At 43.4% G+C, this 220,446-nt stretch overlaps 2 protein-coding genes across 5 annotated transcripts; one reads left to right on the forward strand and one right to left on the reverse strand.

Annotated features, from left to right (window-relative positions):
* Positions 1-44,726: 44,726 nt before the first annotated feature.
* LOC124037893 (transforming growth factor beta receptor type 3-like) lies at positions 44,727-179,163 on the reverse strand. The gene is made up of 17 exons (XM_046353105.1): positions 178,918-179,163; positions 172,735-172,959; positions 132,171-132,358; positions 107,539-107,676; positions 91,436-91,619; positions 85,923-86,085; positions 83,035-83,182; positions 78,439-78,628; positions 76,582-76,877; positions 75,714-75,869; positions 74,349-74,519; positions 73,501-73,704; positions 71,914-72,207; positions 70,777-70,912; positions 64,847-64,888; positions 64,549-64,656; positions 44,727-47,550 (listed from the first exon to the last, which is right to left on the reverse strand). Exons 2-17 carry the CDS (start codon positions 172,793-172,795, stop codon positions 47,429-47,431), a joined length of 2,601 nt encoding a protein of 866 aa, XP_046209061.1. The 5' UTR covers positions 172,796-172,959; positions 178,918-179,163; the 3' UTR covers positions 44,727-47,428.
* A 22,546-nt stretch (positions 179,164-201,709) lies between these two features.
* LOC124037894 (bromodomain testis-specific protein-like) lies at positions 201,710-217,802 on the forward strand. Of its 4 annotated transcripts, none has more exons than XM_046353108.1 (22): positions 201,710-202,030; positions 202,258-202,393; positions 208,091-208,387; positions 208,622-208,759; positions 208,883-209,024; positions 209,255-209,385; positions 209,809-210,165; positions 210,325-210,453; positions 211,038-211,259; positions 211,369-211,538; positions 211,715-212,013; positions 212,141-212,260; positions 212,451-212,594; positions 214,623-214,681; positions 214,818-214,965; positions 215,377-215,748; positions 216,033-216,106; positions 216,414-216,537; positions 216,655-216,755; positions 216,889-217,073; positions 217,237-217,519; positions 217,637-217,802. In XM_046353108.1, the coding sequence occupies exons 3-22, from the start codon at positions 208,187-208,189 to the stop codon at positions 217,703-217,705; spliced, it is 3,468 nt and encodes a 1,155-aa protein (XP_046209064.1). In that variant the 5' UTR covers positions 201,710-202,030; positions 202,258-202,393; positions 208,091-208,186; the 3' UTR covers positions 217,706-217,802. The 4 variants fall into 4 exon arrangements, with proteins under 4 accessions (XP_046209064.1, XP_046209063.1, XP_046209062.1 ...); XM_046353107.1 differs by having other exon boundaries at positions 201,710-202,002; XM_046353106.1 differs by lacking the exon at positions 201,710-202,030 and having other exon boundaries at positions 202,049-202,393.
* Positions 217,803-220,446: the final 2,644 nt, after the last annotated feature.

Raw genomic sequence — 220,446 nt, forward strand, 5'->3', positions numbered from 1 at the left:
GTGGAGGACAGAGGAGCCTCTTAAAGAAGAAGTTACAGGTCTGTGAGAGCCAGAAATCTTGCTTGTTTGTAGGTGACCAAATACTTATTTTCCACCATAATTTGCAAATAAATTCATTAAAAAAATTTGTTTCTAATTTTGTCTGTCATAGTTGAAGTGTACCTACGATGAAAATTACAGGCCTCTCTCATCTTTTTACGTGGGAGAACTTGCACAATTGGTGGCTGACTAAATCCTTTTTTGCCCCACTGTATGTCATTGTCATCTATCATGTTGTCGGCCTTGATAGACAATACCTTGATTTAAAATAAGTCATGCCAAAATGTATCTCATAATATATCTTATCTAAGCTATTCTTAACTTAATATTGTGAAACATATGGAAACATATGCAGCCTCTTACACTGTGTACAGAATACATTTAGGTGGGTATAGCAAGTTCTCCTAATCTCTCGCATTTGTTATGTTATGAAATATTAATTAAATGAAGCAAATGTTTAGAGCAAAGTCGTTGTACTGTATGCACTGTATGGAGATAACGATATTGGGAGCAACAGCCATTATCTACAAGAAACAGTGTGCGGACACAGATTCTGAAACGTCTGAAGTATTTGGCCTTTTGAATATTAATAGGAAATCAATTATTAAATGTGTGGATCATTAATCATTAATGTGGAAAATGTGGAATATTTGCAATGCAATACCAATGATTTTTTTAGGCACAGTTCTTTATTTAAAGGTGGTGGAGTTCAGAGATTCGTTATATGTATTTAAAGAAAAATACACATAAGATGAGAGGTTATTTATGACTTCGTCTTTCTTTTCCCTACATATACAGTATTATTGTAGGTACTCCGATGGAAGAGAGAGCACAATGTAGTTAGTAAGCACTCCCAAGGAGTGTGCTGTTTCTTTGTGTGAGGTATCAGAATTGACACCAAGCCTCTGTTTTCAGAGCACTAAAATCATTATTTTAATGGTCTGCCAAGTGTACGCACATTCCTAAAGTGTGATTTTGGTCTGTAAAACGAGGAGCTCAAAACCTCGGTCAATATATTATGCTGTTTGTGGCTGGTGCTACTAGTTATCATCTGCAATTTATTCCCTACCTTGGGGTACTTTGCGCCATTTTTTTCTCCATCATTCAGTGGCTCACTTCTTTCTGTGATCCTGTGTGCTGCAGACTAAACTCCTGCCTCCAGCCATGGTGTCTGGACATCACAGAAAACTACATCATTATACTGAAATCACTTAACAAAGAGAGAGGCAGAGATTCGGTCTAAATCATGAGGCACAAGAAAGAATACATACGATTACAGAGTTCAAGGGGGATGGAGGGAGTTTTGCTTGTAACATGGAACAGATAGTGAAGAGAGGACAGACAAGACTCCGGCCTTTTGTTTCATCCCTTGTACTGAAGGGCTGCCTATAAATGTCACAGGTCGTATTGTTGCCATGGCACTGTTAGCCATTTGTTGATATACATTTAAATTACTAGTATTATCAGATTACATTACAACGAAAATGTTGAATCTATTTGACAAATCCCACCAGTCTCACCGTTTTTTCATGTGTTTTTGTCCGTGTTTTATTCAGAAAGGCTGGCTACACTCTAGCAGCTTCAGTCGAGATGGGGTACTCTAACCATTGTAGCATGTTCATTGGACAGTGGCTTTTGGTGTGTTAAAGATGTGTTAGCCGGAATACCTCTGGCCTAAAGAGATCATCTTTACTGTCCCCTTTCAACATGTAATGTGTCTATACTTCCCTCTGATACTGCCAAAGGGAGACACACGCAGCAGACTTTTCTTGTTGATGAATGGGGAGAGTTCAAGTGACTGTCCCACTGGATGTCATAAGGTGAATGCACCAATTTGTAAGTCGCTCTGGATAAGAGCGTCTGCTAAATGACTTAAATGTAATGTAAATGTAAATCAGCTGGGCTGACCCACCGTTGTTCATCACATTCTTGAATATCGATCTTGATTCTCTCCTTCTGTCCTTAATTCATATCGCCAATTGTTTGTATCATGAGGGCATCACGTGTGAAATTACAATACATAAAATAGTCCGAGAAATTATATTTCTACATATTTTGTGGGAATTTTTCTTCACTATGCAGTGGGGCATATGGCCACAAGGTGGCAGATGATCTTGTTCTGTAGCTCTTTGAGGTGTGCCATTTCAAATTAGATAAACCAATATTATATCAGCAATCTGAAAATCATATTGGATATGTAAAATGATTTTTAAAATGCATATTATATGCTGTTTTAATTCTTAATATCAGTAAATATGGCATATTAGAGTCTTTAATACTCTTCAGAGGTTAACCACCAGCCACTCGTTGCCTGTGTGCTTATGCAGGGATTCAGCTTTATCAAATATTAATTCTTCTTAACTTTCTCTTTTAAGAAGATTTCTTTGAAGTTGCTGTAATTTCTAACAGCCTAAGCAAAACTCTGCGGCTAGTGCTGGTGCTGGTGCTGGTGCTGGTGCTGGTATCCGTTGGAAAGCAGTCCAAGGGGCATGTTTCATTGATGAGTGGCGTAGATCCATAGACTCCCATCTGTTTTTTTTATCCTATAAAACTGTCATCAACACTCCTCAGTTTTAGTCAGGAAATCAGAAAACAGCTTGTTATTTACTTACTATCTCTGCTCCTCTTTCTTCCTGTGAGGATGTCTACGGTCATTCCAGGGACAACTGTCTTCACAACAGGAGTGTAAACGTTTGTGTGCAGATAAACTACTACAACATACATGTTATATCACAACTGTTGTGTCAAATGTGTTGTATATCAGTTGTACAACCTGAACGTGTACTAGGCCATTGTTGAGGTGAGCACAAACTGAGCAGTACTGAAGGTTGATATACAGGCATTTGGCAAGTCATCCTCACATATAATGGCAACCAATAACAGACAGGCTACAGTAGCCTACCACTGCATAATGTAGATCAACATTTAGTTTCCCTGTGAAACGGTCATATCTGTGATTTCTCTCGTTTTACAGTTTTTCTCAATTGGTAAAGCAATTCGCAGGAGGGCAGTTGTATTTTTTTTGTCTCTATGGTATGTGTCTTGTATTCTACAGTACATTTGTCATTTAGAAAGTTCTGCAAACATTGAGAGACATAGAACTCTACTTTGACAATGCTTCTACTTTTGGCCAAGCCCAAGCAAAAGCACACAGATTCAGTGTTGATCTTCCCTGCATTGTTTGGGGAGACATATTAGAGAGGCAGGTATGGAAAGACAGTAAGTTTAAGGTTATCGCACCAATTAAATTATTAAACACAAACAAGATAGTGATGCTGGCCCATGGAGTTTGGGAATTGATCTTTCTGTTAAAGCAAGCAGGATTTAAGTCCATTGAAAAAAAGACAGAGCACTCTTTAAAGCTGATGTGCTCGTTCCCTTTCATGTTGCCTGGCGGGGGGGATGAACAATGTTAATCACATTGGGAAGACCTTGGGTGAGTAACGCAGGCAGCCTGTTTCGCTCACTTGAGACTAGGGCCGCTTTGGAAGTCTGCAATAATATTTGTTTTCTTCTTGGCTGGATATCTGAAGAAAATAATTAAACAGAATACTTTATATATCACCAATGTGTTTGTTCTCTTCCAAACAGAGAAACATCTTGTGATTCTGTTTTGTGGTGTTTTTTTAGAGTGGGTGTCAGAGCTTGGATGCACGTTCTAATTATTTCAAAAAGCCTATTTGTGCCTCTCAGTCTCGTGCATTGCTCTCTATAAAGAGAATTGTGGATGACCCACCATATTCTCCAGTTAATTCATCATTACAAAATAATACTAGACAGCTGTGGATAGATAGGACTGAGGCTAGGGTGGGACGATGGAAACAGGGAGCGCACAGTCCCCAGTCATTCTGAATTGCTAACAAGACTATTGCCCCAAATGCCTGATGGAATTGCATGGTTACATCCAAAAAATTGAGTCCTCTGGTAGATGGTGGAGTTAAGGGGGTTGAAGTAATTATATTGTTTATATTTTATAGTTTATATGATATTTTTATGATGTTTTTGGGTCATCTTGAAAAAATCTACTAAAAGGAGGATTGATTGATAATCATAGCACAGGTTCAGTCGGCTTTAGTGCAGTTGGTTTGCACTATTTTGCCTGATGAAAGCCTTTGTTTGAATTGAAAAGCATCGGGGAATAAGTATCACCATTGGGGGAACCAACCATGTGCCTGTTCTAATGACTCCCCAGTCATAAGACGTTAGACTACTGTTTCCTCAACAACACTACTGATATGACCTCAATTAAATAACAAAATACACCAAGTGAATAGTCAATGTCATGTGTTTGGCTGTTAGGTGTAGTTTTTTCATCTTAAAAGTCACAAGGTCATGTGCAGGCCTATGGTCTGCCATAATGGACGCCTCTATATTGACATAATTCAGGGAACTAGCCACAACAGTTTTGGTAATTGTCATACCTTATTTGGAAAATCAATCTATACTGTTGTCAACCCATTCCTTTACTAATGTTTGGTCTATTCTCTTCTTAATAACAACAAACACCTCTTGAGAAGTCTGCATAGTATGGCATAAATGTCTCTTGCAGAAGCATTTCATAGGAGTGTGTCAGCATACTCCCCCTGGCTCTGAGGAGAGGCCCCCAGTCACATCCACCAATCTGGTTGAGTCCCAAATAACACCATATTCCCTACATAGTGCGCTACTTTTGACCGGAGCCATATGGACCCTGGTGAAAAGTAGTGCACTATGTAGAGAATAGGGTGTCATTTTGGAAGTAGACTCTGGCATGGTCCACACAGACAGTGAGCCAAGCAACTTCCTGAACAACCAGCTGCAGGAGTAACTGTGCTGTCCTACTCAGGACTGTAGTATGCTGCTATGCTGTGCTGGAATGCTGACTTTTGGCCCGTGGATGCAGTCTGCAGTCGTCTGGACTCCCCAACATGCATGCCCCTCACTCAATTGTTGTATAGTCTGCGTCAATGAGGTTCAATTCTGTTCAAATGGCTCATATGGTTTTGTGTGTCATTTATTTGCAATGTGAGAGGAGACCGGGAGGACGGACAAATGTGTGTCAGAAAAGGCACCCTCTTCCTATATAGTGCACTACTTTTGACTATTGTCACGCCTTGGTCATTGTATCTTGTGTTTTTGTTATATGTTTGGGTAGGCCAGGGTGTGACATGGGTTTATATGTTGTATTTCGTATTGGGGTTTGTATTAATTAGGAGTGTGTATTAGTAGGGGTGTGTCTAGTTAGGCTTGGCTGCCTGAGGCGATTCCTAATTGGAGTCAGCTGATTCTCTTTGTCTCGGATTGGGAACCGTATTTAGGCAGCCTGAGTGCGCGTTGTATTTCGTGGGTGATTGTACCTGTCTTTGTGTTAGTCACCAGATAGGCTGTATTAGTTTCACTCGTTTGTTGTTTTGTATTCTCAGTTATTTCATGTACAGCATTTTCTTCATTAAATGTCATGAGTAACCTACACGCTGCATTTCGGTCTGACTTTCTACAAACAACAGATGAATTTCATTACAACTATGGTACATTTGGGATGCATAAATCCTGTAGCATTTAATGGACTGTAACCTCTAGGAAACAAATTGACCTGGGTAGTAATTTGCTCCAAAGTACAGGTCTGCGTGTGGGCCACTTTATTAAAAACGGTTCTTTAGTCGTAGTGTTCTTAGTTTAAATGTGCTGTTCCTGTCCATTAGGGCTCTGTATTATGTCATGTTCTATGTTTTGTGTGGACCCCAGGAAGAATAGCTGCAGCTTCTTCAACAGCTAGTGGGGGGGATCCGAATACAAATCATCCCGCAAAGTGATTTACAGCGCCTTGACTTTTTTTGATTCACACCCCTTGGACTTTTTTCACATTTTTATGTGTTACAGCCTGATTTTAAAATGGATACAATTGAAATGTTGTGTCACTAGCCTTAACACAACACCTCATAATGTCAAAGTGGAATGACATTTTTTGAAATTTGTACAACTTAATAAAAAATGAAAAGAGGAAATGTTTTGAATCAATAAGTATTCAACCCCTTTGTTATGGCATGCCTAAATAAGTCAAGCCCATGGACTCACTCTGTGTGCAATAACAGTGTTTAACATGATTGTTGAATGACTACCTCATCTCTGTAACACACAAATACAATTATCTTTAAGGTCCCTCAGTCGGGCAGTGAATCTTCAACTCAGATTCAACCACAAAGGCCAGGGAGGTTTTCTAATGCCTCACAAATAAGGGAACCTATTGGTAAATCAGACATTGAATATCCCTTTGAGCATGGTGAAGTTATTAATTACACTTTGGATGGTGTATTAATACACCCAGTCACTACAAAGATACCTCTATTCTAACTCAGTTGCCGGAGAGGAGGGGAACCACTCAGGGATTTCACCATGAGGTCAATGGTGACTTTAAAACTGTTACAGATTATAATGGCTGTGTTAGGAGAAAACTGAGGATGGAAAAACAACATTGTAGTTACTCCACAATACAGTACTAACCTATATGACAGAAAAAAAGAAGGAAGCCTGTACAGAATATAAATATTCCACAACATGCATCTTGTTTGCAATAAAGCACTAAAGTAAAAAAAGAAATTTATTTTATATCCTGACTAAAAAAGCGTTGTGTTTGGGGCAAATCCAACACAACACACATCACTGAGTACCGCTCTGCATATTTTCAAGCATGGTGGCGGCTGCATCATGTTATGGGTATGCGTGTCTTTGGCAAGGACTAGGGAGTGTTTTAGGATAAATAGAAACCGAATAGACATAAGCACAGGCAAAATCCTAGAGGAAAACCTTGGTTCAGTCTGCTTTCCAACAGACAATGGGAGACAAATTCACCTTTCAACAGGACAATATATACGCTGGAGTTGCTTACCAAAACGACATTGAATGTTTCTGAGTGGCCTAGTTACAGTTTTGACTTAAATCGACTTGGAAATCTATGGCAAGACTTGAAAAGGGTTGTCTAGCAATGATCAACAACCAACTTGACAGAGCTTGAAGAATTTTGAAAGTAATATTGTGCAATCCAGGTGTGCAAAGCTCTTAGAGTTACTCAGAGAGACTCACAGCTGTAATCGCTGCCAAAGTTGATTCTAACATGTATTGACTCAGGGGTTGGACTACTTATGTAAATGAGATATATTTCATTTTCAATACATTTGCTAAAAGTTGTATAAACGTTTTCACTTTGTCAATATGGGGTATAGTGTGTAGATCGGTGAGAGAAAAACAACTATTTAATCCATTTTGAATTCAGGCTGCAACACAACAAAATGTGGAAAAGGTCAAGGAGCCTTTCTAAAGGCTGAGTATAATGCAGTTTTACCTGCTGTTGTCACCTAATCTATCAATGTTGTAAGGTGAGAGATAGAAGCAGAGAGAAAGGGGGATGAAGAGAGGTATCGAGAGGGGAAAGAAGAAAAGAAAGTGGGAGAGAGAGAGAGGAAGAGAATGAGAGACAGAGAGGATAGAGATGTGATAGAGTAAACTTGGTGCCTCTGGGCAGACTAAACACAGCAAGGTTCTGCATCATGCTGATCACGGAATTCTGAAGGATAACAGAAAACATATTTATTCCATATGATGCAGCATGGGAGGTCATTCATCTATGGCAGGAGAGAATTGGAGAATTCACATTGAAAAAGAGTAGCAAATACCTTTTTATGTTATACTATCTAGCACCTAATGACAGAACGATAATGAATCTTAGACGCTTCCTTATTTCCTTTCTTACTTACTTGTAGTGAAGTGTACATAAAGTTAAAGTTCCAATCATATATTTTAGTGTAATAGGGGCGTTGTATCACCTACATCAACACTAGAGGGCGCTGTAGATGGACAAATCTTTCCGAATGGATTCTCTCTGTCCAGTGATTCCTAACGTAGTGCTGTTTTTTTGGGGGGGACGTCTCAAGTGATTTATATAACAAAAATAAGTTACCAAAATATTTCCTGTGTGTGTGTATCTGTTGTATGTGTACATTTTTGGGCGAACAGTCTGTGCTAATTTGATCGTGATCAGTCTCAACACCTCAACCAGAGGCTGTGTTTATTATCGCCCCTAGCAATGGGTCCTGACAGGGCTGAAAATTAGCTCTGGGCCTTAACACACACAAACAGACTCTCTCTCTCTCTCTCTCTCTCTCTCTCTCTCTCTCTCTCTCTCTCTCTCTCTCTCTCTCTCTCTCTCTCTCTCTCTCTCTCTCTCTCTCTCTCTCTCTCTCTCTCTCCATGCTTGCCATGTCAGCTGTGTGTTGGAGTAAACAGGAATCAGACAAAACTCTGAAAAAGAGGAATCAGACAATAATAAACCATCCATTAAGCACATTACTTGCACTGCCATTTAGTTAGAACCGTCCCTGGAGGAGAGAATAACAAAGTTGGACAAACAAGTCCTTGGAAAAGAAGACCTGGTTAGCTGGGCAGTTGAAGAAGTCTCAGAATTCTATGTTTGCATCCCAAATGGCACCCTATTCCCTATGTAGTGCACTACTTTTCAACAGAGCCGAAAGGGCTTTGGTCAAAAGTATTGCAATAGATAGGGAATAGCGTGCCCTTTGGGATGCAAATTATCTGGTCAAAAGTAGAGCATTTAGACAAGTTTTCCCCGAGACCTCTCTTTCCTTCTGGACTGTCTTCTTCTTAGACTAAGCCTACACAGACACACACACACACACACACCCGTGCGCATGCACACACAAACACACACACACATGAACACGCACACACAGGCACACACACACCCGCGCGCATGCACACACAAACACACACACACATGAACACGCACACACAGGCACACACACACCCGCGCACATGCACACACAAACACACACACACATGAACACGCACACACAGGCACACACACACCCGCGCGCATGCACACACAAACACGCACACACATGAACACGCACACACAGGCACACACACACCCGCGCGCATGCACACACAAACACACACACACATGAACACGCACACACAGGCACACACACACCCGCGCACATGCACACACAAACACGCACACATGAACATGCACACACATGCACACACTAACCCCAGACACGTACACACACACACCTCCGATATTAAACACAGGGGTGAGCTCAGATAAAGGATTGCGCAACCCTGAGTTGGCACAGGCCCATGACAAACCTTTCCCTTCACAGAGTTTGACTGTGGCCCTGCACCGTGCCAATCAACACATCTCAGGCTGGGGGCAGTGGAGAGACCATACAGGACAGTGCTGTACATTTTTCTAGCGAAACAAGGTCTGACATGAAGCTGTGCCTCCCACAGTTCACTGATCTCTGTTACAGCAAAGGGGATGGGATGGAATCCCTACATGTGTTGTACTTGCAGGGAAGACGATTGGTCCATCCAAATATTTTTATGTTGTCAATTTGAAGTTGAACAGGTTGGAATCGTGTCCTATTTGAGGAAGATTTGATTATCCACATCAGATATCAGTCCTGTAAAACTGAAATATAAAATACTGCACATCACTAAAAACATATGTGTACAGTACATACCAGTGGAGGCTGCTGAGGGGAGCTCGGAGCAAATGAAAGGCAAATGAAAGGCATCAAACACATGGAAACCATGTGTTTGTTGTATTGGATATCATTTCATTGATTCTGCTCCAGCCACTACCAAGCTCTTCCTCCCAATTAAGGTGCCACCAACCTCCTGTGGTACATGCATGTTGAAACTATTCAGACCCCTTGACATATTTCACATTTTGTTACGTTACAGCCTTATTCTAAAATGTGTTAGATAAATAGAACATTTGATTGAAAAAATTGAAATATCACATTTACATGTATTCAGACCCTTTACTCAGTACTTCGAAGCACCTTATGCACCAATTTCAGCTGTGAGCCTTCTTGGGTATGACGCTACAAGCTTGGCGTACCTGTATTTGAGGAATTTCTCCCATTCTCCCAGATTGTCTCAAGCTCAGTCAGCTTGGATGAGGAGCGTCGCTGCACAGCCATTTTCAGGTCTTTCCAGAGATGTTCGAAAGGGTTCAAGTTCGGGCTCTGGCTGGGCCATTCAAAGACTTTCAAAGACTTCTCCCGAATTCACTCCTGCGTTGTCCTGTTTTCGCTTTGTGATTATGGGGTATTGTGTGTAGATTGATTCAAAAAACAATATTCAATCAATTTTTGAACAAGGCTGTAACGTAACAAAATGTGGGAAAATGTTTTTTTAAGAATGCACTGCGGCTTTACATACCTACCTCAATAACTCCAGTACCCCCTGCACATTGTAATCATGGTACTGGCACTGACTTGTATATATAGTTTTTTCTTATCTTGTATTTTTAAAATGTTCTTATTTATATATATATATACTTTCATTACTGTATTGTTGGGAAAGAGCTTGCAAGTAAACGAATAAACAATGAAACTTGAAACTATACGGTTTGTTGGTCAGAGACGGTGACCTCAGCTGACTGTCCATTGTGTCTCTTCTAATACCGTGCCTCCACTACAGAGATGTACCTTCACATAGCCCAGACAGACAGCTGGTCTTAACTCAGGCTGTTAAACGCTCGTCCATGAAGACCCTGCGGGCCAGACCTCTATATGAAGTCCAGACGTTACACAGGAGAAGCAGGACAACACTACAGTGTCAACACAAACACACACACACACACACTCACGCTCGTGTCCATGTGAGGATGAGTTATACCCCTCCGTCCTAAGGAGACACAGCTGAGGTGTGTGTGTGTCAGCACCCTGCCAGGAGTTTCCCCCTGGGAGCCTCTTCCTCTCCTCTCTCTATGCACGGAACGTTCCGTCATGTCCTCTGCAGAGCGAGCCAAACGTCTGGAGAGATTCAATTGACATTCATAGACATGTCTGTCTATTTTCCAATTGAATCTCCCTTGCATTACTTCTCTGTACAGCATCTCTGTGTCTCTCCCCCTCCCTCCTTTCCTCAAACCCCCTCTCCTTCCATTGCTCTCCCTCTTTCGCTCTCTCTTTCGCTCTCTCTCTTTCGCTCTCTCTCTGTTTCACTCTCTCTCTCGCTCTCACTCACTCACTCACTCACTCACTCACTCACTCACTCACTCACTCACTCACTCACTTACTCACTCTTTCTCTCTCTCTCTCTCTTCTTTCTCTGTTTATAACTACTCTCTGGTCCTGAGCCAGGCAGCCAGGCAGCCAGGCAGTCATCCCTCTCCTCTCAAGGCCACAGCTGTTTTTGCTGCTCCATCCAGAGCAACAGGTGGCCGCAATACAGCAGCAGGTACATCGGAGCTCTGTCTCCCACCAGACAGACTAGGAGGAGAAGGGCGCCACATACTCAAGGTGAGCCAAGCCACGTCTCAAAATTTAAACAGGTTAGAGAGACTGTAGAATGAAGATCAACAGCATCTAACACCTGCACGCTATGTAATGGTTTAAACAGCTAAGTGAATCAAGGCCTGGAAATTCCGTTTCCACAGTTTGAAACAATAAGTAACCATTTCAAAAGGAAGAGGCATCTCTCAGTTTGTCTGTGTTTACAAAGTACATTTGTGAAGTTGATTTGTGACACTAGTAAGCTATTTCCTGTTTAGAGGAGTTGCTGGGATACAGCATGTGAGTTAAAGACATGCTCCGGTACCTTGGCGACTAAGTAAGTATTTTTAAACCTCACTCTTTTGGCTGGATGTGTCAATACATGCATATGTATGTTCATACATGCATAATCTATGAGCAGAATTACTGTCACCTCAATTAGCCACGAAATCCCTAGTTTGAAAGTGACTGTTTTCTGGAAGCTGTGAGCTCCATTTTGAGAACTGCAAGCTTGGACCATGTGGGCCACCTAAATGTCGAATTCCAGCCAATGAGGTTCAGCCCCTTGCCATTTGAATGGCAGCTAGCAAGCTGCCCCTGTCACACCCTGATCTGTTTCACCTGTCTTTGTCTCCACCCCCCTCCAGATGTCACCCATCTTCCCCATTATCCCCAGTGTATTTATACCCGTGTTCTCTGTTTGTCTGTTGTCAGTTTGTCTTGTCTCATCAAGCCTTCCAGTGGTTTTCCCATACTCCTGCCTCCCCCACCCCCCTCTAGTCCCTGTTTTCCCGGTTTTGACCATTCTGCCTATCCTGACCCTGAGCCTAGCTGCCGTTCTGTACCTTGTGACACCGTACTGGATTACTGACCTCTGCCTGCCCTGACCCTGAGTCTGCCTGCCGTTCTGTACCTTGTTACACTGCTCTGGATTACTGACCTCTGCCTTACTGACCTCTGCCTGTCATTTGCCTGCCCTCTGTTTTTGTAATAAACTTTTGTTGCTTCGAACTGTCTGCATCTGGGTCTTCTCCTGAGCCGTAATAGCCCAATGAGATTGCAGGGTGGGCCCAACATCTCATTAGATACAGCATAGAGAGAGAGCAATGATATGGTGCTCATATCTGCACATCTGTGGCAATCGGATTAATTTAGATGAAGTTTTGTTTTTTCATGAGCATGGCCTTTCTTCTATTACAGCATATTGGATGACTGTCATTCATATTCCATTCTCCCAGCTCAATGTAACATTGATAGGTTTAGGCTACTACCTGATACTCAAAATGTCCTTATACCCATCTCGAGGTTGCTACAACCTAACCTATGCATGAAAGTTTACAACGTAGGTGCACACGTGGAAAGGAATTTGAGTAATCAAGGTGATAGACATTGATACATTCAGCACCGTCTTGCACACTTTTGCCTGCATCTAGCTGATCTAGGGTGTAATCATTAGTCCAACAGTTGCAAACGAGAGTGCCTATTAGACAAATTCAGGTATGTTCATCCCTGTTTCGTTCCGTTTGCTTCCATTTAAGAAACGTTTTTCAACAGTTAGCAGCCACATACAAACAGCATGATCCCTTTGATCGTTGTATTCCTTCTTGCATCTGCACACTCTCCTACATTTAAGTCATTTAGCAGACGCTCTTATCCAGAGCGACTTACAAATTGGTGCATTCACCTTATGACATCCAGTAGAACAGTCACTTTACAATAGTGCATCTAAATCTTAAAGGGGGGGGGGGGGTGAGAAGGATTACTTATCCTATCCTAGGTATTCCTTAAAGAGGTGGGGTTACATTACATTTAAGTCCTCCTCTGACCTTTTCCCTTCGCTTGTGTACTTCAGTGCACAACACATCAGCTTTCTGTGACCGGGAGAATAAACCTTTCCAAGCCAAACCTTAAATGTAAATGTATATCATTACCGCTAACCGCTACACACAGCGGTTAGTTGTCACCATATTAACATCATAGTTAACATAGCTACTAGAACTAACGCGTTAGTAGACCCACTACAATCATGCAGTACAGTGTACAGTCAGCAGCAAGCAGTTTAGCAGTTATACCGGCAGGGCCCAGTGGCAATAAAATAATACATCCAAAAGCTTACCTTGTTGGATATCCATAGCCAGCTAGCTAACATAGCATCCCTCTCTGTTTTAGCTTGGTGTTGAGTAGGCTAACCTAGCTAGCTGCATTCGCTAGCTAAGTAAGTTAAAGTGAAAAAAATACAACAAAATATATTTCTCTGTCTCTGTCTCTCTCTCTCTTGCTTCTCCTTAATTTTTGGATACATGTATTTATTCAAAACCATTCAACTATTGTCTTTCTCCCTCTTTAAGTCAACTACTCACCACATTTTATGCACTGCAGTCCTAGCTGGCTGTAGCTTATGATTTCAGTAATAGATTCCCTCTCTGATCCTTTGATTGGGTGGACAACATGCTGCAAGAGCTCAGATAGGTTGGAGTACGCCCTCCGGAAGTTGTCATAACTACTGTGTAAGTCTATTGAAAGGGGTGAGAACCACGAGCCTCCTAGGTTTTGTATTGAGTCAATGTACCCAGAGGAGGACGGAAACTAACTGTTGAGGCTACTGTAGACCTTCATTGCAAAACAATGTGTATTTGATGCTATGTGAATATATTTTGTCATTTTATCTAAAAATGAAAACTTGTTTCATGTTTCACTATTTTTGATGAAAAAATTGTCCTCCACTTTCTCATCTGAGCAGCCTCCACTGCTGCACATACTGTATGCGATGTAGCTCTGGATAAGAGCGTCTGCTAAATGACTTAAATGTAAATGTAAATGTATGGCATTTTCAGCGACCACTTTTGGCTCGTGAGTGCTACTTTCAGAACTACTGGCTAAAAAGTATACGAAAGTACCAGAGAATATTGTTAGTCCATTAATTACGTATCATTGAAATGCAGACAGATGTGCCTTATTGCCTTCATTACTGTAAATAAACCTAGATTCACTGCTGCTCAAAATGCTGCACAAATGTCCTGACTTCCTGTTTTCCTGATATTACAGCAGATTATTTTCTGTACGGTATATGTATATTGTGTATTTGCTTGAACATTCCCTCAAAACAAAGTGAAAGGCTAACATGTTGACTTCTAAGTTCCAAGACTTCTAATGGATCATACTATAATTTGCTGTAACTGAGCTGTCAGCATTCAAATCCTGTTAAAAATGCAAAACATTTTGAGAGAATGTCTCTCTCTCTGGGAACCAAGAGTATTTGGCCTTTAAAGTGCCATTTTGTGGCTACTTTAAAGGCCACAATATACTTTATAAGACAGAGAGGGAGCTTTGTGTGACATGCCCACACACACACACACACACACACACACACACACACACACACACACACACACACACACACACACACACACACACACACACACACACACACACACACACACACACACACACACACACACACACACACACACACACACACACACACACACACACAGCTCCAGTCTTATTGGTTGACTCTGATTACATCAGCCCTTAATATTGGGGATTTGGTGAGGCAGCCACAGCTGTCATACTGCTAGCCATACTGGTATCATGAACCATGCGGTGTACAGCCAAACTGTAGAGCTTCCTCTAGGGTTAGTGTAAGTCCCAAATGGCCAGGGAGATCTCTCTAGTTTTAACTCAAAGTTAGACGTCCATCACGGTCCCAAGAACATTTAGAATTGCCTTCAAATCCGGATCAGTAGGGGCAACGGTGAGTGCTATTTCCTCAGGCAAATGGTGCCCTATTCAGAGTATAGCGCACTACTGTTGAGCAGGGCCCATATGGCTCTGGTCAAAAATAATGCACTATATGGAGAATAGGGTGCCATTTTTGTTCTTACACAACAAGCTAGCTACATTTCTCTGGTAGTGTGGTGCATCACACAGGCTAATGAGCAATGTCAGACCAGAAGCCAGTCTGATATGTCATAATACCAGGGTTTCTTTCCAATTTCCAACGAGTCAAAGGCATTCAGAATGGCTGTTTTATAAATTCCGTCTACATGGTCCAGTTCACGGCCGGTTCTGATTGAAAGTTGTAAATGTGTATTTTTCGGATGTTGAAAAGTGTATTTCAGACGTCGAAATCAGGTTAAATTTAGGTTCTGAAGGAAAGTTGAAATCATTTATAGACATCTATGTTTGGGCCAAATAAAGGCTGGTCCAGACCGGACCAAAATGGGATGTGGAAATCAAGGCCGGTCTGGACTGCACCAAAAAAAGACAGCCAGTCCTGACAGGACCAAAAAAAGATGGCTAAAAGGTGGCTAAAAGGCATCAGCCATGGTCCATGCTGACTGGGGTACAGCCTACAGTGTCAGCGTGCAATGGAATTTTATGAATGCCCATCCATGAGTTAGACCCACCATTTGTATAACAGGCCAATGCATTGGCTTTATTAGTCCTGATTCCTGTGACTAACCAATTTGGCTATTTAAGCTCTGAATATCAGCTACCCAACTTTATCAGGGGTTATCCTTAGCCTATTCGCAACGTGTTCACACAGAGGGAAATGCAGAAGTATTTTCTTTTTTGCTACGTTCAGCTCGTCAAAAATGAACGGATACAAACCTGAAACTACTGATCATGACAATTTAGCCCACGGGGTGAAACTCCTGGACTGCAATTATAAGGAGCCTGATTATCCATACCATTTGTCCATTCAACTTTAACCTGTCCTGTTTTTAGGATAAGTTGTTAGTTAACATGTCAGCAAGTGTTTTATTTCATTGAGAGCCATTTAGGTTAGGCTATTTGATCGGATAAACCTGCACAATGTCAAAAGTGCCTCTCATAACATTGTCATACATTTTATCTCCAGCCTGTAGGCTACAGAAAAGCCCACAAACTCTTCCTACCATATACCAAAGCTGCTACATGATTGATGCAGTGGTGGAGAAAGTACTCAATTGTCATACTTGAGTAAAAAGTAAACATACTTTAATAGAAAATAACTCAAGTAAAAGTGAGTTGCCCAGTAAAATACTACTTGAGTAAAAGTCTAAAAGTATTTGTTTTAAAATATACATAAGTATCAAAAGTAAAAGTATAAATGATTTCTTATTCCTTATATTAAGCCAACCAGACGGCACCATTTTCTTGATTTTATTTATTTATGGATAGCCAGGGGCACACTCCAGCCCTCAGACATCATTTACAAACAAGGCAATGGTGTTTAGTGAGTCCACCAGATAGGAGGCAGTGTAGATGATCAGGGATGTTCTCTTGATAAGTGCATGAATTGGACCATTTTCCTGGGCACTTTTGAGGGTCAGGGAAAATGTATGGAGTAAAAAGTACATAATTTTCTTTAGGAATACAGCGAAGTAAAGTTTAAAAAAAATATTAATAGTAAAGTAAAGTACAACTTAAGTAGTACTTTAAAGTATTTTTACTGAAGTACTTTACACCACTTTTTGAAGGAGCGTTGGTGGAGGGAGGCAGTGATGCGTCTCTCCAACAGCACCCTGAAAATCAAATCAAATGTTATTTGTCACATACACATGGTGTAGCAGATGTTAATGCGAGCGTAGCGAAATGCTTGTGCTTCTAGTTCCGACAATGCAGTAATAACCAACGAGTAATCTAACTAACAATTCCAAAACTACTACCTTATACACACAAGTGTAAAGGGATAAAGAATATGTACATAAAGATATATGAATGAGTGATAGTACAGAGCGGCATAGGCAAGATGCAGCAGATGGTATCGAGTACAGTATATACTCGATACCATCTACTGCATCTTGCCTATGCCGCTCTGTACCATCACTCATTCATCACCCTGGAGAGGTGTTCTGCGAATGGAGAATCAAAATATATGCCACTGGGCAGAATTATGTGAGGTTTTATGTGTTGTGGGCAGTGCATCTTGGTCAGTTTAGCTCAGAAAATGCCACCCTCTTGAATCTGCCAGCAATAGGTGGCCACCCAATCCTGCCAAATGAGAAGGCCGGCCTTGGTTCAGTTCCCGTTCCAGAGGTCTGTTATAGAAAACAACAAACAAAATACTTATTTCTTTAGATTTCTGGAATTGGCTATTGCCTGATATAATCTCGCACTTCAAAGCTACTATTTTTTTCTTTCTGAGCCTCACCATCCTAAAAGGCATGCAAATAGCGTCAAGATTGTAATCATTACTTTTTACAAATCCCTGTGAGCTCAGTACCAAAGTCCTTGGCTTTTGCAAAAAGGGAGTTATTTTCGGTTTGCCATTGCGGTGGCCAAGCTGGACTCAGGGATAGACGTAACATAGTAAATGAAATGCCAGGACACTCAAATTAGGATGACATGTTACGTTTGGTATGCTATGTATTCATTTGTGGATGTCCATCATCCATTTCGTATGATATGTTACAAATAAAAATGTATATATTTCAATTCATAAAATATGTTACGATTTTGCAATACCTATGATATGTTGCAAATTCTCATTTTTGTGGTTGACGTTATATAGGTGGTTACGTGTCTAATGCTAACGTTAGCTACATGTCTAACGTTAACTAGGCTAGGGGTTTGGAGTTAAGCTTAGGGTTAAGGTTAGGGTTAGGAGTTAGTTTAAAGGGTTAAGGCTAGGATTAGGGGAAGGGTTAGCTAACACGTTGCAAAGTAGCTAAAAAGTAGTAAGTAGTTGCAAATATGCTAAAATGCTAAAGTTGTCCGTGATGACATTCGAACACGCAACCTTTGGGTTGCTTTTTGTCTTAAGTAACCTACTGTTTAATGTAACAATACCAAAAGTAACATATCATACTAATTTGAGTGTCCCAGATTTTTGTTTATTACATGAGGCCAGCCTATGGTGGGGCATTCTACTAATAGATTATATTAATCTTAAATGGTTATGTAAATGTATATGCCTCCAATATGTTTGGGTGGGTAAGCTACATTTAAATGACCTTCTCAAGCCATGCATTATGTAAGACTCATAATAGTTTATTCTTACTATACAGCGATGCCTGAAAATAAAATCTATGTTTTTAATAACTTTAGAACTGCTGCAAAAGGGAGGCAGGTAGCCTAGTGGTTAGAGCATTGAGCCAATAAACTAAATGTTGCTGTTTCGAATACCCGGCTTGACAAGGTGAAAAATCTGTCCATGTGTCCTTGAGCAAGGCACTTAACCTTAATTTGCTCCAGGGGTGCCGTAGTACTATGGCTGACCCTGTAAAACAACACATTTCAATTCACCTATCCGGTGTATGTGACCATAAAACCTATTTATTTATTTGTTTTTAGCTTTTAAATGGCACCTTATCTGTAAAAGTTTTTTTTAAAGCTATTATTTACAGCTAATTAACTGTACATTTACAAAGTATTTGCAGGGTTACCATTTACTAATGGGCTTTTGCATTGCGCCATTCTATCCATTATATAATTATATCCAGGCATTTATTTGCTGCAGCAGTAAAACCAATAGACGAGCGTTCTCAGGACTTTGAACTACAGAGGAAAGTATGATCTCACATACTGTACATATGTCATCCGCCGTAGCAAGGAGCGTTGTCCCAGATAATATCATTTTTTCACATATGCTATCAATTTGTCAGGAGGCATATATTCCAAAGTGAATATGTTGAGAGAAAAGTATTTCGCTAACAATACTTTTATCGTATATTATCTATTTGGTTTTGCAAAAACAATGTGGACTGTGAGACAAACAGACAGACAGATAGACATTACAATCCTCTCAGGCCATGTATAATCAAAAGCAGAGAAGAGAGAAGAGAGAAAATAAGAGAGATTCTAAATATTGATTTTATACCATGTAGTTTTGTAATTTATTCTTCTGCCAAGTTTATTGGACCGAAAGAGAAATGGACAGTTGTCGGAGGAGATGTAACACAGAGGATGGTTCTAGGATGGGGGGAGGGAATGAGGGAGAGGAATGGAGGCCTACTGAATGTTTGATACTCTGCATGAAAGACAGTTCGTATTGCAACTGTGAGAAACTGACCATCAAAGCCTTGGGAACAAGTGTGTGGCTAGCAGGGTAGAGGGGCAGGGAGGTAGTGGACAACCAGGTCCTATAGGGTATTTTTTAAATGAATATTACTAACAGCAACAGATGAAGAACAAAAATTGGCCAAGAGATCTGTGTAATATGGTTAAAGGGTGTAATACAATACAATATAATACAATGTAGTATTATTCATTTACAATTTATGTTCTTAACCATGGTCAACATGGGCCTGGAAGTTTTCTTTCTGTGTGACGTGTACGCTGGGAGTCGGGAAGCAAGTACAGGGAGTGCAAATTTAATAATAAATAGAACATAGTACAAAACAAGAAACACGAAAAGTGTACAGACATGAAACAGAAACAGAGTCAATAATGCCTGAGGAAGAACCAAAGGGAGTGACCGATACAGGGGAGGTAATCAGGAAGGAGATGGAGTCCAGGTGAGTCTCATGAGGCGCAGGTGAGCTTAACGATGGTGGCAGGTGTGCGTAATAATGAGTAAACTGGTGACTAGCACCAGAGAGGAGGAGTGGGAGTAGACATGACAGTACTCCCTCCCTGAAGAGCAGCTCCAGCCGCAGGACGCCGACCAGAGGGACGGTCCCAAGGACCAGTAACGGGCCGATCGCTTCTGCTGCGGCACGGGAACCTGCAGAACCAGCTGAGGCGCAGGAACCTGTAGAGCCAGCTGAGGCGCAGGAACCTGTAGAGCCAGCTGAGGTGTGGGAACCTGTACTGCCAGCTGAGGCGCGGGAACCTGTCGAGCCGGCTGAGGCATGGAAGCCTGATGAGCCAGCTGAGGCATGGAAGCGTGACGAGCCAAATAAGGCTTGAGAACCTGTCGAGCCAGCTGAGGCATCCCCAGTTGTTTCGGCAGCCGCCCTTGGACCCGACATTACCAGTAAAAAATATGAATAAATCCCTGTTGCTTCCCTTTGGTGAGGCGTTACTCTGTAAGGAGTACGCTAATAATCGGGAAGCAAGTACAAGGAGAGAATTTAATAAATAAACAAACATGGAACAAAACAAGAAACAAGAATAGAGTACAGACATGAAACATATAAACAGAAACAATAACACCTCGATATGTTCACAAGCCTCGGTTGGCTTGTCAGGCCTCCATTACCAAAGCTATTGGGGATGCCTCAGCTAGCTTGTCAGGCTTCCATGCCTCAGCTGGCTCGACAGGCTTCCAAACCTCAGCTGGCTTGTCGGAACCCCATGTCTCAGCTGACTCGTCAGGCTCATTATTACACCTGTCACCATCGTTACACACATCTGTGCCTCACAGAGCTCACCTGGACTCCATCACCTTCCTGATTACCTCCACTATACAGTGGGGCAAAAAAGTATTTAGTCAGCCACCAATTGTGCAAGTTCTCCCACTTAAAAAGATGAGAGAGGCCTGTAATTTTCATCATAGGTACACTTCAACTATGACAGACAAAATGAGAAGAAAAAAATCCAGAAAATCACATTGTAGGATTTTTTATTTATTTGTTTGCAAATTATGGTGGAAAATAAGTATTTGGTCAATAACAAAAGTTTGTCTCAATACTTTGTTATATACCTTTTTTTGGCAATGACAGAGGTCAAATGTTTTCTGTAAGTCTTCACAAGGTTTTCACACACTGTTGCTGGTATGTTGGCCCATTCCTCCATGCAGATCTCCTCTAGAACAGTGATGTTTTGGGGCTGTTGCTGGACACGGACTTTCAACTCCCTCCAAAGATTTTCTATGGGGTTGAGATCTGGAGACTGGCTAGGCCACTCCAGGACCTTGAAATGCTTCTTACGAAGCCACTCCTTCGTTGCCCGGACGGTGTGTTTGGGATAATTGTCATGCTGAAAGACCCAGCCACGTTTCATCTTCAATGCGCTTGCTGATGGAAGGAGGTTTTCATTCAAAATCTCACGATACATGGCCCCATTCATTCTTTCCTTTACACGGATCAGTCGTCCTGGTCCCTTTGCAGAAAAACAGCCCCAAAGCATGATGTTTCCACCCTCATGCTTCACAGTAGATATGGTGTTCTTTGGATGCCACTTTGTCCTCCAAATACGACGAGTTGAGTTTTTACCAAAAAGTTATAATTTGGTTTCATCTGACCATATGACATTCTCCCAATCTTCTTCTGGATCATCCAAATGCTCTCTAGCAAACTTCAGACGGGCCTGGACATGTACTGACTTAAGCAGGGGGACACGTCTGGCACTGCAGGATTTGAGTCCCTGGCGGCGTAGTGTGTTACTGATGGTAGGCTTTGTTACTCTGCAGGTCATTCACTAGGTCCCCCCGTTTGGTTCTGGGATTTTTGCTCACCGTTCTTGTGATCATTTTGTGATCAGGGTCAGATCTTGCGTGGAGCCCCAGATCGAGGGAGATTATCAGTGGTCTTGTATGTCTTCCATTTCCTAATAATTGCTCCCACAGTTGATTTCTTCAAACCAAGCTATTGGTTATATACATAATAGCTCGTGCAGGTCTACAATTTTGTTTCTGGTGTCCTTTGACAGCTCTTTGGTCTTGGCCATAGTGGAGTTTGGAGTGTGACTGTTTGAGGTTGTGGACAGGTGTCTTTTATACTGATAACAAGTTCAAACATGTGCCATTAATACAGGTAACGAGTGGGGGACAGAGGAGCCTCTTAAAGAAGAAGTTACAGGTCTGTGAGAGTCCGAAATCTTGCTTGTTTGTAGGTGACCAAATACTTATTTTCCACCATACTTTGCAAATAAATTAATTAAAAATCCTACAATGTGATTTTCTGGATTTTTAAAAACTTATTTTGTCTGTCATAGTTGAAGTGTACCTATGATGAAAATTACAGGCCTCTCTCATCTTTTTAAGTGGGAGAACACAATTGGTGTCTGACTAAATACTTTTTTGCCCCACTGTATGTGTCACTCCCTTTGGTTCTTTCCTCAGGTGTTGTTGTTTCCGTTCATATGTTTCATGTCTGTATGCTACTCGTGTTTCTTGTTTTGTTCCATGTTCGTTTATTTCTGAAATTCACTCCCTGTACGTGCTTCCTGACTCCTAACGTACACGTTACACTCGGCCTCGCGGAAAAATGTGTAGAATTGCAGGAAATTAGCTTGAAAGCTGCAAAAATGTCTCCACCATGCCAAGAGGCGGGCCTTTAAAATGTTCCTTTGAGAACCCCTGCTATCGGGTACTGACTGACTTCTGAGAGAACTTGACTGTGCAGCACAGTAACAGTACCGTAAAGTATCGTCACTTTGGGAATGGACATTTGAGTTGAAGGTCTTCTAAAGGAAGCGCAATGTCCATGTCCCTTGTGACAAAACGGAGAGAGATCACAGACCAACTGATGCCCAGTGGTCTCTATTTGCTATTCTACATGTGGCCGTGTGATGTTCAAAGGTTGGCTTTGATTTGAAAACTAGACTTTATTCATCTGACTGAACATCAAGACAGCCGACAATACTGGTCAAATGGGTATGATTAAAACATTAAAACATAAAACTGTAACTAATAAAGATGCATGTGATTTTGTGTTGGTACAAGTTTGGATGTTGTGGAATAGAAAATGCCATAAAATACAACAAAGCATACAGAGAGATTTTGAGAGATTGTTTTGCAGTTGTTTTCAGTTATACCCCATCTTGGCTCTTTAAACTGTAACTACAAAATAAAGGGATTATAGGGCCTAAGTAGTTAATCTGAAGAGAGCATAATGAACCCATCATGGTTGTCCCCAGTCCCCCCAAACTTTCTGCACATCTGTGTGCAGTCTCAAAAAAGATAACCATGGTTAGAATAGAATAGAATAGAATAGAATAGAATAGAATAGAACAGAATACAATACAGTACAATAGTTCTAGACTGGCATCACGTCAATTATTGTTGCTATATCCAATGGTAAAAATACTAATTCAGAAGAATCAGCTCTACAAGCAGTGAAGTAAAATATAACTGTAAACCTGGAGCCAAAGCTACAAAACAACATTTGGAAAATTGTCCCATGAAAATTGACCACCACAGTCATTGTTTTGTATAATGGTTTGTTTCTAGCCCCTTAGTATATAGCTAATAAACATAGCTGGTGTACTGGAGTATAGCATCAACAACTATTTTTTATTTATTTTACCTTTATTTTACTAGGCAAGTCAGTTAAGAACAGATTCTTATTTTCAATGACGGCCTAGGAACACTGGGTTAACTGCCTGATCAGGGGCAGAACGACAGATTTTGTACCTTGTCAGCTCAGGGATTTGAACTTGCAACCTTTCGGTTACCAGTCCAAACACTCTAACCACTAGGCTACTCTGCCGCCCCTATGTAACTACGTAAGAAATGCACAGATGGATGGTGGTGGTGCAGCTGTGGTAAACATTAGTGGATCAAACCAGGGACTGCTTGCATCCCAAATGACACCCTATTCCCTATATAGTAGACTACTTTTGACCAGAGTCCGTAGTGCACTATATAGGGGAAAGAGTGCCACCGACTCCTTGATTTGCATCACTCACCACTGCCTGCCTGTTGTCAATCCACGGCCCTCTGCACCATTTATCCTTGTCTGATTTATCCCCTGACTGAGGAGTTCAGTAAACACATTCCACTCATTATTGGAAATGCAGCACACATTAAATGCATCTGTTTGCTTATTAAATGGAACAACTAGTAATGAGCGGCAACATCTGCATGAGCAGTTCTCAGGGGTGAAGAAATATGCTCTGTATTTTCATGGACATCAACTTTTTAATCCTATTTATGTGACACTTCCATCACTGGGGAAGTTTTAAATTTCATTTCAGAGAAGAAAAAAAAGAATTCACAGCATGACGTTTTGCAGGACAAGTTGTTAACCCTTGTTAAATGCAGTCGTCGACTATCACAGTTTAAGGTCATGGTATTACTACAGAGGTTACTGCAGACACGTTCCTGAGGTGTAGTGTACCATAGTAACCTTACAGCTGTGCTATTCCAAAGGATACCCCCAGAAACGTTACAGAAAAACTTACAAAAACACAACTCAGAGACATTGCCATAAACAAGAAAGTCACTTTGAATAAATAGTTTGGGTCGTGAACCCCGGGTGTTTTTACTACGATGACCATATAGGGTGAGAAATCTCTCTTGGGCAGCAGACCATGGCTGGGCCAATAGGCTGCGGGGAGGACTGCTTACACTAAAGCAATCAGGACGATAGGTCTTCGATTAAAATTTTTTTTTTTTTAAACATTTATCTTCACAGAAACTCTCAAAAGACATTAGTATTAGTGTGTCTGTCCACGCTGCTCTCCTGGGAGTGGCAGGTTCCTGATCTAGGATCAGGTCCCCCAGGTCCATTAATTATAATCTAAAAGGCATCACTGGTCCTAGATCAGCACTCCTACTGTGGGACGCTTTATCAATGAATACAGGTCCAGGGCCCAGGGTCCAGGAGAATAGGAGCAGATGTCCCTCCCAGCATGAGAGGGGCCCTATCTGGCAGCACACAGAGACGCCCTATGCTTTGTAACCTGGTCCCCATCGAGAGGACTGTTTATGTCCACTCTAGCATGGCACGTCTGTCTGGGGTACATTATGGATCTAGTAGAAGTAGAACTTGAGAGGTAGAAAAGCTGGTCTGTCAGACGGCATAAACTGATACATGGTGGATTCCTTCTAAACGTCTCTTGGCCAAAATATTTAACCATCAGAGATGAGCTTAACAGAGCAGAGAGCACGACAGCTAGCTCCCTTCAAAACAGTCCTGCTATAGATTGGTATTACATAGAACGGCCCTTCAGTCCCTCCTTAAAGAATGGAGTCTGAGTGGATACTGAGTGGAATAAGCTCAACTGCCATTGTGTTACAACCTTAGACATATACATACGCCATTGTTTTCTACAGTGTTTAAACTTCTAAAGTGAAACACTTGTGCTCGTGTGTCACGTTCTGACCTTTATTTCTTTGTTTTTGTCTTTATTTAGTATGGCCAGGGCGTGAGTTGGGGTGGGCAGTCTATGTTATTTTTTCTATATTTTCTATTTCTGTGTTTGGCCTGATATGGTTCTCAATCAGTGGCAGCTGTCTATCGTTGTCCCTGATTGAGAACCATATTTAGGTAGCCTGTTTTGCTTTGTGTTTTGTGGGTGGTTATTTTCAGTCTTTGTGTGTCTGCACCAGACAGAAATGTTTTGGTTGTTGCTTTTGTTGTTCAGTTTTGATTATTATTAAATAAGATGAACACTAACAACGCTGCGCTTTGGTCCTCTCCTTCTTCCACCCAAGACAACTGTTACATCGTGGGAGGACTGGCTCAAGGCTTGAAATGGCATGGCACACCAAGTCACTAACTGGGGCTAGTATTTATGTGATTAAGTCATTTAAATAACAAAGAACACCATTACATTGTTGCCAGTGGCGACCTGTCATTCAGGCCAGCTGGGGCACTTGTTTTTAGCCCCACCTGTTTAGCTACAAAATATATATATATATATATATACAGTGCCTTGCGAAAGTATTCGGCCCCCTTGAACTTTGCGACCTTTTGCAACATTTCAGGCTTCAAACATAAAGATATAAAACTGTATTTTTTTGTGAAGAATCAACAACAAGTGGGACACAATCATGAAGTGGAACGACATTTATTGGATATTTCAAACTTTTTTAACAAATCAAAAACTGAAAAATTGGGCATGCAAAATTATTCAGCCATCCTTAAGTTAATACTTTGTAGCGCCACCTTTTGCTGCGATTACAGCTGTAAATCGCTTGGGGTCTCTATCAGTTTTGCACATCGAGAGACTGACATTTTTTCCCATTCCTCCTTGCAAAACAGCTCGAGCTCAGTGAGGTTGGATGGAGAGCATTTGTGAACAGCAGTTTTCAGTTCTTTCCACAGATTCTCGATTGGATTCAGGTCTGGACTTTGACTTGGCCATTCTAACACCTGGATATGTTTATTTTTGAACCATACCATTGTAGAATTTGCTTTATGTTTTGGATCATTATCTTGTTGAAAGACAAATCTCCGTCCCAGTCTCAGGTCTTTTGCAGACTCCATCAGGTTTTCTTCCAGAATGGTCCTGTATTTGGCTCCATCCATCTTCCCATCAATTTGAACCATCTTCCCTGTCCCTGCTGAAGAAAAGCAGGCCCAAACCATGATGCTGCCACCACCATGTTTGACAGTGGGGATGGTGCGTTCAGGGTGATGAGCTGTGTTGCTTTTACGCCAAACATAACATTTTGCATTGTAGCCAAAAAGTTCAATTTAGGTTTCATCTGACCTGAGCACCTTCTTCCACATGTTTGGTGTGTCTCCCAGGTGGCTTGTGGCAAACTTTAAACAACACTTTTTATGGATATCTTTAAGAAATGGCTTTCTTCTTGCCACTCTTCCATAAAGGCCAGATTTGTGCAATATACGACTGATTGTTGTCCTATGGACAGATTCTCCCACCTCAGCTGTAGATCTCTGCAGTTCATCCAGAGTGATCATGGGCCTCTTGGCTGCATCTCTGATCAGTCTTCTCCTTGTATGAGCTGAAAGTTTAGAGGGACGGTCAGGTCTTGGTAGATTTGCAGTGATCTGATACTCCTTCCATTTCAATATTATCGCTTGCACAGTGCTCCTTGGGATGTTTAGAGCTTGGGAAATCTTTTTGTATCCAAATCCGGCTTTAAACTTCTTCACAACAGTATCTCGGACCTGCCTGGTGTGTTCCTTGTTCTTCATGATGCTCTCTGCGATTTTAACGGACCTCTGAGACTATCACAGTGCAGGTGCATTTATACGGAGACTTGATTACACACAGGTGGATTGTATTTATCATCATTAGTCATTTAGGTCAACATTCAGAGATCCTTACTGAACTTCAGGAGAGAGTTTGCTGCACTGAAAGTAAAGGGGCTGAATAATTTTGCACGCCCAATTTTTCAGTTTTTGATTTGTTAAAAAAGTTTGAAATATCCAATAAATGTCGTTCCACTTCATGATTGTGTCCCACTTGTTGTTGATTCTTCACAAAAAAATACAGTTTTATATATTTATGTTTGAAGCCTGAAATGTGGCAAAAGGTCGCAAAGTTCACGGGGGTGTAATGATCTTCGTCTGTTGTTTGTAGAAAGTCAGACCGAAATGCAGCGTGTAGGTTACTCATGACTTTTAATGAAGCTAATACGGTACATGAAATAACGGAAGAAGAAAACAACAAACGAATGAAACTAATACAGCCTATCTGGTGACTAACACAAAGACAGGTACAATCACCCACGAAATACAACGCGCACTCAGGCTGCCTAAATACGGTTCCCAATCCGAGACAACTAGAATCAGCTGACTCCAATTAGGAATCGCCTCAGGCAGCCAAGCCTAACTAGACACACCCCTACTAATACACACTCCCAATTAATACAAACCCCAATACGAAATACAACATATAAACCCATGTCACACCCTGGCCTACCCAAACATATAACAAACACAAGATACAATGACCAAGGCGTGACAGAACCCCCCCCTAAGGTGCGGACTCCGGGACGCACCTCAAGAGCATAGGGAGGGTCCGGGTGGGCGTCTGTCCATGGTGGCGGTTCTGGCTCGGGACGTGGACCCCACTCCATAAATGTCCTAGTTCCTCCCCTTCGCGTCCTAGGATAATCCACCTTCTCCGCCGACCATGGCCTAATAGTCCTCACCCTGATCCCCTCATAACTGAGGGGCAGCTCGGGACAGAGGGGCAGCTCGGGACAGAGGGGCAGCTCGGGACAGAGGGGCAGCTCGGGACAGAGGGGCAGCTCGGGACAGAGGGGCAGCTCGGGACAGAGGGGCAACTCAGGATAGAGGGGCAACTCAGGATAGAGGGGCAACTCAGGATAGAGGGGCAGCTCAGGACAGCAGGGCAGCTCAGGACAGAGGGGCAGCCCGGGACAGAGGGGCAGCCCGGGACCGAAGCAGCCCAGTACTGAGGGGAAGCCCGGTACTGAGAGGGAGCCCAGTACAGAGAGGAAGCCTAGTACTGAAAGGAAGCTCACACAGGTAGTAGGCTCCGGTAAATCCAGGCTGGCTGGTGGACCTGGATGATTCAGGTTGTCTGGCCGATCTAGAAGATCTTGGCAGACTGGCACTTCTGGCGGATCCTGGCAGACTGGCACTTCTGGCGGATCCTGGCAGACTGGTGACGCTGGGCCGACTGGCGGCGCTGGGCAGACAGGAGACTCCGGCAGCGCAGGAGAGGAGAAAGGCTTTGGCTGCGCTGAACAGGCGGGAGACTCCAACAGCGCAGGAGAGGAGAAAAGCTCTGGCTGCGCTAAACAGGCGAGGCGCGCTGGACGCGCTGGGCTGACTGGGAGCACTGGTGGCGCTGGACAGACAGGAGACTCCGGCAGCGCAGGAGAGGAGAAAGGCTCTGGCTGCGCTAAACAGGCGAGGCGCACTGGAGGTCTGGTGCGTGGTGCTGGAACTGGTGGTACTGGCGCGAGGACACGCACAGGAAGCCTGGTGCGGGGAGCTGCTACCGGAGGACTGGTGTGTAGAGGTGGCTCTGGATAGACCGGACCGTGCAGGCGCACTGGAGCTCTTGAGCACCGAGCCTGCCCAAGCTTACCTGGCTCGATGCCCACTCTAGCCCGGCCAATAGGAAGGGCTGGTATGAGTCGCAGCTGGCTCTGCACCCGCACTGGAAACACTGTGCGCTCCATAGAATAACACGGTGCCTGCCCGGTCTCTCTAGCCCAACGGTGAGCACAGGGAGTATGCACAGGTTTCCTACCTGGCATAACTATTCTCCCTTTTAGCCCCCCCCAATATTTTTTGGGGGGTGACTTTCCGGTTTCCAACCGCGTCGCCGTGCTGCCTCCTCATACATGCGCCTCTCCGCTTTAGCTGCCTCTATTTCCTCCTTGGGACGTCTAATTCCTCCTCCCATGTCCAAATCTCCAAATGATGCATTCTCTCCCATTGCAACTGCTCTTCACAATTAACAGGGAGAGTAGGCTCAGGTCTGTTTCCTGACTCAGCCACTCTCTCTCTGCGCTTTCCCCGTTACCTACGGTTTTCGCTCTGTATAGCCGTGCTCTCCTTTTTGATTCCATCTGTGTATAGCCCTCCTCGCATTGCTGTAGGGAATCCCAGGCGGGCTCCTGCACTCGCACTGGGTCGGCTGCCCACCTGTCGATTTCTTCCCACGTCGTATAATCCCTGCTTCTGCCGTCCATATCGTCCTCCTTTAGCTCCTGCCAGTTCACACGCTGCTCGGTCTGTGAATCGAGGTGGGCGATTCTGTAATGATCTTCGTCTGTTGTTTGTAGAAAGTCAGACCGAAATGCAGCGTGTAGGTTACTCATGACTTTTATTGAAGCTAATACGGCTAATACAGCCTATCTGGTGACTAACACAAAGACAGGTACAATCACCCAGGAAATACAACGCGCACTCAGGCTGCCTAAATACGGTTCCCAATCCGAGACAACTAGAATCAGCTGACTCCAATTAGGAATCGCCTCAGGCAGCCAAGCCTAACTAGACACACCCCTACTAATACACACTCCCAATTAATACAAACCCCAATACGAAATACAACATATAAACCCATGTCACACCCTGGCCTACCCAATCATATAACAAACACAAGATACAATGACCAAGGCGTGACAGGGGGCCGAATACTTTCGCAAGCCACTGTATATACTGTATATCACATCAGTTTACAAACAATGTAAAAATAATAATAATTGCGTTAATAAAGCTGTATATAAATATGTTCTCTTTTTTTATTTCTTGAGTAAGGCAGCTCCAAATTGTAGGTGTTTCAACCTAGCTCAGTGCTTTCTGTGGTGGTGGGGCAGCCAGCAGAAAATGCAGAGGTAGGGTTTGGTAATATTTTCTAGTTGAGCCGTGATTGGCTCAGTGTTCTGTCACTCATGGGGACACTGCTGTACGTCATCGCAAAATCTACAGGGAGAGCAAGAAAGTTCAAGCCCCTTTGGGTGCTGCCGTAAATTTACAGTATAAGTTCCCGTCCAAGAAGGCTCAAGGTCACAGATAAAATAAAGTCAAATCACGTTATATCTACTGTCGCTTTGATTGAACTGATCATGTAAACATCATACTTTCAAAATCTTAGCTAGCACTGTAGACAAGCGTAATCATGAATTACGTTGACAATCTACTGGCAAATCCTTTTCAATCCTTGTCATATGAAGATAAATTATAGATAAAACGTATCAGTGCTCGTCGGCCATTAGACAAACATTACACAACAAGTTGAAAATTGCAAATTCAACAATGAGGGGTTTGGATGGAATCAGTGGCTAACTGCACGTTTTTCAAAGCAATCACCTGCCTACTATTCAGTGGAGTGGGTGTGTGGGCCAAGTCTGGGTTCAAGGGTCTCTTTTCCAAGCTTAAAAGGACACCATGGGCCAGAAAAGGTTGAATACATTGGCCATGCTTTCAATCAAGAATGACTTCTGCCACGTTCAAAACAACTGGAAACTCTGTACTGGGAAATCTCAGGCTTCAGTGAGCTCAAGACAACTGGGAACTCCGACTGGGAAAATACGTTTTTAACGGTAATCGGAATTCCAAGTTGGAAACAGGCCTCTTTCTAGAGCTCCGACCTGAAGATCACTGACGTCATGATTCGACCTTGTTCCCAGTTGTCTTGAATGCACCATAAATCCAGAGAATGCCAGACTTTGATGCCAATGTTTGATGACAAGATTTGCCCACAAGGACCACCGCGTAACCTTCCTGTTCAAGTGAGTCCAAAAATGTTTTATATGCTAGTGCATAAATGATGTAATATGCCAGGGAGATATGTAAACTGTAGCTAAGAAAGTAATACTAAGTGTATGTGAGTAGTAAGCTGTTGGTAGCCCATGTGCTTCACCCTAATCATTTGGTCCTTTCCTACTCATAACTTAGCCTACTGTTCTGACTTGGGGGTGTACTTGTAGCCTATTGCCTGTTTTAGATAAATCTAATCATCGAATATTGTAAGAGCTTTCATTGTCTGCTTTATATGCCCCCTTTATGTATCCTACAGTTCTGACTTGGTGTACAGGGAGAATACTGTAAAAACGGCCCATGCTCTGAATTCTGTCGCTGTATATTTCAAAAGTGCTGAACAAATAGTTATATTGACTACGTCCGGCCGAGCTCGATCATTAATGTCTTAATCAAAATTTGGGATTGCCACTCATCCACTAGTAATCCTCTTATGTCATAGTTTGTGCATCTCAATTCTCTGTAGAAACCACATTTTTTTAAGGTAGTCAGCCATATCAGCTATGTTTTTTTAAAGCCATTAAATGAGGCTGAATTAACTGTTTTCTGCCAGACAAGGCTCTGCTGATAGCCAGGTGTAGCGGTGGCAAGGTTTTGGGACAGTTTTATGTAGGCCCTAACAGTTTTTGGGCACCGTTTGTCACCGTCATAGTGCAATTAATGTATTGTTTAGTGTTGTGTTGCATAGTGGCTTTGCTGGCATGCGTCTAAACATTTTTGGGGAGTTTGTCCCATCAAGATTTACATGCTAAAGTGACCACTGATTGTTACTGATATTGCCATTGTGTCATTACTATACACAGCAAATCCCCAGTTTAGTTGAATATTATTGATGTTTATTGATTCTGTATTGTGCTGTATTGTACTGTGCTGTATTATACACCTTCTATACTGACCTGGTCGAATGTTGTCAATTAAGAGATTGGATAGTAATACTGTATAGCATCTGGAACTATGTAATTAGAAAAGTAGATAAAAAGTCAAGAGGTCTAGAACATGAAATTAAATACTAAAGTTGACACGGTACTTTGGTAAGATACCTTACTACATTTACGTGCCTTCAATACAAATCCACCCGTTTTACCTAGATTATTGTCACATTGGTATGAGACTGAAAGACTAACAGACACAAACCATGGTCATGGTCCGTGACAGAGAAGAGACGAAGAGTCTGGTTTTGAGATTGAGAGGAGAAGTAGACTCCTGAGGGAGGCCTTACGGTAACGTGTCTGTGGAATTCAACCATTCAGCCAACAAGACAGTTAATCACCCATCCCATTCATAGCGTAAATAAGACTGCTGCCTTACTTCTGCTGCGTCCCAGTACACCTAACTGCCATCTGCAAAAACACCTCCACTCTAAATTAGCCAAATGCCAAATATTTTTATCCTTCATTTTGTAGACATAAACATACAGTATAATGTTAGAATATCTGTGCTATGCAAATGGAGTTCTTTTAGGGCTATACTGTATTATTGACTGTGTTTTGTTTACTCCATGTGTAACTCTGTGTTGTTGTATGTGTCGTACTGCTTTGCTTTATCTTAGCCAGGTCGCAGTTGCAAAAGAGAACTTGTTCTCAACTGGTCTACCTGGTTAAATAAAGGTGAAATAAAAAATAAATACGAATGAGAACCACCTGGATCACCTGACCTGTAGTATGACTTCCTCCTGGTACCTTAGTGTTGTTTAAAAAAAAGGAAACTCCTGTAAACTACATAAACAATATGGTTGACCTGTGACTTTAGAGCTCTGCTGATGGTCCAACTGAAAGCAGTCTCAATCATGACAAAATGAAGAAGAAGAAGAAGAAGAAACTACTTATTGGCTTAGTGAGGTTTCATTTTCAAAAGCAGACCTATTGCAGAGGACAACGTGAAGAACAAACAACATTTTTTCATTAAAGGCCCACAGGCTCCCACTCTCCTACTGCTGCCGAGCCCTGATCAACAAAGCCACCTCTTCTTCTCCTAGAAAAATGTATCACAGAATTGCTAACACAGGTAAAGGTTGGTCATAATAACACACACACACACACACACACACACACACACACACACACACACACACACACACACACACACACACACACACACACACACACACACACACACACACACACACACACACACACACACACACACACACACACACACACACACACACACACACACAGAGTTAGTGAATCAGAATAACAGGCCCAGGCCACCCTGTTTCTGGCCTCATGGCACATGCATGATGGCCTTCACGAGGCAAACATTTCTCACTTTTATCTTTGAACTGTTCATGGCCCCAGGTCCCTCGGGAGGCAAGGCACATAAAATATATGACCCCACACCCCCACTTCCAACCTCTAACCTTTCACAGCTCCAGGCGTGGGATTTGGATTGTGGACCCCAGGAAGAGTAGCTGATGCTTCTGCAAAAGCTCATGGGGTTCCAAATAAGCAAATAAATAAACAAACAAATACATCAGGTATGGATTAACTTGTAACCAAACTCAAATCCCCTAATAAATCTTTGACGCTCTTGTACTAAAGATAATAGAGGAATCCCATTCAGATTGATGACCATCACAGAGAAAAGAAAAGGAAGTAGCACATCTTAGATCAGTGTTTCTCAAATCTCTCCTCCCAGACGTTTCACAATTTTGTATTAGGCCTGAACTAGCTCACCTGATTGACAAAAGCTTGATGATTAGTTAACAAGTTTAATCAGGTGTGCTAGCTCTGGAAAAGATCCAATACACGGAACGGCTGCGAGTTCCCAAGGAGAGGTTTGAGAACCACTGTCTTAGATGAAGCACATCTGAAGGGTGTCAATTGGAAACACAATATCACAATCTCTTTCAAACATGTCTTCAAGTACATAAACACAGAGTACAAGCAGTCAGCAGCAGAATTTGTACATACATGTGGACATTCAATTTTTCCAGGCACACACAAACACTTTATCAACCTCAGCACAGGTTTGCCCTCTTTTCCTCATGTGATTTCCTGTCAAGGCCCAGCAGACCCGTGGTGTATATTTCCATCATGGCATATTTATACCTTTACCTCTAACTGCAGGTCAGTTCTACGCCACTCACCTTCCAATGGTTCCCTGAACTACAGGGGCGTTTAGCACTCTCGGCACACCCTACAATTCTGTTTTGTAGTTGACAGCTTTCAGTGATCGACTGGGACATGCCATTGACCAATCAGAGCGGAGGTATGTATTTGATGTGATTATTGGTTGAGAGGGTAGACATCTGGTTGTGCTTAAAGCCTGGTAAGTAGTGCTGCTGGAGTGTTTTTATTCTGTTTGGTTATGGTGGTGCAGAGTGAAGCAACAGAGCTCAGAGCCTTGGCAGGGCAGTACTCTCTCTCCATCTTTCTCTCCCTCTCTCTCCCTCTGAATCATGTCTGGGATGGAATAACAAATCTTAACACAGTCTGGCCCTCCTTTCCTACTTCCCTCCTAGTCCCAAAAGGACCACAACATCTGTACCCAGTCTCAGGCAGAGAGATCAGACAGGCAGGTAGGCAGACCAAGCAGGCTGAAAGACAGGCAACCAGGCACACAGACAAGCAGACCAAGCAGGCAAGCAAGCAGTCGCTGGCAGCTGGTATCGGTGTGTTTACAGCCCTCTGCCATCCTCCAGGAAGAGGGGTTTATTTTCCAAGAGGGCTTTACTTTCCAGTTTTGATGAAATTAGACTTTGCCCGTGGTTTAATTAAGAAAGGTACTTAAAATCCACTCCAACACCAGAGCCCGAAAAATTAGCCAAGAGCCTTAATAACAATGGCTCCAATTCTCAGTAAAAGCACAATTAATCAAATAAATGTTCATATTATTGGAATAACATTTTGGGGTTACCTGTATCGTAAAAGTAATTTTACATGACGTACTCTGCCAATGTATGCAAATCTATACATAATTGCTTCAATGCACACTATTTCCTTATGGACTTTGATGGTCTTTAAATCATCATCAATAGCTGTGAGTTTACTGTAGTGTAATTAAACTATAATTACTGTTAAAAGGATTGAGAAGACTACAAATGACCACAGTCTTTTAAATGATCCATCACAAGTGGTCTCCATTCTGGATGATTTTCTGTTTGAAAGATAAGCTTGCTTTGGTGCAAGTCATCATGACAGAGTTGACTGTCAGTAGGAAATAAACAGCAGTAACCACACTCTCTGCCCATCTATAATCTATCCCTGCTTCACAGTTTACACATAATCAAAACAAAGACCCTTAGAAACAGCTATACAGTTTACAGATGTCTTGTATGTATGCATTCACATTTTCCATAATACTAACCAACTATGTTGGTGCATACTACTACATTGTGAAGTCTCACGATATATGTGAACAATAGGCATTACCCGTGAGCGTTGTTGTATTTGTGTTTGGTTTCAGTGTGCTGGGGAGAGTGGGGGTACTGGCCGTAATAGACCTCTCGGTTTAAGGAAAACATGGTTATGTCATAGTCAATACCGTGGGTTCACTTGAACTCAGTCATTGCCAGCATTCATCTCAGAGCTTGAAATTCTGAATTTGACACGCAGATGTATAAACCATTACTGCAATAAGGCTAGTTGCCCAACTAGAAAGGCAACAATGAGGAATGCATTTTTGTATAAAAATGATTCTGTGTTGTTTTGAGACCCATTTCTGTGGTGTGTGTGTGTGTGTGTGTGTGTGTGTGTGTGTGTGTGTGTGTGTGTGTGTGTGTGTGTGTGTGTGTGTGTGTGTGTGTGTGTGTGTGTGTGTGTGTGTGTGTGTGTGTGTGTGTGTGTGTGTGTGTGTGTGTGTGTGTGTGTGTGTGTGTGTGTGTGTGTGTGTGTGGTTGTGATTTTTCATTATATGTGGTGGTGTGATTCTGTATTCCTTAAAGGTGGGGTTTCAGGTGTCTCCGGAAGGTGGTGATTGACTCCGCTGTGGTTCTGAAGCTAGAGCGACTTACAAATTGGTGCATTCACCTTATGACATCCAGTGGGACAGTCACTTAATATATTATTGGAATTGCTCCAGTGTTCCAGTTTGTTCCACCATTATAAAAGTTTTGAGGCGGGAGCCTTCCTCAGTGGTAGGGAGGCGAGCAGGCCAGAGGTGGATGAACGCAGTGCCCTTGTTTGGGTGTAGGGCCTGATCAGAGCCTGGAGGTACAGGTGCCGTTCCCCTCACAGTAGGCAAGCACCATGGTCTTGTGCCACAATGGAAGCCAGTGGAAAACGGAGGAGCGGGGTGACGTGAGAGAACTGGAAGTCTGAACACCAGAATGAGACTGGATGAGTTGAGGGGTTTAACTGAGCCCAGCCAACAAGTGATAATCAAATGATTAGGACCTGCGCCGCTTCCTGTGTGAGGCAGGGTCATGTTTTTCTTGATGTTGTGAGAACGACAGGGTGTTGTCCAGGATCACGCCAAGGTTCTTGGCGCTCTGGGAGGGGCACAGCTGATCATGGAACGGGCAGTCCTTCCCCGGGAGGAAGAGCAGCTAAATTGAGGTGGTGATTAGATTGTCTGCCAGACTACTACCTGGTCAGGTGTGGCAATGATAAGAGAGACCATTTATGTCTGGTGTCGAGAATAGGAGAGGGCCAAGAACATCCAGTGGTGAGAGCGCGTGGTGAGGAGTAAACCTGTGACCTGTCAGGGTGAAGTTATCTTGGTGTTTGATATTTCAAATTTGTCATTTTTCTTCGTTCACGGGGGCCAGCTGTGCTAGGAAGCTAAACTTAGATTGTCTACTACTATGTCAGGTGTGGTTGGAATTTATGTGTTCAGTTATCTTGGTGTTTAATGAACACTAGCATGCAGAAATCACTGACCATGTGTTTGGAGTCTGTAACAGGTGGTATGGTACACTGTATCTAAAGTCTACTTCGAGCAGCGTTTGTATCTAAAGCCTACTCCGAGCAGCGCTTTTGGAAAAATTACTTTTTTACTAATGGAGCATTGAAATTACAACTCCTGATTAGTATCTACACCTCATAAAATAACCTCTCACCTCACCCACACCTCTCTCACTCACACAGAAACACAGACACGCACACACACACATACAAACACTCCACACCAAGACATGACCCTGTTGTCCACCTCCTCTAACCACTCCAACGACCCCCCTGGGGATTGACCAATGGCTGCGAAACAGGATGTGGTTCTCTTCTCTGTGAGATGTCTCAGACCATCCTCTTTATGGGATTATTTTTTTTGGTCGCACATTAAGTTGTGGTTATAAGTATGATTCGCAAATGTGTGATTTAATTTCGCAAAACTTGTATCATGATGTGCAAAAGATTTAACAACGGTCCCAAACATGCAACTTGACATCATTTATTTTCAGAATTATTACAAGTCCATTTACAAGCATGACTATTCTGCTGTGAATCAATAATACACTTGCAGATGTCTGGTTCGAGGGAAGGATGAACAGAGCAAAGTACAGAGTGATCCTTGTTTAAAATCTGCTCCAGAGCGTTCAGGACCTCAGACAGGCGAACGTTCCCCTTCCAACAGGACAACGACAGAATCTGCGTGCGCTCTGAGTTCTGTCAGGTTACCAAGAGATTCGTAAATTTGCAAAACGTTTTGTAAATTTGTAGAAAGACATTCGCAAGTTTAAAAAAATACTCCTGGCCAATCAGTTCCCTCTGCCAAAACCACAGCCGCCTAACCATTGGCTGGATTGTTCCATCCATCAAATCTCAGAAAGTAGCTTCCCACAAGAGAGGATGAGGTAAATTAAACCAAAATGATATACTTGTAAGTAATCCTCTTTTTTAATTTTTTTTTATCTGTGTTCATCGATTGTTTTGTGAAAAGGCATGACAGTAGTTTACATATGTGAAATATAGTGTTTACAATTCAAACGAACTCCAGACCAGCCATTGCATTGACAGCCGCTATCGTGTTAGCTAGATGGCCTCAGACATTCATCCTAGCTTTACTATCAATTCAATTCAAGGGCTTTATTGGCATGGGAAACATATGTTAGCATTACCAAAGCAAGTGAAGTAGATGATAAACAAAGTAAAATAATCAATAAAAATGAACAGTAAACATTACACTCACAGAAGTTCCAAAATAATAAAGACATTTCAAATGGCATATTATGTCTATTTACAGTACAGTGTTGTAACGCTGTGGAAATAGTTAAAGTACAAAAGGTAAAATAAATAAACATGGGTTGTATTTACAATGGTGTTTGTTCTTCACTGGTTGCCCTTTTCTTGTGGCAACAGGTCACATATATTGCTGCTGTGATTGCACACTGTGGTATTTCACCCAGTAGACAGGAGTTTATCTATTTTTTTTTCTTCTAATTCTAATTCTTTGTGGATTTGTGCATCCTAAAGACTATTCTCGCATGGAATAGCCTTCATTTCTCAGAACAAGAATAGACTGACGAATTTCAGAAGAAAGTTCTTTGTTTCTGGCCTGTAGTCGAACCCACAAATGCTGATGCTCTAGAGATACTCAACTAGTCTAAAGGCCAGTTTTATTGCTTCTTTAATCAGAATGACAGTTTTCAGCTGTGCTAACATAATAGCAAAAGGGTTTTATAATTATCAATTAGCCTTTTAAAATGATAAACTTGGATTAGCTTTCCCCCAGCAGTTTCAATGTAGCTATCTAGATAGCTAATTGCATTTATAATCAACTTTATCAATCAGATGGTAACTAACAAATATATAATTTTCCCTCTCGCATCTAAAGCTGCCTGGTAAAGCTAGCCAGTTGATAGTCAAGCTAGGATGAATGTCAAGAGGCCAGCCAGCTAAAACAATAGTGGTTGTCAATGCAATGTCTGGAGTTCGTTTGAAATGTAACATTATATTTCACATGATAAACAAACTACTGTCATGCCTTTAAACAAAAACATTGATGAACACAGATTTGAAAAAAGATCATTACTTTCAAGTAAATCGTTTTGGTTTAATTTGATCTCATCCTCTCTTGCGCATGTGGGTAGATACTGCCTGAGATTTGATTGATGGAACAATTCAGCCAATAGTTAGGCGGCTGTGAATTTGTCAGGAGTAATAGCTCCTGCCCCCAGGGTGCAAAATATTTAATTTGCGAATGTTTTTCTACAAATTTACAAAACTTTTTACAAGTTTACAAATCTATTGGTAACGTGACAACAGAATATTCATACTCGTAAATGGATTTGTAATAATTCTGAAAATAAATTACACTTGCAAATCTTATTGAACGTATTCAAATGTTGCGTTACACGTCTGCGAACATTGTTAAATCTTTTACACATCATGATACAAGCTTGCGATATTAAATTACACATTTGCAACCACGAATCGCAACATGCGACCACAAAATAAAAATGACAATCTCACGTAGTTCTTTCGTCATAATAATCCCATACCTACTTGGCCACGTTCACTAACTAGGACAAAGCCCCCCAAAACTGTCTTGACCTACTAAGTAATAATTGGTTACGTCCCTATTCTATGGTAATCCTCTCTCTGGGTTGTTGGTATGATTCAATACTTTCTGATGTACAGAAAGTCTGTCCCACGTCCCAAATGGCACTATATTCCCTATATAGTGAATGATCCAAAAGTAGTGCACTACTGTATATAGGGAATATGGTGCCATCTGGGATGCAAGCCCCGTGTCTGAGTGCTTTAGCTTTGGACTGTACAAACTGGTCTGGTCTGGTTGAATGGTTGTCAAGGAAGAACACATTTTCTTTGTTATAGAAAATAATCATATCAAAAATCAGTGATCTCAACATCTGGTTGTGGATCTGAGGAGGCATATGAATGAAGGGTTCGAGAAGTGTGCAAAACAAATTAGTCATAACTTGGAGAGGGGCCTGTCCCGCTGAGTGAGAAATCACTCCTGGACTGGTTCTGGGCGCCTTCACACACAGGTAACATAAAACAATGCTTGAAGCCAACTGTCGATCACACAAAAAGGACAAACGGCTGAGCAACTTCATTCAGTTGCAATTTAATCTTTGATTGATATCCTTTTCCTTTGCAAGCAACGTGTCTTACTAAAAGCCTTTAAAGCCATGGGGAAATGGAAGGTGTAGGGGCTGACACTCAGGCCAGCAGAGTGACATCATACAGGCAGGGCCACATGCAGGACTTTTTGCCCTCCAGTGGTCAGTAAGTTTTGAGAAGTGTGGCCTGGACTGGTCAACTCAAACATGGTTGGGATGACATCATTATCAGATCTCCTATCCAACTCACCCTGGGCCTCTCTCTCTCTGACAGTATGACATCCCACTATGTGTATACATGACTCCAAGGACCCTTAATCAAAGGAGAAGATGGGCCTGATTAGCTTGTGGGGAGAGAGGTCGAGAGAGTGTGTGTGTTTGCGTGTGTGCATTTGCCTAAGTGTGGTCGTACACGTGTGTACGCGTTTAGGCAGTCTCCCCCTCGTCCCCTGTGCTAGAAGGCCACATGGTCTGCATCATGTAATGACCTCACCCAAGAGGGGCCTGATGACATCATCAACACGCTGCCAAACCTAACACATCATTACTACAACTCATTAATATAAGACAAGGCACACAGGAATAGGGATATCTACACTGTTCTGGGTGAGATAATGTCTAAGTAAAGTACAGAATGAAGCATATATGTCTCCGTCCTCACCAACATTCAATAGTCCGAAATATACTTTCAGCCTGTTGTTATTTTACAAATTTAACGCTTGATAGAAACATAAGAATAATTGTTTAATCAGAGGAAGACAAGAAACAGACCGAACAAGTTATGAAGGATTATATGAATTTATTATGTATACAAATGTGGATACAAAATATCATGCATATTTACAGCATGTTTTATTTACAAAAAGCTTTGCAAAACAAAAACAAAAATCGTATTAAGAAATAGCTTTGAGAAGAAGGGTATTTCGACTAGCATTTGAGAAGGGACTTCTTTGGTTGTGTTATGAAACTACAAAAAAAAATGTTTTATTGTCACAAACACCAGAAAGGTGCAGTTTTAAAGGGTCAACCATAGTAGTATGATGGCACCACTGGAGTGGAGCAAATGTTAGCGATAAGTGCCTTGCTCAAGGGCACATCGACATACTCATGTTTTCAAACCAGCAACCTTTCGGTTATTATCCCAATGCTCTAACTGCTAGGCTACCTGCCGCCCTACAGCCAACTGACCAATGGTAGGGAGAGGGCATCTACAGTACATTGACTATCAAATTGTGGAAAAGTTTTAAAGATTTTAGACTTGAACATATATATACAGGTCCTTCAGAAAGTATGCACACCATTTACTTTTCCCACATTTCGTCATGTTACAGCCTGAATTTGAAATTGCTCAAATAGATATTTTTTTGTCATTGGCCTCCACACAATACCCCATAATGTCAAAGTGAATTATGTTTTTAGAATCTTTTACAAATTCATTAAAAATGAAAAGCTGAAATGTCTCGAGTCAATTAGTAGTCAACCCTTTTGTTATCGCAAGCCTAAATAAGTTAAGGAGTTTAAATGTGATTACACATAATAAGTTGCATGGACTCACGCTGTGTGCAATAATGTTTTCAGGATAGCTAAGAGGCAAAATCCTTGAAGAAAACCTGGTTCAGTCTGTTTTTCACCAGACACTGGGAGGTGAATTCACCCTTCAGCAGGACAATAACCTAAAACACAAGGCCAAATCTACACTGGAGTTGCTTACCAAGAAGACAGTGAATTTTTTATTTATTTTATTATTATTATTTTTTCACCTTTATTTAACCAGGTAGGCAAGTTGAGAACAAGTTCTCATTTAGTATTGCGACCACCAGTTGGTGAGTGGTCGACTTACAGTTTTGACTTACATCTACTTGAAAAAGTATGGCAAGGCCTGAAAATTGTCTAGCAATGATCAACAACCAATTTGACAGAGCTTGAAGAATGTTGAAAAGAATAATGGGCACATTTTGCACCATCCAGGCGTGGAAAGCTCTTATAGACTTACCCATAAAGGCTCACAGCTGTAATTGCTGCCAAAGGTAATATTTCTGTATTTAATCTTCAATAAATTTGATAACATTTCTAAAAACACGTTTTCACTTTGTCATTATGGGGGTATTGTGTGTAGAATAAAAATCTATTTAATCCATTTTGAATTCAGGCTGTAACGACAAAATGTGGAATAAGTCAAGGGGTATGAAAACTTTCTGAAGGCACTGTACAGAAAAACATAGAGCCCTTTCAACCATTACAACATATTAAATAGTAGAACACAACTCTCTCTCTTTTTCTCTCACACAAGTACATACATATTCATACACATTCAGCACACACACACAAACTCACAAAATGAGGTAGATAAACGTTGATAAAAAGGTTCAAACAACTAAAGCAATACAATTTGTTATTATGTACTGTATGAAAGTGGGGCCCCTCTTACAGGTTGGCTGTAACCAGCAAACCTCCCCTGTGCTACTTTCCACAATACTCCATCACTGTAAGATTTACTAACAGTGATTTGCAATATTAACTTACAAATAGAATGTCTAATCGAATCCAAATTCATAAAGTGTAATTTCAGATGGAACTTCCTACAGAGAGGTTATTCCTCTTCATAGGTATTTGGACAATCATGGGAATATGAAGGTCCTCAACCTCCTGTACCCCGTTAGACAGGGAGGAGATAAAAGGAAGAGGCAGGTTCATGGGTAAACGTCGAGCAGTCGGTAAGAAAAGCCAGTGAACTACAGGAATGTTATCAATGCAAAATGATGAATGTTGAAGACTGCCATTCCACTAGAAAAAACAACATTTCAGAGAGAACTCACATACACTATAGCTAAAAAAAGTTTTAAAAAAAAGGAAAAACTCTTCTGGCACAATCACAGAACAAGACCAGAGTTCAGAGAGTATGAACACAGCTAAACCTGTACTACGACAGATGACTATGTGATAGGAACAGACTATACAGAAAATCTGATCTTTTGATTTATGGAATAAAATGTTATGCTACTTTTCCATTGTGTTTATATAGCACTTTAGTCTTGCTTACTTATATATTATCAATAATGTCACATTCATGTTCATATGTAAGATGTGGGTTTCAAATATATTACTTTTGTAATGCTATACAATATCTAATCGTCTCTATGTTTACAAAGAACAAATTCATTAAAAACGGTATCCTTTTAAAGGTAGTCAATGGAACCAAATTCAACACGGAGTGAGAACTAATGGGTTTGGAAATGTTCTAAAAAATCAAAACATCACATGAAGAAAATTGCTAATATGTATATATATCTTTTAGAAAAAGAAATATATAAAGTAATATACAGTGCCTTCGGAGAGTGTTCAGACGCCTTGACTTTTTCTACATTTTGTTACGCTACAGCCTTATTCTAAAATGGATTAAAAAAAAAGATTCCAGATCAATCTACACAAAATACCCCATAATGACAATGCAAAAACAGGTTTTTAGAAATATCACATTTACATAAGTATTCAGACTGTTTACTCAGTATTTAGTTGAAGCCCCTTTGGCAGCAATTACAGCATTGAGTCTTGGATATGACGTTACAAGATTTGTCACACCTGTATTTGGGAGTTTCTCCCATTCTTCTCTGCAGATCCTCTCAAGCTGTCAGGTTGGATGGGGAGCATCGCTGCACAGCTATTTTCAGGTCTATGCAAAGATGTTTAATTGGGTTCAAGTCCGGGCCACTCAAGGACATTCAGAGACTTGTCCCGGAGCCAGTCCTGCGTTGTCTTGGCTGTGTGCTTAGGGTCGTTGTCCTGTTGAAAGGGGAATGTTCGCCTGTCTGAGGTCCTGAGCTCTCTGGAGCAGACTTTAAACAAGGATCACTCTGTACTTTGCTCCGTTCATCTTTCCCTCGATCCTGACTAGTTTCATAGTCCCTGCCTCTGAAAAACATCCCCACAGCATGATGCTGCCACCACCATGCATCACCGTAGGGATGGTGCCAGGTTTCCTCCAGACATGATGCTTGACATTCAGGCCAAAGAGTTCAATCTTGGTTTCATCAGTCCAAAGAATCTAGTTTCTTTTGGCCTTTTGGCAAATTCCAAGCAGGCTGTCATGTGCCTTTCACTGAGGACTGGCTTCCGTCTGGCCACTATACCATAAAGGCCTGATTGGTGGAGTGTTGCAGAGATGGTTGTCCTTCTGGAAGGATCCCCCATCTTCACAGAGGAACTCTAGAGCTCTGTCAGAGTGAGCATCGGGTTCTTGGTCACCTCCCTGACCAAGGCCCTTCTCCCCCGGTTGCTCAGTTTGGCCTGTCGGCCAGATCTAAGAAGAGTCCTGGTGGTTCTAAACTTATTCCATTTAATAATGATGGACCTTCAATGCTGCAGAAATGTTTTGGTACCCTTCCCCAGATCTGTGCCTCAACACAATCCTGTCTCGGAGCTCTACGCACAATTTCTTCGACCTCATGACTTGTTTTTTGCTCTGTCATGCACAGTCAACTGTGGGACCTTATATAGACAGGTGTGTGCCTTTCCAGATCATGTCAAATCAATTGAATTTACCACAGGTGGACTCCAATCAAGTTGTAGAAACATCTCAAGGATGATCAATGGAAACAGGGTGCCCCTGAGCTTCATTTTCGAGTCTCATAGCAAAGGGCCCGAATACATATTTTTTAAATACATTTTCAAAAAACATATTTCCGCTTTGTCATAATGGGGTATTGTGTGTAGATTGTGTGTAGATTTAATACATTTTAGAATAAGGTTGTAAAGTAACATATTGTGAAAAAAGGGAAGGGGTCTGAATACTTTTCAAATGCACTGTATATACATTTATGAAAAATAGAAAGAGCACGACACAAAAAAATTCACAGTACTGAAAGAGTCAACAATAGATTGTCTCTAGGTAAATACTTTAAAATATATATAATTTTATCCACAAATATATTTATACTCTGTTTTCTTCTGTGGAGACAACTACACATGTTTACATACAACACAGGCTCAAAGCTTTGCGATAAAACACTTAACACATAAAAGTAAGATCTAACGCAAATTATGTTTACTTAACGTATTGGGTTCTCTTTTACACGCCCAACCACAAAGTAAAATTAGTACAAACCATCCCTTTTCTCCTAAAAAAAGATATTTCTATTCAACCCCCCCCCCCCCCCCCCAATTACTAAAAGTAAAGGAACACCAGAGAACATTCATGGATTCTATGACGGTGGGACTCTTTTGGCTTTGCATTAGCATGGCACATGACATAAATAAAAAAAAACATGTTGTATTGTCACATACACCGAATATGTGCAGTGAAATGTGTTGTTTTACAGGGTCAGCCATAGTAGTACAATTATGTACACAATCATGTACATCTAAGTGCCCATACTGGGGCGGCAGGTAACCTAGTGGTTAGAGCGTTGGACTAGTGACCGAAAAGTTGCAAAATCGAACCCCCGAGCTGACAAGGTAAAAATCTGTCGTTCTGCACCTGAACAAGGCAGTTAACCCACTGTTCGTAGGCCGTCATTGAAAATAAGAATTTGTTCTTAACTGACTTGCCTAGTTAAATAAAGGTAAAATAAAATATGTCTATAAACACAGAGAGAAACAATACATGTTGAACATGACACCAGGGCGTAAATAATCAGGATGTGGAATGTTTGTCGGAACAAATACACCATTAAGATTACAAGATGGCGCCAGTATATTGCAACGTTGAACTATTTCATGCCCTGGTGAGTAAGATTGACAATGTATTTACCACATACAGAAAATATACTTGAAAGCTGAGAATCTGAGTATGATTTACTGAATAAAACCAGACAATTACTATTTTGGCTTATATTTTCATTCCACAAACTCAACTATATCAGGTTCTCAATTATTTGCTGTGAAAAATGTAAATGTTGGTATGAAATTGTGTACAACATTATTATGTACAATCAGAATGAAAACAGCTGAAGGCCTAGTGGTGTCGGACCCAGATCGAATGGCACGTTGTTTTTGTGGTTTAAATGTAATGCCCAATTACTGTGCTCCAAATGTAATGCCCAATTACAATACTGTATATATATTTATGATCCAATTCTGCAGCATGTAGCATTTTAGTTACCTCACAGTGGATAAAAACATAAAACATTATAGTATATATGGGAATACTGGCCAAACATAGCCACTTTACCATGTCTTATTTAACAACATAAGGCTTCGAATGCACACAATCTTGCACATTATATTTTGACTTTCTCCTTATAACATTTTAGATTATTTACAATAGTTGCAAAAATATATATATAGCTTTACAATGGCTGTTTTTATATAGTATATGAGAAACCCATACTGCCGAAAGCCAAGCTGTGTAACACCAATCAAACTTGAGACGAAGGACTGCAAAGCAATCATCACTCAATATGACCAAATGCACACCGCTGATACTTTGTCATCGATGTTGTCACAACAGTATGTTTAGACGGATGCGTTGCCAAAGTCCTGACCGATTGTCATGACTAGCTGGCTTGCAAACATGGTTCATCAAGATATCTTTCACATTACTTTTGTCTTTCACATTTCTTGGTATCTATCTATCTATGTATATATCTTGCTTGGTTATTAAGTCCTTTCAGATTCCAAGTGATTAATAGGACATGGCAGGATGCTTTGAGGGGAAAAGAGACTGCCGACAGGCTCCTTCTCACACTATTGCTCTCTGATTCAACTCGTTGATTTGACTATCTCCTATAACATGTGGATAGGAGGTAGCATCTATTATTTATATAGCATATTGATAGGGGTTAACACTCTGGTTGACAGCCATGTTGTTCCTCTCACTAGTCTTGCTAACACCCACAGATGGTGTGTGCAGACAGGCAGCTTTACGGTCTCCAGTGCTATTGGTGTACACTAGCTTGTTTACAGCTTCAACTAGACGTTTAAGGTCAAAACAAAATTCTCTGTTGTGGTTGCAGAAAAAGCAGCATTTGGATAAGAAAAAAAGTCTGGTATTTCACTAACAGTTGTTTCTTGTCCGTAGCTAGAGTTCTATCGCTCTAGAGATGTGAGGCCTTGTTGCCTTTCTGTGGTATTAGTACTATTTCCCCTTCAGACCAGGCCTTCCAGTACAGTAGCTCTGTCACAAAACCTTAACGACTTGTGTTGAAATAAAATGGTACACATCGAATTTAACCAGCAACATCAGGCTTTCTTACAAAATCCTTTTGTTTGTCTTCTTTTTTAATAAATTCTTCTTCTTTGTTTTCACAAAGCATCCCAAAATAATTCCTTTCATCGAGCGGGGAAACAAATGTTAGCAAACCCAGTTCACTGTGACCCGTGTGGCCCTTCCTGTGGCCCTGCAGAGGGGTTGGGGGCTCTCCTTCTCCGCTGGCCCCGGACTGGCCCCAAGGTTACGCTGTGCTGCTGCTGGAACAGGGCGTGCTTTGTGTGCTGCCAATACTGTGGGCCGCACTGCTGTTCTCTGAGGCTGGGGGCTGGGGCTTCTGGGCCTGCTGTCGGCCAGCTGTATCACCTGGATATGGAGGGGGAAGGGTTGGGAAGAGAGAGAGGGAGAGGGGTGGGGGAGAAAGAGCAAAAAAATAGAGAGAGAAGATTGCGTGAGGGAGGGAAGGGGGAGAGAGGGAAAGAGAGAGATAAGGGTTGATGCAATACATCACAATTATACACATTTCAGCTATGTTCTTCTGTGCCACTGCCATTTATTCAAGATGTCTTGTTATCTAGAGGCCACAGGCTCAATCTGGTAAGACTGATGTTTAAACGAATCTCCTTAGTTCTCCCAGTGATACTGGTTGTCCCATGTGGTGACCATCACTTCACTGGGAGTTGTTGTTAAGTGAAAGCAACAGTCGCCGAACACACAACGACTCAACTCCTTTAAGTCAGCCAATCAAAGCGGAGTGTCTCAAATGGAAAGAACTGAATTGAGGTATCTCAATCCAGCTCTCCCCTCTGTTATCTGCAAGCAATTAGCAGAGCTTTAGCAGATGTAGCAGAATAAACATGAGACAGAGGCCTTCTGCCTGGATCTCAAACCACTGACTTGTTTATTGTTCTGTGTTTAAATGAGCATTCCCGCTTGTAGATTCCTGGGCTACAGAGCTGGAGACAGAAAGTTAGGAGGCAAATAAAAATGCTTCCATTTGTTTGGAAAGCTTGTCTGACTGGAAACTGAAGGCATCTGAAAAAAACCCTGTGTTTGTTTTACATATCTGGCACACTGTGCTTCTGGTATTAAAATGCACTCCGTCCGTTGTTTGTTTGCAATCTGAGCTGTCTTCCTTCCTGCATAGCTTAGTGAGGACCATAGAGGATTTGTCCTGGTGAGAAATGGTACACTATAAAGCAGTAGCCACCAACCTTTTCTGAGTCAAGATCACTTTCTGAGTCAAAAAGCAAGCAGAGATCTACCACTCAGATCTGTCTTAAACATGACTTATAAAATATAAGCCTATGAAACATTAACCAATTAACCAATTAACAATTCTGTAGCAATGAGGTTTGTGCACTAAGCTATAGGCCCAATACATTATCACTGCATATTAGCTACGCTTGAATTGCCCAGCTTGTGTTGTTCTTCTCAGACCAATTTGAAATAAAATATATGATTACACTGGTAATAGATCATGTGTTGTGTTACTTGTGAGGCACTGCTGAGTGAGCATATTCATTTGCTTAAAATGTGTTTACTGGACTGATGGCCTGCATCTGATGGTCAGTCTGAGAGAAGGGGGAGAGCAGCTGTGAGGCTGCCTCTCACCCAACTCGCCGTCCCTCCGCTCTCCCTCCGCTGAGAAAGGGGGACAGTCTTCCAGCTGATGGCAAAACTCAAGCCGTACTGCATTACTCCTATGACCAGAGAAAGTTAAATATTCTTCGATATTTAAAAAGTCACAAGCTGCTAATAATAACAAGCTCATTGGAACACTTTGCTACACTCATTCATTGCAGCTGCAGTGCTGGTTGTAGCGTGAGTGGAAGTAGGCAGAATGGACATTTTATGGCTTATAAAAAAAGTGTTGAACAAAGTGTTGACATTGCTGAATAACAACTTAAACATAATCACAAAAACAGCAGCTCTTTGCTGTACTCCTTGAGTCTCTCTCTAGTCATGGTTTTAAAAGGTATCAACTTTGCTGTGCGTTCGAAGCTTCTTTTTTCAGTCTATAGCTTGAGGAAACTGTGCAGACACGGTGATCTGAGCAATCTGATTGGCCAGTGGTAGTCCTATAAGAGCAGGCGGAGTTCTACTTTCAGACACATGATGGGAACACTGCCTTTCCGGCGCTAGGGCTGCTGAATCAAGAGCACCTACTGCCAACAGTGTGAAACAAATAAATGGAACTCAAGCCTTTATCTTTTTTTTTTTACATGAATCATTTTTTTTTACAGAAGTGTTTGGTGAACGACTAGGAATGCCTTGACCGATAGCAATTAACCGGTTGGTGACCACTGCTATAAAGTGAATAGTGTGTCATTTGGGACGCAGTCTACAGCTACCATATTGATCTTTGTTGGTTTCTGAAGTGGTTCTGTGTTTGGGTATTACTGTAATTTATGTTTTACGTGTGTGTGTCAGTGGCAATCGGTGACAGATTATTATTTTTTTGATGAACATGGATTTATTTCTATTACAGCAAATTGGTTGACTGTCAATCATTTCCATTCCCCCAGCTCAATGTAACATTGATAGGTTTAGGCTACTACATGATACTGGAATTTTCCTTGTACCCAATAGGAGGTTGCTACAATCTAGCCAAATGAATGAAAACGTACAACGTAGGTGCACAGGTCGAGATTATTTTTAGTAATCAAGGTGACAGAGAGTGACACTTTCAATACCATCTTGCTCACTCTTGCCAACATCTAGCAGACCTAGTGTGTAATCATTAGTCTAACAGTTGCAAAGAAGAGCTTATTGGACAAATTGAAGTACGTTTATCTCTGTTTCATTCCGTTTGCTTCCATTTAAGAAGTGACTTTCAACAGAATCGGAGCAATGAATAAACTCCTAATCACACGTAAACACAGTTCACTTTCATAGCAGCCACATACAAACAGCTCATTGTATATATAATTCCTTCTCACATCTATCTACGTGCTCTCCTCCTCTCACCTTTTCCTTTCGTTTGTGGACCAGTGCACAACACATCAGCTGTCTGTGACCAGGGGAAAAAAACTTTCCATTCCGAAACCTTCATATCATGACTGCTAACCGCTACACAGTCTACATTGTTGTTACATACTGTTATTCACTATAACTAACACATTAGTAAACACGCTACAATCATGCAGTTCAGTGTTCAGTCAGCAGCAAGCAGTCTAGCAGTTACATCGGCGGGCCCCGGTGGCAATAAATTGATAAAACCACCTTGACTTGGAAAAGTTCCAGTGTTGAATAGCCATATCCAGCTAGCTAACATAGCATCCCTCTCTGTTTGATCCGGGTGTTTGAGTGGGCTGAACTAGCTAGCTGCATTTGATGGTAGCTAAGTGAAAAATATATATACAATGAAATATAAACTCAGCAAAAAAAGAAACATCCCTTTTCCAGGACCCTGTCTTTCAAAGATAATTCTTAAAAATCTAAATAACTTCACAGATCATCATTGTATAGGGTTTAAACACAGTTTCCCATGCTTGTTCAATGAACCATAAACAATTAATGACCTGTGGAACGGTCGTTAAGACACTAACAGTTTACAGACGGTAGGCAAATAAGGTCACAGTTATGAAAACTTAGGACACTAAAAAGGACTTTCTACAGACTCTCAAAAACACCAAAAGGAAAATGCCCAGGGTCCCTGCTCATCTGAGTGAGCACGCCTTAGGCATGCTGCAAGGAGGCATGAGGACTGCAGATGTGGCCAGGGCAATAAATTGCAATGAAACACCTAAGACAGAGCTACAGGGAAACAGGATGGACAGCTGATCATCCTCGCAGTGGCAGACCATGTGTAACAACACCTGCACAGGATCGATACATACGAACATCACACCTGAGGGACAGGTACAGGATGGCAGAAACAACTGCCCGAGTTACACCAGGAAGGCACAATCCCTCCATCAGTGCTCAGATTGTCAGCAATAGGCTGAGAGAGGCTGGACTGAGGGCTTGTAGGCCTGTTGTAAGGCAGGTCCTCACCAGACATCACAGGCAACAACGTCGCATATGGGCACAAACCCACCGTCGCTGGACCAGACAGGACCAGCAAAAAGTGCTCTTCACTGACGAGTCACGGTTTTGTCTCACCAAGGGTGACGGTCGGATTCTCGTTAATCATTTGAAGGAATGAGCTTATGATCAATTTGGAGGTGGAGGGTCCGTCATGGTCTGGGGCGGTGTGTCACAGCATCATCGGACTGAGCTTGTTGTCAATACGGGCAATCTCAACGCAGTGCGTTACAGGGAAGACATCCTCCTCCCTCATGTGGTACCCTTCCTGCAGGCTTATCCTGACATGACCCTCCAGCATGACAATAACACCTGCCATGTTGCTCGTTCTGTGCGTGATTTCCTGTGCAAGACAGGAATCAGTGGTCTGCCATGGCCAGCGATGAGCTGGGATCTCAATCCCATTGAGCACGTCTGGGACCTCTTGGATTGGAGGGTGAGGGCTATGGCCATTCCCCCCAGAAATGTCTGGGAACTTGCAGTTGCTTTGGTGGAAGAGTGGGGTAACATCTCACAGCAAGAACTGGCTAATCTGGTGCAGTCCATGAGGAGGAGATGCACTGCAGTACTTAATGCAGCTGGTGGCCACACCAGATACTGACTGTTACTTTTAATTTTGACCCCCATTTGTTCATGGACACATTATTCAATTTCTGTTAGTCACATGTCTGTGGAACTTATTCAGTTTATGTCTCAGTTGTTGAATCTAATGTTCATACAAATATTTACACGTTACGTCTGCTGAAAATAAACGCAGTTGACAATGAGAGGAGTTTCTTTTTTTTCTGAATTTAGCTCTCTCGCTCTCAATTTGTTCAAAACTGTAAAAGTTGCAAGCTTACACCGCGGGACTTAGAGGTACCACGGCATCACGGCTTCATTGCTCCAGACCACCGCAGGGGGGAGTTAGAGCACTCATCATGAGTTAAAAAAAAATATATATATTATATATATAAAACATCAATTACTGAGCCTTTCCATAATTCCACGCAAGCGTCTTCAACTGTCTTCTGACTGTGTTGATTTCTTTATCAACATCTTTTATTTAAAATTTGTTTTAACCTTTATCTAGGCAAGTCAGTTAAGAACAAATTCTTATTTTCAATGACTGCCTAGGAACAGTGGGTTAACTGCCTTGTTCAGGGGCAGAGCGATAGATTTTTACCACTAGGCTACCTGCCACCCCATAATGCATTATGCTTTCGATAATAAAAGAATGAAACAAATACTCTTTCAAAATACAGATGATGATTTAGCTATGGATCCATATTACTATGGGAATAAATATCACTGATTTACAGAACAATTGGAACAAAGTTGTCTAATGAAGGCAAACAATTTAGAATCCCCCAATCCTCTTATGCTGTAGCCTACTCCCAACCATCACGTTGTACAGCGCCATATTTTCCATTCCATCCTAACGGAAACCCTGAGGGTTTAATCTTTTGTTTTTCAAGGAATAGAAACACCATAATATTAATATTAATATTAATTAAGCCACATTTCTTCAAATCTATCCTATATTCTATATTATCACAAAAAAGGTTTTAGTCTTCTGGCATTACCAGATAATTTATCAAATTCTTCTCAAATATGCCCCCTGGTGGTCAAACTAGCACTACCTTGCATTAACAGAAAAATGATTGACTATTAAATAATGTGCCACAGAATGCTGCAGATGACAACTTTTAAAGGTGGAACCACTGTATTGTCTTTCTCCCTCTGAGTCAACTACTCACCACATTTCATGCACTGCTGTGCTAGCTAGCTGTAGCTTATGCTTTTAGTACTAGATTCATTCTCTTATCCTTTGAATTGGGTGGAAACCATGTCAGTTCATGCTGCAAAATGTTTAATGTTTGACTATTTTAATTTTCTGAAATTCACTGAGGAAGAGGTTCCTCCCCTTCCATCTCTGAGGAGCCTCCCCTGGTGTATGTATGTGTGTGTGTTGCGTGGCTCTGGGCCCACAGCTTGCCTGGTTCCCTCTTTCAGACCCCTCGTCTCTCTCTCTCTGCTCTAATGTTTGACAGAGCAGCATTGCCAAAGAGCTCCAGCTAAACACAGTCCATATACACACAGAACCCTGCATGGGCTTTCAAACACAAAAGGCCTCAGCTCTCTTTAACTTATCTTCTCTGTGGCAATTCTCTAAGAAAATGTCAATAACAAAGTCAGGGGTAAATCATAATTTGAATTTTCACTTAGTCATGCATTGATATCAATAAGAGACTAATGGTGTTTTCACGTATAGTCCTCTTTAAAATAATTTATCTCAGTCCTCTTTAAAGTGAATTCTGTGGCAACCCCCTCCCCCAAAATAAATAATAAATTTTTGTATTCACACTGCACTTGCCTTTGAATGGGGTCTCAACTCTTTTGCCAGTTCACTTCACCTATTTTGTGGTCCGAGTCCTCTACATTGCTATGCTTAGAAAGGAACCAATATATTTTCCCAATATTCACTCAATGCACTCTGGGTTTTTACAAAGTGCAGGGAAAAGCCATTCCATCAGAATGTGTTATAGGACAGCTACTGTAGATATAGTAGAGTTGTAATCGGAAGTTTACTTACACTTAGGTTGGAGTCATTAAAACTAGTTTTTCAACCACTCCCCAAATGTCTTGTTAACAAACTATAGTTTTGGCAAGTCGGTTAGGACATCTACTTTGTACATGACACAAGTTATTTTTCCAACAAACCATTACAGACAGATTATTTCACTATATCACAATTCCAGTGGGTCAGAAGTTTACATACACTAAGTTGACTGTGCCTTTAAACAGCTTGAAAAATTCCAGAAAATTATGTCAAGCTTCTGATAGGCTAATTGACGTAATTTCAATCAATTGGAGGTGTACCTGCGGATGTATTTCAAGGTCTACCTTCAAACCCAGTGCTGTTTCGCTTGACATTATGGGAAAATAAAGAGAAATCAACCAAGACCTCAGAAAAAAAATTGTAGACCTCCACAAGTCTGATTCATTCTTGGGAGCAATTCCCAAATGCCTGAAGGTACCACGTTCATCTGTACAAACAATAGTATGCAAGTTTAAACACCATGGGACCACGCAGCCGCCATACCGCCCAGGAAGGAGACACGTTCGGTCTCCTAGAGATGAACGTACTTTGGTGCGAAAAGTGCAAATCAATCCTAGAACAACAGCAAAGGACCTTGTGAAGATGATGGCAGAAACAAGTACAAAAGTATCTATATCCACAGTAAAACGAGTCCTATATCGACATAACCTGAAAGGCCGCTCAGCAAGGAAGAAGCAACTGCTCCAAAACCACCATAAAAAAGCCAGACTACAGTTTGCAACTGCACATGGGGACAAAGATCGTGCTTTTTCGAGAAATGTCATCTTGTCTGATGAAACAAAAATAGAACTGTTTGGCCATAATGACCATCGTTATGTTTGGAGGGAAAAGGGGTTGGCTTGCAAGCCGAAGAACACCATCTCAACCGTGAAGCACGGGGGTGGCAGCATCATGTTGTAGGGGTGCTTTGCTGCAGGAAAGACTGGTGCACTTCACAAAATAGATGGCAATATGAAGTAGGAAAATTATGTAGATATATTGAAGCAATATCTCAAGACATCAGTCAGGACGTTAAAGCTTGGTCACAAATGGGTCTTCCAAATGGACAATGAACCCCAAACATACTTCCAAAGTTGTGGCAAAATGGCTTAAGGACAACAAAGTCAAGGTATTGGAGTGGCCTTGACCTCAATCCTATAGAAAATGTGTGGGTGAGAAAGGAGGCCTACAAACCTGACTCCGTTACACCAGCTCTGTCAGGAGGAATGGGCCAAAATTCACCCAACTTTTTGTGGGAAGCTTGTGGAAGGCTACCCGAAACGTTTGACCCAAGTTAAACAATTTAAAGGCAATGCTACCAAATACTAATTGAGTGTATGTAAACTTCTGACCTTCTGGGAATGTGATGAAATAAATAAAAGCTGAAATAAATAATTCTCTCAAGTGGTGATCCTAACTGACCTAAGACAGGGAATTTTTACTAGGATGAAATAAAACTGTGAAAAACTGAGTTTAAATGTATTCGGCTAAGGTGTATGTAAACTTCCGACTTCAACTGTACCTACTTACATTTTGAAACTAATAGATTGCACTTAGTTAAAATATGAGACATAATTGTTTTAATGAGAAGATACTATTAACATGTAAATATTATTGGTAAAAGAATAAATAGCAGAATAATAACAGCAGATTAAATAATTCTGTAATTGAAAATTGAACACCCATGTAGGCTACTGCCCCTTTAAGAGATAGAATTGATTTTGTACCCTACAAAATTCTGATTCTGAACAAATATGTTGTCTTCTCCCACTATTCAAATCCCACAATCGAATGAACAGTTTATGAAGCTCTCTTAACCTGTACATCAAAAAATGGCATACAAATAACCCGAACTAAACATCACACATTCTTGATAATCACTAATCAATATCCAAAAACAGCCCTTTTTTTCCCGCAAACCTGCAAATCATCATCTTCTGTCTTTTGGTGGTACCAATGTACGTTATGGCACAGGAAACGGTGTTGCAGTAGTCTAGTGTGTAGTGCGGGGATAATGGCAAGTGAACATGGGGAGCTTTGTGTTCGCATTGCCCTAAAAAGGGGAACCGAAATGCAGAATTCAAGCGAACCAAACTTAGACCACCTCTCGAGATTGCCTCAATGTAATGTTTTGGAGTGTTCACACTGCACAAAAAAATAAGCAAACTGCGCTAAGTTCTCAAAAATTGTCTGAAAGGGACCAAGTATGAAAACACCCTAAGTGAAAATTCAACTGAAATTAAAGTTATTATTCACCCCTAAAAACATACTTGGCGTTCCACCATACTCTCACAGAGTTTGAACAAACAAAAAGCATCTAGAAATCTCATGATGAGCCAACCAAATAGGCTATATAAATCAAATGTGATGTTGTTGGAAATGTTATTGTGAACCATCTGGCCAGATTGAGAAGTGTCTCATATGGTGACAGTCTATTGACCCTGTTCCATCACACATTCCATTCAAAGCCCGGGTAACTCCCACTCCCTGTCTCCGGGGGCAACCTCCTTAACGTTTGGTGAGATCTATTCCAACACAGGCCGCAAGATCACAGCTCCTCTTTTATAACATTATAACAGCAGCCTTGCTCCACATCTGCATCCCAAATGGCAACAGATCTCTGTTCAAAAGTAGTGCACTATTTAGGGAATAGGGTACCATTTGGGACGCAGGCCAAATTCCTACCGTACCATGTCCTAAAATAGAGGGAAACTGGGGTTAGTACTTATCACATCCTGTATAAACAGGATGCACTACTGTACTGAAGACAATCTCATTGCTTTAATAATCCAGCGAGATCACACCAGCCTAATGGACGATAGACTTCAGTATTCAACGTTTTGTCCAGGTCCCTAGGACATCGGGAGATGCCTTCAATACCATCCAAAAGGGGCAATGTGAGCACGTATTACCATCCTGTAAGCTCAGGGCATAAACCGCGCGCTTCGGCTCTGAGGATCGAGGGTTCAATCCCTGTGCAAGGCACTAATTAGGCACTAATTAGATTTTTTTCTGTTTGAACCTTAACCCAAACTTTAACCAGTTGGAATGAATGCTGTTTTAACTACCTTAATCCTTACCTACTTTTACTTCACCCATAGACGATTATCCTCCCCTGGGACAAACATTGAACACCCATAGACGATTATCCTCCCCCGGGACAAACATTGAACACCCATAGACGATTATCCTCCCCCTGGACAAACATTGAACACCCATAGACGATTATCCTCCCCCGGGACAAACATTGAACACCCATAGACGATTATCCTCCCCCGGGACAAACATTGAACACCCATAGACGATTATCCTCCCCCGGGACAAACATTGAACACCCGATTATCCTCCCCCGGGACAAACATTGAACACCCATAGACGATTATCCTCCCCCGGGACAAACATTGAATCCCGAAGTGAGATCTTGTTGAATAAACAACTTTCTCATAGCTTTTTCAGTTTATGTTCAAATCTCTTATTTAACATTTTTATTAAATAAATGTCCCTTTCCCTGTGGCTGCTAACACAACGTAATGATAAAGAAAACTTGAGAGTAGACCCTCCACACCCTACCTGGGTCTACTTGAACGTCTATACCAGTTATTGGGAATATCAAAGTAGGAGCTAGCAGTCCTATCTGCAGAGTCTGATAAGGGAAACCACAGTTCACACTGCTACCTGATTAGAATGTGTTCTCATGCCTAGTCTGTTGAAAAGGTCAGTTTTGATCCATCAGGAGAATGCCTCAGTCATCATAGAGTTTCTTTTAAAGGATTTAGCCAAATGGGGTCTCCACAGACCAAGGTTAATGTTCTGTGAGTGGGTGAGACTGTGTCGATACTTCTTTTGTGGTTTTGGCATTTAATGTGAACAAATCTTAATTTAACATTGTCCCTCGCCTCCTGAGGGGATATGTGTGGGTATATTTGATGTTTCATCATTCACTGGTTTAAAAAAAAATATTCTGCCGCAGATATTTTAAGGAGTTTTTGAGAAAATATATATTCTTGGAGTAAACTTGACTATGCCAATGTTTCCATGTAGGGATATGTTGGTCTTACAAGTCAACAGTTTCCAAGACTACAGCAGAATAGAATAGGGATACATCCCAAATAGTACCCTATTCCCTATATAGTGCACTACTTTTGACCATAGCTATATGGACCTCATCAAAAGTAGAGCACTGTATAGGATATAGAGTGCCATTTGGGACGCATTCTAATCCTCTCTGCCTGTTATGATCCAACAGAGGAACCACTAGCTATAACACCAATATTAAAACCACATGCCTGCAGTGTTTAAAAAAAATCACTTCTAAAAGGGCTTTACTCTCCTAATAGAACTACATTCCATACACCTGTTTCCCTAAAGAAGTTCAACTTCTGACCCCAGCTATCTTTGGGCCACAGACCAATCTAAGGCTTGGGTTTCTTTTGGTGGGTCTCTATAAGAAACTCATAGAAGTGTTATGAAGTGGACATTTTAAAGAGGTGTTAGTATAAACAAGCGTGATGAAGATAAGGTAAATCACGCCTGACACCTGATCGCTCCAACGAGCTGTAGAAATGAACACCCCGGCTATAAAGTCCAAAATTTGTGGGCGGAGCTAGAAAGTTGGCTGTCAGAAGTATTACAATGTAAACTTACTTTTAATCCATCTGTCTGCATATTGCAAGACATGGAGGTGTAGTGAGATGCCCAATGCACTGGAGGATTCTCTTTTCATCACTCATCTTGAAAAATGTCTACTAAAAACATGGAAATCAATCAATCCGCAATCATTAACACAATGGAAAAATCTAATGATATATTATTTAAATAATGAAATAGCATGGGCGACAAAAAAAACGGATTGGTACAATTTAAGGCCAAGTGGCAAACAGTAATGCAGGCATTAGGGATGGGGGTGTGAGCATGCAGGTCTGGGCAGATGAGATGAAGTCATTGTTTGTGTGCGTCTGTAAGTTGTTGTTCGTAGGTATATTTTATGAACTGAAATATAGCTCAGTGGAGTTTCACACTAATCCAATGTGCACATTTCAGGAGACAAGCCTAGGGCTGGGAATTGCCACAGACCTCACGATAAGAGTATTATCACAATACTTAGATGCCGATAGGAAATGTATTGCGATTCTCACGATTCTATATGTATTGCAAATCAATAATGCGATTTTATTGCCATTTGATGTTCCAAACATATTGCTCACTATACCAGTTGAAGTTGGAAGTTTACATACACCTTAGTTTCCACAATTCCTGATCCAATTCCGGATCACCACTTTATTTTAAGAATGTGAAATGCCAGAATAATAATAGTAGAAGAGAGAATAATTTATTTCAGCTTTTATTTCTGACCCATTCCCAGTGGGTCAGAAGTTTACATACACTCAATTAGTATTTGGTAGCATTGCCTTTAAATTGTTTAACTTGGGTCAAATGTTTTGGGTAACCTTTCACAAGCTTCCCACAATAAGTTGGGGGAATTTTGGCCTATTCCTCCTGACAAAGCTGGTGTAACGGAGTCAGGTTTGTAGGCCTCTTTGCTCGCACACACATTTTCAGTTCTGCCCACACATTTTCTATAGGATTGAGGTCAGGGCTTTGTGATGGCCACTCCAATACCTTGACTTTGTTGTCCTTAAGCCATTTTGCCACAACTTTGGAAGTATGCTTGTGGTCATTGTCCATTTGGAAGATCCATTTGCGACCAAGCTTTAACTTCCTGACTGATGTCATGAGATGTTGCTTCAATATATCCACATAATTTTCCTTCATGATGCCATCTATTTTGTGAAGTGCACCAGTCCCTCCTGCAGCAAAGCACCCCCACAACATGATGCTGCCACCCCGTGCTTCACGGTTGGGATGGTGTTCTTCGGCTTCCTTTAACCTCCAAACATAATGATGGTCTTTATGGCAAAACAGTTCTTTTTTTGTTTCATCAGACCAGAGGACATTTCTCCAAAAAGTATGATCTTTGTCCCCATATGCAGTTGCAAACCGTAGTCTGGCTTCTTATGGCGGTAGCAGTGGTTTCTTCCTTGCTGAGCGGCCTTTCAGGTTATGTCAACATAGGACTTGTTTTACTGTGGATGTAGATACTTTTGTACCTGTTTCCTCCAGCATCTTCACAAGGTCCTTTGCTGTTGTTCTGGGATTGATTTGCACTTTTTGCACCAAAGTACGCTCATCTCTAGGAGACAGAACACGTCTCCTTCCTGAGCAATATGAAGGCTGCGTGGTCCCATGGTGTTTATGCTTGCGTACTATTGTTTGTACAGATGAACGTGGTACCTTCAAGCGTTTGTAAATTGCTCCCAAGGATGAACCAGACTTGTGGAGGTCCACAATTTTTAATCTGAGGTGCCATGATGTCAAGCGAAGAAGCACTGGGTTTGAATGTAGACCTTGAAGTACATCCACAGGTACATCTCCAATTGACTCAAATTATGTCAATTATCCTATCAGAAGCTTCTAAAGCCATGACATAATTTTCTGGAATTTTCCAAGCTGTTTACAGGCACAGACCTCGGCATTACTCTGGACCCTGATCTCTTTTGACGAACATATCAAGACTGTTTCAAGGACAGCTTTTTGCCATCTGCGTAACATTGCAAAAATCTGAACTTTCTGTCCAAAAATGATGCGGAAATAATCCAATATTTTGTTACTTCTAGGTTAGACTACTGCAATGCTCTACTTTCCGGCTACCCGGATAAAGCACTAAATAAACTTCAGTTAGTGCTAAATACGGCTGCTAGAATCCTGACTAGAACCCAAAAAATGGATCATATTACTCCAGTGCTAGCCTCCCTACACTGGCTTCCTGTCAAGGCAAGGGCTGATTTCAAGGTTTTACTACTAACCTACAAAGCATTACATGGGCTTTCTCCTACCTATCTCTCTGATTTGGTCCTGCCGTACATACCTACACGTACGCTACGGTCACAAGACGCAGGCCTCCTAATTGTCCCTAGAATTTATAAGCAAACAGCTGGAGGCAGGGCTTTCTCCTATAGAGCTCCATTTTTATGGAATGGTCTGCCTACCCATGTGAGAGACGCAAACTCGGTCTCAACCTTTAAGTCTTTACTGAAGACTTATCTCTTCAGTGGGTCATATGATTGAGGGCAGTCTGGCCCAGGAGTGTGAAGGTGAACGGAAAGGCTCTGGAGCAACGAACCGCCCTTGCTGTCTCTGCCTGGCCTGATCCCCTCTCTCCACTGGGATTCTCTGCCTCTAACCCTATTGCAGGGGCTGAGTCACTGGCTTACTGGTGCTCTTTCATGTCATCCCTAGGAGGGGTGCGTCACTTGAGTGGGTTGAGTCACTGATGTGATCGTCCTGTCTGGGTTGGTGCCTCTCCTTGGGTTGTGCCGTGGCGGAGATCTTTGTGGGCTATACTCAGCCTTGTCTCAGGATGGTAAGTTGGTGGTTGAAGATATCCCTCTAGTGGTGTGGGGGCTGTGCTTTGACAAAGTGGGTGGGGTTATATCCTTCCTGTTTGGCCCTGTCCGGGGGTATCATCGGATGGGGCCACAGTGTCTCCTGACCCCTCCTGTCTCAGCCTCCAGTATTTATGCTGCAGTAGTTTATGTGTCGGGCGGCTAGGGTCAGTTTGTTATACCTGGAGTACTTCTCCTGTCTTATCTGGTGTCTTGTGTGAATTTAACTATGCTCTCTCTAATTCTCTCTTTCTTTCTCTCTCTCGGAGGACCTGAGCCCTAGGACCATGCCTCAGGACTAATTGGCATGATGACTCCTTGCTGTCCCCAGTCCACCTGGCCCTGCTGCTGCTCCAGTTCAACTGTTCTGCCTGTGGCTATGGAATCCTGACCTGTTCACCGGACGTGCTACCTGTCCCAGACCTATTATTTGACCATGCTGGTCATTTATGAACATTTGAACATATTGGCCATGTTCTGTTATAATCTCCACCCGGCACAGCCAGAAGTGTACTGGCCACCCCTCATAGCCTGGTTCCTCTCTAGGTTTCTTCCTAGGTTTTGGCCTTTCTAGGGAGTTTTTCCTAGCCACTGTGCTTCTACACCTCCATTGCTTACTGTTTGGGGTTTTAGGCTGGGTTTCTGTACAGCACTTTGAAATATCAGCTGATGTACGAAGGGTTATATAAATGCATTTTATTTTATTTTATTTGACAGTCATTTTTGCGTATGTAAACGTCTGACCCACTGGAATTGTGATACATTGAATTATAAGTGAAATCATTTGTCCGTAAACAATTGTTGGAAAAATGTCTTGTGTCATGCACAAAGTAGATGTCCTAACCGACTTGCCAAAACTATAGTTTGTCAACAAGAAATTAGTGGAGTGTTTTAATGACTCCAACCTAAGTGTATGTAAACTTCCGACTTCAACTGTATGTCTGCTACAGAGAGACAAGAGACATGAGAATTGTTTTGATCAGTCATGGTGCCAAAAACATGTTGGCTCACTATTTAAAAAGAAGATGGAACAAGCAGTAGTATGAAAAATATAGGAGTTTTGGCGAAGGTACAGCAAACTGGCACTAGCTAACGTTACCGAGCAAAAATGTGATACTTGTAGTCAAAGTATCAATATAATGTCGTCCTCAAAAAACATTTCAATATGTAACTGTATGGATCCCCCCCCCTCATCACTACCGTTACCCTACTGCTACTACATTTTCCTGTATCTGACACGCATCTCTGTAATGACCTCACCTAGATTAGATCAACTTTATTATCCCACCTAAGGAAATTCATTAGAACTCCTTGATTCTATTCATGAAGAGATTTCAGTTTCCCACTGAGAACACATCATGGATTGGTGAAGAGGGGCCAACAACAGCATAGTAGGCATACAGTACACATGGCTGGCTCAACCGGCGGGGAGAATACAGTACTGCTCTGTGCTATACAGTACTGGTCTGTTCAGAGGGTTCTATCTAGAAGGGTTCTACCAAGAACAATTTTATAATCTAAAAAGGTTCTTCTTAGAACCGTCTATGAAGGGTTCTACCGGGAAGCTTATCATCTTTGGAGGGTTCATCCTAGAAACCTCTACGAACAGTTCCACTAGCCTTATTACCCTTTAAAATGTAATTATTTATGACAATACATTTCATTTTAAAAGGCCTTACTTTGAGGGCCTAGTTGTACCCTAACACAGGGGTGTTAGGAATCTCCTGGTTTACAGGCCACATCAGGCCTGCAAGTCACATTATGCTGGCTTGCAAAGTGATGTGTAATTACTATTGGAATCCAGACAGAGTTAGGATATCCAACAAGTGGAATTGTTAATCACCCGCAACCTGCATTCTAAAAGGCTGCCGGGGTAGGGAAGATTAGATGATTGATGATTTATGTCGTCTCAGTATTCAAACTGGAACAACCATCTCAGTAACGGGTGCAATATATTGGATTAGTTTAGGAAACTTTGTTATTTATCTTTGTGTAGCCTAAAATGTATCAAACAATCAATGCAAAAACACATATATTACAGTAAAACAAACAATTCTGTAAATCTCCCTGCCATAAAGCATGCTGAGAAATAGGATATATGGTTCTATGTAGAACCTTTCTTGCCTTCCAAAGAATCCTTCTTGCATCATCAAAGAATTCTTTCTTCCCCCAAAAATGTTCTTAGGATGTTAAAGGTTCTAGGTAGCCTTACAAAGAACTCTTATATTCCAAAAAGCTAAAACCCTTTCCCCCCACAAAGAACCCTTTTGGAACCCTTTTTTCGAAGAGTGTATGCTGCTGGGGTCCTCAGCACAGAACCCACTGATCCTGTTTATGAATGATTTTACTGTGTTCTGTGTAGAACACATCAGGAATGAATGAAGAGGGGTCACCAACATAATGGCAGGCCGTACAGATCCACGGTCAGCCAACCAGCAGACAGGCCTGTTCTGTTCTACAGTATGCGCTCGTGTCCTCTGCAGACTTCAGGGACCACTACACTTCCCACTAAAGGTCAGCAGGGATCAGAGTTCACCAGAATGGGGGTGCTGGAGGGGAAGGTATTGGCGTCTAAAGGACAGATTGTGTCTCTCTTCCTGCGAGCCGAATTGCGAGTGCACCACAAAATGGACAGGGGAAATTCCAGCTTCCAGCCAGTCCCCTCTCTGTCCGAGCAGAGGCCATTGTGTCCGAGAATACTCACTGACCACTCCTGACCACCCCACAGGACCTAAGACCCATTCAAAGGCAGGAAAGAGAAGAGACGCTTACGCTGACAAACAGGATATATTTACAGTAGAGGAGTCAATGTGTTATTGTTAACTCGCCTCTGTCAGCTCTTGGATGTTTTCCGATTATAGAATAGCAGCATTCTGGCACTGTGATGTTTAGGACATTCTTTAGGACATTCTTTCCATCAGAGTTGGGCTCAATTTGAATTGAAGCCAGTCGATTCAGGAAGTGATTTGAATGAAAAATTCAGAAATGTTAAAAACTATTAAAATAACTAGCTTCTACTTTTCAGTTCATTTTTTAAATTTATTTTTGAATGTTCCAACGAGAGTCTACGTTCCAAACTAGCATAGCACTAGTGAATGTTCCATTCCACTTGAAATGAAGCAATGTATTGGGTATACATTCTAAGTAGTATGCCAGTGTAGATGTAACTGTATGATGTATTTATTTATTTAACCATTATTTAGGCAGGGAGTCCCATTGATACCAAGGTGTCTTTTTAAGGAAGCCCTGCATGGCAAGACCTACCTTTGTCTCCAGATACAGTAGGTAAAAGGACAGGTCAGAATGACGTACCTGTATGAGAGTAGATGAACCACAGGGCTCCGGTCAACAGGGCCCCGATCACAAATGCGGCGAAGGCAATCCCAACCACGGTCGGGGTGTCCAACACATACAAAACAGCTGAGGGAGAGAAAAGGCCGATTTGTTTTAATCAACAGCATTTCTTTTTCTCTGGACATGACCGTATGGAAACAAGTTATATGCACATGACATAACTCAATCTTGTTCAACAGTTATTTTGTCAAAGTGATTTAAAATCCTGACATACAAAAACCATTGGTTTAGAATCTCCTAGCAACGATTGACTTACTTTCCCCTGGTGGGTCAGGAGGGCCCGTGCGGGTGGGAGGCACTGAAACATAAAACACAGAACAACAATGTAACACATTTGTAGATGCATGAAAACAACACATCTCAACTACGTGTTGAAGCGTCAAGAACACTTGCTGTGACGTAAAGTGCCAGTGCCTATGAATGGAAGCTGAGCAACCCAATGGACATAACTACCTTGGGATAACCAGATGATGGAAATGACATTGTGCTGATAACTGTAGTTCTAACGAATGTGATACAGAGATCTGATGCAACTCAATGCAGTTCCAGTAGCTAACTAACAGAAACTTAAGTCTATGGCTCAAATGGCACCCTATCCCCCAATAAAGTGCATTTCTTTTGGCCAGAGCCCTATGTGCCCTGGTCATAAGTAGTACACAATCAAAGGAATAGAGTGCAGAGATGAACCTGTTGACTTCTAACAGTTCTCAGCTTACTCCTTCATTTCCGGTCATCTGGATGGCTTTCAAAAGTCAAATTAGCTTCTAATTACTCCTGAACAAACAATACAATGGTGCTTATTGTGTAGAGGCGAACTCAAGAGCAGGCTTGGTCCGGGTCCAAGACTCCGGCACAATGAACAGCTATTCTGGGAAAGAACACCTTTGGGTTTTCATTCCCTCGTGACAGACGATGACAGAACCATCACAGGAGAGTTTGGTAATACGACAGCCCCCCTTATCTTCAACCCTCCATCCCTTTCCCCCTCTCCTACAAACCGCTCCGTGACAGTCCCACTCCATTTCCCAATCTACCCCCCCCCCCCCTTCATCCCTCCCTCCAACTCCTCCTCCTCTCCAGTCTTATCTGTTCCTTTCGGCCTGTTATGTAGAGAATGCAAAGCTGACCCGTTAACACCCAGAGACGCCCAACGAGTTACAGGTCAGAGGAGAGGATAGAGGATCCTATGTGATTAAAGGAGTTACATTAACCACTACTCGTGGACATTTGTTTTACAGTACTGTTGTAGTTTATGAATTATGAAACAACGTATGAAAAGACCATAGCAGAAGAACTTTCTAAGCCAGGTCAGACTATGAATGGATAGACCCCACCTCTGTTGGGGTTTTGGGCCGGCTGAGATTCCGAGAATGGGTGAGAGCTCTGAGGTTCCGTGTAAGGGTCACTGCCCTGTTCCCGCCTAGCCTCGCCCGCCCATGTGCTCTAATAAAGATGGTTGAGTGGTCAGCTGTGTCTTCCTCCCAGACCAACTCTGCAACTAGCACATCTGACAACAGTATGAAAGACACCCTGAGGTCCAACCATTCTCAATGTAAGAAGCAAAGCTTTGTTCTTCATACTTATGTAGCTTTCACAATGATCTCAGCTCCGCTACATGTGAGAGAGGAACGGCGAGAGAGAGGGGGAGAGAGTCAGAGTGAAAGACAGAAAGGAAACTTAAGGCATGGCAATGTTCTCATCTCCTTATGCTCTAGGCACAGTTGACCCTGAAACGATAGCCGCTCAATAGAATCAACGTCATTTGCTTGCCCAGACTTTGCTGTTTACAGAGTGGAACAGAAAAACACTCCTTCGGTGGTGTGGTGCCTTGTTTCTCTTAACCTCTGAACCCTGAACTCCAACCCGTCTCCCCAAAGTGTGAAGAATTGACAAATGGAGTCCCTGTGAGATCCTTGACTTCCGAGGTCTGTATTCAGATAAACAATATGCCAGTTGACTTGGTTGCAGAACTTACTGTCAGTCAGTCAGCTAACAGGCACTCAGTCAGACAGTTGTATGTGTTGTATAATTTCTGTACTGAAAACAAGTCAAAGGAAGGCATAGGGAGATATGGAACAGGGGATTCAAAATGGCGGTGCTCTAACAAAGTTGGCTGTTGACTGAAAGCTTAGCAAATTATATATTTTATCTGAAGCTTAGCACTGAAACCTGCATCTGATTCAAGTGTGGGGAGACTTATTTTCGTAGCTCAAGGTTCTTACCACTATTCAACAGTACTCACTATCTGTATTCGAATACCCATACTAACATACTGTATACTACATACTTAATGACTATATACTACTAGTTCATTTTAGTATACTGTAAACGAACGGTATCCTTTCAGTTGAGCATACTAGCACTTCAGCTGTCTACTGGAAGGTGATGCTGTTGCTATGCAACCTCTCACTAGCTTGTTAGCATAAAAAATTACTAGCTTGACATCTTCCGATCTTCCAATCTGGAGTGCCAGAGTGCGCTCAAAAATTCAGAGCATTGTCAGATTATCTGTTCATAAATTCAGAGCCTTTAGCTCTCGGAATGTTCAGAGCGCAAACTGGACGCTCTGGCCGTGGAGTAGGGTTGATCAAAGCGTTCTCGTCTCACAACGGTAGTCAACCACCCAAGCTAATTTCCAGACACGAATGAGAGAACACCTCACTCTGGCCATTTTACTCGCCCTAGCAGAGCTGGTTAGGCTGTTTTTAATAATCATTGGATAGTTAGTTAGATAGCATATAGTTAATATACTGGTAAGTTCAACAATGTATTAGTAGCCAACTAACGTTAGGTAGCTAGCTAACATACAGGTACATAGTGCTGTAATGAGATGCTATGGGGTTCGCAAGGATAGCGTAGCTAACAAATTATCAGCTAACATACCGTGTAACGTAACTTATTTGAAGTCATTACTTTATTACATTGCTCAACATTTTCATAACATTATTCTTAATTAGTTAAAGCAATGAATTTTTATCCGTTCTCGTCGAACTTTGGCTGCATAGTTTCACTGTACTAAAACTTGACATTTGTATTTACTGTAGTATTTACAGTTAACTATAATATAAATACTGTAATAAAAGAAAACTGATATATACTATAGTAATTAATGTAGTGTTTTTGCGGATTGTATTATACTGTAGAATTTACTGTAGTGTTTTTGAGGACATTAGTGTAAGATTTACCATATTTTTTAGTTTTATTATCTTTGACATAGAAGTGGAGGCTTTCTCCTTCAGGAAACCTACTGAAGAAATACTAAAAGTGCACATTTTCCAGGACCTGTAGGTAGGTATAACTGGGTTCTGAAAGGAGAGTTCAGAGCTTCTGGTATATGCAAAGGGTATATGCAAATTAAATACTGTAGTACTTACTGAAGTGTTTTTGCAGATTATGGCATTTTTGCGGACATTACTGTAGTATTTACTACTGCTTATTTTTGGGGGATAAAACTGTTGTATTTACTATAGTATTCTACAGTATAATATAACATTCTATAGTAAGTATTACACATGATCAAGGGATACTGCAGTGTGTAGTATAGTATTATACAGCATACTACAGTTTACTATTTGTAAGTCGCTCTGGATAAGAGCGTCTGCTAAATGACTTAAATGTAAATGTAAATGTACTATAGAATTCTATAGTAACTATTGTAATATTCTATAGTAAACTGTAGTATTTTTTCATGTGGGTAACTAGGGGGAAATGGATGATTTTGTTAACCATTCCTTACGCTCGCAGTTCCATAAAAACTTTGAAAATGTATTGATGCTGTGAGGCAGTAAATGTACCTTTGATGGCTGAGCTTTGAGGCATTTATGTTCTTCCGTGCACCAAACTGCCCTCTTTGATTTGGAGATCAAGCTGAACTCATTGGGATCCTGTCCAGTGCAGGACTCCAGCTGCTTAGAGATGCCTTTGTATTCAAATCATGGTTTCTAAGCCCAGCTGTCTTTTTTTCATTTTGATTTTTTGGCATTACTGTGCTTACTTAAACACATGCACTGGAACATTTGCATAATGTATTATATAGGGAACAGGGTGCCGTTTCTGACGCAGCCTGGGTCTGTGCCCAATATTCAGGCCCTGCAGTGGCATGGTGCTCATTCCTTAACACAGGCCAAATCAAGTCCATTATTAAACACTCCCCAAGTCCCCATTACTGTTTGCCATGCTTCATTTGCTCTGGGCACAATGGCAGCTCTTAGTGATTAACACAGTATGATGAAATCTGTGAGTCAAGTATTGCATCCTAAATGGCAGCCTATTCCTTTTATAGTGCACTACTTTTGACCAGGACCCATAGGGAATAGGGTGCCATTTGGGACGCAACTTGTGAGTCAAAAGGGGTTAACTCATCCCACCCACCGACAACAGTCCACTTGTTGATGTAATCACCCCATAAGGGGAAGCTGATTGGAAAAGCCATGGCAGTGAAAACAGCAAATGGGCTCTCATGATATCACCCCATCTATGGTTTAGATCATAATGGGTGCAATGTGATGTTTGGTATCAGAACTCCCTGGACCAGCCAGCTTAACGACGCATGGACCACAACACACACGCCCGCACACAACTGCAGTTTTATCAGACATTTTTTCTGTTTTGTCCTATGTGAGTGATTCTGGGACTGCGTGATTCCAGGACCTCCCCAGTCTACCCCACTCTCTGATCACACACACACACACACACACACACACACACACACACACACACACACACACACACACACACACACACACACACACACACACACACACACACACACACACACACACACACACACACACACACACACACACACACACACACACACACACACACACAGCCCTCTGTGCCTGACGGAGTGAGTGAAAAAGCATTTGACTAATGCAGCGATGAGGAGGCCTCTAGCTCTGGATACACTCCCAAAGCTAGCGAGAAGACCACTCCTCTCCCTCCATCCCCCCTCCTCCTCTCTACCGGGAAGGGGAGGCCACAGAGAAGGGCTAAATGAAAACAACTGGAGCTGCGTGCTGAATGGATGTGGATGACTCGTCTTTTTCCACTCCTTCTGCACAGTATTGCTTGGTAGAACTGTGGTAGAACTGGAATGGGGCCTCAGCCCTTGCAGCAGGCCCCCCAAACCCAAGCTATGCTCCAATGAGCACACTTACACCCCCCCCCCCCACACACACACACACACACCACACACAAATAAACTCCAGATGCAGGGAGGCACGGGGGTGGAGGGAGGATGCGATGCGCTTTGCATTGTGACTTGGAACAGTTTTCTCTGCCTCTCTTCCTGCAGAACTGAAGTTGGTTTTCTCTGGGATGTCCTTCCTGCCACCCAGTTCTCTTATTTACTCTGTCTTCCTGTTCTTCTTCAATGACCCTCAACACAGCTCTGTCTCCTCTGGCCAACTGGCTCAGCTCTCTGCATGTGTCTTCGTCGGGCAGGCTGCACATACAGTGTGTCTCAGTTAACACTTTCTCCACAGACATTCATATATATATATATATATTTTTTAATGTAACCTATATTTAACTATGCAAGTCAGTTAAGAACAAATTATTATTTACAAAGACGGCCATATAATGTTAGAATGAGACGTTCAGTATGTCTTGCGAGACTACACTAAGATTATATGATGATACAGTGTTGTAGTACTCGAGTCCAGGATTCGGACTTGACTCGGACTCAAGTCACGATTATCATGACTCATGACTCGACCAGTGGTGACTCAGACTTTGACTAAAATTTGATTTGATTTGTTGTCAGAAAATCTCTCTATCTTCATAATTCAACATATTAGCTACAACAGAAAATGTTAGATGGCTGTATTACCTATTTAGCGTTACAAATGTGCAACACTAATATCATTAAAAAAAAAAAAAAATTAAATGGTTGGACCGCAGCTTTTAGCACTACCAAGAGACTCGTGGCTTGAGTATAAAGTAATCGAACACTAGGGACATGGGACTCGACTCGGACTCCAGGTTTAGTGACTTGACTACATCACTGCTCTGATGTATTGGGAGTAAGGGAAGAAGGGAAAGAGGGAATGAGTACTTTCAAGTACTTCTTACTCCAGCATATTTATGCCATCCTCCCCATATATTCTGGATAAGCTGGTTCATCATAGAGGTTACATTGCATATGAGGTCTGTACAGTACGTTAGCTTTCTTAGTCCATTCACCTGGTCCCTCCTTCTCCACTGTGTCATGTCCTTCCACCACCACCACCAGGGTCTTGGTAGAAGTCTTGGCGTTCATCATCATGGCTAGGATGATCTCTCCGTTGACAGACGTACACGCCTCGTCCGGTTGGATACACTGCATGGAGTGAAACACAATAGGAATTCATTTCATATGTAAACATGTAAACATTTTCCCATTAAAATGTACAGTTTCTTGTATGATTTACTTATCAGCCATGAGACTGTTACATGTATTCATATGATCAAAAGCAGTTTATAAGACCAATCGATACATCAAATCTCTACACCTTTGCCCAAGACGAATCATCCCTTTTGATCTTTGACCACACACATAATTTATGGGAAATCATACCTAGTGAAAACTTGTGTTCCTTCCCTTGATCCCTATACTGTGAGTCAGTTTGGAGCCCCAGTCTGACTCTGAATCCGTTTTAATGTAGAATACCATCAGAGACCCAGATAGAGGGTGGCTGGGGAGCACTGAGCAGAAAGAACTGCTTGGAAAAGGTTATGAAAGTGCAATGACATAGCAGAGATAGAAAGAGTGGGAGGGAGCGAGAGAGAGGCTACATTACAGCGAGGCAAAGGAAGGAAAAGTGAAGTGACACTTGAGCTAGTGGCTTGTTTTGGTTCTACAGATGGTTACTTAGGAAACCTTAAGTAGATGTATGCTTCCTGCTTCTGGTTCAGAATGGATTGAGACTGGCAGATTGTGCAGCAGGCCTAGCTTGGTGCCAAGTCTCCGCAGACTGGAGCCCAGACCTAACCTACGCTAGATGCTGCTCAAATGACTATAAAATGTATGAATCATTGCACAGACCACAGATTCAGGTCATGCCAGTTGAGTCTATGTTACTTGAAGTTGGGCCCTGAAAGAGGCAGATGGTTTAGCAGTGGCACAGCCGGCTCTGGACAACACCTGGGTTCCAGGGTTCAATCCCTGGGCCGACCTCCACAACTCTTCATACTCCCCCCTTTCTATTCAAAACATACAGTAAATATATCCCAATGAATGATATTACTGATATCAAATCAAAATTCTATGCTTCTCTCTTCTACTTTGTTTCAGAGGTCGTAGCGTACAGGATGAACAGACACGAAAGAAAGACAACGTACCATAGCCCGTCCCTGGTTGTTGTGGGGTCTCTTGGAGCAGAGAGACATTTCACAGTGCAGAAACAGCAACGATTCGTTGAAGGATGAGTTGAAGGTGAAGCTGAACCTCTTCCTGTCGGTCTGGGAGTGGGGAATAGGGAGGTCTCTCTGAGGGTAGTACTTGACCGTGTTGTCCGTAGGGCAGATGTTCTCGATCAGGGTGTAGTAAGACGGGATGTTCGGGTTGGAGTTGGCCGAGATGAAACAGGTCTGGATCATGAACCCTAGCTCTGGGTCGACTTTGAAGGCGCCAATCTGAAGCAAGGGAGAAAAGATAAGGGAAAAAAGTAGTGTCATTTTTTATTGAAAAAATAAACTCAAGTCATACAAATGTTTTACCATTTATAACGTGTCAGCAATGTGTGGAGGCTCAGGCTATATGATTGATATAGCCTCTAAAAGGTATCCAATGATTTTATTGTTGAAACCTCTCATCGACGTTGTCAAATTGACAAACTATCCGTTTCGGCCTGCAAAGTTGTGTGAAGAGCACCATCTTGGCATACGTACACTCTCTGTCAGTCCAGGACCTGACAATTTGTTTTAACACAGAGAACAAGCAAAAGGAACACTATCAGAGTGTTATCAGGTCCAAGAATCACAAATCCTGAAGCGGATTTGAGTCCCTTCAAAACATTTGAAGAGGATCTCTCCGACGGCAGACCACAAGGCATTTCCATGAGATATTATCCCTCTGCTGCTTTTTTGTCCTTTTTTTCCACTGAAAACCTAAATGTGTTTTTCTGTTTTGTGTCGGTGCCATCACCATGACAAGGTTGTCAAAAAGCTTGCCCAGTCAAAAGCACAGACACAGACATGCATGCACAGGCACACACACATACGCCGCTTTCAAAATGACAGCTTTCATGCTCGACAGGGACTTAAACACAACAGCAGTTTCCTACACACCTTAGTTTGGGCCATAGTCTCAGGGACCAGGACAGGGCATGGCAGGTCTCATCCCAGTGTGAGAGGTGTGGATGTGGGAGAGAGTGGGCTCAGTATGAATCTCTAGCTTTTCTTACACAACCTCCCTGTAGGACCTCTCTAGTAATAATTGTTCAGTACTATTTGCAAGGTACATTCTGGACTTGCCAGACAGAATAAATAGAAGTACCATATGTGCCAGGACACTGAGGGGAGGACAGAGACCATGGCTGCGGGGAAGCTAACAGCAGAAAGAGGAGATGTTCCCTTTATATTCTCCCGATTCAGACCAAATATCAACGGACCCCGTGGAGGCTAAAACATTCAAAGATGAAAGTAGACCCGACAGTCCAGACACAGCATACACACAGAACAGTCCTCACTGTTGTTTTGACAGGCCTCATATCTGAGAGACAGAAACACGAACACACACACCTTGTGAAATCGCTCCGACAATTCAGGTTCTAACATCTGGATACTAGCCTACTAACTATCTTCATCTGAGCGAATCACACAAACAGCCAACAAATACAACAGACACACTGTATTACTTCAATATATTCCAAACGGTTACAGCCAGCCTGGTACAGTGCATTTGTAGTAGTTCGCTGCTCCATTTACCTCTACGAAGACCTGCTTATTTTTGGAAACGGTGTGGAAGGCCTGGGTTGAAGGATAGCGGAAGAGTTGGGTGTTGTACAGCTCCATGTTGAACATCACGTCGGTTCTGACTGGTTCCTTAGCTGCTGGGGCGAAGTGGGAAAACGATCCTGATGATCCTGATCCTCCGAGGGTGTTCTGGTTCTTTCTGTAGGTGCAGTTGAACTGGGGGAGGGGGACAGAGAAGGAGAGACAGCCATTCAAAACAGTTGAACTGGGGGAGGGGGACAGAGAAGGAGAGACAGCCAATCAAAACAGTTGAACTGGATGGAGAAGGAGAGACAAGCCAATCAAAAAAATATATAATTCGTCAGGAATTAAACAAATAGCCCAAGGCAAATAAGTCAAAGTTGAAGTTGAAGCCAAAATTGAGGCTAGTAAACTGCCGATCTGATGTTCAGAGGACAGGATTTTCGGAGGATTTTTTTGCAAAAAAAAGTCGCACAACAAAAAAATAACAAAAGAGTAAATTGGGTCGGCGCACGACGGCAGCCATATAGTACGGCGCCATCTATAAGATGGGAGTCAATTTATTTGTGATTAGTGGTCTGGTCTTGACTCCCAGCTCTCTCAAACCCAGGCAGGCCCTGTCAAGCAAAGCTGCACTCTTAATTCCTTTTTCATTTAGCCTCAATTTAACCAGAATAAAGTCCCTTGAGGTTAAAAACCAACCTCTTTTTCGAGGGAGACCTAATAATCATAATGGAGAGAGTCATATAGCTAAATGTCTTACCAGAGTGGATGACCTGTGTTCTGGTCCTGAGAGAGAGTGAGTCATATAGAATCGAAACATATTATAGATGTCTTACCAGAATAGAGGATCTGTGATCAGGATCCGTGGTGTGCCCCAGGAAAGCAGCCCTCTCCAGCCTCTCCAGCTCATCTGCCTCCCCAGGGAAGGTCACGTCTCCGGACTCTAGATCCTCGTCATCTGGGGGACCACCACTCCCATCCTTAGGCTCAGCAGGACTTATCAAGATCTGGATGTCAACCACAGCGGAGTTGAACACATCAGTTCAGATACAGCATGCGTCCCAAATGGCACCCTAGCTATTCCCTTTATAGAACACTACCTTTGTCAGGCCTCTGGTATAATGCAGTGCACTATATAGGGAATAGGGAGCCATATGAGACACACCCCAGGACACTTTCCCAGTGATCGGCGCCAAACTATTTTCTAATAATTGTCTGTGTGTGAATGGTGTTGCTTCATTCAAGGGCCCAGGACACCAGTGACAGGGCTCTGATCTGAATCTAGCTGCCAAAACATTCTGCAACAGATGAGCTGGAATTAAAAACGTGGGAACGTCCAGAGATTTCAACAGTCCAGAGCTCTCTCAGGCAGACCCTGTGAAGCATATTTCTCATTTTGTCCATTTAAAGAAACAAGGGAAGCCTGCTCTGTACTTCAGACGTTTACAGGGTCAAAGGTGAGTTAGGGGTGGAGGACACGGGCTAAATTAGGTGAATTATTATCATTGCCATTTCATTTATTCTGGCTGGTGTGTAGATAAGTAATTAAAACACCTTATCGAAGAATGGGACAAACAAGGACCATACAAGGATATGGGGCTTTGATATATTGAGAAACAGATAAATGAAGATTAATTTGTTTTGTCCATAGGGGTCTGAGAACTTTGGGTGTGTGCCTGTTATTTCTAATCTGTATTTGGACCCAAATGTGTTTTGTAACTTGTACTAAATTTGCTACGAAAATGATTTAATAGATCCGCAGAGAAGTGATTTATCGTTGCTTGTTAGTGAAAGCACATGTTGCATTCCATGTTAATGATAAACTCTTCTCAGAAAGGGTTTGACGGTAATACTGAACCTCATTACATTTTCATAGTGTTGTCTTAAATTTTTCCCTGGGTGCTTCTCCCATGCTTTCAATAGAGATAACTGAGTAACAGGCTAGTGTTGGGGGATACAGCACTCATAGGGCTGGTTTCCCGGACCCAGATTTATCCTAATTCTGGACTAAAAACTATTTTAAATGGAGATATTCCATTGAACTTTCGTTTTCAGTCCAGGAGTAGGCTTATTTGGGTCCAGGTTGCTTAAATGTTCAGGCTTCACAAGACTTGGGAGTATGGTAATGCAAGACTAGCGTCTGGAAAACTGGCCCTCGATTCGTTTTTGTAGATGCTGTAGCCATTGTGTGTGGTACTCACTGAGTTGATGTAGAGGACCATAGAGCTGGGGTGCATGGGGTACTTGGTTGTCTGACAGCCCTCCAATGGCGTCTCTAGGGTGTAGTGGGTGGAGTTAACCGTTGCTTTGCATTCTGGGTCTTGAAGAGTCAGGTTGGCATTACCATAACCACTGGCCTGAGGAAAGAGACAAACGTAAGTAATATAAAGTAAATTAATAAAGCCTTAAAAAACTTTTTTATTTATTTTTTAATGTCAATCAATAATCTAGAATATTTGCAATAAAATAAAATCATGATCAACAAATCATCTCAATACTGTCAGAAGAGGTTCCTGAGACACAATGTGGCACTATACTTCATTGGCATTAGACGTCACTATGCCACTATACAGCACAGACTACTTCTCGGTGTGATATTAAGTTCCCGGAAGACATAAAAACCACAGGATGGTCCAACTCTAACCATAACTATCCCTAATTGCAGTGTGTGTCTTTTAATACACTGTGATGTGGTCTGTTGTGTTCCGCCTGCTTCACTGTAGAGCACACATGCACACACACAATAGCACAACACAGTAGCGCACACACACACACACACACACACACACACACACACACACACACACACACACACACACACACACACACACACACACACACACACACACACACACACACACACACACACACACACACACACACACACACACACACACACACACACACACACGTTGAAAATACACACAATTCATTCAACTCCATACCAGTCACTATTACGTAAAGAGGAAGACACAGAGATAAACCAAGTCTGTCTTCTATTACAGACACAATTAGTCTTATTGATAAACCAGTTGGCTGTCTACTACAGTACACTATCCATCCACTCACCTCCAGACTCTCTCTGTCGATGCTGACCACCATCCTGTTCTCCTCACACTGAACACTGAGCCCCACACTGAGGGTCCCCTGCTGCTCCTCAGGCTCCCCACCCTGCTCCCCTCCCAGCCAGGAACGGTCCTCCAGGGACAGGTAGGGCAGGCCATGCTCCTTGGGTGGGGGGAAGGGGAAGGGCAGGCCACCGGAGCGCGAGGCAGCACCCCCCGGACCACCAGACAGGAGGGGGTTGGTGTCCCACGGGATAGACAGGTCTGGAAGGAACATGGACTCCAGGGGATCTAATACATCTGGAAGTCACAGAACACACACATTTTAGTCACAGAGACAAACGCACAAATTTGTGAGTACACTCACAGACTGGAAAGGGACGGACGGACGGACGGACGGACGGACGGACGGACGGACGGACGGACGGACGGACGGACAGACAGACAGACAGACAGACAGACAGACAGACGCCTCTGTTAAAGTGTCATCTGGTGGTTTTAGAGCCATGGAAATTACACGGAGCAGAAACTGGCCCAAGATCTGGCGATATTGTCTTCATAAGAACAATTAAACTGTGATGGTCTGTGGTAGACATTCATTATTTAACAGTTAAATACATTATAACAATGTATGCTCATGAAAAATGCCTATAAATCAAAGCATAACTCATTTATTTACATCGTAGATATCTTTATTGAATTGCCTAAACCTAGGTCTGTTTGTCATACATGATCTACCGTATTAGTTTAATTTACAGTCAACTTTAGTCAGACACACACACAAACGCACATAAAGGTGCGTACACTCAGACACCTACACCATGCATGCACACACTCAGAGGGACAGAGAAAGAAGGAGGGAGAGAGCGAGAGAAAGAGAAAGAAAGAAAGTAGGGAGAGCAAGACAGAGTGAGAGTGAGAGAGAGCAAGAGCGAGAGAGCAAGAGCGAGCGAGCGACAGAGAGAGAAATAGCAAGAAAGAGACAGAGAGAGAGAGGCCTCTGTTAAAGTGCAATCTGGTGGTTTTAGAGCCATGGAAATTGCACAGAGCAGAAACTGGCCCAAGTTTTGTTGATATTGTCTTTTTAAGAACAGTTCAACTGTGATGGTCTGTGGTAGACATTCATTATTTAACAGTTAAATACATTTCTAACAATGTATGCTCATGAAAAATGTGTATAAATCAAAGCATAGCTAATGTATTTACATTGTAGATATCTTTATTTCATTGACTAAACCTAGGTCTGTTTGTGGTGCAAAAAAAGTATTTAGTCAGCCACCAATTGTGCAAGTTCTCCCACTTAAAAAGATGAGAGAGGCCTGTAATTTTCATCATAGGTACACTTCAACTATGACTGACAAAATGAGAAAATTTTTGTTTTTGTTTCTGGTGTCCTTTGACAGCTCTTTGGTCTTGGCCATAGTGGAGTTAGGAGTGTGACTGTTTGAGGTTGTGGACAGGTGTCTTTTATACTGATAACAAGTTAAAACAGGTGCCATTAATACAGGTAACGAGTGGGGGACAGAGGAACCTATTAAAGAAGAAGTTACAGGTCTGTGAGAGCCAGAAATCTTGCTTGTTTGTAGGTGACCAAATACTTATTTTCCATCATAATTTGCAAATAAATTCATTAAAAATCCTACAATGATTTTTTTCTCTCTCATTTTGTCTGTCATAGTTGAAGTGTACCTATGATGAAAATTACCGGCCTCTCATCTTTTTAAGTGGGAGAACTTGCACAATTGGTGACTGACTAAATACTTTTTTGCCCCACTGTACATGATCTACCGTATTAGTTTAATTACAGTCAAGTACTGGAACACAATTCTGAGTCTAATGTAAATGGCCTGGCGTGTCTTACCTGGCTCCCTGAGCCTCAGGTTGAAGGTGTTAGCCACAGGGGTGTGGGTGTAGGAGGTGACCGGTCCATAGCTATGCTCCTCTGCCCACTTGATCAGGGCCTGAGAGCCAGATGGGAGGTGGTGCTTGGGGGTCTTAGACACCTCCATCAGCCTCTCTGTGTTGGGGCTCAGACTGATGGTATCTGACGTCTATTGGGGGAAAAAATAGGAATTAACAGGCTTAGTAGCCTATACTGTATGGAAATATTGGTAGAGGAAATATTGGTAGAGGAAATATTGGTAGAGGCAAAACTACCAGCAATTGATTTTATTCAAGGAGTTTTTAATCAGTTATCAACAAAGAAAAAACTGCTATGAATTCTTCTTCTGAGAAACAGAACACCACAACCATATCTTACACGACAGCACACTCTTTGTCATGATAATTTTTTTCATGAACATTTTAGTCATTTAGCGTTAAGTGCCTTGCTCAAGGGCACATCGGCAGATTTTTCACCTAGTCGGCTCGGGGATTCGAACATGTGACCTTTTGGTTACTGGCCCAATGCTATTAACTGGTAATCTACCTGCTGTCATCAGTCTTTTTTAATGTGTATTTTTCATTTTACTTTTACCCCTTTTTCTCCCCAATTTCGTGGTATCCAATTGGTAGTTACAGTCTTGTCCTATCGCTGCAACTCCCCTACGGACTCGGGAGAGGCGAAGGTCGAGAGTCATCGGTCCTCCGTAACACGACCCTGCCAAGCCGTACTGCTTCTTGACAGAGTGCTCGGTAAACCTGGAAGCCAGCCGCACAAACGTGTGGGAGGAAACACTGTCCAACTGACGACCGAAGTCTGCTTGCATGTGATACGCCACAAGGAGTCGCTAGAGCAAGATGAGACAAGGACGGCCGGCCAAACCCTCCCCTAACCCGGACAACGCCGCCTCATGTCCGCCGCCTCATGGGTCTCTCGGTCACAGCCGGCTGTGACACAGCATGGGATCGAACCAGAGTCTGTAGTGACGCCTCAGCACAGCAATGCAGTGCCTTAGACCGCTGCATCACTCGGGAGGCCCTTGCCGTCATCAGTCTTATACAAACCAAAGTGGGTGCTTTCTTCTTTTCTAGTTAGCAGCATTTACCAGTAATCTCTAGGTCTATGTTGGTTTCATTTCCTTTGTCTGACTGTATGAAATGGTAAAACTTCCCTATAGAGCTTCAAAAGCCAGCGTGACCACAACCCACAATGAAAGTGTGAGAATATTAATTTTACTCTCATATCTTGAAAGAATCAAAGTCAAAAGAGACATTTTAGGTCTTGGCATGGAAAGGCCCTGACCAATGTAGCAGTGGTGAAGGGTCACGCACACACACACACACGCACGTGCACACGCACGCGCACACACCAAAAGCCTGATCAATGGTGGGACTAAGTATAATGTGTCAGATTTCTACCAGAATTCCTCATTAGTTCCCCAGTGTTCCATGCTGTATAATGTGAGGAGGGCTAATCCTTTCCCAAAGACATTTCCCACAGATCCACTCTGTCCAAAGTGGCATCCTATTCCCTATTTAGTGACCTACTTTTCCCCAAGGCTCATAGGGCTCTGATGAGAAGTAGTGCAGTATATAAGTTGTAGGGCATCATTTGGGATGCAGCTCCCCTCTGTCCTCTGGAGCAGGAGCAGAGCTGTGGCCAATCCTCTGACAGTAGCTAGCAATACTTTGATTTTACGAGGCTATCATATCACATACATAGCTGACATTCTCTGTTTTGAGATATTCACTCTGACACAGTGGCTGGTTCCCAAAGACAGATATTTATACTGGGACACACATGCAAAAGGAGGCTTGCAGGCAAGCACACTCACGATCACATGCACACACACTCACACACACAGCATTAAGTAAGCATTTTGTCAATGAAACCCTTGCTATGATACTGGGCAGTTTCAGTTTACTTTGGTCCTAGATTGATTAATGGGTTCTAAACTCAGAAATCAAAACCAGAAGTGAAAAACAAATCTGACCCATCATAACTGAACTCCTCCCAATGATTTATGCTGTTCTGAGTTCAGTACTGTACTCTATGTCTGGCCCTGGCCTGTAATTTCCTAGCCTGGTCCCAGATCTTTGTGCTGTCTTGCCAAATCCTATGGTCATTCATGCCAAATGTCATGTCATGCCAACAGATATGGGACCAGGCTAGTACTTTCGCAGTACAGTAAACTATAGGTCAGCAGCACAGCACATCGCTGACATGTGTTCCCAGTTTCCAGTCCCCTACTCCCCCTAATGTTTCTCTTAGAGTAGCCCACTACTGTAGCCAACCATAGCCCTGCTCTGCTGGTCTGATTGATTTAGTGACAGCCTAAAGGGCAGCTGTACAAACAGCCAGGCTGGCAGGCAGGCAGTGGATGGGGCTGAGCGTGTGCCTGCATCCCAAATGGAACCCTATTCCCTATTTAGTGCACTACTTTTGACCAAAAGTAGTGCACTGGTCAAAAGTAGTGCACTGCATAAGGAATAGGATGCCATTTGGGATGCGGACTGAACTGAGCTGGCTGACTGGGAGAAGTGCAGAGTCATGGACTGGCAGAGGCACACACACACACACAGTCTGCCTGCATGAGGATCACTGTTACAGAGTGTGGAACCAATCCAGAGAAGCAGGTATCTAGAGCCCATAAGACAACACACCTCCACTGAGGTCAGCAGTCAGCATAGCATAGGGACCATTGGAGAGACTCGTAGAGAAGATAGAGCGAAGGTCAGGCCAGGTTGGTTTGGGATAAATTGTGTCAATGTCACTTTGTTATAAATTAATAGGCAAAACACCTTTCATATCTACTAGGTATCTAATGGCTATGTGCTAAAGGTGTAAGGTGTATGACTTCTATTTAGTTTTTTTAACATACATGTCTAGACTGAGTGGGAGGTAAACATGCAATGCCAGAGCAAATATGGTCATTGGATAATGTCCTACTGTTAACCTAAAACCAAATATATCGTCCTTAGTGTAAGCCGTGTAAATTCGTGTATGTATTTCAATGACTAGAACGGATTTAGTCAATTATTTTTTTGAAAGCGTATACACGACCACAGTGTTTGTGAGTGTCAATGTTAACAAGTAGGACACAATATTTCAATTCTACAGACAGATAGCCAGTCACTGAGGTACTACACAGTATTTGAGCAGTGATTGTTTCGTCACTGTTTTTGCAATGCAATCCACATAGATGGGGAATTAGGGTGCTATTTAGGATACAAACAGGGCCTGAAGCCAGCAACGCTCATCATTCACATTATGATGGACGGCAAACAGGTCAGGCTGTGCGAGGCTGTGAGCACAATGAAAATACAGTTTGTGTGAACCTGGCCTATGAAAATATATCGTATCGCCTCCCCTCCTCCTCTCTTCCCCCTCTCCCCTCCTCATTCAATACGATGACAACCCTTGGAGCTGTCAGCATGATATTTCACAGTTCATCTCTTTATCCCTCCATCCCTCGCTCCCTCCCCTGCAGGCAGGCTGAAACCAGGTGCCACTTCAACACTCCTCGGATTGTGACAAATGTATCGGTCAGCAGCGAAAAGTGGGGACATGCCCGTCTGTCCGCTGTGCCTGTCTAGTCATGTGTTGTGACATGGATCCTCTGCCTGTCTCCCCAAATACCATTCGTGCCATTGTGATCAGTGGAGGCTGCTGAGCGGAGGACGGCTCATAATAATGTCTGGAACGGAGCTAATGGAATGGCATCAAACACGTGGAAACCAGGTGTTTGATGTACTTGAATCCATTCGACTGATTCCACTCCAGCCATTACCACGAGTCCGTCCTCCCCAATTAAGATGCCACCAACCTCCTCTGATTGTGATGCGTTATTCAGACAGTGAAAAAAGATCTTGGCAGTTAACATCTGAAAGTTGAACTACTCAATAGAAAAGAAAACGCTCAATAGCAGTCTTGCCACTTGGTTTGCTAGAAACCTGTGGAATGGAGTCTTGGGTCTCTGGAGTTGACCATTAAATAAAGTGCAACTACTGAAAAATGGTTTATTTCGGTCAAAGCAGCACCTTCCTATTATTCATGAGCTGCACGTTTTGTCCCTATTGCTTTGAACATTCGTTTTAGGACTGACGCCCAACTGAGCATTGTCAATTGGAGCCGATGATGATTTTAGCACAATGGCATTACAGTGGCTGGGAAATACAAAAACATTTCAAAAGGAGGCAAATCAGTAGTAGAAAAACCTTTTGTTCATCATTGTGATGTCGTCAGATTGATCGTATTTCCAGGCCACTATGGGTGGCATTTAGACCTAACAGTCAATAGCCCCCATTCAGAATGACTGGGCACAACTAGACTTTCAGGCACCACTATGGCAGAGAACAGCTTGAGAAAGTACATAACAAATGGCATGAAGCGACATGAACTCCATGAATAGAAGGGCTGTTTTTTGTTACGTTCAGAGCGACGTTTTGAGTCACGCACCACCCAAGTCCAGTTTGCACTTTCCACTTTCTCAAGCTGTTACTGAAAATATAAGTATTTTTTTATTTAGAAACTAAATATTTCTCCGTAAGCGGTCAGATTCAGCGTTATACGTACCACCACGTCCAGTTTGCCGATGACGCTGTGAGCCTTGATGACCCAGTTGACAGACTTCTCACACTTCAGCAGCAGCACGACGTTACGTTTCAATGGAACATCTGCCTCCAGTGGTCTCAGGTCCACAATCACATCCACCTGGAACGCACTGCTCAGGGAGGGAAATAGAGAGACAGAGAGAGAAGGGAAAAGAAAGCCAGCCAGGAGAGAGCCATAAGAGTTTTGGAAGACCCAAAACACTCAGTATTTACATGTCTTCCCACTGTCTGGCCAACTGATTAAGAAACTGGAAGTCTTCCCAGAAAAAGGAAGACATGTGCGTAGCAGACCAGACCACATAGCAGCCGTATGGTGAAATACATCATGATTGCCATATTCCCTGTATTTCTGGGCTCCTAATGCATATACAGAGTAATCACACCGCTGGGAGAGTGAGGCCATCACCCGGCAGACTGGAAATGCAGACTACAGTCCACGAGAAGTTGCGTCCCAAATGGTTGCCAACCTACACTATATACACCGTGCATTCGGAAAGTATTCAGACCCCTTGACTTTTTCCTCATTTTGTTACGTTAGTCTAATTCTAAAATGGCTTAAATAAAACATTTTCCTTATCAATCTACACACAGTACCCCATAATTATAAAGTGAAAACAGGTTTTAAGAATAATGTAGTATAGTATTCAGGCCCTTTGCTATGAGACTCGAAATTGAGCTCAGGTGCATCCTGTTTCCATTGATCATCCTTGAGATGATTGTACAACTTGTTTGGAATCCACCGGTGGTAAATTCAATATATTGGATATGATTTGGAAAGGCACACACCTGTCTATATAAGGTCCCACAGTTGACAGTGCATGTTAAAGCAAAAACCAAGCAATCAGGACAAAGGAATTGTCCGTGAAGCTCTGAGACAGGATTGTGCCACGGCACAGTACTGGGGAAGCGTTCCAAAACATGTTTGCAGGATTTAAGGTCCCCAAGAATACAGTGGCCTCCATCATTCTTACATGGAAGAAGTTTGGAACCACCATGACTCTTCCTAGAGCTGGCCGCCAGGCCAAAAGCATCAATCGGGGGAGAAGGGCCTTGGTCAGGGAGGTGACCAAGAATCCGATGGTCACTCTGACAGAGCTCTAGAGTTCCTCTGTGAAGATGTGAGAACCTTCCAGAAAGATAACCATCTCTACAGCACTCCACCAATCAGGCCTCTATGGTAGACTGGCCAGACGGAAGCCACTCCTCAGTAAAAGGCAGATGACAGCCCGCTTGGCGTTTGCCAAGTGGCACCTAAAGGACTCTCAGACCATGAGCAACAAGATTCTCTGGTCTGATGAAACTAAAATTGAACTTTTTGGTCTGAATGCCAAACGTCACATCTGGAGCAAACCTGGCACTATCCCTACGGTGAAGCATGGTGGTAGCAGCATCATACTGTAGGGATGTTTGTCAGCGATAGGGACTGGGAGAGGTGCCAGGATCGAGGGAAAGATGAACAAGGTACAGAGAGATCCTAGATGAAAACCTGCTCCAGAGCACTCAGGACCTCAGACTGGGGTGAACGTTCACCTTCCAACAGGACAACGACCCTAAGCACAACGACCCTAAGCAAAAGCCAAGACAAGGAGTGGCTTTGGGACAAGTCTCTGAATGTCCTTGTGTGGCCCAGCCAGAGCCCGTTCTAACATTTCTGGAGAGACCTGAAAATAGCTGTGCATCAACGCTTCCCATCCAACCTGACAGAGCTTGAGAGGATCTGCAGAGAAGAATGAGAGAAACTCCCCAAATACAGGTGTGCCAAGGTTGTAGCATCATACCCAAGAAGACTCGAGGCTGTAATTGCTGACAAAGGTGCTTCAACAAAGTACCGAGTAAAGGGTCTGAATACTTACAGTGGCAAGACAAAGTATGTGAACCATTTGGAATTACCTATATTTCTGCATAAATTGGTCATCAAATTAGACAAACATAGTGTGTTTAAACTAATAACACACAAATGATTGTATTTATCTTGTCTATATTGAATACATCACTTAAACATTCACAGTGTAGGATGGCAAACGTATGTGAACCCCTAGGCGAATGACTTCTCCAAAAGCTAATTGGAGTCAGGAGTCAGCTAACCTAGAGTCCAATCAATGAGACGAGATTGGAGATGTTGGTTAGAACTGCCTTGCCCTATAAAAAACACTCACAAAATTTGGGTTTGCTATTCACAAGAAGCATTGCCTGATGTGAACCATGCCTCGAACAAAAGAGATCTCAGAAGACCTAAGATTAATAATTGTTGACTTGCATAAAGCTGGAAAGGGTTACAAAAGCATATTTAAAAGCCGTTATGTTCATCAGTCCACGGTAAGACAAAGTGTCTTACCCTGGGTCCATGGACCTCTGGTCAAAAGTAGTGCCCTTGGCAATAGGATGCCATTTGGGAGGCACCCTCAGACTTTGAGTCTGAGATAAACCTCAAAAGGTCAATATTATCCTACTCTTCCTTGATATCCAACACAGACTACCAGTGAGACTAGAGAGAAACCATCCTGAAGAGAGAAACCATCTTGACCTCTTGTATAATAGGGAAATTACACTGAGATCACTAAGGTTTATATTTAGAGTTAGTGTGATTGACATAAAGGGCCAGATTACCAGAGACAGATTAAGCCCACTGCTGGACTAAAAGCACGTTCAATAGAGAATCTCCATTGAAAGTGTTATTTGGTCAAGAACTAGGCTTAATCTGTGTCCAGGAACCCAGCCTAAACTGGATAAATGTGCGTTTTATTTGGGTTGGACCATGTTTTGGTTCTGGTGGTGGGATACAGTACTCACCTACTGGAGTTCTGGTTGTGTTATGGTTGTGTTATGGTTGTGTTGGTTTACAGTACTGACCTGCTGGAGTTGGGTGCTTGCAGCTCAATGATGTGGACCTCTTGGTCCTGGTCTGGTCCAGACAGGACACAGCCTTTAGAGGGCTGGGGCTCCACGTAGCCAGCTAGGTAGTTCAGAGACAGGAACTTGTTGTCAATCTTACAGGTATCTGAGAACACTGGGTCTGGAAGACGAAAGAAGAGGGTGATTAGATGAGATTATGAGATGAGACTATGACTCATTGTATAATTCGAACACTGGAGGTGCTCAGCCAACGTTCTGAGATATCCGAACACTTTGGGGTTGCTGGTAAAAGACAGGGACATTACAGACAGCTTTTGCATTGAACACTATGATTCATGTTTCTGGGAAAATGAAAAGACATGTTGAACAATAGCCGTCATAAACACGTCCAATCAGTCATTCCTGTCAGGTTTCCCACCATTCTAAATGACTACCATTTATTTACTCAAGTGTTATTATTCTCCATCCAACTGTCGGGGCATGCGATCCTCTTCTCAGTCTTTTACAAAACATGAAAAGTTAAGCCCAGATGCTTCCTTATTTGGCAAACAAGGTCTTGGACAATATAAACTAAAGAGGTTGGAATCTTCCTCCCTAGACCCACTCGTGCCCCCCTCTTTCTTGTTTTAAGTACCTGGTAGGACACAAAGCGGAAATCTGTCCAGCCTCGTGAAAAAGTACCAGAGAGAGATGGGGGGGGGGACTGAGGTAAACATGGCACGTTGGGCCTTCGCCAAGCCACAGTGTCTAATGACAGAGAGAGTGGCTGAATAGATGACTGCTTCAAGGCTAAGCACCAACACACTCTCTGTTTTCCTCCAAAGTGATTGATTACATGGAGAGAACAGTACATACCTCGGCTGTAATGTGTAACAGAGCCAGGACTCTACTCCTGGCAGTCACAGTGATACTGTCTTGCAGTTGAAAGATAGTTGTTAGAAATGAGGTGCCCTATCTATCTGGATGTTGACGTAGGATGAAGTTGGACGTGCTGTCGGTTCGGTTTACAAAGGACCAGTGGGGAGTGATGAAGTGAAGGAAAGAGTGAAGCATGGCTTCAATGGATCAATCACACAACATCCGTGGAGGAAAGCCCTCAACTTCAAACAGCCTTAGTCCCTGCTACAGTAACTCTACTGCCCGGTGGAGAGGAGACAGCTCTGACATTTTGTCTCCACTCACAGCTCACAGTTGTCAAAGAACAGTTGACATTTGCTATACCCATTAATGCCTTCCAGTTAGGTTTACCACAAACTCTGCTTCTCAGAAGTGGTCTTCTTACAGACAAGTTAAGGAACAAGGCCCTTATTATCTTGTTTATTGGTAGCTCAAGGGGTTAAAGCTAGAATCTTTAGTAGAAACAATAACAAAGTGATTCTCCATCCCTGTTTAGTTAAAAAGTGGAGGGATGGGCCCGGAGAAATGTAACCACGCTCAAATTCATAGACAGACCTATGGATGGACTGACCATCCGTGATATCAAAAGTATCATTTTAAACATGTTTACGAGGCTATGAAGTGTTTTCTTATGTTTGCATTGTTTACAAACAGAGTAAAACAAGCTCATATGTTGGGTTCTGATGGGGTATGAAAGTTTAACTAAGCTCATGGGGCATTTCTAAGTTATAGTCTTCAAGAATCAATGGGTATATATATTTTTATTTTTATTTATAATTCCAGAAATGGATGTAGCAACTAAGGATTCTAGTTTTAAGAAGGAAAGAATACCATAAATGGATCCCTCCTTTGTGTGTTGGACCAAAACTGCTTGGAGACTTGAAACAGTCCCAGTAAAAAACTCTGTGCCGGTACAGAGTCAGTGTGCGGGGGCAACGGTTAGTTGAGGTAATATGTACATGTAGGTAGAGTTAATTAAAGTGACTATGCATAGATGGCAACAGAGAGTGTCAGTGGTGTAGAGAGGGGGGCGGCAATGTGAATAGTCTGTGTAGCCATTTCACTAGATGTTCAACAGTCTTATGGCTTGGGGGTAGAAGCTGTTTAGAAGCCTCTTGGACCTAGACTTGGCGCTCCGGTACCGCTTGCCATGTGGTAGCAGAAAGAACAGTCTATGAATAGGGTGGCTGGGATCTTTGACAATTTTCAGGGCCTTCCTCTGACACCGCCTGGTATAGAAGTCCTGGATGGCAGGAAGCTTGGCCCCAGTGATGTACTGGGCCGTTCGCACTACCCTCTGTAGTGCCTTGCAGTCGGAGGCCGAGCAGTTGCCATACCAGGCAGTGATGTAACCAGTCAGGATGCTCTTGATGGTGAAGCTGTAGAACCTTTTGAGGATCTAAGGACCCATGCCAAATCTTTTCAGTCTCCTGAGGGGGAATAGGTTTTGTCGTGCCCTCTTCCCGACTGTCATGGTGTGCTTGGACCATGTTAGTTTGTTGGTGATGTGGACACCAAGGAACTTGAAGCTCTCAACCTGCTCCACTGCAGCCCCGTCAATGAGGATCGGGGCATGCTCTGTCCTCTTTTTTCTGTAGTCCACAATCATCTCCTTTGTCTTGATCACGTTGAGGAGAGGTTGTTGTCCTAGCACCACACTGCCAGGTCTCTGACCTCCTCCCTATAGGCTGTCTCGTCGTTGTCGGTGATCAGGCATACCACTGTTGTGTCATCTGCAAATTTAATGGTGGTGTTGGAGTCGTGCCTGGCCGTGCAGTCATGAGTGAAATGGGAGAACAGGAGGTGGCTGAGCACGCACCCCTGAGGGGCCCCTGTGTTGAGGATCAGCGTGGCGGATGTGTTGTTACCTACCCTTACCACCTGGGGGTGGCCCGTCAGGAAGTCCAGGATCCAGTTGCAGAGGGAGGTGTTTAGTCCCAGGGTCCTTAGCTTATTGAAGAGCTTTGAGGGCACTATGGTGTTGAATGCTGAGCTGTAGTCAATGAATAGTATTCCCATCATAGGTGTTCCTTCCGTCCAGGTGGGAAAGGGCAGTGTGGAGTGCAATAGACACTGCATCCTCTGTGGATCTGTTGGGGCGATATACAACTTGGAGTGGGTTTCTGGGATGATGATGTTGATGTGAGCCATGACCAGCCGTTCAAAGTACTTCATCGCTACAGACGTGAGTGCTACGGGTCGGTAGTCATTTAGCAGGTTACCTTAAGGTCCTTGGGCACAGGCACAATGGTGGTCTGCTTAAAACATGTTGGTATTACAGAATCGGACAGGTTGAAAATGTCAGTGAAGACACTTGCTAGTTGGTCAGGGCATGCTCGCAGTACATGTCCTGATAATCCGTCTGGCCCTGCGGCCTTGTGAATGTTGACCTGTCTAAAGGTCTTAGTCACAACGGCTGCGGAGAGCGTGATCACACTCTTCCGGTACAGGCTGGTGCTCTCATGCATGTTTCAGTGTTATTTGCCTCGAAGCAAGCATAGAAGTAGTTTATCTCATCCGGTAGGCTCATGTCACTGGGCAGCTCTTGGCTCTGCTTCCCTTTGTAGTCTGTAATGGTTTGCAGGCCCTGCCACATCCGACGGGCGTCTGAGGCGGTGTAGTAAGACTCGATCTTAGTCCTGTATTGACTCTTTGCCTGTTTGATGGTTCATCGGAGGGCATAGTGGGATATACGCTTCCTGGCTCCTTGAAAACGGCAGCTCTAGCCTTTAGCTCAATGCGGTAGCTGCCTGTAATCATTGGTTTCTGGTTGGGGTATGTATGTACGGTCACTGTGGGTACGACGTCATCGATACACTTATTGATGAAGCCAATGACAAATGTGTACTCCTCAATGACATTGGAGAAATCCCGGAACATATTCCAGTCTGTGCTAACAAAACAGTCCTGTAGCTTAACATCTGCTTCATCTGACCACTTTTTATTGATCTAGTCACAATCAGGAGGACATAATTATGGTCAGATTTGCCAAATGGAGGGCAAGGGACAGCTTTGTATGCATCTGTAGAGTATAGGTGGTCCAGAGTTTTTTTTCCCCCTGGTTGCACATTTAACATGTTGATAGAAATTAGGTAAAAACTGATGTTAGTTTCCCTGCATTAAAGTCCCCGGCTACGAGAAGCATGGCCTCTGGGTGAGCATTATCTTGTTTGCTTTTGGCGGAATACAGCTCATTCAATGCTGTCTTAGTGCCAGCCTCTGACTGTGGTGGTATGTAAAACAGCTACAAAGAATATAGATGAGAACTCTCTCGGTAGGTAATGTGGTCTGCAGCTTATCATGAGAAACTCTACCTCAGGTGAGCAATGGCTTGGGACTTCCTTAGATATCTAAACCAGCTGTTGTTTACAAAAATACATAGACTGCCGCCCCTTGTCTTACCAGATGCCACTGTTCTATCCTGCCGGTACATCGTATAACCAGCCAGCTGTATGTTGATATTGTCGTCGTTCAGCCATGACTCCGTGAAGCATAGGATGTTACAGTTTTTAATGTCCGGTTGGTAGTTTAATCTTCCCAATAACTTGTCTATTTTATTGTCTAAAGATTGCATGTTTGCTAGCAGAATTGAGGGGAGTGGGGGTTTATTCAATCGCCGACTATTCCACAGAAGGCAGCCCACCCTCCGGCCTCTCTTTCTCCAACTCCTCTTCACACAGATCACTGGAGTCAGGGCCTGTTCCAGAGGGAGCCGTATATCCTCCGCCTCGGGCTCGTCAAGAGTCATAAAATAATAAAAAGGATTCTGGTAGCCCGTGGTGAGTAATCACAGTCCTGATGTCTAGAAATTATTTTAGGTCAAAAGAGAGAGTAGTGGCAACATTATGTACAAAAATAGTTTTAAAAAATAAGTTACAAACAACGCAGATAAACTAACAAAAAAACTCCTGCTCCGGCGCCATTTTACAGCTAGCAATCAGAGCAGCGATTCTTCTCACAAACCTACTACGAAGACACAGACCCTCTCACAAACCTGCTCTGCATTTCCATCAGTCACTTCCTCCTCACTACACTGACTCTGGGCTCACAGTCAATGAAGAAAAGTTGACAAGCAAGGAAAGCAAACAGCCAGATTACAAAAGAAAGAAAAGGTCCTTTCCTCCCGGCAAAGTCTATTAGCTTTTTAAATGGAACTGAAAGCTGACCAGTGATTCTGAGACACAGAGAGAGTGTTAGCTCTGCTTCTCTGGGATTGTTTTATTTCTCTAGAGTCCAGTAAGACCCAGGACTATCAATGGCCTCCATTGAGAGGCAATTACTGCGTGGGAACCAATTGATTAACGTTTAGTGGGTTGAAGAAAAGGCCTGTCACGAGGCAGAGAAAATATACTGTTAGTGAAGGTAGGTGTAAACGTCTCCCTAGGCATTCGAAACGGAAATGTGGCACTACCTTAGGACTGAGGCAATGTTTCTAACCTGCCTCTCAGAATGAAACACACCTTCTCCCACTTTGATGTAGGCTTCCACTTGGAACCAATAGTTATCCTACAAAAGGGGCAGCCAAAGAACATTGTATGGTTATAGGTAGCACCTTCCTCTAAGAGTGTCCTTTACAGAAATATTTCTAACTTCCCTCTGAAAGTAAAACACACCTTCTCCCACTTTAATGTAGATGTCCAGGGCGATCTTGAGTTCGGAGAAGGAGGTGACGGCTCTGTACTTCTTGGTGGCCCAGCTGAGGAGGTGCTCGTTGCCATGGGGAAGCACCTCCTTCTGAACCTGACAGTGGAGGGAGAAGTTCCCTGGAAGGAAGTAGACATCAGATCCCTCAGATACCTGGAGGAAGGAGAGATACCACAACGATACAGACAGTCAGCCAGAGAGACACTATGGCTTTACAGACACACAGAGAAGTGGACATCTGAGCTCTCTGATACCTGGAGGGTGGAGATACACAATGATGTTACAGATAGACACTGTACATCAGGAGACATAGCCCCTAAGACATGTCTGTAGACTGCTATGGCATTGGGTGTACTAAGACGCATAGTTATAACAGCCTACAGCCATTTCTCAGGGCTATAGGATCCACAGAGGGACATCACTTTGCCTGTGAGGAAAAGAGCTGGAGGCAGGGGTTCCACAGAATGACTGTGATACAGTAGGTTTCTGTACGACACTATGGGCTGGTTTCCTAGCCACATATTAAGCCTAGTCCTGGACTAAAGAGAATCTAAAAGTACTTTTATTCTAGGACTAGGCTTAATCTGCGTTTGGTAAACTTGTCCTAAGAGACTAGCCCTAGCATTATGGACCTGGTGTGACAGTAACTCAGAGAGAGACCATAGGAACAATAATACGGAATGGGGATTTACAGGATTTGTAGTTCTAGAGACCAATAAGCATGGATTTAATGGTCGACTCAGGGAAATGACAGATATTGAGATGAGCACTATGCGGCTCACTTTCTGCACCTACGTCATATCGCTGAATCTACCTTTAATATCAGTGGGTATGATTTTTTAATTTTTTTATTCCAATTTACATCAGATAACTCTGGATTACTTTCATCAGTTTCTATTGCAGATACCGAAGGAGACACATGTATAGAGTTACTGAGAATATAAAATGGTAAAGCTAAAAAAAAAAGTTGTGGATCAGACCTGTGACGTGATTTACTGTTAAGAAGCATGAAGTTAGTTTTCAAGACTTCCACTCACAAGGACTTCTTTGTTGATAAAGATATATATGCCCATAAAATCCAATGCTCTATTGACATGCTCATCCACTTTATGGGGAAAGAAGAAATTCAAGACAATAAAAGTCAAGGCCTGCCTCGAGGCAAACAGAAAAAGGGCGAAGAGCACACTTTTGCAAATTCAAACCTTCCATCTGAACTTTGCCCAAAGACATCTTTGACACTCCATCCGCGATCATTATTTCAAGGCCTCTCGCAATGTGCGCTCCGTATTTTTACACATGGTCTCCTTACACAATAAGATGCATGGTATCTACTGATTACGTAATGTTATTGTGCGTCATCACTAGTGTGCAGGATTTTTCTCAAAATGGCTGCATACAGCTGGAGAGGTATGGTCGCTGCCTGTCATGAACGTAGCCAGCAGACACACACACACATATGATGGCATATGTTCACGCTACTTTGTCTTTGTCGTAGGAAACACAACTGAAAGACACACGTGTCTGTGTATGCGTGCTCACACACACACACACACACACACACACACACACACACACACACACACACACACACACACACACACACACACACACACACACACACACACACACACACACACACACACACACACACACACACACACACACACACACACACACACACACACACACACACACACACAAATAAATAAATCAGAGGCACAAAGAAATAGACTACTTTTAGCAATGCAGTTTGTTTGGAGTTAGCATTATGATCTAAAAGTAAATCATTTTGCCATATGAGAGCGGGATATATTGCATCCAGATGTGATACAGGGGGACGTACCCTAAGCCTAGGTAGGCAAAAGGTTGCGAGACTGCAAAACCCAGCTGTGATATGCAGAGTGACAAAAAATTAGCGTAAAATGTGTGCGGAGCCCTGAGACCACAATGAAGTGCTGATTTGTCTTCTGGCAGGGAGGGATGGAGGGAAAGAGAGTAACTTGGCTGAGCTTGGCGTGTGTGCATGCATGTGTGTGAATGCACAGAAGAGAGAGAGCGAGAGAGTGAGACCACCCCTTTGGCCCTTAACGGACCTCAACCCATATGCTTCACTTCATAGAGATAAACATTCACATGTGCTGGAAAAAAAACTACTGACTGTAGTACAACTGTGAGCAGAGCTGAGTATCCCAGGCCAGCCAGGCAGCCCTAACACAAGGTCTGGTCTAGATAACCTACCTCATTATATTTATCATGATGTTTTTCTTATTCCCACGGCCTCCTATCTAACATGGGGAGGGCAGTTGACCGTGCTGCCTGGCAGGCCCAATTAAAACATTAACTCATAACACTTAGGATCGTTCCCAGTTTGTTGCATTACCCATAATTTTGAAGTTTTCCAAAGAGGGGGAAGAGGAAAACAAAACACATTATTTCAGATCATGGTGTTTGCTTGTTTGTTTGAAAATTGGGTATTTGGAACTCCAGACAGAGAGGTTCTCCATTTCCCTCCAGCACACACACAAACACACGTCACACACACACACGGCCCAGCCAGCACCATGTGCAACATCTGCCTGACCCCTGGCCGCTCCTTTCTACGTTCCTGGCATTGTCACCACAGATGATGAATGCCAAGACCAGGGAGACAGATACTGTCGAAGAATTCACCGCAACGTAGCTATTTATTTTGAGTGATAACGTTTACTACGACTACGGCAGGAAGGAAAGGAAAACTTTAGTGGAGAAAGACGGAGTGCCGCGCCTCCGCCTGACTGCCTCACCTCAGCAATCAAAAGTGATATAGAGCCGTGGACGAGTGCTGAAACAAGGAGAGGAGGAGATGTCGGAGGAAAGGGTTGGGGTTTACTTTGGGAAACCTTGCCAAGCTCAGCAGAGTTCATCAATTTAATTGCGGCAATACGTCTGTAATTAGTCTGAAAGAATTAGAGGTGGAAGCCTGAAAAACCAAATTAGCTCCAGGCCGTTCTAGGGTGATTTGAAATGGTAATATGAAAGAAGAGACTCAGAGAGACACTGGGACTCAACAAACCTGCTCTCTCTATCTAAACCAACCCGAGATCCATACTCCGTTAGCTGAGCGAGAGAAAAAGAGAAAAAGCTTGTTTAGAAGAACGTGTTAAAAAAATACATTGTACAGTGCATTCGGAAAGTATTCAGACCCATTTTGCCACATTTTGTTACGTTACAGCCTTATTCTAAAATGGATTAAATAAAACATTTTCTTCAGCAATCTACACACAATAACCAATAATGACAATGCAAAAACGGGTTTCTAGAAATGTTTGCACATTTATTAAAAATAAAAAAGACATACTTCATTTATTTATATAAGTATTCAGGCCCTTTGCTATGAGACTCGAAATTGAGCTCAGGTGCTTCCTGTTTCCATTGATCATCCTTGAGATGTTTCGACAACTTGATTTGAATCCACCTGTGGTAAAGTCAATTTATTGGATATGATTTGGAAAGGCACACACCTGTCTATATAAGGTCTCACAGTTGACAGTGCATGTCAGAGTAAAAACCAAGCCATGAGGTCAAAGGAATTGTCCGTAGAACTCCGAGACAGGATTGTGTCGAGGCACAGATCTGGGGAAGGGTACCAAAAAATGTCTGCAGCATTGAAGGTCCCCAAGAACACAGTGGCCTCCATCATTCTTCAACAACTACCTCTTTCCCTACTGTATTTATTTTATTTATTCATTTTGCTCCTTTGCACCCCATTATTTGTATTTCTACTTTGCACATTCTTCCACTACAAATCTACCATTCCAGTGTTTTACTTGCTATATTGTATTTACTTCGCCACCATGGCCTTTTTTTGCTTTTACCTCCCTTATCTCACCTCATTTGCTCACATCGTATATAGGCTTGTTTCTACTGTATTATTGACTGTATGTTTGTTTTACTCCATGTGTAACTCTGTGTCGTTGTATGTGTCGAACTGCTTTGCTTTATCTTGGCCAGGTCGCAACTGTAAATGAGAACTTGTTCTCAACTTGCCTACCTCGTTAAATAAAGGTGAAATAAACAAAATATATATGTGGTCCTTCAGTAGCTCAGTTGGTAGAGCATGGCGCTTGTAACGCCAGGGTAGTGGGTTCGATCCCCGGGACCACCCATACGTAGAATGTATGCACACATGACTGTAAGTCGCTTTGGATAAAAGCGTCTGCTAAATGGCATATATTATTATTATTATTATTATTATTATTATTATTATTATATTATTATTATTATTATTATTATTATTATTATTATTATTATTATTATTATATAAAAAGGGAAGAAGTTTGGGACCACCAAGACTGTTCCTAGAGTTGGTCGCAAGGCCAACTGAGCAATCGGGGAGAAGGGTGACAAAGAACTAGATGATCACTATGACAGAGCTCTAGAGTTCCTCTGTGGAGATGGAAGAACCTTCCAGAAGGACAACCATCTCTGCAGCACTCCACCAATCAGGCCTTTGTAGTAGAGTGGACAGACGGAAGCCATTCCTCAGTAAAAGGCAGATGACAGCCCGCTTGGAGTTAAAAAGGCACCTAAAGACTCTCAGACCATGAGAAACAAGATTCTCTGGTCTGCTGAAACCAAGACTGAACTATTTGGCCTGAATGCCAAGCGTCACGTCTGGAGGAAACCTGGCACCATCCCTACGGGGAAGCATGGCGGTGGCAGCATCATGCTGTGAGGATGTTTTTCAGCGGCAGGGACTGGGAGGCTAGTCAGGACCGAGGCAAAGATGAACGGAGCAAAGTACAGAGAGATCCTTGATAGAAAAAAACTCCAGAGCGCCCAGGACCCCAGACTGGGGTGAAGGTTCACTTTCCAACAGGACAACGACCCTTAGCACACAACCAAGACAATGCAGGAGTGATTTTGGGACAAGTCTCTGAATGTCTATGAGTGGCCCAGCCAGAGCCCAGACTTGAACCCGATCAAACATCTCTTGTATTGACCTGAAAATAGCTGTGCAGCAACACTCCCCATCCAACCTGACAGAGCTTGAGAGGATCTGCAGAGAAGAATGGGAGAAACTCCCCAAATACAGGTGCGCCAAGCTTGTAGCGACATACCCAAGAAGACTCTATTCTGTAATCACTGCCAAAGGTGCTTCAACAAAGTACTGAGTAAATTGTCTGAATACTTATGCAAATGTGATATTTCAGTTTTTTATATATATATAAATTAGCAAACATTTCTAAAAACCCTGTTTTTGCTTTGTCATTATGGGATATTGTGTGTAAATTGATGAAGAAAAAAAAATAATTTAATACATTTTAGAATAAGGCTGTAACGTAACAAAATGTGGAAAAAATGTCAAGGGGTCTGAATACTTTCCGAATGCACCGTAAGGGCAAGGCGTGCTGCTCTGTTTTCAACCAGCTGCAGATTTGCTAGGTCTTTCTTTGCTTAATTTGACCATATTACCGGACAGTAATCAAGGACATACCTCTCCCCATCTTCACAACAACATAGTCAATATGAGTTCACCATGATAATTGACCATCCAATGTTATACCTAGGAGTTTAGTACCTCTAACTTTCTCACTCATCATTATTTAAGATTCATTAAGGATTATCTGCAATCATAAGCAATGTTTTTTATCAAAGACTTGCAAGTTGGGGAAAAAATAAGAAATGAGCATCTACTTTTACAAGAACAAATAAAGTGTGAAGCCAGGACTTGCAAAAGAACTGCTTGAAAGCTATACCATTTCCAAGTTAAGGTATTGTTAATCGTTTGGCTCCCAGAGTATTAACAATACTACAAAGTAGTGTTGCATGCAAAGACATCAAAGTAGTGTTGCATGGATTCACTCTTAGATAAAAAGGGATCCAAAAGGGTTATTCGGCTGTCCCCATAGGATAATCCTTTTTGGTTGCAGGTAAAACCATTTTTTGGCTCAATGTAGCATCCTCTGTAGAACGGGTTCTACGTGGAACCAAAAAAAGGTTTAACCTGGTAGCAAAAAAGGGTTCTATCTGCAACCAAAAAGGATTATTCAAAGGGTTCCCCTATGCAGACGGACAGAATCCTTTAAGGTTCTAGATAGCACCTTTTTTTCTAAGAGTGTAGACGTCAAAGTAGTTGTACATCCATAGACATCAATAACTGTCACAAAGGAATGATTAACGCAATGAAACAATTGGGAGAAAAATAGTCATACAATACACAGTACAGTCATTTTTGTCGGTTTTATAGTCCCTACTCTCATGACACGTACACTACTCATTGCCTTGAGCGTATCAGCCATTTCTCCCTGAGAAGAGAAGAGGGGGACCTGTCTGGAAACAGGACTGAACGTGCAAGAGAGAGAAGGCCCAAGCCCTGAACACATACATATATGTTGTTTATCCATCCTCTTCTCACAAACAGAACCAGACAGACAGACAACCTAGATTAGTCCTGGGCTCATTTCACTGTATGACCTCATACCGAACGCAACCAAGCAGGGGAGCTGAATGTCTGTTTGGCCTCTTTCTGTCTGTCTGTCTGGAATCAGCTCAGGTTTGCACTCAATAGCCATGGAACTTTGCAAAGCCAAGAGTTTACCTCATTCTACCTAACTGGGCATGGAACTAATAGAGCTAATCTCCAATGAGGTGTTCTTGGGCAGTCAAAGAAGAGGGGGTGCTTGGGTGGAACCAGGGATGGACCTCTAGTTTGGCAAATTTTCTTAAAGCCTGCTCTGAAAAATACTAACCTGGGGCTAGCGGACTAGCCTAACTTCTTTCCATGGGTGTAAGACAATGAGAAGGGTGTCTGCTGCTCCCCACTTCATGTCTGTTGAAAAGCAACATCAGCTTTGACATCAGCCAGCCTCAACTACTCAGCAGATTGCACTGAACATGCAATGGGATACAATGAAATATTACGCCTGACTTTTCAAAAGAGATAGCTGCTGCCATAATTTGTCGGCATTAGTCTAAAATGTTCCAAAGTCTACAGTTCCTAACAGCCATAGAGAGCGAAGCCTCCTCACTGTAAGATTGGTCCCTTCCTTCCCTCCCCAAGTATAAAACCCAACAATAACATGTGCCTGCTGCCCAGTACCCTTTACGGTCCGTGGCTTTTTAAAAGCATATGCCTGTGGTTGGTTTCCTGGCCTCTCTGCCTGTGTGTGTGTGTGAGAACGTCTACATATTATTGCCATATGTGCTGGTCGCGTGAGGGGAGAGAAGAGACGCCGTGCCAAATTATATCAATTATCAGAGTGTTGCAATCCTCCAACTCTCTCGCTAAGCAACACGAAGCAACACCCAGAGTACAACCAGAGAAAACACCATGTCTGTCTGGAGAAGACGAGGTGTTCCAAACAGTGGGAGACAGGGAGGGAGGCCTCAGGGACAGAGAGAAGATGTGAGATAATAGAAGCGTGCTCTAATGCAGTGATGTTATGAATGTGATAAATGCTTTTTTGTGGGTGATTTGATCTGCTCTCTCTATATAGGCTCCAGAGAGCTAATCAAGTTGCTGGCGTGTGTGTGTGTGTGTGTGTGTGTGTGTGTGTGTGTGTGTGTGTGTGTGTGTGTGTGTGTGTGTGTGTGTGTGTGTGTGTGTGTGTGTGTGTGTGTGTGTGTGTGTGTGTGTGTGTGTGTGTGTGTGTGTGTGTGTGTGTGTGTGTGTGTGTGTGTGTGTGTGTGTGTGTGTGTGTGTGTGTGTGTGTGTGTGTGAGTGAGTGAGTGAGTGAGTGAGTGAGTGAGTGAGTGAGTGAGAACTGGCAGGGAGAGGTGTTGTGTAGAAAACAGCACCATCTGTCTCTGCACCACGGCAGAACGTTCCTGTAGATCTGTCTCTGAAGAAAAAACAATATTGGGCTGGCCATGGTTCCATTTAACGAGCGAGCACAGAGAACAAAAGAGGGAGCGGGAGAGAGAGAAAAGTAGAGAAAGACACCAAAAGGAGAGAGAGAGAGAGAAAGAAAAGAGAGAAAGAAAGAATCACACCAAATCCAAATAATGCAATAAAAGAAGAAATGTGAGAAAAGGATAAAGACTTGGCAAACACAGAAAGAGCAACAAATTCCAACAGCTAAACTTTACAGTGTTGGTCCATCAAAAGGCGAGAGAGAACAGAGATGTGTTTCAGATCAAACTAGTCAAACAAGGCACGATAACCCTTTAAAACATAGGGGCTGTGTCCCAAATGGCACTCTATCCTCTATGGGCCCTGGTCAAAAGTAGTGCACAACATAGGGAATAGGCTACCATTTGAGACGCAGCCATAGAGCCAACTTTAATTAAAGACACCTCTCTGGAGATGTGCCCTCCTACGGATCCTGATTGTCTCCCGGTGAAATTACATTGGCTTGATTTGCTGTGTCCATCCCTCATCTCATGTCCGACTTCATGTTTTTTCATTACTCAGTACTTCTGATTGACAGGGAGTGCTGCGTAGCATGTTTTACAATAGAATGTCTGGATTTAAAGGCCAAGGAATTGAAAACGCTGCAGGCAGGAGGGTCCAGCGGGCCAACAGCAACAGTGTGCTCACTAGGCAGAGCAGAGCAGGGCTGAACTGTAGCGGTTCCAGGGCCCATATGTGTCCATCTGTGGACCCTAGAACCAGGGACCAGGAAACAAGGCCTTGCAGCGCTGATTCAGGGCAGATTCAGAGTTGATTCAGGGCCCCATTAGCCCCAGGTTATAGTCAATCTAATGGGGGAAAAGTGTAGAGGAGGTCTGGTTGTGTGGCTAGACCCTCAGGGTCTGAGGTGGTAAGATCTAAAAAACACAACACCAGCTCCTTTCCAACTCTATACAAGAGGGTTCACTCAAATGTGGCCGGTGGTGCGCAAGCTGAACTTGGCACTGTGTCTCACTAGCTCAGGCTTCACATACAGTACACATACAGTCCTCCAGACTGTAGAGAATACCGCCAGTGAGAGTATAAGTGTGGTTCTGATCTGGTTACTATAGGTTGAGGAAGGTGCCGTGACATGCAGATATTCCATTTATACTGCAGTCTTCTTCTTCAGCAGGTCAGGCTGTTTGACTCCGACACGTGTACTGCAGTTGGGGCCAGGGGTGCAGAGTGAAACACTGACTGAGTGTGAGAGGATTGGGGATTCGTCCATTCTCTCGGCAGCTCGTCCCGTTTCTTCGTCCAGACCGGTCAGTGTTTGTGTTCCATCATGGCGGCATGTTAACGAGGCATCCCCGTGGTGCCAACCTGAACCTGAGGAGCTGGCCTGACAGATGGGATGTAACAGGCAGCTCATTCTGCTCACAGCCAGAGGACCCAGGGATGCCACTCAAACACACAACTCAACGCTGACCTTACTTTGCCATAGCTAAGGACCAGAGTGGCTCATCACAGACAGACAGATAGTCTGGTACATTCACCTCACCGTGAATGTGCCGGAATAGGACTTAGATATGACTCATAGGTTTCACGTGTCTACAGTATATGCATAACTTGCCAGGCCATAAAGAGAATGTCATCTACAGTGAGGGGGAAAGTATTTGATCCCCTGCTGATTTTGTACATTTGCCCACTGACAAAGAAATGACCAGTCTATCATTTGAATGGTAGGTTTATTTGAACAGTGAGAGACAGAATAACAACAAAAATCCAGAAAAACGCATGTCAAAAATGTTATAAATTGATTTGCAATTTAATGAGGGAAGTATTTGACCCCCTAATGAGGGAAGTATTTAACCCCCTCTCAATCAGAAAGATTTTTGGCTCCTATGTGTCTTTTATACAGGTAACGAGCTGAGATTAGGAGCACACTCTTAAAGGGAGTGCTCCTAATCTCAGTAAACTATGAAATAGCACACATGGAATCATGTAGTAATCAAAAAAGGGTTTAACAAATAAAAATATATTTTATGTTTCAGATTCTTCAAATAGCCACCCTTTGCCCACTAAGCCCAAACCAGATGGGATGGCGTATTACTGCAGAATGCTGTGGTAGCCATGCTGGTTAAGTGTGCCTTGAATTGTAAATAAATCACAGACAGTGTCACCAGCAAAGCACCCCCACACCATAACACCACCACCTCCATGCTTCACGGTGGGAAATACACATGCCGAGATCATCCGTACACGCACATCGAGTCTCACACGGCGTTTGGAACCAAAAATCTCCAATTTGGACTCCAGACGAAAGGACAAATTTCCACCGGTCTCATGTCCATTGCTCATGTTTCTTGGCCCAAGCAGGTATCTTATTCTTATTGGTGTCCTTTAGTAGTGGTTTCTTTGTAGCAATTTGACCATGAAGGCCTGATTCACACAGTCTCCTCTGAACAGTTGATGTTGAGACGTGTCTGTTACTTGAACTTTGTGAAGCATTTATTTGGGTTGCAATTTCTGAGGCTGGTAACTCTAATGAACTTATCCTCTGCAGCAGAGGTAACTCTTGGTCTACCATTCCTGTGGCGATCCTCAGCCAGTTTCAGCGTTTGATGGTTTTTGCGACTGCACTTGAAGAAACTTTAAGTTCTTGAAATTCTCCGTATTGACTGACCTTCATGTCTTGAAGCAATGATGGACTGTCGTTTCTCTTTACTTTTTTGAGCTATTCTTGCCGTAATATGAACTTGGTATTTTATCAAATAGGGCTATCGTCTGTATATCCCCCTACCTTGTCACAACACAACTAATTGGCTCAAACACATTAAGAAGGAAAGAAATTCCACAAAATAACTTAAAATAAAGCACACCTGTTAATTGAAATGCAATCCATGTTATCTCATGAAGCTGGTTGAGAGAATGCCAAGCGTGTGCAAAGCTGTCAGTAAGGCAAAGGGTGGCTATTTAAGAATCTCAAATATAACATATATTTTGATTTGTTTAACACTGTTTTGGTTACTACATGATTCCATATGTGTTATTTCAGAGTTTTGTTGTCTTCACTATTATTCTATAATGTAATAAATTGTAAAAAATAAAAAACAAACCTTGAATGAGGTGTTCTAAAACGTTTGACTGGTAGTGCACACACACACACACACACACACACACACACACACACACACACACACACACACACACACACACACACACACACACACACACACACACACACACACACACACACACACACACACACACACACACACACACACACACACACACACACACACACACACACACACTGTACTAAACATTATGAACACCTGCTCTTTCAATGACAGACTGACCAGGTGAAAGTTATGATCCCTTACTGATGTGACTTGTTAAATCCACTTCAATCAGTGTAGATGAAGGGGAGGAGACAGGTTAAAGAATGATTTCGTAAGCCTTGAGATAATTGAGACATGGATTGTGTATGTGTGCCATTCAGAGGGTGAAAATATTTAAGTGCATTTGAACGGGGTATGGTAGTAGGTGCCAAGCACACCGGTTTGTGTCTGGAACTGCAATACTGCTGGGTTTTTCACGCTCAACAGCTCCCTGTGTGTATCAAGAATGGTCCACCGCCCAAATTACATCCAGCAACCTTGACACAACTGTGGGAAGCATTGGAGTCAACATGGGCCAGTATCCCTGTGGAACCTTTGACACTTTATAGAGTCCATGCCCTGACAAATTGAGTCTGTTCTGAGGGCAACAGTGGCAGGGGGGTACCACTGAATTAGGAAGGTGTTCTTAACTTTTTGTAAACTCAGTGTATATACAGTGGGGAGAACAAGTATTTGATGCACTGCCGATTTGGCAGGTTTTCAAACTTACAAAACATGTAGAGGTCTGTATTTTTTATCATAGCTTCAACTGCAAGAGACGGAATCTAAAACACAAATCCAGAAAATCACATTGTAAGATTTTAAAGTCATTAATTAGCATTTTATTGCATGACATAAGTATTTGATCACCTACCAACCAGTAAGAATTCCGGCTCTCACGGCCCTGCTGTTCTCCACTCATTACCTATATTAACTGCACCTGTTTGAACTCATTACCTGTATAAAAGACACCTGTCCACACACTCAATCAAACAGACTCCAACGTCTCCACAATGGCCAAGACCAGAGAGCTGTGTAAGGACATCAGGGATAAAATTGTAGACCTGCACAAGGCTGGGATGGACTACAGGACAATAGGAAGCAGCTTGGTGAGAAGGCAACAACTGTTGCCGCAATTATTAGAAAATGGATGAAGTTCAAGATGACGGTCAATCACCCTCGGTCTGGGGCTCCATGCAAAATCTCACCTCGTGGGGCATCAATGATCATGAGGAAGGTGAGGGATCAGCCCAGAACTACACGGCAGGACCTGGTCAATGACCTGAAGAGAGCTGGGACCACAGTCTCAAAGAAAACCATTAGTAACACACTACGCCGTCATGGATTAAAATACTGCAGTGCACGCAAGGTCCCCCTGCTCAAGCCAGCGCATGTCCAGGCCCGTCTGAAGTTTGCCAGTGACCATCTGGATGATCCAGAGGAGGAATGGGAGAAGGTCATGTGGTCTGATGAGACAAAAATATAGCTTTTTGGTCTAAACTCCACTCGCCGTGTTTGGAGGAAGAAGAAGGATGAGTACAACCCCAAGAACCCCATCCCAACCGTGAAGCATGGAGGTGGAAACATCCTTCTTTGTGCATGCTTTTCTGCAAATGGGACAGGACGACTGCACCGTATTGAGGGGAGGATGGATGGGGCCATGTATCGCGAGATCTTGGCCAACAATCTCCTTCCCTCAGTAAGAGCATTGAAGATGGGTCGTGGCTGGGTCTTCCAGCATGACAACAACCCGAAACACACAGCCAGGGCAACTAAGGAGTGGCTCGTAAGAAGCATCTCAAGGTCCTGGAGTGGCCTAGCCAGTCTCCAGACCTGAACCCAATAGAACATCTTTGGAGGGAGCTGAAAGTCCGTATTGCCCAGCGACAGCCCCGAAACCTGAAGGATCTGGAGAAGGTCTGTATGGAGGAGTGGGCCAAAATCCCTGCTGCAGTGTGTGCAAACCTGGTCAAGAACTACAGGAAACATATGATCTCTGTAATTGCTAACAAAGGTTTCTGTACCAAATATTAAGTTCTGCTTTCATATTGTATCAAATACTTATGTCATGCAATAAAATGTAAATGAATGACTTAAAAATCATACAATGTGATTTTCTGGATTTTTGTTTTAGATTCCGTCTCTCACAGTTGAAGTGTACCTATGATAAAAATTAGAGACCTCTACATGCGTTGTAAGTAGGAAACCCTGCAAAATCAGCAGTGTATCAAATACTTGTTCTCCCCACTGTATATGATACTCTAAATCTTATGAGTGTACATTAAAATATCCCTGAACAGTAAAACTGTCACCAGGGAGGAGTCCTATCCCTCCCCTTGACAGTGGGAAAGCAGGCACAGGGCCCCATGTCAGATCCAACGTCTAACAACATTAGTTACACTACAGAATAAGGTTGTCTAGCCTAGTACTGTACTGTAGGCTGTGGGCTGGGCTTCATGGCTGTTGTCAGCTGTTATATGTCTGATGAGGAGACATTCACTACACTGTTGACCTGCTAATGGGTCCCTCTGAGACGACATTCCCAATGGCACCCTATCCCTATATAGTGCACGACTTTTGACCAGAGCCCGCACTATATAGGAGTAGGGTGCCATTTGGGATGCACACAAGAGAAGACTGGCTCTAACCGCAGGTAGAATTCAAGTTTATAGCTCTGAAAACATAAGCAGCCTGGATGCCAATTCATCTGAATGAACTACATCCCCGTTTTCAATCTTACATGGAAGTATTTCCACTTAGTACAGGAAATAACTGGAATTTAGTTCTCATGTTGTCACACTGTTTGATGTATTCACTAGGGATGTCACAGTGAAACCTGAGTCTGTGGTTAAGACAGAGACAGACTGAGGCTGGGGTTTGCGTTTTAGACTTGGGTTCAAGTACTATTTGAAATATTTCAAATTCTTTAAGTGCTTGAATTAGCCTGCCTTGAGAGCCAGATGTGCGGGGTTTGAAATGTGCAACTTTTCTACTGGTTCCATTGCGCCAGGTAACTCAAACAATCCCAAGCGGATGTTTTTGGAATGATGTCAAATAGTATTTGAACCCAGGTCTGGTCTGTAATATGGCTATAATGGTTTATCTGCTCAAGGCAATATGCTGGGAAACAGAAGGTGGATGGATGTTAGCACATCAACTAGCTAACTTCACATAATCACAGTAATCCTACTCAACACAGAGGTGATGACAGAGTCCTAAAGTCTTCTTTTTGCAAGGTCGTCCCACCGCCGATGGTCGGATTTCAGTCTCTGAGAAATGTGGACGTGTGTGTGTGTGTGCGTACATACATGCGTGTGTATGAGTGTCTGTGTTAAACATTGTATGGACTCTGGTTTTCATGGTGGATGTTTTGCATGCAATGAGAACACATCACCGCCACATATGGAAATAATATGAATTAGTGCCTGATGTCGCATTCTTGTGGAACGCTATGGTGTTAATTAACAATGATTATTTCAGAAGAACCACAAGCTACATGAACGTTGTCACAGCATATATGGCACGGGAGGAGTGGAAGAGGGTACAGATCCAGTCAGGCTTACAGTGTAGAGCAGCATGGTTGAGTTAAGCCATGCACTCATTTTTCTGGGATTGTCTCATGTGATACAGTGTCTTACGCTCATTTTCTCATTAAGTCTCACAGTGAGAGAGAGAGAGAGAGAGAGAGAGAGAGAGAGAGAGAGAGAGAGAGAGAGAGAGAGAGAGAGAGAGAGAGAGAGAAGCCCTCTGGTCTCCTCTGGTATCATTACTAAATATGGCTAGCTGTCCAGGGGGCCTGCTGGGGCCTGCTGCCTCCCAATATTCCTTCAAGAAACCTCCTCCCCATCGGTGTGTGTGTGTGTGTGTGTGTGTGTGTGTGTGTGTGTGTGTGTGTGTGTGTGTGTGTGTGTGTGTGTGTGTGTGTGTGTGTGTGTGTGTGTGTGTGTGTGTGTGTGTGTGTGTGTGTGTGTGTGTGTGTGTGTGTGTGTGTGTGTGTGTGTGTGTGTGTGTGTGTGTGTGTGACGCCCTGGATGATTTGTACCGCTGCCCAGCCATCAACAAGATTGTTTGGATGGAGTTAAGGAGGGAGGGAGGGAGAGGAGGGAGAGAAAGAAGGGGAGGAGGGAGGGAGGGGGAACAGCCCTCCACTGTTTAAAAGCCAGATTGAAAAACAATGTTGTTAGGGACTCCAGTGCCAACAGAGCTGATGTCACCGACTCACTTTATCTTCTAGTATAAATATGCTTCATCCCCGACTGTGTCAGAGGGTTTCCGGCCAGCACACAACTCTCTATGGGACACTGGATGAGCGTAGCATAATGTAGCCTGGTGTGACAATGACCGTAGGAATTGGCAAGACAGCACTTAAACAGATCTGGGACCAGGCTAAGCATACAGTCCATGCCAACCTATAGTCTTATCATTTGGCATGTAAACAAGAGTTCACTAATCACTTGAGGGTTGATAGCAAAAAAAGTCCCAAAGCAGTGGTGTGTTAGCCATTAAAGTGGTGTATGTCTGTCACTGATTATTAGGGTTTACAACAAGAGGAAGTGGAAATGGTGTGTGTCTGCACAGTGTAAGGAAGAGCCTGTATCCATGGATAAACCACTGCTGCACATTACACATTAACTACTGCCACACAGACATTAACGTCTCACCACAGGGCATGTGGGAGAGTGTGTGTTCGAGTCTGTCTGTTTGCCTGCATGTGTGGTTGGTTGTTGTTGTCCACAGACTGGGGTTGTTGTTGTCCACAGACTGTGTGTAACACATGATAAATCTGTAACCCAACAGCTGAGAGCTCTTCTCGTCTAGACCATAACTTAGCACAGGTTTCCTCTGCAAAATAATTGCTTCCTTAACGTCTCACGTAGAAAAGTGGACGACGCCTGAATGTTATTAAAGAATGGTATGAGGAAATAAATACATGGAAGTAAGTGGACTAAGAGAGAGAGAGAGATTGGAAATGGACCTAATAGAGTGGGACACACACACACACAGAGAGAGTGACAGAGAGAAATAGAATGGCAGAGGGTGAGAGAGAGCGAGAGAGAGATTGGTAGGGGAACTTAGTTCAATCTTGACTTACATGGAAGATGTGTTTGATGCCCAGGGCTAGTTTCTCTGTCCTGATGTCCCAGACCACAGGCTGGGGGGAGTTTAGCACAAACACCAGGGGCTTCTGGTGCACCAGCAGGGACTGGATGGGTTTCAGGTGCAGCTCCACCTGGGAACAGGACGACAGCAGGAAAAGGTTCGAGGACATTAGATAACACTTTATATGAAGGGTACTTACAGTACATAAGGACTCCATGACATGCAACCCCCGTGATTGATGAAATGGGGGTAAAAGTAGTATTGTTAAAGGACAGAAATCCCAGAAGAACCTGTATTATTAATTGGGTCCTTGGCGTAGGAGAAAGCAGGACATGCAGTGCATTCGGGCAGTATTCTAACCCCTTCCCTATCTCAACATTTTGTTACGTTACAGCCTTATTCTAAAATTGATTACATTTATTTTTTTTACTCATCAAGCTACACACAATACCCCATAATGACAAAGCGCATACGGGTTTTGAGAAAAAACAGAAATACCTTATTTACATAATTATTCAGACCCTTTGCTATGAGACTCGAAACTGAGCTCAGGTGCATCCTGTTTCCATTGATCATCCTTGAGATGTTTCGACAACTTGATTTGAGTCCACCTGTGGTCAATTCAACTGATTGGACATGATCTGGAAATGCACACACCTGTCTATATAAGGTCCCACAGCAGACAGTGCATGTCAGAGTACAAAACAAGCCATGAGGTCGGAGGAATTGTCGTTAGAACTCCGAGACAGGATTGTGTCAAGGCACAGCTCTGGGAAAAGGTACCAAAAAATGTCTGCAACATTGAAGGTCCCCAAGAACACAGTGGCCTCCATCATTCTTAAATGGAAGAAGTTTGGAACCACCAAGACTCTTCCTAGAGCTGGCCGCTTGGCCAAACTGAGCAATCGGGGGAGAAGGGCCTTGGTCAGGGAGATGACCAAGAAACTGATGGTCACTCTGACAGATCTTCAGAGTTCCTCTGTGGAGATGGGAGAACCTTACAGAAGGACAAGGACAACCATCTCTGCAGCATTCCACCAATCAGGCCTTTGTGGTAGAGTGGCCAGACGGAATACACTTCTTAGTAAAAGGCACATAACAGCCTGCTTGGAGTTTTCCAAAAGGCACCTAAAGGAATCTCAGACCATGAGAAACAAGATTCTCTGGTCTGATCAAACTACGCCTGAATGCCAAGCATCACATCTGGAGGAAACCTGGCACCATCCCTACGGTGAAGCATGGTGGTGGAAGCATCGTGCTGTGGGATGTTTTTCAGCGGCAGGGACTGGGAGACTAGTCAGGATTGAGGCAAAGATGAAAGGAGCAAAGTACAGAGAGATCATTGATGAAAACCTGCTCCAGAGCACTCAGGACCTCTGACTGGGGCGAAGATTCACCTTCCAACAGGACAATGACCCTTAGTACACAGCCAAGACAATGCAGGAGTGCCTTTCGGACAAGTCTGGAACCTGATCGAACATAAATTGCTCTGCAGCGATGCTCCCCATCCAACTTGACAGAGATTGTAGCATCATACCCAAGAAGACTCAAGGCTGTAATCGCTGCCAAAGATGCTTCAACAAAGTACTGAGTAAAGGGTCTGAATATTTACGTAAATGTGCCATTTTTCGCATATACATTTGCAAAGAATTCTAAAAACCTGTTTTTGCATTGTTATCGTGGGGTATTGTGTGTAGATTGATGAAAAATTAAAATCAATTTTAGAATAAGGCTGTAATGTAACAAAATGTGGTCAAGGGTTCATAAGCAGTACAAAAGCATGTCATAAACGCTTATGTCAACAACTGCAACTTGATAAATGCAGGAATAGTGACATTACTGTGCCATTTACAATTTACATCAACTTGCGGTTGTTGTCATTAGCATTGCTATGATTGGAGCCATTTCCACCAGGTGTGGGAGTAACACAGCATAACACTGCGAAATGCACCGAAATTAGGAACCGGAACCTTTACAGAGCTAAGGGGAGGAACTCACAGTATAAAATGTAAGAGTCAGCGTAGGGTCAACTACAGTGCATTAAAACCACCAGCCCCTTTCATTTCACACAGCTGCTTCACTCGGCAAATAGCAGAGCTTTTTCTTTACTGCGGCTATTTTTGTGGTATCAATGTTATCAAAACATTGCAGACCACTTTGTTGACTGTTCCTGCTCAATTACAGAGCTATAATGTTACGGATTGTTGTCTTTTTATTTTTGATGTGTTTATATACACTAACTGTACTGATAATCTCAATGAGCCTGTATGACTGTGAGCTGTGAATCGCCGGGGAAGGCAGTAACTCAGCTCTAATACGTGGTCTCTCTCTGGACGCTGCTATCTGAACGCTCACACACTGGAGGCTTTGTTAGGAGCGCTGAGAAAAACAATTATTTTGTTTTTTACGAGCGACGGAGCAAGCCTCTGTTACCCACAACTCCACAGTGTGGAGGTATGAGCAAGCTATGCCTTCCCTTCTCCTTGACGTGTGCGTGTGTGAGCTACGACTTCAGCTATGCCTTCCCTTCTCCTTGACGGGCGTGTGCGTGCGTGAGCTACGGCTTCAGCTATGGCTTACAGATTGTCATTAAATTGTATTTTCGCCGTCTGTCAGTGACGAGGAGAGGAGAACTACAGTCAACTCCCACTGTTGGGACGTGTGTTGTTGCCCTGCACTGCTGGCCTAGGCCAGGTCCCCATGACCAAATCTAGCCTGGTGATTTAGAGGCCTGAAGGCCTCACTGAAACCAGACCCTGCGCTTTAGAAATGTTAAAATCCCCCCCCCCCCCATCAGCTGTTTGATAAATAGGCCACAACTTTATCACAATCAATGTTTTATGAGCTAAGCTCCACTATCAGATTGGAAGAGGTGTTCTGTTACCTGGGAGTTAACCTTTTACTGCAGTGGTATAAATCATGGTTACACAGAGTGTTCATTGGTAGTCTTAAATAAATCTACTTTGAAACAAAATTATACACCTCACACACATGGTTTTGGTCTTAAAAAAAAGAAGACACCTGTACTATGTCAGTTATACAATTGAAACGTGTTACATTTTGAGTTTGTATATCCCAATATTACATTTTATATACATCACAGAAGACTGAAATATAACAAAACCGTTTGCCATAGAAACACAGTGTTTTCAGCATTTAAAATAAATATATGTTTATTAACTATGGAATTATGAAAAATATGAATAACATTCCATCCATGAGGCCACTAGAGGGTGATTTGGTCATTTGACTGCAGAAAAGGTGTCTTGTTCGCAGACACTTCTGCGCAAATGTGGAAAGAGTTGACCCTTTGGTTCACCAAAGCGTCAAACTTGGCCTTCATTAGCCAATACAGAAAGACAGAGAGAAACTTCTGGCGCATAGGCATGGGCTTAATCTACCAACCAATCACTTAACCCTAACCCTTTTTCCCACACCTCACAGTCGTGTGAGTTGCAAAAATTAATTGATGACAAATACTTTACTCAGTAGGTCACTCCCACAGAATTATATGGTCACTGCCACTCAGGCAAACTTAAAATCGTTGATATCCCAGGCTTACAGGTACAGTTGAAGTCGGAAGTTTACATACACTTTGGCTGGAGTCAATAAAAGTCGTTTTTAGAAGCTTCTGATAGGCTAATTGACATCATTTGAGTCAATTGGAGGTGTACCTGTGGATGTATTTCAAGGCCTACCTTCAAACTCAGTGCCTCCTTACTTGGGAGACCTCCACAAGTCTGGTTCATCCTTGGGAGCAATTTCCAAACGCCTGAAGGTACCACGTTCATCTGTACAAACGGTACGCAAGTATAAACACCATGGGACCACGCAGCCGCCATAACGCTCAAGAAGGAGACACGTTGTCTCCTAGAGATAAACGTACTTTGGTGGGAAAAGTGCAAATCAATCCCAGAACAACAGCAAAGGACCTTGTGAAGATGCTGGAGGAAGCATTTGCAAAAGTATCTATATCCACAGTAAAACGAGTCCTATATCGACATAACCTGAAAGGCTGCTCAGCAAGGAAGAGGCCACTGCTCCAAAACTTCCATAAAAAAAGTCAGAACACGCTTTGCAACTGCACATGGGGACAAAGATCGTACTTTTTGGAGAAATGTCCCCTGGTCTGATGAAACAAAAATATAACTGTTTGGCCATAATGACCATTGTTATGTTTGGAGGAAAAGGGGGAAGCTTGTAAGCCGAAGAACACCATCCCAACTATGAAGCACAGGGGTGGCAGCATCATGCTGGGACGTTGCTTTGCTGCTGGAGGGACTGGTGCACAAAATAGATGGCATCATGAAAAAGGAAAATGATGTGGATATATTGAAGCAACATCTCAAGACATCAGTCAGGAAATTAAAGCTTGGTCGTAAATGGGTCTCCAAATGGACAATGACCACAAGCATACTTCCAAAGTTGTGGCAATTAAGGACAACAAAGTCAAGGTATTGTAGTGGCCATCACAAAGCCCTGACCTCAATCCCATAGAAAATGTGTGGGAAGAACTGAAAAAGCGTGTGCGAGCAAGGAGAACTACAAATCTGTCTCAGTTACACCAGCTCTGTCAGGAGGAATGGGCCAAAATTTACCCAACTTAATTGTGGGAAGCTTCTGGAAGGCTACCTGAAACGTTTGACCAAAGTTAAACAATTTAAAGGCAATGCTACCAAATACTAATAGAGTGTATGTAAACTTCTGACCCACTGGGAATGTGATGAAAGAAATAAAAGCTGAAATAAATCACTCTCTCTACTATTATTCTGACATGTCACATTCTTAAAAAAAAAAGTTGTGATCCTAACTGACCTAAAACAGGGAATTTGTACTAGGATTAAATGTCAGGAATTGTGAAAAGCTGAGTTTAAATGTACTTGGCTAAGGTGCATGTAAACGTCTGACTTCATCTGTATATGCGCTGTGCAAGGTTACCTGGGCGTCACGGGAGGTTGGTGTCACCTTCATTGGGAAGGATGGGCTCGTGGTAATGGCTGGAGCGGAATGGCTGGAGTGGAATGCTATCAAATAGATCAAACACATCGTTTCCATGCGTTTGATGCCATTCTTTTAACTCCGGTCCAGCCATTATTATGAGCCGTCCTCCCCTCGGCAGCCTCCACTGTTGGGGGTAAATACACTCTGAGAAGTTATCCCATACAGTACACATCTAGTTTTGAGGGATACTGATACAGGGGAAAGAGGGGGAACTATAGTTTAACTTGTCAGTTTATTAAACCTTCCTTCACTTCATCTCTCTCTATCCGTCTTCGTTCTGTCTAGCTTTAACTCTATTCCCAGGCTAATCATATTAAGCTCTTCCTGTGTGTGACTGGACAGAGCTTGTAAATCACCCACAAGGAGTTCTGTCACTGTCATATTATTAACATTTACTGGCCATAAATCAAATCCTAACTCAATCAGTCAAGGCAGGTTCAGGTGTCAAAAAGAGGGAAGACTCCTTGTTTTTTAAGTCGTAACTGGCGACAGCACATTTCAAATCACAGTACAGGGAGCGTCAATGAACACACGAATGCGCGTTGTGTCTGGGAGTTTCATGATATTACAGTTGTATACGAGAGCCAAGAAAATGTTCAGAGCATGTACGTACAAACAAGTTGTTTGTTCACGGCTCTGCATAGTTCAAACCTCAGATACTGATCTTCTGAAGAAAACCTTTTGCCATGTTTATATGGTCTGTTACATTTACGGATAGGCTCTTAAGATGTAATGGTTGATATATTCCAAGGTTAACCACAGTTAAACATAAACAATGATTAAATTCTTCAGACTCTCATGAGGCAGACAACGTCTTTAAAGTAGCCGGTAAATCGCTTAAGCAGAACTGTTAGCTCAGACAACAGAAACTCCATTGAACCAGACCAAACTACAGCATTGGACAGACAGAAAGTGATTCAGTTTTATCAATCATACACTCCCACACACTTTCTCTCTCCTTCTGGGTTTTTTCATGCTGTCACTGAGACATGATATGAAGTGCGCGCACTCGCACACACACACACACACACACACACACACACACACACACACACACACACACACACACACACACACACACACACACACACACACACACACACACACACACACACACACACACACACACACACACACACGCACACACACGCACACACACCCCACCTTGCCAGACCCAGTCTCCTTACACCATCTCCCCCATTGACCATCTCTAAAACACTCCAGTTTATGCCTCAACAGAGCTATCCTGGGTGAAGTGAAATGTGTATCCACTGTCTGTGACAGGCTGTTGATAGTCAAAGTGGACAGTTGTATCCCTTTGACACATTTGTAGGCCAGAGGAGAGTGAGACAGCTGAGAGAATAGTCCTAGAGAGAGTAGATGCATGGCGTCAAAGCCTCGTGATCATAGTCTCCCACAGATCTAAGACCCTGTAGAAGAGAGGAGGAGGAGGAGGGAGGAGAGAAAATGAGGGTGTTTAGCGGTATGGACCATAAAAGTGCTGCAATAATCATAATAAAAAAAGAACTCGGAGAACGACGAATGGAAGAAATTACAGTACGCTTATCTCCAAGGGGGCTTGGCTCAGAGACGCTCCACACACAGTCACACAAGTCTGGCAGATGCTCGACACACACACAGTCACACAACAAGCGAGGTGAAAGCCCCAGAAGTCTCCCACAGCTCGCTCTACCTTTTTTTCCTCTCACTCCTTTCTTCATGTTTATCCACGTGGAAAATCTTAGATGAGCATCTAGTCTACTTAAGCCTTCCCCTCTGTCCAGACTCTGGAAAAATCATCCCCATCCCTCCTGGGAGAATAACCGAACGCACGGCAACCCAGAAACAATCATACCTGCTCTCATTCTGCTGGCTTCAGGGGCCTTGGCTTTGAACAGAGAGAGGGGAGGTAGAGAGAGAGAGAGAGAGGTAGAGAGAGAGAGAGAGAGAGAGAGAGAGAGAGAGAGAGAGAGAGAGAGAGAGAGAGAGAGAGAGAGAGAGAGAGAAAGAAAGAGAAAGAGAGAGAAGAAAGAGATAGACATTCAGACAGACAGACAGAGAAAGAAAGAGAGAGACCGAGAGAGATCTGTAAAAGTTATGGAATTTTAGCACCAGACAGAAACAATTCCAAAACAAGTGAGTCACCAGAAATGCAAAGGCAATAAGGCATAAACACAGTTGCAGGGAGACAAAATGGCAGAGGATTAGAGAATTAGTGCAGTAGAGTCCAACATAATCACATTAACAGTGTCGTGATACCCTCTCTAATGTCAGACTGAATGTGCCGATGGTAGGGTCACTCACGTAGAAAGACCTGGAGAATATGCTTCTCAATGTCCACCTTGAGACCATTTAGCCAGTCAACTTCCAGACGTTATAGATCAACGGAGGACGGCATCAATCCATGATCTTTCACACTTACCAATGTGGGAAGCTAAACTTGAACGACCAGCGGGAGATAATGTGATACCAATCTATCAGATGTTGAAGAACTGGAACCAACAGCCACTTTCCCACTGCACTCCCAGTCCACACTCCCACTCCCAGTCCCAGTCCACACTCCCAGTGCCAACTCCTCATCCCCTCACATACTTTTACCAGTCAGATGTGTGGAAGGACAGAGGCGAGCTGAGCAGCAGCTGCTGTGTGTCTCTATCTGCCCACAGAGAGACTGCGATGCCTTCCATCCGGGTTCCATCTGGCCCATTGCCGTGGTAGCAGATAGACTGACACAAACACTGTCCATCGTTGGGATTGTCTATACTCTGCATTCTACAGTCCTCAGTCTGTGATAATGTGATTAATGTGATTTAGACCATGTCACAGCAGGCAGGGCCCAGGGAGGCTGCAAAGTGTGTCTGAAACCAGGGGTCTCAGCAGGAACGGCCCAGCCAGGGAGTGAAGACAGAAGTACCAGATGCCCCTGGGATCAAAGCCCCTACGGCCCAGTTACACGCCTGTTCAGCAGGCTGGGATCAGGTGGCGTTGCCCTGCCCCGAAGTACACATGGAGTGTGACGCCCAAATGGTAATCTATTCCCTATATAGTGCACTACTTTTGACTAGAACCCTATGGGTCCTGGTCAAAAGTAGTGCACTAAATAGGGAATAGGGTGCCATTTGGGATGCACAGAGGCTACCAGGCACCTCCAGATACCCCTGTAGAGAGGCTCTGAGAGTCCCAGAAGGAGCCAGGAAGCCCTGCCTGATTGATGATGGGGAGCCTGGTCCAGGGATTTGTGTGTCCTGGGTCCATTACAGTCCCAAATGGAACCCTATTCCCTGTATAGTGCACTACTTTTGACCAGGGCCCTGTCCACTATATAGGGATGGGAATAGGCTGCCATTTGAGACCCAGCATGCTAGTGACTGGCCAGGGACGGAGAGGGAGGGAGGTGCGGACAGGACTGTGGAGGGAGGCTTGTCTGGACATATCACGTTACGCTGAAATCAAACCCCTCACACAACCCTCACAGGACGACAGCTGTTGCCAGCCCCGGCCCGCCAGGCCAATCCCAGATGGCATACCGTGACTGGTCAGAGCATGTACGTAAACAAGGAAAATACCATTCCATCAAATACAAAACTATCTCAGTTAATGAATCATTACTGTAGGCAATCTTAACAGATTTTCCGTAAATTACCAAAACAATACGCAAAGGGAGGTTGGTGCAATTGCAATAAACAAGAACTATGTCTGTCGATTAAGGTATGTCGAAAAACATATTCCAAGTGAGACATTCTTCTCTGCCAGACAGTAATAACTACAGGACGATTCAAGGCATTCATTCGGCCAGCCGCCTGCGTCGAGCATTTAGAATGCAATTTAATGACCCTTAAAGGATGTTTCATGACCAAACATTCATCAATACATCAGCACAGTAGATAATGATACTTCCATAAACAATGTATGTACAGCCTCCTGGTATGAAACTTTTTCTTTACCCCAGCAGTAGAACACAGCTGTCAGAGACCTCTCTCTTTGCACCTCCATCCAGTCAGTCAGACCTGACACCATTACCCATTACACACCTCTAGCCCTCAGTAGCCCCGGCAGCAGGAACCAGGACCAGGGCGTTTTCCTTCATTGACAGAACTAATTATGAGCCTAAAAGTCCTCAGTGACTCCGAGATAACTCAAAACATCCTTCAATTAGCCAGCTAGTAAGAGTAATCTTATCAAAACATTATTTCCCTTTGCAAATAATAATAACAGGCAATCAATGTCAGCATGAACGCAGCAGACACTTTATCATAACCGAAATAGAGTTGGCTGGAGCAGCTGCCTGTAATAATGGATAATGCCTTTCAATACAAGCAGCCCTTTGTAGCTGGGTTGATATACTGTCGAAATAACCAAAGGGTGACTTGCCATATTCTATACTTAGGCCTGGGGAAACATGTCCCTGCATGCTCAACACAGGATGCTCAGCAAAACAATCATCACTCGTCTACAGCAGACAGACAGCACTAGCCGAGCACTGAAAAGTCAAGGCTGTTGGAAAAGCCTTGCACAGCCTGGAACGTATCCAATGAACATTAAGATCTAGCTTCATCAGATAGAGGTGTGTGTGTGTGTGTGTGTGTGTGTGTGTGTGTGTGTGTGTGTGTGTGTGTGTGTGTGTGTGTGTGTGTGTGTGTGTGTGTGTGTGTGTGTGTGTGTGTGTGTGTGTGTGTGTGTGTGTGTGTGTGTGTGTGTGTGTGTGTGTGTGTGTGTGTGTGTGTGTGTGTGTGTGTTGTCTGTATCATGGCTCTTTCTGGATAACTGCTCCGACAGAGGGGAAGAAGGGAACCTGTTGACTGCTCTTATCACAGGCCCCACCGGCCTTCACCCTGCTGATCTGAGGGCCGATGGGGAGCCTCTCCACTGCACCTGATGCTAATCAGTCTGCCTCCAACCTCCAGGTCACACACACACCCACCGAGACACACACACCTCAAATGGGCCCCGCAGAACACAGCAGGCAGATAAGACGTCAGGGGCAGATACGGCTTCATAGGATGATAGTAATCAGGGTCGGATAAAGTGGGCTGCAGGGATGCAAAGGAGCACAACACCGCCTCAAGGAGAGAGAACGAAGTAGACCCAAATCTCTTCCAGATGAGTTTAAGCGGACGCAGTCCTCACAACTTCCCGCCTCCATCGCCGAACACATTCACGTCACGTACTGTAAGCCTACCGATCCCCCTGGGGACAACAAGTCTAGATGTGGCATCACATAACTACATATCCATTCAACATGTTAAAGGATCCTTCAGGTTATAAGGTGTCAGTCTGCACGATTCAAATACGTCTAGAATATGTGTGCTCAGCATAAAAACACTGTCAGGACACCCAGAAGGAGACATGTTTAAAGAGATAGCTGGTTTTGACATCTGACACTGGTGATAGTTGGCTCCCATCGCTGCTTGGTTATTACCAGGCAGATGACTAGAGGAATGTTGTTCTCGGCTACTACCCTTACCTTATTCCAAGAGAACCTGTTCCAAATGGAAGGCCCCAAATTCTTTTTTCAAGGACTCGAATCACCCAGGTCATAGACTGTTCTCTCTGCTACCGCGTGGCAAGCAGTACCGGAGCGTCAAGTCTAGGTCCAAAAGGCTCCTTAACAGCTTCTACCCCCAATCCATAAGACTGCTGAACAGTTCATCAAATGGCTACCTGGACTATTTGCATTGACCCTCCCTTTGTTTTTACACTGCTGCTACTCGCTGTTTATTGTCTATGCATAGTCACATTACCCCTACCAACATGTACAAATTACCTCGAATAACCTGCACCCTTGTACACTGATTCAGTACCAGTACCCTATGTATATAGCCTTGCTATTATTTTATTATGCTACTTTATTATGCTACTATTTTCTAAACTCTATTTTCTTATAACTGCATTGTTGGTTGAGGGCTTGTAAGTAAGCATTTTACAGTACGGTCTACTACACCTGTTGTATTTGGCTCATGTGACAAATAACATTTGATTCCATATGAATGGAATTGACTCCTTGTTAGAATGAGTTCTCTAATAACTCTGTTGAGAGAGAGAGAGAGAGAGAGAGAGAAGAAGAAGAGTAAATGCTGGAATTGTGTTCATGTATAGTATGTAGCTTGACTTGTCTCTTGCGATCGACTGTTAGTTCCTCAGGAAGCTGTTATACTCCTGTCCTTTAGAAGCTGTGACTGGGGGGCTGTACTGCCAGTCACCCTCCAGGCAGAGCTCCGAGCAGCTATCGAACAATTCCACCTGATAAAACAATCATCTGCTCAGCCTCACGCTGATCCGCGGCCAAGAGCGTCTCGTTTGATGTTTGCCTCTGGTAAGTTGATTAGACAAAGATGGCCTGTGTGAGAGACAGAGAGATATATATATACTGCTGGCCGGGCCCTCTCCCTGACTTTGTTTATTTTCAGCCAATCATATGGCCAGACCCAGACGTGGACTTGCATCCCACATGGCACCCTATTCCCTATACAGTGCACTACTTTTGAAAGGGCCTGGACAAAATTTGTGACCTAAATAGGGAAACGGGTGCCATTTGGGACACAGCCCTACACTAGAGCAAAGAGCTTCGCTCAGACCTCTGCTGTTTATCTCTCTGCTGCTACGACAGAATGACGTTTGTTTTTCAGAAAGTGTCTGTGCTTATTTTTGTGTAACAGATGCCAGCGACATGGGAAACACCACCTCGAGGAAATGCCAGCATGATATTTCCCACGATGCCCCTCACTGCGTTAGCAGTGGATGTGCTGGTGGCAGAGATGGAGATAAGAGGTGTGAAAGCCACTTTGATAGTTCCTCTTAAACTTAAATTAATAGCGTGTATTAGCTTGGTTTATTAGAGACGGGATTCTATTTGAGCCAGGCATCTATTTCCTTAACGCCCACGGCTTTTGCTAAATAAAGTGTTGAAAAAACTACCACGCTGTTTATTGTAACCAGTATGACCAAATCCATTGCAGTCAGATCAGAAGTGCAAAGGCTGCCTACCATACCTCACCGATTTTGCAGGATCTCACGCAGGATTTAACATTTGTCCACGTACCCCAGTTGAAATCGATGCCTAAACCTAACCGTCAAATATGTTCTGCTTAACTGCATTTTTTCCCTGTTTAAACAAACTTAACCACGTGATCTTGGTATTTAAAACAAAATGTATTTAGTTTATTGGAAACAGGTGTTTATTTGCTGAAATATGTGCCAATGCCCGGCTATTAAAAATGGATGGACGGCTATTTGAGACCGTTTCATTTAAGTTTTGCGGTAGTTCTTGAAAGAACACATGGAGAAACGTTAAAAACCTGACACCAAAACCTGTTCACAAAGGCTCGTGGCAACAGTCGAAATGTAGACTTCCAATGAGAGCTAAAGAGAAACGACTTTTGCACCTATGGGTCAAACCCCAACCGGAAAAAGGCAAGTAGCAACACAATCCTAGGGGTTTAAGACATGGCTGAACTATGAGCCCGTGGCAAGTCTGGTAATCCAGTTAGTTTACTGTTCCCTTCTTTTCCTCCCTATTCTCTTGCTCTCTATGACTCTGGGAAATGTATTAACATTAGAAGTGGTGCATCTAATCTTGTGCAAATGTGCCACAAAATAATGATGTCCCTTATCTGGGACCAGTATTCCCCTCCCCCGCTGCTGTGCACGCAGCCGCAACCTGGTACTTACAGGTCTTATCGGGGATCTGCTGGTGGAGAATGAGTGCTTTGTTCCCCCTATTCTGGGCTAGTGCCTTTCCAGTCCCCTGGCTTGTCTCTGCTACCTCACTGAGACATACCCTCAAACACGAGGGAGGGAGGGAGGGAGGGAGGGAGGGAGGGAGGGAGGGAGGGAGGGAGGGAGGGAGGGAGGGAGGGAGGGAGGGAGGGAGGGAGGGAGGGAGGGAGGGAGGGAGGGAGGGAGGGAGGGAGAGCTTTGATCTGATACTTTGATCCCGGTTGGTCAACATAGACTGATGACATCATAGCTGTTTAGTACATACAAGCTATAGTGGCCGTTAACCTGGAACTAAAGGATTACAGATTACAGCCCACTGAGCCAGAGTCAAAAGAAAACACTACCATTGGATGGAGAGAGAAAAACAGATTGTCACATATTACAGCCAGTTCTTTGTTGAAGGTGGTGATGATTGAAAAAGCAGGCTTTAGTGGTGATTGAAGAAGCAGGCTAGGATGTGAGATCTGTGAGCTTTCTTTACAAAATATACCGACGTTCTCTTGAGTGATGGGGCAAAGTTTTATGGCTCAGTCCATCCGATCTCAAGGAAGCTCAAGCCAGGAGCATCAGTCAATCCTTCTGAAGTCTCATCCAATAGAGCCAGCCCCCCCCCCCTCCCGTTCTCTCTCTCTCTCTCTCTTTGCTCAGAGACATACAGTAAGTACTGTAGCTTCTTTGATCTAAAATTTCTAAAGCAGGAGATGTGTGCCTTGATGTCTTTGGTTACAGAGAGAAGTCCTGCTACGATTCTATTCGTCAATAAGTCAATGAAGAAAGGTGAAGCTCAGCACTGTCCAGACAGAAGAACAACAGCAATTCTAATTCACAAAAGTTTCACAAAATGCGTGATATATTTCAGTACTTGGTTTCGTTGTAGGTACACTAAGTGTCAATCGTTTGGTTTTCCTCCAAACCAGAGCGCAGTAATTGACCAGAGTTGGTGTTGTGTTCCATCAGAAATGTTTTGTTACTGTTTGAACATTGAGACAGAAGTACAAATGTGAGCTTATCACTGTCAGAGTCACGCCCGCATGCAGTGACCACCGAGGTGTTCAGTTTCACTTAATTTGCCAATGTATCTGTGTAGTATTGGACAGCAGCCAGGAGGCAGTGTATTGTGAAGCAGGCAAGTGCAGCTGTGCATTTCTCTCTGTTATTGGAAGGATAAGGGCCCAGACCCCCTGGCTTGTATCCCAAATGGCACTCTATTCCCTACATAGTGCACTACTTTTGACCAAAGCCCAAGTAGTGCACCATACAGGAAGTAGGGTGCTATTTGGGATGCACCCTCTGACTGGTTTATGCCCATACAGAATGGGTTCACTGGGAGCATGGCAGGAAACTATTAATTTCTCTCACTTCTGGACTGAAAACGTGGAGGAACTCAAAAAAAAACATTTGAGGGTTTCACATGTAGATGTGGAGAAGATATAGAGTAGGCCTGACAGAATGCAGCTGGTGTGTGTGTGGGGGGGGTATACAGTGCCTTCGGAAAGTATTCAGACCCCTTGACTTTTTCCACATTTTGTTACATTTAGTCTTATTCTACAATTGATTAAATTGTTTTTCCCCTCAATCATTTACAAACAATACCCCATAATGGCAAAGCAAAAACAGGTTATTAGAATAAATTATTGAAGAAAAAAAATATATATATATTACATTTACATAAGTATTCAGACCCTACTCAGTACTTTGTTGAAGCACCTTTGGCAGCGTTTACAGCGTTGAGTCTTCTTGGGTGTGATGCCACAAGCTTGGCACACCTGTATTTGGGGAGTTTCTCCCATTCTTTTCTGCACATCTTCTCAAGCTTTGTCAGGTTGGATGGGGAGCGTCGCTGCACAGGTCTGAATACTTTCCGAAAATCACTGTTTGTGTGTGTGTGTGTGTACGTCCTGTTCCTCTTCATGCTTTTTGTCCCGTTTTCTCTAAGCCCCTCCTTGTAACCATAGGAACCAGATGCATGTCTCTGCATGGATATCAGGATGGAGATATCATGGAGCACATTCTGGTAACTAGAGAGACTCATGCAACTAAACCTATTTACATTAATATCTTGAACCCATACCCAATGTCCAATTAGAAGCATTTTCGAGGAACACTATTTACAAATAGGCTTGACTGTATGGAAGATCATGGGTTTATACGGATCTTATGGTCCATCAATACCCCTGTGTCGACAGTGGACCTTGGAGGTGCACTGTCTGTACATACAAGGTGTTACTATTGGGTGGAAGTTGGGTTTATACAGGGAGCTCTGTACTTGGACATATCTGTGTACTTGACTGACCCTGGCTGCTGTACAGTCAGTTGAAAACAGAAAACAACATGATCCACATCGGCCCCTGAGCCCAAACAGCCCAGTCAGAGAAGAGCGTCTCAGCCGGAGCAGGCCACAAGACCCCTGCTTGTGCTGCAGGCCAGGCCAATCCACTCTCTAAACATCAAAACACACACACAGTCCGTTTTGCGGCCAAGATGCCACTTCCTCTTCCATCACGAGAGGCAGAGAAGGAACCCGGAAAAATAACTCTCCATAATCACTGCCTGCCCTGACTGACCAGCCACCTCTGTGCTGACTCTGACAACAACAAGCATCCAAAATACACTCCAACACAAAACAGAGGAAAAGCCTCATTACGTAGAGTGGATGGTGATGAATGTGCAAGCCTCCTGAAAGGACTGAATGAAATGTATTTGAGTGTTCCCCCGTGTTCGTATCAATACGGAGGCCAGCAAGCCATCTTAACTCACGGAGACAGTAGATGCATGATTGCAATTTGATGTTGGTAACAGAAGCGGAGACAGACTAGGCAGAATTAGTCAACCAGTTGTCCAGTGAAATGTTTATGTGTCTGAGTATCTCCTCCATATGCCACTGAAGGTCATGATCATGGGCAGCTTGTGTACGTGTCATGGGCAGCTTGTGAAACCAAACCCTGGTCCCTGCCTGGGCGGTTATGCCAAATTCACGTGCTAGTCGGAACTAGGAAACTCTAAAATGTTTGACTTGCTAATTGATTGTTTAAAAAAAATATATATTTCACCTTTATTTAACCAGGTAGGCTAGTTGAGAACAAGTTCTCATTTGCAACTGCAACCTGGCCAAGATAAAGCAAAGCAGTGTGACACAGACAACAACACAGAGTTATACATGGAGTAAACAATAAACAAGTCAATAACTCAATAAACAAATCAATGACACAGTAGAAAAATGAAAGTCTATATACAGTGTGTGCAAAAGGCATGAGGAGGTAGGCAATAATAGGCCATAGGAGCGAAAAGTTACAATTTAGCAGATTAACACTGGAGTGATAAATGAGCAGATGTGCATGTAGAGATACTGGTGTGCAAAAGAGCAGAAAAGTAAATCAAATAAAAACAGTATGAGGTAGTCTTAAACCCCTAGGATAGTCCATCTGTAAATAGCCCACCCAATCTATGTACAGCTGCAGCGATCGGTTAGCTGCTCAGATAGTTGATGTTTAAAGTTGGTAAGGGAATTAAAAGTCTCCAACTTCAGCGATTTTCGCAATTCGTTCCAGTCACTGGCAGTAGAGAACTGGAAGGAAAGGCAGCCAAATGAGGTGTTGGCTTTGGGGATGATCAGTGAGATATACCTGCTAGAACGTGTGCTACGGGTGGGTGTTGTTATCGTGACCAGTGAACTGAGATAAGGCAGAGCTTTACCTAGCATAGACTTATAGATGACCTGGAGCCAGTGGGTCTGGCGACGAATATGTAGCAAGGGCCAGCCGACTAGAGCATACAGATTGCAGTGGTGAGTGGTATAATGTGATTTGGTAACAAAACGGATGGCACTGTGATAGACTGCATCCAGTTTGCTGAGTAGAGTGTTGGAAGCTATTCTGTAGATGACATCGCCGAAGTCGAGGATCTGTAGGATAGTCAGTTTTACCAGGGTAAGTTTGGCGGAATGAGTGAAGGAGGCATTGTTGCGAAATAGAAAGGCGATTCTAGAGTTGATTTTTGATTGGAGATGTTTAATATTAGTCTGGAAGGAGAGTTTACAGTCTAGCCAGACACCTAGGTATTTATAGTTGTCCATATATTCTAGGTCGGAACCGTCCAGGGTGGTGATGCTAGTCGGGGGGGGGGCGGGTGCGGGCAACGAACGGTTGAAAAGCATGCATTTGGTTTCACTGGCGTTTAAGAGCAGTTGGAGGCCACAGAAGGAGTGTTGTATGGCATTGACGCTCGTTTGGAGATTGTAGTTATACACGTGCAACGAATCAGCAAGTCAGAAATGTCACCATTCCCTAGTTCTGAAGAGCATGTGAACGTGGCATAAAACACTGTGGATTATGACTGAAGGACAAGCGAGGAGGGAAGACAAGACAGAGACAGGATCTGCATCCCAAATGGCACCCTAACCCCCAGTAATAGTGCACTACTTTTGAGCAGGGTCCATAGGGCTGCCATTTGGGACACAAACAGACTATTGAAGGTCCAGATGGACAAATCTGCGTCCCCATCTTAGGTAGGAAGGCCAGCCGTTATAATGTCAAGGAAAAGGATTGTTGTCTATGAGCCAAACGGCAGGCTGCCAGGTGTCCCTTAGTTCGTTACAATGCTTATCTCCACAGAAATACTCCCCAACGGTCACAGGCAGAACCGGTGCAGGGCCAACTTATCTCTATCTCTCTCTGCCTGAGACGGTGGCCTTCTGCAGCCAAGGACAGGGTCAGGAGGGGTGGGTGGAGGGTGGGGATAGAGGGGTTGACCAGGGACAACAGGATTTATGCCTAGGCTCTTCCACAATCCACCACCCTAGAATTCTAGAGCAATTCAGCACGTTCTGTCCTATCCCGGTAAGTAAACCAGCAATTCTTTAACAGCAGAACGGAGTGTGCGAATCATCATCCATACATGAGTTGTTGAGCAAATAATTGGGATACATCTTGGAACTGACCCAAAACAAACTGCTTAGGGGAGTTAATGCAACACCCACATGAAAAAAGACCACAGTTTATTATTGAATACTACAGTACCTACTATATAACTGTAGAATACTATACTACACACTGTATTATCCCTTGATAATTTGTAGTACTTAGTACAACATTGTGTTGTATACTGTAGAATACTATGGTAAATACTACAGTATTATCCACAAAAAAAATACTATAGTAAATACTACAGAAATGTCAGCAAAAACACAACTTTGTTTTACTTCAGCATTTCATTTGCGTATACCCTGCCCTTTCCCCTACCCCATATCCCAATTTTTGCCACCCATAAGTGAGAAACGTACATGCCAAGTAGAGACAATATATTGTGAATATACAACACAGTTAAAAAGTTCAGTCTTTTTTGGTTACTACATGATTTCATAGTTTTGATTTCTTCAATATTCACAAAAATAGCAAAAATAAAGAAAAACCATGGAATGAGAAGGTGTGTCCAAACTTTTGACTGGTACTGTATATAGAACCAGCCCAGAACCATCCAACACGATCAGACCTTCACACGGAGCGAGCGGACCACAGGGGAGTGCCATCGCTGACCCCTGGGTCTAGGGCTTCCTTGTGCGTCTGCTTGCTCCTCGGGTTGTTTTTCCTCCCCTCTACAGATCCTTACCCAGCACCAGTTCCCGTTCCTGTTTTTCTCCCAGACCCACAGTCCTAGAACCAGCACCAACCTCTGGTTTTCCAGCCCTGGTACCTGCACGATTTCCAACCCTGCCCCAACACCAGCACCAACCAACCACAACGGCCTCCTTCATCCCTCCCCGAACACAACACTAACACAAGGTCAACCACTCCACCAGCCCAACCATGACTGACTGACAAATTGATAGACTGATGATTCTTTCGTGTTATTTGAAAGAATGCATTTGTTTTTTGGTAATTGTTTTACTTTTCATTTGATTAACTCACATTGGATTGGTTATTTATTGTTTGAATTGTTTATTATTTTGAAGTTCAACTCAATTTGATTTCATTTGAAATTTGAACATGTAATGAATTTGAGTATTTCTTCAGCAACCCCCCCCCACCAACCTTTCTATTTCAAAGATAATAAAACAAAAACACTTCAGTAAATACTACAGTATGCTACAGTCTGCAAAAACACTACATGAATTACAATAGTATACACCGTAGCATTTGTTTTCGTGTGGCTCTCAACGATTTGAAATGAAACTCATGAAATGAAACACACTCTTTGCAACGATGACAAGGACAAGCATTTCCCATGACATTTGAACATGTCCCTTTTCTCTCCCTCAGTGGAAGACATCACTTATATAAAGTACCATCTATTAGTCTGATGTACAGTCCAGCTATTGCAGTCGGAAGATGAACAAATGACAAAGTCACAAAAACATTAACACTGGCCAAAACGACAAAGACATTTACATTAGATTTATTACGTCTGAGAATTTCACCAGCAAAACAAGGCCAGTCTCAAATGTTGACATAAGGAATGTGTGTGCTTCGACTTTGGGTTTTGTGGGCTCTGTACCTCCCAAGCAGAATTAGTTGACAGTAAAATACCTCATTATTTGGGTGGTGACACCAAGCAGGACAGGTCTCAAAAGAGAAAATAATTGCAGGACTTTAGACAGCTAAACTCTCATGGGTTATCCTCATTGCTCAGCGTCAAGAGCACCACCTCAACACTGCAGAGTGAGAAAGAGAGGCCTTGGAGTCCCAAACCGCACCCTTTTCCCAACACAGTGCACTACTTTTGACCAGAGCCCAGCTCTGTTCAAAAGCAGTGCACTACTGTATATAGGGAGTACGGTGCAATTTGGGACACATCCTTGGTTTCCCCATTATGTCTCTGGTTGTGTATCAGTCTCCAGACCAGAAAGATCCCAGATGTAGAAACTGTAGTGAACGTCAAAGGGCCCTCTCTGGCCTTTGTCCCACTTTTCCCCAATCTCTACCTCAAATCAAAGAGGCCCAATAATTGGGCAGAAGATATCAAAGACCAACAAATACCTGAGAGGTTGGAATGTGCTGGTAAGCGGTGAGTGGAACAATGTTATCTGCCAGCCACTGTAGACACAACCTCATGCAGATTGGGGAGGTTGTAGGAGTATCTCTGCCACACTTCACAATCTGTCCTGACACAAGCATATGTTGCTGCTCTTGTTCAAAAGCAGCAGGAGATCTCTGTTCTTGGCAAAGTTGTTCTACTACAGAACAATGTTACAATTTAAAAAATGCTGTGTTGTTTGGTTGAACCATCTGCTGGGTTGCAGGCATTGGGTCACTTGAGTTGTTTTCTTTAAAAACTGCTCGGTTATTGCTCCTAGGTGCTGGGTCATTGATCCTGGGTTATTGCACTCATAAGACTAGAGACATGGCTTAGTAGGGGCGTGGCTTTCAGATAGTTATTTTGGCCACCCGTGAAAGTATATGTCATTCTGGTTCATCTGTTCTGTTGTATAGTTAGCACATGTTAAGGTTGAACACTGACACTTTTTTTGTTGCTGGCTCCCCTGCCTGTTCGGGCGGCGCCGGCCTACTAGCCGCCATCGATCCCCTTTTCCTTTTCTGTTTGTTATGTCTTATTGGTTGCACCGGTTTCTCGTTTTAGTTTTGATCCAGGACTAATTAAGCCTGTTAGGCCCGTCTGTTTTTGTGCGGGCTTGTTGTCTGTTAGTCGAAGTTGTTGCGTGTTGTGTTCCCTGTCGGTTTGTGCCCTGTTCTGGGTTGGACACTTTTTTTTGATATTCGCCTGTTGTTTTGGATGCCGCAATAAAGTCCGGTTCCCGCCCATTATCCTCTGCTCTCTGCGCTTGACTCCGCACCCACCCCTCCAGGCTGTGTGACAAACATTGTGTTTATACTATGGTATTCTAATTTTGAACATCGCTCTTGATCCTTATTGGGAAATGTGTTGATACGTTTCAATGGAACCTTGTAATTATTTGACCTCCAAGCTTGTTCTTTACAGTCTGTTTTCACCATAAAGGCAGTACGACTTGATGAAGCTAATTAATCCCAAAATCTAAATGCTATTCTATCACAAGGTTTCATTCCAAAAGGTTTAGCTCCTACAGTTACATAAACATTACTGTAGTAGTCATTCAATCACTAGTAGCGGCAATTTAAACAGTACTCAGTAGAAGCAGAGATGGCTTTAGTATAAAATCGTAATGCCCATTCCCACTTGGGTCAATAATGTAAAGAGTGTAATAACAGACCTTAACACATCTCAAATATGACTTCCTATCCCATCTCCTATCTATAGTACTTACTAGATTACTACTTACTTCTAGTCCTATCTATACTACTTACTTACTTACAGTACTTAGGCTCATCGCTCCTTTGGGAGAATAGGTCACAGTGCAAGTCCTATCTATGCAATACAGTGTTAACACTAACGTGTTATGACAGAATCACAAGAGTGGTGTCTTTATTTACATGCTGACTCAACATAACACACCCAGCCTGACACCCAGCTCCTGTTCTTGTCTATGCATCTGGCCTTGGCAACATTTAGATCTGCCTACCTCAGCAGTAAAATCCCCAGGGCAGGCTGCTTTTCACACTACCATGACTGAAGGAGTGGGGGGACACGGAAATATCCTGACGGTCCGCAGGCTACAGAGAGATGTACTTATAGTCGAGCAAATGTTAATGAAAACAGAGGGGAGCCTTGTCGTTCAATCGCCTGATATAAGCCCTGAAAGAGAGAAGGGTAGATGGGTTCATGCTTATAGGCACAAGGAGCTAAGGAGTGTCTTGTTCAACTGTTATTCAACATGTATACTCATCTCCTCAAATATTTACCGCTTCGCCCTTCTTGAAAATGCGTGGATACCATTTTGGATCCTCCTTTTAAGAGCCATAGAAGAATGTGATGACAGGCTTCTTTTCTGTCTCGCAACAGTGTGAGGAGGTTGCAGAGACTAAGTAAGGGGTTCGTTGAAACACAGCCATGGAGATAGCTGGGGGAGATAACATTTTCTCTGATTTAGTTTTATTGATGTTGCCGAGCCCTTCAACAACAATGGCTGTGTTCCAAATGGCACCATATTCCCTATATAGTGCACAAGTAGCGCACTTTGTCTGGGAATAGGGTGTCATTTGGGACGCAGCGGTGCAGCCCTCCAACAACAATCTGATCTCCCAGAGATGTTTACCATCTTCTGCTGCGTTGCTTTGGCCAACAAGCCTTTCTTCGGCTTCCTGTCGGCACCAGGGGGGAAGGAACGGACGCCATTTGCTGGGCCCCTGATTACAATGGGGGCAGAAGAGGGCAGTGAATAGATGTACCAGATAGAGTGTTCTCTACTGTATCTGACAGCACCATGGAAGGAGCAGCTCACAGGGATAAGAGGCCTGGGTACATAGTGGCGAGAGACAGAAGAGCCATCCATCTTTACACTGATAACCAATGCCTGGGAAGTGTTCAATAGGCACAAAAAAAGAAGAACACAATGTGAAACAGGGAGGTACTACCTGTCCAATAAAAAAACACTTGTTTACGGTGTTGAAATATTTGCCTTATTGAACATGACCCAACCAGCTCTCTGATGTATCAAAAACTAGAAGGTTAATGTAGGGCTCTCTCTAGCGTTTAACATCACTCTGGGTCAAGCATTCAAACTCCTATTGCCAGCGACATACAAACACAGTATACAATCTATGCAGCTGATAACACCGACAGTTGAAGTCGGAAGTTTACATACACTTAGGTTGGAGTCATTAAAACTCGTTTTCAACAACTCCACAAATGTCTTGTTAACAAACTATAGTTTTGGCAAGTCGGTTAGGACATCTACTTTGTGCATGACACAAGTAATTTTTCCAACATTTGTTTACAGACAGATTAATTCACTTATAATTCACCGTATCACAATTCCAGTGGGTCAGAAGTTTACATATACTAAGTTGACTGTGCCTTTAAACAGCTTGGAAAATTCCAGAAAATGTGTCATGGTTTTAGAAGCTTCTGACTAATTGACATCATTTGAGTCAATTGGAGGTGTACCTGTGGATGTATTTCAAGGTCTACCTTCAAACTCAGTGCCTCTGCTTGACATCATGGGAAAAATCAAAAGAACTCAGCCAAGATCTCAGAAAAAAAAATGTAGACTTCCACAAGTCTTGTTCATCCTTGGGAGCAATTTCCAAACGCCTGAAGGTACAAAGTCCATCTGTACAAACAACAGTACGCAAGTATAAACACCATGGGACCACGCAGCCATCATACTGCTCAGGAAGGAGACGCATTCTGTCTCCTAGAGATGAACGTACTTTGGTGCGAAAAGTGCAAATCAATCCCAGAACAACAGCAAAGGAACTTGTGAAGATGCTGGAGGAAATAGGTACAAAACTATCTATATCTACAGTAAAACGAGTCCTATATCAACATAACCTGAAAGGCCGCTCAGCAAGGACGAAGCCACTGCTTCAAAACTGCCATAAAAAAGCCAGACTACGGTTTGCAACTGCATATGGTTGGCAAAGATCATACTTTTTGGAGAAATGTCCTCTGGTCTGATGAAACAAAAATAGAACTGTTTGGCCATAATGACCATCGTTATGTTTGGAGGAAAAAGGGGGAGGTTTGCAAGCCGAAGAACACCATCCCAACAGTGAAGCACGGGGGTGGCAGCATCATGTTGTGGTGGTGTTTTGCTGCAGGAGGGACTGGTGCACTTCACAATTCTGACATTTCACATTTTTTAAATAAAGTGGTGATCCTAACTGACCTAAGGCAGGGAATTTTTACTAGGATTAAATGTTAGGAATTGTGAAAAACTGAGTTTAAATGTATTTGGCTAAGGTGTATGTAGACCTCTGACTTCAACTGTAACTACTGTGTATTGTAAAATCTCCCCTACATTGAGCAACACAGATTCTTCTGCACACTCCACCCTTGTGCAAGCAAGTTTAAACAAAGACTCTACAAACCCCCACCACCACCACCTCCATCCAAATCAAATGTAAAATGTTATTGGTCACATATACATATTTAGCAGATGTTATGGCGGGTGTAGCGAAATGCTTGTGTTCCTAGCGCCAACAGTGCAGTAGTGTCTAGCAATTCACAACAATAAAAACAAATCTAAAGGTAAAAGAATGAAATTAAGAAACATATAAATATTAGGACAAGCAATGTCGGAGTGGCATTGACTAAAATACAGTAGAATAGAACACAGTATATGCATATCAGAAGTAAAGTAGCATGTAAACATCCTCAGTTAACGCTGCTGTTATTCTTGGAACAAGTCCACTATCGTCTCTTTTCTATTTCTTCCTTCTCGTGTTAATAACATTTTGTGATCTTCTGACTGAATGTGAGCAGAGCAGCTGCTGAGCAATGATAAAGTAAATGAGAAATGATGCACCTCTCCCCAGAAAGCTCTTGAGTTAGCCTAACTTAACAGAATTCCAGTCATTATAGCATCAATTAACTTGGTACAAAGTGTTTTTTAACCCGAATGCCAACCCACACTTTCATCTACATTCTTAGGATGGCATACTGCCCATGGAACGATACGGACCGAGATAAACAAGAGGTGACGTTTTTTAAATGTTTTATATATATTTTTTTTTTAATGTGCTCATCTGCTGAGGCCACTAAACTCAAAATGACACCAGTGTTTTTGTTGACATCCGTGTTAATGCTATGGTAAAAACAGCATGCTGGGATGCACGTTGGATGTTTAGCTGTCTGACAGAGGTGTGCACTTTGGGTTACAGTTATAATAGTGTACACAGGTGAGGATAGCGTGAGACTACAGTATATGTATATGACTCCCTGGACCAGGTGTGGCTGTTCTGCATTAGCTCAGCCAGGTGGGTGACTGACCTCTGCAGGTGTGTCCTCTGGTCCGTCATATTATATACAGCATATTGTTATACATTGTATTGTATATAGGTGAATACACTATATACACACACACACGTGTCTGACCTCTGTAGTCTTGTGGTCTGGCCCCTTAGGACCGTGGCCCCTCAGGTTGATGATGTGGACCTCTTGAGGCAGCCCTGTTGTGCCGCGGGAGGCACAGCCTGACATGGCCGTGAAACTCTTTAGCAGGGCCTGCACCGGGTGGCCTACGCCGACTGGCAGCAGCTCACACGGGCTGCGTGACAACGGGCCTGTGGGGCAGAAAATAAAAAGGAGATGAGTGCTAACTCGTGCAATTGCTTTTCGAGACTCCAAGATCACCAGTGTGTAGCTCGAGAATCTGCATAAAAAGGAAACACACTTTAACATCAACTGAAGTTCTAAAGGAAAAAAGCCAATAGACACAAGAGGCAAGTTTTCCACACTGCAGCGTCGGTCCAACGAACTGCAGAACACTTTATACGGAGGTTATGGAAATCATTTATAGACTGTTCATAATTAGAGAGTGTACGAATCAGCTGCTCTTTTGTGAATGACGAGGGCAAATAAAGGAATGTCCGCATGCAACCATAATGAGTGGCATAATCATTATCTACATTGGGCGTAGCAAAATAAAAGGCGGCCCGCGCACATTGTCCGGGCACAAAGCTCACTACTTCTCAAAGTAGGCCATTCTCTCCAGTCCACAGCCCACTACACAGCAGACTGGCTTCTCAACAAAGAGCAGCATCATTCTTTCTGACCCTCAACAGGCCACTAATACAGACTGGCCGCGCCTCTGAACAAAGCAGTGTCTAGCTAAGCTTCTACAGGCTGTTACGGTGCCAGACCTATAATCAAGATGACCCAAAAGAGCCCTCCAATTAAAATCCCCTTTATTTCACATTCATTTCTTTCTCTTTTCCCTTAAAATGGTCCAAATCGGGCCTTCTCTTAATTCTCTAATCACTACAGGAGGTGGACCAGACTTCACAGTGTAGTGCTCTTGGCTCTGGACAACCCATAATTAGCCGTTATGACTGGGGGGTCAATTATAGAAGTTGCTGTGGAGAGCTGGCACTGGAGGTGTTCCTGTGAGAGTCTGAAGCGAGAAGCATGTCAGATTGATCTACAGTGTGTGTGTGTGTGTGTGTGTGTGTGTGTGTGTGTGTGTGTGTGTGTGTGTGTGTGTGTGTGTGTGTGTGTGTGTGTGTGTGTGTGTGTGTGTGTGTGTGTGTGTGTGTGTGTGTGTGTGTGTGTGTGTGTGTGTGTGTGTGTGTGTGTGTGTGTCCTGCAGCACTGAAAAGACTGGTGACCTTGGAATTGGAGGATAACAAGAACGGATGGACTATAACAGGGATCATGTAATTGACCATAACGAGCACAACTTGTTAACAACACCTCGAAAATAAAAAAATGATTTAAAAAAAATAATGTTATGTTGGAGGCGGTGGGATAAATTTCTCTCACTATGGATCAGAATCTCGCTTTTGTATTCTTGTTTTCATTTCACTCCACAATGATTAGCCTAATAGGTGGTTCAGGTAACATTGTGAGGTATAATTACTAAAAACTGAAGGTAGCTAAAGTCAATTATAATAAATAGGCTACATCTAAATCTCGGACTGCCATAGATACTCATTTCCTGAGGGCAGTGGTCAAAAAATAGGGCCTTCTGCCTCTTTCCTCTCCCTGTGTCCGTCCGTCCATCCGTCCATCCGTCCATCCATCCATCCATCCATCCATCCATCCATCCATCCATCCATCCATCCATCCATCCATCCATCCATCCATCCATCCATCCATCCATCCATCCATCCATCCATCCATGGCTGTCATGTGGAGAGAAACAGTGGGACTAACGAGCCATGTCAGGCATGCAGAGCCAAGTCCCAGCGTGGTGAAACCCCAACCCCACCTTGCGAGTAAAACATTTTAGCGGCCCCCCTCATAACAGCAAAGAGCAGATAGATTTGTTTTAAAGTTAATTTCCTGTAATTCTACACATCTTGGCATGGGACGGAGAGAAAAATTAGCAGTTTTACAGCTAATTTCCTGTAATATTTATTTTTTATTTAACTAGGCAGGTCAGTTAAGAACAAATTCTTATTTACAATGACGGCCTAGCCCGGCTAAACCCTAACCCGGAAGACGCTAGGCCAAATGTGGACTCCCAATCACGGCCGGTTCTGATACCGCCTGGAATCAAACCAGGGTCTGTAGTGACGCCTCCAGCACTGAGACGCAGTGCCTTAGACCGCTGCACCACTCGGGAGCCCACATTTTTGCCTCCACCCTGTTTGCAGTTTTTAATATGATAATTGATGATCAATGGGCCCCACCCGATCGGTAATTCGACCATGATTACTACAAGTTTAGATAGCTGGCCGCTAGACTAACTTCCCAATTTAAATACAAATTGCTGACATGAACTAATTAAGTGACTAAACATTTCTAAATTGCACCTTGTGCATTCTATTGTTGTATTCTATTATTCTAACTCCCTGCCCTATCTAGTGCACTACTTTTGACTGATTTTAACTACTTAAAACACACACACACATACACACACAGACAGCCCTACGGTTTTGTGCAAGGCGTTGGACAGGCCTTTTCCATTAGAGAAACTGTGTCTCAGGGGACTAGTTGTGGCCAGGCTTTCCCCTGTAGGTCAGTCCCTACACTTTTACTCTGCCTGCCAGCCCTACAGGCTCGCCTTGCGCCAGCCTGCGCAGGGCCTGCTCACGTTTCAAACACTGCACGATAAACACGCTATGGTTTGCCGATGGCAATCGGTGGGGAACATTTGTAAATTATTAAAGAGAAGTTAAAGACAGGGGAAATAACTTTAAAACTCCTCTGTCTCTGACATAAATACTGTACCTCAACAGTGGGTTGCTAGAGGAAGGTTTTTCTCTGAGTGTAGCTATTGTTTTGCTGTACTGTACACACAAACACACACACACACACACTGCACATGTGATCCGCACAAAGCCTGAGACATGCATACCTTCCTCTCTGTGTCTGTCCCCCACCTTCCACCTCTCCTTACCCCCTTCTTCTCCCCTAGGAGTACACGCCGGTCCCTCTCGAACCAAAGTCATCAGCCTTCAGTCCTCATCTCACAGCACTTAAACTCACATTTTCCCCACACCACACAGTGGAATAACAACCACCCCGTCAGCCAGACAGAAGAAAAAAATAGTCCTTTTTGGAAGACGGCCAAGAGATTACGGTACTTGTTGGGCAGTGATGTTGTTTATTCATTTAACTTCATGGAGAAAAAAGGGCTACACTGAGACAATACAGTGTAGTGGAAGAAAAGAATCCGGAAGATTTGGACAATAATTGAAGGAAACCAAGTATTTGTTTTATAACACTAAACACAAATGCAGCTGTGGGTAATAAACAAAGACAGTGTTTCCATCCCATAGAATAATGTTTTGGAGATCCAGGGTATCTTGTTAAATATCATATCAGGACTGAGTGGTTTTGGCCAAGACGCAATTGAGCAACAATACGAGCATCGTTTCCCCCAAAAACTAAGTGCACAACGAAGAGAACGAGATACAACCTCAGAAAGCAGCTCTGATTATCTCTGTATTACATATTCATCTATGTCCAGCCATATTCACAACATTATTAAACAATGATGTATTTTGGACATTTATAAGCGGGAACTTAGTTTACTACATATATTTACACACAGGAACTTTAAAAGACATGTACTTATACAAACATCCTCTATTATAACCATAATATCCTTGTATTATTTATATTTTTCTGTGTAGCTGAAACCAACTGGAGTCTAATCCTGCACATCTGGTATGGTCATCACAGTTTGCAGCCTCCACGGAGGGGGAAGGGGGCGGACTTGTGGCCTTGCCACAGCTTTGTCTCTTCTGTCACCTTGTCTGATCCCTCTCCCCCATCTATACCTCCTTCTCTCTCCCTTTATCACTGTCTGTACCCCTCTATCACTGTCTGTACCGCTTTCTCTCCCTCTATTGCTCCTGTCCAGCAGCTGCTGGCCCCTCTGGCTGGCCAGGCCGAGCAAACGCCCACAGAGCGGAATGAGAGAAGTGGATGTTCGCCCCACATGAAAAACAATCCTGAAACAGAGTGCCCACAAGACAATTCACTAAACAGACTATACACTGCAGAGCAGGCTCCTCTAAGACCAAAGCCCAGCAGATCTAGCAGATGACAGTAAAAAGTGATATTCAATCTGCGATATCTACCATAACAGCAAAATATTTATCTCCGATTTTGGTTAGGAGAATAAGATATTAATGCTAGGTGCTGGATTATTGGTGCTGGTTTATTGAGATAGTAGTTTGGTATGGGCGTGGCATACAGACAGTTATTTTTTTAGTCATTCCTGTTCATCCGTTCTGCTGCATAGTTATCACAGGGTAAGGTTAAACATTGACATTTTTGTAGCTTCAATGACGCTTACAAAAGTGTATGAGTTCCCAAAAATCCTACGTAAATCCCATTGCTGGGATACGAGATGGTATATCTTATTATAATATTATGAACACATAATCTAAATATTATACAACCATGTGTACAATAAAGAAATTGTAGTATGTAAACTTAACATGATGAACAGGAATGACATTTACTCTCACGGTGCCAATAAGATCTAGCTGAAAGACACACCCCTAATAAGCCACGCCTCCTGAAAATAACCTAAGGATGACATTAAAAAAGACCCAGCTGCTGGGTCAACCCAGCATGAGAGTAAAAAATACCCAACTGATGGTTAAATTAACCCATGTTTGGGTAATCCCAACAACGCAATTTGTTTGGTTATTCACACAACCCAACTAGCTGGGTCAAAATAACCCGCCATGTGTTCTGTCCACTATTTAACCAGCGCTGGGTTATCAAATAACCTAAATTGGGTTGTTTTTAGCCAATCATTTTTTAGAGTGTGGTTTCCACAGGACTGTCTCTTCCTGTCTCAGCCTGGGTTCTGAAAGAGATGACAGACAGAGGACCCTGCAGTAGTGCAGCATGTGGGATGGAGAGCACATCCGTTTGAGTGAAGACAGCATGGTCTGGTCCTGCCAGGTATGGCCTGGACCCACAGACTCAACATCCTACTATCCTCAACACCTAGACCTATCCACAACCAGAAAACACAATTTTTTTTAAAATAAATAAATACTCAAAACCCACAGAAAACCATTCTGTGTACCTCAACAGTTTCAGAACTGATATATATATATACAGTAAACTCCTGTTTCCTTTCAAGGGTTCAGGGTAGCATACCTTCACTAGGAAATAATTATCTGATATCATAAATGAGTAACTAAAGTAAGTAACAGAAAGATGAGGTTCCAGTTACAGAGAGGATGTACTGTCGTTGATGGTAGACATACAAGGTAAATGGATGCATAAAAGGTGGCATGTTTCTGCTGCTACCTCAACTTCCTGACTGAAAAGTCTACGCCTCTCTCTTTCACACCCACACGCACCTGTTTATAGAGGGCAAAGGGCAACAGACAACAACTGTTACAGCTATTGGCCTACATATTTACATAGGTATTCTACCTTAAGTTAACACATTTAGATGTGAACATTTTTACATATGGTATAATCATCATAACTTGTGGAAGGTTCCAGTATGAAGGGTGACTGAAATAACCCATTCCTGAAACCATTTGCTAAATGTAAAAATGTCACTCGGGTTGTTGTTTGGCGGCATGGGGCAACAGTACTGAAAAGGCATTTGTTATATACCTTACATTACCGTATGACCCACAGTTTCAATTAAGTCCTGTGAGTCGAGGGAGACGTAGAAGCCACCCACACACATGCTTCATGGCCAAAGTCAAAATATGCCAGGGAAAATGAAAAAGAGCTGATAACCTCCTGCTGTGCCTTTGACTCTCTCTCTTTCCCACTCCAGTAAGTAAGTAGGTAAGTCAAGAGTCTCTCTATATCTGAATATTCTGACTAGGTTATATAGTATGTGTCCCAAATGGCACCAGGGAATAGTGTGCCATTTGGGATAAAGAATAAATGAATATGCTGACTGTGATATATAGTACTACTGGGAAAAGCATCAAGAGGAAATGACGACTGTTTAGGTGACTGAATTTAGGCAGGGTAGAAACCAAAGGCATTCACATCTTCACACATCAAACCAGGAGTTTAGTAAAAGACACGAGCGAGAAAGTGAGAGCGAGAAAGTGAGAGTGAGAGAGAGAGAGAGAGAGCGAGAGAGAGGTCACATATGGGGGAGGCTCTGACACTGACAGATAAAAATGCACTCTGACTCAGATGAGCATAACTCCTTGCAACTCCACTTAACCTTAACCTACAACGGAGGTTGTGGGAGTTGAGAAGCACAGGCAGCCAGTAACAGGACTGGTCTAGTTCTCAATCTCTATCAGTCTCTACTCTACCCCTTACAATACATATAACATCTACTGAAGTTCGCTTGTCTGGTTATGCCCATCTTGCGAATTACAGTTAAGCACACACAGATTAAAATCAGGTGGTCCCAGTATATCAGTCTCTACTCAGAAGATATATATGTGAACTGAAATGTATTCTGTAGTGTGGGCTTGTTAAGTACTTTGATTATTACACTAATGTTGAAGACTGGGGAACGTGGATACTTTGGGATCGCTCACAAAAGGGTTAGTACTAGGAGGAGAGTCAGGATGTGAGCGTATAGAAACTCAAAAGGATACTTCAGTCTCAGAGACTGTATAAATACTCTGTAAGCAAACACGCTTAAGACGTATTTAAAGACACTGGATACGCCCCAAAAGGCACCCGATTCCCTATACAGAGCACTTTTTTGACCAGCGTTTCCAAGAAATGCACTCTGCTGCTTCAACATGCTGCTGGTGACATGCCAAGACTTGGGTACAGGATGTGATGTCATACCATGTGCCCGTTAGGAACATATCTGATATTCCCACAAAGCCATTTCCGAAGAGAAACAAACAGAGCCTTCCCCCAGCGCACTATACACAACACACACACGCCCGCACACACACACTCAGAGACAGACATGTGCACATATGGACACACACACACACACACCCTCATGTGTCTTGTTCCAGGCATCCCCCAGCAGTAGACCATTGTATATACACAAAAGTATGTGGACACCTTTCAAATGAGTGGATTTGGCTATTTCAGCCACAGCCGATGCTGGCAGGTGTATGAATCTAGCACACAGCCATGTAATCTTCATAGAACAATATTTGCAGTAGAGTGGCCTTACTGAAGAGCTTAGTGACTTTCAACGTGGCACTGTCATAGAATGCCACCTTTTCAACACGTCAGTTCGTGCCCTGCTAGAGTGGAACCGCCGAGTGCTGAAGCACGTAAAAACGTCTGTCCTCGGTTGCAACACTCACTACCGAGTTCCAAATGCCTGGAAGCAACGTCACAGAATAATGGTCTGGGACTTTTTGTTATGGTTCGGGCTAGGCCCCTTAGTTCCAGTGAAGGGAAATCTAAACACTAATCCACACAATGACATTCTAGACAAGTCTGTGCTTCCAACTTTGTGGCAACAGTTTGGGGAAGGCCCTTTCCTGTTTCAGCATGACAATGCCCCCTTTCACAAAGCGAGGTCCATACAGAAATGGTTTGTCGAGATCGGTGTGGAAGAACTTGACTGGCCTGCACAAAGCCCTGACCTCAACCCCATCGAACACCTTTGGGATGAATTGGAATGCAGACTGCAAGCCAGGCCTAATTGCCGAACATCAGTGCTCGACCTCACTAATGTTCTTGTGGCTGAATGGAAGCAAGTCAATGCCGCAATGTTCCAACTTCTAATAGAAAGCCTTCCCAGAAGAGTGGAGGCTGTTTTGGCAAAGGGGGGACCAACTCCATATTAATGCCATGATGTTGGAATGAGATGTTTGACTAGCAGGTGTACACGTACTTTTGGTCGTGTAGTGTATCTTCAGAAGGATATGAAGGTTACTGTAAAGAGATACTTTTATACAGCTTTAATTCTTACACTGTGTGTTTCACAAAATAAAGTAAGCAAAAAAAGAAAAGTCCCTTGTTCCAGGACCCTGTCTTTCAAAGATCATTTGTAAAAATCTAAATAACTTCACAGATCTTCATTGTAAAGGGTTTAAACACTGTTTCCCATGCTTGTTCAATGAACCATAAACAATTAATGAACATGCACCTGTGGAAAGGTCGTTAAGACACTAACAGCTTACAGACGGTAGGCAATTAAGGTCACAGTTATGAAAACTTAGAGGACACAAAAAAGGCCCTTCTACTGACTATGAAAAACACCAAAAGAAAGATGCCCAGGGTCCCTGCCCATCTGCGTGAAGGTGCCTTTGGCATGCTGCAAGGAGGCATGAGGACTGCAGATGTGGCCAGGGCATTAAATTGCAATGTCCTTACTGTGAAACGACTAAGACAGAGCTACAGGGAGACAGGACGGAAAGCGAATGGTCGGATTCGCGTTTATAATCGAAGGAATGAGCGTTACACGGAGGCCTGTACTCTGGAGCGGGATCGAATTGGAGTTGGAGGGTCTGTCATGGTCTGGGGCGGTGTGTCAGCATCATCGGACTGAGCTTGTTGTCATTGCAGGCAATCTCAACGCTGTGCGTTACAGAGAAGACATCCTCCTCCCACATGTGGTACCCTTCTTGCAGAATGTCAGTGTTCTGTCAAGGCCAGCGAAGAGCCCGGGATCTCAATCCCATTGAGCACTTCTGGGACATGCTGGATCGGAGGGTGAGGGCTAGGGCCATTCCCCCCCAGAAGTGTCCGGGAACTTGCAGGTGCCTTGGTGGAAGAGTGGGGTAACATCTCACAGCAAGAACTGGCAAATCTGGTGCAGTCCATGAGGAGGAGATGCACTGCAGTACTTAATGCAGCTGGTGGCCACACCAGATACTGACTGTTACTTTTGATTTTAACCCCACTTGCTCAGGGACACATTATTCCATTTCTGTTAGTTACATGTCTGTGGAACTTATTCAGTCTATGTCTCAGTTGTTGAATCTTATGTTCATACAAATATCTACACGTTACGCTTGCTGAAAATAAACACAGTTGACAGTGAGAGGACGTTTCTTTTTTTGCTGAGTTTAGAAGACGCTGCAGAATACATCCTTTACCCTGTACACATTCCCAAATAAAGACAGACAGGATTTAAAACATTTGTTAAATTATACAAAGAAATTGAAAGGCAGGAAATACATGTAATAGACAGGGTGGGGCCACTATGTCGGGGTGTGGCCATTAAACCTGTGGTATCTCAGTTCCCATATGGACCAAGGGATTATCTCTATCCTGCAATGTCATTGGTCTTCGTCTCCTAGCAGACATTCCCAGGGTCCGTGGACCATGCAAACCAGTTTAGGGAAAGCAATATTCTGCCCTGTCATGTTATTCTAAGGAGCTTTAGTTTGGAACTACACAATCGCTAGGGCCACAGCGCTGACAATAACAGTAACTCACTCAGCACTGAGTTCGCCAGGGGCCACAAATACAGGAAGCAAATAAATATTTTCATAGGGATAGTACTAGCTCAATTCATTCTGTCTGCTAGCTGTGAAATATGGATTCATCATGAACCAATCTGTGCCTGTAAAATTGGAAGCACGGTAAGGAGGAAGTTGGTTGGAGCAGGATAAATGTGGAGACACGGGGGAGTCAGGCGATGTGCGGTGGGGGAGGAGAGGGGGGAGACGGGGCTGTCAGTCAGGGAAGTCGTTAAACTTTCCCATTAAAGAGTGAAATCTGAGAGCAAGAGTCCCGAAAACCTGTCCACAGTACAACGTCACACAAACAATCCCTTATTTGACGAATACATCTGATTTGACAAAATGGCACCAGCTATTGTGAAACAATGGTAATAAACAACAGAACTATAGTTATAATTGAAAGAGCTGCCACTCTGCAAAATAAGATTCATAATAAGCTTGATAGCATGCTTTGTCTGTGGAGATTTACATACGGAAAAAACTAAGGGGGAGGAAAAGATTCAAATGAATCTTTGTTCCATCTCCAAGTGGGTTACCAGGTGTGTGGATACTCGTCTTGTGTCCATAAAAATTACACTGACAATTGAGCCATTGACGTACGACTGAAATAGTCACTCCAAATGAAGACCCATCTTTCAATCAAGTGATAATAAACAGACCCAGTCTAGGAATGGCTAACTTTTGTGATTTTATACGCAGGCATAGTTGCAGAAACTGTACATCCTGAGGTGGATTCATACAGAGGTGGGCTAGAATGTGAATATACCTTCACCGTTCACCCTTGTAAAAAAAATATATAAATCCAGTCTACTGTGCTGACTTAATAATTCAGTGCTTAGAAACAATGGAAAGAGGAATCCGTGAGTCAATTATTTCTCTGACACAGAATAAGGTAAGTAGATAATCAACACTATGCTGACTGTGTAGGGGTGCAGAGGATGTCTGTTACTGTACTAAAACATCTGTATGCACTGCAAATCCAGTTAGATTGAGTTTAGAGAGCGGAGATGGACATTAGCAGTCCACAATATACTACAATGCCATCAGAAAGTATTCATACCCATTGACTTATTCCACATTTTGTTGTGTTACATATTTTAAAAAATCTACACACAATACCCGCTAATGACAAAGTGAACATGTTTTTAGAAAATGTTTTAAAATCTATTTTAATATCTTACCGATTTAAGTCAAAACTGTAACTAGGCCACTCAGGAGCATTTCATGTCGTCTTGGTAAGCAACTCTAATGTAGATTTGGCCTTATGTTTTAGGTTATTGTCCTGCTGAAAGGTGAATTTGACTCCCAGTGTCTGATAGAAAGCAGACTGAAGCAGATTTTCCTCTAGGATTTCGACTCTGTGTGTAGCTGTATCCCGTTTATTTTTATCCAGAAAACTCCCTAGTCCTTGCCGATGACAAGCATACCCATAACATGATGCAACCACCACCATGCTTGAAAATATGAAGAGTGGTAATCAGTGATGTGTACAATTTGCCTGAAACATAACGCTTTGTACAATTTGCTGGAAACATAACGCTTTGTATTCAGGACAAAAAAGTGAATTGCTTTGCCACATTTTTGCAGTGCCTTGTTGCAAACAGGATGCATGTTTGGGAATATTTTATTCTGTACAGGCTTCATTTTAACTCTGTCATTTAGGTTAGTATTGTGGAGTAATTGCAATATTGTTGATCCATCCTATGTTTTCTTATATCACAACCATTAAACTTTGTAACCATTTTAAAAATCACCATTGGACTCATGGTGAAATCTCTGAGCATTTTACTTCCTCTCCGGAAACTGAGTTAGGAAGGACGCCTGTGTCTTTTTAGTGACTGGGTGTATTGATACACCATCCAAAGTGTAATCAATAACTTCACCATGCTCAAAGGGATATTCAGTGTCTGCTTCCTTTTTTCCTCACACATCTACCAATCAGTGCCATTCTTTGCGAGGCATTAAAAAACCTGCCTGGTCTTTGTGTTTGTATCTTTGCTTGGAATACATTGCTCGATTGAGGACCTTACGTATAATTGTATGTGTGGGTTACAGAGTCATTCAAAAAAATCATGTTAACCACTATTATTGAACACGGAATGAGTCCAAGCAACTTATTATGCGACTTGTTAAGCACATTTTTACTCCTGAAGTTATTTAGACTTGCCATAACAAAGGGGTTGAAAACGTATCGACTCCCGACATTTCACCTTTACACATTTCTAAAATTACACTTTGACATTATTCGGTATTGTGTATAGATCAGTCTATATATATATATATATAGGTCGGTCTTGGTATGTCTCCCTCTAACCCTGCATGAATATAGACATACATCTTTATCCCTTTAAGTGATGGATGACATGGCTAGTTCCCCCAGGAACACAGTAGCCACTGTGTAAAGTGAGACAGATGGGATAGCCAGATGAACCAGTAACGTGTGTACACGACTAGAGGTTTTAAACGTCTGTGATATTATGTCTCTACTGAAACTGGGTGCTGACTACATCCTCTCCGGACATAGTGAAGATGATAAAGCTGTGAACATGGCTAGAAAACAAGTATGGACTCATAGGTCATAGGGGTAGAGACCAGAGTATGTGAGCGGAGTTGAGCGGTCGGAAGTCACGCTCATTGCTCATGGAGCTCCACGTCCTTTTCAATCACTCCACTAAGAACCGCTCCACGAAGAACCGCGCCACTGAGAACCACTCCACTGAGAACCGCTCCACTGAGAACCGCTCCACTGAGAACCGCTCCACTGAGAACCGCTCCACTGAGAACCGCTCCACTAAGAACCGCTCCACTAAGAACAGCTCCACTAAGAACAGCTCCACTAAGAACAGCTCCACTAAGAACAGCTCCACTAAGAACAGCTCCACTGAGAACCGCTCCACTGAGAACCGCTCCACTGAGAACCGCTCCACTGAGAACCGCTCCACTGAGAACCGCTCCACTAAGAACAGCTCCACTAAGAACGGCTCCACGCTCACAGGAAGAAGAAAAAACTGCCGCTCTGAATTAGCTCCATTCGTTAAAATCACAATTTGACCAACACACATCTATTTTTGTGAATACCTGGACTGGACCTATCAATTGGTTTTGAAGTATTGATTTAAATGAAAAGTATTTGAATAAACATGAAAAGGTGAACGTAAGAAGCGCTCATCATTTCAAATAGGCTATATGTCAGATTAAACAGCATATGAACACCATAAATGTGTCATGTGCCAGACAGGAGGAACAAAAATGAATTATTCACTCAATATTATTTCTATTATTTCAAGGCTATAGCCTACAAAGAAATATATTGTGAAGCACTCAGCATTTAAACAACATTCAGTTGTATTAAATCATTATAGTCTATAAATTGAACGTATGACTATGACTTGCTTAGAATTAAATATAAATTAAATTTAAAAAATACTTATTAGGATCAAGGTACAGTGCCTTTGAATACATTTTTAGAAACACTAGATTGGCCAGAGTCTGTGGCTTCAGGCTCATGCGATGGTGCCTGGAGAGCAGGCCAGCTAACACCCTTCTGGCCGCTCTCGCCAGGCTGAGCAGACATGCAGAGTTATTTTTTCATATATATATATAGAGGTAGACCTAAAGGTTTTTAGGCAAAATAACTCTATCAAAACAGAAAGCTCCTTGAAAGTGGGAATATGCCAGGCCTATTGGGTCAAAAATCAATTATGGCCTATTGTATAGATGATAGAACAAAAATGGAAGAAACTTTTAAGAGATCTGATTTTTTTGTTGATAAATACTTTGCTACAATGACACAGTTAGCTACTCACCTCGTTCCTTTCTTTTAGCATGTGCACGTAGTTAAGTACACCATCATGCTTTTGGGATTACGTTTCTTTTCAGATTCCACCATGATTCTTTAGTTGTGGACACTACATCACCGCAATCTTTTTGCTCTTTTTGCTCTTTGCTCCGCTCCAGCTCCGCTCACATACTCTGGTAGAGACCACAGAGAGTTTTCCCAAGTCAGGTTATTCTTTAGTGTAGGGTCAACTAAGTGCTCACCAAAATGACTACAAAGGATTGTGTTTCGAAAAAGAAAAATGTTTCTGGTGGCACCTTTTTATTACTGGATATTCAAGAATGAGGCTGACATGTTATGCTATGACCATGACCATGAAATGAAAGCCAATCATTTCGCCAGTTTTCACATCACCACATTTCCAAAATAACATACATTTAAAACGCTCTTGATTTTTCGTTCCTTGGCCTTCTGCAACAGGAGACAATAATTGTAAATGAATGAATGCATGAATGCCCTGCCACTTCAAGGACCTTTCACCCATCACCCACATGCTTTAAAGAAACCCCCGGCCTTTCACCCATCACCCACATGCTTTAAAGAAACCCCCGGCCTTTCACCCATCACCCACATGCTTTAAAGAAACCCCCGGCCTTTCACCCATCACCCACATGCTTTAAAGAAACCCCGACCTTTCACCCATCACCCACATGCTTTAAAGCCTTTCACCCAAACCCCGGCCTTTCACCCATCACCCACATGCTTTAAAGAAACCCCGGCCTTTCACCCATCACCCACATGCTTTAAAGAAACCCCATGCTTTAAAGACCTTTCACCCATCACCCACATGCTTTAAAGAAACCCCCGGCCTTTCACCCATCACCCACATGCTTTAAAGAAACCCCCGGCCTTTCACCCAAAGCCTTTCACCCATCAAATGCTTTAAAGAAACCCCCGGCCTTTCACCCATCACCCACATGCTTTAAAGAAACCCCCGGCCTTTCACCCATCACCCACATGCTTTAAAGAAACCCCCGGCCTTTCACCCATCACCCACATGCTTTAAAGAAACCCCCGGCCTTTCACCCATCACCCACATGCTTTAAAGAAACCCCCGGCCTTTCACCCATCACCCACATGCTTTAAAGAAACCCCGGCCTTTCACCCATCACCCACATGCTTTAAAGAAACCCCCGGCCTTTCACCCATCACCCACATGCTTTAAAGAAACCCCCGGCCTTTCATCCAGTCTTGTCAAAGAGGTCTCAGGAGAACCCTCCTACCCCTGTCCTGTTAGCCTCCCACCCGTCTCAGCCCTCTTTTAAGGATATCAGACCCAGTGTGAGTCACCCACACACCCCCGGCCTTTCATCCAGTCTTGTCACAGGAGAACACGCCTCCCACCCGTCTCAGCCCTCTTTTAAGGATATCAGACCCAGTGTGAGTCACACACACACACACACACACACACACACACACACACACACACACACACACACACACACACACACACACACACACACACACACACACACACACACACACACACACACACACACACACCTCAGCCAGGGTCTCTGGCCCAGTGGGGAACTTGAGTGCCACTTGTCCTGCTTGTTCCTGACACCATTCATTATCTGAATGACCCATCCAGCCAGCTCTCATCTTGGCCCTTTGTATTGTTCATATTAAAATGACTTTAGTACAATAGAAAACGCGGAAAAGACAGTCTAGTATTGTTCAAATTAGTAATGACTTTCGGACAATAGAAAAGTTGGAAAAGGCAGTCTAATAAACTACCAATGTGAAGTTTCCTCCCACCTCACTTGAAGGAATGAACAACACTTGTTGATGTCCTTCAAACTCTTCAAAGTCCCATTCAGACCCTGTGAAGGTTCGGCAGATACAGGTTGAGGAGGCTGCAAATGCTATGTACAGGAATGTATTTTTTAAGGACATACTGACTGTCTGACGCCAGTTGTTTATTAGTGCTTATTGGGCTATATACACTACCGTTCAAAAGTTTGGGGTCACTTAGAAATGTTCTTGTTTTTGAAATAAAGCTATTTTTTTTGTCCATTAAAATAACATCAAATCTTTCAGAAATACAGTGTAGAAATTGTTAACTTCACTAGGGTAGGGGTCAGCATTCAGAATTTTAGATGAAAAGCATACCCAAATTAAACTGCCTGCTACTTGGGCCCAGAAGCTAGGATATGCATATAATTAGTAGATTTGGAGAGAAAACACTCTAGGGTTTCCAAGACAGTTAAAATAATGTCTGTGAGTATAACAGAACTGATATGGCAGGCAAAAACCTGAGGAAAATCCATCCCGGAAGTACTATTATTTTGAAAGGCTGTTTTACCATTGAAAGCATATCCACCATACAAAGACTTAGGACCAAGTTCACGATATCTATGGCTTCTTCTACATGTGGCCAGTCTTTAGGCATTGTTTCAGGCTTTTACTCTAAAGAATGAGGGAGATACAGCACTTTCAATGAGTGGATAGAGGACATTTCCAGACATGAGTCCAGCGCGTGATCGGGAGCGCGCCCTGCTTGTTTCTCCTTATCTATTCACAAAGCTTTTGTCCGGTTGAAATATTTTTTATTATTTCTGAGGATTGATTTTAAACATCGTTTGACATGTTTCTACGAACTTTTATTGTACTTTTTTGGCTTTTCGTCTGGATGTTGAGAGCACGCAGAGTCAGTGTATATGCAACAGTTTGGGCCACCTAATTTGCCAGAATTTTACGTAATTATGACATAACATTGAAGGTTGTGCAATGTAACAGGAATATTTAGATTTATGGATGCCACCCATTAGATTAAATACGGAACGGTTCCGTATTTCACTGAAATAATAAACGTCTTGTTTTCGAGATGATAGTTTCCGGATTCGGCCATATTAATGAACTAAGGCTCGTATTTCTGTGTGTTATTATGTTATAACTAAGTCTACGATTTGATAGAGCAGTCTGACTGAGCGATGGTAGGCAGCAGCAGGCTCGTAGCATTCATTCAAGCAGCACTTTCGTGCGTTTGCCAGCAGCTGTTTATGACTTCAAGCCTATCAATTCCCGAGATTAGGCTCGTGTAACCGATGTGAAATGGCTAGCTAGTTAGCGGGGTGTGCGCTAACAACATTTCAAACATCACTCACTTGGAGTAGTTATTCGCCTTGCTCTGCATGGGTAACGCTGCTTCGAGGGTGGCTGTTGTCATTGTGTTCCTGGTTCGAGCCCAGGTAGAAGGCGAGGAGAGGGACGGAAGCTATACTGTTACACTGGCAATACTAAAGTGCCTATAAGAACATCCAATAGTCAAAGGTTAATGAAATACAAATGGTATAGAGAGAAATAGTCCTATAATTCCTATAATAACTACAACCTAAAACTTCTTACCTGGGAATATTGCAGACTTATGTTAAAAGGAACCACCAGCTTTCATATGTTCTTATGTTCTGAGCAAGGAAATTAAACATTAGCTTTCTTACATTAGCTTCTTACATGGCACAAATTGGACTTTTACTTTCTTCTTCAACACTTTGTTTTTGCATTATTTAAACCCTTTCATTATTTATTTGAGACTAAATAGATTTTATTTATGTATTATATTAAGTTAAAATAAGTGTTCATTCAGTATTGTTGTAATTGTCATTATGATTTTTCAACGCCGATACCGATTATTGGGGGACCAAAAAAAAGCCAATAGCGAATAATTGGCCAATTTGTTGGGGTCCCCCAATAATCGGTATCGCGTTGAAAAATCAGAATGTAACGGCGTTCGTCTGTTGAAGGAAGAGAGTCGGAACGAAATGCAGCGTGTTTGTTACTCACGATCTTTAATGAACGAAAACGAAACGATACATGAAATAACACAATACAAAAACAACAAACGGAACGAGAAACCTATTATTACAGCCTATCTGGTGAATACTACACAGAGACAGGAACAATCACCCACGAAATACAAAGCGAAACTCAGGCTACCTAAATACGGTTCCCAATCAGAGACAACGAGAATCACCTGACTCTGATTGAGAATCGCCTCAGGCAGCCAAGCCTATACAACACCCCTAATCAGCCGCGATCCCAAATACTACAAACCCCAATACGAAAAACAACAACAAAAACCCATGTCACACCCTGGCCTGACCAAACATATAACGAAAACACAAAATACAATGACCAAGGCGTGACAGAACCCCCCCCCCCTAAGGTGCGGACTCCGGACGCACCTCAAAACCATAGGGAGGGTCCGGGTGGGCGTCTGTCCATGGTGGCGGCTCCGGCTCGGGACGTGGACCCCACTTCATTAATGTCCTAGTTCCTCCCCTTCGCGTCCTGGGATAATCCACCCTCTCCGCCGACCATGGCCTAATAGTCCTCACCCAGATCCCCACTGGACTGAGGGGCAGCTCGGGACAGAGGGGCAGCTCGGGACAGAGGGGCAGCTCGGGACAGAGGGGCAGCTCGGGACAGAAGCAGCCCGGGACTGAGGGGCAGCCAGGGACTGAGGGGAAGCCCAGTACTGAGAGGAAGCCCAGTACTGAGAGGAAGCCCAGTACTGAGAGGAAGCCCAGTACTGAGATGAAGCTCGGGCAGGTAGTAGGCTCCGGTAGATCCTGGCTGGCTGGCGGAACTGGAAGATTCTGGTTGACTAGCAGATCTGGAAGAGACTGGTTGACTGGCAGATCTGGAAGAGACTGGTTGACTGGCAGATCTGGAAGAGACTAGTTGTCTGGCAGATCTAGAAGATCATGGCTGACTGGCGGATCTAGCTGCTCTATGCAGACTGACAGCTCTGGCTGCTTCTTACAGACTGACAGCTCTGGCTGCTTCATGCAGACTGACAGCTCTGGCTGCTTCATGCAGACTGACATCTCTGGCTGCTCCATGCAGACTGACAGCTCTGACTGCTCCATGCAGGCTGACAGCTCTGACTGCTCCATGCAGGCTGACAGCTCTGACTGCTCCATGCAGGCTGACAGCACCCTGCAGACTGGCACTTCTGGTGGATCCTGGCAGACTGGTGGATCCTGGCTGACTGGTGGATCTAACTGATCCTGACAGACTGGCGGCGCTGGGCAGACTGGCGGCACTGGCGGCGCTGGGCAGACTGGCGGTGCTGAGCAGACCGGGAGCACTGGCGGCGCTGGGCAGACCGGGAGCACTGGCGGCGCTGAGAGCACTGGCGATGCTGGGCAGACTGGGAGCACTGGCGACGCTGGGCAGACTGGGAGCACTGGCGACGCTGGGCAGACTGGGAGCACTGGCGACGCTGGGCAGACTGGGAGCACTGGCGGCGCTGGGCAGACTGGAGACTCTGGCAGCGCAGGAGAGGAGACAGGCTCTGGCTGCCCTGAACAGGCGAGGCGCACTGGAGGCCAGGTGCGTGGTGCTGGAACTGGTGCTACAGGATCGAGGACACGCACAGGAAGCCTGGTGCGGGGAGCTGCCACTGGAGGACTGGAGTGTGAAGGTGGCACAGGATGGGCTTGACCGTGAAGGCGTACTGGAGATCTTGAGAGCAGTGTTGGCACAGGACGTGCAAGGCTAGGGATGTGCACTGGAGGCCTGGTGCGTGAGGCTGGCACCAACTTCACCAGCTGACTAACACGCACCTCAGGTTGAGTATAGAGCGCTAACTCAGGTGCTATCAAATCCCCGACACGATCCGTCGGACGAATATTGTATCTATAGCACCAAGCTAGCAACTCCCTCATTACTCTCCACTCCACTTTCCCCATTAACTCCTTCACAGTCTCTGCTTCGCTCACCTCTAACACCGGCTCTGGTTCTGGTCTCCTGCTTGGCTCCTCACGATAAACAAGGAGAGTTGGCTCAGGTCTATCTCCTGACTCAGCCATACTCTCCCTGAGCCCCCCCCCCCCAATAAATTTTTTGGGGTGACTCTCGGGTTTCGCTCTGCGCCGCCGTGTTCTCCTTTTCGACTCCATTCGCCTATAGCCGTCTTCGCACTGCTGCAGCGAATCCCAGGCGGGCTCCTGCACTCTCTCTGGGTCGGCCGCACACCTGTCGATTTCTTCCCACGTCGTATACTCCATACCTCTGCTGTCCATAACGTCCTCCCTTCGCTGTTCAAGCTGTCGCTGTCGCTGCCTGTTAACACGCTGCTCGGTCCGTGAGTGGTGGGTGATTCTGTAATGGCGTTCGTCTGTTGAAGGAAGAGAGTCGGACCGAAATGCAGCGTGTTTGGTACTCACGATCTTTAATGAACGAAAACGAAACGATACATGAAATAACACAATACAAAAACAACAAACGGAACGAGAAACCTATTACAGCCTATCTGGTGAATACTACACAGAGACAGGAACAATCACCCACGAAATACAAAGCGAAACTCAGGCTACCTACATACGGTTCCCAATCAGAGACAACGAGAATCACCTGACTCTGATTGAGAATCGCCTCAGGCAGCTAAGCCTATACAACACCCCTAATCAGCCGCGATCCCAAATACTACAAACCCCAATACGAAAAACAACAACAAAAACCCATGTCACACCCTGGCCTGACCAAACATATAACGAAAACACAAAATACAGGCGTGACACATAATCGGTCGACCTCTAGTGTCAAAGGCTTTAATTGACAATTACATGAAGCTGAGGCAAAGAGTCAATATTTGCAGTGTTGACCCTTCTTTTTCACCTCTGCAAACCCTGGCATGCAGTCAATTAACTTCTTGGCCACATCTTGACTGATGGCATCCCATTCTTGCAAAAGCAATGCTTGGAGTTTGTCAGAATTTGTGGGCTTTTGTTTTTCCACCTGCCTCTTGAGGATTGACCACAAGTTCTCAATGAGATTAAGGTCTGGGGAGTTTCCGGACCATGGACCCCAAAAAATCAACGTTTTGTTCCCGGAGCCACTTAGTTATCACGTTTGTCTTATGGCAAGGTGCTCCATCATGCTGGAAAGGGCATTGTTCGTCACCAAACTGTTCCTGGATGGTTGGGAGAAGTTGCTCTCGGAGGATGTGTCGGTACCGCTCTTTATTCATGGCTTTATTCCTAGGCAAACATTGTGAGTGAGCCCACTCCCTTGGCTGAGAAGCAACCCCACACATGAATGGTCTCAGGATGCTTAACTGTTGGCATGAGACAGGACTAATGGTAGCGCTCACCTTCTCCGGACAAGCTTTTTTCCGGATGCCCCAAACAATCGGAAAGGGGATTCATCAGAGAAAATGACTTTACCCCAGTCCTCGGCAGTCCATTCCCTATTCCTTTTTCAGAATATCAGTCTGTCCCTGATGTTTTCCTGGAGAGAAGTGGCTTCTTTGCTGCCCTTCTTGACACCAGGCCATCCTCCAAAATTCTTCACATCACTATGCATGCAGATGCACTCACACCTGCCTGCTGCCTTTCCTGAGCAAGCTCTGTACTGGTGGTGCCCCGATCCCGCAGCTGAATCAACTTTAGTAGACGGTCCTGGCTCTTGCTGGACTTTCTTGGGCGCCCTGAAGCCTTCTTCACAACAATTGAACCGCTCTTCTTGAAGTTCTTTATGATCCGATAAATGGTTGATTTAGGTGTAATCTTACTGGCAGCAATATCCTTGCCTTTTTGTGCAAAGCAATGATGACAGCACATGTTTCCTTGCAGGTAACCATGCTTGACGGAGGAAGAACAATGATTCCAAGCACCACCCTCCTTTTGAAGCTTTCAGTCTGTTATTCAAACTCAATCAGCATGACAACGTGATCTCCAGCAATGTCCTCATCAACACTCACACCTGTGTTAACGAGAGAATCACTGACATGATGTCAGCTGGTCCTTTTGTGTCAGGGCTGAAATGCAGTGGAAATGTTTTTTTGGAGATACAGTTCATTTGCATGGCAAAGAGAGACTGCAATTAATTTCAATTCATCTGATCACTCTTCATAACATTCTGAAGTATATGCAAATTGCCATCATACAAACTGAGGCAGCAGACTGTGAAAATTAATATGTGTCATACTCAAAACTTTTGGCCACAACAATACAGCCGTTTCCCCCTACAATAGTCATTTACAACATTAACAATGTCCACACTTCATTTCTGATCAATTTGATGTTATTTTTATGGACGAAAAAAGTGCTTTTCATTCAAAAACAAGAAAATATCTAGGTGACCCCAAACTTTTGAACAGTAGTGTATATCAGATGAAATTGCTAACATACTGTATATCACAGTGCTCTCTCTCTCTCTCTCTCTCTCTCTCACACACACACACACTCAAAAATGTGGAGTAGGATATCAACTGAATAAATGTACCCCTGCTTGTTTGTACTCCACCATAAACAGCAGGACGGGATTGAGTATTAGAGTAAACACAGTATAGCCCCAGTTGTGGTTTATCTATACTGACTCATACACACTTTAGCCTCAGCACATAAATATCTACTGTATGTAATGGTCCTACAGGAAAAAATGTAACCAAACTATAATCTTCCGATGGAGATATAGCTTACTATACTGTAAACAAGTACAGTCAACTGAAAATATAGGACCATTATACAGCATATCCTTTGGATGCCATGGTGATGGCTGGACTGTTTTTGAGGGATTATCTCCCAAACATGTCAATCGCGCTGTGGCGCTACCACCTAGCGTTATGATCATAGACAGTCTTATATTACATGGTATATACATCATTGGTTATTAGTGACGTGTTGGGAGAAGCAGCAAGTTGCCGGCGAGGCAACAATGAATAAAAAACAAAGGCAGGTCTTTGTGCCAGTGTCAAGGAGCCTGAGAGGCGACTAGAGGGGGCAAAGGACATAACACACAACTACTTTTACACACACACACACACACACACACACACACACACACACACACACACACACACACACACACACACACACACACACACACACACACACACACACACACACACACACACACACACACACACACACACACACACACACACACACACACACACACACAGAGCCCAATGAGGAGACCACATACCAGTGGACCTCGTCGTCTCATTGGGAGGGTGGGCTGAGGAGAATGACATGATGTCAAATGTCATGCAGCTTTGCCGCTTCACATATTAACACACACAAAAGGAACCTGGGAGAGAGGGAAGGCCCCTGGACAAGATGCTGGTTAGTTAATAAAGGGACTGAGTAGAAAGGGAATATGTGCTGCTGGTGAATGAAGTCATCTGTCTAAGGAAGACCTCAGATCAGCCTCCACTAAAACCCCAATGGGAGAAGCATTACACAACTGATTTACTGCCACACAGCAAAGCTGGCCCACCAGCTCGACAGATACATTTTTATTAATACAATATAACAATTTAAATATCGTATATTTAAATTGTTGATATAGTTCATCAAGCAGGGTGGACAACAAGTCATTTTTCGAAAACAAAATGGAAGATACTGTTCCATGATATCAAATGAATAAAAAGTATGGGATGAAAGTGAGAGTGGCGCGTGGGTGAGACGTTCACACGTTCACACGTTCACACTGCAATAAACACTCCAAATGAGAAGAAATGCATATCCCACCTTGCACATAACAGTGCATCCCACTTGGAGGGGAAACCTTTATCGTAAATATGACGAGTCCCTCGATACTCTACACAGCAGTAATGAGGCTAGCCACAACCAACCACGCTCTCTCTCCGTGAGGCAAGTCCCATCTTCCAGAGCTGATGCCCAAGGTGAAAAAACAGAGAATATTCCATTTGTGTGTGACTGTGTGTGTATGCCAAAGGAAATCTGTTATTTAGTGTTCATACTGGGGAGGGTCTGTGTCTCTGGAAGAACACTTTTCCTCCATTTTCCAAAGAAACTTTCCGACGGTGGGGCCTGGCCGACGTGGCCTTTCAGCACGACGATCTGAGGGAAATGGAGGGGGGGAGGTGGGTCCGCCTGAGACTCAGGCTGGGGAGAGACGGGCGGCGAGAGGAGAGACACCACCTGGAAGCCTTCAGCTAACTCACTCACATCCCTGCTCCTACTTAAGATGTGGGAGGGAAGGAGGGGCAAGTTGACGTTTATTTTCATGAATCTTGCCCTGGAAACAGAACTGAGCAATTTCTGCTAAATGGGCCAGGTGCAAAGTAAAAATTGTCAATACCATAAATCATGGGGGGGGGGGGGGGTTAAAACCAAAAAGCTATTTAAGGTTAGGGTTAAGCATTAGGGTTAGCAGTGCGGTTAAGGTTAGGCTTAAAATCTGATTTGATATGACTTTGTGCCTGTCCTAGCTAGTGACCACTCCGCAGAGCTGACTTCATGTCAGGATTCATTACAATAAATGCAAGGGAGGGAGGGAGGGTAATAGATTGCTAACAGCAGAGACAGAAAGCGACATGTCATGTGTGGTGGTGATAATGAACCTGTCATCAATAAATAACTCAAAATGAGAGCATAACAAGTGTCAACTCATATCCACCCAGAAAACATGTGGGGACAGAGATCAGGGCTTTTAGCTAAACCTGCAGTGAATACAGGACTCAAACCCACTCGCTTAGTCAGAAGAAGAGCCCCAAGTTCTGCCAACCTGCCTACAATGAGAGAGGCAAAAACTGAGACATGGCCTACTACTCTGTCCATCTTCCTCTAACACCAGGACAAGAGAGAGTTAAACTCTAGTTATATTTTTTCCTTTCTCTTTCTTCAATGAAACGCTCCACATAACCGCCTTACTCTTACCCTCTCCAGCCTCCATTCAGTGGCCTGCCTGTGTTTTTCATAGATCTGTGAAACACAATGGAAAATGCAGGATCACTCCAGCCGTTTCCCATTACGGTTCTGGCTGAATATTATCAGAGTGGAAGAGGCAAAGCAAGAGGTTTTACTCTCGCCAAAAAAAATGTCAAGAATAAGCACAATGCATTTCTATGGGCTTATTTTGGAGCTAAATTTGTCGCCTGCCTTGGGACAACAACTCCCATTACTAGGGTGAAGACATAAGAATCTCATATATATATATATATATATATATATATATATATATATATATATATATATATATATATATATATATATATATATATAGGACCATCACCTTTGTCTCACCTTTGTCTTGAGACGTCTTGAGATATGCAATTGAGACATCAAGACATCTTGAGATACTTTTGTTCTCATGAAGTCTTAATTCACATTTTGAAGACGTCTTGAGGCACTGCCTGTGAGAACAGACAGGGTGCTTAACTGATTCATTATATTTTCAGACTGGATTTACAATAAAACAGGGGTCCCACAGTGCCTTCAGAAAATTTTTATTTATTTTTTATTTTACCTTTATTTTACTAGGCAAGTCAGTTAAGAACAAATTCTTATTTTCAATGACGGCCTATAAAATATTCAGGAAGTGAGTCCTTTTGACATCCCTTCCCGTTGAACGCGGAACGAGGAAGAGTTCGTTTTTTAATGTTAAAAAAAAAAGTTTAATGAAAGTGTATTGGAAAGTTCTTGGTAGCTAGCTAGCTCTTAGTTTGGATCCCGCGATGCAGTTGGCATCAACTGCTGGGACAACCTGTCTCGTTCCAGTGACCCTGCCAACCAAGAACGGGTCTGATGAGCTATTTGGCTAGCTAGTGGGGTTTCTTGAACGCAGCCCGCAATGCGGTTAGCCATTGTGGCTGAGACCGCGGATTGTCCAGGGTTTGTGGCTGTCTAGATCCCTGCTGTTTGTTGTTTTCAATCTTCCCTGTGACCTGCCCTGTCTGGAACTGTGAGGAGTAACAGCGTAACCTACGATGCTAGCTACCATGACAAAGACCAAAGCCGGCAGGAGTACCGTTGAGGACAGTGGAGTCGCTTTATTACATGTGAAGGATCTTTTAAATGAACAAAAAGAGGCCTACAAGAAAGTTGTTACAACAACAAGAAAATAGCTTCCAAGTGTTTTGTGCAAATACTTGTGGATTCTACTAATAAAAGAATGCACGACCTGACCAGAGAGGTCCAGGACCTGAAGAACAGTTTGCAGTTCTCTCAGGGTCAGCTCCATGAGTTGAAACAGAAGAACGGCAAGATGACAGCAATCTGTAAGTCCTTGAGAGAGGACATCAGTTCTGTGTGTGAATCAGTGATAACAATGACAGATAAAATCAGACGACGGACAATCAAGGCGGAACAACATGTTTGTGGACAGAATTCCAGAATCTCTACATGAGACCTGGACGAAGACCTGGATGGAGTCTGAGGACAAAGTGAGGGAAATGATCTGAGAAATTGAAGATGGACCACATGAAGATTGCAGTGGAGCAATCAGGACTGGAAAACCCACGACCGGGCCCATGTGATAGACCCAGGTCGATAGTGGTCAAGTTCCTGAGGTTCAGGGACACCCTAGCTGTTCTGGAAAGAGCCAAGAACTTGAGAGGAGCGTATATCTTCCTCAATGAGGACTATCCTGAAGCTGTGCGCCAGAAGAGGAAAGAACTGATCCCAGCCATGAAAGCTGCCAGAGCGCATGGGGACATTGCTTACATCCGCTATGACAGGCTCATTGTCCACCCTCCCTCCCAGAAGCCTGGAAGGGATGAGAGAGCCACGCCTATGGGTCCGTAGCTTCAACCCCACAGCACACACCAATTGATTAATGGACTGCTAAATGTATATTTGTTTTCTATTGCTTTGTTTGCTCTTTTCAGTATTATGTCTGTCTCTGATAAGCTAGCCAGGAAATGGCTGAAAATAGCCCATATTAATATATGTAGCCTTAGAAATAAGGTATAAGGTTCATAAAATCAATAACTTGCTAACATCAGATAACATTCATATATTAGCCATTTCTGAGACTCACTTAGATAATTAATTTTATGATTCATTTGCTACTGCTGTAACATCTATAGAAGAGACATAAATGCTTATGTTGCTTATGTATATATATATATATATATGTATATATATATATAAAGTGGTGAGAACAAGTATTTGATACACTGCCGATTTTGCAGGTTTTCCTACTTACAATGCATGTAGAGGTCTGTAATTTATATCATAGGTACACTTCAACTGTGAGAGACGGAATCTAAAACAAAAATCCAGAAAATCACATTGTATGATTTTTAAGTAATTAATTTGTATTTTATTGCATGACAAGTTTTAGATTTTTTTTTGTGCCTTTACCTCCCTTATCTCACCTCATTTGCTCACATTGTATATAGACTTATTTTTCTACTGTATTATTGACTGTATGTTTGTTTTACTCCATGTGTAACTCTGTGTTGTTGTATGTGTCGAACTGCTTTGCTTTATCTTGGCCAGGTCGCAATTGTAAATGAGAACTTATTTTCAACTTGCCTACCTGGTTAAATAAAGGTGGAATAAAAAAATAAAAAATGTTTATAAAGGGCATGTACTGCACTGACACAAATGATTGATGATTGGTTGAAAGACATTGATAATAAGAAGATTGTGGGAGCTGTACTGTTAGATTCAGTGCAGCCTTTGATATTATCGACCATAACCTGCTGTTGAAAAAACATGTGTTATGGCTTTTCAACCTCGGCTCTGAATCCACGATATGGCAATCAAAGAAAACCCTTAGAGTTATATTAAATGGAAACTTCTCTAAAGTTAAACATGTAAAGGTTGGTGTTCCGCAGGGCAGCTCTCTCGTCTTTTTTCATTTTTACCAATGACATGCCACTGGCATTAAACACAGCATTTGTGTCCATGTATGCTGATGATTCAACCATATACACATCAGCAACCACAGCTAATGAAGTCACTGAAACCCTTAACAAGGAGTTGCAGTCTGTTTTGGAATGGGTGGCCAGTAATAAACTGGTCCTGAACATCTCTAAAACTAAGAGCATTGTATTCGGTACAAATCATTCCTTAAGTTCCAGACCTCAGCTGAATCTGCTAATGAATGGTGTGGCTGTTGAACAAGTTCAGGAGGCTAAATTACTTGTCGTTACCTTAGATTGTAAACTGTCATGGTCAAAACATATAGATTCAATGGTTGTAAAGATGGGGAGAGGTCTGTCCGTAATAATGAGATGCTCTGCTTTTTTGATACCACACTCCAAAAAGCAAGTTCTGCAGGCTCTAATATTTAGTCTAATATGGATTATTGTCCAGTCGTGTGGTCCAGTGCTGCAAGGAAAGACCTAGTTAAGCTGCAGCTGGCCTAGAACAGAGCGGCAAGTTCTGCTCTTCATTGTAATCAGAGGGCTGATATAAATACCTTGCATGCTGGTGTCTCTTGAGGAGAGACTGACTGCATCACTTCTTTTTATGAGAAACATTAATGTGATGAAAATCCCAAATTGTTTGCATAGTCAACTTACACACAGCTCTGACACACACACTTATCCCACCCGACATGCCACCAGGGATCTTTTCACAGTCCCCAAATCCAGAATAAATTCAAGAAATCGTACAGTATTATATAGAGCCCTTATTGCATGGAACTTCCTTCCATCTGATACTACTCAAATAAACAGCAAACCTGGTTTCAAAAAGCAGATAAAGCAACACCTCACAGCACAATACCTCTCCCCTACTTGACCAAGATAGTTTGTGTGTATGCATTGATATGTAGGCTACGTTTGCCTTTAAAAAACAAAATGTAAGTAGTTATATACTTGAGCATTTCTTGTCTATTGATGTTCTGTATGTCATTGTGTATTGTTTCACGTTTTGCGTGGACCCCAGGAAGAGTAGCCGCTGCTTTTGCAACAGCTAATGGGGATCCTAATAAAATACCACAACACATTTGGTTGTGTTACAACGTGGGATTAAAATTAATTTAATTGGCAACGATCTACACAAAACACTCATGTCAAAGTGGAGGAAAAAACTCATTTGTAAAATAAAACACTAATATACCTTGATTTGACAAATGTTCAACCCCCTTAGTCAATACATGTTAGAACCACCTTTGGCAGTGATTACAGCTGTGAGTCTTTATGGGTAAGTTTCTAAGAGCTTTCCAAACCTGGATTGTGTAACATTTCTTTTCAAATTAGTCAAGCTGTGTCAAATTGGTTGTTGATCATTGCATAGTCAACCATTTTCAGGTCTTGACATAGATTTTCAAGCATATTTACTTAAGTCAAAACTGTAACTCCGCCACTCAGGGACATTCAGTCTTCTTTGTAAGCAACTCCCGTGCAGATTTGGCCTTTTAGGTTATTGTCCTGCTGCTGAAAGGTGAATTCATCTCCCAGTGTGTCACGCCCTGACCATAGAGAGCCCTTGTTTCTCTATGGTGTAGTAGGTCAGGGTGTGACTGGGGGCATTCTAGTTTATTATTTCTGTGGTGTTCTAGTTTATTTTTCTATGTTGGTGATTTGTATGATTCCCAATTAGAGGCAGCTGTCTCGTTGTCTCTAATTGGGGATCATATTTAGGTAGCATTTTTCCCACCTGTGTTTGTGGGATATTATTTTGTGTTTTGTGCATGTGAATCACATAGTCAAGTTTCTTTGTTTAGTTTATTGATTTAATGTTTTTGCTAAGTTGCACTTTATAATAAATATGTGGAACTCAACATCTGCTGCGCCTTGGTCCACACGGAGTCTTCCTCTGCGCCGATGTCCAGTCCAGGCACGGTGTTCCGTCCCGCTCCAAGGTCGGAGTCTTCTTCTCCGCCGGTGTCTAGTCCAAGCACGCCGTCCAGTCCAGCTCCATGGCAGGAGCCCTCCTCTGTGCCGGTGTCCAGTCCAGACACAGCGTCTAGTCCCGCTCCAAGGCCAAAGCCTTCCTCTGCGCAGTGTTCAACGCAGTTCCAGGGCCGGAGCCCTCCTCTGTGCCAATGCCCAGTACGGGCACGTCGTTCAACCTGGCGCCATGGTCGGTTCCGGGGTCTGGGGGTGGGCTACAACCCGCACCGGAGCCGCCACTAATCACCCCCCCTACCCTCCCAATTTGGTTTCCGGTTTTGCGGCCAGAGTCCGCACCTTTGGGGGGGGGGGGGGGGGTACTGTCACGCCCTGACCAGATGTTGGTGATTTGTATGATTCCCAATTAGAGGCAGCTGGTAATCTTTGTCTCTAATTGGGGATCATATTTAGGTAGCATTTTTTCCACCTGTGTTTGTGGGATATTATTTTGTGTTTTGTGCATGTGCACCATGTAGTCACGTTTCGGTGTTAGTTTATTGTTTTTGATGAGTTTCCCTTTATAATAAATGTGTGGAACTCAACATCCGCTGTGCCTTGGTCCGTCTCTCCTCACGATCGTGACACAGTGTCTGGTGGAAAGCAGACTGAAGCATGTTTTCCTCTAGAATTTTGCCTGTGCTTAGCTCCATTCCGTTTATTTGTTATTTTGAAAAACTCCCCAATCCATATCACTTACAAACATACCCATAACATGATGCAGCCACCATTATGCTTTAAATTACAGAGAGTGGTACTCAGCAATGTGCTATATTGGATTTGCCCCAAACATAACACTTTGTATTCAGGACAAAAAGTTAATTTCTTTGTCACATTTATGGCAATCCTTTTTGTCACATATTTAGGATTGAATACTTAGACTAAAGACGTTTCAGCTTTTCTTAAAAATATATAAAAAGAAACTATATATATAATTCCACTTTGACATTATGGGGTATTGTGTGTAGGCCAGCGACAATTCATCTCAACTAGAGGTCGGCCGATTATGATTTTTCAACGCCGATACCGATTATTGGAGGACCATAAAGGCCGATACCGACTAATCGGACGGTTTTTTTATTTATTTGTAATAATGACAATTACAACAATACTGAATGAACACTTATTTTAACTTAATATAATACATCAATAAAATCTATTTCGCCTCAAGTAAATAATGAAACATGTTCAATTTGGTTTAAATAATGCAAAAACAAAGTGTTGAAGAAGAAAGTAAAAGTGCAATATGTTCCATGTAAAATATGTGCCATGTAAGAAAGCTAACGTTTCAGTTCCTTGCTCAGAACATGAGAACATATGAAAGCTGGTGGTTCCTTTTAACATGAGTCTTCAATATTCCCAGATAAGAAGTTTTAGGATGTAGTTATTATAGGAATTATAGGACTATTTCCCTCTATACCATTTGTATTTCATTAACCTTTGACTATTGGATCTTCTTATAGGCACTTTAGTATTGCCAGTGTAACAGTATAGCTTCCGTCCCTCTCCTCGCTCCTCCCTGGGCTCGAACCAGCAACACAACGACAATTAGCGCGCGCTAACTAGCTAGCCATTTCACTTTGGTTACACGAGCCTCATCTCGGGGGTTGATAAGCTTGAAGTCATAAACAGCGCAATGCTTGACGCACAACAAAGAGTTGCTGGAAAAATGCACGAAAGTGCTGTTTGAATGAATGTTTACGCGCCTGCTTCTGCCTACCACCGCTCAGTCAGATACTTGTATGCTCAGTCAGATTGTATGCAATGCAGGACACGCTAGATAATATCTAGTAATATCATCAACCATGTGTAGTTAACTAGTGATTATGATTGATTGTTTTTTATAAGAAGTTTAATGCTAGCTAGCAACTTACCTTACTCCTTGTGGAGTGCAACGAGTGAGAGGCAGGTCGTTATTGCATTGGACTAGTTAAGGTTGGAAGATTGGGTCCCCCGAACTGACAAAGTGAAAATCTGTCATTCTGCCCCTGAACAAGGCAGTTAACCCACTGTTCCTAGGCCGTCATTGAAAATGAGAATGTGTTCTTATTAACTGACTTGCCTAGTTAAATAAAGATTAAATAAAGGTGTAAAAAATATAAAAAATAGGCGCCTAAAAATACCGATTTCCGATTGTTATGAAAAGTTGAAATCGGCCCTAATTAATCGGCCATTCCGATTAATCGGTCGACCTCTAATCTCAACTGCATCCTATAAATTCAGGCTGTAACAACAAAATGTGTAAAAAGTCAAAGGGAGTGAATACTTTATGAAGGCACTGTTATCTGGTGTCAATGGTGTCAAACATTAAGCCCTCATGGACGATAGGGAGTTTTCCTTCATGTGACCTATTCATAATTAAAGTATAAGAAAATAGCAGGTTAGATGTGGTATTGTTGTTGCTTATGGTTTTTATTTTATTTTAACAATACAAAACATACACATAGAAAAGACAACATCACACAAACATCAACTACATAACACCTGCCCAGAACCACATGCTCAAAACCGTATCTCCGGCGCTCACATCCCTCTCGGCCACATGACCTCAAACTGCACCATTTTGTTTCTCTCTGTCGCCCATGCACATTTAGATTATAAAGCATTTTACCTTTCCATTGTGTTAACGACGAGAAAAGTATCGTCCAAACTATCGGGTACCTCACTGCACCCTCATATGTCATGAAATACAGTGCCTTTGGAAAGTATTCATAACCCTAGACTTTTTCCACATTCTGTTACGTTACAGCCTTATTCTAAAATCTATTTTTAAATATAAATACTATCCTAAGCAATTTAAACAAAATAACCCATAGTGACAAAGCGAAAAGTTTATATTTATTTTTACATTTTGCTAATTTATTACAAATTAAAAACAGAAATACCTTATTTACACAAGTATTCAGACCTTTTGCTATGAGATTCTAAAATTGTATTTATTTTTACTTTATTTAACTAGGCAAGTCAGTTAAGAACAAATTCTTATTTTCAATGACGGCCTAGGAACAGTGGGTTATCTGCCTGTTCAGGGGCAGTACGACAGATTTGTACCTTGTCTTAAAGGCCTCTTCATTTTGTAAGACAGGGGTGTTGAACTCATTTTGGCCCAGGGGACGCATTCAGTCTCCAACAAGATCCAGGGGGCTACATTAAAAAAACTTGTCAAGAAATTGTATTATTATATTATCATTTCTACACAGTTTCCATTTGTCATTTTAAAGTATATTGAGTTTGCCCCCCCCCCAAAAAAAAAAAAGAATGTGCACAAAATAAAGTGAACATACCCCAGTCTTAAGACATGTTATCAGGACTTTATCAGGACGTCTTCATTTATATAATAGAGGAAAACAGAGACGGAGAGAAAAGAGAAAGAGAGCTAGACAAAGAGAGGGAGAGATAGAATATAGAAAGAGAGAGAGACAGAGAGCTAGACAAAGAGAGGGAGAGATAGAATATAGAAAGAGAGAGAGACAGAGAGCTAGACAAAGAGAGGGAGAGATAGAATATAGAAAGAGAGAGAGACAGAGAACTAGAGACTGGAACAAGTGAGAAGAGCCCTCCGTGTGTGTGCTTTCAGGGAAGCTAGCTGATGTGAGGAAGTGTTGAGGAGATGCGTCAGTGATAGCACAGATTTTCTATCTGGTGAGATCTTACTGGCACATGGAACCCAGCTCTCTGTGTTGCCAGCTCGGACTCACTGATCAAGAGAGAAGAACCTCCATGAGTGCAGGCCAAGTTTCTAGGTAAGAGGCGTACGTGCGTGCATTTTCCTGTGTCTGAGTGATGCCTTTCTGACAATGAACACCCCCGAGAGGCCGTATTCAGTGTGACCTATATAGTAGGTGGTGTCAGAGGAAAGCCCATAAAATTGTCAGAGACTCCAGTCACCCAAGTTATAGACTGTTTTCTCTACTACCGCACGGCAAACAGTACCGGAGCGCCAAGTCTAGGACCAAAAGGCTCCTCAACATCATCTACCCCCAAGCCATTAGACTGCTGAATAATTCACCGTACAACTTACATTGACCCTCTCCGTACACTGCTGCTACTTGTGGTTTGTTTGTTACCTATGCATAGTCACTTCGCCCCCACCTACATGTACAGATTACCTCAGTTAGCCTGTACCCCTGCACACTGACTCGGTTCCGGTGCCCCTTGTATGAAGCCTCGTTATTGTTATTCTTATTGTGTTACTTTTTATTACTACTTTTTATTTTAGCCTTCTTAAATCTTTTCTTCTTCTTGAACTGCACTGTTGGTTAAGGGCTTGTAAGTAAACATTTCATGGTAAAGTCTACACTTGTTGTATTCTTGTGGCAAATAAAGTTTGATTTTATTTGACTCGGCTGTCCCTGTTAGGCCCCCACCTACACTCAAGTCTCCAAAAATACATGGGGTGTACCACAGCTTACAGCTTCCTACACAGCCATTGCTGTTCATCATTAATCTCAATAATACATCTACACTTAGTTACAAAATGACTTTCTCAAGCCGAGAGAATGCCTGCGCCTCTCCCTCCTCCCTCCCTCATAGGCGTTGTTGTTGAGATAAAGGCCTCATCACGGGGGACGGCACAGGCCTGTAGGTAGTGACGCTCAGGCAACTACAGCTCCCGTTGCTATGTAAACATCCCCATCCCTATAGCACCACAGTCATAAGTCCGTCCCAAATGGCATCCTATTCCTTACACAGGGCTCTGGTCGAAAGTAATGCACTATGGTCAAAAGCAGTGCACTACTGCATATAGGGAATAGGTTACTAATTGAGACGCAGCCATAGTCTCTGTACCGCTCTGGCTAGCTTCTCTGACTGTTAGCATGAATCACACTCCAACGTCTGGTTTTAACGTCCTGGGAAGGAACTCTCTCTCTCTCTTTGGTTTGGCTCAGTGTGTGTGTGTGTGTGTGTGTGTGTGTGTGTGTGTGTGTGTGTGTGTGTGTGTGTGTGTGTGTGTGTGTGTGTGTGTGTGTGTGTGTGTGTGTGTGTGTGTGTGTGTGTGTGTGTGTGTGTGTGTGTGTGTGTGTGTGTGTGTGTGTGTGTGAGGGAGAGCATGCGGAGTGTGCCCATTTGGACTGACTCTCTCTCCTCCCACTCTCGTCCTCCATCCTCCCCTCTCAGATTACAACAGTTGCACAATCCATTTTGGCAGTCCCCTCCTCATGCTGCAAGCCTTAACAGCAGCGTTGTGGATATAGATGGTGATTTACAGGCTAACCTTTTCTTCAACTATGGGGAAAAACAGCTTTTCTAGCACCCAGAGGTGTGTGTCTGACAGCCGAGCTGTAAATAAAATGAAAGAGTTAAGAAATGTGGTACACTGAGAACAAAGTAAAATTTATAAGAGTATTTGAAACCATATTTATTTCACTTGGAGTCATGGAGTTAAAGTCCCACTCAAAAATAAAGTCCCACTCTGTATTTGAACTTTTCCAGTGAAAAAACTATATTCCAAGTATACATACAGTAAAGTACACACACTCAAGGTAAAACAAATCATTTTTGAGCAAAATAGTGTTTTTTAGACATTCAAGGGTTTGGCAATTCGAGCAGTTGGTCTGATGGTGCACTCGGATATCATCTGCCTCCCCCTTGCTTGCAGGAACAATAAAGGAGCAATTGAGAACAAACGAGTAAAGGCCTACCCCCCCACTTGTGCCATGTAGCACCTATTGAGATGTGCCTTTTGGTAGGTAAATCTGGTGATCATTGAGGTTCTAGGGAGGGTGGAGTGGGTTTGTAAGTAATTGGTTACTCGGGTCTGGGTGTCTCACTTGATTTGTCACGTTACCATTGTCTTTTATAGCTCTTAAAAGTAGACATGAGTGAATCCTTAGCACCGTCTATATGGGTCTGTCATCATTCCAATGTGCTAACATACAGTACCACCATGCCTTCCAATTGAGTCTCAATGATCCAGAAGATGAACAACAACATGACAATATTCAACCCAATCTGGCATTACAGACCCCTCTTCTCCCGGCTATGTATCACTCATCAGAACGAGCTGCCTGTGAGGTCATAACACATGACGGAACAGATCGAGGAGAAAAAGTGCCTTGGCACTCAACACGTGTTTCTGAGAGAGCCTTCAGCCCTGCGTTGTGCCTTCATAATAACCACCATCCTGCCAGAGCTGTTTTTGGCAAGTGCATCCAATTCATATCTGGCATGACTTCCACTTTTTATTTCGCAGCGAAACCTGAGGTCGACACGATCCATCCATAATATATCCTTTGGGAGAATAAAGAGTTTTGGCAAGGTGAAGAGAGGCACACAAAAGGAACAAAAAAGGTAGCAGGATAACTGCACCAAAAAGAACAAACGGTCTCAGTGAAAAGAGAGCGAGAGAAAGACAGCAGAGCAGAGTGGGGCAGACAGACAAAAACGGGTAGAGAGAGAGATCAAGGTGCTTGGAGTAAAACTTCAGAGAGTTATGGCTTGTATCCTGGATTGTATTACGGTGAGAGAGATTCATCACAGACCAATTTAAACATTACGCAACTTAAAAGCACTCCTGACAAGTTTAAAAGGCAGATGTGACTCTTCAAGACAGAGACAGAGAGACAAACAGAAGAGATTGTCACGACTTCAACAGCACTTAGTTCAATGACTGAGACAATATAAGATCATGATCTTTCATCATTGGTAGGATATTCACACTTACAAGACTTCACAAATATTAGTCCTATGGGAAACCCTAAACCTTGTGATGATAAAGATGTCATTGAAGACTAACTGTGCCGGTCCTTTATGAACTAGTGTGGTACAATTCTAGAGCTACGGATTATAAGGTTTTAGCTGCAACAGGGCGCTTCTAAGATTTGGGTTAAAAGTCCCTAACCCTAACTGGTTTGAATGGCATCAGCAATTTTTTTATCTTGTATTCTTCTGAACTATTGACCTTTTAGAGTACATGGACATTGAACAGAACAAGGCTTTGTCAAAAACTACATTTTAACAAAAATGCCGATAGAACCTTATAGTCCCAAGCTCTCGCACTGTTACTGTGTGTGTGTGTGTGTGTGTGTGTGTGTGTGTGTGTGTGTGTGTGTGTGTGTGTGTGTGTGTGTGTGTGTGTGTGTGTGTGTGTGTGTGTGTGTGTGTGTGTGTGTGTGTGTGTGTGTGTGTGTGTGTGTGTGTGTGTGTGTGTGTGTGTGTGTGTGTGTGTGTGTGTGTGTGTGTGTGTGTGTGTGTCTGTCAGTCCGTCTGTGTGCATGCGTACATCCGTGTTTATGCTGTGAGGTGTGAGGTGAATTGGGACATTGGGAATGCTTCAACATAAGTGCCTCAAGAACGCACACATTTACGTTACATAAGAACTATGCAAGAAATACCAGTGGTGTAAAATAACTAAGTACAAACACTTTGAAGTACTACTTAAAGGTAGACTAGAACTGTATGCCACATGCTTCGCAAACAACAAGTGTCGTAGATTTTCACAACAACTAAGAGCGTTGAAGCGCAAGGATAATCTTCTCAGCAGTTTCGGTCCCGTACCTACCATGCTCTAACAGCGTGAAGTGAAGCCATGCACATGCGTAGATACTGTGTGTGACTGCGTTAGAGCGAAGTCTTGCATCTCGCTCATCGCAACATCTGTGGTGCTGCTCGTGGCAACGTCATTTAGCTGAATCTACATTTAAGTAGTTTAAGCTTGGGCGATATACCGTATATTTTAACGATATGATATTATATATATATATATATATATATATATATATACATTTGATGTCGGAAGTTTACATACACCTTAGCCAACTACATTTAAACTCAGTTTTTGACATTTTAACCTAGTAAAAATTCCCTGTTTTAGGTCAGTTAGGATCACCACTTTATTTTAAGAATGTGAAATGTCAGAATAATAGAAGAGAGAATGATTTATTTCAGCTTGTATTTCTTTCATCACATTCCCAGTGGGTCAGAAGTTTACATACACTCAATTAGTATTTGGTAGCATTGCCTTTAAATTGTGTAACTTGGGTCAAACATTTCAGAGAGCCTTCCACAAGCTTCCCACAACAAGTTGAAGTGAATTTTGGCCCATTCCTCCTGACAGAGCTGGTGTAACTGAGTCAGGTTTGTAGGCCTCCTTGCTCGCACATGCCTTTTCAGTTCTGCCCACACATTTTCTATAGGATTGAGTTTGCTGTCCTTAAGCCATTTTGCGAAACCTTAAAAAGTATGCTTGGGTCATTGACCATTTGGAAGACGCATTTGCGACCATTTGGAAGACCCATTTGCGACCAAGCTTTAACTTCTTGACTGATGTTTTGAGATGTTGCTTCAATGTATCCACATAATTTTCCATCCTCATGATGACATTTAATTTGTGAAGTCTACCAGTCCCTCATGCAGCAAAGCACCACCACAACATGATGCTGCCACCCCCGTGCTTCACGGTTGAGATGGCGTTCTTCGGCTTGCAAACCTCCCCCTTTTTCCTCCAAACATAACGTCATTATGGCCAAACAGTTCTATTTTTGTTTCATCAGACCAGAAGACATTTCTCCAAAAAGCACGATCTTTGTCCCCATGTGCAGTTGCAAACAGTCGTCTCGCTTTTTCAATGGCCGTTTTGGAGCAGTGGCTTCTTCCTTGCTGAGTGGCCTTTCAGGTTATGCTGATATAGGACTCGTTTTACTGTGACTATAGATACTTTTGTACCAGTTTCCTCCAACATCTTCACAAGGTCCTTTGCTGTTGTTCTGGGATTGATTTGCACTTTTCTCACCAAAGTACGTTCATCTCTAGGAGACAGAACTCGTCTCCTTCTTGAGCAGTATGTAGGCTGCGTGGTCCCATGGTGTTTATACTTGCGTACTATTGTTTGTACAGATGAACGTGGTACCTTCAGGCATTTGGAAATTGGCTGATTTTCCCATGATGTCAAGCAAAGAGGCTCTGAGTTTGAAGGTAGGCCTTAAAATGTGTGTGTGTGTGTGTGTGTGTGTGTGTGTGTGTGTGTGTGTGTGTGTGTGTGTGTGTGTGTGTGTGTGTGTGTGTGTGTGTGTGTGTGTGTGTGTGTGTGTGTGTGTGTGTGTGTGTGTGTGTGTGTGTGTAGTGGGGCAAAAAAGTATTTAGTCAGCCACCAATTGTGCAAGTTCTCCCTCTTAAAAAGATGAGAGAAGCCTGTAATTTTCATCATAGGTAATATATACATGTTTCAAGGAGACCACCATAGTCCCTGTGCCCAAGGAAGCGAAGGTAACCTGCCTAAATGATTACCGTCCCGTAGCACTCACGTCGGTAGCCATGAAGTGCTTTGAAAGGCTGGTCATGGCTCACATCAACAGCATCCTCCCGGATCCCTAGACCAACTCCAATTCGCATACTGCCCCAACAGATCCACAGATGACGCAATCTCAATCGCACTCCACACTGAACTTTCCCACCTGGACAAAAGGAACACCTAAGCTAAGGACCCTGGGACTAAACACCTCCTTTTGCAACTGGATCCTCGGCATCTGACAGTAAGGTGCTACAGAGGGTAGTGCGTATGACCCAGTACATCACTGAAGCCAAGCTTCCTCCCATCCAGGACCTACACAATAGCCTGTGTCAGAGGAAAGCCCATAAAATTGTCAGAGACTCCAGTCACCCAAGTCATAGACTGTTTCCTCTGCTACCGCACGGCAAGCGTTTGCGGAGCACCATGTCTAGGACCAAAAGGCTCCCTTACACCTTCTACCCCAAGCCACAAACGGCCACCGGACTACTTACATTGACGACCCCCCCATCCATTTGTTTTGTACACTGCTGCTACTCACTGTTTATTATCTATGCAGTCACTTTACCCCTACATACATGTACAAATTACCTCAACTAACCTGTACCCCCACACACTGACTCGGTACTCCCTGTAAATAGCCTCGTTATTGTTATTGTGTAACTTTTAATTATTTTTCACTTTAGTTTATTTGGTAAATATTTTCTTAACTCTGACATGCACTGTTGGATAAGGGCTTGTAAGCATTTCACTGTAAGGTCTACTACACTTGTTGATTTCGGCTCATGTGACAAATACATTTTGATTTGATAATCATTGTACCATCTAAACCGCTATTCAATATATTTTCCATTACCAAAAATATTGTATTTTCAGCTGTTTGAAGCTGGTGTACAAAACCAAAAGTAAAAGACGTAAAAATGTAACTTTAGAACGGGAAGCACAGAAGTAACACACATAGAACAGATCTAGCACTTCTTAGACTTGCTTTCAATGAGAATGACAGATCTATAACTCACATTTCTTTGTCCATTTTGTCAGGTCGCCCAAAAAGTTACATATTGCAGCTTTAAGGTATATTTACTTTTACTCAAGTATGAACATTTTGAACTTTTTCCACCACTATGAAATGCAACAATGCTGGCAGCCGAGTGCATGTGGAGGAATTTAGTGAAAAACATCATGCGTGAGCTCATTGTGTCAATGTGGGAGAGATAGTGTTTGCTCCACTCAGAGCAGATACTGCCTGGACCGCTATTGTTCGCTATATGGTCAACATCAAGTCTCCGGAGAGAGTGGCTACTGCCTACAGAGAATAGGCTGTAGTCAAAGCTGATGTGTTAGTAAGTTCTTTCCTACGGTTGTTATCAAAATGTTCCACTTCAGGCACTCACAATACAGAACTATGTTTTTTTTGTTAGATCACACATTACAGGCCGTATAGGACATTCATCAATTCTTAATAAAAACAAGATAAATGCTTCACAAATCATTGACAAGCATAGTCATTACATAAAAGGTCATTACTTCCATTCACTTATGAATGATTTCTGAAGAATCTACATAGGTCTTAGGAGGAGTTTATGAAGTTTGGTTAAAGTGGGATCCAATGTTGGACTCAACAGCCGACACCCTTCCTACAAAGCTTCATCCTATTTGTTTGCTTGTTGTTGTTTTTCTCTTCTCTCGCGGTGGTCTGCCTTGCCAAATGGCTATAAATCACTGTGCTTTTGGCTTCGTCTGAAGGCAAATCAATGTGGAGGCATCATGGAGGCATTCTGGACCTGCTATAAGATTGAAGCTGTCAGAACATTCTTAATGCAAATCTCCCTGTCCCAGTCCTGCCTCCTCACCCCTGCCTCAGCCCAGTCTCATCCCAGCCTCAGGCCTGCCGCCTCAACCATGCCTCAGCCCTGCCTCCTCAGTGCTGTTTCAACCCTGGCTGAGCCCTGCCTCCTCAGTGCTGTTTCAACCCTGGCTGAGCCCTGCCTCATCAGTGCTGTTTCAACCCTGGCTGAGCCCTGCCTCCTCAGTGCTGTTTCAACCCTGGCTGAGCCCTGCCTCCTCAGTGCTGTTTCAACCCTGGCTGAGCCCTGCCTCAACCCTGCCGCAACCCTGCCTCAGTCTCAAAGCTCTGACAACCACTCTCTGCTCTGGGGAGGCTTGCCTGCCTGCTGGGGGAGACAGTGGAAATTCCCCAAGTGTGTACCGATTTGTGATTGTCTGACAAAAACAGGCAACACTAGGCTCGTCCTGACGAGGCCTGGAGTGTAAAGTGTGCTTCCAGTTCCTACGAGTGATTCCACTGTTTGGCTGCCTTCCACAGTGAAGCCTCAATCGAATAAAGCATGCACGTGTACTCCCTCAAAGAGAAGAATATCTCTCTCTAAACATACCGTTTCCATTTCAATGATTGCTACAGCATTACCAAAAGCCTTTATTCTTATCTTTCTGAGAAAACTTGTAATAAAAAGTATAGCCTGTAATATATCATTCAAATCCCTGTGTCTACAGATATGCAGCCAAACATAACTTACCTGCAAATGCTGAGCAGCAGAATGCCAGAAGCAACAGGGGTAGAATGGGTCTGAATGCCATCAGAGTATTGTAGTCTTACTGTTGTAGTACTGGCCTACAGCTTCTCCAGAAGAGGACAGGATGTGGTCACTGGCCGGCCTTCCCTTCCTCCTGGTTCCTCACAAGGACAACTCTTCTTTCACCTCACAGTCCGTTAGTAGAGAGAAACCTCACAGAAGCGCCAGCTGCAAAGTGAATGAGATGAAGTAGAGAGAGAGTTAGACAGAGAAATGTGGTGCATAACCGTTCAGCATGGCCAGAGCAGAGTCAGAGAGAGTGTGTGTCTCAAATGGCATGCTATTCCCTGCATAGTGCACTACTTTTGACCATACCCCTATTGGCCCAGATCAAAAGTAAAGCAGTATATAGGGTGCCATTTGGGACGCAGACGTGGTAAGTAACAGAAGGGGCATTAGGATCTAGTTCCCTGTTGGACTGATTAGAAGAGACGTGAGAGAGGGGAGAAAGAAGGAAGACAGCGGCCCGGAGACCAGGAGGATTAATCTCATAGGGATAATTAGATGTCATGTGAGTTCTTAAGGTCCCTGTTTTTGGTACCCATACCGGCCACCCACCTACCCCACCATAACCCATGCCCGGTCTATCAAAGAGGGGTGTCTGAGGGTTGAGGAATTGCTGGGTGGCTGGTGGGTGTTTGAAAACCCTGTTTTCTGAACATGGTCTGGGGTGATTTCACACAGTTTAATTGAGATCGTTGGGAAAGACTGGATCCTCCACCGGGGTCTTGGCTAAACTGCTTAGCGGTGGTGGGGTTGACCGTGTGTGCTAATCAGCATGACCATGGCTGAACTGTTGAACTTGACAGGGATAACTAAGCTCACATTCTGCTAGCCCACCCTCTCTAATAGGGCTAAGGACCATAACATCCTTATGGTCTCAATTCATTCAATTGCTATTGTTCCTCATATTAACACAATAACAATAAATGCTCTCAAATTAATGAATGGATAATCAAACGGATCATATGTCCCGATAAAACAGAATAATATTAATAAAAAACGTGTCTTTTTACCATTATATTTAATTAAATGCGTCTGTATTGTAGTTCTAAACCACAGGTTCTCAACATTTTGCAACTCAAAGCTTTGATATGTCAAAAAAGGTAACAACAATGCAACAACTATGTGTCATCCACATGAAATCAGTCTTTAAAAAAAACCTTGTCAGTCATTTTCACAAACACAAAGGCATTGGAATTAGACTGGTGGTCCAGTCTGTCTGTGTCTTAGCCAAATGCTCTCGGTGTCCATTTGTTGGCATGCCAAAGATACAGCATGTATGGCTCGACAACTATAGAAAAGTTGGCTACAGCATATAAGGTAGGGGACCAGCTAGATCAAAAATATGCTTTGAATGTAATTTATCCTGGATATTTTTCAACATGGTGACAGGCCTTGTTATTATTCAGTTATATTGGGGTGAAACTGTTTGTTTGTTTTTTTCTTCTTCAAACAGACTATGAGCAGATTGAACTTTTTCTCTTTAAAAAGTAAGATGTTGAAATATTTTGTCAAATAATAAGTGAACAATAAGCCTGCCTCAGTATCACTATCACAACATCAGTCAAAAAAGGGAAAAACCTTTTTCATAGCTCATTGACTTGTTGGGATTACCTTACAAAAGCAGTGGATTCTCTGAACAATAGAGCAATAATGCAGCACACACAGGAATGCAACACTGCAGTAAAGCCCTTCAGATTAGGACCCCAGTGCAGAGTCCTGACGGGCCAGCCCCATTGGTTTCCTCGCTCTGTCGAGCCAACACAGACTTAATGAATGCATTGTGCGCTGTATTTCTCTACTCTGTATGTACTGTTTGCCTTATCACGTGATGATCTGACGTGTCAATGTCAGAATCGTATTTAAATGTTCATGTTTGTTCCCCTTAGATTTACCTGCCAACCCAACTTAAAGCAACATGAGTTCAGAATCTACCCTATAGGAAATGTAATAGTTGGGCCAGTGGCCAGCAGCGCTCATGGACCATGGCGGCCGTCGGTTCTTAACAAGTCTGGTGAAAGAAGACATGCTGGTCATCTGATGTGACCGCCTGGCCAGTGATGAGATCCGAGTGAGAGAGATGTGGTCATGTCACAGATGGAGCATCTCTGTCTCTTTCCGACTTCACACACCTCTTCACCTTCCCGCAGCAGAGTGCATGGGAGGAGAGCTGGACGGACGGACGGAAGCCTAAGGAGGTGCCCTGCTGTGCTCCACAGAGCAAACGGCGGCTGGAACAAAGGGCCTTTCAGACCCAGGCGGCTGCGTGGGCTGGGCAGTCATTTTGGAGGATCACGCAAATATTACACTTCCAGCTCGCTGGGCGGGGCTAGTGCCTCCTTTTGACTTGTGGGCCCCGTTCCCAATGCCCCTCTTCCCCCTTCATGTGGAGGTAAACTGTGTCCCTCTTATTCTCCTCTCTAGGACAAAGACCATATCAAAGGGAAAGTAGATGACAAGATATTATTCACACAGCGTTGAGGCCAGGGCTGAACTGTTTTGTGACACCAGAGCACAGAGTGGCCCAGGGCAAGGAGAGCGAAACAAGAGAAAGTGCTGAGAAAGATAAACGGACAGAAGGGTTTTGCTTGCTCCCAGAGATCAGATTGAGGGCTGTGACAGTTGCTTCAGCGGCACTTTCATTATGCCTAATTGTTGCCAGAGGGGAAGAAAAACACTGGCCAAGTCTATCGTGAAAGAGTCAAGTCAACCATTCTATTGGTTGATTGCATGGGTCTGGACTCTGGATTTAAACCGACACGAGAAGTTGACAGACTTTTTGTTGCCGTAACGGAAGGATCACCTCATGTGACTTCTCTTTAAACTCCAGCCGTCCGTCCAAGCAGAGCAACCATTTCACTCCAAGCTGCTCTGGAAAACATATTAGAAACACTGCAGAACCCAGACTGAACATAATAAGTAGCTATGAAGTACCATACACTCTTGCAGCGTCAGAGGGAGCATAAATGCCACAAGGTTTCCGAAACAGGCAGAGTTGTTACTGAGATGAACGAACGAACGAACGAACGTACTACTATGGCCGTATGTAGCAACCGTCTAGGAGTAGGAGTGCTGACCTAGGATCAGTCAAGCCTGTCTATGTAATCGTATTAACTGTGATCTAAAAGGCCAAACTGATCCTAGATCAGCACTCCTACTCTGAGACGCTTGAAACATATGGCCCATGGTCACATCTAGGTCTAATGCAAAAATGGTACTAAAACAGTTTTATGAGTTTTAGGCGTCTCTAGTAGGCGGACTATGAATCAACGGTGTAATAGGGCTGTTAATGTAAGTCCCTCCTATCTAACAAAGGAGGGAAAAGGCTGTGTAATGAAGGATGTCCATTGCCGGTCCCAAACCACCCAGAGACCAGTTACTTGCATGCTCGGCCACTCTTGTGCCGGATCAAGCAGAAATCACCTATTAAATCCGGCTAATGTGTCTGAATGAGCATCCCCAACCACCTAATCTCAGTTCATTAGTCCATCTGGACATTAGTCCATCTGGATAACGACCCCTCCAGAAAACGAACTACGATTCTGCACTAGAAAACGGAGTAGTTTCATAGCCTAAAATGACACATTTGTCTGCTGTCATTTCACGACTTCACTGAGTGAAGTAGGCTGGCTGGTTCTTCAGACTAAACAAAGTTCCGTTTCTCAATTGCGTAAGACACCGATGATGCAGACTAGAGTAACTCCACTTGTTTATAATAGAAAATGTGGTCGTTCAGAAGAGACCAATCTTCCCTCTCCACATCCCCTCTTGTGGAAGTGCAATGCCAAGTGTCAATGCAAGGATACACTAGGGACGCAAGTCTTGATGCATGTGTGAGTGTGTGTGTGCGTGACCGGGACTGACCAGCTGCACACTCTCCCCATCCATCTGTGTACTATTTACTATGCCTATGACCCCTGAGTGAGTGAACCCACATGCAACACACATACACACACACACACACATACAGCCAGATCTTCCGCTCATACACTAGTGATGGGCGGGGGGGGGGGGCGACGATAGTTACTTAACGGGATATTATTTTTGACAATATCGCAATATTATTTTTGTGCTAGTTGGCTGTACCGGCACCAAAACTCCAGTATTCTTCCTTCATAGCCTGTTCTTCATCTAACATGTATTTTTTAAACAATTTGTCTTCAGCTATTTTATTCCATGACTGATCGTAACTCGTTTTCTCATGGCTCTCTCTTATCCCTCCGCAGAAGACATATGGTGAGCAATATGTTTGGAACATCGAATCGCAATAAAATCATGGTATCGAATCGCAATACATATGGAATCGTGAGAATCGCAATATATATCGTATCGGCACCTAAGTATCATGATAATATAATATTGTGAGGTCCATGGCAATACCCGGCCCTTGACAGTATTTGTGATCTATAAGAGTGAGTCACAACTAAGTACATACACACAAGCACCAACAAGCACATATTCAAGGAATTTTCCCTGGCTCTGCTTTTCTCTCTCTCTCTGAGTCAGTGCAGTTATTCACTGATATAGAGACTGAGGGCATGCTTTGTTATCAGGCACGGCCTCACCTTGTGTGTTTTCATCACCTCACCTAAGGCATGAGTCACAGGTCTCTCACCCGTCTTCATACTTCTGACACCATGGAATAGGTACACGCCCTTACCTCAGCTATCAAACACAGGTAAAAGCTAAGCTATCAAAAATATATCATTCAAAACATTGGCACAAAGCTATAGTTGCTATCAAACATAAGTATGTCTCATTATACAGTACAATGGGCTTAGCGTCACCTGATTAAGACAGTCTATCATGCCCCAGACTCTACCTACCATGCCCTTCAGAGCTGCACAATAATCATCCTCCTCGGAACTCCCTAAAGCAAGTCTTTAGAAAGCAATTAAATCAGCTTTCTGACACAGAGCTCAATTTGAAATCAAAAGCTTTTTTTTAGAATCATGTTTTATAACGACATTAATCACGACTTTTCCCATATCAGATGCACTATATCTCGGATATTATTTCATCATGACAAGGGAAACAGTTACTGTATGTCCACTTTCATCAAGAGTCAATAACATTATTATGATGCATAAACGGGTTTCTGAAAACGGCTCCTAAAATGACAAAATCAGCATTAGTTCGTGAGTAGTCAAACCAAAGGAAGATACTGTACATGCATACTGCAAACGTGCCAATCGTTACTGCAAATGCATTCACATCCTATCGGAAGTAAGTTTGTATCATGCATTGCTTTGACATCAGTGACGTCACACTGGAACACAACTTGTTGAAGGCAGGGATACACAACAAAATAACACAGAAGATTGATGTTCAGCACGAAGATGCTATATGTTTACGAAGATGCTATATGTTTATGACAGGTCAGTAGTGTAACTTTGAACTTAATTCCCAACATTGATCCTCTGACCTTGTTGTCTCAATCAAAGGTTGCACAAATAAATACCCTAGTCTAATACGAATGTAACCTACTATCATAAAGCCTACATTACTTTGTTTGTTTTAGTTATAGACAGTTATAAACCATTAATTGCATATTTGAAGCAACAATGGTGACATCAATTGAGAGGGGAATGGGTAGCTGTAGGTGACCATGCAACTGCCATGTGTATTTGGTTTTGAGAGCATGTTTCAATATACTCAACATGTTATGTTTGCAAATAGATTTTGGGACAGTTGTTTAGCCATGACAGCATGGGAAGTCATACAAGTAGATAAGTAAAAACACCCATAATGCTGAATTTCATGTGTACTCATCGGAAGAACATTTTGCGCAGCACTGTGCCGTGTTATCAAATAAACCATCAAAACAAAAGCCAAAGCACTTTTTGGTTTGCGAATGTGTAACACAGTCCACCACAAATTTCACTTGTAAAAATACTGTCCATCAAACAACATCAGACATAAAACGTGCCGTATTTTGTATCCAGTGAGGGGCTGTGAGCCGCGGACATACTAATTATTTGCTTCAGAGTCAGAGTTGTGTACATTATAAAAATGATTTTCATAAAACAATGTACTATGTAGGCTCAACGTAATTCTTTCTTTTTCTTGCTATACGCTAGCATAACAGGTTGGAAAACGTGTAAAACTTCTGACGTAGCCTACCATGCAGAATCTCCAGAAATGTCAAAGTAAACTTTGTTGGAAGTTGTAGCTTGCCTTGCAGCGGTTCGAATGGATGCGAAATGTATCCTTTCCTTTCCTTTGAATATCATTAAAACACAACCGCTTCCTTGGAAAACAACGTCAGTTGTCAGATTACATAATTGTCCAAGTTTATGGATAGTGAGTCCACTACTATCGCTTAAAAGTTTGAAATAGGCTACCTATCCCCCTTTTCACTAAGAACTTCATTTTGGGGGTGGGTCTTGTGATAGGAGGAGGGTACAAGGTAGACTAGCTACATCAATCAAGAGATTAATGCTGTCATTGGAGACGAAGAGACAGTTGCGGCCCTGCTGTCATTCAAGTGCAAGTATATTTATTGGTAAAAACAGATTGCACATTATGACATTAGACACACACAATATAGGCTAATAGAACTATCTAATTCATAACAGATTATTGTCATGGGGATTTAAAATGAAGTTATGGGGATGTCAGGGGAAGTTAAAATATGACATTACTCATATTAAAGGCCAATGTTTGTACTCTTCCAGCAGCATTTTCCAATGTTGTTGTTTTTTTAGTTGAGAAAACCATGACCAACCAAGTTGGAGCTATGGCGTTTTATTGATGCCAAGTCTAACACGAGGGAAGGCTGGTTCGTGCACACAGATATTAAGGTGTGAACCCAAATGATTCGGTTGCACGTTACGTTGCAGACTTGTATCCTCTAAATCGTGAGAGGAAAACAATATGTGCATGCCTGTTAGGCTTCACCTGCACAAGCACAAAATGTTTCAACGCATGCACAAATACAAAATTATACACATTCCGGACACGCGAATTGCTAACTCTGCGTGCGCACACAACATATTTGAGCACATGCACGAAACTGTTTCTCCTTGCGCTCAACTACTTGTCTACACACCCCGTTCAGCCAATCAGGGAACAATTGTATTGCCAAAAAAACATTGGCCGGAGTAGTGGAGCCCTGGTCAAGGGAAAGCATCAGACGGGCATCAGAATTCTAAAACTGTCTAAAGATATGCCAGAAGTATTCTCTCTCTCTCCCCCATGTTCCTTGGTTTTCTCTATTCATGCCATTGACATAACCTAACAACGGCTACATGTTTATTACATGACTGTTTTGTTAGCATCGAATGGTCAAGAAAATAGGAAAACAATTGAATATGTAGAACAAATACAAATGTAGATTTCTGCAAGGGGGCTATATTTAACGTTTAAAAAAAGTTGAATAGTAAAATGTTCCATATGCTCTCCGCCTCCCAGAGTTATCATCTGGCATGTCTATGTAACTATCTTGTTCGCTGTGCGTGCTTAGTAACGTTTCAATCAGTGACGTCACTCGGTCTGAGACCTCAATGTAGATGTTTGCCATGCACAGGTTTTGTGGAATGGTGATCCTGGTTGAAGCCCAAATTGGGACGAGGAGAGGGACGGAAGGAAGCAAGTCTGCATGTTTATTTTTGGTTTTATTATCCTCATGGGGACCAAAAGTCCTCACAATGATAGTAAAACAGGGAACATTTTGATAAGTGGGGACATTTTGCAGAGCCCCACAAGGCAAAACACTATTTTAGGTTTAGGGGTTAGGTTTAGGGTTCAATTTAGGGTTAGGGGCTAGTTTAAAAGAAAATAGTATTTTGAATGGGAATCATTTGTTTGGTCCCCACGAGGATAGTCAAACAAACATGTGTGTCTGTGTTAGAGAGGATATTGACATTATTTCCTGCATATATGTACCTACCTCGACATCTCTGAACAAACAGACATCACAGCAAAGCAAAAAATCATCTCTCCACAGAGAGGTAAATGCTATAAGGAAGGGTACAACACAAATTTCAGAGTGGATTTGCCACTAATTAGCCGGCACCTGTGACGGGAGGGGAGGAAACTTTGTTATGGAACACCTTGATACCTTCACGGCAACACTGATGTGCTGCTTCTGAGAGTTGACAAGCTAACGCTCAAAGGGCTAAAATCATTTTACATCTCATACATATGTATGATGAAGGTGAAAGGCCTGCACGTATTTTATGTTTATTTGTGTTCAATGTTTGGGTTTAGGGTAGGCTGACATCTCAGACAGGGAGAAAAAAATGTATGAATAAGAAAATAAAAATAACATGATATCATTGAATTTCTGTGAAGTAAAAGTAGCACTATATCTAGTATAGTATGCTATCCTGTAGTAGCCTACTTATCAGGTCAGTGAAAATAAAATAAAAAGTCACTTTGAGAATTGGCTAAAAAGAGGAAAGGAACTTTGTATGAAAAATTAATTCTTCACATTTTAATATAAACCCGAAGAGTAAGGGGAAAAATACATTTGGCTTCGATTTTGACAAAACCGTTGCAGATGCAAGGTCAAACCACACTCTATTTTATTGTGAGCCAGCCAAGGGATGTGCCTTTGGCATATTTGGCTCTACTCTGTTAACTAGTTGTTCATTTACACAGTTTGTCACAGGAACCATTTCTCACATGAGCAATGATCTCTGTGAAATGTGGTGTATAACCACTGACCACTGTCTCACAAAGAGTGATAATGCTTTTTACCTAAGGTATGAATGAGGAAACATGCAAAGGCATCAAAAGATGCCAATTGGACAATAGCCTACAGTTTGAATAGAGTAAAAAAATCAAGGACTAGCCAACAGAATGGCACAGCCTGTTCATCTGGTGCAGAAAAAATAATCGCAATATAACCTATTTTGGGGAATTAGTTGGTCCTAGCATGTCAGATTTTTTTATAAAACATAATACTGCCCTCCTGTGGCTGTTTGCAATACCACTCCTCCTGATTCCTATGAAGATGCAAGCCAACAACTGTTTCCTCTTCCTCACCCTTCTATTGTCCTCACTGTATTGTCAGACAAATGCTAATGTATTTGTGGTTCATCATGGCACTATTTGTAAGTTTGAAGTATTGTCTGTGTTTAAAATAGACACTTACAAAGCAACTCTGCCAAATTAACATTAATTATATTTCTATTTCCTATGGCTGCATTTACACATGCAGCCCAATTCTGATATTTTTTCCACTAATTGGTCTTTTGACCAATCACATCAGAACTTTTCACATCAGATCTTTTTCAGAGCTGATCTGATTGGTCAAAAGTGAAAAGAAATTAGGCTGCCTAAGAAACACCATCTGCATGTTGAGCGCAGTTCAAAATCAAATGCAATTGTATTGGTCAAATACATGTGTTTAGCAGATGTTATTGCGGGTGTAGCTAAATGCTTGTGTTTCCTGCTCCGACAGTGCAGTAATATATAACAAGTAATATCTAACAATTTCACAACATATACCCAATACACACACATCTGAGTAAAGTAATTAAGAACATATAAATATATGAACGAGCAATGTCAGAGCGGCATAGACTAAGATACAGTGAATATAATACATTATATACATATGAAATTAGTCATAGAAAATATGTCAATATTATTAAAGTGACTAGTGTTTCATTTATTAAAGGGGCCAGTGATTTCAGGTCTATTTATATAGGCAGCAGATTCTAATGTGCTAGTGATGGCTATTTAACAGTCGAATGGCCTTGGGTGATAGCGGGGTGAACAGGCAGTGGTTCGGGTAGTTGTTGTCCTTGATATTTTTGGCCTTCCTGTGACATTGAGTGCTGTAGGTGTACTGGAGAGCCCTGTGGTTACAGGTGGTGCAGTTTCCGTAACAGGCGGTGATACAGTCCGACAGGATGTTCTCAATTGTGCATCTATAAAAGTTTGTGAGGGTTTTAGGCACCAAGCCAAATTTCTTCAGCCTCCTGAGGTTGAAGAGGAGCTGTTGCACCTTCTTCACCACACTGCCTGTGTAGATGGACCATTTCAGTTTGTCAGTGATGTGTCCACTGCGGTCCCATCGGTGTGGAATAGAGGGGTGCTCCCTCTGCTGTTTACTCAAATCCACAATCATCTGTTTTGTTGACATTGAGTGAGAGGTTATTTTCCTGGCACCACACTCCCAGAGCCCTCACCTCCTCCCTGTAGGCTGTCTCATCATTGTTGGTAATCAAGCCTACTACTGTTGTGTCGTCTGCAAACTTGATGATTGAGTTGGAGGTGTGCATGGTTTTGCCTGTTTGATTGCCTTACGGAGGGAATAACTACACTGTCTGTATTCTTCTATATTCCCAGTCACCTTGCCATGGTTAAATGCGGTGGTTCGCGCTTTCAGTTCTGCGTGAATGCTGCCATCGATCCATGGTTTCTGGTTAGGGTAGGTTTTAATGGTCACAGTGGGTACAACATCTCGTATACACTTCCTGATAAACTCAGTCACAATATCAGTATATTCGATGACTCATTACGAGCTCACAGAACAGGGCTCCGGGCAGCCGAGCGGAAATGGAGGAAAACTCGCCTCCCTGCGGACCTGGCATCCTTTCACTCCCTCCTCTCTACATTTTCCTCCTCTGTCTCTGCTGCTAAAGCCACTTTCTACCACGCTAAATTCCAAGCATCTGCCTCTAACCCTAGGAAGCTCTTTGCCACCTTCTCTTCCTCCTGAATCCCCCCCCCCTCCCTCTCTGCAGACGACTTCGTCAACCATTTTGAAAAGAAGGTCGACGACATCCGATCCTCGTTTGCTAAGTCAAACGACACCGCTGGTTCTGCTCACACTGCCCTACCCTGTGTTCTGACCTCTTTCTCCCCTCTCTCTCCAGATGAAATCTCGCGTCTTGTGACGGCCGGCCGCCCAACAACCTGCCCGCTTGACCCTATCCCCTCCCCTCTTCTCCAGACCATTTCCGGAGACCTTCTCCCTTACCTCACCTCGCTCATCAACTCATCCCTGACCGCTGGCTACGTCCCTTCCGTCTTCAAGAGAGCGAGAGTTGCACCCCTTCTGAAAAAACCTACACTCGATCCCTCCGATGTCAACAATTACAGACCAGTATCCCTTCTTTCTTTTCTCTCCAAAACTCTTGAACGTGCCGTGCTTGGCCAGCTCTCCCGCTATCTCTCTCTGAATGACCTTCTTGATCCAAATCAGTCAGGTTTCAAGACTAGTCATTCAACTGAGACTGCTCTCCTCTGTATCACGGAGGCGCTCCGCACTGCTAAAGCTAACTCTCTCTCCTCTGCTCTCATCCTTCTAGATCTATCGGCTGCCTTCGATACTGTGAACCATCAGATCCTCCTCTCCACCCTCTCCGAGTTGGGCATCTCCGGCGCGGCCCACGCTTGATTGCGTCCTACCTGACAGGTCGCTCCTACCAGGTGGCGTGGCGAGAATCTGTCTCCTCACCACGCGCTCTCACCACTGGTGTCCCCCAGGGCTCTGTTCTAGGCCCTCTCCTATTCTCGCTATACACCAAGTCACTTGGCTCTGTCATAACCTCACATGGTCTCTCCTATCATTGCTATGCAGACGACACACAACTAATCTTCTCCTTTCCCCCTTCTGATGACCAGGTGGTGAATCGCATCTCTGCATGTCTGGCAGACATATCAGTGTGGATGACGGATCACCACCTCAAGCTGAATCTCGGCAAGACGGAGCTGCTCTTCCTCCCGGGGAAGGACTGCCCGTTTCATGATCTCGCCATCACGGTTGACAACTCCATTGTGTCCTCCTCCCAGAGCGCTAAGAACCTTGGTGTGATCCTGGACAACACCCTGTCGTTCTCAACCAACATCAAGGCGGTGGCCCGTTCCTGTAGGTTCATGCTCTACAACATCCGCAGAGTACGACCCTGCCTCACACAGGAAGCGGCGCAGGTCCTAATCCAGGCACTTGTCATCTCCCGTCTGGATTACTGCAACTCGCTGTTGGCTGGGCTCCCTGCCTGTGCCATTAAACCCCTTCAACTCATCCAGAACGCCGCAGCCCGTCTGGTGTTCAACCTTCCCAAGTTCTCTCACGTCACCCCGCTCCTCCGTTCTCTCCACTGGCTTCCAGTTGAAGCTCGCATCCGCTACAAGACCATGGTGCTTGCCTACGGAGCTGTGAGGGGAACGGCACCTCAGTACCTCCAGGCTCTGATCAGGCCCTACACCCAAACAAGGGCACTGCGTTCATCCACCTCTGGCCTGCTCGCCTCCCTACCACTGAGGAAGTACAGCTCCCGCTCAGCCCAGTCAAAACTGTTCGCTGCTCTGGCCCCCCAATGGTGGAACAAACTCCCTCACGACGCCAGGACAGCGGAGTCAATCACCACCTTCCGGAGACACCTGAAACCCAACCTCTTTAAGGAATACCTAGGATAGGATAAGTATTCCCTCTCACCCCCCCCCTTTAAGATTTAGATGCACTATTGTAAAGTGACTGTTCCACTGGATGTCATAAGGTGAATGCACCAATTTGTAAGTCGCTCTGGATAAGAGCGTCTGCTAAATGACTTAAATGTAAATGTAAATGTATTCATCAATATTATTCTCGTAAGCTACCCGGATCATATCCCAGTACGTATCCACATAGAACTTGCTTTCCAGAATTACACTACCTTTCTAAAAGTTTGGGGTTATTTGTTTTTTAAAGAAAAGCTCATTTTTTGGCCATTAAAATAACATCAAATTAATCCGAAATACAGTGTAGACATTGTAAATGTTGTAAATTACTAATATAGCTGGAAATGGCTGATTTTTTATGGAATATCTACAAAAGCGAACAGAGGCCCATTATCAGCAACCATCACTCCTGTGTTCCAATTGCACATTGTGTTAGCTAATTCATGTGTGTCATTTTAAAAGGCTAATTGATTATTAGAAAACCCTTTTGCAATTATGTTAGCACAGCTGAAATCTATTGTGCTGATTAAAGTAGCAATAAAACTAACCTTCTTTAGAGTAGTTGAGTATCTGGAGCATCAGCATTTGTGGGTTCGATTATAGGCTCAAAACGTCCAGAAACAAAGCACTTTCATCTGAAACTCGTTAGTCTATTCTTGTTGGGCTATTGGAAGGCTATTCCATGTGAAAAATTGCCAAGAAACTGAAGAACTTGTACAACGCTGTGTACTACTCCGTTCACAGAAAAGTGCAATCTGTCTCTAACCAGAATAGAAAGAGGAGTGGGAGGCCGTGGTGCACAACTGAGCAAGAGGACAAGTACATTAGAGTGTCTAGTTTAAGAAACAGACGCCTCACAAGTCCTCAACTGGCAGCTTCATTAAATAGTACCTTCAAAGCAATTCTGTGCTTCCAACTTTGTGGTAATAGTTTGGGGAAGGCCCTTTCCAGCCTCAACGTCAACAGTGAAGAGGTGACTCCGGGATGCTGGCTTTCTAGGCAGCGTTGCAAAGAAAAAGCCATATCTCAGACTGGCCAATAAAAATAAAATATTAAGATGGGCAAAAGAACACAGACAAAAGGACAGAGGACCTCTGCCTCGAAAGCCAGCATCCCGGAGTCACCTCTTCACTGTTGACATTGAGACTGGTGTTTGCGGGTACAGTTTAATGAAGCTGCCAGTTGAGGACTTGTGAGGCGTCTGTTTCAATCTAGACACTCTAATGTACTTGTCATCTTGCACCGGGGCCTCCCACTCCTCATTATATTGTGGTTAGCGCCAGTTTGCGCTGTTGCACAGCATTGTATGAGATCTTCAGTTTATTGGCAATTTCTCGTATGGAATAGCCTTACTTTCTCAGCACAAGAATAGACTGACGAGTTTCAGAACAAAGTTGTGTGTCTGGCCATTTTGAGCCTATAATCGAACCCACAAATGCTGATGCTCCAGATACTCAACTAGTCTAAAGAAGGCCAGTTTTATTGCTTCTTTAATGAGCACAAGTTTTCAGCTGTGCTAACATAATTGCAAAAGGGTTTTCTAATGATCAATTAGCCTTTTACAATGATAAACTTGGATTAGCTAACAACGTGCCACTGGAACACAGGTGTGCTAGTTGTATACATATGTAGATATTCCATTAAAAAACAGCAGTTTCCAGCTACAATAGTAATTTACAACATTAACAATGTCTACAATGCATTTCTGTTCAATTTGATGATAAGTTAATGGACAAAAATGTGCTATTCTTTCAAAAACAAGGACATTTCTAAGTGGCCCCAAACTTTAGAACGGTAGTGTATGTATGTAAATACACTGCTCAAAAATATAAAGGGAACACTTACATTTACATTTACATTTAAGTCATTTAGCAGACGCTCTTATCCAGAGCGACTTACAAATTGGTGCATTCACCTTATGACATCCAGTGGGACAGTCACTTAACAATAGTGCATCTAAAACTTAAGGGGGGGGGTGAGAGGGATTACTTATCCTATCCTAGGTATTCCTTAAAGAGGTGGGGTTTCAGGTGTCTCCGGAAGGTGGTGATTGACTCCGCTGTCCTGGCGTCGTGAGGGAGTTTGTTCCACCATTGGGGGCCAGGGCAGCGAACAGTTTTGACTGGGCTGAGCGGGAGCTGTACTTCCTCAGTGGTAGGGAGGCGAGCAGGCCAGAGGTGGATGAACGCAGTGCCCTTGTTTGGGTGTAGGGCCTGATCAGAGCCTGGAGGTACTGAGGTGCCGTTCCCCTCACAGCTCCGTAGGCAAGCACCATGGTCTTGTAGCAGATGCGAGCTTCAACTGGAAGCCAGTGGAGAGAACGGAGGAGCGGGGTGACGTGAGAGAACTTGGGAAGGTTGAACACCAGACGGGCTGCGGCGTTCTGGATGAGTTGAAGGGGTTTAATGGCACAGGCAGGGAGCCCAGCCAACAGCGAGTTGCAGTAATCCAGACGGGAGATGACAAGTGCCTGGATTAGGACCTGCGCCGCTTCCTGTGTGAGGCAGGGTCGTACTCTGCGGATGTTGTAGAGCATGAACCTACAGGAACGGGCCACCGACTTGAGACTTCCGGCGCCGACTGAGATGGCCGCCTCGCTTCGCGTTCCTAGGAAACTATGCAGTTTTTTGTTTTTTTACGTGTTATTTCTTACATTAGTACCCCAGGTCATCTTAGGTTTCATTACATACAGTCGAGAAGAACTACTGAATATAAGATCAGCGTCAACTCACCATCAGTACGACCAAGAATATGTTTTCCGCGACGCGGATCCTGTGTTCTGCCTTACAAACAGGACAACGGAATGGATCGCATGCAGCGACCCAAGGAAACGACTCCGAAAAAGAGGGAAACGCGGCGGTGTTCTGGTCAGACTCCGAAAAAGGGCACATCGCGCACCACTTCCCAGTATTCTTCTTGCCAATGTCCAGTCTCTCGACAACAAGGTTGATGAAATCCGAGCAAGGGTGGCATTCCAGAGGGACATCAGAGACTGCAACGTTCTCTGCTTTACGGAGACATGGCTTACTGGGAAAACGCTATCCAGGGCGGTACAGCCAACGGGTTTCTCCACGCATCGCGCCGACAGAAACAAACATCTATCTGGTAAGAAGAGTGGAGGGGGCGTATGCCTCATGACTAACGGGACATGGTGTGATGAAGGAAACATACAGGAACTCAAATCCTTCTGTTCACCTGATTTAGAATTCCTCACAATCAAATGTAGACCGCATTATCTTCCAAGAGAATTCTCTTCGATTATAATCACAGCCGTATATATCCCCCAAGCAGACACATCGATGGCTCTGAACGAACTTTATTTAACTCTTTGCAAACTGGAAAACATTTATCCGGAGGCTGCATTCATTGTAGCTGGGGATTTTAACAAAGCCAATCTGAAAACAAGACTCCCTAAATTTTATCAGCATATCGATTGCGCAACCAGGGGTGGTAAAACCTTGGATCATTGTTACTCTAACTTCCGCGACGCATATAAGGCCCTGCCCCGCCCCCCTTTCGGGAAAGCTGACCATGACTCCATTTTGCTGATCCCTGCCTACAGGCAGAAATTAAAACAAGAGGCTCCCACGCTGAGGTCTGTCCAACGCTGGTCAGACCAAGCTGACTCTACACTCCAAGACTGCTTCCATCACGTGGACTGGGACATGTTTCGTATTGCGTCAGATGGGAATATTGACGAATACGCTGATTCGGTGTGCGAGTTCATTAGAACGTGCGTCGAAGATGTCGTTCCCATAGCAACGATAAAAACATTCCCTAACCAGAAACCGTGGATTGATGGCAGCATTCGCGTGAAACTGAAAGCGCGAACCACTGCTTTTAATCAGGGCAAGGTGTCTGGCAACATGACTGAATACAAACAGTGCAGCTATTCCCTCCGTAAGGCTATCAAACAAGCTAAGCGTCAGTACAGAGACAAAGTGGAATCTCAATTCAATGGCTCCGACACAAGAGGCATGTGGCAGGGTCTACAGTCAATCACGGACTACAAGATGAAATCCAGCCCAGTCACGGACCAGGATGTCTTGCTCCCAGGCAGACTAAATAACTTTTTGCCCGCTTTGAGGACAATACAGTGCCACTGACACGGCCTGCAACGGAAACATGCGGTCTCTCCTTCACTGCAGCCGAGGTGAGTAAGACATTTAAACGTGTTAACCCTCGCAAGGCTGCAGGCCCAGACGGCATCCCCAGCCGCGCCCTCAGAGCATGCGCAGACCAGCTGGCCGGTGTGTTTACGGACATATTCAATCAATCCCTATACCAGTCTGCTGTTCCCACATGCTTCAAGAGGGCCACCATTGTTCCTGTTCCCAAGAAAGCTAAGGTAACTGAGCTAAACGACTACCGCCCCGTAGCACTCACTTCCGTCATCATGAAGTGCTTTGAGAGACTAGTCAAGGACCATATCACCTCCACCCTACCTGACACCCTAGACCCACTCCAATTTGCTTACCGCCCAAATAGGTCCACAGACGATGCAATCTCAACCACACTGCACACTGCCCTAACCCACCTGGACAAGAGGAATACCTATGTGAGAATGCTGTTCATCGACTACAGCTCGGCATTCAACACCATAGTACCCTCCAAGCTCGTCATCAAGCTCGAGACCCTGGGTCTCGACCCCGCCCTGTGCAACTGGGTACTGGACTTCCTGACGGGCCGCCCCAGGTGGTGAGGGTAGGCAACAACATCTCCTCCCCGCTGATCCTCAACACGGGGGCCCCACAAGGGTGCGTTCTGAGCCCTCTCCTGTACTCCCTGTTCACCCACGACTGCGTGGCCACGCACGCCTCCAACTCAATCATCAAGTTTGCGGACGACACAACAGTGGTAGGCTTGATTACCAACAACGACGAGACGGCCTACAGGGAGGAGGTGAGGGCCCTTGGAGTGTGGTGTCAGGAAAATAACCTCACACTCAACGTCAACAAAACTAAGGAGATGATTGTGGACTTCAGGAAACAGCAGAGGGAACACCCCCTATCCACATCGATGGAACAGTAGTGGAGAGGGTAGCTAGTTTTAAGTTCCTCGGCATACACATCACAGACAAACTGAATTGGTCCACTCACACTGACAGCGTCGTGAAGAAGGCGCAGCAGCGCCTATTCAACCTCAGGAGGCTGAAGAAATTCGGCTTGTCACCAAAAGCACTCACAAACTTCTACAGATGCACAATCGAGAGCATCCTGGCGGGCTGTATCACCGCCTGGTACGGCAACTGCTCCGCCCTCAACCGTAAGGCTCTCCAGAGGGTAGTGAGGACTGCACAACGCATCACCGGGGGCAAACTACCTGCCCTCCAGGACACCTACACCACCCGTTGTTACAGGAAGGCCATAAAGATCATCAAGGACATCAACCACCCGAACCACTGCCTGTTCACCCCGCTATCATCCAGAAGGCGAGGTCAGTACAGGTGCATCAAAGCTGGGACCGAGAGACTGAAAAACAGCTTCTATCTCAAGGCCATCAGACTGTTAAACAGCCACCACTAACATTGAGTGGCTGCTGCCAACACACTGACATTGACACTGACCCAACTCCAGCCATTTTAATAATGGGAATTGATGGGAAATTATGTAAATATATCACTAGCCACTTTAAACAATGCTACCTTATATAATGTTACTTACCCTACATTATTCATCTCATATGCATATGTATATACTGTACTCTACAACATCGACTGCATCCTTATGTAACACATGTATCACTAGCCACTTTAACTATGCCACTTTGTTTACTTTGTCTACACACTCATCTCATATGTATATACTGTACTCGATACCATCTACTGTATGCTGCTCTGTACCATCACTCATTCATATATCCTTATGTACATGTTCCTTATCCCCTTACACTGTGTATAAGACAGTAGTTTTGGAATTGTTAGTTAGATTACTTGTTGGTTATCACTGCATTGTCGGAACTAGAAGCACAAGCATTTCGCTACACTCGCATTAACATCTGCTAACCATGTGTATGTGACAAATAAAATTTGATTTGATTTTGATTTGATTTGATGTTGGTTGAGAACGACAGGGTGTTGTCCAGGATCACGCCAAGGTTCTTGGCGCTCTGGGAGGAGGACACAATGGAGTTGTCAACCGTGATGGCGAGATCATGGAACGGGCAGTCCTTCCCCGGGAGGAAGAGCAGCTCCGTCTTGCCGAGGTTCAGCTTGAGGTGGTGATCCGTCATCCACACTGATATGTCTGCCAGACATGCAGAGATGCGATTCGCCACCTGGTCATCAGAAGGGGGAAAGGAGAAGATTAATTGTGTGTCGTCAACCATTTTGAAAAGAAGGTCGACGACATCCGATCCTCGTTTGCTAAGTCAAACGACACTGCTGGTTCTGCTCACACTGCCCTACCCTGTGCTCTGACCTCTTTCTCCCATCTCTCTCCAGATGAAATCTCGCGTCTTGTGACGGCCGGCCGCCCAACAACCTGCCCGCTCGACCCTATCCCCTCCTCTCTTCTCCAGACCATTTCCGGAGACCTTCTCCCTTACCTCACCTCGCTCATCAACTTATCCCTGACCGCTGGCTACGTCCCTTCCGTCTTCAAGAGAGCGAGAGTTGCACCCCTTCTGAAAAAACCTACACTCGATCCCTCCGATGTTAACAACTACAGACCAGTATCCCTTCTTTCTTTTCTCTCCAAAACTCTTGAACGTGCCGTCCTTGGTCAGCTCTCCCGCTATCTCTCTCAGAATGACCTTCTTGATCCAAATCAGTCAGGTTTCAAGACTAGTCATTCAACTGAGACTGCTCTTCTCTGTATCACGGAGGCGCTCCGCACCGCTAAAGCTAACTCTCTCTCCTCTGCTCTCATCCTTCTAGACCTATCGGCTGCCTTCGATACTGTGAACCATCAGATCCTCCTCTCCACCCTCTCCGAGTTGGGCATCTCTGGCGCGGCCCACGCTTGGATTGCGTCCTACCTGACAGGTCGCTCCTACCAGGTGGCGTGGCGAGAATCTGTCTCCTCACCACGCGCTCTCACCACTGGTGTCCCCCAGGGCTCTGTTCTAGGCCCTCTCCTATTCTCGCTATACACCAAGTCACTTGGCTCTGTCATAACCTCACATGGTCTCTCCTATCATTGCTATGCAGACGACACACAATTAATCTTCTCCTTTCCCCCTTCTGATGACCAGGTGGCGAATCGCATCTCTGCATGTCTGGCAGACATATCAGTGTGGATGACGGATCACCACCTCAAGCTGAACTTCGGCAAGACGGAGCTGCTCTTCCTCCCGGGAAGGACTGCCCGTTCCATGATCTCGCCATCACGGTTGACAACTCCATTGTGTCCTCCTCCCAGAGCGCTAAGAACCTTGGTGTGATCCTGGACAACACCCTGTCGTTCTCAACTAACATCAAGGCGGTGGCCCGTTCCTGTAGGTTCATGCTCTACAACATCCGCAGAGTACGACCCTGCCTCACACAGGAAGCGGCGCAGGTCCTAATCCAGGCACTTGTCATCTCCCGTCTGGATTACTGCAACTCGCTGTTGGCTGGGCTCCCTGCCTGTGCCATTAAACCCCTACAACTCATCCAGAACGCCGCAGCCCGTCTAGTGTTCAACCTTCCCAAGTTCTCTCTCACGTCACCCCGCTCCTCCGCTCTCTCCACTGGCTTCCAGTTGAAGCTCGCATACGCTACAAGACCATGGTGCTTGCCTACGGAGCTGTGAGGGGAACGGCACCTCAGTACCTCCAGGCTCTGATCAGGCCCTACACCCAAATAAGGGCACTGCGTTCATCCACCTCTGGCCTGCTCGTCTCCCTACCACTGAGGAAGTACAGTTCCCGCTCAGCCCAGTCAAAACTGTTCGCTGCTCTGGCTCCCCAATGGTGGAACAAACTCCCTCACGACGCCAGGACAGCGGAGTCAATCACCACCTTCCGGAGACACCTGAAACCCCACCTCTTTAAGGAATACTTAGGATAGGATAAAGTAATCCTTCTCACCCCCCCCCCTTAAAATATTTAGATGCACTATTGTAAAGTGGCTGTTCCACTGGATGTCATAAGGTGAATGCACCAATTTGTAAGTCGCTCTGGATAAGAGCGTCTGCTAAATGACTTAAATGTAAATGTAATGTAAATGTCTGCATAGCAATGATAAGAGAGACCATGTGAGGTTATGACAGAGCCAAGTGACTTGGTGTATAGCGAGAATAGGAGAGGGCCAAGAACAGAGCCCTGGGGGACACCAGTGGTGAGAGCGCGTGGTGAGGAGACAGATTCTCGCCACGCCACCTGGTAGGAGCGACCTGTCAGGTAGGACGCAATCCAAGCGTGGGCCGCGCCGGAGATGCCCAACTCGGAGAGGGTGGAGAGGAGGATCTGATGGTTCACAGTATCGAAGGCAGCCGATAGATCTAGAAGGATGAGAGCAGAGGAGAGAGAGTTAGCTATAGCAGTGCAGAGCGCCTCCGTGATACAGAGGAGAGCAGTCTCAGTTGAATGACTAGTCTTGAAACAACACAATGTAACTCCAAGTCAATCACACTTCTGTGAAATCAAACTGTCCACTTAGGAAGCAACACTGATTGACATTACATTTCACATGCTGTTGTGCAAATGGAATAGACAACAGGTGGAAATTCTAGGCAATTAGCAAGACACCCCCAATAAAGGAGTGGTTCTGCAGGTGGTGACCACAGACTTTTCAGTTCCTATGCTTCCTGGCTGATTTTTTGGTTACTTTTAAATGCTGGCGGTGCTTTCACTCTAATGGTAGCATGACACGGAGTCTACAATCCACACAAGTGGCTCAGGTAGTGCAGCTCATCCAGGATGACACATCAATGCGAGCTGTGGCAAGAAGGTTTGCTGTGTCTGTCAGCGTAGTGTCCAGAGCATGGAGGTGCGACCAGGAGACAGGCCAGTACATCAGGAGACGTGGAAGAGGCCGTAGGAGGGCAACAACCCAGCAGCAGGACCGCTACCTCCGCCTTTGTGCAAGGAGGAGCAAGAGGAGCACTGCCAGAGCCCTACAAAATGACCTCCAGCAGGCCACAAATGTGCATGTGTCTGCTCAAACGGTCAGAAACAGACTCCACGAGGGTGGTATGAGGGCCCGACGTACACAGGTGGGGGTTGTGCTTTCAGTCCAACACCGTGCAGGACGTTTGGCATTTGCCAGAGAACACCAAGATTGGCCAATTCGCCACTGGCGCCCTGTGCTCTTCACAGATGAAAGCAGCTTCACACTGAGCATATGTGACAGACGTGACAGAGTCTGGAGACGCCGTGGAGAACGTTCTGCTGCCTGCAACATCCTCCAGCATGACCGGTTTGGCGGTGGGTCAGTCATGGTGTGGGGTGTCATTTCTTTGGGGGGCCGCACAGCCCTCCATGTGCTCGCCAGAAGTAGCCTGACTGCCATTAGGTACCGAGATGAGATCCTCAGACCCCTTGTGAGACCATATGCTGGTGCGGTTGGCCCTGGGTTCCTCCTAATACAAAACAATGCTAGACCTCACGTGGCTGGAGTGTGTCAGCAGTTCCTGCAAGAGGAAGGCATTGATGCTATGGACTGGCCCGCCCGTTCCCCAGACCTGAATCCAATTGAGCACATCTGGGACATCATGTCTCGCTCCATCCATCAACGCCACGTTGCACACAGACTATCCAGGAGTTGGCGGATGCTTTAGTCCAGGTTTGGGAGGAGATCACTCAGGAGACCATCCGCCACCTCATCAGGAGCATGCCCAGGCGTTGTGGGGAGGTCATACAGGCACGTGGAGGCCACACACACTACTGAGCCTCATTTTGACTTGTTTTAAGAACATTACATCAAAGTTGGATCTGCCTGTAGTGTGGTTTTCCACTTTAAATTGGAGTGTGACTCCAAATACAGACCTCCATGGGTTGATAAATTTGATTTCCATTGATAATTTGTGTGATTTTGTTGTCAGCACATTCAACTATGTAAAGAAAAAAGTATTTAATAAGAATATTTCATTAATTCAGATCTAGGATGTGTTATTTTAGTGTTCCCTTAATTTTTTGGAGCAGAGTATATATTTTTATATATATATACAGTTGAAGTCGGAAGTTTACATACACCTTAGCCAACTACATTTAAACTCAGTTTTTCACAATTCCTGACATTTAATCTTTGTAAAAATTCCCTGTCTTATGGCAGTTAGGATAACCTCTTAACTTTAAGAATGTGAAATGTTAGATTAATAGTAGAGAGAATGATTTATTTCAGCTATTATATCTTTCATCACATTCCCAGTGGGTCAGAAGTTTACATACACTCAATTAGTAATTGGTAGCATTGCCTTTCAATTGTTTAACTTGGGTCAAACATTTTGGGAAGCCTTCCACAAGCTTCGCACAATAAGTTGGATGAATTTTGGCCCATTCCTCCTGACAGAGCTTGTTTAACTGAGTCAGGTTTGTAAGCCTCCTTGCTCACACACACTTTTTCAGTTCTGCCCACAAATTTTCTATAGGATTGAGGTCAGGGCTTTGTGATGGCCACTCCAATACCTTGACTTTGTTGACCTTAAGACATTTTGCCACAAATGTGGATGTATGCTTGGGGGTCATTGTCCATATAGAGGACTCATTTGTGACCAAGCTTTAACTTCCTGACTGATGTCTTGAGATGTTGCTTCAATATATCCACATAATCTTCCTCCCTCACAAAGCACCCCCACACCATGATGCTACCACCCCTGTGCTTCACGGATGGGATGGTGTTCTTCACAAGCAAGCCTCCCCCTTTTTCCTCCAAACATAACGATGGTCATTATGGCCAAACAGCTCTATTTTTTGTTTCATCAGACCAGAGGACATTTCCCGAAAAAGCACAATCTTTGTCCCCATGTGCAGTTGCAAACCGTAGTCTGGCTTTTTTTTATGGCGGTTTTGGAGCTGTGGCTTCTTCCTTGCTGAGCGGCCTTTCAAGTTATGTCGATATAGGACTCGTTTTACTGTGGATATAGATACTTATGTACCTGTTTCCTCCATCTTCACAAGGTCATTTGCTGTTGTTCTGGGATTGATTTGCACTTTTCGCACCAAAGTACGTTCATCTGTAGGAGACGGAACGCGTCTCCTTCCTGAGCGGTATGACGGCTGTGTAGTCCCATGGTGTTTGTACTTGCATGCTATTATTTGTACAGATAAACGTGGTACCTTCAGGTGTTTGGAAATTGCTCCCAAGGATGAACCAGACTTGTCGAGGTCTACAATTCTTTTCCTGCGGTCTTGGCTGATTTCTTTTGATTTTCCCATGATGTCAAGCAAAGAGGCACTGTGTTTGAAGGTTGATATACATCCACAGGTATACCTCCAATTGACTCAAATTATGTCAATCAGGCTATCAGAAGCTTCTAAAGCAATTACATAATTTTCTGGAATTTTCCAAGCTGTTTAAAGGCACAGTCAACTTAGTGTATGTAAACTTATAACCCACTGGAATTGTGATACAGTGAATTATAAGTTAAATAATCTGTCTGTAAACAGTTGTTGGTAAAATTACTTGTGTCATGCACAAAGTAGTTGTCCTAACCGACTTGCCAAAACTATAGTTTTGTTAACAAGAAATTTGTGGAGTGGTTGAAAAACGAGTTTTAATGATTCCAACATAAGTGTATGTAAACTTCCGACTTCAACTGTATATATATATATACAGTGGGGCAAAAAAGTATTTAGTCAGCCACCAATTGTGCAAGTTCTCCCACTTAAAAGGATGAGAGAGGCCTGTAATTTTCATCATAGGTACACTTCAACTATGACAGACAAAATGAGAAAAAAAATCCAGAAAATCACATTGTAGGATTTTTAATGAATGTATTTGCAAATTAGGGTGGGAAAAAGTATTTAGCAATATATATATATATGTGTGCATACATTCTGCGTATGGGTGGTCCTTCTGTAGCTCAGTTGGTAGAGCATGGCGCTTGTAATGCCAGGGTAGTGGGTTCGATTCCCGGGACCACCCATACGCAGAATGTATGCACACATGACTGTAAGTCGCTTTGGATAAAAGCGTCTGCTAAATGGCATATATTATTATTATTATATATATATATATATATATGCATTATAAGGTTTAATATTGTTCCACAGTTCCTTTCTAGTCTCTACTTCTTATAAGAAACTGTCAGAGATGTGTGAGTTATCGCAGCCAAAACAAGGTGTCTGTGTGAAAGCACCTCAAGGCTAAGAAAAAGAGATGAAAGAGATGAGACTAGTCAGACATACCACTATAAAGCAACTTTGGGGGTGGAAAATTCATGCTGAGCCCTTAGAAAACACTGGAACTATTGTCTCTCCTGATGAATGGGATTGGTCTCATGAGTAGAAGGTGTTGACGTAGGCAGTTACATCACTAGGGGTTGACTGCAAGCATATTAAAGCAACTTGGACCCTTTCCTATTTTGCAGAATTTACTCGGAAACATGCGTGCTTATGTTCCCGGTGTCAACTTCTGTCTGCAATTGTATTAATAAATGAATGATTGATTTACTTAAATATATTGTCTGATTGCTGATTTCACCAATAAGCAAATGATTAACATGGAACAAGGAACCTACCCCAACAAGACACATACCAGATCTACTGGTAGTACTGCTACGACCAGCAGTACTACACCTCCACTTGATGACGACACAAGTTGTTCTGCTTCCACGAGCACATCCAATGCTAGCATCAGTAATTCTACATATGTTGTTAGCCCAGCGAGCATGGACAGTGACAGTTGTGAATCTGATGCAGTCAAAGAGCTACACCCCCCTTACCCGGTAAAGCACCGAACAACAGACAGGGAAGTTGGATCATCGAAGGGGAGAAAATATGATGAGAACTACATTGATTTGGGGTTCACTTATATTGGGAGTAGTGCCTTTCCTCAGCCACAGTGTTATATGTGCAAAAGTACTATCTCACAACTCAATGAAACCTTCACTCTTGCGCAGACATTTAGAAACAAAACATGCCAATATTAAAAATAAGCCACAGGAGTTGCTTGAGTGAGAATTAAGATTACTTTCGAGTAGTTAGACATGCATAAAAGCATAAGATACCATTAATAAGAAGGGACTAGAAGGTCTTATATGGTGAGCTACCGAGTGGCTAGGACCGACAAGCCCCATACTATTATTTAATTATTCCTGCTGCTGCGGGATATAGCTGGGACATTGCTGGGAGAAAAGGTCCAAAAAACTATACAGGCATTGCCTTCATCAAACATGCCTTCATCAAACATGCCTTCATCAAACAACACTGTTTCACAACGCATCAGTTACATTGCAGGAGATGTTTTGAAACAATTACTGCTTCGCATACAAGCCAGTGAATTCTATGCATTACAGCTGAAATGCGTCAACAGACGTGGCGGGCCTGGCACAGTTCCTGGTGTATGTCCGCTATGTTGACAGGGGGCCAATAAAGGAAGACATCCTCTTCTGCAAACCTGGACAACAGGAGAGGATATTTTTAAAGTACTGGACAGCTTTATGACATCAAATGGACTTTGGTGGTCGAGATGTGTTGAAATCTGCACTGATGGCGCAAAAGCCATGAGACATAGTGACATAGTGGAGCGGTAACGCGCATGCAAGCAGTTGCTCCCAACGCCACTTGGGTACACTGCAGCATCCACGAGAGGCTCTTGCTACCAAGTGAATGCCTGACAGCTTGAAAGACGTTTTGGACACTACAGTGAAAATGGTTAACTTTGTTAAAGCAAGGCCCCTGAACTCTTGTGTATTTTCTGCACTATGCAATGATATGGGCAGCGACCTTGTAACGCTTTTACAACATACAGAAATGTGCTGGTTATCAAAGGGCAAATTATTGACACATTTTTTTAATTGAGGGACGAGCTTAAAGTTTTCTTTGCTGACCATAATTTTCACTTGTCTGACCGCTTGCATGATGACGAGTTTCTCACAAGACTGGCCTATCTGGGTGTTTTTCTCTCGCCTGAATGATCTGAATCTAGGATTACAGGGACTCTACGCAACTATATTCAACATGCGGGACAAAATTGAGGCTATGATTAAGAAGTTGGAGCTCTTCTCTGTCTGCATTAACAAGGACAACACACAGGTCTTTCCATCATTGTATGATTTTATGTGTGCAAATGAACTCAAGCTTACAGACAACGCCAAATGTGATACAGCGAAGCATCTGAGTGAGTTGGGTGCGCAATTACGCAGGTACTTTCCCGAAACGGATGACAAACAAAACAACTGGATTCGTTATCCGTTTTAAATGCCCTGCCTTCAGTCCACTTACCGATATCTGAACAAGAGAGCCTCATCGAAATTGCAACAAGCGGTTCTGTGACAATTGAATTTAATCAGAAGCCACTGCCAGATTTCTGGATCGGGCTGTGCTCAGAGTATCCTGCCTTGGCAAAACAAGCTGTTAAGACATTGACGCCCCTTACAACCATGCGAGAGTGGATTCTCGGCCCTTACTAGCATGAAAACTAAATACAGGCATAGACTGTGTGGGAAATTATTTAAGACTGAGACTCTCTCCAACACAACCAAACATTGCAGAGTTATGCGCATCCTTTCAAGCATACCCTTCTCATTAAGCTGTGGTGAATTATTTACAATTTTCGATGAACAAATAAGGTTTTATATGTAAGATGGTTAACTATTGAGCAAAAAGATTGATTATTATTATATTATTATTTGTGCCCTGGTCCTATAAGAGCTCTTTGTCACTTTCCACAAGCCGGGTTGCGACAAAAACTCACACTCATTCTTATGTTTAATAAATGTATCGTATAGTGTGTGTGTGGCAGGCTTACAATGATGGCAAAAAAAAATACATTTGAGAGTGTGCTGACCCTTGTGCTAGAAGCTGGAGGTTGAATGTTTGAAGGGGTATGGGACTATGGGAACCACTGGCTTAGGCCTACTACTCACCCTTGAGCCATCATCCTCAGCATATGACACCTTCTGTTCTACTCTGACCATGGCAATTTCAACCGGTCTCTCTTGCACCGGAAAGTTCTGATCCCCAGCAACATGAGCATCCCCACATAATGACACATTTTTTTCCACCGATACAACACATTCCTATGTCCCATGCCCTCCTACAAAATTATCACATCTCGGGAATTTCCCTCCTACATACTGCTTCAACATTTGACATCTGAAACACCTTAGTGGGTTCTGCACAAAGGCTCTCATTGGACAACTTAGCTAACATATCATATCATGCCTTTATCAGGTAAAGACCCTACTTCAAAACTCAAAATGACTGTCAATGTCTTCTCAGTTTCACCAAATAGCGGGCTTCATCAAATTATTTCATCTGTAGCCTGATAAACTGCATGTTTTCACAAATCGTAGTGGGAGGACCACACCATATCATCACGACTCCAAGTTTACTTCCATATGGCGGTTTTTAAACCAATATTTTGCGCATATATGGCGTTTCCACCACCAGTTCTCCATTATTCATTTTACCAACAGAAAAAGATCCCACCTTTGAAAGAACAAATTATCTGTCAGCATTTATAAAAATTTAACTGAATTTTCCATCACAGTTGTCGTTATTTTTTTCCTCACATAAAAGCTGTGGATGGAAACGTGGTTACTGTAACAACAGCACGCGCTCCAGCAGGTATATCTCTCTGGTCACCACCAAAACGAATTCTTCCTTTGGCCACCTCTCCTTCCAGTTCTCTGCTGCCAATGACTGGAATGAACTACAAAAATCTCTGAAACTGGAAACACTTATCTCCCTCACTAGCTTTAAGCACGAGCTGTCAGAGCAAGCTCACAGATTACTGCACCTGTACATAGCCCATCTATAATTTAGCCCAAACAACTACCTCTCCCCCTACTGTATTTATTTAGCTCCTTTGCACCCCATTATTTCTATCTCTACTTTGCACATTCTTCCACTGCAAATCTACCATTCCAGTGTTTTACTTGCTATATTGTATTTACTTCACCACCATGGCCTTTTTTTTTGCCTTTACCTCCCTTATCTCACCTCATTTGCTCACATTGTATATATAATTATTTTTCTACTGTATTATTGACTGTATGTTTGTTTTACTCCATGTGTAACTCTGTGTTGTTGTATGTGTCGAACTGCTTTGCTTTATCTTGGCCAGGTCGCTTGCCTACCTCGTTAAATAAAGGTGAAATAAATACATTTAAAAAATAAAAATGTTTGGCATATGATGAATGATAGCACAAACAGACTGCCACTCAAGTTTAGCGGCTAGTTTACCATATCCCTCCCACGACGACAAAGTATCAGAGAAGTTTGGAATGTAGTAAATCATCAACTCTTTGACAGCATTTTACCACTGAGCTCAAATCAATTATGTGTCAGCTGGGCTAACAACATGGCTAGACATGACGTCCGTTAAACTCCAATTGCTGAGCCAATCGAAGAGCCAAATAGTACGCATGCGTATTTTGACGGAATTCCCTAACCCCACTCGAAAAGATTTTCCAACATATTTCTCAGCTGAACTACACCGTTTGGTTGAACGAACGCTTTCTCTAGGACGGGCACCATATCGATGAAACAGGGATTAGAAACGCATTTTTGTATAATGTTCGAAAGAAATTGATTGCTTAGAGGACATGTCCTACTCACACATCAACCGAAGGTTCTAGAATGGTCATGTGATGTGGTTTGACCAGTTGTGTTGCATTTTGAAAAATACCCTGGGTTACCCGTGGTTTAAAAAAAAACAAATGCCTATGTAGCTGTCAAACTATCTAGGTTACTACATCGAAAAAAAGGACGTGAATGTCGGTGAGCTTACGGTGAACCGATGTTTGATGTTAGTAGGATATTTGTGTTTTAAGTAACTAAATCCTGTTCCACGCTATAGAATAAATCAAGAACTGAATGTAGCACGTGAACTGGTTTGACCAATCACCGATCGACTTCTGAACTGAAGTGTATAAATATGAGGCGGTTGCCCATAGAGACGTCCGCCATTGAAGACTGGTTTTCAACGTACTTAATATTGTTTAAACCTTGTATTGTGTTTTTATTCGTTAAAAGGCAAAAAATAGCACCGTTTTTATCCACCGCATCATCTGCCAAAGTCTCATTGGGCATCCTTCCAGCAGAACACGGTCGGCAAAGAGCGTCTGTCTCAGTTCGGCAGTAGAAACAATCTTGTGCCAGAGACGGAGAGGTAAATGTGTAAAGAGTTCAGGGCTCGATGTCCAACACATTGCATTTAATCAGCTGCTGCTGGTTACTTTATTGTATCTCATAACGTTGAAACGGAAGGCTTGTGTGTGTGGCGGGGAGAGCTGTTTCATTTGAGAGGTTGACCTACTTTTTGTGTGGTGGCCTTTAGACAGATCGCTTCCTGTCACCATTTGTTCAGTTAAACTAGCTAGCTAACATTTTTAACTAACGTTAGCTATAACGGTATACAGTAACGTTAGTAGCTAAGGTTAACTTGTGTCACATGCGGTACAATAATCTGAACTAGGTTTAGAATTCAAACATTAACGGTAGAGCCCTAATGTAGAATTTGGTGTTGGCTGGGTAAGCGTTCGTGTTTTGGTACGAATTCCGCGTCAGCTATCTTGCTAATCTAGGCTAACATTCTCTAGTTCACGCGCTATTGGACACCACATTTTGGTCGACTACGCTTGAATGATGCATTCAACGTGGAGTTGACCGACGATGGGCGCAAACGAACTAACAGAATTAACAATTGTTAATTGCTAGTTACTAACGTTAACTGGTCTGATCATCATTGTTGTAGCCTACTAGCTATATTTGTATTAAATTACACCCCCCCCCCCTTCTAGTTTGATGGCTAACGATACCAGATAACTAAATCAAATCATATTTTATTTGTCACATACACATGGTTAGCAGATGTTAGTGCGAGTGTAGCGAAATGCTTGTGCTTCTAGTTCCGACAATGCAGTGATAACCAACAAGTAATCTAACTAACAATTCCAAAACTACTGTCTTATACACAGTGTAAGGGGATAAAGAATATGTACACAAGGATATATGAATGAGTGATGGTACAGAGCAGCATACAGTAGATGGTATCGAGTACAGTATACATATGAGATGAGTATGTAGACAAAGTAAACAAAGTGGCTAGTGATACATGTATTACATAAGGATGCAGTCGATGATGTAGAGTACAGTATATACGTATGCATATGAGATGAATAATGTAGGGTAAGTAACACTACCTTATATAATGTTGTTTAAAGTGGCTAGTGATATATTTACATAATTTCCCATCAATTCCCATTATTAAAGTGGCTGGAGTTGGGTCAGGGTCAATGACAGTGTGTTGGCAGCAGCCACTCAATGTTAGTGGTGGCTGTTTAACAGTCTGATGGCCTTGAGATAGAAGCTGTTTTTCAGTCTCTCGGTCCCAGCTTTGATGCACCTGTACTGACCTCGCCTTCTGGATGATAGTGGGTGAACAGGCAGTGGCTCGGGTGGTTGATGTCCTTGATGATCTTTATGGCCTTCCTGTAACATCGGGTGGTGTAGGTGTCCTAGAGGGCAGGTAGTTTGCCCCCGGTGATGCGTTGTGCAGACCTCACTACCCTCTGGAGAGCCTTACGGTTGAGGGTGGAGCAGTTGCCGTACCAGGCGGTGATACAGCCCGCCAGGATGCTCTCGATTGTGCATCTGTAGAAGTTTGTGAGTGCTTTTGGTGACAAGCCGAATTTCTTCAGCCTCCTGAGGTTGAAGAGGCGCTGCTGCGCCTTCTTCACGACGCTGTCAGTGTGAGTGGACCAATTCAGTTTGTCTGTGATGTGTATGCCGAGGAACTTAAAACTTGCTACCCTCTCCACTACTGTTCCATCGATGTGGATAGGGGGGTGTTCCCTCTGCTGTTTCCTGAAGTCCACAATCATCTCCTTAGTTTTGTTGAGTGTGAGGTTATTTTCCTGACACCACACTCCTAGGGCCCTCCCCTCCTCCCTGTAGGCCGTCTCGTCGTTGTTGGTAATCAAGCCTACCACTGTTGTGTCGTCTGCAAACTTGATGATTGAGTTGGAGGCGTGCGTGGCCACGCAGTCGTGGGTGAACAGGGAGTACAGGAGAGGGCTCAGAACGCACCCTTGTGGGGCCCCCGTGTTGAGGATCAGCGGGGAGGAGATGTTGTTGCCTACCCTCACCACCTGGGGGCGGCCCGTCAGGAAGTCCAGTACCCAGTTGCACAGGGCGGGGTCGAGACCCAGGGTCTCGAGCTTGATGACGAGCTTGGAGGGTACTATGGTGTTGAATGCGGAGCTGTAGTTGATGAACAGCATTCTCACATAGGTATTCCTCTTGTCCAGGTGGGTTAGGGCAGTGTGGTTGAGATTGCATCGTCTGTGGACCTATTTGGGCGGTAAGCAAATTGGAGTGGGTCTAGGTGTCAGGTAGGGTGGAGGTGATATGGTCCTTGACTAGTCTCTCAAAGCACTTCATGATGACGGAAGTGAGTGCTACGGGGCGGTAGAGTCGTTTAGCTCAGTTACCTTAGCTTTCTTGGGAACAGGAACAATGGTGGCCCTCTTGAAGCATGTGGGAACAGCAGACTGGTATAGGGATTGATTGAATATGTCCGTAAACACACCGGCCAGCTGCTCTGCGCATGCTCTGAGGGCGCGGCTCGGGATGCCGTCTGAGCCTGCAGCCTTGCGAGGGTTAACACGTTTAAATGTCTTACTCACCTCGGCTGCAGTGAAGGAGAGACCGCATGTTTTCGTTGCAGGCCATGTCAGTGGCACTGTATTGTCCTTAAAGCCGGCAAAAAAGTTATTTAGTCTGCCTGGGAGCAAGACATCCTGGTCCGTGACTGGGCTGGGTTTCTTCTTGTACTCCGTGATTGACTGTAGACCCTGCCACATGCCTCTTGTGTCTGAGCCATTGAATTGAGATTCCACTTTGTCTCTGTACTGACGCTTAGCTTGTTTAATACCCTTGCGGAGGGAATAGCTGAACTGTTTGTATTCGGTCATGTTGCCAGACACCTTGCCCTGATTAAAAGCAGTGGTTCGCGCTTTCAGTTTCACGCGAATGCTGCCATCAATCCACGGTTTCTGGTTAGGGAATGTTTTATCGTTGCTATGGGAACGACATCTTCAACGCACGTTCTAATGAACTCGCACACCGAATCAGCGTATTCGTCAATATTCCCATCTGACGCAATACGAAACATGTCCCAGTCCACGTGATGGAAGCAGTCTTGGAGTGTGGAATCAGCTTGTTCGGACCAGCGTTGGACAGACCTCAGCGTGGGAGCCTCTTGTTTAAGTTTCTGCCTGTAGGCAGGGATCAACAAAATGGAGTCGTGGTCAGCTTTTCCGGAAGGGGGGGGCAGGGCCTTTATATGCGTCGCGGAAGTTAGAGTAACAATGAACGAAGGTTTTACCACCCCTGGTTGCGCAATCGATATGCTGATAAAATTTAGGGAGTCTTGTTTTCAGATTAGCTTTGTTAAAATCCCCAGCTACAATGAATGCAGCCTCCGGATAAATGGTTTCCAGTTTGCAAAGAGTTAAATAAAGTTTGTTCAGAGCCACTAACTAGTTACTATCATGTCTACCAGTGGAGGGCAGGCAATCGGCAGTCAAATAGCAAAGTGACGCATTGTTTCTCGGTCCTATCTGGGATCTTTGGGACGTCCATACCCTAACCTTTAACACAGTCAGAATTACCTTCATTTGCTAAGCGATATTGTGCTGCTAGTGATAGGCAACATTTAGAGTGATATCACTTTCCTCATCTGGCACCAGGTACTTTCCAACCATAACCTTACCTTAAACCATTGTACATTGCAACTTCAGTGGTTAGGGACGTCTCAAAGTATCCCAGATAGCACGAACCGAGTAAACAACAGCTTTTAATAATTACACGCACCCATACCATCCATCACATGTAATACACCTATTAATGTGTAACGTTAGGTTCTAGTAAATAAAACAATTATGTCATTATTTTTCTTTCCATTAAGTCCTTGACTTTCACACCTCAAATGTTTTGTTAAGTATTAGTTTCGTGTATAATCTTTAAATAAGATACTATCTCTTAGATTATGTAACTTTAATTGGAAACTGATTTGAGTTTTGTTATGAGTGTTTATTTTCTTTGTTGATACAGGTTTTGTATGTTGTACTTGGGAGGACAAATGATGGTTTCTCTGTAACAATCCAATGTATTTAATGAAAATAAACTGCCTAGAAGATCAATATAACTTGTAATGTAAATTATTTGATTGGGTATTGGCAAAAGTCCAAGCTAATTGAATACACACTTTGAAAATAGCATAATTCTTGATGGGTTAAGTAGGTGACAAAGGCATCCATCTGTGCCAGCTCGCACACAAAATTGTGCCTAGTTTGAATTTCACTGCTTTAAGTTACAGTAAAGGTCCTCAGCCTACGCCTGAAACCTTGTATTTTACTGACTGGGCATTTCCCAGCGAAATGGCGCCTATAGTTTACCTTATTATGGACCATGTAGTTTGTTCATATGTTATGGAAGTAATTTCTTATGTATTTAGGTATTTTATGAAGCTGTTTTGAATGGAATACCACGGGGTTACCCCATCATAAAAAGATGTAGTAGCGATTGTCCAGGAATATAATGTTGGCACTGTGAAGCAGAACCTTGAACTTAGTGACTATTTTCTACTTTTGGAACACTGAAGAGAAAATAGGCCTAATGCTTTTTCATGGGTTGATGCCTAGAAAGTTGCTTCTTGAGTAACTAATTGCAAAAATGTTTGACTGAAAACATTGATATTTTGAAAGTTCATCAGTTCGCATGCTTTGTAGTGTCAATTGATACAATCGTACTTTTCATAAAACTAATTTAACTGTTTTAGTTGATGGTAGCAAGGAAAGCGCAGCTCACAGAGGTGCTTTGCAGAGAATTGGTCAAACTATTTCCGGTTTTGTTTTTCAAGCCATGTTCCTCTGACAGATATGAGGTAAGTGAGTTTGGTGCTTCAGATGCCACATTGGACACCAGAATTGTAATGTTGACTGTTGCCAACAATGCATAGTTCCAGTAGATGGCAGTAGAAACCAGCAGTTCTGAATTGCATGGGGTTAAAGATGCCAGATGCAGAAATGGCTCCGCCATTTCCTGGTTGCAAAAATTTGGCCTAATTTCAGTTTGTGACAAAACCAGCAAGTGTAGGTTAGAGAATCATTGTACTGTCGAAACCGCTGGTGTACTAAACCAAAGGAAAGCATAGAAATAGCGCTCATAGACCAGATCTATTGCTCCTTAGACTTGCTTTCAATGATCATGATGGATCTACAACACACCTTTCTATGTGAATTTGGTTGGATTGTCCAAAAGGTGACACGTTGCAGCTTTAAATTGGTTGCTTTTTGTAGTCGTGTTTTGCTCTGAATTTTATTTATCAAAACTCCTTGTTAGTAATGTTATTTTTATTTTTTTCGTCCCCTGCACAAAATGGTACCAAAAAGACAGATTGGTTTCGGTCTATGGACACACACTGATGTATGATATGGCAGTGACTAGATGACCTATTGCAGCAGTTCTCAACTTTCCTTGGGGATCCCTAGACAATTTTGTTTGAGCTCTGAACTAGCTTGCCTGTTTCACCTACTCAAGGGCTTGATAATTAGTTGAATCAAGTGAGCTAGCTCTGGAATAGATTAAGTGCATGGAACGGGTGGGGGTCCCAGAGGAGAGGTTTGAAAACCACTGACCTATTGGGCTTTCAGGGCAAAAGCCTTCCTGTGCTAATTAAACAGTCAGTTTAGCAACTCGCATGGCAGTGTGACGACATTTATTTTGTCACACAATTGTGCAGTTATCTAGTGCAGGGAGGGAAAAAAACACATCCGTGCTGAAAACCACCCCTCTCTTTCAGTGGTCTTGGAGGAATATGTGTGAGAGCTGAGCTACAGGAAACAAGTGCAGCTCTGAACTCTTACCCCGTGTCTACCGACCTTTGGACTGCACCACAATGACAGACGCCGTATGTCCCCCAATGTCCATGGTGGGAGGCGTGAACCCTCCTCCCCCGGAGTTCAACAATCCCAAGAAGCCCGGCCGCATCACAAACCAGCTGCAGTACCTGGAGATGGTGGTGGTCAAGGTCCTGTGGAGACACAACTTCTCCTGGCCTTTCAGGATGCCTGTGGATGCTGTCGGACTGCACATTCCAGTGAGTCTCTCACTTTTTGTTATTTGCAATGTCTGATATGGGGTTTTTCCCTACTTAACTAAGTTGAATGCGCTGACTATAAGTTGCTAGGTGATAAGCGCATCTGCTAAATTACTGAAATGTAATTCTCAAATGTTTTTCATTTTAGTACTTGGTCATTTTTTACATTTCCTCCATGCACATCCATCACGACCTGTTATGAATTATTTTTTCTGTTCTTTTTTCTGTTTTTAGGATTACTATACAATTATCAAGACGCCAATGGACTTGAGCACCATCAAGAAGCGTCTTCAGAATAATTATTACTGGAAAGCGATGGAATGCATAGAAGACTTCAACAAACTGTTCACCAACTGCTATGTATATAATCGGGTAAAGAAGACAAATGTTGCAATGTCATAATCATATTGTATTCACTCACCACACACATAGTGTCGGCCTACATACTCTCCCATTCAATGAATGCTCAATAATTGTTATTCAACATGTTTTCAGCCTGGAGATGACATAGTTCTGATGGCCCAGGCCTTGGAGAAGATCTTCCTACTGAGAGTGGCTGAGATGCCCCCGGAGGAGACTGAGATATCTGCCATCACAACCAAGACCCCAGTGAAGGGTGGGAGGAAGTCCTCTGCTGGTAAGCTACACAGCCTCTCCAGCTGCTTAATCTTACACAAGCATTGTATGCTTCCCAAATGGGTGGCACCCTATTCCCTTTTATTGTGCACTACTTTTGACCAGGGCTGTTGGGCTTTGGTCAAAAGTAGTGTACTATAAAAGGGAATAGGTTGCCATTTGGGATGCAACTGTACTATCTTTCATGTATTCCAATGTCTACATTCTGACTTCTTAATGTCCTCTTTGTAGGTATGATAAAGCTGAGGCCCCAGTCCCCTGTGTCTGAGGTGGTGTTCCAGCAGACGGTGACGGTCATCCCTCTTGAGGCCCACCACACCATCCCCCCTGCTGCCCAGCTCTCCTCTCAGATAGCAGCCAAAGTCAGTACCTCTTCACAATTACCGCACTATATGTACATTATATATTTTATACAACGGGTGGTTCTAATTCTCAATGCTAATTTGGTTAAAACCGCTTTCCAGCCGGTGTCTATTCCTCAAGTTACCACCTGCTAAATCTATGACGTTAAAATGCCTGTTTACTCTGTTCCATCTGACTGCAAAATCCACTGTCTCATCAGCCCAGCCAGGCAATTTATATACTAGAGCTCCACTATAAAAATTATGTATACATGATTTCACATTTCTTTTAGATTAACATTTTATTTCAACAGCGGAGATTTAACTTCTATAATACTTAAATATGACCCATCAACATCACCTTTTTGAAGTTTGTGCAAACGGTTTAGTCTGTATTTTGTGAATGCATTTCTACCCTTCTCTGTTGTGTTCACATCGTTTCAGATCGAGAAGGGTGTGAAGAGAAAAGCAGGCGCCCCCACGCCGACAGCCTCTTCTCCAATCACCAGCTGCGAGTCGTCCCCTGTCGTCGATGGCTCGACGCCCTGTAAGCTGTTCTCCAGGCGGGGCAGCGGTCGGCCCATCAAACCCCCCAGGAAAGACCTGCCTGATTACCACCAGAGACAGAATAGTAAGCTCTCGGATCAGCTCCGCTTCTGTAACTGCATCCTGAAGGAGATGTTCACCAAGAGGCATGCTGCCTACACCTGGCCCTTCTACAAGCCGGTGGATACGGAGGCCCTGGGTCTACACGACTACCACAACGTCATCATGCAGCCCATGGACCTGGGCACCATACGGGTTAGATGGCCGTGTTACACTAAACTTGTGTTGAACGAGAGAGGCCACTTAGTATCTGCCAGGGTTACATTGGCCAATCAATATCTTGTCTCTTGTTCTCTCTCACCATTGAAGATGACAGTATTTGTGATGATGCTGAAGACGTACGTGTTTTTTCAGAGAAAAATGGTTGAACGTGAATACATGGATGCCCAGGATTTTGCTGCTGATTTCAGACTCATGTTCTCCAACTGTTACAAATACAACCCACCCACCCATGAGGTTGTTATTATGGCAAGAAAACTCCAGGTATGATTGCCCGTGTTTTCAACCAGTCTTGTCTGTAGAAGTTGTCTAAATTAAGTGCAATGCAATAACAATATTACAATATGCAGGCGTGCATTTGATCTTAAAATGGGCCAGCCACGTTAATCGTGTAGATCTGGAGGGGGGGGGGGGGGGTTGCGCGCAAATTCAGACCGTGATGTTAGATATGTGCTCTATCCAATGTCACGTGTGACCTCTGTGATCAGCCAGCTGCATCCCCTACCAACCATTGCTCATGTCTGCTTCTCTCTGTCCTCTGTTTCTGCGCATCTCAGTTTCTGCGCAGTTTTAAAATGTAATTGTGTGATGGTGGGCTTGGAGTGTGCAGACACTAATGAATCCCTGTGGTATCACGATACTACTCTGTATTGTGATATCGCTTCATTAGTCAAATGTTGGTTTTAGGACAACACTACTCTGGAAATGAGCACATTTTCTTGCACTTCACACGCAGTTTTCATATGTTACAGTGCAAAACAGAAAAGTCACCAGTTTGCGTCCCTAAATATGAAGATGGATGGTTGGTGAGAATGTTTGACTAGATGAATTGTGGCCCTACCCACCAGGATGTGTTTGAGGAGCGCTGGCTGAAGCTTCCAGATGAGCCAGTGAGGAGGGCGGGTGGGCCAGGTCACCACAGGGACAAGAGAGGGAGAGGAGATGGGCCTGAGAGCTCCTCCAGCACAGGCAGCAGTACCGGCGAGAGCTCCTCAGAGTCCGAGTCCTCCTCAGACTCTGAGGAGGAAGAAGAGGCCAGAGCTCTACGGTTGGCTAAGCTAGAGGAACAGGTATGCCGTCACCTGCTGCTGACATTGTACCTGGCCATGCTGACGTCATTGTTCTGTTACCTACTACTGTGTATCTAACTGATGCCCCCTCCACGCTTCTTCTCCTCAGTTGAAAGCGGTGCACGATCAGCTGCAGAGACTCACCCAGGAGCCCCTGCTCAAACCAAAGAGGGAGAAATCAAAGGAGAGAAGAAAAAAGGAAATGAGTAGAAGACCGAAGCATGAAGACTTGAGGAAACCCAAAATACAGAAGTACATTAACAAAGGAACGCCATCTGTGTAAGTTACCAAGTTGTTGTTGATGATAAATTATAATCTCCCTCCCCAGTGGAACCTCGGTTTTTTTTTACCAATTCAAAGGATTGACTTTCATGTTGCCAGTGGCCTGTTATTATTTTACTAACTTTCATTGTCCTACAAAGTGTTCCTGAATGTCTTTTTACCTCTCTCTAAAGGCACAGCAAGAGGAGGAAGATGGCTCTCCCTGTGGTGCCCTATGAGTCTGAGGAGGACGAGGTGCTAGCGGTGCCCATGTTGTACGGTGAGAAGAGGCAGCTGAGCCTGGACATCAACAAACTGCCGGGGGACAAGCTGGGCAAGGTGGTGAACATCATCCAGGGCAGGGAGGCCTCGCTCCGTGACGCCAACCCTGAGGAGATAGAGATCGACTTTGAGACCCTCAAGCCCTCCACACTCAGGGCTCTGGAGAGCTTCGTCACGACCTGCTTCAGGAAACGGCCCAAGAAACCCAACCGTGAGTAGTTGCAGTGCACACCTTCCTTTCTTGGTTCCTTGTGGGTTGGTCATTGCACATGTATCTCTGTACTCCTGACCAAGGACTTTACTAGGCTCAAATGTCATTATTTCCCCTATTCTTCCAGTGAATAAGCTGGTGAAAGCCAAAGGAGAGATGCAGACTGTGAAGGAGCAGGATGCAGAGAAACCTCGCCAGAGTATTACTGACGAGCCGAGCTCACTGGCCAAGAAGAAAAAGGCAACAAGTAAGTGAACTCTGAAGCTGTGGTAGTAAGGACCAGTATGTCTGACTTTAGGGGCCTTGTTGTCCGGGGGAAACGGGTTCTTCTGTTTTTCTCTGCTGTCCAATAGTGAGTAACGCAATTGTGCAGTGCTCGTCTCTGTCTTTCTCTCTGTTGTCCTACACGTGACCATTGTCCCTCTGTTTCCCTCCAGATGAGCCCCCTATAGCTCCTCCTGTCCCAGACTTGGCCCGGCTGTCCCGTCTCAGTGAGAGTAGCAGCTCTTCCTCCTCCGGCTCTGACCGCTCCAGCAGTAGTAGTGATTCTAGCACTTCTGATAGCAGTGACTCTGAATCAGGTTAGCTGTTCTCCTCAGCACTAAGCACTACCCCCCCCCCCACACACACACACACATACCCACCTGGCTTCCCTGCAAGGCCACACTCCCCCCACTCGCTGTACACTAATGGAGTGAGAGAATACGATACGGCTAAATACTCACCTGGACTCTAGCCTCTGTAGCACAGAACCTTTTCACCTGCTGGCAAAACCAAAATACTTGAAGAAATATTAGTGTGTTATCGTTTCATATTTTTGTATGTTCGTTCATTGGGTGTATTTTTTAAATTTTATTTATCTATTTGTGCACTTAGTCTGTACTACAGAGAGCAGTGAACTGTCACAAAAGTCTATCTTTTGATTATTACAGTGCTGTATTTATTTGTATGTTATTGTTTTAATGCAAACAAATGGTGCTTAGTTTGAAATGAAGCGAGCCAGATTTCTGTGCCAAATGTCATTAATCCAGCGGGCACCAGACTGCTGCCATGCAAATCTGAAGTAAATTAAGACTTGGGACAAGTTCATAAAAACAGCCCATACAGGCCAAGTGCTATTTATAAGCCAAAGATCTTATTTACACTCTGACCGCTATACATCTTCTACAAACATCGCAAAAATCAGATGAATACGGTTTGAGAAGTACCAGACAGCATTACAATACCCTTCAACCCCCCTCTCATCTCACCCTCCATACTGTTAGAGTTGCGTAAATTCAAATCTGGTAACAGGATAAATATAACAATGAGTCACCAATTGTATACTATGTATTTTTTATTAGCTAAGCAATAAATGGCAAATGCAACTTTCGTATATATACGGGCTCACTGTAATACCACGCAGGGCAGAACCGAGAACTGACAGGATGTATGTAAACAGTGTTATACTGTGATGGACATAGTTCCAACCCGTCTGTTGGACTATCACAGTAGAGTCTGGGTGTGGTTTAAACTTGCTCAGCCTATTGTAGGAGCTCAGGCGGGTCCCCGCCTCTTGGCGCTTCTTGGAGTCCTCCCTCCGTCGATGTATAGATTCTTACTGTTCTGGTATCGCAGCCTAGTTATCAGTTGTTCAGTTCCTGCTATTGTGTTGTTCAGTATTTTTCCATATCAGTTAAACCTCGTGATGACCACCCCTCCCTATGCCTGCTGAAACACAACTTTGTAAGATACAGCAAGTCACACCATGTGCTCAATATTGTTACATACAAACACAAGGACAAAGCATCTGCTGGGCTGTTATCTACAGTTTTGCAACATGCAGGTCACACCATGTTGCTCAGTTCTTGTCACACACACAAACAGGCAAGTACCGGTAGATGTAGCAAGCAGTTGTTTAATCTCATGATGATGCTCAAGTGCACAAATGCAGATAATTCACACAGCCAACATCAGATAATATTTAATCATATATATATATGGTAATGGCTATAATGTAAAACACAGAATCCCACAATACTCTCTGAACCGTTGCAGAGTCAAAGCTGGTCCTCACTTTAGACAGTGGCACTCGTCTCTGTTCACCAATTGATTGTACTCAGGTTTTGGTTTTTGCAAGATTTTGTATGGAGCAATATAAGCATAATACACGTACATCAGATTTGTATTTGAAGTACTCGACAGATTGTAACGCTAATGCAGAGCTTGGAGTAGGATTTCTCCTACACTGCTTCATTTTGTAGCCATTGCAAATGTTTTTTTGTTCCATTTGTACCTCATATGGGTAGAATTTTAAATGTGTGTTTCTTGGTGGTCGACACCTAGAGTTTCAAATAAATAAATTTTGATAGACAATTTTACATTTTACGGTTAAATTGTGTTTTTCTTTGAATTTGTATCGCATCGTCAAACAGTTCAATCCTACTAGACACATTAGCTTGCAACCACAACTTTAGCTTTTACTGAAAACTATGTGTGAAAGTAGTGATTTCAGAGTAGATCAGTGGAATTGTTTTTAGTATTATTTAAAGGTAAGTAAAGATGTTTTTATTTATTCTCCATTTATCCAACTGTGGATAAATTGAATTACTATTGCGCATGTCTTTCAGTAAAGAAATCTGAGAAGAAAAAGAAATGCAAAGACCCTCCACACAAGTTCAAGATCAAGGTAAATCTCTAACAGCCCCTACTTCCTCTAACCCAGTGGTCTAGTTCACATGGGTTATACCTTCTATTTGGATTAATATACTTGGAACTACAGTGTTTTCATTATAAATTGTAAGCCCCCCCCCCCTGTCAAACAGAATTCCAAAAAGAAGAAATCTGCTAAGAAAGACCCAGTGTCTGAGTCTTCTCTCCAGACCAGCCAGCCCCCGCCTGCCTCTGCCTCGCTAGTCCCAGCAGTAGTAACAAAAGACCTGCCTCCTCTAGAGCTACTCACGTCTCCCCCAGGTAGCAAATGTTTGTCGCCTTGACATTCTGTGTTAGTGTGTTGGCTATAAAGGAACTCAAGTTCTTTAACACTCTTCTGGTTATTGCATTTTTAAAGGTTGTTGACAAATCCGTAGTGTAAGCCCTATCTATGGAAATACAATTTCCTCTGTAAAACAGTAGGTTTTAAGCCCATGGAAAGTCTAAGACTGGACCGAGGCCCTTGTGGAAATCACATAATGAGAAGCTTGTATTGTTTAGATTAGAGATGGAAAAAGCTGGATTGCCTGGTCATTTCGCTGGGCCGTGTTGCTATGTCTCATGGGATGTGACGTTTTTAGTTGAGTTTAATCAGGAGGTCCGATTAGGGACAGATGCCTACAACCTTTACTCACTATTTCTATTGAATCTCCCCCTCTCCTTCCTTCTCAGCCTTACACAGCCGCCTGCCTCCGCAGCCTTCAAGACCAAGTGCCAAAGCAGCACCACTACCTCGCAAAAACAGGGTGGCCCCCCTGCAGCTCACTGACAGTCAGCCCCAACAACAGCAGGACCTGCTGGTCCCCTCTGAGAGTCCCACTACTCCCTATCTCACTCCCCCTTCTTCCTGTGACCCCACTCTTACTCTGCCCACAGACCCACTCAACACAACAGCTGCACTAACACACTCACCTCCCTCCAGCCTGCTCTGTTCCCTTCAAACCCCTCCCTCTCCCCTAGCACTCCTCTCCTCTCCTCGGTGTCGATCACTAGCCCAGACACAGGAGGTGAAAACTGGGCCACCTGATAGGGCACAACAGGAAGGTAAGGGCTCTTCAGTCAGCTTAGCATCCCCCTAGCTTTTAGCATGTCCCCTCCACTGCGTGCTGCATGCTTCTCAACCCATAGCTGCTCAGGTCTGTGTGTCGCCTGTAGATGTTGTTTTGCCTCGTTGTTTGCAGTATTAGATGCCATGTCACCATCACTGAAGCACTGGCTGCGTGTCTCATCCTGTTCCTCAACTGCCTGCCTGCCGGCTTACATCCATAGTGTTTGTGTCTGTCTGTGTGGAGAATAAGGCCCTGCTTTGTTTTTCTCCTGTCTATCAGGTCTGTCTGCGCTGCTGACCCCTCTGACCTCTCCTCCTGCAGTTTTACTACAGGCTGCTGATAGCAGATATGAGGTATGCTCTCATCTTCCTGTTGTTGATAGATGAATTTTGACGTTAGATTAAAACACTTTTTAAATAAATGTCTCCGTTCTTGGCATTTATAAATATTGCAAGAGTTGATTGGTATAATTTCTTTGACGGTAATTTAATTCGAATCGATACGAGTCTACAGAGTGCTTTGTGTTGCAATTGAAATGTGTTTTTCATTGGCCAAATCTTTCAGGGGTGGAGACAGCCGGTTGATTGTGTGAAATAGCATTGGCCTTAGCCCTGGAAGTGGTAATGGAGGTATAATACTCTAAATCTCACTTTGCGATAGCAGCAGCCGTGCCCAGTGCTGTTTCCCCCTCTACAAGACAGCCCATTACAGCCAGTGAAGGATGAAGGGAGGCTCTCTGAAGCACTGGGGGAGACCCACTCCAAGATTCTGCAGAAACAGCCTTGTAAGCAGAACTGTGTGTGGGTGTGGAAACGTTTTTGTGTATGGAAAATGTCTGCAAATAAATTACAAATGAAAACATATTTTTAATGGACTGAATATATTTTCTCTACCTCCCCAGATCCCAGACACTCTGATGGTGTGTTTGATGGTGGAAACACCAGCCTCTCTCATCCAGCTAATAAACCCACTGCAGATGGAAAGAGCACACCTGCCAAAAAGGTAAGGTAATGTAACTGAAACATAGCACTAGCACAATGAATTACTTGAAATATACTGTATGCATGCCCATCGGAGGCATTTGTATTTGTCTAACAAAAATGTGACACTTCATTTTTTAATCTATCCTGTGTAGGATATTGTCCTGAAGAACGCAGACTCCTGGGCTTGTTTGGGGAAAATAGCCATTTCCACTCCCTCCACGGTGAAGTCTTCAAAGGAGAGCTTTGATAAGTTCCGCAGGGCAGCCATTGAGAAGGAGGAGAGAGAGAGAGCTCTCACTCTAAAGAGGACGCAGATGAAGGCTTCAGGGAAGAGCAGGTACTTATTCATCCAGCCAATCATTATTTTGTTTTATTTTTTTGTCTTATCAGTTGTGTGTCTTGTAGGTAATGCTGCTTCACCCAAACTCCTCCAATAAAGTAGATCTCTATTAATATGTGGATGGTACCTGATGAGCCAGCTAAAAGTGTTGTATTTTCAGCCTGACCATGCCAGTATCGTTGCCAGTGGCAGTACCAGTGCCACCTAGAGCTGCGGAACAAGAGCACCTTCCATGTAGAACTCTGGCGCCAGAGCCAGCAGAGATCCCCATGCCGACGGAGGCAAACGTGGAGCCTCAGCCTCCTAGAGCTCCAGAGCCCCTGAAAGAGGAGCCTCCAGCGGCTGCCTCAACCCCACCTCCGCCCTTCACTACCCAGACCTCTGTAGACGGAGAGAGGGAGATGGCCCGCAGGAGAGAACAGGAGCGACGCAGACGAGAGGCTGTATGTTCCTTTCCTTCATGTTTTGTCTGAATTTGTTTTATTGTGCCGGTCATTCTTCTGTTCCTTGTTGTAATTTTATCCAGACTGTAATAAAATGTCTTACCTTTTCTCCCTCAGATGTCTGGTGTCATTGACATGACAATGCAGAGTGACATCATGGCAACATTTGAGAAGAACCTGGACTAAAATAAAATGGCAGCAGACCATGCAGCTGGTGACTGACGTCTGTCTTCTGTTGTTGTTGGACAATAAATAATAGAGCTTGTTGTTTTAGTAAATGACACCCTAGGCTCCTTCTCTCCCTCCAGACACTGGCTGTCTGAACCAACCACGCTGCATCTAGATGAAGGAAACGGGTCATTATGCCTGTGTCCCAAATGACATCCTATCCCCTATATGGTGCACTACTTTGGGCCTGATTGGCCCTGGTCAAACGTAATACACGTAACAAAAAATGGAATAGAGTGCAATTTGGGATGCAGGCTATTATTATCCTTAACAGGAGAAGCATGTACTGTAGCATGGCAACCTCACATGACATAACCCCAGTACATTTTAGTATTGTTGTAAGAAGATGCTGTAAAATATTGATATTGCAAAAAATATACAGTACCAGTCAAAAGTTTGGGGACCTACTCATTCAAGGGTTTTTCTTTTATTTTTACTATTATTCTACATTGTATAATAATAGTGAAAACATCAAAACTATGAAATAACACAAATGGAATCATATAACCAAAAAAGTGTTAAACAAATCAAAATATATTTGAGATTCTTCAAAGTAGCCACCCTTTGCCTTGACAGCTTTGCACACTCTTGGCGTTCTCTCAACCAACTTCACGAGGAATGCTTTTCCAGAAGTCTTGAAGGAGTTCCCACATATGCTGAGCACATGTTGGCTGCTTTTCCTTCACTCTGCGGTCCAACTCATCCCAAACCAATTGGGTTGAGGTCGGGTGATAGTGGAGTCCAGGTCATCTGATGCAGCACTCAATCACTCTCTTTCTTGGTCAAATAGCCCTTACACAGCCTGGAGGTGTGTTGGGTCATTGTCCTGTTGAAAAATAATTGATAGTCCCACTAAGTGCCAACCAGATGGGATGGCGTATCGCTGCAGAATGCTGTGGTAGCCATGTTGGTTAAGTGTGCCTTAATCTAAATAAATCAGTGTCGCCAGCAAGCACCCCCCACACCATCACACCTTTCCGTGCTTCAAGGTGGGAACCACACATGCGGAGATCATCCGTTCACCTACTCTGCGTCTCACGGAGACACTGGTTGGAACCAGAAATCGCACATTTGGACTCATCAGACCAAATAACAGATTTCTCCCGGTCTAATGTCCATTGCTCGTGTTTCTTGGCCCAAACATGTCACTTCTTATTGGTGTCCTTTGGGTAGTGGTTTCTTTGCAGCAATTTGACCATGAAGGCCTGATTCACGCAGTCTCTGAACAGTTGATGTGTCTTTGCGACTGCCCTTGAAGACAAAGTTCTTAATTTTCCAGATTGACTGACCTTCATGTCTTAAAGTAATGAAGTGTTGTTTCTCTTTGTTATTTGAGCTGTTCTTTCCATAATATGGACTTGGTCTTTCCCTTTGGTAAATCTTCTGTATTCCAACCCTACCTTGTCACAACACAACTGCTTAGCTCAAATGCATTAAGGAGGAAATAAATTCCACAAATTAACTTAAGGCACACCTGTTAATTGAAATGCATTACAAGTGACTACCTCATGAATCTGGTTGAGAGAATGCCAAGAGTGTGCAAAGCTGTCATCAAGACAAAAGGTGGATACCTTTTGAAGAATCTCAAATATAAATTATATTTTGATTTAACACTGGTTACATGATTCCATGTGTTATTTCATAGCTTTGTCTTCACTGTTCTTCTAACAATGTAGAAAATAGTAAAAACCCTGAAATGAGTAGGTATCCAAACTTTTGACTGGTTGTGTGTGTATATACTCAGCAAAAAAAAGAAATGTCCTCTCACTGTCATGTGTTTATTTTCAGAAAACGTAATGTGTAAATATATGTATGAACATTAGATTCAACAACTGAGAAAAACTGAATAAGTTCCACAGACATGTGACTCACAGAAATTGAATAATTTCCCCTGAACAAAGGGGGGGGACGGGGTCAAAAGTAAAAGTCAGTATCTAGTGTGGCCACCAGCTGTATTAAGTACTGCAGTGCATCTACTCCTCATGGACTACCAGATTTGCCAGTTCTTGCTGTGTGATGTTACCCTGCTCTTCCACCAAGGCACCTGTAAGTTCCTGGACATTTCTGGGGGGAATGGCCCTAGCCCTCACCCTCCGATCCAACAGGTCCAAGACATGCTCAATGGGATTGAGATCCGGGCTCTTCGCTGGCCATGGCAGAACACTGACATTCCTCTTTTGCAGGAAATCACGCACAGAACGAGCAGTATGGCTGGTGGCATTGTCATGCTGGAGGGTCCTGTCAGGATGAGCCTGCAGGAAGGGTACCACACGAGGGAGGAGGATGTCTTCCCTGTAACGCACAGCATTGAGATTGCCTGCAATGATAACAATTTCAGTCCGATGATGCTGTGACACACCGCCCCAGACCACAACGGACCCTCCAATTCGATCCCGCTCCAGAGTACAGGCCTCTGTGTAACGCTCATTCCGTCGACGATAAGCGTGAATCCGACCATCACCTCTTGTGAGACAAAACCGCCTCGTCAGTGAAGAGCACTTTTTGCCAGTCCTATCTGGTCCAGCGAGCCTTTGTGCCGAAAGGCGACGTTGCCGGTGATGTCTGGGAGGACCTGCCTTACAACGGGCATACAAGCCCTCAGTCCAGCCTCTGTCTTTTGCGGACAGTCCGAGCACTGATTGAGGGATTGTGTGTTCCTGGGGTAACTCGGGCAGTTGTTGCCATCCTGTACCTGTCCC

This window comes from Oncorhynchus gorbuscha, linkage group LG06 (assembly GCF_021184085.1).
Source record: "Oncorhynchus gorbuscha isolate QuinsamMale2020 ecotype Even-year linkage group LG06, OgorEven_v1.0, whole genome shotgun sequence".
Taxonomy (NCBI): Eukaryota; Metazoa; Chordata; class Actinopteri; order Salmoniformes; family Salmonidae; genus Oncorhynchus; species Oncorhynchus gorbuscha.

What these genes read in the sequence shown, in the direction of transcription:
- LOC124037893 (XM_046353105.1), bottom strand. Translation starts at nt 172,795, where the DNA reads ATGGCATTCAGACCCATTCTACCCCTGTTGCTTCTGGCATTCTGCTGC. An exon ending in GCATCAAACACATCTTCCAT is followed by an intron (nt 91,620 to 107,538) that starts GTAAGTCAAGAT and finishes TCCTTCCTCCAG; the next exon opens with GTATCTGAGGGATCTGATGT. An exon ending in AGTGGAGAAGGAGGGACCAG is followed by an intron (nt 64,889 to 70,776) that starts GTGAATGGACTA and finishes TTTATGTTTCAG; the next exon opens with TGCCTCCCACCCGCACGGGC.
- LOC124037894 (XM_046353108.1), top strand. Translation starts at nt 208,187, where the DNA reads ATGACAGACGCCGTATGTCCCCCAATGTCCATGGTGGGAGGCGTGAAC. An exon ending in TGGACCTGGGCACCATACGG is followed by an intron (nt 210,166 to 210,324) that starts GTTAGATGGCCG and finishes GTGTTTTTTCAG; the next exon opens with AGAAAAATGGTTGAACGTGA. An exon ending in CAAGAAGAAAAAGGCAACAA is followed by an intron (nt 212,261 to 212,450) that starts GTAAGTGAACTC and finishes GTTTCCCTCCAG; the next exon opens with ATGAGCCCCCTATAGCTCCT.